The 257413-nt window shown below is 30.1% G+C and overlaps 6 protein-coding genes across 9 annotated transcripts in view; 1 reads left to right on the forward strand and 5 right to left on the reverse strand.

The window, feature by feature from the left end:
- LOC119603716 (carcinine transporter-like) overlaps positions 1–10339 on the reverse strand; it is a 26310-nt gene extending 15971 nt beyond the window's left edge. Inside the window, exons 1-3 of one of the 3 annotated variants that reach the window (XM_037955863.1) lie at positions 9680–10339; positions 2543–2971; positions 602–714 (exon numbers count right to left, since the gene is read on the reverse strand). In XM_037955863.1, the coding sequence (XP_037811791.1) occupies positions 602–714; positions 2543–2823 (394 nt within the window). In that variant the 5' untranslated portion in view covers positions 2824–2971; positions 9680–10339. Of the gene's footprint in view, positions 1–601; positions 715–2542; positions 2972–5668; positions 5993–9679 lie in introns of those variants that run through there. The other 2 variants (XM_037955864.1, XM_037955862.1) reach the window with 2 other exon arrangements.
- Positions 10340–20292: 9953 nt separating this feature from the next.
- Positions 20293–21663, reverse strand: LOC119603725. The gene has a single exon (XM_037955880.1). It carries the CDS (start codon positions 21625–21627, stop codon positions 21232–21234), a length of 396 nt encoding a protein of 131 aa, XP_037811808.1. The 5' UTR covers positions 21628–21663; the 3' UTR covers positions 20293–21231.
- On the reverse strand, positions 21635–160290 carry LOC119603721. The gene is made up of 17 exons (XM_037955874.1): positions 159931–160290; positions 79553–79834; positions 69955–70256; positions 69760–69809; positions 68182–68297; positions 60695–60772; positions 51800–51856; positions 43145–43199; positions 42680–42837; positions 38182–38345; positions 31271–31352; positions 27753–27959; positions 26432–26627; positions 25208–25353; positions 23244–23530; positions 22901–23025; positions 21635–22136 (listed from the first exon to the last, which is right to left on the reverse strand). Exons 1-17 carry the CDS (start codon positions 160288–160290, stop codon positions 21673–21675), a joined length of 3129 nt encoding a protein of 1042 aa, XP_037811802.1. The 3' UTR covers positions 21635–21672.
- A 32526-nt stretch (positions 160291–192816) lies between these two features.
- LOC119603724 (5-demethoxyubiquinone hydroxylase, mitochondrial) lies at positions 192817–195986 on the forward strand. The gene is made up of 4 exons (XM_037955879.1): positions 192817–192987; positions 194774–195137; positions 195203–195321; positions 195668–195986. The coding sequence occupies exons 2-4, from the start codon at positions 194777–194779 to the stop codon at positions 195824–195826; spliced, it is 639 nt and encodes a 212-aa protein (XP_037811807.1). The 5' UTR covers positions 192817–192987; positions 194774–194776; the 3' UTR covers positions 195827–195986.
- Positions 193998–208583, reverse strand: LOC119603723 (protein shifted). 2 transcript variants are annotated; one of them, XM_037955877.1, is made up of 8 exons: positions 208381–208583; positions 197744–198342; positions 197419–197679; positions 197200–197343; positions 196016–196216; positions 194607–194702; positions 194328–194531; positions 193998–194265 (listed from the first exon to the last, which is right to left on the reverse strand). In XM_037955877.1, exons 2-8 carry the CDS (start codon positions 198336–198338, stop codon positions 194249–194251), a joined length of 1518 nt encoding a protein of 505 aa, XP_037811805.1. In that variant the 5' UTR covers positions 198339–198342; positions 208381–208583; the 3' UTR covers positions 193998–194248. The 2 variants fall into 2 exon arrangements, with proteins under 2 accessions (XP_037811805.1, XP_037811804.1); XM_037955876.1 differs by having other exon boundaries at positions 197146–197343.
- A 21075-nt stretch (positions 208584–229658) lies between these two features.
- On the reverse strand, positions 229659–247126 carry LOC119603722 (homeotic protein empty spiracles). The gene is made up of 4 exons (XM_037955875.1): positions 246497–247126; positions 245151–246387; positions 233060–233217; positions 229659–230371 (listed from the first exon to the last, which is right to left on the reverse strand). Exons 2-4 carry the CDS (start codon positions 246247–246249, stop codon positions 229874–229876), a joined length of 1755 nt encoding a protein of 584 aa, XP_037811803.1. The 5' UTR covers positions 246250–246387; positions 246497–247126; the 3' UTR covers positions 229659–229873.
- Between the last annotated feature and the right edge of the window lie 10287 nt (positions 247127–257413).

Consider the following 257413-nt stretch of genomic DNA (forward strand, 5'->3'; position numbering starts at 1 on the left):
TTACAATCAATAAGCAACAGCTAGTGCATCGCAATAATTAACTGTCTATACTTGCTGGCAATCAATCAAAAGCAAAAAAAAAACATTTTTTGTTAACTCGCTCTCTCTTCTAACAGGTTTAAAAATTTCCATTAGTTGCGAGAAAAACAGGTCACATGGATCACTGTATATTGACTACATTTGTACATGAGTTTTAATAAATCAATTTTATCAAACAAAAAGCACTAAATAAACCAAAAAATAACGAGAAAGCAAAAAGAAGAAAAAAATATAGGAAAGGAAGTAAAAATAATAACACAGTCAAATATTACACTCCCATAAGCATATACACATACGAACAAATGTATAAGGATATATTGGATACACTACAAAGCCAAATTCCATATTCATAAATGAAAAAGTTAAAAAAAGCCAAAAATAAAAAAGAAAACTACACATATGTACATATGCAGACAGAATTATATTATATAGGGATTTTGAATATACATACATATATATTTTATACATTTGTATAAATAAAAAAAGTTATGTAGGAATAAATATTTCAATACGTAAATATGTATGTTTGTATTTTTGTATGAATATGAAAATAAAAACTAACCTGTTACATTTGCTGATGTTGAATTCCAATTCTCCCAATCATCAATTTCTGTAAAATTCGCATCATACATTTGACAGCTGCTATATTTTTCTGTACCTCGATTGTCCTTGGTTCTATATGGAAGGATAACAAATAGAAAAAATATAGAAAAAAGAGATATATTATATTTATCAATATGTATGATATAGAGAGTAAAGCAATAAGTACAATATTCATATCCTTTTCACATACCGACACACACACGCACACAGCCTCTCTCAACATACACACAAATGCAGACAGTTGTGTGATGATGACATTTATATGAAATGCAAATTTGAAAAATGAAATTTTAAACACCATTCTTGACAATTTATTACACAACTATGTATGTATGTATGTATGTAGGAATGTCTGTCTGTGTATGTGCAAATGTATTTGTATGTGTTTTTGTACAGTTGTATGTGTTTTTGTGTATATTGAGTATACTATTTATAGCTTTACTGTTAGGCGTAAAAATTATAGCGGTGGCAGATATTGCAAAAATTATCATCTTCACTTTTTATGCTAATGCATATTCCGATATCTAAAATTTACTGAATTTAGCTCTGCACAGAGGGAAAAAGAAATATACACGCCTGGTACCAAATTGACACTAAACTGTTTATCATTTTTCAATACCATCCGTTGTGATAGTATATACATATGAGCGTACGACAACACTATGTAATGTTGATAACATTGCAACAATTCGTTGTCGAAATCTAAATTTTGTACACATCCGTTGTCTAAATGCTAATAAACGTGGTAAGCTCACTATTGACCAACAATCCGTTGCCAATAGTGAGCTTACCACGTTTATTAACATTTAGACAACGGATGTGTATATAAAATTTAGATTTCGACAACGAATTATTGCAATGTTGACAACGTTGCATTGTCAACATTATATAGTGTTTGACAATATATGTTATTGAAAAATTATAAACTCTTTGGTGTCAATTTGGTACCAGCCGTGTATATTTCCTTTTCCATCTGTGAGTAGTTCTATTTTAAAACGAAACACACTGTCCGTTCCTCTAAATGCGAACGAATTATAAATTGAAACATTTTTATATCTCTCTACACTTTCTGTAATTAGCGAACCACCCAGCTGGCACTTTTTGAAATTTTTGATCACATAACTTGCTATTTTAAATACACAACTGTAAACACCGCACTTATACATTAGAGTGTCCCTGTGGTATCCTTTTTTGTAGGAATATCTCTTAAACGATGCGTATGTACTGAATACGAGAATAGGGTCTTCAGCAGGCTAAGGAGTGATTATAACTCTTTCAATTACAATTACATTTGAAGTAATTAATATTGAAGCTTTACCAATTGCATTTACTTGTAATTGACGTTTTTTAATTGCAATTATTAATTGAATATTCTTTAGGCTCGAGTTCGAGTTGTTTTTTAATTACAATTATATATAATTGTAATTGAAGAATTTCCCATTACAATTACTTGTAATTGTGATGTTTTTCCTTACAATTACATGCAATCTGTAATTAGTAGAACCTAAATTTCAATTAAAAGTAACTGCTATTGGTAAACTTTAAATACTATTACCAGTAATTGTAACTTCAATGTAATACTTTCGATATAGATCCCAAAATATTCATGAGATTCTTAAAAAAAAACTACTTCTCGGGACACTCTATTGTACATAGTAGCGTAAAATGTCAAAAATTGTCAAAAAATTACAGGAAAAACGTATCAAATATTTATCATTCATATTGCGTTAACATCCATACAAAAATATTATTATGTATTCACATTCATACTCCTCACATGTGTAAATGCCAGCGTTAATATGTATGTATGTACGTAGTATGTGCTTTTCACAAAATTCCGAGGTAAATTCCATCAAGTTACATACTCATGTACATATTACACATGTTAAATACTACTTACGTGGGCAATGTCAATTTTCGCCATTCATTCAGTGTAAAATTTGTATTCTCTCTCCCCGGCACTGTACACCAATGATCCGGTATATTTAAGGCTAAAATTATATTCATATAACACATGGCACCCGCCATTGCCAGACCCATAACGAAAATTATATTATAGATCAATTGAAAGCGGCCATGATTACCGGCCTTTTCAATGATATGCTGGAAGGGATCATCATTTGTACTCGAGTCAACCATTTCAACGGAACCATTTTTACTGCTTAATTTACTGTCTTTCATTTTTGTTCAACTACGTTAGCTGGTGGTGGGATGTTTTCTAATAAATTTTTTTTATATATATATTTTTTTGTTGCAGGTAACTTGTATGCTTCTGAGACCAATCAATTTCAAATGCTGATGAAATTTTTTGAGATTTCTATGTTGTAGCCTGAAATAAATGAAATTTCAAAAATCATTATTTATATATTTATTTATTGTTAACACTTTATTAAGGAATAGTTAGTTTGTTTTTGATTAGCGTCTGATGTATATTTTTTATCAACATAATTTTTGATTATTACTTAGTCTAGGAATACCTTGATTTATGATTCCCAAAAAAAAATCATTGAGGGGTTGGTTGATAAATACGATAAGATTTGTTTATTAATTGCAAATTAATTTGTTGCTTTTGAATTGTTATAGATCAATCTATACTTAAAATTAAAAAAACAAGTACTAGTGGAAAAATAATAAATTTTCAAGAGTGAATGAGATAATCCATTGGATTCTGTGAGAAATAGCTGCTATTATGAGCTCATGATCCCCATGAAATATTTTGGAGGAACTTAATTGGAATTTAATGTTAATGTAATTTTTGCTGGTGTCAAATAGAGTGTAAAATAAATAATTTCGGCAAAAAAAAGATAATTTATCACAACCAAACTGTTACCTTGATGAAAGACCTTTATCTTGGTGTTATTGCAATCCCGGGAAAAAGAGGTGCTACCAGTCCCTCTAGTCTGTCGGGACTATAAACTGGCGATGATCAAATATATGCTCGCCTTTCCTTAGAACGATTTGACATGGGGTCTAACCAGAGAACCACAAAATCTAGTATCACGAGAACCGGTAGCCCGCAGGGCAAAGTTTCGGACTTTGTCTTATCTCAGTTATTGGAGAGGCCTGATGCACGTTAAAGTCTGTAATTCGAGCTGTTGCCGAGACAAGAGATAGTTCGCCGAGGATTGACTATGGGACTAAGCTTTTGAAATGAGCTGGTGTTAAGTGTATATGATACAAGATGGATGTAGAGTATATGGAACTTATCATCCCTTATACCTAGAGTGAGTGTGTCGTATGTTGTTCTCTATGAGTGTGTCGAATGAAAGAAAAGTGTGCTGGGTTGAATGGAAATGAATGAAAGGTATCTTATTCAAGTATACCATTGCATTTTCCTTCCTAGTTCGGGTATGTTCAGGGTTTGCTCTGTTCATACCAGCTTTACCACAGTGTGTTCTCTATGACTCAACAGAGGCCATCGTAAGTTAAGCAATGGTTAGAGATTATATAGATCGAGTACTTGACAAAGTGCTTGTACATGGACCGACAGAAAAATGCACACAAATTGCCACCAGCGTATAAAAAGCACAGTGGGCGGTGGCGAGTCGTCTAATCAGCACACTCTGTGGTTGCAAAAGTACCCCCGTAAAATAAGGCCAAAACGGCTGGTGTTCACCTAAAGCACTACGACTCCTATCTGTCTTTTGGAAAAACAATGCTCTAAACGGAACGAATGAGGGCTGAAATTCCCACATTATTTAAAATTATTTGTTGTTGAAAATATGCAAAATCGGTTCAAACTTGACTTCATAACTAATATGAAGTCCCCTTCTTAATAAGATTATCACGTTCATAACTAACTTAAAAATACAAATAGAGTTACGAAATTTGTCAAGAACAAGGTTTTTGTGGTCTAAAATCCATTAACAATATTTCCTCTTAGAAAAAATCACTTTATTGTAAAATAAATCTTTTAAAAATCAAGCTATTAAAAGAAATTCAACAAAAAATTATTTGATATTATCAGTTAGTAGCTCCTGAAACTCTAAAGATTTCGGTCCTTTATTCACCCAAGATTTCACACAAAGCCTTTTTTCCAAAACCACCCTGACGCTCATATTAATATCGATATATGACAAGGTTTTGATGGTGTATGTATAAAATTCGGCATAATATAAATGTAACACGTTTTCTTAAAAAACTTGTAACAATTATTTCGACAAAAGTTTATGGAGTGCATGATCCATTAAAGTAATCCCAAAATTATTTCCCTGTAAGCAGGATTGGAGTACATGATCCGTTAAGTAGTCTAATGTAATGCAGGCATAGATCATGTTTACTTTTTGATAACAAGATGGTACATACCCTGCATTACATAGGACCATGTTGCGGATCATATACTCCTATAAATTTATCAAGGGATTAGTTTTAGGATTAGACTGGTATAATGCATAGGCGGATTACACCTGAGTAATCCATTGTGATGTAGTCACATAGAACATCACTATGTTAAATGCTGTTTTCATATATTTGGATTACTTTTTGACCAGTCCTAGTCTTTTGAGGAGTACTTTTTTTACGCGTGTGAGGAGTAGTCTCAATTTTTGCAGGGTACATATAAATATACATATTTTAAAATAAATTAAAATTAAAAAAAATTAGTTTTAAGAAAAAATGGGCATTTTTTTAAAGTTAAACTAAAACATAAATATTATGAATTTTTTCAAATACTTGTAATTTGAATAAATATTACAAAATTTTAAATGCAGGATAAACCCATATTATTTATTATAAATATTTATATTTAACACAGTGTTTTTACAAATTAGATATGACATTTTGTCAAAATATTATCTTTATATTTTTTTCGCGAGTCATCACTTACATAGATTAACTTAATTTATTTATATTCTCACTCGTCCACAATTTCCATAAAAACTATACAATTTGGCATAAAATAATTTTTACCAATATTAATAAAAAAGTTGACTAATTGTTAAATTTTTTTTACCAATAATTATTTTGTTTCTATAATTCATGTATTATTTTAGTTTTTTTTTGTTTTTAATAGATAAAAGCAACTCACTCATTCACGTGTTTGGAATTGTTTACACTTTAGACATAATTTGTTGTATTTTGATAAATAAATATTATTTAATAAATACACTCAATTATTTATTATTTAATACAAATACTTTAACTAATATATGATAACGTTGTAAGCGTTAAAATAATTAATTTCTTAAAACAAAATTTTCATTCATTTCCGATTTTCCTCTTTAAATTTGTTCGTAAATTTTTGAATTAATTTTGAATTTTTATGAAATATTTTTTCTCTGATTTGTTCACTTCAACGTTTAAATCTAATCTGTCAGTGGACTCGACTTTTTTCACATTTTTTTGTTTTGCTGTCAACATTTAACGCCGGTAGTTACTGTTGTTGTTGTTGGTGGTGGTGGGGCCAATATTAAGTAGATCGAGTGAGTGATTGTAGGGAAAAGTAGCAACAATTTTAAATAAAAAAAAAGTAGAAAAAAGTGTCTATTTTATTATGAGTACGTATAGTTATTAATAAAGATAAGAACTTGTGTATATTTTCTAATTGTTTAATGATCTGATTATATTTAAACGTAATATGTATAAACGGTTAAATAAAAATAAAACAAAAAAAAAACGAAAGAAAAAAAATAGTAAAAAAAAAGTTTTAAAAAAATTTTATACATCATGGTGAATGCAAATCATAAAACCACTTCACTAACACACATACATATGCGCTCATTTAAAATAAATTATATATTTCGTATGATTTTTATATCAGAGCAAAACGTTTTATATTTGTTTACAATGGGCCATCATAATAGTTTTTATAGGGAAAAAGGTAAATATACCGTTTAAAAGTGTTAAAGATACACTTAAAAAAAGTAATGATGATGCAAGAATTTTATGATATTCAATCATTATTTCATTATGAGTAGTATTTTGGGAATGCTATACATTTTTTATCAAAAGAATACAATTTTAAATTTATTATGCCAGATTTCATATTGTATAAAAATTACTATTTTTGAAAATTCACTTTTTAGTAAAAAAATTTATTACACTAATACATAATATTTTGTATTTTTTGGAAAATCGTTTTGGTCTGTCAAGGTCAGATTTTAAGTAAAAATGCCGACATATTGGTGAAAAATTGGATTTTTAATGAAAAATTGTATTTAAAATGGTAAATCAGTTGTGAAGTGAAAACTCGAAATTTTGGTAAAAAATTGAATTTAGTGAAAAATCGAATTTCTAGTAAGAAATAAAATTTTAAGTGAAAAATCGAAAATCAAACTTTTAATAAAATATCGAATTTTTTAGAGAAAAATCTATTTTTTTCTACAATTTCGACTTATTCCCTCCACCTTCGTGATAAGGGTATAATTCGAAAAGCTTTAAGTTAAAACCTTCCTTAAGGCCTCCGCACCGCCCCCTTTATTTGACTTGCGCTCACATGCTCAGGTGTCAATTTTTGAACATAGTTCCGCCGGTTTATGTACAAGCACTTTGCTCAAGTACTCGAGCTATCTAATATCATTGCTGTCCCTTTGCTAACTTCCAAGATGCAAAAAACATCACTTCCGAATAAAGGTATTGAGCTCAAAATTATGTTATATGCAAGTCTTGATTATTATGCCGAATTCCGTAATGATCGATCGGGCTTTCTTTTGATCCTAGCCCCATATAAATCTCCTCCAGAAAACGACTTCAATATTTACAATTCACTTATAAACACGGGAAATTCAGCATAAATAAATGTTATGTAAACTTGAAACAATCCTACAAATTCTATGCGGATCGGTGCCTATATGACCCTAGCCCCCATATAAAGCCTGTTTTAGAAAATAAGTTTATCATCAACAAATTGCTTAAATATATCGGAAGATCTTATTATATCCTACACCACTTAACTGGGGAGTGTATATTGGGTTTGTGCTGATGTTTGTAACGCACAGAATCATTGGTCATATACCCACCTTAAAGTATACTAATCGGCTTGTAATCATTTTCTGAGTTGATTAAGCCATGTCCGTCCGTCTGTGTGTCCATGTAAACCTTGTTATCAAAGTACAGGTCGCAATTTTTAAGATAATTTGATTAAATTTGACATATTCTATTCTTTTGATCCAAGGTTGAAATCTGTCCATTATTTCACCTAGCCTCCATACGACCGTACCCCCGGTACAATATCGCTGTTCACATCATCGAAATATTAGTTCCAACTGAAGACGTCAATCATCATTAAATATTAGTACCATATAAGAAATATTTAACTAATAATCTTTTTCTTAAGTGTAATCGGTATAAACGGTGTTTTAATGGAATCTTTTTACTAGTTTTTTTACAAGTAGTTCAAGTATTTTTATAATTTTTGAATCTGGAAGCAACAACAAAAGAAAAACAAGTAAGAAATTAAAGTCGGACGGGCCGACCAAATAATAGCCTACACCATTTATAAAAATGAAATAAATTGATTTGTATCTTGCCTCAAATATTCTTAAGCCATTTATTGTTGAATAAAATTGTGGACATTTGAGTCATATTTTGAATGGGTCTTTGTATTGGGGCTAGGGTCAAATGAGGCCCTATCATTATAAAATTCATCAAGGTCATCAACGCTAATATAGAAATTGGTTTTGCAGCTTTTTGTCGAGATACAAGTATATTAAACATAATTATGAACTTAAGAGCCCTATTCGGGGGTTCAGTTGTATGGGGGCTAGGTGAAATAATGGACCGATGTTAACCATTTTCTAAAGGCTTTGTCTCTGGTACAAGAGGAGATCATATACCTTATTTCATTGAATTATATTTAAAATTGCCACCTGTAGTTTAATTACAAGATCAGACGGAGGGACATACGGCTAAACCGACAAAGAAAATGATTCTAAGCCGATTGGTATACTTTAAGGTGGTTATAGGACCAATATTATTGTGCGTTACAAACATCAGCGCAAACTCAATATACCCTACCCACTAAAGTGATGCAGGGTATAACAATAACAATAAAAGTCTGGAGTAAAAACCTATTTTTCTTCAGAAATATTAAAATACATGCAAAATTATATTGTTAAAAGGTTTATTGGAGTCTCCTAGATACGAAAATTTTAATGTAAAGTTTTATCTTAAATATTATATAATATTATATATACTATAATTTATTTGAATAAATTAATACGTACACAAATTTAAAATAGCACAATGTAAATTTTTAATAGAAATGTTTGAAAACGATGACATTTTTTAATCAAAACTAATTAAAGTTTATCTGCTTACGAATATCTGTTTTAAAAAGATATGAAAGCCAACCGATTCGATGACGCTTATACACAAAATCGGCTGAGATAAACGCATCGCTGTCATTTGTAAAGCTTATAATTCGTAAAGATGGAAAAGTTGAAAACCCCTAATTTTACAGATATGAACATGTGTATAAAAAGTTCAAAAAGTCATCTGTTTAAAATTTGAAAAAAAAAATTCAAAAATTCGACATTTCGTCTGAATTATAGATGAAGAAATAGCTATCTGAACTCTTTTGGACAATTTTTGCTAGGACCAATGGGTGCCCTAAAAGTCCAACTTTGCCCCCTCTAAGTCCTGGAGTTCTTAGCCGATAAAGCTGAAAATTTATGTCTGGCCTATTATCCAATAGTACTAACTCTGGTCCATCGAGTTTTTGAGTTGAGTCACTTGATATGAAATTGCCCATATGTTAAAATTTTCATGATTTGCTCAATTTTCATTTTCAAAGTTTTTACTAAAAAAATATGATTTAAAACAATCTGCGTAATAAATTATAAGTATTACACATTTCATTTTTAAGAACATTTGTATGAAATTTAAATTCCAGTCTGTATTTTATCTTATAGACATATAATTACATTCAACTTGAGATTTTCGTTTCTATCTTCTTTTTTCTTTATTAATTTATACAGGTAGATTTGTTATTTAAACATTTACTCGTTTCTATTGTTCTATGTATCTGTTCGAGAGAGAGAGTATATATTCCTACTTGGTATCTATAGTATAACACAAGTATAAACGTACTTGTACTTACTTGTACTAAAAATTCATTGTTCTTAATACATATTATCATGCCTTTCAATTGTAATTTAATTGTGTGTGTTCGAGGTGGCTGGGTTGTAATTTAATTAACTGATTTGTGTTTTTTATTTTATTTAATTTATTTTTTACTTTTATTTCAAGAGTTGGAGATAAATACAGATACTTAGATGATTTTAATTAAGGAGAGCAAGTGAGATGGATAATAGACCAAATAAACACTTAAACTGAAAACATCTAAACAATCCTTCAACTGATTACAATTTTTTTATTTTTAACATTATCACTAGCACTATACAATTGTTGTGGGTTCCGTATCATTTTTTGTTTGTTGTTGTTGTGGTGGTTTTATATTCAAATATATGATGAATTTGTTTAGATAAAACACAATAAAGTGATAAATTCACACTTAACGCTATACAAATGATCGAAATAAACTTAACTGCTATAAAATGATTTGTATTTAGAAATATTTTGACATTTCATTTTATTAAGGAATAATGGAATATTTTTTTATATTTCTTTGACTTTTTATGTTTATAACTTTTAGTGGATCATTTGATTTATGTTGGGGATTTAGAGGATTTTTTTTTATTATTATTTTTGCTTGTTTTCTCTGATCGCCGACTAACGCTTCAAATACCGAGATTAAACTAAATAAAAACCAAAAAAATTTATTTCATATGTTTGAAGAGAGCGCTTAGCAAAAAGTGAAAATTTTAAGAACAAAAAAAAGAGCTAAAATATTTTATCATAATGATAGTGTAATAAAATTTATATATTATATTCATATATGAGATATTTTATAAGCAATTTAACCTCTAGTTACTTATTAAAGAAATAAAGTTCAAGGTTGTTCAATGGAAATATCAAAATATATCCCAATTAAGGTTTTAAAAAATTAACGTTACTGAACTATTTTAAAGTAAGAGGGGAATAAATATCTTGAATTGTTTATTACAGACAACGATAGGCATAATTCACTAAATTGTTATCATGGTAAAAAAAAAATAGTAATTTACATAACTAGGTTCCTAAGCTATAAATAGTTTTATTCCAATTAATTTTTATTTAACTTAAATACATATTTTGTTAAAATACTATTTATAAATAGTTTTTCCAAAAACAAAATACCCCTTATAGAAATAAGCATCACACATGTTCAATTATATACATACATATGTATGTACATATAGAGATATCCATGTAATATTTTAAGAAAGACTAAAGACCGGCTAAGTACAGTGATAATTCTAAAAAATTTAAAATAATAAACTAAAGCAATTTATCAATTTAAGATCATACAACTTTCGAATAACATTTTATAATAAAACACACTGACTGACTGACTCACACACAAACAAACAAACAACCAAACATACATTGTATATCTCAACTGAATATAGTAAATATATCTATATATATCACTGTCTAGTTATAGATATGAAAAGATGTGAATTTCAAACTGTACGTATATATGTATGAAGGTAGTTTGTATGTAAATATATCTCATAATATTAAGTTGTAAATATACTAAGTAAATATTAGATATTTTACTACATACATATGAACATATAATCATCATCATTATTATTACTATGATGATAATAATAATAATATTAAGAATACGTATTTTCTTTAGAGATGATATGAAATGAAATGATATGATTATGTTCTTATAATTTAATGTACTCATATTGTAGGTGTAGATACTCGGAAATGTATGCGTGAATGCGTTAGTGATTTTACACTCGAGGAAAAATATTTAGTAAAGAATAGTAGGAATTCTATAAAATAAAAATATTTCAAGTTAAAATTAACTAAATTATCATGATATCGATGTTTACACAATGACACCTAGTAACAAACAGTTATGATATTATGATATCTAGCATAGTCAGTATTATGAATATATGCAAAAAAATCTTATAATTACAAACTGCAGCTCATATCGGCTATAGGTAAATAGTATGTTTTGTGCAGCATCAGGGGCTGATTTTCGAAAGATCGCCTTATATGGGTCTTGTGTCAATTATGGACCGAATTGTACAAATTGAGAGATTGAATAGGTTATTAATTTTTAATGTTTTATTTGCAACTCGGGAGGGTGTACATTATATCGCATTCGTATCTATTAAAGACGCAGAATATAAACAATTTTACGGATCTCCGTCTAAAATTTCTTCTAATGAGAAATCGTATACATCTGCCACCATTTTTCTTTTGATGACCCTTTTCAACATTCTCTTACAGTCAAAGAAGTATGCATAAGTAAGACGTACTTGTTATATGTCTACATATATATACACACGTTAAGGTGTCCCGTGGACCTCTGTTTTCTAGGGATACTTCTCAAACGATGCGTAATTTAAATATGAAATTAAAAGCGATTGAAAATCTTGATCTCTAGATCTTTTCAAGATGGGTCTCAAATATACCGTTATTTTGGGCTCACAATCGACAATCGATCACTTCTTCTTATACGAGAAACTCATAATAAAACCAACAAAGAAAGTCATACACAAACTTAAAAGACAAATGAGAATTTTAGATCCGTTTCTAAGGAAAAACATCAAAATAATATTACAAATTCAGCTGATACTTATAATCTTAATAAAATGATCGCAAATTTCAAATAAAAAGATCACAAACAAGTACCCACCGGCTAATGACTAGGGTGGGTAAAGTTATTAGAAATCAGCCAAATTTTCACAACCACAACACATCAAGCAAATTCTAGGATGATTAGAAGGACTAATTCCATTCTCTCTTCATTTCATCTGAGACTGATAACAGAGTGCGATCTCTAGAGAACCCGTAAAACAAAAACCGCAAGTTAACTCCGTTTACTGAGCTGGATAGTTTCTCGAATTAGAAGAAGAATTGTATAAAAACATATTCTAAATTTGTCAAGATACGATTTTTACATTGCTAATAACCAATGGCCCAAGGGACTGAGTAAAGACTATGTTTAATGAAAGGCAATCTATGATTGACAGTGATTGATACTGACAAAATTCCTAAAGAGCAATCGAAACACGTTCTCGAATTTAAGAGAAGTTCGATGGTATTCTCACTAAGGACACCCTAGTGATAATTTTTACTACGACTCATAATATTTCTACATTTTTAGGTTAAATAGGAAGCAGTTGTAAGTTGCCTAAATAAATAAAATAATAACTTAACAACTAATTTTTACCTTGAGCTTAAATAAAAGTTAATCAATTCAATTATTAAAATCGTTTAAACAATAGATTTCTGTTAAAATTGTAAAATAAATCTAAAATGTGTGCCTTACAAAATCAAGATTTAAGTACAGTTAATGAATATGTGCATAAGTATGAGTAGAGTAAATATATATGTATTTGTATGTAAGTATATGTAAATACTTTTACACTCAAATAAGCAATCTACAATAATTTCCTAGTAAATTTTCTTGTAAAAAGTTTAATTCTTTGTAAATATAAAAGAGACTCTATCGGTGTGGGAAAATATATACATATGTATGTATGTGTATAAGAGTAAAGTTTATTGTTTTAAGTTTTCATTCATTAAAATGTTTAGTAGTCACATTCTCAAGCAAACATGCAATACGCAAAGTAGTCACCAGCCAGGGGGATGCTGGGTGTTTGGGCTTGACTGTTTGACTGACGAAATGAATGGTTGCTTCGTTGGGTTGTTCGGATGGATAGATGGCAAAAGATTCTAAAGAGATAATTTAATGGGAAAATTTATAGCGCTACATAAAATGTGTTAAATTTTATATAGTTAGTTTTAACCCTAATCAAGTTGTTGTTTCTTCTTTTAAGTATACGACTATAATGTATGTATTATGTGTAGGATTTTCTTAAGGGATTTCTTTCATTCTTCCTACTTTTTTTTTTATTGGCATAGTTAAAAAAGAAAGTTTTTAATTAAAAAAATATATAAATAAATTTAATAATAACGATGAGTTTTAGAATGTCTCAGGGGTTTGTGTGTGAGTGTGTGTGTGTGAGCCCATGCTTGGATACATGCCACCATAGTACGTGCTTAAATGTACATTAGAGTTGGGCTTTCGAATGTTTTAATTCTTTCATTTTTTGCTAATTTAATGAATAATTTTCTCAGTTATAAAGATTATTTAATAAAGTCAGAGGATGTGAGTAAAAGTTGTAAGTTTAAGTAGTTTTTTAATCATATAGCGGTGGACATAAAAAGTATTAGTTGAGAGTCATTGAATACTGCGAAAGTTGTGGGTTAGTAAAGGTTATTTTATTACTCATCCTTTGAATGAAGTGTGGGCTTTTTTAAAATACCATTTACGACATATGCCAGTAATAAAATATTCAAAGTAGATCCGATAGCTAATATTTTTAATTCAAACTGGTCTAGACTCTGTCTAGAGTAGAGGCTATAGTTTGTCGGGGCCAGAGTCTGTCTAGAGTGGGTACTAGAATCTGTAAAGAATAGATACTAGAATTTGTCGAATGTTGAAACTCAAGTCTGTCAGGAATAGAGACTAAAGTCTGTCTGAATCTCTCGCAAATAGATACAAAATTTGTAGGAATTATAATGTAGCATTAGATGAAAGTAGATGCTATTATATGTTTAGAGTACAGATCAGAGACTGTCGAGTATAGATATTATAATCTGTCGAAAGTACAGTATGTCGAGGGTAGACTCCATAGTCTGTAAAGAGTAAAGACTAGAATCTGTCGAGAACAGAGTTAAGAGCTTTTACTAGACTCCCGAAAGTATAGACAAATGATTGTTAGGAGTTCTGACTATAGTCTACCGAGAAAAGAGGCTATAGTATGTCGGGAGTAGAGAAACCTACGAAAGTAGAGACACCAATCCTTCTGTCAAATGTTGACCCTAAAGACTGTCGGAAATAAAGGCAATAATCTGCCAAGAGTATATACTAGAATTTGTCGAGAACAGAGACTATAGTCTTGTTCATAGTACGGATCACAGTCTGTTTAAAGTAAGGACTAGATTCTGTAGCTTTATACTCTACTGTTAATAGTAAAGACAATAGCCTATCGAAAGCTCTGTCCACATGAGTTACTGTTGTATATAGTGAGAAAGCAGTGATCGAATCTGCCAAATATCTTTTCGAATCAGGGCCCAAATTACGGCATACGATATCGATCGAAATCTTAATAGAATCTAAATGGAGATTTGAATCGATATCGTATGCCATAATTTGGGCCCAGACTACCGAAAGTCAATTGATATGAAAAATTTTAATCCCCCCTATTCTGCATTTCGATTACGTTTCCGCATTCAGTTACGCTACGATCAAAAGTTGGTATTCCAACAATAAACGGAATCGTAAGAAAAAGAAGAAGCAATTGGAGTTTATTTCAATGCTTTACGATTGTGTGTATTGTTACGATTGTGTTACGATTGTAACTACGTTTATGTAAGTTGTTATATTAGTGACGGAGCTTCGAGTCGAAATGCAGAATACCAAAGTTGCCAAAAGGAGAAAATTTCGATTCGAATTGAAATGCAGAATAGGGGTGAATAATTCAAATAGATTTCTGTAAAATTCAGTTATATCACACGAAATCCTTTAGCTCAAAAGCCATTAAAAAACTGATTTTTTCGATTCTTACCAGAAGACACTTTTTCCAGTGGAAATGTGCATGCTACTTCTTTGATGAGTTTCCCTAGAAAGTGTTAAAGTTTTTCTTTTTATTTCATTTTAGTTTAACTTTACGAGTGAAATTATAATAATAAAGATTTTCACTAAATTTTCCATTTTATTTCACTACCGTTTTAGTATTTTGAATTAAAACTAGTTTTTTACTTTTATTTTTATTCTCATTCTCATTTTATTTTTGCATATTTTTTATTTTTGTTTATTTTTATTATTATTATTTAAATTTAAATTTTTATTTGACAACTAATATAATTTATTTTCAATTATTTTATTTACTTTTTTTTAATAATAGATAATAATTATAATAATAATAATGCAACATGCATATAGAGCTAAAAAGTAATTGTTTGTTTTATTAATTAATTTAATTATTTATTTAATTATTATGTATAAATGGTGTTTTTCTTGTTGCTGTTGTTATTATTTCTTTTTATAATTTCACTTATTCTATTTTTTCTTCTTTTCATGGTTTGCAGGCAAATATCTCTTGAATAAATTTGAATATTATTTTAATTTTTTTTCCTTCTTGCGCGAATTTTTCATTCACTTTTTTCGCTCTTTCTTTTTTTTTTTAGATGAATTTTTATGTATTTTTTTCTTTAGAATTTCTATTTTATATTTATTTTTCTTGTTTGTTTAGATTTAATTTATGAAACTCTGCTAAATGTTTGTTTGTTATTTTTTTAAACAATTTTTTGTTTGAATTTCTAATATTTTTTACGTTTTTACAGTTGTTTTTTCGTTTTAGTTTTGTAAAAAAATCAAAATATTAAAAAAAATATATTTTGAGAGTTTGTAAGAGTCATGTGTTTTTAGCTTTATATAAAAAAACAAGTGTTAAATTTTAAAAATATTATACAGTGTTTTTTAAATTATAGTTTTTTTACATTAAATATTTAAATATTTGCCTCTTCAAAAGAAGGTAATTAAAATAATGTGAAAACTTTTGTAGGTACTGTTATATTAACTAAATAAGAAAGAAATTTAAAAGTTATATAATATAGATTTTCATTTAATATTGAGCTTTTAAGGAAAATTTTCTGGTAAGTCTGTATTTCCAATTTATTTTAATCACCCTCTTTTTGGATTTTTGTTCTCTTTCTAATTGCTTTTCTTGTTATTTTTATTAATTTTAATAATTCTACTTTTATTTCTATAAAAAGAAGCGTTTTGTTGTTTTTGTTTTTTATCATTAAAAAGTGCTTAATTTAAAATTTGCTTTCGTTTAGGTTTTTTTGTTGTTTTGTTTTATATTCCCTAATTGTTTTTATTTTTTGTTTTTAATATATTTAAAAATAATATAATAATAATTATGTAAGTAACAATTAATATTTGCTATATTTATATGCATGTTTTGTTAAAAAATAAAAATTAAATAAATTATAGTTTGTTTATTACTTTTTAAAATTGTTTATACATTTATAAATGAAATTGTTTTTTTATAGTAATATTTATAAAGAATTATTAAATGTTAATTTTAAAAAAATTCTTAAAAACTATTTTAAGTTTAAGATGTTTTCGAAAAACTCTCACTGGCTCTAACTAATTCGTTCCTTCATTCCTTCCGTTATCATTTTTACAAATTATATTTTCACTAATTACTATTCTGCTTAGATTTCGGTTTTTATTTTTCAGTGGCAAATTATAGTATTACGTTTTAGATTTATTTATGTAATTATAGTTTTTTTTTTTTAAATAATAATAATAAATTGTTTTAATCTAAAATATTTTGATTATATTTTTATTGCTAACTTTGTTTCCTTAAGTAAGTAATATTTACTCATTGATTGTATTTATGGCTTAATATTTTATTATTATTTTCTTTTTTCGTTTAATAATAATTTGACAATTTTTTTATTTACATTATTTATTATTTTAGCTTAAGTTTGCCATTTAATATTATTATTATTATTTTATCTACAATATTTATTTTCTTTAAATAAGTAATTTTCTTTATTTACTTTTTGATTTGATTTTTAAACCCATAAAATATTGCTTTTCGTACTTGGCTTTTTTGTTCAAACTTTTGTTGTATTTCTTTTCACTTTTTTTTAATAATTATTGACGGATTTGCTTTTAATAAAAAATTTATACAAGTTCAAATAAAATAAACTGACGAAACTAGTTGTTTTTTATAAATATTGGCAGCTTGTTAAATGGCTTCCTTAAAAAAAAAAAAACTAAATTTCTGAATTATTAGAAAACAAAAACTAAAAATTGAAATATTTATAAATAGGAAAATCAAAAACAATGGCAACAGTTTGTTTTAATTGGTCTATTGTTTTTGTTTTAAATGGTTGGTTTTTTGTGTAGATAATTGCATTTTGAAATATTCATATCAATATTTAGGAATCATATGTTTTCGCTAGAATTGCTAGAAAAACTAAGTTTTTCCATGCAATCATATTGGTCTATTGGTTTGTGTGTGTATGTTTCTGATGATGATGTTGTTGATTTTTTTAAACTTTTTAATTGCCTCGCTACAGTGCAAGCAAAAAGTAATGAGAAATTTATTATATTAAATATACTAAAAAGGTGAGAATACCCAACGCTAAGCAAACTTTATAATTATGTCCATTTAAAGAAATAAATGTATTCTTTTCCATTTCTCAATTATCTTTATTAAGAACAGTTTACTGTTTCTATAGATTTCTATAGATTATTAATACTTGAACATTTTTAAACACCTATCAATCAAAACAAATATTTTGTATATTTACTTTTTGCATGCACTATAGCTGCATTATTCATATAAAATAAACAAAATTCATTTCAACAAGAAAAAAATCAAATAAAATTGTACATAAACGGCTAAATAAAATGTATTATTTTTATAGCCTTTTCTGGGAAACTATTTAAGGAAAAGTATATTAAAAAAAAAAAAAAAAACATTCATTTCATTCCTTCAACTTGCATCTGCAACATATCACATTTCATTATTTTATTGCTTTTCATAGAATTGAATAAAAAAAATCAAGCAAATTACAAACTCATGTTCTCGTGTTGCTCCAGATGGCTTAATTACAAAATAAAAATCATGGACAAATTGTTTATATAAAAATTAATTGGACGTATGTAATCTTCTACTTATTCTCTCCTTCTCTCTCTACCATTCTCTTTTTTTACATTTTACTTGTTAAAACAATTTTTTAATAAAAATTAAAAAAATTCTTAAATATTACTAATAACAATTAAAATAAAATGCTTAAAGAAATAATTAAAACTTAAAACCAGCTTGAAAATAAAATTTTCATTTCAAATATTTACAGAAAAGTTGAGTTAAATATTAAAATAAAACACTATTCCGAAATTCGTTTTAGAAAACATGGAAAAAATAAGCATAATTTTCATATTGAACTAGAACTGAACTAGAAGTGAACCAGAACTGAACTAGAAGTGAACTAGAACTGAACTAGAACCGAACTAGAACTGAACTAGAACTGAACTAGAACTGAACTAGAACTAGAACTGAACTAGAACTGATCTAGAACTAAACTAGAACTAAACTAGAACTAAACTAGAACTGAACTAGAACTGAACCAGAACTGAACTAGAACTGAACTAGAACTGAACTAGAACTGAACTAGAACTGAACTAGAACTGAACTAGAACTGAACTAGAACTGAACTAGAACTGAACCAGAACTGAACTAGATCTGAACTAGAACTGAACTAGAACTGAACTAGAAATGAACTAGAACTGAACTAGAACTGAACTAGAACTGAACTAGAACTGAACTAGAACTGAACTAGAACTGAACTAGAACTGAACTAGAACTGAACTAGAACTGAACTAGAACTGAACTAGAACTGAACTAGAACTGAACTAGAACTGAACTAGAACTGAACTAGAACTGAACTAGAACTGAACTAGAACTGAACTAGAACTGAACTAGAACTGAACTAGAACTGAACTAGAACTGAACTAGAACTGAACTAGAACTGAATTAGAATTGAACTAGAATTGAACTAGAACTGAACTAGAACTGAACTAGAACTGAACTAGAACTGAACTAGAACTGAACTAGAACTGAACTAGAACTGAACTAGAACTGAACTAGAACTGAACTAGAACTGAACTAGAACTGAACTAGAACTGAACTAGAACTGAACTAGAACTGAACTAGAACTGAACTAGAACTGAACTAGAACTGAACTAGAACTGAACTAGAACTGAACTAGAACTGAACTAGAACTGAACTAGAACTGAACTAGAACTGAACTAGAACTGAACTAGAACTGAACTAGAACTGAACTAGAACTGAACTAGAACTGAACTAGAACTGAACTAGAACTGAACTAGAACTGAACTAGAACTGAACTAGAACTGAACTAGAACTGAACTAGAACTGAACTAGAACTGAACTAGAACTGAACTAGAACTGAACTAGAACTGAACTAGAACTGAACTAGAACTGAACTAGAACTGAACTAGAACTGAACTAGAACTGAACTAGAACTGAACTAGAACTGAACTAGAACTGAACTAGAACTGAACTAGAACTGAACTAGAACTGAACTAGAACTGAACTAGAACTGAACTAGAACTAGAACTGAACTAGAACTGAACTAGAACTGAACTAGAACTGAACTAGAACTGAACTAGAACTGAACTAGAACTGAACTAGAACTGAACTAGAACTGAACTAGAACTGAACTAGAACTGAACTAGAACTGAACTAGAACTGAACTAGAACTGAACTAGAACTGAACTAGAACTGAACTGGAACTGAACTAGAACTGAACTAGAACTGAACTAGAACTGAACTAGAACTGAACTAGAACTGAACTAGAACTGAACTAGAACTGAACTAGTACTGAACTAGAACTGAACTAGAACTGAACTAGAATTGAACCAAATCTGAACTAGAAGTTAAGAAAACAAATTTCGAAATAGTACTTCTTTTAAATTTGTTGTTAGTAAATACTATAGTACAAAAAAAGTAAAAATAGGGCGGGTGGGGGTAGTTAGTTTGTTTATTTGTGTGTTATATGAGTATGTATGTGTATTTTCAATTATTTGCAAGTTTTTTTATTTATTTTTTGTTCTAACTTTTTGTTTAAACTTTCATACAATACATAAATGCCATCACCTGAGAAAAGTATAATTTAATATAAAATACTTTAAAAAATGTATCTATTGTATTTTATTGATTTTTTTGTTTTGTATTTTTATATTCGTTTTATATTTTTGCATTGCTTAGTTAGTTATTTTTTCGTTTTTTTTTTTATTGTTTGTTTTTATAATTTAAATTTATTTTATATTTATACACTGTACATTTGAACTGAACGACGAAACATTATACAAAATTGTTTATTTTTTTCTGTTTTTAATATTATTTTTTTGTTTCTATTTAAAGAATCACAGCATTTTTTGTTTTACTTATATTCAAAATTAAGTCTTAAGAGAATAGAAACAAAAATTTTACAAAAAAATAACTTAAATATAAAGGTAAATATTAAAAATAAACAAATCAATAAAAAAAATATGATTTTCTAAAGAAAAATTAAATAGAAATGATACATATTCAACCTTCAACATAAGATTTTGTTAAGTGTAGTATTTACACCCTTTTTAAAATTATAGAAATTTATTTTTTTGTGGCATTTTGTTTAAGCTTAAGGATTAAATATTGAAAAAATCAAGATAAACTAAATTTAAATTAAACATAAACAAAATAAATTTATCATATATAAAGAATCAGACTTAAATTAGTTAGTTTATTATCTAAATATAATTTCAATATATTGTATAAATATATTTTATGTGGGTTTTCTTTATAGAGATTTTATTTATACTTTATTATTTATAAGTTAATTTAATACATACGTACTTATGACGCTGACACTGATGTTGATGATGTTCAAGTATTGTAGTATTTTTTCGATAGAACTGGGCTATTGTTCCTTTGTAATCTCTCGACTGCTGCCTGTGGTAATGTTTGTGCTGCTACCGCTGCCAATTGTTGTAGATTGTGTTACAACTCCTGCTGCAGCTGCTGCTGCACCTGCTGTTATGTTATTAGTATTTTTGCGCAAATGATTGCGTAACATTACCAGATTACGATTCAGTTGTAAGTTGTTGCTCAAACCCGTGCCCGTAGTGGAGGCATTTAATTGGCCACTGGCCGCACTGGCACTTGTAACATGTGGCAGTGTATTGCAGGTATTCTCATCGGTGGCTAGAGATCTTAAATAGTTTGCGGTACTACTGCTGCAGCCAGGTATAACAGCTGAAGCCACCGATGTTGTGGGCGATATGGCGCCACACAAAGTTTCTCCACTACTAGACATAGGCACGCCCAATAGCAGTTCATGGGCGAGTATGGTGGGCAAATGTTAAGTGCTATTTTTCATGGGACCCGAAGACAACGAACTACTACTAACACCCGAATCACTAGACTTCTCACTTAGCCCGCCGCCACGTGTTAAAGTATCGTCGGGTAATAGACCGGTGCCCAAAAGTCCTTTTTTACCCACTCTTCCGGTTAAAGCGGTGTTGGTTTTAAATGGATTATCTTTCATTCTTCGAGCACTCTCGACTCTTTTCATTATTTCACTCGAACATTTTGTTACCACATCATCAAGACTGTTGTTGTCATCGGTGGAGGTTAAGGTTTGTGTGGGTGTTTGAGAGGTGGGCACGGGAGATCCTTCATAACAGCCAGAATCTCGGGGAAAATGTCTTCGTCCGAAGGGTGAAGCTCCATGCTTCTTGTTGATATTGTTTAATCGAGCCTCATCGTTTTCCGAACTCGAACCGGCAATATCAACATCGGAACCGGTTTGTGGGAAGTTAGAAGCTGAAAGGAGAACATTTAGGAAAAGTGTAAGTTTGTATAAAAATATGTGGAAGAGAAAATCTAATTCGCAACGAATAACATTGAAGTAATTCAAGACAAATCTGTGTCTGATAGAATAGAGAGGACAAAAAAGGCTGTTATTGTTCAAGCTCTCTAAAGCTTTTCGTAAACTAATTATCTTTTACTAGGAAGCTTTTTTTAAAAATAGCTCTAATGATTTTTTTACATAAAAAGCTTTAACAAGCTTTTCACATCAAAAACTCTAAAAAGCTTTTCCCATAAAAATATCTAAAAAGCTTTTCACATACAAAACTCTAATAAGCTTTTCACATAAAAATATTAAAAAGCTTTTCACATACAAAACTCTAATAAGCTTTTCACATAAAAATATTTAGAAAGCTTTTCACATAAAAAGCTCTAAACTCTTATGAGCTTTTTCTAGGAAAGAGATTAAAATGCATTCTTACTAAACTAAGAACAAGCTCGCTAACAGAATGCTAATTTTTCCCCTAAATGGCAATACTTTCGGTATTTTAAGATTCACTTTATACTTTTTATTCCTAAAATTACATTTAATTTAAAAACATCTCATTACAACTTAAAGTTCAACAACTTCTCACTACTTCTACTCCTATTATTAAACAATCAACGGCCTGTCTTTAATGATTATTTATTAAAACGTCTCTAATGAACAATGAAATTAATGGAAACTTAAAAAGGAAGAAAAAAAATAAAAGAAATGAAAATCATTTTCGAAAACTTACTGCAATCCATATCATGTAAAAGCTGCACAGCTGTTAACAATTTGGCACGATGGTCTGGATTAACTATACCCAAATAATCTAAATCAGCAGGTTCAAGCTCTTTAAAAAGTTCCAGGTCTTCGTAGCTAAAAATTCAGAGAGAGAAAAAAAAAACACACAAACAAAATGTAACAAAAATAAGATTAATGAATACAAACATTAGCACACTAAAACAACAAAAAAAGGGATGATTTGGATTTTTCTTCCTTCAGCTCTGTTTCCCCAACTCGAATCAATATGAACGAGCATGAGTGGACAGGACATAAGAATTTTACTCTAGAGTGCAAAAAACTCATTAACTTACCCATTTAAAACAAATACGGATGTGTATTCCTTTAAACCAATACGCATTAATAAATCCTCCACAGAATGAGGACCATTATTATGATTGAGATGACGTCCACCCGTTGTATGAGCACCACTCATGCCTTTACCCGTCAAGCCGGCTAAATTTTTACTATGCGAATGTTTTAAACGTTGATCTGGCAGCACTTCAACATTGATAAACTTAAAGTGACCTAAACGGCCATGACAACGACCCTTCCAAATGCCAGAAGCGTTCATTGACAACACGTCGATTATGTCACCTTTCTATAAAGCAACAGCAGCAACAATATAAGAGGATAAAAAAATATAAAGCAAAAAAACGAAAAGTTAGTAAAATAAATAAAGCAAATGATGGTGTATATACGAAATAAAAGGACACAATTTATATGTATATAAAGTACATAGATATATACGATTTTAGCCTCGTAGTTGGAAAATATTTTCGCAACACTTTACTTCCACTCGCACAAACACATTCCTTCAAAAATTTATAATATTTTGTCGATATATTTGCAGGTTTGTATATAAGTTTGTGTAATATTTTCTATAGCATCATTATCAATGAGATGAAAAGAAGTTGAGGAGTATAAAACACTCATACATATAAAAAAACATTTTACGTCTTTAGTACACGGAAAGAACATCCATCATAAAGTCAATGAAGTATGATGATGGTGTCTCAAAGAAGGCAAAAAAAAAATAGAAAAATAAAATAAAAAAATATCCGTTTAAGTAGGATTTTCATAAGATGTATTATGTTCTAGTATGTATAAATTTGTATGCATGTAGGTTTATTGCAAAGTACAGTAAAAGCTCATAAATATAATAGTATTTGAGGCTTAAAGGTATTTTATTCTTAAATTGAAGCTTTACTGCAGACCATTTTGTTGGTCAGTGTGTGAAAATATTAGGGGGAAGTAAATTTAAGATTTAAGAAATATAATGAAGCCACTAACAGGGATTGTAAGTGTGTGTCAAATTACAGCTTTCTAGGTCCAGTCTTTTGTACACTACTGTGTCCGTCTATCTGATTTTCACAGGATAGACGATAGAACTTTAGATAGTGGGAAATTATTACTTGCTGACGTCAGAAATATGTACGTAATGAAAAGCTTTTATCAGCCTACTAGATTTGGGACTGAAAAGTAAGATGGTCAATGATTCACATCAGATAAATACCACGTTTCTAGTTCAGTCGTTTAGACCCTAGTATGTCCGTCTTTCAGCACTATAACAATTAAGTTGTTAACCGGAAACACAGACGGACAGACAGGTAAAATCTTTATTTCAAATAAAGATATATATTTGTATTTACAAATACATATAAATATATATAACTTTCGTCACTACAGGGGGGGGGGGTGCGAGAGGAAGAGCTTTTACACCGGTTTAGATTCAGCCAAAAAAGAATGCTGGAAGCTTTCAGAAGTTAATTTGAAAACAAAACTCAACTTTTTAGTTATCTTAAATTAAGCTTTCACAAAGCTTAAAATGAGTAGCCAAGTGATTACTTTCGCAGCTCTAAAACTGAATATTATTGTTTGAATTTAACAAAAAAGCTTTCTCAAAAGCTCTCTCATACAAACATACATTTTAATAAATGCTTTAATACTTGAATCGCGATAACAATTTGAGACAAACAAAATTTTAAAGCTTTAAACACTGTTTCGATTAAATCAAACAAATCAAAATTTCATCTAAAAGCTTTTACTGTATAAAAAACTCTTTATGTCTGCTTTACTGAAATAATATTAAAGTTGTTGCCATTTTTTAACTCTCAACTAGTACATATTTTTAGTCTAGTCTTACAAGAAAAACTATTTTTTATATACTTCCACTACTTTGTCCTTTTATTTAAATATATTTATATCTATCTACAGTTTAAGGAGCAATTGTGTTTGTGTGTATGCAAGATTTTGTCGTTTGATTTTTGATACTCACCTTAAATTTAAGTGCATCCTTATCATAAGGATTTGCCATACTGTCGACAAGTGCTTTTGCTTTACATATTGATGGTGCTAACGAGGTACGATCATCTGTGGATATGGAACTTTGTGGACTGCCTGGACGTACTAAAGCTTGAGTGCCTGTGTTTGACAAACAAAACAAAACAGAAAAGAATGTTTAATATAAAAAGTTTTGTTAAAGAAAAACAATTTTAAATATTTTTAATTAATTTTTTATAAATTTTTTTTTTTTTTACTGTAAAAGTTAAGTTTGGTGGAAAATAAATGTTCATCAATTTTTCAAAGTTAAATCAACATACTCATAGTTGAGGGTATATAAAAAGGGAAAGAAAATTTTTTTTTTTTGCTTTGTCGCAAAATTTCAAGTGTGTTGTATATTTCGGTCTTCTTTTTTTGAAGTTGCTTTAGTTGTTTTAGTGGATTATTCAAAGAAAATACTTGAAGAAATAAAGTTTTTTGTTCATTAATAGAGTTTCTAGTTTTCGCTTAAAACATACAAAGGAATGAAAGCACATTAAATTCCTAACTTTCCATCCCTCTCTTGGGAATACACACGTAGCAATTCTACCAACACTCACTAAACGTAAAATTACCCCAAAAAAATGTAGAGAAAATGAATACTGTTGAAAGTCTAGATAGTTGTGCATTAGTAAACTCACACTCATAGAAATATTTTAAGTACGTTTATGTATATGCATAGAACATGTTTCTATTGCTTTTTAATGTCTTTATGTTTGTTTGTATATTTAAGAGTGGGAGTTTGCTAGTGAATGGGTGAGTTTTTTGTATGCATGCACGAAGGCTTAAAACATTCCGGAAGCATATTAAAAATTCATTAAGTTTTCAAAAATTTCCACAGTTTTAACCAAAAAACCACTTAAACCCAACTACCAAAAAAATACACACACACAACTAAAATAAGCAACAAGAGAACATTGTATATAAACAACAAAATAATGGCAACATCAACTGAATTGAAACAACAACAACAAAATAACAAGGCAAATTTAGCCCAACCCAAGCACTCACTACTCCTCATATATGCTTTTATGATGCAGCTTTCCAAACATCTATTACAATTGTTAATAGACCCAATATGTTTGTTGAAAGAAGGAGCAAGAGTATGTTGTTTGTCTAAAGTTAAAACTATATGTTTATGTATAAAGTACTTGCTACAACAAAAACTACTTATACTTACTTGAACCGGAAGCACTGGGTAAACTTTCGACCGAACTTGCTGAACAAGCAAAGGCTTGATCACTCATACTTCCTCGATCTGTATTATCTTGAGAATTGCTAAAATCCCTTGAAGTATCCTTTGTGGCAACAAAGTTTCGCACGCCATTCTCATTAAATGTGCCAATTTCCTTTGGTGAGTTTCGCATTTCGTTAGTCTGAGGTTACAGCAAATACCAACAACAGCATCATCAACGACAGCCCATATTGAAGCAACAGCAACAGGAACATGAAGTTTAAGCAAATAGTCGTAGTTGTAGTAAAAGTATCATGGCATAAGCAAGGATTGCACAAGTCAAAGTTTTTCAAAATTGTGATGTGGATTTTAAAGTTGTTTTATTAAAAGTTTTTCATTTCCCCCAAACACACGCATACAAATACACACATTTTTACAGCAACATTGATTCAGTCATCCAGCCCCATAAATATATATATTCCAACCATTCCATCCAAACCAACAGTCAACCATCCATCCATCCGTTCATGTTTAAGGCGACCCAGACAAAGTTGACGTACACAGTCAATTATTGTACAAATGAAAGTTTATGTGAGTGAGACCAAGGGCGCATAAAGATTATTCGCAAAAAATAGCAAGAAAGAAAAGTAAAAGAGAATATAGAAAAAAAAAATAATTTTTTTATATTAGTTTTGGTTGATTGTTTTTATACTTTTGTTTTTGTTCGTTATTTTATGTTTTTTTATATTTAAATCATCATTAGAAAGTTCAAAAACCAATATACGCATCGTTGGTTAATCTAAACAAACAAACAATAATTAATAATAAATGGTTTTAAACTTTATATTTTGCTTTTTTCATGGATCCTAAGGGTTAAAAGGGAGCTTTAAATGTTTTGCAAATATTGAAGGTTTCATGGGGAAAATTTTTATTCGACAGGAAATACCGAGATTATTTTTAAGAAAAATAAAAATTGAAAAGTTTAAAATGTTTAGCAGTAAAGTAAATAATTAATAAATTTTTAAACAAATATGTACTTGAAATATGATTTGATTAAGATTTGTTTTTATTTACAAAAGTTTTAAGAGAAATTAGATGTTAAAGAAAATGTATTGAACAGAGTTCCGGGTTAGTTAAAAATTATTCGTCTTATTTAGAAACAATTTGTAAGACAATTGTAGAGAAGAAAATTTAAATCTTAGAGAATTTGCTTCACTGCGAAAAGAACAAACATTTTGTTAATGTTGATTGTTTCAAAACCATTTTCATATTGCGTATTGATTTCTAAAATTTTTGTATAATTTTATTTAAAAATCTTCCCACTTACATGATGTACCGTAGCCTTTTGGCTCATAGTATTTGATTTTGTCGCCACAGCTCCATTCTTTTTAGCCTTGGCCGCCAGACTGGGTGGTAATGCACGTGTAGCTCCAATATCTTCATAATCCGAAGAAGGACTGGGTGACAAAGAGGGTGATTCTCCAATGCCTCCACTTAGAGTACGATAACGTGCCGTGCAATTATTGGTAGCAATCTGAGGAGAGAGAAGAGAGAAAATAACATTAAATTTCCATTAAAATATTAAAATTCGTGCATGAAAATGTGGGCTTGGTGGGAGAGTTAAACGTGATATTTGAACATAATCAGCAAATTTGTTAAACTAATGTTTTCTCACATAGTATTTGGTTCAACCACATTAATGTTAGTTTTAAAATATATTCTTGTACTCGGTTCTTGAACAATGTATATTTTTAAGAACAACAAAAAAAAAACTTAATAAAATTATACCAAATACAACCAACGACAAACTAAAAGCCGTCTACGGGAGTAAATCTATTCTAACCTTACAAAAATTGCACACGAGTGTAAAGAGTACACGCAAAATAACTAGTCCAAAACTAATCTAGTACATGGTTCTGTGTAATGCAGGCTGTGACCATGTTATTTTAGCAAAATAATGAAAATGATCCATGACGGGCTAGTCTATTGACAAGTCTGTGTCTAATCTATTGATCAGTCTTTTGTGGAATATTTTATTGTCTACTGACTAGTCAATGGTCTTTTGAGTGAACCTACTTCGGTATTTTCTGTCATCCAAAAGTACCATAATAATAAATTATCCACCCCTGTTATATTGTTCTGTTATTAAAAACGTCAAGGCTTTAAGAAAACCCTGACTGTTTTATTCTACGCTTAAAACTAAACGAAAATTTATTTAATCCTTAACTATTTTCTAGTCACCAACTCTATACCTGTACCACAGTATTATTTCATTTGAGGGTTAGAGAATTTAAACAATTTGCTTTCAACAAATGGCTACAATCACAACATTCAACTCTCAAGCAAATCGAAACAAAACAATTGAACAAAAGAAAGCAAAATGGCGAACTTGTGTCTGTATAGAGTAAATGTTGAACGTGTATGTAGCGGGTTTAGATCCCAGCAACTTTAAATGTCAATGTACCCTTTTAGTTTGTATTTATCGCAAATGTATTTGTTAATTTGAGTGGCCTAATAATCTAGGGAGGAGTCACTGAAAACTTTAAAAAAAGGAACTTTATTCAAAACTTTACAAAAAACAATCCGTAGCAGTAACAAGTTTTTCTGAGTAATTAAAGTAAAATCTGTAAATAATGTTTGAAGGATTAACCAGAATACAGCACCCCCGAACTGCAGGGCTAGAACACACAATATTTTCTTTAAGTCCTGTTATTCATGCCACTAGACCGTCGTTGCTGAGTAGAAAAGAAAATATTGCTGCAATAACAAAACTTTGTTTGCTCAACTGCACTTTATCAATTTGGTGCAAATGTATATTTGTATATGTGAGTATGCTTATATGTATATGAAAGCATGTGTTTGTGTGTATATTTAACAGTTCTCATCTCAACCGTGTGATGAAAATGATGGTCGGTCGTTCATTCATTCATTTCTTTCAGTTTTTTTGGGTAAATTGTTAAGCTTTACAGTAAAGTGTTTTGTTTGGGCATTAAGAGGCAAACCCGTGCACAATAACAACAAATGCGGACTTTTCAGATTATTTGCACTTGGCGGCATTACTATATAAAGCCTGACAAATATTGGTAGCAGCAACATTAACACTTCAATTTAAAACTAATTCACAAATAAATTGTCATCATTATTTTTGGTTTTAGAAAAGAAAGTTTTTGCGAACAACAACAAAGAGAAAAAGTGTAGACGAAAAAACATAATTTTTTTTTTTTATCACAGGTGTTTAATAATGATTGGGGAGCACTGTTGCCAATTTTTAATCATATTTTGCGGGGAAAAATATGATTTAGATATTAGCGGGAAATCTAGCGATTTTTCTTTAGATTTTAAGGCATTTTTTATTCATTTATATTTTGATAATATCGCTTAAAAGTTGCTACGAATGACGATATTTACATATATGTATGTGTATAATAATAATCTTGGGTGCCCCGGTAGGCTAGTTGGTAGTGTGCTAGCCTGTCAGTCTGGGGGTTGTGGGTTCGATTCCCAGCAGAGATCCTGGTCTGCTACACTACAACGGTCGTATGGTTATCGTCACCCTGCTCGGTAAATTAGGTTAGAATATAATTTGTAATTGTATTGTAATGGAAAAATAAATAATACTCTTATGCCGAAAATAAAGAATCGATCCATAAAGGCCAGCATTTCGAAATTAAATTTATCTTTACAACATTTCTAAAGCAATCTGTATAGGGTCGCATATCGAAATTAACGTCAACTTGACATTTTTCTTAACCCAAAGTGAAAATATTTAACATAAAAAAAGATTCTCTTATGTGTTTGTTATAAGATGTGTTTGTATCACTATCTCATTCCTACGTATGTATATAGATTTTAGCGATAAATCGCTGACTTTTTAGAATAATATAAAAAATCTGAAAAATTTAGCTAGCTTTTTTAGCTATTTCTTTTCAGAATCATATAATAAATATTATTTTGACGATTTATCGCTAAATTTTTCAAAATTTCTTGAATTTAGCTATTTTCTAGCTATTTTTCAGTCGACTTTAGCTATATTTTTGAGAAAAAAGTTGGCAACAGTGTTGGGGAGCAACAGAAAAAGTTTGTTGGTGAACAGCGCTGCCAATATTTTTTTCATTATTTTCAGTTAAATCATGTCACAAAAAAAGATTTTTCCGCTAGAAAACGTCTCATACTAACTATAAAGTAGACAATAGACTTGACTTTATACTGTAGACTAGACTATAGACTAGACTATAGACTAGACTATAGACTAGACTATAGACTAGACTATAGACTAGACTATAGACTAGACTATAGACTAGACTATAGACTAGACTATAGACTAGACTATAGACTAGACTATAGACTAGACTATAGACTAGACTATAGACTAGACTATAGACTAGACTATAGACTAGACTATAGACTAGACTATAGACTAGACTATAGACTAGACTATAGACTAGACTATAGACTAGACTATAGACTAGACTATAGACTAGATTATAGACTAGACTATAGACTAGACTATAGACTAGACTATAGACTAGATTATAGACTAGACTATAGACTAGACTATAGACTAGACTATAGACTAGACTATAGACTAGACTATAGACTAGACTATAGACTAGACTATAGACTAGACTATAGACTAGACTATAGACTAGACTATAGACTAGACTATAGACTAGACTATAGACTAGACTATAGACTAGACTATAGACTAGACTATAGACTAGACTATAGACTAGACTATAGACTAGACTATAGACTAGACTTTTCCTTTTGCTCCATTCCACTATTTAATCAACGTTTCCTTTAAAATGTTTTTTAAAATTAATTAAACAAATATCAATTACTTACCGATACTGTACTAAGGCGGGATGTAACACTTTGTAAATCTGATATAGAGCCAGCATAATCACCACTTTCTCTGTCATGGGATCTAAAAATAACAAAAAGAAAAAAAGGAAACATTATACCAAAGGATAAGTAAAATTAAATAATTTCTTAATATAATAATAAATTGTTTTTCATTTAATATTGTATAAAATTTGCTGAACACAAATATGCCAACAAAAAATCCCTAAAATAATTTCAGCAGCAACAACAACAAAATTTACCACTTAAGTATCTTAACAATGACAATCATTTGACTTTCTTTAAATTGCTGTCAGTTTAGCAAATAAAATAAATGTCACTGGCAGAAACACGTACACATAATACACACACACACTCACACAAAAAGGACCCTTTCTTTATATTTATTTTCTTTTTAACTCGAAATGCTTAAAAACTAAATAAAACAACCATATTTTACTTTTACCAACTGCCAGCAATTGGGCTAAGAAATACATCTTGTCTAATTCATCATATAATCATTTGTATTCTTGTAACACTCTTATAATTTTGACCAAGTGACATGGCAACAACAATAAACTAACAGACCAAAAATAGATTTCTTTATGGAGAAAAAAGAAAAATAACAGTAGATAACTTAGAAACAGGCTCTAGGAGTAATAAAGAGAGGTTAAGGAAAAAGGTTAAGGTATCAAAGGATTAAGCAGGTTTCAATAATCCGTATAAATTACCTTAGAAGTAGAAATCTACAAAATACCAGTCAGCCAAATAAGTCAAATACATAAAAATACAAAAATACCCATGCTAACAGATAAAGCTAAACAGCAGACAGACGAACAGTCAGGCAAACAAATAAATAACCCAGTCCGTCATCAGCCACAGTAAATTGTAGTATAATAATAAAAATCCTTACAATATTTAGATGTTTGTAGGTGTATGTGTTTTTGTATCTAGTAGTTATTGTTTGTTATCTTTAACAAACAGAAAAATTTCTTATTTGAAGAAGTTTGTACAATTTGAAGTGTTGGGTTTTTTTGCAGTTTCAAGTGTTTTCTGGCTTTTCTTTTAAATCCTTATTTTATTTTCCATTTTCTTTACTGTTGGTCAATAATAACATCAACAGCCAACAGACTACATTTACAAGACACAATCTATGGAATGAAAAACCAAAGTAACCCGCAAAAAACTAACAACAATAATAATCAAAACCATTCAAAGTCATCAATTTCGAATTGAGAACATTCGGACATGCAGCACAACACAATTACATACTGTTACTTACACAAGTGAGGTTGGTCGGTCAGTTGGTCTTTCATTTATACTCAGGCCCTTCTATTAATACCTACATTTGTTGAAATCTATCTAAAACACACATTCATATCTAAATACATTTGTATAATTTTTTTTTTGCAACATCAACCGATTTGTATCTTCTGGCAAACATTGTGTTTTTAAAAAGAAAATATAAGTTTAGAAACTTCCAAATTGTTTTTGTAGAGAGAAAGAGTGTAGAGTAAATTTGTGCTAATGAGTATTGGTTTGTAAGGTATGTACTCCTGTAAATATGCTGTAAGTATTGTGTGAAATCTGCTGAGCCTTTAATATGATTTAGTTAAAGTGACCAAATTGGTTGTTTATCTAAGTAAAACATTTGCATAATAAAATTTTTCTTCAGTTGTATTTACGATACCATCAGTGGCCAAAGTGCTATTGTGGGGACTCTACAGAACGTGTACTTGATGTAATACATGTATCTTCTGATATAGCCACATAGCTTTTCCCTCTCTCTAATTAGTTAGGTTTTTCTCAATCATGGCTTTACTAAGGGGGCTTTTGATATCTATATGGGGCCACTGTAGAAGGCTGGTATCTAATTACTTTATTACCTAATCTAACCAAGTCTGCAGAAAAATAACTTAATACATATTTGCTGCAGATTATCTTCAAAGAGTACTTCAAGAAAGTTTCCAAAATTGCTTATATTTCCAATATCCATTCCAAATGCTTCCATTGTTTTGCTTTAACAGTCAAGGTCCAAAAACAGCCTATCATTTCATTTATATGAAATCAAAATCAAAGTTGATACAAAAACCTTCAACATTTATCAAGTATGTGTTAAACTATTACTAAAACATACATGACTGACCTTTTGCCTCCCTTATTTACTTGATCCCTTGATCTTTTAAATGAAGCTCTTAAATATTTCTGCTCTTAAACAAAGAAAAACTGTTGCTTTAATACAGCAAAACAATTCAACATTTTGTGGTTGTCGTTTTTAATAAAACTTTATTTACTTTATATATAAAACAAATATAATAAAAATACGTATTTTTTCTCTCTGTGGTCACCCTTTTGTCAGTTACAGCCCCGTCTTTACAGCAAAAATCTAACACCAGCAACAACAATTGTTCAAAAAGTAACCATAGACTATATAACAAAAAAAGAAAGAAAAATAAATATGTATTTGTGTACTATAAACGTATATATTTAAACATTTATATTTATATTAGTGTTTATAAAAAACCGACTTTTGGAAAAACCGGTTTTTCGGTTAACCGAAAATTGACCATTTCTAGAAAACCGGTTTGTCGGTTAACCGAGTATAAAAAAACCGGTTAAACCGGTTAACCGAAATGTTTGGAAATCTTTAAAATATTATAATATTTAGTTGAAAAAGTCATTATTATGAATTACTTAATAAGATATTTGCACTTTTTAGTATAGATATGCACATTAATATATCATAAGAAAACAAACTTATATAGATCTGAAGATATTATTGATTCGTTAGGTATATGGAAGTTGCCATAGGAGGGATAAATTGACCTTTGAATATATAATCCATCTATATCAATAGCAAAAATTATGTCCAGAACTATCAAGGCTCGCGACGATTTATCGGGAACGGAAGTAGACGACGACTGTCTCGACATAGACAGTGACCTCCCTTCGCTCGCTACGCCTGTGGTTGTTCAAATTACTGTGAATGACTCTTAGGAATATTGACAGGTGTCATTCTGACTTCCTGTCAATCAACCTAAGCGCCATTACAGTTTGTGAAAAACCCCAGCAGCATAAGTTCTCGGACGGCAACAACAATCCTTATGTTTCGATAAATAAAGTCCGTTTTGAGAACGTTTGTGAAACTTCTCGATTTTTATTATACTCACGCAGTAAACAAGTAAGTGCATCCTGAATTTTACCATCAATGTTATTTATCCGTCTTAATAAATAACAAATTTCTTCATATAATGGTTGGAATTTGTTTAAATAGTTAATTTTTTATTGGTTTAAATGCCAACTTTTTACTAATTTCCTGATTATCTGAAATTGTAAATCTCCATTTTATATACATAACATTTGTTTAACAATCTTAGGTCTGTTTTCATATGCACAAACGGAAATAATGTTTAGAATTATCTATCCAAAATGTTTAAAAACCACAATAAAAAATCAGAGAAAACATACAATTTTGTACCAAAAATTTGTTTTTTTTTGGAACCGGTTAACCGAGACTTAAAACCCGGATAACCCGGTTAACCGAAAACCAATGTTTTAAAAAAACCGGTTTGCGAAAAACCGAAATATGCAATAAAAACCGGTTTTTCGGTTATCCGGTTAACCGGTTTATAAACCCTAATTTATATACATATACTCACAAACATTTTTACATTCACATAGATACAGTTACAGTTATAACAATAAAAATTGTATCAATATTTAACGTAATCAACCACATGTGTGTTGTATGTAGAAACGTTTTTTCTTTTTAAAAATGTATGGGTGTTTTCAAAGTGGTTAAAGTAGAGAAATATATTATACATATGCATGTATGTATGTATGTATGTATGTATTAGTAAGGATCAAAAATAATACGACTTTTTAATATTTTAAATTATTGTTGTCTCCGTTTTTACTAAACATTTAATCAAAGGATTAAATGTCCACTAAGGTCCTTACTACTTGTTATTGTGAAATCAGAAAAATTTTAAAAGTATCCTAGAACTATAACGAACTTCAAATGTTATCAACTTTTAATGCCAGAATAACTACTTCTACTACTTAAATACGAATTTTTTTGTGATTCCTCCTAATATATAGAAACATGTATTGGTTTAAGTTTTGTGTATGTGTTTAAATATGTTTAAGTCTATATTTGATTGTTTCACTTTGGGGTTTTGTTCAGTTTTTTCCGTAATTCAGCACGTATTTACGCATACAGTCTTACACATTTACTAATATATTCTAACGATGATAATCTAAAAATTCATTTGAAATTTAAACTTAAAAGGTAGCTGTAGATTTTGTTTCAATTGCTTGAGATAAATTGCCGTCATAATTCTTGCTTGATGGGACACAACAATGGGAAAAGTTTTTAAAAGTATTTCTTGATGGGGCCTTAAAAGTTGGCCATACTTTCCATTATAATGTTTGGGCATATATATGCAAACATTTTTGTTTTAGTTCTGTAGATCCTTCCTTGGAGAACATATAATGGTTTCCTTAGGACGTACAAGCATATTTAGATCGTTCTACCGACATGTTTTAATCATCTTGGCATCTAGTAAGGAACCACAGTAGACCTACATTATAGTATTATGGGTCCACAACCAATATTTCAGTGGATTACAAATGGAATGACTAAATCAATATAATCTCATCTTTCCTGACGATGGATATGAAAATAATCGATTCCTTATAGAAATAAAAATGCGAATTAATTCTTAGAGAGTTGCTCATCTGTAGATGAGTTTATCACTAACAACAACAGACTATAATTGATCAAAACTATTTTTTTCTCATTTAGTTTTAAAGTGATTTATCAAACTGACTTCCTATATTTACAAAATTAAAGTAATACGTATCTAAAAAATTTCCGTCAGATACACGTACACATTTGAATGAATGAACACAAAATATAGAAATGGACACACACAACAAAACACCTTTTTTGCTGTTGTTGTTGCTGCTTCATCTACTAAAGACGTAACAGCAACAAAAACAATAATAAAAAAGGATATGAGTTTTAAATACACATACACAAACGTGCAAAAAAAATATAACTAAGCTTTTATTTATATAAATACAATAAGACAGGGTCAGGGGTTTGTCGAAGGGAAGGGAGAAAAAAAGCTAACCAAGCATTTGCTATATACATATAAAAAATGAAAAACTAACACAACTTTAATATAAAAAATCAGACAAAACAAAAAAGAATCAAACAACGAACCTGCAAAAACTTTTATTTAAAATTTCACACACACAACAAACCATTCAAAAGATTAATTAATTTGGGCAACAAAAAACCTAAAAACGTACAATAAATACCAAATAAAATTAAAATGAAAAAATATAACAAAACTAAAAAAGAACTATTTATTGTATTGTATTGCTTTTTGCCGGCAAGTGTTGAACATGTAAGAGTGAGTCAGAGTCTGTGTTTGTTTTAAGGATTAGTTTTTTGAATTTAATTTTCTTATGGTAATTTGATGTTTTGAATTGTTGTATCTTTAATTTACACAAAATTAAACACAACCAAGTACTAATCACACTAATTCTTACTTAATGCCAAATACAAATAGAAAAACTATCAAATTAAAGTTTATATTTATTAAATGAAAAACCTAACAACAATTGAAACAAACCAAAAAGGAAAAAAAGATATCTCTTTAAATAAAAGGTAATAAATCTTAAGCTGTTAAAGTTGAACTTTTTTCCTATTTTTTTCTCTGTAGTGATTTAAATGAAATTGGGTAAGATTATACAGATTGCTGGTATTACCAAGGTCAGCTACAGGTTGCCAAAGATTACGAACTATACATACATTTAAACAAACAAACGCCCACATTTACTTAACAACACATACACACACTCAACTTTTTAACATGTATGTAAGTTTAAATAAATGTCTATTATTTGCTATAAGGATGATTTTGCTCTTAAAACACAAGAGTGTTAAAATTTATGGTCTAAAGTTAAGGGTTGAAAACCCTTAAACAAAAAAACGCTATGAAACTACTTGTATGTTTAGAGGTTTTCTTTTAACAAAAAGGGCTTTCAACCACATTAAGTGCCCAAATTTAATATTACGAGTGGTATGTTTGTTATAAATCTTCTTTGATCATTATGCTACATTTTTTCGGGGTATTTCTTGCTGGTTTAAATTACAGTTTAAGTTTTGTTGCCTTTTTTTGCAATATTCTTGTGTTCGTATGGTTTGTGTGTGTGTAATGGGTAAAGTGGAAATAAAAAGACACACACGGAAACGGAAATTATAGGACACACTTGTTAGTTTTAAATTGAATGTGTGTCCATCATAAAGCAAAAATTGGGATTAAAATATTTATTTTTTTTTTATTTAAATTAAATCAAATCAAATCAAATCGTTTTAAAAATTTACACAGCTGTTATAAAATAAAACCTTAAAGCAGGCAACAAAATATAAACGATTAACTAAAAAATATAGCCTTTTTAAAGTACTTTCAACATTTTCGTATTTGCTATTGTATATTGAATAGTCTATGATTTTTACTATTGACTTTACTATGGACTAGTCTACTGAGTAGTCTTTGAACTAAATTCTGAACCATGGACTATATTCGTGACTATTGCCTGAACTACCACCTGTATTATAATATAAATTATCAACTAGATTTTAATCTCTGGACTATAGTATGGACTATCGTCGGTATAATTCTCTGCACAATAGTCTGACATATAGTTTGGCCTACAGTCTGAATTATAGACTTATAGGCCAATAGTCTGAACTATGTCTGGACTACAGACCATAGGCTAGATTATAGTCGGAACTATCATATGAACTGTTATAATTATCAGTATAATAGACTGACCTATAATATAGACTTATATAGTATCATACGAATTATAATCTGGATTATAGTCTAGGAACTCACCTTGCATGGGTTAAAGGAATTATTGTCGGTGGATTTGGTGGTTGTTGAGGTACGATAAGACCTCTTCTCGGTGGTCCTCGATGTGGTAGCGATATATCTCCGGCAGATCTTAATGAAATGACACCAGTACTATCACGATTTGAGGTGAAACGTACACGGCCGCCCTGTAAAAGAAAATGAAATAATTTTAATAAAAATAAATAATTTAAATAAACAATTTTATATTTTTAACAAATAAATTTGTATAAAAAATAAATTTATAGTATCAATAGCATTTTAGTTAACCTAACAAAAGTGTTCTTAAAAAAAACTAAAGCATTCAATTGGAAAATATAAAACAAATTTCTTTTTATTTTTCTTTTTCTCTGTTTAAAAATTTTAAATATTTTTTTTTAGTTTCTTTTTGTATTAAAATTAAATGGTGCAACAACACAGAACATATTTTTATGAAATGTGTCAAATTAGATGGATGAATTCACAAAGAATTCTCAACAACATATTTGAAATATCTTTTTAAAGAAAAATATTTTTTTTTTAATAAAAGTCAACCAAGCTGCCAAACTAATACGCAAACATTTTTGGTCTCAATAAATTTAATCTGTAGTTTAAGGCACCATTAGAGGACTAGATACTTAAATAGCAAAAAAGAGTTCACCGTGATATTCCTTAGCATGTTTCTGAAAAACTGTAACAGATTTCTTTGGGAAATGTTTTTTTAAATGAAGGAAAAAAAGAAATTTTGAAAGGAAATTTTATAAGTTTATAAAATTTTCGAATTTCTCTAACATCTGGCAACTCCAATTAAAATATTAACCAAACTATACATATTTTTTATACAAATACACACACATTTATATTTCTTTATTTTTTATTTTGTTAGATTTAAAGACCTTTCAATGTATGAATAGTATATCATGACAATCCAACCTGACATATGAAATATGATAGAAAAGAAAAACTTTCTTTTCAACACATATTACTCTCTCCCTCTCACTTTTTCAAACTATTTATTTTTTTGTATTCTGTTGCTTGTTTTTTAACGTTTATAAATTTTGAAAGAATAAAATTGTGCAAAACATTTATATTGAAAAAAATGTTGCCAGAAAAGAAACAAAAACTACAACGAAATATTTTATTAAAGAAAAGTAAAAAAAATAAATTCTTTTACTAGTACTATTTTTTTTACCAAACAAGAGACTTTGTAGCCAAAAAAGAAAAATATACTAAATATTACTATGTATGAATTTGTGTTGCATACATTCAAACTATTACATATACAAGTATTATTTTATTACATATGTAATGCTTAGATGATCTGACAACATTTGTTAAGAAAACTTTTCGTTATATGTATTTTTTTTTTTTCGTTTCTCTTAAAATGTTGTAGAATTTTATTTAGCAAAAGAAGATTTGTAGGGGACGGATTTTTGTTTTTTATGTAGCTTGTCAAAAAATATGTATTCATTTATGTAGAGTTGTTTAAAAATGTTGCTGTTGTAGGTTTATTAGAAGGGTTACAAGCCAAAAGTTGCAAACATTTCAGTACTACAGCTATGAGGTTCAATACTGAATCAAAGGAATTTGATTTTCAAATACAAATTTCTGCCAAAAAGAGGCACACGTTTTCGAGAATGTAGTGAAAATCGTTATTATCTCAGTGAAATTTTACTTTATCATCGAAAATACCCCCGGGGCATTGAACTTCCCCCATCTTGATAGTGCCATCAGTACCTCTAGTCTGCCGGGACAATAAACTGGTGGTGTCAAATGTATCATCGGCCATCCCTTGAGATAATTTGAACTGTGGGTGGAACTAGATGGATATATAATCTGGCCCACCGGGCAATATTATCCCTGTTATTGGAGAGACTAGACTATAGACTAGACTATAGACTAGACTATAGACTAGACTATAGACTATAGACTAGACTATAGACTAGACTACAGACTAGACTATAGACTAGACTATAGACTAGACTATAGACTAGACTATAGACTAGACTATAGACTAGACTATAGACTAGACTATAGACTAGACTATAGACTAGACTATAGACTGGACTATAGACTGGACTATAGACTAGACTATAGACTAGACTATAGACTAGACTATAGACTAGACTATAGACTAGACTATAGACTAGACTATAGACTAGACTATAGACTAGACTATAGACTAGACTATAGACTAGACTATAGACTAGACTATAGACTAGACTATAGACTAGACTATAGACTAGACTATAGACTAGACTATAGACTAGACTATAGACTAGACTATAGACTAGACTATAGACTAGACTATAGACTAGACTATAGACTAGACTATAGACTAGACTATAGACTAGACTATAGACTAGACTATAGACTAGACTATAGACTAGACTATAGACTAGACTATAGACTAGACTATAGACTAGACTATAGACTAGACTATAGACTAGACTATAGACTAGACTATAGACTAGACTATAGACTAGACTATAGACTAGACTATAGACTAGACTATAGACTAGACTATAGACTAGACTATAGACTAGACTATAGACTAGACTATAGACTAGACTATAGACTAGACTATAGACTAGACTATAGACTAGACTATAGACTAGACTATAGACTAGACTATAGACTAGACTATAGACTAGACTATAGACTAGACTATAGACTAGACTATAGACTAGACTATAGACTAGACTATAGACTAGACTATAGACTAGACTATAGACTAGACTATAGACTAGACTAGACTAGACTAGACTATAGACTAGACTATAGACTAGACTATAGACTAGACTATAGACTAGACTATAGACTAGACTATAGACTAGACTATAGACTAGACTATAGACTAGACTATAGACTAGACTATAGACTAGACTATAGACTAGACTATAGACTAGACTATAGACTAGACTATAGACTAGACTATAGACTAGACTATAGACTAGACTATAGACTAGACTATAGACTAGACTATAGACTAGACTATAGACTAGACTATAGACTAGACTATAGACTAGACTATAGACTAGACTATAGACTAGACTATAGACTAGACTATAGACTAGACTAGACTATAGACTAGACTATAGACTAGACTATAGACTAGACTATAGACTAGACTATAGACTAGACTATAGACTAGACTATAGACTAGACTATAGACTAGACTATAGACTAGACTATAGACTAGACTATAGACTAGACTATAGACTACTAGACTATAGACAAGACTATAGATGAGACTATAGAAAAGACTATAGATGAGACTATAGAAAAGACTACAGACAAGACTATAGAAAAGACTATAGATTGGACTATAGATTAGACTATAGGCTGGACTATAAACTAGACTATAGACGAGATTACAGGAGACTATAGACGAGCGTTAAAAATAAGTTGGTGTCAAATGTATATGATACGGGTTCGATGTAGGACTATGCGAGCCTCATCCATCCGTATACAATAAATATGTCGGAGTGTGATGGGTGAAGGTGTCTTCAGAGTTTACTATGTTCATAACTGACTTCTAGTAGTGTATTCTCTCTGAGTAATAACTTTGGCTTATTTGATGGATACGTATTTCGATCTACCGATTATGTCTCCAGGTGCTATATCCGAATCAACAGAGAACAAGCCCTCTGCGTGGTTGTAAATGGAAGTATGTATTGTTTTTGCATTTCGGAAGTTAAGCAAAGGAGCAGCAATGGTCAGAGATTCGATAGCTTAAGTATTGGGGCAAAGTCCTTGTACGAAATCAAAATTTCATAAAAAAATCGATATTTCAGTAACAATTTAAAATTCCATCAAAAAATCGTTATTTCATAGAAAAATCGATATTTCATCACAAAATTTGTATTTCATTGTAAAAATCTACATTTCCCAGAAAAATAATTATTTAATAAAAAAATCGATATTTCACCGGAAATTCGAAAATTCATCGAATAATCGTTATTTAATTATACACTAAAAATTGATTTTTTATTACAAATTTTATAAAAAATTCACATTTCACCGAAAGAAAAATAAAAATTGTAGTTTCACTAAAACTACTTAAAATGTCTCCTCCTAATGTTCATATATGAGCTTCAGTCTATATTGTGGGAACTTTATTTGTCAAGTAAGGAGAAAAAAATATAGAAATATTTAGAACGCAAAATAAAAACTGTATATAGTTCAATTGCTTTTATTTGGTAAATTACATTGTATATGTATGTGAAAGCGAGTGTAAATTTGTCAGAATTCGAAACGAGAGTTAAGTTATTTTGGCATTTTAGAAAAATAGTTGAAGAAAAAAATTTGGCACAAACTTATAATGTTTGTTTTTAAAAGAAAAATGTTGTAGTTTTAAGCATTTAAGATGTTGAAGTTGAAATATTCCATAGAGTTTTATATGGTTTAATACTTTAAAAATATTGTTTACATGCAATAAATATTCAATTTGTCATATTAAATAAAAACACTATAAAAATATCATTTTTATTTTTCTCCTTACCTGTATTGTTGCTGCTGGACCACAATTAATACCCGCCATGAGAAAATCATCGGGATCACTTTCATATGGTGGCTCATCGTACCAGTGTCCTTGCGGGTGAATGCCACTAACAGCATAATGGGGACCACGTAATGCATCATCATACATATAAGTGTCATCTAGAACATACAACATATAAAACAAATAATAAAAATTAATAAAACCAAAAACAAAAATGAGAAAACAGTATTAAATCAAATAATAAAATATCGAGTGAGAAAGAGAAAATATGCATTTAATGTTTTGCAGCATAAAAATGCAATATAAAACATATGACAAATGCAATAAATTTCATAAAATAATAGCAATAATAATAATACTATTTAATAGAAAAAACATGAAAAAACTATAAAAATAATAAAATAAATGTTATTCATTGCATGTACAATGGGAAATGAAAATGTAGATGGTTATATAAAAACTTACCAATTTTACCCTCTCTGCTCATTTGCAATAAGCCCTGTCGTATGTCACGCAGGATCTGTAATAAAAAAACAAGAAATGGAAATTAAATTAAAATTTAACTAAAAAAAACTGTGCTGTGCTGTGAAATTGCCATGAAATGGGGTAAATAAATATGCATAGAGAAAAAACAAAAACAGTTTTCAATGGGAAAACCACAAAAATACCAAAGAATGTTTGGAAATGCAGTTTTTTGTTGCAAAACGAGAATAAAAATGTTGGTTTTAATATTTTCAAATGCAGTGACACACACTAAACTCCTTTAATAAAAAGGCAAATATGAAATTAGAATTTTGTTTTTATAATTAAATAGAAATTTACAAAAAAAAAAAACAACCAATAATAATAAAAATTTAATATTTTGTGTACGCTGTTACATTTTAAAGTTGTAAATTTACTAGAGTTAGTAAGATTGTAGTTAACTGCTATTTGTTTAAGTCTGTTAGTTGTTTGCTAATTTTACAAGTAGTATGAGAGAGTAATAGAAATCAATGGTATACAAGCATAATAAAATAATAAAATTGATGTTGAATTTATTGCTTCTTTAACTTTGTGTTGTTGTATGTGTATGTTGCATAGAAAAATTTTCTTTTTTTTTACGATTTGTTTCCTCCTTCCACTATGTATTACGCTTTCTTTGACTATGAAATTTACTGCATCTACACTATTACAACAACAGAGAGAAATGAATTGCACAATGGGGAAATTAAAGTAAGCAATAATACGTGGTAGTGGACTAGAATTAAACTAGAACTGATCTAGAACTGAACTATAACTGAACTAGAACTGAACTAGAACTGAACTAGAACTGAACTAGAACTGAACTAGAACTGAACTAGAACTGAACTAGAACTGAACTAGAACTGAACTAGAACTGAACTAGAACTGAACTAGAACTGAACTAGAACTGAACTAGAACTGAACTAGAACTGAACTAGAACTGAACTAGAACTGAACTAGAACTGAACTAGAACTGAACTATAACTGAACTATAACTGAACTAGAACTGAACTAGAACTGAACTAGAACTGAACTAGAACTGAACTAGAACTGAACTAGAACTGAACTAGAACTGAACTAGAACTGAACTAGAACTGAACTAGAACTGAACTAGAACTGAACTAGAACTGAACTAGAACTGAACTAGAACTGAACTAGAACTGAACTAGAACTGAACTAGAACTGAACTAGAACTGAACTAGAACTGAACTAGAACTGAACTAGAACTGAACTAGAACTGAACTAGAACTGAACTAGAACTGAACTAAAACTGACCTAACACTATATGTATTAGAACTGAACAATTTTTTAAACACATCTTTTTCTAAAATACTTAAATCGAAATCTCGCCTTTTAATCTATCAGATTTCACCATCTGACAGCATTAACCTTGAAGAGTGTAGCATTTAAAAACAAACTCTGTGGCATAACCCATAGTGCACTCTATTAGTAATGTTTTCGCTTGTTCTGTAAGCAACTAATATGACTACTTTGAGAAATCAGCACGCTTTTGCATTGAAAGATTTTTATTTGCTATTTCTACATTTTCTTCCACTTCTCTTATTAGCCAACTCCAACAACAAATAGCAACAACAACGTCATCATATCAGCAAAGACTTCAACGTAACGAACCAGTAAGTAAAGCGAAAAAAAAGAAAAAACCAACAATTGCAACAACAACAACAAATTTTACAACTACTGCACTCCACTACAACTACAGTGGCAATCTTTTTAGATAAAAATTAGCTAAAAGCTTTCTCACGTGCTACATGCAGCAGCAGGGTATTAAACGTCTATAAAATAAAATGGAGAAAAAAATAGAGGCAAATGTAAAAAACACTCTTACACACAAAAATTGCTGCCAAAGGAGTGCAATTTAAATGCAAGTCATTACATTCAAATGTTCGACGACTACTACCACTACAACTACCATGAATACAAACGGGAACGTTCAGCATTTACCAACAACTTTACTAATGTTACTACAACTACGACTTCGTTTACATTGTGTTTTTTTAACTACTGCAGCAATTGCAGCTACTAAAAGATTCTTGGTAAAAATACTAAAAAAGAAACCGTAAGAGTAAAGAAGGGAACGGTGGGTGTTGCACACAACCTGCAATCATTATTATTTGTTGCAAGTGTTTAATAGTATGAGTAAGAGTTGAATAAGTGTTTGTGTGCCTGAGTGTTTGGTAGTGAATTAAATTTTTAATGTTTTAAATTGACTTTTTGCAGTAAATATAAAATTCATTATAATAGTAGTTGCTGCAAATGTTGTTGTACTCATTGTGGTTGTAGTATTTGAAGTTGTTGCTTTAATATTATTTTTTTCTTTTTTCATTGTACAACCATTGTTGTTTTTGTAGTATTTGTTCCATATGCATTTTGGTTGCATAAAACATTGAGGGATTTTTTATATATTTTATTTTTCATTTCCATTTCCTTTTTTATTTTCGTTGTTCTTAATTTAAAGATTTTTTGACGGTTTTTTTATTATTTGCTTTTTTGTGTGCTTTATGTATAAAATTGTATAAAAACAACAAATAAACCAACAGAAAAACAAAAATAACTTTGAGCCCTTGCACTTTTTTCACTGTGCACAAGTAGTAGTAGTGAGGAGCTTTACTTTTTTCTATTTGACTTGGTTCGAGGACAATCACCTTTAGTAATAGTGATGACAACTCTTGGCAAGGGAATCAAAGATTTTTTTGATGTTGATTTTTTGTGAAAAAGGAGGTAGTTTTAATAAATTAAAAGTTAAAATTATAAGAAACAGCTTTGAAATGTTTTGTCATTTGAGAGAAATTATAAAAGTAATTTAATTTAAAATTTAGTTTTTGTTATTGAGTTAACAAGGCTAATCTCCTGAACTGAACTAGAACTCAACTAGAAATGAACTAGAACTGAACTAGAACTGAACTAGAACTGAACTAGAACTGAACTAGAACTGAACTAGAACTGAACTAGACTGAACTAGAACTGAACTAGAACTGAACTAGAACTGAACTAGAACTGAACTAGAACTGAACTAGAACTGAACTAGAACTGACTAGAACTGAACTAGAACTGAACTAGAACTGAACTAGAACTGAACTAGAACTGAACTAGAACTGAACTAGAACTGAACTAGAACTGAACTAGAAGAACTAGAACTGAACTAGAACTGAACTAGAACTGAACTAGAACTGAACTAGAACTGACTAGAACTGAACTAGAACTGAACTAGAACTGAACTAGAACTGAACTAGAACTGAACTAGAACTGAACTAGAACTGAAACTAGAACTGAACTAGAACTGAACTAGAACTGAACTAGAACTGAACTAGAACTGAACTAGAACTGAACTAGAACTGAACTAGAACTGAACTAGAACTGAACTAGAACTAGAACTGAACTAGAACTGAACTAGAACTGAACTAGAACTGAACTAGAACTGAACTAGAACTGAACTAGAACTGAACTAGAACTGAACTAGAACTGAACTAGAACTGAACTAGAACTGAACTAGAACTGAACTAGAACTGAACTAGAACTGAACTAGAACTGAACTAGAACTGAACTAGAACTGAACTAGAACTGAACTAGAACTGAACTAGAACTGAACTAGAACTGAACTAGAACTGAACTAGAACTGAACTAGAACTGAACTAGAACTGAACTAGAACTGAACTAGAACTGAACTAGAACTGAACTAGAACTGAACTAGAACTGAACTAGAACTGAACTAGAACTGAACTAGAACTGAACTAGAACTGAACTAGAACTGAACTAGAACTGAACTAGAACTGAACTAGAACTGAACTAGAACTGAACTAGAACTGAACTAGAACTGAACTAGAACTGAACTAGAACTGAACTAGAACTGAACTAGAACTAACTAGAACTGAACTAGAACTGAACTAGAACTGAACTGAACTAGAACTAGAACTGAACTAGTACTAAATTAGAACTAGAACTGAACTGAGCTTTACTTCAAAGACAAGGCCATTCACCGATTATTCATAACAGATTCTCAAATAATCATTATTTACACAACACTATCAGCCCCTGAAATCCACCGCTTTTTGCATAATTACCACAACAATTTTTGTGTAAATAAAGAGAGGAAACGGAGTAAAAATATACACACATACACTAAATAAGAAAAGAAGGCATAAGACTACAGAAGAAGAAACTTTAACTGCATACACTCACATTGTCAGTAACGGTACAATGGAACCAGCTTATAAACATAACATATACACAAACATGTTGGTAAGCTTGTCTATGTTTGAACACACATGCAGAGAGTTAAGTTCACAATAAAAGTCAGTCAGAATTGAAGTTGGGACTGAAGTTACTTGCAGTCACTGAGTGGAGTATGTGTATTTTGTTTTTTCCCATTCATTCGTTATTTTCTTTATTTTTTGTAATTGTAATTTTTATTCTTGTTAGTAGATAAATAATGTATAAGCACAGTGTAACAACTGCAAATTTTTAATTGCATTGAAAGTAATTTGTTTAAGTAATTCACACCAGGAATCTAGTTGTTATTTGAAGTAAACAATTAAGGAAACAAAAAGCTGAAAGAGAAATATATATAGGGTGTCTTTTAAAATTATTATAGTTACCGATTTTTAAATTGTTAAAGACTTTTTATTTTATGCAGCTAATATTTATCAGATGACATGGCATTTACTAAAAGGTATAAAACAACTTTAAAACAAAACTTTATATATGATAATTTTTGCATAAGAGTTATTAGTTTCATTCTATACAACTTATAAAAACTGATAAATAAAAAAGAGGGGAGTCATAGTACTTATATTTATAATTTGTTGCCACAACAATTAACCCCTAAAATATCTTGAAAACAATCGGGGCACTGTACTTTAAAATCGTAAACTGACAGTGTATATTTCTGAGTATATATGTTTGTTTCCTTTTATTCTAGTTAACTTGTGTTCTTTTGCCAAACAATAAGAAGTGTCTTCTATTTATTCATCTTCTTTTATATATGTAAAGATATTCTATATTTGTTTGTTTAATTTCTTTTTATAATTTTTGCTCTATTTTTTGTCACAATGTCTCCTATCTCTAACAATAGAGTTGAAGTTTTTTCAAAAATAGTACAAAAAAAAAAACAGTTAAAAAAATAAAACCAACGACGAAAAACAAACAAAACACATATCAAATAAAAACCTCCCATACAACTAGGAAAAAGAAGAAAACTGTAACATTGCAAACAATAAAATAATAATGCATATACATAAGTAATTACACACACATACATACTCTTAGACATACACCTATTCCACTATAACACGTTTTTTAATATCTCGTTGTAATCGAGAAATTCGATTAATACGATTTATATTATTATACGAAGACACTGATTTAGGAAAAAAAAAATTGGATAATGAATATTTTGGGAATTTTAATCCACAAAGAAATTAATTTGTAGATCCCTCTTTGAATCTTTTTCGTTGTACACGATTTTCCGTATACCAATTTTGGAATTCAATTTTCACCATATTTTTCTGGAACGTATTTACCGTGTAAAACGAGGGATATATTGTTGTATAGGTGTATTTGCTTATTCATTTATGGAAACAGAACAATTGTAAAATGTTGATGTTGTTGATGGGTATGAGTCAGAAAAATTGTTAAGTTGCCAAAGACATTTTTTTTAAATGTGCACATTAAAAAAATGGAATATGTAAAATTTAAACTAAAGGGTGTTTGCTTTAAAAAGACATAAATAGAAATTACCCACAATTCATTCTTCATGTTAAAATCAGAAAATGAACTAGAACTGAACTAGAACTGAAATAGAACTGAACTAGAACTGAACTAGAACTGAACTAGAACTGAACTAGAACTGAACTAGAACTGAACTAGAACTGAACTAGAACTGAACTAGAACTGAACTAGAACTGAACTAGAACTGAACTAGAACTGAACTAGAACTGAACTAGAACTGAACTAGAACTGAACTAGAACTGAACTAGAACTGAACTAGAACTGAACTAGAACTGAACTAGAACTGAACTGGTTCTAGTTCAGGAACTGATCTTAAACTTCGATTATGTATAACTAAATTCATATGCCAAAACAATTTATTTAGTCAAATTCATATAACATGTTTCTAAATGACTTAAAAAACACCCATTTATACATACATCTATATAATATACAACTATAATACAGTAAAAAAACAACAATACTATGTATAAACAAGAAGACAACAAAATATAAATAAAACAACAAATAAATTATAAAGCACATGGTTATTGTAATTGCATACACAAACAAAAAAATAAATGTAAACAATCAGAGAATTAGACAAAAGTGTAGAAAAAAATAAAAAATTTGCCTGCATGTAGAATACATACTTATGTGAGTAAATGAGCAGAGTGTTTAAGTGTGCAGTTAATGTGGGAGTATATTGTCATTGTTTTATTTATATGTAAGTGTGAGAGAAAATGAATGAATCCTTGGTTATTTGTTTGTATGTTTGTTGGTCTAAAGTATGAATGACAAAAATTGTATGCAATAAATTATAAAATACATATAACATGATGTATGATAGAGATAAACTTTCTCGCAAATATTGTCAAATTAACACACTTACATAAACTATATAAATATAAAAGGAATATGAATTTAAACTAGTAGAATGTTATAAGCTTTAAAACCAACAAATAAGCTTAAAACAGTTATAAACTGTTTTGTTGCAAGCAATAAGAGCAACTTCCCACACACAAACTCCACCACTTAGTTGCTTCTATAATTTAAATAAATGTATTAAATAATGGGTCTTTGTTAACGCATATGAGTGTATGTGTTTATATTGTGAAATATGTATTAAATAAAATTTTCTTTATAAACAAGAAAAGAAAAAAGATTTTTCAATCTCAACACTTCATAATGGACTGTGGCCAACCAAACAATCAACCCAACCAAACAACCCGGCCAATATCAATAACAATGTTGTTTGTCTGCCTGTCATACAGTTGTTTTCATAAATTATAAACTTCTTTATTTTTTTTTTGTTCTTTTGTAGCTACAAGATAAATTAGTTTTAATTCACTCATTTCTCTTTTCATTTCATTTATTGTGCTTACAATTTATGACAATTTTTTTTTTGTTCAACAAAAAGAAATTAAAGCAACAGACATTAATAAATTATAAAGAAAATACCAAGTCATACACTAGTGCGTATACTTTATTTATGTTTTGTTCGACAACAATTAAAATAATATTCATCATACGCTCTGTGTGAGTCTTGTAATTTATTATTTGTTGATTAATTTTAAATTTTCCCTATGAGTTTGTGTAATAAATATTAAATATTTGTTAAAGATTTAATATTAATGGCATATTATATTTTGAAATTAATTAACTAAAAATAAGTAATATGTGCATATGAACATATGTATGTATATTTGTTGAAATTTTATGTAAATAAGGGATGATTATTGATTTACATTGTTGACCTTATTTTGTGATATATTTAGAGAGTAAATACAATTTAAATTAGAAAACGGATTAAGAATAAAGATATGAATTGATTTTATTTTAGTCAACTAGCTTAATCATATTTAACAGTATTAAATAATTGAGGGAAGTAATAAAATCATGAGCGAACGCATTAACTATTATAATCAAATAACTAAAGCTTTTTCGAAGCCATCGCACAAATATTTTAACTTCTCTGAAAACGCTTCAAAACGCATAATTGTTTCTATTAAGAAGTAATTATACAAAAATATTAAAGCATTTAACTAAATGGCAAAATGACATTTAAGTAATATACACATTTGCAAAACACAGCACCAGATGGTGTTCACTAGTGTTATTATCAATTTGCATACATTTAATTGAATATATAGTTTTTATATAATTATTCAACTATTATGCAAACTATTTACGTTCTTAGTTTTAAAATAAATACTTTTTACTTTATTTTCCTCTTTAACTTGCAGATAGATGTACATATGTATATGCAACTACATATGACTTAAACACTACAGTCACATAACACACTTACGGTACGTATACTTAATTTGAATTAAATATTATTTATTCCTCATGCGTACGTAGCAAGCACATACATACACGCATTCACGGTAATAAGTTGAAGTTGAAATTGTTAAACAAAAAATTAAAGAAAAGAGATATGTTCAATATATGTTATACTAAGTATGTTCCCATGCTGCAAATAAAGTTTCATTTTAATGCATAAAATTCCACAGGAACAAAAACAACATCGAAAGCAGCAGCAGCAACATCGACAGCAATACAATACATACTTATAAAACTAAATTATGCATTAATATCTTCATTATAAAACACACGCACACACACATACTTTCTTAAACATAAAAACACATGGCACAAAACACTCACTCACTCCAATGTATTTAATGGAAAAATCCAACATACATATGGGTGTCTACGTACTACACATACCCATGCACTTCTATGCATATGTGTGTATTTGATTTTTCATATGTCTATTTTCTTTACTATGTATTAGTGTGTGTTTCCGTTTCTATACTTATACGTACATAAATATGAATTTAAAATAAAAGTCGACTTAATGTGTCTTTTTTGTTTTTCCAAGTCTCTTACCTCTTCATGTTCCCTTTGAAATTTTTCCTTTTTACGCATTGCTTCTTGTACTTTTAACTGTAAATATAATTTTGAGAATAGAGAAAAAAACAAACAAAAAAAAAGAGTGAGTATGTTTAAGAGCATGGGAAATATAAGTATAATAATAAGTAATGATAACATTTTTTAAGGAAGAAATAACAAAAATTCAATTATAAATACTTATGACACTCGCATATACTTCTGAGCATAAGAGGCAGACTTTTAAAGGAATGTGTATAATTTCTATCAGAACTAGAACTGAACTAGAACTGAACTAGCTGACTAGAACTGAACTAGAACTGAACTAGAACTGACTAGAACTGAACTAGAACTGAACTAGAACTGAACTAGAACTGAACTAGAACTGAACTAGAACTGAACTAGAACTGAACTAGAACTGAACTAGAACTGAACTAGAACTGAACTAGAACTGAACTAGAACTGAACTAGAACTGAACTAGAACTGAACTAGAACTGAACTAACTGAACTAGAACTGAACTAGAACTGAACTAGAACTGAACTAGAACTGAACTAGAACTGAACTAGAACTGAACTAGAACTGAACTAGAACTGAACTAGAACTGAACTAGAACTGAACTAGAACTGAACTAGAACTGAACTAGAACTGAACTAGAACTGAACTAGAACTGAACTAGAACTGAAACTAGAACTGAACTAGAACTGAACTAGAACTGAACAAACTGAACTAGAGAACTGAACTAGAACTGAACTAGAACTGAACTAGAAAACTGAACTAGAACTGAACTAGAACTGAACTAGAACTGAACTAGAACTGAACTAGACTGAACTAGAACTGAACTAGAACTGACTAGCACTGAACTAGAACTGAACAGAACTAGAACTGAAACAAGAACTAGAACGACTAGAGAACTAAACTGACTAGAACTGAACTAGACTGACTAAAACTGAACTAGAACTGAACAAGAACTGAACTAAACTGACTAGAACTGAACTAGAACTGAAGTAAACTGAACTAGAACTGAACAGAACTGAACTAGAACTGACTAAACTGAACAGAACTGAACTAGAAACTGAACTAGAAACTGAACTAATAACTGAACTAAGACTCAACTAGAACTGAAACAAAAAGTTTTTGTTTACTGTTCTCAGTCTTTCAAAGCTCTGCGGAAATTTACATAGTCTGCTAATGTTTAGTTATAAATTTCTATTAAAATTAATGTTGCAAAATAAAAAGGAAATATAAAAAGGAAAGTATACAAAAATTTTAAAATCACTTGAGTACCATTATGACACCCGCACACAAAACTGAAATTTATACTTAATTAAAATAAACTTTTTCCTAACGAAACAAAAAAAAATAAAACCGAAGAAAATTCAAAATTTAAATAGCAACACAAAATATGCAAGACACATTCTTCCAAGTGTTATTTTTACGCTAAAATGCATGGCCAAACCTAAAGTAGTTTTTTTTTAGCAATTTTTAATGTTTGTAAGTCTTACAATATTTGTGGTGGGGAAAAAAAGATGACGATAGTTGAGCAAAACGCTTAAGACTTTTTCATTTTTATTTGTTTGTGTATGGTAAGGTTTGTTTTTAGGTTAATTTGTAATACAGATGCTGTTATTGTAGCTGTTGCTAGTTGCTGTTGCAACAACAAGATGAAGACAACGATGACGATGATGATATGCAAGAAAAGTAGTCAGAAAGTAGTGTAAGTATACTTATAGTTTGGTTATTGCATTTAAATGATAAGGCATTTTCAAACAAACAACAAAAACTATACTCAAGTTATAACGTAGCAGCAACAGCTACAACGACACAAGTGTAAAACAATTTACCAAGTGCGGTGTATACAAATACAAAACAACTCAGACACTTGTACTCGAACATGCAACAAGAAGACACAAACAAAACAGAAAACTAAACTAAAACACATGAAAAGAAAAGCAGGACGAGTAAAGAGATTGAAACACTACAAATTACACCCACACAGCGTGACACACACCTATAACATATACATCCTTAAAAATACAGAAAGACAGACGATGAGACAGGAAACTATTCTAAATATAAACATGGGTATATGCTAACAAACACTTGCAAGCATATAGTGGAAAAACAGGGCAATTTAAGTACAGGGATATATACAACGACATGAACCACACACACACATATTATTAGAGATATATACTCAAAATCATAATAACTTCAAACAAACCCATAAAAAATACTAACACTAAAACTAAACAAAGTAGGGAGTAGAAAAAATAGAACCTAAAAGAAACTAAAACACGACAAAAAAAATTTCTCGTAAAAAACACTTTTAAAATTGGGAACAACAAGAAAAGTGTCAAAAACTTTTAGCAAACATTTACATACAAGACGTGCAACATCACGAGCCAGTACAAAAAAAAGCTAAACAAGAAATAATAAAAAATATATGAGGAGTAAAAAAAAAACAAAAAAAGGCATGAAGCAGCTATAGCAGCATCATCAAGTAATAGCGGCAGATGTGACAAAAACATACCAAATTGCAACATACAATCAACTTTATAAAATATACCGGGACATGCAGTATTTAAAAGGCAAAAGAAATTATCTTTTTTTATTTTCAGTTTTAAACAAACATGGAAAATAACCTACTATGAAGTGACTTGTGTGTATGTCAAGCTGGATACAAAAAAAAAGTTCAGCAGGACAGTTAGACAGACTATTGGACTTATGGATTAAAGGCAACTAAAACGTCTAAGAAGAGAAAATAACCATATTTTTTGGAAGCGACTACCTTAGTACAATGGCAAGAACTTTTATTTTGTAATTGTAATACCTCAAATGCAACTCGAGTATACTACACTTTATAATGTCAAGTCAATAGCTCACACAAATTACCTTTAAGTCCAGGTAATTAGATCATAATTACCATTTTATGGACTACAGTTACTATTAAGTAGTCTATGGAAGGCTCTATTTACATGTCTATGGTCTACTGATTATCTTATGGACTAGCAGATAGACCAGTTTTTTGAATAGTTTGTTGACCAGTCTATTGAATAATCTATGAACGAGTCCATTAACATGTCTATGGATAGATCTATTTTCAAGCCTATGAACTAGTCTATGATCAAGTTTATGAACTAGTCTATGACCAAGTCTATTGGCTAGCCAATGAACAAGTCTATGGACTAGTCTTTGAAAGATGTATGGACGAACTTATTGACTAGTCAGTGGACTAAAATATTTTTCTGTTTTTGCACTTTGGACTATTTCGTTGATAATTTATGAAAAATCTATGTAATATGTATGTACCGTGGGGGCATTTTTGTCCCATTGTGCACATGTACATACAATCGAGAACAATTGCCTCTCAACATACAAAACTTCAACAACAAAAAACTATCAACATGGAAAATGTGTCTTCACGACATATAAAAACAAATATACCAACGACTTTAAAGGAATGTACAGGCATGATTTGACACAAACATGTCAACAACAATGATACAGATTGCAACATAACAGCAACATATAACATCACACAAATTTGAAGCAGATATAAAGACAAAAAGCAAACTAAAAATGTCATAGTTGATTGCAATTGTTAAAACACCTAAAAATATGTTACAGTTTAAACAGAACAGAAGTCTTAAAGGAACACTTAAATAATTTTTCCAAAATTTTCTTTAAAAATATTAAACAATTATGATTGTTGTCAAAAATAATTTATTAAAATTTAAGAAAACAACTTTTTTACTTGCTGTCCATTTTTATTTTTATTAAAGTCAAAAGTTCAAAAAAATATTAAACGATTTTAAAATTAAAAAAAAAAAAAATGTTTTATAATAAATAAAACAGAAACTTTTTTCTCAACGACAACAACAATAGAAAATAATTTAATTCCATCACCTGTGTTTAAAAGTTTTATATTTTCCTTTAAAAAAACCTACTTCTAGCCATAAACAACAAACAAACCCCATCAAACAACCACATGAAACAAAAATATATTTAAAAGAAAAGTACTTTTTTCAACTTTGGAATTAAAAATATATATATTAAAACAACTTCAATATAAAAAGACAAAAAAGTGTAGAAAGAAATTAAAAAAAATAAAAAGCATTTAACCAAGACACATATAATATAAAAAAAAAATCTTCAAGTCCGCCACATTTCAACTTCCCACTCTGCTTTAAAAACATTGCTAAAAAAAGAGGCAAAAATTTGTATCATGTCTTTGCTGTAGGTCGACGACTACAACAAGAAATATACAATTTTTGAAGTTTAAGAAAAAAAAAAACGAAAACTTTTTTTCTTCTCTTGTTAAACACACAGAGTAAAGCAAGTGACATTGCAACAATCTAAAACACACATAGACAGACAAAAAACACACACTGCTATAAACATATAAACATTTTGTCTCAAAAAGCATACATGTACATACATGTTGTAGACACAAACAGGCAAAACAAACAAGAAAAACAAAATACTTACACAAGTAATGTAAAGGAGCTATAGCCCCCTTCTTCTACACTAACAAGAAAATATTTACATTAAATTTGCCAAACAACAGCAACAACAACAGCAGTAACAAAAAAGAAGATGCTACTTTTTATTTATACATGATGATGTTGCACAAGGCCTCTCCCTGACTGTTTAGTCTTAAAAGGAATGACGATTTTTTTGCTGTTGTTTTTGTCATTTTCCTAATAATGTGTTGTCTTGAGGGCGAGGGTAGAGTTTTTCATAGAGAGGACTTTGCTGGCATTGCATCTTGTACAAGTGGCGACAAAGTGCCCATAGCTTAACAATTTAAGCAGATTTTTTAAGGTTTCTTATTTCTTATTCGTTTCTAGGTTTTTCTACTTTTCACTCAAGCTTAAGTTAAATATGATTCTTGTATAGTAATAAAGAAGACCAACTGGAATCGGAATCTCTAGCTTAAAATTATTACCTATATTGTCATTTTATTTAAGTATTTTCATTTACTTTTTAATCATCTAACTGTGCTTGGAGTATTTCAATCATATTTCTTACCCGAATTTCCTTAATACAACGTGTTAAAAACTTTTATATTTCTTTGCTACTTTTCGATTAAAAGTTTTCGTTTTTCTTTTACTATTTCACTCGAGAATTCTTTAAAGAACTTGCAAAACAATATCATCTCAAATTAGTTGGTCTTATTTTCAATAATACTTTTTGCTTAACTAAAATTCCCCCAACATGTGTAGAGAAAAGTTAACGTACATATGCATGAAGAAGAATATTATTATATCTTTGAGAGTCTACTTTTAGGAGCCCCAACGAAATTTGTGCACTACAAAATAAAGTATATGACAACACACACTTATACAAAAATTTACTAAATTGCTGTTGTGTAAGTTTAAATGCACACATACGCTATGGAGTTGTTGTTTTTGTTGTTTTCTAACATAACGGTGTAAGTTTAATGATTTCCCTGTTTAAAAAAAAACAAGAGAGATAATGATAGAAAAGGGAATACTAAGAGAACACAAACTACTAAAACTACTCAGAGATGGAAAATTCAGCGTTAGAAACTAGCCAAGGGATCAATTTATTGACTTGGTTAGTCACTAGACTAACCAATTGTCTAGTACATAAAATAATATGTTGGTCAATAGATTAGTCCATAAAATAGTCCTTAGTCTATTCTATAAAATAGGTCATAGACTAGTCCATAGATTGGTCAATGGACCAGTCAGTAAACTTGTCTGTAGAACATTCAGTAGACCATTCAATATATTAGTCTAAAGACGAACGTAGCTTAGTCCAGTAGACTAGTCAATATATTAGTCCAGTAAACTAGACTAGACTAGGCCGTAGCCTAATCTACAGACTAGACCATAGCCTAGTTTCAGACTAGTCCGTAGCCTAGTCTACAGACTAGACTGTAGTCTAGTCTATACAATAAACTACAGACTAACACATAGACTAGTGAATATATTAGTCAATAGACCAGTCAGAAAATATGTCTTATCCATACCCTAGTCCAAAGACCAAGCAATAATCCAGTCAATACACTAGTCTATCGGCTGAACCATAGAATTGTCCTTAGATCAGTCAATAGAATAGCTTGTAGACTTGTCAATGGGCTAGACAAAAGATCATTCCTGAGTTCTATAAACTCCTTGTTCTTTTTTCAAAACTTCAATACCCCATCCCTGAAAACTACTGCTGCTGCTACTAACAATTTGCCTTAAACATTCTGTTGTTGTTGCCAGTGGTGTTGTTGTTGGGGTTTTTGTTGCTTAATACAAGGTGTAGGTTGTTGTCTTTGCTGTTGTTCATATTATAAACAAAAACAGCAAAAACATCAAAAACTTAGCTTGCAGTAAATATTATGATGCTGCAAAAGTTGTTGCTACTGTCTCTTAGAGAGAAAGACACTCACACACAGTTCCAATAATATTCAAGGTGTCACCATATTACTGGGTGCTGTAGGATCTTCTCAATTTATTTTATTTATTTTTTTTTCTTTTCGTCATTTTTAAAAGTAGTTAATGTTGTAGTTGTTGTTTCTAAGTGTGTATTGATGTTTGTTGTATGTATGTTTATCTATGTATGTATATTTTTTGTTGTCTTTTTTCACCGTATTTTTTAATTCAACTTAGTGAGGCGTTATGTTGTCATTAATAATGAATGTTATACTGACGGCAATGAACTTTTAAATGTTTTTCTTGTTGGTTGTTTTTCTTCTCTTTCATTCATTTTGTTGTTTTTCCTTTAATATTCTTTTGTTTCTTATGTATGTGTGTGAATTATATAACGTTGCTACAATTGTTGGGGGAATATAAAAACATTCACATATACATATGTATTTGGTAAATTGCATGTGAAGAAAATTGTAGTTTTACACTAAAGTTCATATGTGTATATTAAATATGAATATGACAACAATGTTACAAATAACATTTTTATTAAAATCATTGGATTCCAAATGAACAGACAACACTTTGCAAAAATAATGGGGGAAAAAAACAAAGGTATAGAATATAATCAAATTGTAATGCATATGAAATTATCTTGTATAATGAATATATAAATTTCAAGAAATATTATTGAAAATTAATTTTTAATTCCCTTCACAATTTTGAGAGATATAGGGAAAACCATAAGTAATTGCATTTTTATGTGTGTATATTGTATACGATTTGATTAATGTTGACAGGTTTTTAAAACTTATGAGGTTTTGTAAGAAAAAATATTTTTGCATTAACTCAGTCTAATACATACATACATTAAATTTTTAAAAATATACAGTAATAAAATTTGATTTTTAAAGTATTTTTTTTTTTTAACAAAAAAACAAATAAATTGATATTAACATTTTTACAAGAAATTAGATTGAATTTTAATAATATTCCCAAAAATGTTGACAGCAACATGTTGCTATAAATTAATCAATTTTAAAAGCTTATTAAGAAAGCACTAGTTGTCAACGCATATTTGTAATTAGAATATTGCAAGCAACATGATTCAGTAACATATAACTGCAACCTGTTTCAGCAACATATTTCGGTAACTGTTACAGCTACATGTTTAAGCAACACTGCAACATGTTGTCTATAAGTTTTCTTTTGTTATTTTTGCAATTTATAATTTTTTTAAGATTGATATTTCTTAATTTTCCAAAATATATTCAGGTACTTATAGTAAAATAATATTTTTTCCATTATAAACATTATGCTGTTTCCTGCAACATGTTGCAAAGCCCTTAATAACCAAAACGAGCTCATGCAAAACCAATTTCTCATAGCAATTAAACCAGTCTATAAAATTAAATGTCTTACTGCTTGTTTCCTCTCCGTTAGCATTTTAAGTTTAAAAACTTAAACAATTTCATTTATTTAGCTTCAGGTTATCAAATTTATTTCTTTATGAAAACTTTTTTTCTCCCATTTTTTTTTCTAACATTCAACTAATGACATTTCATTTCTTTTTATTCTAATTATATAAGAAGAACATGGATTTTTTTATGTCAATATCAAGAAATGAGCGAAAGTCCTTTAGATTTCCGGTGCGAATGAGTGTGTGTATGTCTGTATGCAAATGCATGTAAATGCGTTACGCATTATAATTTCTATTTGTGTTAGACATTCAAATTTTTTTCTTACTGCTCTCAGTGCTTGAAAATGGCTCATAAAAGGAAAAGAAGATTAAAGAAATATGAAAATATGTCGGGTTCACAAAAGGTCTACTACGTCTAGTTAGTAGTTTGTTTGGCTGGATGGCTTTGTCTTCTCTTTAACTTGACTTGACTGCAGTGGTCTTTCTTGTTATACAACCTAAAAAGTACTTAGCCAGGGGCAACGACAAAGTATGCGACTGTGCGTTGTTTTAATTAAACTTTAGTAGTCGTCGTCGACATCTTTAAATGGTGCGGTTTTTTGAAGAAGCTGCTCTCTACACACACAGAAGAAAGCAAAAAAAAAATAAACTTACACAAAGTAAAAATAAATTAAATGACAAGTTTATAATAGCACAAAGCTTAGAAAAGAAACTTTTGTAAAAGTCATAATTTAACACAAAACTAAATAAAATTTTTAAATTGTAGACTTAAAAAAGAAGGAAAAACCCTTAAACTTGAATTGTTTAATCTTTAAAACACAGACAAATATATCAATAATGAACCTTTAATCACCTTTAAAACGAAATGCATTCCTTAAATTGATTGTCTTTTATAAATAGATTTTGCTGTTTTAGTTTTTTTTTTTTTTTTTTGCTGAAAAAAACATTTTCAGCAGAAATTTTATTTTATTTCAGTTAACTTGCAAAGAAAAAAAAAACACTTCCCTCAAGTTTGTGTGCGGCTTTGTGCAAGTGTTGGTGTTAATGATACTTCAAGGACATTTACTATTTTCTCAAGTGTGGTACTTACCCGGTGAATAGTCTCTTCGAAACTGTGCTGATGACCACCATTTAATGTTTGAAAATGTCGTAAACGTTCATTTGCCGCCTAAAAAGAGAAATGAAGAAGAAAAAAAATAAAACAAAATTAAATTTATTAAACCCACATTTTAATTTAAAAAGTAACTGACATAAAAAAAGTGTTGAGATTTATTTGCTACTTTTTTCTTATTTTCAAAAAGTTCCTGAATGTAGACTAGATTATAAACAAACTCTTTTTTAAAACAAGAAAACCAGCAAAAACCCGCTTATATTTTGATTATTATCAAACATGGTAATTTAAATGTATAAAAATAAGTAAAGGTATGTATATATGTGTGTGTGTTTTAATATTTACCTTAAACCCCCTTTTTTTATTAAGTACACTGAGACTCAAAAGAAATTAATCAAATAAGTTAAATAAAAAGGGAAATTGTATACTTTCCTTCTGTCAACCTCTTTTAAAAACAATTTCCATTTATTTATAATTTTTTTGTTGTTTCTCCTCAGTTTCTTTTGCCTTTAAAGACAATCTTTTCGTGCTTTATCACCTGTTTAAAAACACCACGTATTTGGGTACTTGTGCTTCTTTTGTTTTTTTTTTTTTTTTTAACTTTTCTTGATTTTCCTGCTGATTTTTTACCCATGTTTTTATTTATTTTCGTATCTGTTTCTTACGCTGTTCTCGGTTGAAAATGTTGTGCATCAAGATAAAACATTAACCTTTAATTAATAATGTCAAGTTTGAAGAGTTGTGCAAGATGTTTTATACGGAAAACGCTAGTAAAAGTTGTAAAGATAGAAGGGTTGTTAACGAATTCGTTTTGCACTTTTTTATTGCTTAAGAAAAGGGTTTGATTTTGAGGTTGACAATCTTTAAGATTAATTGAATGGCCTAATAAAGATTTTTAAGCACAATAGGAGACTTAGCAACATGTTGACAACGACAGAATGAAATAGGTTTAACGTTGTTAGAACTTAAATATATAAATGGATTTATTAAGAATATTAGGCACAATAGGAGACTTAGCAATGTGTTGACAAATAGAGAATGAAATATGTTTAATGTTGTTAGAACCTAAACACATAGATGGATTTATCAGGAATATTAGACACAACATGTTGGCAAATGGAGGATAAAATGGTTTAATGTTTTTAAAACCTATTTTAATCCAAAAATTTATTTGGATTTATTGTAATATTTGAAAAAGTCTTATCAACATGTTGCTGGACAAGAAAATGTGTTTATTTTATTGTTGTTGGAGACTAATAAAATTTAAAACATTTGCATTTAAAAAAAGTTATAAAAAAAGAATGTTTCCAATCTCTTAGCAACATGTTTCGAAAACTATTTTTTATTAAAGAATTTATTTCTTTGCTGTTTACAATAGTTATTGTTCAACAGTAAGTTCTGCAGCATGCTGCTAAGGAATATAGATTAATTAAAAATATATTGGGAAAAGGTGTATATGTTGCTGAAACTAAATTAACAATTAAATAAAATTGTTCTTTCTAAAAGGCAAGAAACAAACATGTTGCCAATTATATAATGCTACTCGGAAAACAATCTTTCCGCGATGTGGTGGCTTTGTGTTGTCGATGGTTCCTTGTCTTTTATTTAGATTAGCAAAAAATTATTTAGATTTAGCAGATACAACTGATATCCGCGGAAGAACTCCTGATGAGACTTCGTGATCGTACCTGCCTACCAAAATTGACCACTGAAGCACATAAGATGTTGGAGTGCTTGAAGCTCCAGAGCTGTAACATCTCAACATTACTGGTTTTCCGGAAAGAATAAGGAGTCAGTCATAAGAGCCTTACTCTCGCTTTTAATATCTGTCGAACTTGAGAGAGTGGAGTTCTTCGGGGTTACGGACGTAAAGGCGTTTTGGTCAACAAATTTAATGAGCGGTGGAGCAGCCAACTCTGTGGTCAGTGACATGAAGCTCTCAGAACTTCCTCCAAATTCATACAACGACCCAGAAAAAGGTTCAAATTATTTTAAATAATTTTTTAAAGATTTTTATTATGTTTTTAATATCTTATGTTTTAAGCATCATTGTTCTAGCAACATGTTGCGGAATAGAACAAATTACAAAAATGTATAGTTTATAGACAATTACATTTCTATTGAAAGAGCAATGTATTCAGATATAAACGCTTGTATTTATAAAAAAATCTTATTTTGCTTTTAATGCACTCAATAGTTAAAGCACACTTTAGCCTTAAAAACCATTAATAAAATTGTGACATTCATAAACAAATAATAAACGTATATTAACTATTGTGCTGATTTATGTTTAAGTTGGCAGCACTGTACAATATGGCTGTCATTTTATGTGTTAGTGTTGCGTACAATTAGGATAAAATATTCGTTGATTCGGTTTTCATAATTTCATATTTTTGTTTATAATAGATTTTTGACAATAAAAACAAACTTTTAAGAAAAATAAATATATATATATGGCTTTAATAAATGTCTATTTAGTTCAGATGTATAAATATAACATATAATTTCTAATTATTATTAAAAGTATCCGAATAACGGATATTTTGCGACAAAATATACATCACTATGACACATTTTCTTATTTTTACTTATTTTCCTTGTAATTTTTGATAAATTTTTGCAAATATTGATAAATTTCTTTGATATTTGACTAATTTTAATGCCGGCGAATATATTTTGCATTAGTATAACACTAATCAATATAATTTACATGGTTAATTACTTAATGGCATTATATTTAACCAACAAACTTTGAAAAAGCCAAATCAAATGATTTTGTCCATCATTTGGTTGACAGACGGGCATTTCCAAATTGCCTAAAAATAGTGCTGGACAATTGGAATATTGTCAAACATTCATGCATTAATCCAATAATACCTAGATTTGAGTTTTTTCCTCAAAATATAATCGTTTAAAAATTTTCTGGTATTTTATTTACAAATTTGTAAACGTTAAAATTAGAATTTTTAGATTTTATTTTAAAAGAAACCATAATTAGTTTTCGCAATCAATCTAAAATTAGCGGAAAAATCTTTATCTGAGAAAAAAATTGTTAAAAATCAACTTATTGTTGGATTAAAGAAGGGTCGAGCCTACAATAAAATTCTTCTAATTGTCAATGGTTTATTGAAGGTGTTTTAAGCTATTTCACGTTTATAAATACGATTTTCCTGAATTTTGCCTAAAATTGTTTAATAAACCTAAAATAAGTTTTTATAAATACAGCCGAAAATGTTTAATTTTATGCATAAACATTTTAAGCAACATGTTTATTTGTAGCCTAAAAATATGTTGCTGACATCATGTTTAGCTATATAGGTTTCACCTATTCTGTTCGCTGCTTTATTTTCCTAATTACAAGTGTCATATTACCTTAATATAGCACTTCTCAAGAAAAACCAGAAGTAAAAGTTTTAATGCAAAAAAAAAAAACTTAAAAGTACAAGCAACAAAAAAATATAATGTTTTCAAAAGAAAAACAATCATAAGATTTATCAAGAAAAAAGTATGTACAATTTTTACAGTCAGTTTAAGTCAGTTGTTTTTTATTTTTTTTGTTCACTACCACATAATAAACGGAAAAAATTTAATTGCTTAAGGATATGAGAGAGAGAGAAACCAAGAGGAGTAAAAGAAAATAGAAGCGGGGGGAATACAAGAAAAATTATTTATTGTAGTGATTTAATTTTTTTATATTCATTTACATTTTTTGTGCTCCAAAAAATATGGCTTTTTAAAGAGGGGTTATAAACCAAAGTTTTTCCTTTTGATTAAATTAACATTTTTTATATTATTCTAGTTTTTTTTAGCACACACATACGCATTTTTAAACACCAACACATGAATCTTTCATTTCATTTATAAGAGCACATACCCCTATAAATAAGTTAAGTTTCTACACTGTGTGTTTTTAAAGCGAGGGGAAAGCAAGTACACCAAAAAAAAGGTCATTGAGGTTATGGTCAGGGTAAGTGTATGACTAAAAGTTTGTGAAGCAGTTCTAGTAAGTGGTATTAACATTTAAAATATAGTGGAAATACGAGTATAATTTTTTTCCCCTTATAAAAAAATCATACATACTTTTCATATGTAAGAGAATTTGCAAATAGCATTATGTTGTTGTTTTTTTTATTTTATTATTTTTATTATTATTTAACATATAAGCAGCCATAACTTTAATGTTCTTTAGTTATTCTTTGAATCTTATATAAACCAGCATTAAGAAAAACGAAAGAAACAAACCACCAAGATTTTTGCTTATAATAAATAAAATAAAAAGATGCAGCAACCCCTCATCTTTTGTTATGGTTAAAAAAAAGAAACATATCCCTGGCGCCTCCTTCCCCATATTCTGCAACATTTAAATAAACATACAAGCATTACTTTATTTTCTTTTTAACTGCTGAGTGTATGTGTGTACTTTTTACCAGTTTGAGTATGTGTTACAGGATATTAAAAGCATTTTGGTTTCTTTTTATTTCTTTGGATTTTATTATTTTGCAAACCAACCCAACTCGTATGTTACAAATAAATATGAATTTTAACAAATTCTTTTTTTTTACAGAAAATTGGGTTTTTGCTTGTTTGCAAACTTAAAAAGTAAAAAATTTGCTTCCTTTTTTTGGTTAATGTTGCTTTCTTTTTGGAAGAGTTACAAGCTTCAAAGACAAATATTCCTAGAATATACATAAATATAGTAAATATTTTTGTATGGTTTTAAAGAAATTTATAAATGCCCTACATTACGAACAGTTTGTTTGGTTGTCAAACTCGTTAGATTATATTAAAAAAAAATAAAATGACTTCCACAGAAATTATTAATCTTTTAACAAATGCTGAAAGTGTAGTAGCAAAATTTTGTTAGCAACATGTTGCGACTCAAAAGTTATAAGTTGTATATAATAGAAATAAAGTTCAAACCTTTTAAATACTACTAAAATCCATTTATTGTGATTATTCACAATTAAATTGTGGCAAAGTTGAGCATTATACATATAGTTAGATGTTTCTAGCAAAATGTTGCCAACAATATTAAGCAAATAATTTTCACAAATACATATGTTTGTAGCAAATGTTATAGAATTAGATCTAATGTTGCCAGCCGTTGTCCATTTAATGAAAAAAAAATCACACTTAAATTTAACATTATACATATGTATATTTAGGTGTTTCTAGCAACATGTTGCAAACAACAAAAATCTAATAATTTTCAGAAATTCATATATTTCCAAATGTTATAGAATTAGAATCTAAGCTAGTCAGTCGTTGTCACAGAAATGTACAGGTTCTCAACTAAGAGTTTGAACGTTGCATGTGCTGATGTTTATCTAGGTCTTGACTTTCTTTAAAGAAATACAAGATGTAGATTTGAAATCGAATCGGATACTTTTTGGAACAATTCATCTCGGTGTATCTAAACGAAGGCTCTATGTAAACCAGAAGACAAGAGCCCATTAGAAAACCTTTTTAGATTGGATTTGTGTATAGGTATAACCACAGGGCACAATGAGCTTCAATATTTGCAGATGGTGCAACAAGAATACAGAGGACATTTTTTACTTCATTTAAAAATCTAATCTATGAGCGAAACAAAAGTATGATCTATAGTTAGACTCCTAAAGAGTACAATTTGATCCACAGACGAAAATACAATCTGATCTATAAGCGAGACTATAGTCTGGTTTCTAGACAAGACTACATTCTGGTCTATAGACGAGACTACGGTTTTGTCAATAGACAATACTACAGTCCGCTTTATTGACAAAACTACAGTCTGGATTATAGACAAAACTTTATTCTGGTTTATAGACGAGACTACAGTCTGTAGTCTATAGACCATATACATACATATATACGAGACTAAATGAATCGTTAGCACATAGTAAAAGTTAGCTGTAACATTATACAAAATATTAATATTTGATAACAAGCTAATAAATCTTAACACAATTTGAGTTAAATTTAAAAATTTTGATTTAATATACTATCTACTATTAAAAAATCCCTATGTTTCTCTGCCTTTAAAATGTTGACAGCAACATGTTGGGAAACTGAAATATTGCTAAGAAATCAATTACAAGCAACATATTGCAAATGTTATATTGTTTTGTTTCATTTTGTGTTTTTCTCTTATAAATCTCTTTACTATCTTGCTTTTCCTAAATAAATATACATGTTTCAAGCAACATGTTTTCAAGACTGCTTATATGTATGTATCGTTCAATATTTTATGCAACTTATTGCTAAACATTCATTAATTTAAAACTTATATATTATTGACATTAACATAGACAAATCAATCATTCAAGCAACATGTTGCCAGAAAATATTTGTTTCAGGAGCTTAAATTCTAAAATATTAGAAAATGTTTATTAAATTTAAACTTTTGTTTAAGTTATGAAGAATCTCCATTTCATATTTTGCAATAAAAAAAAAAACAACTCTAAAATACCTCTTTAGTCCTTATTTTAAGCAAAATTAGATTCATTAAAGAATTAGATTCTCAAATATTTTCAACTCTTTAAACGTCTAGCTACCAACAGTTTCAATAATCAAAGAGTTAAACTTTATGATGTCATTATAAAAGCACATGATGTCACAACTTTAAAAAAAATAATAATCAAATGTTTGATAAAATAACATAAAAATAATAAACAAAAAAGAATGTTACAAAACTTTTAACAATTTGCAAATACTGTCTTATCTTTTAAGTAATATTAAAAGAAAAAAAGAAGCACACTAAACCCGACTAAGAAACAAAAATTAAAGTCAAAGGAAATTTTAATATACAGCGGATAATGCAAAAAAAAAAACAAAATCTACGAGTATGGGTAATACAAATTTACACCCCCTTTAGCTGCTAACAGCATCCTGTATATGTCGCCAAAAAGAAAACGGAAACCTCCCTACATAAATCAAAAAAATTTAAAAAAAGAGCAGCAAAAATGGTAAGATGTATATTGTTTTTGATGTTGTTGATGCTCTTGGATGTTGCTAGACACAAGTACTTGCAAGAAGGATTTCTTTTTATTACTTTTACATTTAAAATTTAAAATGTTATAAAATAACAACACTCACACTTAGGCATATGTACATATATGTAAAAAAATGGTGCTTATATAAGTGTGTTTAGAAATATGTAAATATTTAAAATATATTTTATGATAATCGTTTTGAAGATATAGTGTTACTGTCTTTTCTGTTTTAAACATTTTTTTTTTTTTTTTTTTCATTTTGTACTTTTGCCTTTTTTTAAATAAATTGTATTGATATTTAAGTATAACTTTTTATATAATAAGAACAAAAGCACTTCCTTTTGTTGTCTCGTTACAATAATATTAATGGTAAAAGGATATATACATACGCATTTTTCTATATAGAACTAAGTATGCAAATGTTTTTTTGTTCATATGTAGAGGGGGGATAAGTATTTGTATATATTGTTATTAATATGTTAAAGTACTTACTCTCACTTGTGCTTGGGCTGTTGTTTGTTGTTGCTGGGTGCGATCTCTTCGATTTACTGTCTTCAAACCTTTTAATAAACGAGCTAAAGTTGTGCGTTTTTTAGTTTCCCGACCCTCTGTAAGAAAAAAAAAACAAATAAAACACAACAAAATAAAATGCATGAAAAAGAAAAGAAATTTTCAAATTAGCTTTATTTAGAAAACAAACACATACAAATAATATAAATGTATTAAGTTTTTATGGGTATTAGTGACATTTTTAATATAATTTAAAAGATTTTCAAAAAAAAACAACTTCAAAAAGGTTTTATTTTGTTTCGTTGTTAAGGCAGGGACCAATTCTTTCAATTTGTTATATAAAAAAAGTTCATAAGTTTGTGTTAAACATTTTGACATGTTGTTCTTTTACGTTTAAACTTCTCTCTGAGGACCTATTAATAAGTGTTGTTACACATTCTCTTTTAAAAAGGCCTCATAATTCAATTTGGGTTTTAAATAAATAGCTTTTACTCTTTTTTAATATGCGTGTTTTATAAGTTCATAAAATGAGTCTTGGTGGATTAATTATTTTGAAATATAGTTTTTAAAACAACTTTTAAAAGCTCATTATTACAAAACTTGTTTCTATGGTTTAAATTCTCATAATTTTGTTGTAAAATATTTATAATTTTAAAACTTAATTAACATAGAAAATAAAAGCATTTAGAGTACATTTTGTGCAAAAATCTTTTGACGACATGACGTATACATACTTTATATTTATTTTTAAAAATATTGATCATACGCCACCTCTACTTAATATAAAACTGAAAAAAAGGGTTCTCTTGGACTTTTCTTTTAAACAAAAAGTCATTTCTTATTAATAAAATACTATAACAAAAACAGCTTTTCATAAAAGAAGAGCTTTACAGAAAGCTTAAAAAAGTTTTTCACAGAAATAATAACTTGTTTTTCACAAGAAAGAAAGACCAAATCTTGACTAAAAAGGTTTTTCACAAGAAAGCTTTTTTACAAAAAAGCCTTTAAAAAGCTTTTCAATAAGCTTTAAAAAAGCTTTTCAATAAGCTTTAAAAAAGCTTTTCAATAAAAAGCTACAAAAAAAGCTTTAAAAAAGGTTTTTACAAACGAAGATTTAGAAAATATTTCGCAAAAAAGTTTTCTTTCATAAAGGGTTTTCTCGAGAAAGCTTCTTTACAAAAAAGGCTTAGAAAAGCTTTTCCATCAAAAAGCTTTCTTCGCAAACATAAAACGTTTTTTTACAAAAAAAGGTTTAAAAAGTTTTTTTTACAAACGAAGATTTAGAAAATATTTCGCAAAAAAGTTTTCTTTAACAAAATTTCTAATCATCAACCTCTGTATTCTGTAAATTATAACAATGACATAATTATAACAAAACTAAAGTTCTAAACATTTTTATAAACCAAAATGTTATTAAAGTAAAAAATAAAATATTAATTTGCCATTGTCCTAAAGTCCATTACACAGAGGTTATTCAAAAATGTCACTCTCTACCTTAAAAACTCAAAACTACGAAAAAATAAAAATAATCAAACAATAAAACTTTTTTGCTAAACTTACCCGTTGTGGGAGGAAATTCATAAAAATAGGCGGAACGTGGACTTAAACAACTACAAATTAAGCAGAAAAAAAGAAGTAAATTAAGTTTTTTTTTAAGAAACAAAACAAGTCTGGTTGTAAATTCTACAGCACAGTAGTTGTAGTAAATATGTAGTTGCAAGTAATGAAATATTAAGGAAAACTTCTAAAACTTACTTTTGTTGCACAAAATTTAAATGATGGGCAGCATTGGGCGGGATAGATTGTAAACCTTGTGGGTGTGTTGGCAGCGGTTGTTGTTGCTGTTGCAGCTGGTGATGTGAGACAGCACCTTGCATCATAGATAATTGTTGTTGTTGCTGCTGTTGTTGTTGGGCGAGCTGCGCCTGATGCAGCGTTTGTTGCTGGATAAAATGTTGCTGTTGCGTTAGAGCACCACGAGCAACGCGTGGTGCAAAAACACCATAACCGAAACCATAAATTTCATCTTCTTCCTTGTCCGACAGGCAACTTGAGGGCTTTTAGTTTGTTAAAGAAATGTTAAAAGAAGAAAATAAAGTCAAAAATTAGTTTTCTTTTATGAACCATAATTCATGGTCAAGTTTATAAAAAGTTTAAATGTTAACAAAGAAGATGTTTATATTTATAAAAAAAAAGCATGCAAAAGGAAAGATCTAAATCTTGTTTTTTTTCTAACCAAAGTGAGAAATTTATAGTCCTTGTTGTAGTAGCTGTTGTTGTTTTTCTTTATATACAAACACTTAACAAACAAAACGATTACACAGAGCATTGAGAAATAAAATAAGCCAAACATTCACTCACTAATACTCATGTATATTTATTCTTTATGTAGTAGACTTAACGGAAAATATGAAAAGTTCTTTCTTTTTCTGAATGAACATTTAATTTTCTGTTGATTTCCTTATGTTTTCTTTCCGTTTATTTTGTGGGTTTTTTTGTTGCTTTTTATAGTTTAAGGTTTTAAAATTCGTACTTCACTACTTCAAGTGGCTGCGGCCTTCTTTGGCTCAACACCTTGGGGAATAATAAGGGCACAATATAACATCAAAATTTCTACACACAGACACAAATACATTTAAAATTTACATAAAAACACACATATTCATGTAGTCTTACTTAGCCAAACAAAACAAATAAATGGCCAAGTTAACAATGTTGTCAAAGTTTTTTTAAGTAGCATAATTTCAAGAGACTACTTGAGGGCCACTGTTCATTCTTCAATTCAAAAGCACTAAGAATAAAATAAAATTAAAAAACATATAATGAAATACGAGGGCTACCTGAAGAGTCACGTCTTTTAAAAAAAGGGCAAAATTTATTTACTTAAGTGTACGATTAAGATTTTGAAGTAGAACTAGAACTGAACTAGAACTGAACTAGAACTGAACTAGAACTGAACTACAACTGAACTAGAACTGAACTAGAACTGAACTAGAACTGAACTAGAACTGAACTAGAACTGAACTAGAACTGAACTAGAACTGAACTAGAACTGAACTAGAACTGAACTAGAACTGAACTAGAACTGAACTAGAACTGAACTAGAACTGAACTAGAACTGAACTAGAACTGAACTAGAACTGAACTAGAACTGAACTAGAACTGAACTAGAACTGAACTAGAACTGAACTAGAACTGAACTAGAACTGAACTAGAACTGAACTAGAACTGAACTAGAACTGAACTAGAACTGAACTAGAACTGAACTAGAACTGAACTAGAACTGAACTAGAACTGAACTAGAACTGAACTAGAACTGACTAACTAGAACTGAACTAGAACTAGAACTGAACTAGAACTGACTAGAACTGAACAAGAATGAACTAGAACTGAACTAGAACTAGAACTGAACTAGACTAGAACTGACTAGAACTGAACTAGAACTTGAACTAGAACTGAACTAGAACTGAACTAGACTGAACTAGAACTGAACTAGAACTGAACTAGAACTGAACTAGAACTGAACTAGAACGGAACTAGAACTGAACTAGAACTGAACTAGAACTGAACTAGAACTGAACTAGAACTGAACTAGAACTGAACTAGAACTGAACTAGAACTGAACTAGAACACCTAGAACTGAACTAGAACTGAACTAGAACTGAACTAGAACTGAACTAGAACTGAACTAGAACTGAACTAGAACGAACTAGAACTGAACTAGCACTGAACTAGAACTGAACTAGAACTAGAACTGAACTAGAACTGAACTAGAACTGAACTAGAACTGAACTAGAACTGAACTAGAACTGAACTAGAACTGAACTAGAAACTAGAACTGAACTAGAACTGAACTAGAACTGAACTAGAACTAGAACTGAACTAGAACTGAACTAGAACTGAACTAGAACTGAACTAGAACTGAACTAGAACTGAACTAGAACTGAACTAGAACTGAACTAGAACTGAACTAGAACTGAACTAGAACTGAACTAGAACTAGAACTGAACTTAAAAAGGGGTGACTCATCAGTATAAAAGAGACTTTCCCGCTTGTAAATTCATAACTTTCACTTAACTTGATAGCTATAAAAAATGTACAACATTCCACAAAATATTATATACAATATTTTGTATTCATATTTCTCCGCTTTAAAAAGGAACTGTTCTAAAAAGAACAAGAAAGTAGCCTCAAAAAATAGTGGTTTCCTTAAGAGGCCAAAAACAAATGAAACCAAAATAACAAAACAAAACAGTTGGCCAACAGCACAAGCAGCAGCACACTGGCCTAAAATGAATTCCGTTTCAGTGGAGGTTCTTTTCTTTTTTTCCTCCATTTTACTTCAACAAATGAAATTGAAAGCGCTGCAGAAATAAAGATGTTGTTAAAAACAAAAATAAAAATACTAATAAAAAACTTTATAATAAAATCAGTCTAAAGGCCGGCAACAACTTTAAATAAAGTAAATATTAAAAAAGTATAAAAAAACAAAGAAATAAAATTAAAAAGCAACAACAGCAAATATAATAAGAAAATAAACGTATAAAAACACAACAACAAAAATGAACCATAAAAATAAAAACAACCATAGAAATTGTATTATTTAAGTTTATACTTGTACGAAATTCTCAACTCAAATGTTAATCATACGTCTAGCAGGTCATCATCTCGATTTCTTTAAGTGAGAGAGTTTGTATAGGTTTGTATAAAAATGTAAACAGACAATAAAAACAACAACAATTTGCTGTAAAACTTTTTCTCTTTTGGAGAAGAAAATTTAATTTCTTCTTAACTGGGTTTAAATTATTTTTTTATGGAAACCCAAATCCAACACTACACTCCGGCATAAGAAAACTAAAAGACCTGCCAAAAAAAGGTAACAACAATGTGAAACAACATAATTTAAACGTACAGAGAGTGTAGAAAAAAAGGGAGTTATTTGATTTGTTTTTTTGTTCGCAAAAGTTTTCCTAAGAGAAATTACTGCAGTATTTTTTGTGTATTTCTTCAAGTTGTTTTACTTTTATAATGAACAGTGGTCTTTTATAGCCTTTTGACAAATTTTAAAATCTTTTTTTTTCTTTGTATTTTCGTTGAATTTATGAAATCAAAAATTAAATTGCCAATTAAGGTATAAACACGGCATAAATAATTTAATGTTAACAAGCCAAAATAATGGAAAAAGTTAAACAGTCTTGTTGTTTCTGTTTTTTTTTATTCCTCTTAGCTGGAAAATTCCTTCAGGATTTGCAGCAAAAATAAATTAAAATTTGTCAATTTATTTAGAATTTGTGACAGAAAAATTATAAAAATGTAATTATAAATGCCGCTTAAAACTAGAACTGAACTAGAACTGAACTAGAACTGAACTAGAACTGAACTAGAACTAGAACTGAACTAGAACTGAACTAGAACTGAACTAGAACTGAACTAGAACTGAACTAGAACTTAACTAGAACTGAACTAGAACTTAACTAGAACTTAACTAGAACTTAACTAGAACTTAACTAGAACTGAACTAGAACTGAACTAGAACTGAACTAGAACTGAACTAGAACTGAACTAGAACTGAACTAGAACTAAACTAGAACTAAACTAGAACTGAACTAGAACTGAACTAGAACTGAACTAGAACTGAACTAGAACTGAACTAGAACTGAACTAGAACTGAACTAGAACTGAACTAGAACTTAACTAGAACTTAACTAGAACTGAACTAGAACTGAACTAGAACTGAACTAGAACTGAACTAGAACTGAAGTAGAACTGAACTAGAACTGAACTAGAACTTAACTAGAACTGAACTAGAACTGAACTAGAACTGAACTAGAACCGAAGTAGAACTGAATTAGAACTGAACTAGAAATGAACTAGAACTGAACTAGAACTGAACTAGAACTGAACTAGAACTGAACTAGAACTGAACTAGAACTGAACTAGAACTAGAACTAGAACTGAACTAGAACTGAACTAGACTGAACTAGAACTGAACTAGACTGAACTAGAACTGAACTAGAACTGAACTAGAACTGAACTAGAACTGAACTAAGAACTAGAACTGACTAGAACTGAACTAGAACTGAACTAGAACTGAACTAGAACTGAACTAGAACTGAACTAGAACTGAACTAGAACTGAACTAGAACTGAACTAGAACTGAACTAGAACTGAACTAGAACTGAACTAGAACTGAACTAGAACTGAACTAGAACTGAACTAGAACTGAACTAGAACTGAACTAGAACTGAACTAGAACTGAACTAGAACTGAACTGAACTAGAACTGAACTAGACTGAACTAGAACTGAACTAGAACTGAACTAGAACTGAACTAGAACTGAACTGAACTGAACTAGAACTGAACTAGAACTGAACTAGAACTGAACTAGAACTGAACTAGAACTGAACTAGAACTGAACTAGAACTGAACTAGAACTGAACTAGAACTGAACTAGAACTGAACTAGAACTGAACTAGAACTGAACTAGAACTGAACTAGAACTGAACTAGAACTGAACTAGAACTGAACTAGAACTGAACTAGAACTGAACTAGAACTGAACTAGAACTGAACTAGAACTGAACTAGAACTGAACTAGAACTGAACTAGAACTGAACTAGAACTGAACTAGAACTGAATAGAACTGAACTAGAACTGAATTAGAACTGAACTAGAACTGAACCGGAACTGAACTAGAACTGAAATATGCTATATTTACGTTTTAAATTTTCCCTTAACTTTCACCTTTTAAGGAATAAATTATTGTCTACTTTAAGTAAAAAATAAACCATGAAATTTTTTGCTACATTTTATTACCTCAAAAAAGCACTGTAATATTTTTATGTCTTATATATGGAGCTATAAACTATTTTCTTTATGCTCAAACATGAGTAGCATTTGTAAAAATGCTGATAAGTCAGTCAGAGAAAAGATAAAAGAAGACAATGTTTGTTTGATGCAAGGTTCGTTTGATTCAATTTCTTACTTTTTTCCTTTACAACAATTGTTTGTTTTTGCCAAAAAAAAGTGAATGAAATGATTATTGCCAAGTCTAGTTGTCGTTTATTCGCTCTACTTTTTTCCTCAACTGACATTATGTTTAGTTTAGTGTTGCAGTTTAAAGATTGTCATGCTGGGTTATATTCTATAGTCTTTTTTCTATCATATTTGGCAATATTATGTGCCACAAAATGTATAAAAATACTTATGATCATGTCGAATAACAACAATATTCTAAACGAGATATAAAAATGCAACAACAGCAGCAGCAACAGAAAGTATTAAATGAAAAAATGATGGAAAAAAAACTAAAAACAGAATTCAATTCGTTTTAGTAGTAAAAGTAGCAGAATGAATGCCAATTCTTTATGGTAGAAACAAGAGCTTTTTCATCTTTTTTCTGCTATTGTCTTATTGCAAGTATAAATGTATTTGTTAACAAATTTGTGGTTGATACAATTTTTACTTGATTTTTTTTTTCTATTTGTTGCAAGTTTTTCTTCAATTTAGTGTTTTTTTATTTTTTTTTTTATTGTTGAGTCAAGTTGTGTGCAAGTACGAAAAACAATTTGCTTGTTTTATATTAAAACATATAAAAACCAAACTAAAGATGTACAAAAATATAAAATGATGCCGAAAAAAAACACAACGTTGTAAATAAGACAGACATATAGAGAAACCAAGCATATAGGGATACAAATGTTAAGGTTGCAACAACAAGCACATATACATAAAATAAATCCAACTAATACAACATCCAAAAGACTCATACGTTTATAGTTTGCGAGGTTAAATTGAAAAGTTGAAGCAAAAAATCTGAGATGATCGTGAGATTAGTCCGTACTATGGTCTGTAAAAAGTTCATTTCAAATGTTTCTAGTGATCTTAGGCACAAAGTTTTGAAGACTCAATTCTATAAAGTACTAGAAGCATTATGCTGAAATGTTTAAGGAATACTCGTTTCTTTGTTGTTCTTAAAAACTTGTTAACCTGCCTGTCTATTCTTAAATTCCACCTAAACTTTTGAAGGCAACTTACTCCAATAAACTCAAAATTTATATACATTCATATTTACTTTATATTTGTATGCATGTGTATATGGATATTTATAGACGGTAGAAAATATTCCTTCTTATTATGCACACAAACAAACACACATGAACGGACGGACAGACAAATATACCACTAACAACATGCATACATAAGAATAAATCCCCAAAGGGCATGTCAACACTACACATTTGTTCATCGGCTGAATAAAACAGAAAAAAAAATAATAAAAAAAACAGTAAGAATAACTTATTTCTGTTGTTAGAGTTTTCTTGTTTTTTGTTCATATACTTTCTGACTGTAGTTATTTTCAGTTTTTTTCTGTTCAGTTTCAAGGGAATTGCGAAAAACAACAACAAAATTATTGTAAATAAAATAGGGAAAAAAAATCTAGAAGAAAAAGTTCAGTTGCCATAACCAAAGAATGAAAAAATAAACGCAAATACCAGCGAATAAACCATATTTTCTATTTTGCCAAAAACAAATTTTTATTTCATAAAGCACCACAATATAGGAAATACAGTGATGGAGATTTAAATAAAAGCAGATTTAAATTTTTTTTATTAAAAAGTTTTTGAAAGAATTTTAGGAAATTGAAAAAGTAATGACTTTAAAAGACTTTTATGTTATTAAAAGGTTTTTTATTAAATAAAACGGACATTTAGTTTAGGCTTTCGCTGTAATTTTAGGGTATTTTTTAAATGAAATTAGTGTCCTCCGGTAGGTAAGTGGTTAGAGTTCTAGTCTGTTAGAGCGGAGGTGTTGGGATCGATTCCTACCTGAGGCACTGGATAAGGCCCCATAAAGGCATAGGTATATTTCTTCGGATCCTAACTAACTAACTAACTAACTAACTAACTAACTAACTAACTAACTAACTAACTAACTAACTACTACTAACTAACTAACTAACTAACTAACTAACTAACTAACTAACTAACTAACTAACTAACTAACTAACTAACTAACTAACTAACTAACTAACTAACTAACTAACTAACTAACTAACTAACTAACTAACTACTAACTAACTAACTAACTAACTACTAACTAACTAACTAACTAACTAACTAACTAACTAACTAACTAACTAACTAACTAACTAACTAACTAACTAACTAACTAACTAACTAACTAACTAACTAACTAACTAACTAACTAACTACTAACTAACTAACTAACTAACTAACTAACTAACTAACTAACTAACTAACTAACTAACTAACTAACTAACTACTAACTAACTAACTAACTAACTAACTAACTAACTAACTAACTAACTAACTAACTAACTAACTAACTAACTAACTAACTAACTAACTAACTAACTAACTAACTAACTAACTACTAACTAACTACTAACTAACTAACTAACTAACTAACTAACTAACTAACTAACTAACTAACTACTAACTAACTAACTAACTAACTAACTAACTAACTAACTAACTAACTAACTAACTACTAACTAACTAACTAACTAACTAACTAACTAACTAACTAACTACTAACTAACTAACTAACTAACTAACTAACTAACTAACTAACTAACTAACTAACTAACTAACTAACTAACTAAGAAAAATTGAAATTGAAAAAAAAAATTTATATAAAAATTTTATAGAAAAATTTTAAAAATTCTTCTTTTAAGATTAATTTTTTTTTAATTTTTTTTAGAAGAAAATTTAAAAAAATATATATATAATTTTTAGAAAATTTTCGAAAAAACACTTCGGATTTAGAAAACTTATTTTGTTTTTTTAGAAAATTTTCCTTTCCATAAAAATCTTAAAAGTTCACTACATATGTATTTTATAAAATTTTTAAAAAATATTTTTTATAGAAAATTATTAAAAATTCTCAATTTTAGAAAAAATTTAAAAATTCTCTTTTTTATAGAAAATAAAAAAAAAAATTCAGGAAAAACTTAAAAAATTCTGTTTTTTTGTAAGAAAAAATTTAAAAAAGATTGTTTTTTTTTGGGAAACTTTCAAAAAAAATCATTTTATTCAGAAATTTTTATTTTTATTTAAAATTCTCTTTTTAATAGAAAATTTTTGAAGAAATTTACTTTTCTTTAGAAAATATAAAAAATCTCTTTTTTTTAAAGAAACTTAAGAAAAAATTCTTTATTTAGAAAATTTTTGACAATAATACAATATTCCATAAAAATAATATTTTTATAAAAGTAGATAATAAGAACTTTTTATTCAAAGAAATTGAAATAAAATTTACTTGGTTATTGAAAACCCTGAACCTAGAAAAATGTATAAATTAGAGCTCATTATAAAACTATAAATAAATTCAATTAAAAAAAAACATGTATTAGTAGTTAATTAAAGAAAAAACATGCATAAAAAAAGCTTATAAAATAAAATGCCTTTATTTAAAAAACTTCAAGTGTTGTTAAACACAAAAGAAAATATGGTTAAAAGAATGTTCAAATGTATAAGTAAAGGAATGTTTGTAGTTTATATGTATGTGTATATGAACGCGTGTTACAAATATTAGTACAGAGGGGGAGTTTTGTTTGATTATACAATATTTGCCAAAGTGAAACCACATTTACACATATCTGTCTTAAAACACATACAAACATATACACAGACTAACAGGCAAACAGACAGACAAACAGTTTGAATTTGTGTTTTATTTTCTAGCTATTTTTATTTATTTTTTTTTTTTTTCGTTTTGTTTTGTAGTTCAGAGTTTTTGTTTTGGTGGTTTTGTTGTATGATGTATGTTTATTCTAACACTTAATCAAAACCGTCACCACCTTTAGCATCATAAACCCACAATGGCAACAGTAACGGCAACAAAAACAACAAGAACAACTTCAAAATGAAAATGACGGCAGCAACAAAGCCATAACAATAACGTCTTGTTTATGGCTAAATGGTTGTTGCTGTAAGTTTTTCCTTTCTACATACTATATGTACATATGTATGTATGTAGTTTTGTTGCTATTTTGTAGGTGTGTGTTTGTGTGAATTAAAGTGTTTATTGAATTTTCGCTTCATCTTTTTTTCCACAAATAGTTGTTGTTCTCTTTTTTTTAAGGCCCCCAAAAGCAACAAAAATGTTACTGAAAAAATTTAAACAGAAAAATAGAATACTAGTAAAATAAAAAGCAAGCAACATCAAACCAAAAACAAACAAAAAAACATTGAAAAACCAAGCAAGCAGCTGTTGTTAAACCAGACCATTCCATTTCACTTAACTCTACTCTTAACCTTAGAATCTTTGGGTGTGTGTGAGAGTGTAATAGTGTGTTGGTGTATTTTTTACTATTTCCAAATACATACCGAATATTTTCCTGGCACATATATGGGTTGACTATGACTATTGGGCAAATGGCCGCCATGTGTGGAACTGCCACGATGACCGTGTAGTCGTTGTGTAGCAATGCCACTGACACCACTGCCACTACCGCTGCTGCCACTGCCACCGGCGGGATTCATAGGGCTACGTTCAGCCCAGGCTGCTTGTCTAGCATTTTCTAAAGCACTTAAAATATCTCCAAAGGGAGCCATTAACAATTCACAATAAACGGATGCTAGACCTTCTAAATGACCACGTTGTCCATCCTAAAAAAAGCCATAAAAAATCAAATCAACAACAAACAAACAAAAAAAACAGAAACACGAAAAAAATTAAAAATTTAGGGAGAGTTAAGAGAGTCATAAGAAAAATGAGTAAAATAAATAGTTCTTCCAAAAGAAAACAAAAAAATTAAATAAAACGTTTCTTAAACAAAAATACTCCTTTTGTCATTTTCATTTACTGAGCTAGTTGATGGCAACAAGGAGTATAAGTGAGTGATGAGTAGTAGATGGTGGATGGATGGTTGGTTATTTGGAATGGTTGGCGGATGATGATTACAGGGTTACATGTAAGAGCCCTGATAAACATGTTTTTTCGTTTAGCTACAAACTATAATACTTTTACTATTTTCTAAAAAAATAAGTAAACAAATACATAAACAACATTAGCTGTCTGTGTGAGAGAGAAAGAGTATGAGTGAGTGATGTGGTCATATATACACTCATCATAAGGATGCAGGTTTTGGAATAGTTGTTTGGTATGGTTGGTTGGATGTTCGGTTGTTGGTATGAATGAAATGAAATGGTTGTAATGTGATATTATTTATGCGATGAATTGTGATGTGATGCGATTTGATGTGATGTGATGTTTTTTGTTGTGTGCTTTTTACTTTAAGCTTTTTTTGGGTGAAGTTATGCAGAAATTTTACAGTGTTGGTGAAAGATGATGTGAATTTTTATATAAATAATTTTTTAAAATAATAAATTTTATACTATAATACAATTTTTACTAAATGTTCTAAAAATCAAAAAGTTTTTAAGTAATACAAACCCAATTCTAGATTTATAGTAAATTTGATCTCGTTAAAAAAAAAAATATTAAAAAAAAATCTTTCTTTTGGATATATTTTTATATTTCCAACAAATTCACGTTTTTATAAAATTAAAAAAAAATTCAGAATATTTTTAAAAAATTTTCTGTTTTCGTGTAGAAAAATATTATACTTTTTTTAAAAATTTACAATTTTTTATAAAAACATTTCTCACTATAAAAGGAAAGAAATTCTCCAAGATTTATTGTGAAAGAAGCTTTTGTAAGTATTTTTGCGAAAAAGCTTTACAAAGTCTTTTGGTATAAATTCTTTTCAAAGATTTTTGATATGGTTTTTAAAGAAAAACCTTTCAAAGGTTCTTAAGGAAAAGCTTTTCAAAATAATTTGATAAATATATTTTTGCTATAGAAACATTTCACTATATAAAAGGACAGAAATACTGCAAAATTTTTTGTGAAAAAGCTTTTCAAAGCTTTTTGATAGAAAAGCTTTTCAAAGCTTTTTGATAAGAAAATTTTTCAAAGCTTTTTGATAGAAAAGCGTTTCAATGCTTTTTTGTAGAAAAACTTTTCAAATCTTTATATAGAAAAGCTTCATTTTAAGAAAATTTGATATTTTTTAACAGAAATTTTTATTTAATTTTATGCCCAAGCTATCGACTCCCACTGTACCTCAAACGATAAATGAAAATAAAGAAAAATACTTAATATATCTTCTGGTTATTTGATGAGGAAAAATGACTTTTTACACACAACAACAGCAACGACAACAACAACATTAGACAACAGCAAAAAAGAAGAAAAATTAAGAGTTACCTTCTCTAGCAAAACACACAAAACGGAACAGCATAACAACCAAACATCAAATGAAATGACCTGTGTTTAGACAAACACAGCAGCAGCAGCAGGACTAAAAGGACCATAACATAAAATAGGATGAATCTATATGATTAGCTAACTAGCTAACTAACGAAGCGGATACAACTAGAATCTATGTACACAACCTATAAAACACAATTCAGAAAAAAACTAAAACTAAACAAAGATTAAAGGATACAAAATATACATTAACCAGAGTGACTAAAAGGGAGTGACAACAACAGTTATAAAAGCTAGAGGAAAAAAAATACGAAGAAAAGTGGCTCACGTTGTGATGTTGATGTTGAGGTAAAGATATATGATGTGGTCAATGTTAATGTATAAGAGAGTAAGTGTAAACAATATTTATACTCCAAAAAATACATGAGGCAGGCTGGCTGGCAGGTAAATGTAAATTAGTTCATTCACATACTGTTACAACAACATAATTTACTTCAACATCCTAAATTCTAGTCGAATAGTTTAGTTTATTTTGCCATTATTTTTATGTTTTCTTTTTTTTTTTTTTTTTTGTTTCCACTTTTCAGACATCAGTTTAGGTTACAGTTTTCAAATTGGATTTGAATCCATCTTAATTCAGAGATCTACATAAATGTGTGTTTAAGTTAAGGTATTGAATGTATAAATGTAATGTAAATGAATGTACAATTTTGGGGTATTTGCTAAATGATATGATAGTATTTTTATGAGGTTGATTATATGCCTTGTGGTTAGTCAGCACACTTTTAACATTACACACACACACACAGACACACCAGCATTTAAGTGTGATAGGCTTAGAAATTGTACCTTGTGTAATTGAACTTTTGTACCTTTTATGCCTTAAACACAAAAATATTTTGATGATTTTGTTTATTTTGAGAACAATCTGATTTTTTTATGATTAAGATGAGAAGAATCAGAGGATTTTTAAGTACTTTTTCTACAAATAAATGTATTTTACAGCTTTTGTTGATATAAAAAAAGTTTTTCTGAAGTCTTTACGGAAAAAGCTCTTTTTGGTTTTTATTAAGAAAAAAGCTTTTTAAGAGGAAAATAGTTTAAGCTTTAAGCTTTATTTGGGAAAAAAACTTCAGTTGCAAGATTTTTAGATTTAGTTTTTTAATAAATGTAAAAAAAACTTAGACAGCTTTTTTAATTTTTTTCAAATCCTGCCAAATAAACTGAAAAACTTGACTTTTTAGTACTTTTTTGCAATAGAAGAAAATTACATATTCAGCAAGAAATTGTTTTTTTTTTTACATCAGTACTAAATACCAAATATAAGAAGAAGTAGGTACTTTTACATCTAATCAAAAGTAAATACATGATTAATTGATGACAACTTAATTTTTGCAGTTTTCAGGTCGGTTGATTTGTGTTACTTAATGTGTTTACATTCATTTGGTTCATGAGACGTTCTATAAAAGGCATCATAAAATTCAACACTTACATAGATACCGAGTAGGTACTTTAGTTGTAAATCATTTCATATGAATGTATGCTGCACTCATATACCAGCAATTTTTAAAGGAGTCAATGTAAAGCTTTTCCAAGATTTTTGTGATAAAAGCTTTTTCAAGCTTTTTTTGTAATTAAAGTCTTTCCAAGCTATTTGTGATAAAAGTTTTTCCAAGCTTTTTGTGGTAAAAGCTTTTCCAACCTTTTTGTGATAAAAGCTTTTCCAAGCTTTTTGTGGTAAAAGCTTTTCCAACATTTTTGTGATAAAAGCTTTTCCAAGGTTTTTGTGATAAAAGCTTTTCCAAGCTTTTTTTGTAATTAAAGCATTTCCAAGCTTTTTGTGATAAAAGCTTTTCCAAGCTTTTTTTGTAATTAAAGCCTTTCTAAGCTTTTTGTGATAAAGCCTTTCCAAGCTTTTGCGATACAAGATTTTCCAAGCTTTTTGTGATTAAAATTTTCCTAAGCTTTTTGTGATAAAAGCTTTCCTAAACTTTTTGTAAATGAAAGCTTTTCAAAGCTTTTTTGTAAAAAATGTTTTTTAAGTTATTTTGTAAAAAAGCTTTTTAAGTTCTATTGAGAAATTGTACTAATGTTTATTTATAGTGATATAAGTTTTTCCAAGCTTTTCAAAGCTTTTTGTAAAAAAGCTTTTTTAAGCTTTATTGTGAAATTGTACTAATGTTTACTTATAGTCTGTATAGGGTCAATTAATTTCTTTCTAGTAGTCATATTAAAAACTACCGGGTTATGTTTGTGCTTATATTTGTTGTTTATTCTAGTAACTGTGTATGTTTGTATACAATATTTAGTTTATGTATACTTGGCCTAAAAAAAGAAGAGGAGCAAAAGCAAAAAACGAAAAAAAACTATGGTATAAAAAAATAATTTGGAACAGTTTGCATAAAATGTACAAAAACAAAATAAACTGTAATGCGTTCTAGTTGTACAAACATTTAGAAATTCTTTTAATGATATCTGTACACTAGCATATGTACATTTAAACACACATACAAATTCCTTTTTTTAATATTAAATATGTTTTCAAGGAGAAAACTAAACTAAAATGTTTTTTTTTTTCTTCTTCCTACTTGAATTGGTTTATTTTTTTTAATAAACTTAATCAAGAGAGTGTTTGTAGAAATTTGCACAACACTTGTTTTATTATTTTATTTTTAAATTATTATATTTTGTAAATAACATAAAATGCAAATATATATGAATGTACTTTGCAATGTGTATAAATATTTTGGCTTGTAACACTTTTGGAAATTTTTTTAAAATTCCATAACTTCTATTCAAATAAAAATGTAAAGCTTTTGATAACATAACCTATTTAAGCATAACATTATATATGAACTCATTCCCATAATGCTTTACGTCATTATTATTTAAAGTTTTGTTAAATTTAATAATTTTTTGCTTCAAAAACTAAACCACTCTATTCCCTCGAGTAAATGAGTCATTAATTTCAATTCCCTTTTAGACTCGGCTAATTAATAAATCTCCTAATCTAAACCAAACAGTACTAATAATAACAATTATTAAATTGTTTAATTAAATTACTAATTGCCATTGATTTTTTTTGATTATGTCCACAAAAAGTAGGCGTTATACAAAAACGCCTTTACTAACCCGCATTTAGCTTTCATTTCTCAATTAATATTACCAGTGTTAGAATAAACAAATTTATGGAAATGTACATTTAATTCAATTATTATAAAAACAAAATCAAAACAAAACAAATTTACTTAAATAAAGTACAATTACATCAGTATTGGTTAATATACAATAATAACAAATACTCTTGCCCTCTAATTTTTTCAATACACACGACTAAACATGAGCTAAAACCAAGTGGCCATGTTAATGATTGTCGTTGTAAACAAATTGAGCCGACCGTATTTAAACTCATACCATCAGCTTGTTACTAGATCTTGATAAAGACCATTAGTAATAACAGCCAGTAATAAGGAGAACAACAACAATGACATTTTAGTATAGCAGGGATGCTAAAAGAAAATTTGTAAATTGTGTACGTTTTGATGAAACTTACAAAAAAGGCTTTTTGAGCTTTTTTACAAAAATAAAATCATTGTTGAGGCTTTTTATAAAAAAATGTTTTTGAATATTTTATAAAAAGCTTTTTTTATACAATTTTTATACAAACAAATTTTTGGATCTTTAAATAAAAGTTATTTGGAGCTTTTTTATAAAAAAGTTTTTTGAAGCATTTTTACAAACAAGGTTTTTGGAGCTTTGTATTTTCCTGGATTTATTTAAAAAAAGTATTTTAAGATTTTTGTAAAAAAAAGCCTTCGTAAGGTATTTAAAAAAGCTGTTCTAAGCTTTTTGTAAAAAAGGTTTTTTTTTTAATTATTTTTGCAAAAACGTTTTTATAAGCTTTTCAAAAAAAAATTAATGCATCTAAGCTTTCTTACAAAAAAACTTGGTCACAAACAAGGTTTTTGGAGCTTTCTATTTTCCTGGATTTAGACTTTTGTAAAAAAGCTTTAAAAAAAAACTTTTCTAAGCTTTTTATAAAAAAAGCTTTTTGTAAAAAAATCTTTTAATCCTTTTTGGCAAAAATATTACTATAAGCTTTTCAAAAAAAATTAATGCATCTAAGTTTTTTTACAGAAACACTCAAAAAATGCTTCCAAATCTTTTTGTTCTTATCTTTTTTATGACAATACAAACATGGTTTTTGGAACTTTTTATTTTCCTGAATTTAAAAAAAAATTAAGCTTTTGTAAAAAAGCATATTTTTAAAAAAGCTTTTCTAAACAGTTTGTAAAAAAGCTTTTCTAATCTTTTTGTAAAAAAGTTTTTATAAGCTTTTCATAAAAAAAGCTCTAAAGCTTCCAAGTTTTTGTTTAAATACTTTATTACAAAAAAACTTTCAAAGCTTTTTTGGTGAAAAATCTTTCTCCTCTTTTCGAAAAAAATATTTTTACTGTAAAATTTTTTATGCTAAAACGTTTCTAAAAGTTTAGCACTTAGCTTTTTCTAAAGAGCTTTTTGTACAAAACATTTAACTTAAAAACAATTACAGAATTTTTTAAACAAAAAAAACTTTTAATAAGCTTTAAAAACAATTATTGAAATGTGAAACAAATTTCCAAGCTTTTTGTTAAAAATAAGCTTTTCCTGAAACCTTACCTTACCTTTTACGGTCAAACTCCAAAACAATAAACTGCAGTTTCTTCTAAAGTCGAATAAGAATTTCGAATTGATATGAATCTGATTACCCAGTACTTTCCCAGTTTTAATAGTACCAAATATTTAATAAAATATACCAACTATTTCATCTCTGTTGCGAACAATCAAATGAGTAAAGGAAATATTTAATATCAACAGAGGCTACAGCAAAAAGGAAGAAATTATGAAAATATTGTCGTTATAGTAGATTAATATTAACAGATTAGCCGGCCTACCCCCTAATTTATGCCCTCTTGCCAACAACAACAAAAAGTACTTTATTACGCAGTATGGACAAGGCCAAAGTCTAATAGACATACCTATAGTAAGAGAATAAGATAATCTGTAAAAAAGGGGGGCGTTTGGTGTTTAGATTGTTCCACAATAGACTGTCGTCTCCTTCTCTAATAATGACGACAACAACAATATTGTAATATAATGGTTATAAAAATTAACAACTGCTTTTTAATAGAAATCGTTTGTTAAGGGTTTTTTTATTATGATTTTATATGAAATTTTTCTAACCATCTATTGCTTTTGTGTATTAGTGTTCTCTACTAGTATGAGTAAATATGCGTGTATGAAACTGTGGGTATTTCGTAGCTTTCTCTCTCTCTTTCTATGACTATGTTGTTTTTGTACCCACAAGCGCCACATTATGTTAAACTCATTAACTTAACGAGCTCTATTGTAAAACATAAAAGGATTATTAACAAATCAGTGATTTTTTGTGCGCTCATGTTTGAATATATTTTGTCAACGACAAAAGGGCAAATTTTATATTTTTCCTATATAGAAAAACAAAAAAAAAAGTAGAAAAAGAATTCTTTCTGTTTTTGCATAAACACACACAAACACGTTTATATAGAAATTCCTTTTGTTGTTGTTATTATTGCCATAACGTACTACAATCACTTTATAAACATACAGGGGAAAAAAGTATGAATTTTATAAAATTATATATAAAAAAAACACAGAAATAAAAGCAAAAGAACTACACATTGACTTGATTATGTAGAACTTGACTTGGCGCAAAAACCACAAATGACTGACTATATGACTCTGATTGTTTGTCTGTTACTGAAAAAAAAGGAGTTTTTGTTGGAAGAGAAGTAGAAAAAGACAATGCTTTTGATCTATAATTTAGTAAATTAGCTTTGAAGACAAACTCATAAAAATTTTATTTATCATAATTGTAGTTATATAAGATATTCTTTTTTTTTTTTTTTTTTTTTTTGTTATTAGTATTATATAGCTTGTATATTTTTATATTATTATATTTTTGACGACTGACTGAGTTAGAAAATAAAATACTTAAAAAGATAAAACCCACATTAATTTAATTGTGATAAGCAGTAAATATAAGAAATGTAATGAAGCTTAGTAGAATTAAAGAAAAAGTGAATTTTATTTAATAATTATATAGTCATGACTGAACACAGTAATTAAATTAAGCGATTTTATTTGTTATATAAATGTTAAAAGCAAGTTCCGGTCAGTTGCAGTGTTTTGTTTGTTTGAAGAAGTTTTAGGAAAAAAGTTTGTTAAGGAAATGAGAATAGTGGTTTAAAGGTCATATACAAAACTGTCATTTGTAGCCCACGGGTTATTACATTTTTTATGACACACTGCAAAAATATACATTTGTTTATTTAAATAAAATGAAAACAATACAAATTTAGATTTATTTTTTTTCGTGAATATTCTAAGAACACTGCTTTTAGCAGTACAGTTTTAAAAGCATACTTTTAGGCATTAAGCAACTTATTTTAAATATTCTGCTAATAACTTCAAGTTCTGGTGTAAGAATTACAGTCTTCTCTTTTCCACACTTATTCAAGCTTTGAGAGTATAATTGGAACAATTAAAATTCGTGAAATTAATTTTTCCTTCAAAAATCCTCGAGATGAAGCCATGAAAAAGCTTTTAGTTAAAAATAGTTTTACCAGTATTTTTTTGTAAAAATGCCTTTATACGTTTTATAAGCTTTTTATACGTTTTTTTCAAAACTTTTTTATGAAATAGCTTTTCTTAGCTTTTTTGTAAATCAACTTATTGAAACCTTTTTCCAGAAAAAATTTCATTTAAGTAGTTTTTTAACTGTTCTGTTTAAATTTTGTAAAGAATTTCAGTTAAATAATCTTCTAAGCTTTTTATAAAAATTATAATATTTTTCAAAAAGCTTTCTTAAGCTTTTAGTCAACAACGTTTCTAAACTTTTAATAAATAAGTTTTTCTTGACTTTAAGTTAAAAGCTTTTCTTAGCTTTTAGTAAAACAGATTTTCCTAGCTTTTAGTAAGCTTTTATTAAAAATTTATTATTATCTTTTGTAAAGAGTTGTAGTAAAATAATGTTCTAAGCTTTTTATAAAAATTTTAATGTTTTTTAAAAAGCTTCATTAAGCTTTTAGTCAACAGCGTTTCTAATATTTTAGTAAATAAGCTTTTCTTAACTTCTAGTAAAAAAGCTTTTCTCGGCCTTTAGAAAAAGCTTTTCTTAGCTCTTAATAAAAAATGTTTTTGTGAGCTTTTATGTAAAAAAGATTTTCTCTGCTTTTAGTAAAAAAAAGCTTTTAGTTAAAAATAGTTTTATCAGGGTTTTTTTTAGTAAAAATGCTACTTTATAGAAGTAAAATTTATAAGCTTTTTTCAAAACTTTTTTTATGTAAATATCAACTTATCGAAAGCTTTTTTCGAGAAAAAAATTAGTTTAAGTAGTTTTTTAACTGTTTTGTTTAAATTAATATTTTTTTGTTAAGTATTTTAGTTAAATAATTTTCTAAGCTTTTTATAAAAATTATAATATTTTTCAAAAAACTTTCTAAACTAGTAAATAAGCTTTTCTTAACTTTTAGTAAAAAGCTTTTCTTAACTTTTGGTAAAAAGGATTTTCTTAGCTTTTAGTAAAAAAATATTTTCTTAGCTTTTATTAAAAATGGATTATTATCTTTTTGTAAAGAGTTTTCGTAAAATAATGTTGTAAGCTTTTTATAGAAATTATAATATTTTTAAAAAAGCTTTATTAAGCTTTTAGTCTAAACTTTAATTTAGCTTTTAGTATAAACTTTTAGGTAAATAAGCTTTTCTTAACTTTTAGTAAAAAGCTTTTCTCAGACTTTAGGAAAAATATCATTCAAATAATAAATTCCTGAATGGCTTTTAGAACTAAATCGGATTGAAATTATTTTTTTTCTTTCAGTTGTGTGTAGAGTAATTGTCCTATTGTTGTTGGGATATTTATTAACGTTTTGCAATGATGAATAGTTAATAAGCATAAACAACTGAGACAGCATCTAAATTTCAAATCTAGCTTTGTATGGAAATAGTAGATGTGAGTAATAGATTTATTTTGTTGCTAGGAAAAGAAAAACCTTTTGTTAAATAGAAGGCCTGACCATTGCCTGTCTACCAGGTTCATTAGAAGAAACAGCCCCCTTTTTTTCTCTCTTTGTTAATCATTCGTTTGAATACGGATTAATGTACGTGTGTGCAGGCATATTTATTTAATCTTGTTAGTAATGGTCAATCAGTTGTATTTGTTTGTTTGTATGAGTATGTTTAGTAGTTCATGTGTGCGTGTGTGAGTAACTGCAAAAATTTTACAACAAGCAACCACCTTTAGGACCTTTACCGTAACCACCCGACTCTATATATTTTCCATTAAACAAATACAACAAAAAAAAAACAAATATAAATACAAATACATATGTTAGAAGTCATCAGCAACATTTATACATACATATGTAGACACGCACAAACACATACATACGTATTACAAAATAAGTATGTTGATTAAGTATTGTTTAGGGGAAAAAGGAATTTCTTTGTATTATACATAAGGCAATTATCTAACGTATAGAATTATTATTATCCTAAAAGTATGCTAATATTTATTATATAATGCTGCAGTAATGTATGCTATATAAAAAGAAATTCGGAGAATATTCACGAATAATGGTAAATTTTAAATGTTTTGCATTTTATAAAGGTGGAATAACTAGTCGGACTGGAAAGTGGAATGCAGTACAAGACAAAAAATGCAGTATAAGACAAAATTAATACAAATTTCTTTATTAAAAAAAATTTCATCTGGTGATTGCTCTTCTTCTAGTTTGTTTCAAAGAGCATGATCTGTATTATTCGACAGAAAATCCTTATCCTTATTTCAAAAACTTCATCCAAAAAAAGCCGAAAAAAATCTTCTAAATCAACCCAATAATTCATTTACATCCGAAATTCTGTATGAATTAATATGTGTGTGCAATTGTGTCTGTGTATTAAATACGTAAAATAAATAATATCCTGCAACCGTGCGTCATAATTTTTCTTCTCGCACTCGCACTCCCTCTCTAATATTTTCTAACACACACACAAATATAAAAAGCACGCACCAAAGAAAAAAACTCACAGACAAATAAATTCGCACACAAATAAATATGACTTGGAAAATACAGTAATAACAACAACATTAACAACATCGAGAGGAAGGACATTTAACATACACTAGTACATTTGTCGCTCCTTTCGCCGGCATTAACGTGGTAGTTGTCGTCGTTGTTGCCGTCATGTGTTTATTCATCAGATTTATTATTTTGAAGGCAAAAGGTTGTTGTTTTTGCTGTTGTTTGTTTGTTTCTTGTTGTGTTAGTTTTAATGTTTTATGTATGAATGCATGGGTTTTTTTCATTTCCCCACTACACACACATACACACACATAAATGAAAACATTTTTGTATAGTTTGATAAATGTGTCCATGCTTTTAAGTCTATTAGCATACACGCATACACTCGATTTATTACATGTAATAGAAATTTGTAGGGATATTTTTTTTTTTGTGTGGAAAAATACATTTTTTGTTACTTAATTTTCTATTTGATTGTATTTCTCTATTTTAGATTAGATACTTTTTAAGATTCACTGATTTTCATTTTTTCGTTCGTACATGATTTTTACATGTCACATGACTTTTGTTATAGCGTTGTATTTGAAGGGTTGTGAAGCGTTTCCAATTCATTACACTTTACTCTTGTCATTGTTCTGAAAAGTTGTTATAAATTTTTGGTTTTATCTTTGGTAATATGAGTAGAGATTTTTTTATTTTTTTTCTCAACATTTATGACATATTCAAAAGAAACGTGTGCAGTTTTTTATAGGAAATGAAATAATGTTTTTGAGTTGTGTTTAAGAAAAGAAATTGCTTCCTGAAATTAAGTTTGAAATGTTAATATTATTCATAAATGTAGCCTAAAGCAAGTTTGTATTTAAAACGAAAAAACATTTTGCGAAATTTGCTTCAGTAATCGAAACACTTAAATATGTAAGAGGAATTAATAGCACGTATGTACAATGTCTGATTGATAAATACGTTATAATCGTTCATCTACTAATTTCTTAAACAGCCTGAAAGTATGCCACATTTCTATCGTAAATAATAAAAAAAACAAATTCTTTGAATATTCTCGAATAAAATTTGAATTTAATATATAAAGCTCATTTTTGTTTTTATTTACATATAAACTTCTAATGGATCGATTTTAATGATTCCCAAACGCAGAATCAGAAGGGACTCCATATTTAGATTCGCAGGAAGACTGAGTACCGAATGGATTTAAAGCTGTGAACGAATCCAATATTCAATACACTAGTCACTACTCCATACTCTAGTCAGAAGTCAATAAACTAGGCAGTAGAATAGTAAATAGACTTGTCAATAGACTCTTCCATAGATTTATCAGCAAACTAGTCCCTAGACTAGTCAGTAGGATAGTCGAAAGAATAGTCAGTAGGATAGTCAAACGACTAGTCAGGACAATAATCTTTAGATGATTCGGTAGACTAGTCAGTGAACTAGTCTATAGTCTGGACTATTCGATTAGTTCATATTCAGTCAATAGACTTGTCCATAGACTATTCCTAAGATTAGTCCACAGACTAGTTCATATACTAGCCAATAGACTATCCCATAGACTATTTTATAGTACTATTTCTGTAAGCTGGTCGATAGACTAGTCTTTAGTCAAGTCCATAGACTAGTAAGTAGACAAGACCACAGGCTAGTCAATAGACTTTTCCATTGATTTATCAGACAACTAGTCCCTAAACTAATCAATAGGTTAGTCGAAAAAACTAGTCAGGACACTAATCTTTAGATTATTCGGTAAACTAGTCTTTAATCTAGACTATTCGATTAGTTCATATTCAGTCAATAGACTTGTCCATAGACTATTACTTAGATTAGTGCACTGACTAGTTTATATACTGGTCCATATACTAGCCAGTAGACTATTTCACAGATTAGCCTCCAGACTAGTCCATATTACTATCAGTGGACTAGTCCATAGACTAATCTGTAAGCTGGTCGATAGACTAATCAGTAGACAAGTCCATAGGCTAGTAAATAGACAAGTCCATAGACTATTTCATAGATTAGGCCATAGACTAGTCCATAGACCATAATTGGACTAGTCCAATGACAAGTCAGCAGACTAGTTACGGACTAGTCAGTAGACTAGAATATAGACTATTCAATAACCTAGTCCACAGTTAATGGGATAATTAATAGACTGTTCAAATGTCTATTTCATAGACGGCTGATTGGAATAGTCACTAAACTAGAAAATAGCTTAATCCAAAGACTAGAACGTAGCGCTTTTAGTCATAAAAATCCAAGTAATTGTCCCCGGCTTAACATTATATCGGGAAATGACTTTATTCTGCGGATCAACTGGAGATCCTTAATCACACTTTAATTAAATTTTATAACTAATTAAAAAATAGTAAAAAAAAGAAAATTCAATTAAAAAGAATGATAGCTGATAAGTTTTAAAAGAAAAATTTTCCAGCAACTATAACGAATTCGGCATTTCCGCAAAAAATTACATCGAAAATTCTCTTTGCATTCCTGAAAATTATCCACCGTAAAGGGACATGTTGTGAAAGCTACTGACAGCCTCCAGTAAACATTAAACCAGGGGGGATTCATATTTCAACCCTTTCAAGCTTTTTTTAAGACATAATCAAATTAAGAAGACAACTAATTTCCCTAGATATTTACTCATCGAACTGAAGAAGAGTTGTCAAAAATACATACAAATCACCCTTTTCAGTCAGCAGACGTGTAGAAAATGAGTTAATCAAATGAAATGATGAATTATAAGAAAGCCCTTAGCAAATTTGGTATTAGCCACCATAAAGACAAGGGGAATCAAGTGACGTTTGATTCGGAAACACTCCTGTCTCAATTTATGTAGAAAATTTGGAAGTTGTTAAGTTGCAACAATAAGGAAAATTAGACAGTTTTGGTGTGTTTGTACTTAACACCATACTAGGTGTTATTTGGTATTAAACTTCAATATAGAACTTGAAATTAAAGTTTTCAAGAAGTTTTTTATAAACATGAAAATTTTAAAAACCTCTAAAATATTTTTCTAATTTATTTGAAAAATCAATTTTGGAACCCAACTAAGTCACTCACTATTGCGTGAAAAGTATTTGCAAAATAATATGTTTTATTTAATAGTGTAATTTCCTTTAACTACCTTAATTTGTTAAAAACTAATTTAATTTAAAATAAAATGTCCAGAAAACCCTCGACAAAAATTAATTCTAATGAAATTTCCTTTTTTTTAAAGTACTTAATTTTCTACATAAATTTAAAAAATCTATTTCGAACCCTTTAACCACTTTAATTTGATGATGTTTAATAAATCTTGTTTCTAAGCCCTTTAACACGAAAAGCAGAAAAATCTTCCTGTTACCTCTAAAATATATAAAAATACAACATAAATAAAGCCAATGAATAGTAGAAGAGAAGAACTAGAGGTAAGAAGTGGTGGTATGGTGGTGGCAAATAAATATAAAACGGAAAATGTTTATTAAATTAATCAAATCAAATCAGGTATTCATAGTGTGTTTACACAGTTGTTGGATGAAATCAACAGCAACAGCAGTAGAAGTAATATTTCTAAGGCGCACTCTGATGGTGGAAAAATTTATGTTTATTTTCAACATTTGATTAAACCTCTTTCATTTATCACAACTAACAGGAGAATAAAATAAAAGACCGACAAAAAATAATGAATATGATGTTTGCAAAAAAAAGGAAAAAATAAAATAAATAGAAAAATTAGAAAAAGTCATGTATTATGTTTTGCGTGTTTAGCTTAAACTACTTACTAAAATCTACAAACAAATGAACAAAACTTAAATACATAAACAAATATACAAACATAATTATTGTTTGTTTACGCTTAAACACACAAATTGTCCTTACGATCCTTAAAAGAAAAACACACACACATACACAATGAGAAAGGGAGAGAGAGAGCTATAAAACAAGTCTTAAAATCATACTAATATTTCACATTAAGAATAATAAAATATTGTTTTCCTCTGCCGTTTTTTTTATCGCTGTTGAATCAGCAGCAAAAAGTCAGTCACTCAGTCATTCAGTCATTTTCAGTTAGTTAGAGCCTTAGATCATAGAGATAAAAATACACATACATTGAATTTGGCAAAGTATGAGCTGCTAGAGTAGTAGACTTTTGATATTTTCAAGATGCTGTTTAATACACACAAATGCCTCTTTTCCTTTCTTGATACAATAAAAGAAAATATTACAGTTAAAATGAAATGAAACGAAATAAAGTGTAGAAGTATATAAAGAATCAAATAAAGGCAAATGTGAATAGTCATCAGACGTTTCCTTCCGGTATTAAAGATTGTTTATGATGTTCTTTACAAACGTATGTAAGTCAGTACGAATGAAAAGTACTCACTTGTTTAGTTGGCATATACAACAATAAATGGTACGTACGTACTTATTCTGTCGCTTACGTTTTCGGAGAGGAGTATTTGCTTAAACAAAAAAACAACTCTTCTCAGCAAAAATATAGAAGTACTTCTTTTATGACATATGTTCAACAGAGAGACTTGTTGTGAAGGCTACAAAATATTTAAGATTTACTAAGCTCTGTAATATAAACCATTGCTACTCACAAATTTGGTACCAGTTACAAACAGATGAGACCCACTTTGATAGATCTCAACGATTTCTATAATTTTGACTTGACTTTGCAGAGTCTATAGTTAAGGCTGCAAAAATTGAGACTAGTCCACACATGCGTGTAAAGAATACTCCTCAAAGGACTAGGACTGCTCCAAAACTAATCCAAATATATGGAAAAAACATACTCCATTTAACATCGTGATGTCCTAATTGATGACCACTACGAAACGGATCATGTACTCCAATAATGTTTACAGGGCAGTAGTTTTTAGATTACCTAAGAGGATCATGTACTCCAATAACTTTTGCAGGGTAAATATGTCTGCAATACTTACTATAGTTTAGACCCACCTTGATAGAACAAGACAAGACTGTATGAAAGACTATATCCCAAACAGTATTTGGAACTATAGCATAGACTGTTGCCAAGGCTATGACCTAGACTATAGTTGATTTGACTGGAATATTGCCCAGACTATTGTCTAGACTGTTGTCCAGACTATTTTCTAGAGTATAGTCTAGCTAGACTATAGTTCTGGTAGTAGTTAAGATTGTCAAGGCTTTGGTCTAAACTATAGTCTCAGACTATAACCTAAACTATAGTCAAAACAATAGTTGGAACTATAGCATGTTATCAAGGCTATGGCCTAGACTATAGTCCAGACTATAGCCCAGAATATTGTACAGACTATTGCCTAGACTATAACTTAGGCTATAGTTGTGGCAGTAGTTGAGACTATAATCCACACAATAGTTGGAACAATAACATAAACTGTTGTCAGGGCTATGCTTAGGCTATTGTCCAGACTATTGTCTATACTATTGTTCAGACTATAACCTATATACTCCAGACAATAGTTGAGACTATTGCATAGACTACATTACAGACTATAGATGAGATTATAGTCCTGACAATTTCCCAGATTATAGCCGAGACTAATGTTCGTATTATAAACTTTACTATAGGTCAGTCAAAAATATAGTGGAGAATAAAGCTTAACGTATTGTTAAGTCCGAACTATACTTTGAACATTTATTTTAAAAGAAAAACAAATACTTCAGATTCAAATTTTATTCGCGAATATTCCCTGAAATACATATTTATAAAATTAAGTTGCATACTTTTAGGCAGCTGTAAAAGCGCAGATTAAAAATATTATAAAACAAGTAAGAAAGTATAGTCGGGCGTGGCCGACCATATGATACCCTACACCAGTTATGAATATTAAATGTGATTTATTTTTCATAATAAAGCATTTATCTTCAATATTCCCTTGTTCCGATACATTTAAGCAATTTATGGATGAAAAACTAATTTTCTGAAAGAGGCTTTATATGGGGGCTAGCGGCAAATATGGACCAAGCCCGATAAAATTTTGTGAATATATTTATATTTACATAATATTTTATTGTGCTGAATTTCATAGCGATATTTGTGTTTACAAGTTAATTTCGGACATTCAAGTAATTTTCGGAAGGGGACTTTGTATGGGAGCTAGGGTCAAATGTGGCCCGATCTTTATGAAATTTGGCAGGGTCATCAAGACTTCTATAGTTGTGCCGTATTTTATCGATATATCTGTATATTTAACATAATTATGAGCTCAGAAGCCCTTTTCGGGGGGTTCTGTTGTATGGGGGCTAGGTGAAATAATGGACCGATTTTAACCATTTTCAATAGGCTTCGTCCTTGGGTCAAGTAAAACGTGCGTGCCAAATTTCATCCAATTATCTTGAAAATTGCGACCTGTACCTTGCGCACAAGGTTTACATGGACAGCCAGACGGACGGACGGACATAGCTTAAGCGACTCAGAAAACGATTCTAAGCCGATTGGTATACTTTAAGGTGGGTCTAGGACGAATATTTTTGTATGTTACAAACATCAGCACAAATCCAATATGCCCTCCCCACTAAAGTGGTGTAGGGTATAAAAATTCTTAGATTTTGTATCGCTACATACAAATCCTACTGTAACTTTACAATTATATATAGTATTTGTTTTATATATTTAAAAAAAATATATATATAAAAACATTTATATATGATAAAGTTTATAGAGTTATAGAAAAGTATGAGGCGCCTAACAGATTGCCAATAAACATACCACTACTCTGTTTTGTCAAATTTTTCGGCATACGAAGCAGTAGAATTTTTGTTTTTTGTTCAGCTCGTTGTCATTTTACTCTGTGTCTTTATGGTTTTTATCTCTTTTTAATACTAAAAACATGTCCGCCCCGGAAGGTTAAATAGAAGAAGCGCAAAATGAAACGAAAAAATATATTTCTACATATGAACACTTATGAATCTCTAATGGTTTTATACAGCAAAAATTTTTAAAAAATTTTTAGTTCCACTTTAGAATATGTGGCAGAGAGAGAGAATTACAACATTTGCACAAAAAAAAAGCAAATATTGTACAATATTTTCTTGCTATTTGCAGAGCAAACAGTTTTCATTTATTTTAGTTCTTTTTTTTTTTGCTACTGAGGTAATTGACTTTGTAATTTATTCTAATTGCTGGAGTGAAATTTTTGCAAATAAATAAAGGGAAATAAAGAGAAAGGAATGAAATGAAATGTGGAATAAAAACTAAGTATGTCTAGAAAGGATATTGTTTAATAATGTTTACATTACATTATTATTTTTATTTAGTACTCTACACAGAGAAAGAGTGTCTGTCTACACAGTTTGATTTATTGATATTATATTAAAGTTACAAAAAACTTGCTATAGAAAATATTGCTAGTGATGCTGCTCTGTCCTTTATTTGCTGCTATATTTTGGCAAATTTTCTATTTTATAAATAAATTTATTTCTATACTTGCAAACAATAGCTACAACAACTTTGCCAACAATTCTAAAATAGATTTTCAATTATTTATTATGTGCAATTTCTGAAAACATATGTATGTATGTATGTATGTATAAACTTCAATAATAGACGACGAACTAAATATAAAATACATTGCTTTACTCTATTTCCTACTCTGACTCTATTTTATCTACTAAAATACAAAATATCCTAAACACATAAATTGAATTATTTATTTTCCACTAATTGATGTGTTTGTTGCTGTTACTGCTGCTGCCGGCAGACTTGGTTGGTTGGTTGACTGGTGTTGTTGTGTTAAAGCATGAATTTAACTGAAAGCAATATTGTTGAAATTTTAATTGAAATTTTAGTTTTTGTTGTTGTTGCTGTTGTATCTGTTGTTTGTAGCGAAATGCACTTATAAAGGAAACAATTCATTTTGAATTTAAAATTTGTCGTTTTGTGTATATTTTGAAATTAAACTCTCTCAATTAATTGGCTAACTACAATTATTTAAATACTTTTTTGTGTTGCTGGAAATAATTAAATAATTATTGACTAAAACTTTTGAAATAGTTAAGTGAAAGAATTTTATTTCAAAGGTAGAAAGTGAAATAGAATTTTAGATAATAATAAAAGTTTAGAGGTATGAACACTATGTTGCAGACTATTCATACTATTGTTCACTCCAGTTTAAACTATAGTCCAAGCTCCAGTTTAGAATATATTCTTATACTATAGACAAGACTAAAACTTAGACTATAAACCTATAGACGACATTATAGTCAAGACCAGACTATAGGCAAGCCTATAGTTCAGTCTATAGACGAGACTGTAGTCCGGTCTATACACAGAGGAAAAAAGAAATATACATGCCTGGTACCAAATTGACACCAAACTGTTTATTATTTTTCAATAACATCCGTTGTCAAAGTATATACATACGTACGACAATACTATGCAACAATTCGTTGTCATAGTTGTCATAGTTAGACACATCCGTTGTCTAAATGTTAACAAACGTGGTAAGCTCTCTATTGGCAACGGATTGTTTGTCAATACTGAGCTTACCACGTTTGTTAACGTTTAGACAACGGATGTGTATAAAATTTAGATTTCGACAACGAATTGTTGCAATGTTGTCAACATTACATAGTGTTGTCGTACGTATGTATATACTTTGACAACGGATGTTATTGACAAATTATAAACAGTTTGGTGTCAATTTAGTACTAGGCGTGTATATTTTCTTTGCCCTCTGTGTAGACGAGACTGTAGTCCAGACCATAGACGAGACTATAGATGATACTATAGTCCAAACTATGACGATAGACGAGATTATAGTCGATAGTATAGACCAGACTATAGACGAGAATATAGTCTGGACTATAGACGAGAATGCAGTCCATACTATAGTCCATACCATAGACGAGACTATAGATGAGACTATAGTCCAGGCTATGACTTTACACGAGACTATAGTCGACTCTTTAGTAAAGACTATAGACGAGAATATAGTCTGGACTATAGACGAGACTATATTCCAGACTATAGACGAGGCTATAGTCCAGTCTATAGTAGAGAATACAGTCCAGGCTATAGTCCAGACCATAGATGAGACTATAGATGAGACTAAGGTCGATACTACAGTCCAGACTACAGACGAGACTATAGTCGAGTTTATAGACTATACTATCGTCCAGACTAAAGACGAGAATATAGTCCATATTATAGAAAAAACTATAGTCTAGACCACATTCAATACTATAATACATACTATGGTTCAGACTATGGTCAAGATTATGATTCATATATAGGCGTGACTATTTTGACTATATACCAGAATATAGTCCAGACTATAGACGAGACCAGACCAAATCAGACTATAATTAAGACAATTATCCAGACTTTTATTAACTATAAAACTATAGACGAGACTATAGTCTTGACTAAATCTTCTTAAGATTATAGTCAAGGCTCTAAACTCTGGCTATAGTTCAAACAATAGTCCAATATATACGAGACTAGACCATAGTCCAGACTATAATGCAGACTATAGTCAGTATAAACTCCAGAGATATAATCTTGACTATATACGAGATTTTAGACGAAACTATAAATGAGACTATAGAGAAGAAAATAGTTCTGACTATAGATTGGACTATAATCCAGACTTAAAACTAGGCTATAGTCCAGACTATTCAGACTATGATCCACACTATACAAGAAGATATAATCCGCATTATTCTCGAGATTTTAGTCCAGACTAAAGAAGAGAATAAAAAGAGACTAAAGTATATACTATTGCAAGTCTATATTCCAAACTACAATACAGATAATAGACCAAACTACACTCTCTCACTATAGTCCAGACTATATGCTTAGAATGAAACAGAAGTTTCTAAAACAACTTAGTAATAAGTGACACCATCTTAAATTAAAATAGTGAAAAAGTTCATATTCCAGAGTAGAGGCGTCTTTAAAGTGTACAGCTAACAATATCCCCAAACATCATGGTTAGCGAGAATACCAGATATTGAATGCCATATGATACGTCTATAAAAACAACTAAAATAAACAACTTGTTGATTTGCCCCGTAAATTGATCTTAACATTAAAATAAGGTGGAAAAACCATTAAAACTTTATGCTGATAAATATAAATTTCAATTAATTTTATATCACAACTTTATACTAAAACTTGTAATAAAAACTATAAACTTTAATATAACAAAAACGATTTACATAAATTCCAATAAATAAATATAAAATTAAATCTCTTGTTAAAATCTTTTAAAAACAACTTAATGGCTTTATTTAGGGAAAAACTCATTAACAAAAAAAAAAAAAAACTCATGCTTAAACTTGAAACCCAATAAAAACTTGAGCTTAAATAACACTTGAAACGAAAAGAAAACAAATAACATTAAAACAAAAAAAAAAATTTATATCTGTGGAAATGACTTAAAAACAAATAAATTTCTCTTTGTTAGTGAAAAAAAATAATTTTCGAAATATTTTTCAATTTTTTTAAAATAAATGAAAGATGAACATAAAATGTGTGGGTGTTGGTAACATGTTACAAGAGAAATGAAAATTTTATAAAATTTAATTTGAAATCATAAGATCAGATCATCATAAACTAATGATGATTAAACATGGAATGGTTGGCATTAATGAATGACTACATGAAAATTAACTACAAACATGACTTTACATTGTTTAAATAATTAAATAAATTATGAATTGATTGCTAGTTGATAATGAGAAGATGAAGAGTTTTGGGAATTAGATTTAACAAAAGGGAGAGTGGTTGTAGGTATTTTCAAGACAAAGATAATTTTAAATTTATTTACACAATAAGCAGCGAATTTTGTCAAATAGTGAGGAAATATTTATATCTTTCTTTAAGCTAATATTTCTTCAAATTTCCTCCCACTGTTAAATTTATAATTGATTTCTCTAGCATCATTTGTCATTGATTTTCTTTAACACTTCACATATTTACTGTCTGTCATAGAAACGATGCAAAAAACAGACACTTTAAATAAATCGTTTGATTAAGTCTCATCATGACATGAAAATACCTCAACTTACATACAAATTACATGCATTTTACTTTATTTTTTCTTTTTTTTTACTTTACATTACATTACAACTTTCTTCTGTTTTTCTAGCAAATTTACTTAAGAAAATCAACTACATGAAGAAGAAAGAAAAGAAAAAAAATTTATAAAAATATTAGTAAAAGAAATATATAAAATGGTAGAAAAAGAAAATAATGTAAGACTAAAATAACATGAAGGGAAGAAATCAAATTACAAAAGTTTACATACAACGAATGAATGAATGAAGAAGGAACAACGTACGGAATACATACTCAAATTACAATTTATAACTTACAAAATTAAATCCAACACACTCAATATGTGAAAATGACAAATACACTTACAAAAGTCGTTAATAATGAATGTTACACATAATCAACATAATAATCATTAACAACATTATCGTCTTCATCAGAATTTACATCAATGTCATTATGATGTTGTAAGAAAACGAAGACAACAATGTTGTTCATCATTATACAGCAACACATCAAACTTGATTCATTCGACTTACCTAAAAAGAGAGAAGAGAAAAGAGAGAAAAACAGTTAGTAAGGAAAGACATTAGTTGACAGGAAATGCTAGACTTTGCTAAAATAAATTTATTTATATTCATATGTGTATTTATATAAGAGTGTGTGTTTGTGCCTGTCGGTCTATATGTTTTTGAAAGTGTATTAGTTTAACAAATTACTTGCTAGCAAAAGTTTTTTTTTGCCAATTATACTTTTAAGTAAGAAATAAACTTAATCTTAGTATTTAATACTATTTAAGCATGTTCTTTTTTCTTCTATTACAACTTTTTCTACTTCAATTTACTGTTGTTGGTTTTTTTCCTATTCTATTTTACTTGTCTTGTAATACAATGTGTGAAAAACTATTAACACGGACAAATGCTAAAAGTTGTAATAAATTTTCTTACACTTAAGAAAATAATAGGGTGAAAGTTATAAACATTGTTTTAAGAAAAGGATACATCATAATCTCTTATAAATCCAACATATTAGACTTTAGTCTGGTCCAAAGTTATGATTACAGACTAGTCTATAGTCAAGTACATATATAGACTAATCTATAGCCAAGACTATAGACTTATCTATACACAAACTAATCTATAGTCAATACTAAAGACTAATCTATAGCCAAGACTATAGACTAAGCCACGACTAAGACTAATATATAGTCAAGGCTATAAACTAATATATGTCAAGATTATAGACTAACTGGAGTCAAGACTATAGACTATCTATAATCAAGACTATAGACTATATATAATCAAGATTATAGACTATCTATAGTCAAGACTATAGACTATCTATAGTCAAGACTATAGACTATCTATAGCCAAGACTATAGACTATCTATAGTCAAGACTATAGACTATCTATAGTCAAGACTATAGACTATCTAACGTCAAGACTATAGACTATCTATAGTCAAGACTATAGACTATCTATAGTCAAGACTATAGACTACCTATATTCAAGACTATAAACTATCTATAGTCAAGACTATAGACTATCAGTAGTCAAGACTATAGACTGTCAGTAGTCAAGACTATAGGCTATCTATAGTCAATACAATAGGCTATCTATAGTCAAGACTATAGACTATCTGTAGTAAAGGCTATAGACTATCAGTAGTCAAGGCTATAGGTTATCTATAGTCAAAACTATAGATTATTTATGGTCAAGACTACATACTATCTATAGTCAAGACTTTAGGCTATATATAGTCAAGACTGTAGACTATCTGTAGTCAAGGCTATAACTATCATTAGTCGAGACTATAGGCTATCTATAGTCAAGACTATAGATTATTTATATTCAAGACTATAGACTATCTAACGTCAAGACTATAGACTATCTATAGTCAAGACTATCTATAGTCAAGACTATAGACTATCTGTAGTCAAGACTATAGACTACCAGTAGTCAGGACTATAGGCTATCTATAGTCAACACAATAGGATATCTATAGTCAAGACTATAGATTATCTATAGCAAAGACTATAGACTATCTGTAGTAAAGCCTATAGACTATCAGTAGTCAAGGCTATAGGCTATCTATAGTCAAAACTATAGATTATTTATGGTCAAGACTACATACTAGCTATAGTCAAGACTTTAGACTATATATAGTCAATACTGTAGACTATCTGTAGTCAAGGCTATAACTATCATTAGTCGAGACTATAGGCTATCTATAGTCAAGACTATAGATTTTTTATAGTCAAGACTGTAGACTATCTATAATCATGACTTAGACTATCTATAGTCAACTATCTATAGTCAAGACTATAGATTATCTATAGTCAAGACTGTAGTCTAATCTATTGTTAAGTCTTTAGTGTAACCTATAGTCATATCGACGATTCTATCGTCATGATAAAGTCTTATAGACTAATCTAAAGTCAGGACTATTGAATAATATACAGTCAAGACTATAGACTAATCTATTGAGACTTTAATCAAAACTGTGGACTGATCTATAGCCAAGACCTAAACAAAAATCAGTTTAAATGTTTCCTGTGCTTCGCTTAACTTTTCTTTTTGTTAATGCAAAATTTAAGATTTCTTTAATAACAAAACTAAATTCAAACTTTTATTAAACTTTTTATAAGACAAGAACGATTTTTCTTTTCTTACTGCTAAAGCATACAAATTTAAATATTTTCCAAAAGATTCCACAAATTCCATTGTTGTTACATTTTTTTTCTATATTTTGCAATATTAAGTACATTTTACCTTTATTACCCAACAAATCCCCAAAAGCCCATTCAAACTATGCAACGTGCGCTGTTTGCTATTTGTTGCTATTACATTAAATGCTACAGCAAAACGATAATAAAATAAATAAATAAAAATTTGTCTAAATTGTAAAATAAATGTACAGAATTACAAATTACAATTTCTCTGCTCCATGTCATGATGATGGCGCACAAACTATATAATTTAAAATATTTTATTGCCCAAGTCTTATTTATTTAAATAAAAAATAAAATAAAAATGAAATTTAGGGAGAGCATTCAGAAAAACAAAATTTACATTAAATCGCTTGTTTCCTCCTATAACTTTCATGTTTTATGTTCAGGGTCTTTCTACTTTTTTTTTCCATTTCATTCATTTATTTATTTTTTTAAATCCCATCACTGTTCGCCGCTTTCAAACTAAATAAGCGAACAAGTTGAAATTGGCGGAAAATGTTTATGGCCGTATTAAGGGTGAATTGTATTTTGCAAAAAAAAAATTCGCAGTAAATATAGTAAAAAATCAAAAACAAAACAAAATACAACAAGCAACAGCATGATTTAGCGAAGCATATGTCAAGTTTACTGGGAGCTGGTGTTTATGCCAGACTTTTCTCAATGTTCACCAGGATTTGGTAAAAAAAAATGTACTTTTACTCGCACACAAAATGCCGCAAACTGTTATACTTCACTTCACAGCTACATGAGAGAATGAATAACACAACAAATTTTGAAACAACATGTTGTATTTTTATTGTACATTTTGAGGGTTGCCAGCCAGTTAAACGACCAGACATCAGGACAGAGTCATTCAGTCAAAACATTCACTTCTCATTCGAATAGACAGACAGTTAGTTGCAGTGGTGTTGAAATGAAAGCCAGCAACAACAAACAACAAAATCTTATAATTTTTCAAATCTCTATAGAGTATAGAACTTTTTATAACAGTAAATTTCTCCAATATTCAAGTTAAAATACCGTATGAATTTTCGCAAAAGAGAGACGACGACTACGACACAACCCCAAAAATCAATAAAAACATGTGTTACTCAGTTGTAACAAAGTTTTAACGTGTTATTGTTGGAGTTGTTTTTGTTACTTTTATTTTTGAAATTCTATATGTCTCTATTTTACTAGACAAATATGTATAAAAAGGCAGACAGATGAATGAGAATTGACAAGCAGAAATAGTACCAAGGATATTAGGACTGTTTTGGTACTTTTAAGGTCTTAAAGGGGTGATTTTTTAAATTAAGTCTCAAAACTGGTTTAGAAACTAGTTTTGAGAATTTTTAGTTAATATATATAACTAATGCATTTGATCTTACAATTCATGGAACTATGATTTGACAAAACTATAGTCTATAGGCTATAGACTATCTACAATAAAGACTATAGACTATCTACAGTCAAGACTATAGACTATCAATAGTCAAGACTATAGACTATCTACAGTCAAGACTATAGACTTTCTATTGTCAAGACTATAGACTATCTATTGTCAAGACTATAGACTATCTATAGTCAAGTCTATATACTATCAACAGTCAAGATTATAGACTATCTATAATCAAGACTATACTATCAATAGTCAAGACTATAGACTATTTACAGTCAAGACTATAGACTATCTATTGTCAAGACTATAGACTATCCATTGTCAAGACTATAGACTATTTATAGTCAAGATTATTAAGGGTTCGATTCCTATTCACGGACAGACAAAACTTTTTAAGACATTAGCGTTAAGTAACTTTTAAGCAACTTTTCTTACAACAAAGTTTTACTTTTTCCTTACGAATAGTACCAAAAAAAAGTACCTATTAATACTCATTTTCTTCTTATCCCTTTAAAACATAACCCGGCAAATTTTTTTCATTTCTAGAGCTGTTGTCTGTCATTCAATCAAATAAAACAGTCACATTCTTCAGTCAACCCAACCACTTTTACTTTTTTTAAAGGATTTTATTTTGTTTCATTACTGTGAAGAGAAAAACAAACAAGTATCTGCTTGCTATCAATTCTATGCATGTTTAATGTTTTTTAATTTCTTTTTTTGTTGCTGTTGTTGTTGTTTTATATCCTGTTTCCTTTATACATTTGGCAAATTTCTTGTTTGTTGTTGTTGTGTGTGTGTGTTTTTTCTCTGCTTTTACTGTTTTGTCTAATTGCCCTTTCGTTTTTTAATGAAATATAAATTGCTGCTAGTATAAAAGCAACAACAACAGCAAATACTACCATACAACATGTACGTGTATTAAAAGAAAATTTTTACAATTATCAGCAAATTTTCAACACAAAAAAACAAAACAAAACAATTGCAACATTTGACAAAAAACCCCCCACCCCATAACAAAAGCAAACAAACAAAAACCAGCTAAAGGAAGCTTTAATAGTACTTTTTTTTGCTGTAGAGGATTATGTCTGTCGTCTCGTTAATACACTCAACTTACACTTTGTTATATGTATTTTCTATGTATTTGCAAATAAAAGAAACGAGGAAATTCCTTTGTAGTACGATTTTAGTGTCGTTTTTTTCCCTTTCAGTTGTCGCTTTTATGTCATTATTATGGGTGTCATTTGTTAAACGTATTTTGAAATTTGATTAGACAGGATAATAATAATTATATTGTATTGGATAACGTTTCTTTTTAAGTTACTATTTCTTTTCTATTTTTTTCGTTTAAGGAAAAATTACAAACGATTAATTGTGATCAAATAGGGGCGTTGTGTTTTCAGAAAGTGTTAAGACTAATTTAAAAGAAAAGGAGCATTGGATTAAGAGGTTGTTATTTTGTTACTTTAACAAGATTAAATTGTGTTATTGATGCTGAGTGATAAATTAACTTTTTCTCACAGGATCTATTATTTTTCTAAAATATCCCGGATAACACTGATATTTTATCATCTGTATTGAATAGATGTGAAATATAAATCCGCCAAAAGTTATTTTTAATAACAAAACCATTTTTAAGAAAGCTTTTAAAATAAAAAGCTTTATTAACAAATAATTAAAAAAAAAACTTTATCAACAAAGCTTTATCAACAATGTTTTTCAACTAAAAGCATTTTTCATTAAAGCTTTTATCAGGTCTGTCACACATTCCGATCGGAATGGTTTCAATTCCGTATTATTATTCCGATCATTTTAGTTTTAGCTTCTCCAAATTCCGAATTATTTCGTAAATTGACAAAAAATGAATAAAATTATATAGATTTCATTTAAAATTGTTCCTGTTTAGCTAATCAAAAGAAGAACCATGTTTTTAGAAAAGGTTCTTATTATTAAAACTAAGAAAAGCGTTAATTACATACAAATATCAATTCCACTTCAAAAACTGAAAGTGGTTTCATTCCGAAAAATTTTTCGTTTTCTTTTTTAGAAGAAGCAAAAATACGGAAATAATTCCACTTTCGATCGGAATGAAATTCTGTGACAGGCCTGTATATTAAAATATGTAATTAATGCTTTCATATTAAAAGCTTTTAATAAAGCTTTTAATTAAAAATAACTTTTAATAAAATGTTTACAAAAAAGTTTTTCGTATAAAGCTTTTATATAAAAAAATCTAGAATAAATATTATGTATGAAAACTTTTCCAATAAAACTACAAAATTTAAACGCTATACAAAATAAAAGCTTTGTCAATAAAGCATTTTTCAAAAGATTTTTTATACAAAAATATACAGCTTTTAAAACTTAAAAAAAAAACTTTTTAAAAATACAAAGCCTTAATATTAAAAGCATATAATAAAGCTTTTGTACAAAAATCTTTTACTTTAATAGCTTTTGTGGCCTCCGGTAGGTTAGTGGTTAGTGTTCTAGTCTGGTAGACCGGAGGTGGTGGGTTCGATTCCCACCTGAGGCACTGGTTAAGGAGCGCACAACAGGCCCGATAGAGGCCTAGGTGTATTTCTTCGGATTTGATGTATATACATCCTCCTTTCAAACTAACTAACTAACTAACTAACTAACTAACTAATAGCTTTTATACAAAAAGCTTTTAAATAAATAGCTTTTATATAAATAGCTTTTATACAAAATGCTTTGACATAAATAGTTTTTATACAAAAAGCTTTTACATATAATATAGCTATTATACCAAAAACTTCAACATAAATAGTCTTTAATTAATTAATTAATTATTTTAAAGATTCTACATAAAGAGCTTTTAACAAAGATTTAATTTAAGAGCTTTTATTTGAGCTTTTCAATAAATCTAATTTAAATCTATTTCATTCTAACATTTTAAAACTAAAACTTTATATTAAAAGATTTTAATAAAGCTTTTTTCTATATAAAAATTATAAATTTTGTAGTCCAAAAAAAAGCTTTAAATATATATAAAAAAGAAAAACCATTTTTATCCTAAAAGCTCCTCTAATAAACACTAAATTTTCACCAAAAACATCAGCCATTTTAAATTCTTTACAATTTAAATACATAAATCCTCCTTAAACAAATATTTACGGCATAAATTACGCAACTTAAAGCAAATAAAAAATTCATAAAAAATTTAAAATTTTATCTTTATTTTATAGCAAGAAATTTCAAATGTTCTATTCATTCATGCCATAAATTCCACAAAAGTAAGTATTACTACTACAACTCTGAACTAAACTAAGAAGAAAATATTTGTCCTTGAGAGAATACCCTCCCATAAAACATACACAGACATCCATCCCATCCCTACACTCTAATACACACAAACATAAATAATTTCATTAACTAAATAAATAAAGTAGATTCATGTGAAACTCATGCCATATTTATTAGTTTCCAAGCTACAATTATTTATAGAATTTTAAAAATTTGCAACAATTATTCAACTGTTATTAATTGAAGACGGAAGGAAAAGGAAGCAAAAAGAAGCGCGAGCGAACGAACGACGACAACAATGAAAAAGCACTGTGTTTAATACATATAAAATAAAATCGTATAGAAAAAAGGACTTTATAAAGAAAGATGCCTTTTTCTCTAGCTGCAAAAACGACTATTTTACAAAACAACATCTACAACAATCTACAACCATAAGCAACACCAGCAACAAGCTCATAAACAATAAATTGTTGTTGAGTAAAAATGAAAAAAAAAAGAAGCAGCAGCAAGGAAAACACACACTTACACAACTACAAAAACAAATTATAAATAAAAAATATAATTCAGAACATGTATGAACGAAATGGTGAACAAATGTTAAATTTACTTTTAACCATCTAAATGAGTGTGTACGTATGTACGACGAAGTAAGTATTTGTTGTATCAGTATCAGTTTTCAAGGATATTTAAGGCTTTAACCCCTATACAACTACACGTACATGAACATAATTTAATTGCTATTAAAACTGCTTGTATATGAAGTGAATATTATGGACTGAGTTTTTGCGAAAGTGTTGTCTGTATAAGTAAAACGCATTACACAATAATACCTACAACAAAATAACAACAGCAACAACAGCAAATGTAATGAAAATTTAATTTTTTAACACAAATTAACAACAGCAGCGTTTGGCAGTAACAAACAGCGGGTTACAAAACAGTCAACGGAATATAATAAATGCTAAAACAGTTGTCGTAATAAAAACAAACACATTCACACGCATATGCCAACACTTACATAGATTTTCATTTATATTTATTATATGTATTATGGGCAACAAATAAAAAAACTCTACAAGGAATAAGCTTCGAGCAGGCAGAACTTTAAAGGAATTGTTGCTGGCATCCCAGCAACTTTTCCATAATCTCATTAATTGATTTCCAGAAAAATGTCCCAAACAACTTTCTTTAGAAAAATAATTTGTTTAAGAATTGGTTGAATATACAAAAGTTGCTCAATATTTAAGCAACATTTTAGCAAAATTGATTGCTTTTCAAGCAAGTTTTACATAGCTAAATTTCTGGATTTCCAGGCAACTTTTTTATAGAAAACTGGCAAAATTTTCAGGCAACTTTATTACAGAATAGTTGCTTGATTCCCAAGTAAATTTCTATAGAAGAATTGCCTCGTTTCTTAGCAACTTTTCTTGGAAAGTTTGCTGGATTTCCAAGCAACTTTTCATAACAGTAGTTGCTGGAAAATCAAATAACTTTTCCTTAAAATAGTTGCTAGATTTCTGAGCAACTTTTCATAAGAGTATTGCTTGGAATTGTTAGGCTTCCAAGCAATAGTTCTACTACAGTGAAATACATCAATAGGATATAATGATATAATTTCCTAACAATTTTTCCAAACAGAAATTGCTTGATTTTTAAGCAACTTTGATTTTCAAACATCTTTTCTAAAGGAAAATATGGATTTCTTTGCAACATTTTCATGGAAAAATAGGAGAATATATTTTAAATTTCCTTTCAACTTAGGATGACATTCTTTCAAACGCTGTTAACAAATTCATACAAATTCATTTATTCTGACACATCAACACAAACACCTACACAAACGTAAAAAAAACATAATAAAATACTTGAATTCGAAATATTGCCAGTGCTCATTATCAACACCAAACAAACGACAGACAACAAAAACGTATGGAGAACAGGAACACCAAACAAACCAACCATCTAGTCAACCAGCCAAGCCAGACCAAAAACAACAATAAACTGATGAGGTGTTAAAGTAGGTGTTTTTAAGGAGGAGTATAAACAGAAAGCTGTAACATATACATTGTTCCTTCGTTGCCACTGCTACTAATACTACTGCTGCTGCTGCTCTTCGGTGATGAGAAGATGAATGGTTCCTTTTTTCCTCACTACTTTCTATTTGTTTGTTTTCTATACTTTCCTCGCTTTTTTTCTACTTATTCTTCAAAATCTAATTGTATTAAATACCATAAAGACTGCAAGAAACAGAAGAAGAGAAAGAAAAAAAAAACATACGCAAAGCAAACAAATGATTTAAGAAACATTTTCTTAAGATTGCAGAAGATTTCTTTCTTAGCACAACTAAACTATGGCAACGTCTTTTGACTACTTTTACTGCAGAGCTGTCATTTAATATAAAAAGCGTTTTAAGCAACAACAGCAGCAGTAGCAGAGCTTCAACCAAGCAAAGAACTAAGTATGAGAATTTATAACGAGGGTTTAGGATTAAAGGCATTTCAACACAAAATAGACGAAACGGATACAAATGGTTTAAAGAAACACACAAAAACAAATGCATGCGGAATAAAACAAAAGCCAGGGAGAACAAACTAAAGAAAAGGAAGAAGAAATTAAGAATAAGAAAAACGTTTAATGCTGTCAGTAGATATTTTACAGTTACTTTTTTCTTCATTCATTCATTGCTTTACTTGTACTAATACTAAAGAAAACTTATACATACATACATAGCTAGAAACAAAACAATTTCTTGTAACGCCAAGTCAAGTTGTTAAAACCCAGAATGAGTTAAACTCTCTCTTTTTCTTCGCAAATGTAAAAGGACAGACAGACAAAACAGTTTTGTTACCAAAATGATATAAAACATTTTAAGACAAAATCTAAAGGAAAAAACAACAACAACAGCACAAAACAAACACACTATCTGATACTAAAACCAGGGGTGGTGAAAATTATCTATAAATACTGCTTACTCTGAGTTTGATGCTGATGTTGCTGCTGCCGCGGCTGCTGTTATTCCTGCTTTGACTATTAACTATTTACAACAATAAAAACAATAAATATTTATTCGTTGCTTTTTTTTTAACAACAAGGTAAAGTGTAAGAGTCGAGACAAGCGTGCAATAAATTTTTCAATGTCAGTCGTATGTTCCCACTCTTAAAGACAAAAACACAGGCAGGCAGGCTGACATTCAAACATTTATACATTTACTTAGTAGTAATAAAACACGTAACAAAATCTCTCAAATTATCAACCCCACACCTTACACTTTTTGTTTATCGTTTGTTTGATAATAACAGTCCAAAGTCAAAGCAATGGCAGATACTGCCAGATAAAAGTTACAACTCCCAAAAGTATATTTTTGGTAAATTCTTTTAAAATGAATAGATAACAACATTAACTAGAAACTGGACTTTTATTATTGAAGTGGACTTAGAAAAATATTTAAATAAGAGATTTTTAAAAAAGCTTTTCAGTTTTTGCTCATTAACTGAATAAATAACCAAACTTTCGATGCGTATTAGTTTAAGCTTGCCAAAGCTTATTTGTAATGCCATAACTTCTCCAAGAATCAAAGAAATTTTTAACAATGCGATTTGTAAAGAAGCTTTTTAAAGCTTTCGATGCGTGATAGTTTGGTCTTGACAAAGCTTTATTTGTTTAATGGATCCTGTCGGTCCGTCTTTTTTTATTTTTTGAAACAATTCTAACTCCATGCAACTATTTAATTAGAAAAATTGCTTGAATTCCAAGCAACTATGACTTAAGTTTCTCTAAGTTATATTTTTGTAGTAAAACTGCTGGATTTTTAGGAAAATGTTTCCTTAAAATTGCTGATCTCCAAGCAACTTTTTCTTTAAAATTTGTCAGCAACTAAGAAAATTATCTTTAGAAAATTAACTTGATAATTAGAGTGATTACCAAGCAACTTTTTATAGAAAACCGGCTTGATTTCCAAGCAACTTTTACTGTCGGATCAAAACAATTGCTGGAGTTTTAAGCCATTTTTCTTGGTTTGCAAACTTTTCTATAGAATAATTTTCTAGTGTTCAACTGCATGCAACTCCTCAGTATGAAAATTGCTCAAATTCCAAAATTGCTGGATTTTGAAGCAACTTTTTATAGAAAAGTTTCTTGATTTTTCAAGCAACTTTTTAATAGAAAAATATCCGCATTTATAGGCAAATTTTCTGAAATTTTTTATATAACAAATTAAAGTTTTCAAATAGTGAAAGTTTTAAAAACTGATTTACCAGCAACTTTTTTAGAACAAAATTGTTTAAATTCTAAGCAACTCTTTACAGAAACTGGCTTCATTTACAAGCAACTTTTATATAGATTGTTGGACTTCAAAACCACTTTTTTTTTTAAATATTTGGCTGATTTCCAAATAACTATTCATAGAAAAATTGCTAGAGTTCTATACAACATTTCTTGGCTTGACTCACATCAACTTTTCTATATAATTATTCCAAGCAACTTTGCTAAACACTAGAGAATGTAAGTTTTCTAGAGAACTCATTTAGTGGAACTTTGAGCATTTATTCCGTAGAAAATTTGCAGTTTTTCAAACAACTTTTATACAGAAGAATTGTACGTTTTGTAAGGAGTTTTTTTATAGTTCTAAGCAACTTTTCTTGATTTGATTCCCAGCAACTTTTCTATAGAATAATACTCTAGTGTCCAAGCAATTTTGCTAAAGAATATTAAAGTATAGCTTTAATATCGACACAAAACTAAAACAAAAAAATTACGACATACAACGATACGACACCGATTGTGAATTGGGCAAATGTATTTTTTTAATATTTCACCCAATTTTGATAAATTTTTGTTTTATGAAAACTAGTCGATTTATTTAAGTAAAATATATTATTTTAAATACTTCAAAAACTAAATTTTCACACCAAGAAACTTTAAATTTATTTTAAAAATTTTCAAGCACGTGTACGTATCATGATCTTTTAACGACGACGATGATGGTAGGAGAGCAAGTTCTAGTCAATAAATAAAACTTGTTTTAATTAAAAACACAAACTAATAAAAATACAATTTAAGGTTTCCTGCCACAAAACTTACAACAGACATTTACTTTTCTAGAAGAAAAAAATGTTAAAGCTATAAAACATAATTGCAACGTCAAGCGTCATTTTAAAACCAATCAAAGCAATTAAATATTATTTCTTAATATTAAATTTCTTCTATAATAAATTTTTTAACTATAATTAAGTATAACTTTAAGATTACAAGAACCAACATTAACCAGGTAATTTAATATGATAAAGCCTTAAGGCTGAAATCTAGATAATTTCAAAAGAAAAGAAAACGACATGAAGACAAAAACAACTTTAAAGAAATTTAAACATTTATCATAGAATGTAGAAATATTTCAAGCTTTTCCTTTTGTATAGCAGCAGTAATTATTATTACTGGAATGAATATTTATTTTTAGAAAATTTTTATTATATAATCGCCTTAATTGTGTCTAAATCATCAACACCATCATCATCATTATAAGTGTTTTTTTTTTTTTTTTTTGTTAATTTTTGTTGGGTTTCTGCAGCATGTGTTGGCTGGTTTTACTTCATTGCTACAATTCCTTTTTCCACTAAACAACTGGCTTTACATTTTAAGATAAATGTGCGAGTTTTGTAACTTTGTAATGTGTGCTGCAGCAGCCAACAGCCCCAACGACCTCAACACCAGCACCATCAAGAGCAACATTTTAAATTGTACGCCAGCAAAAGATTTCTTACGATTCGAAAAATGTCTAGAAAAGTTGATAAGTTAGTATTCTCGGTCGTTGTCGTAATAACAAAATCGCATACGTATAGAGTGCGCTATAATAAAGCATCTTGGGTATGAAACATTGAGCGTAAATAGCGCATAGATAAAGAAAAAATTAAAACAAAAACAACAACAACTTCACAAAAAAGGAAAAAATAAAGTGAGAAAATCAAATAAGTAAAATAAAATGTAATGAAAGATATAGCAGAAATTTATATTCACACTGATGATGACTTACGTTTAAATATACTATATAGACATGCGGATTGCGAGTGGGATATTTAATTCCTTTATTTTATTTTTTAAATGATATATGTAAATGTATCTATGGCATTAGCACAGTGGTTTAAAAGGGTTATATTTATGATAATTATTGATTAAAGAACTAATTCTACTACACAGAGGGAAAAACCGGTAAAAAAATACCGAAATTGATACAATCCGTTGTCAAAAGTTCGTTGACATTTAGACAACCACCATTGTAATTTTGTCAACGGATCATTGACATTGTAACAACGCATTGTTGTCATTTCGATTATGATTTGTGTCATTTCTGGAATGTATCGTTGTGATTTCGACAACGTATTGTTGTCATTTCAACAACGTACCGTTGTCATTCTGACAACTCAACATTCTGTTTGACAACATAGCGTATTGTTGTCATTCTGACAACTCAACATTCTGTTTGGCGACGTAGCGTTGTCACTTTAATAACACAAAAAAATATTTGTTCCTTCTGTGTAGATTTTTGAAGAAACGTTACTACACTTGGAACGTATACTAGTTTCGAAAAAACTTCCCAGCTATTTGAAAATGAAATCTAAGGCAAAAGAAGTAGTTCTAGAACAGTAGAGTTTTAGAGAAACAAGATCTTAGGCACTCGTTAGTTATGGTTACTAAGTAGTTAAATAGATCGAAATAACTTTTAGGAACAATGGCGGTTAAATGATTTAAATATATCACGAATTTTTAGAAAAATATGATAAATGACAGATTCATAAACTATTTCCCAAAATTTATCTTAATCCCAACAATTTGCAACAAAAATGTTTGTAAAAAGAATTCATTCCAGAAAAGGAACACATTCCTACAAGTGAAAGATTTGAAGGAAAATCATTGATAAAATAACTAATTCCCGAACAGTTCCTTAAAACCAACTTCAATTCCTAGAAATAGTTTTGAAACTAATAATTTATTTTAATCTCTAAAGTTTCCCAAGAACTTGTTCTCAGGGTGACAAATTCGAATGATAATTTTTGAGGTAGTTCACTAGACTGTTGAAAGAACCACACAGAGGGAAAAGGAAATATACACGCCTGGTACCAAATTGACACCAAATAGTTTATAATTTTTCAATAACATCCGTTGTTAAAATATATACAAACGTACGACAACACTACGCAACGTTGTCAACATTGCAACAATTCGTTGTCGAAATCTAAAATTTATACAAATCCGTTGTCTAAATGTTAACAAACGTTGTAAGCTCACTATTGGCAACGGATTGTTTGTCAATAGTGAGTTGCAGTGTTGTCGTATGTATGTATATACTTTGACAAGGGATGGTATTGAAAAATTGTAAACAGTTTTGTGTCAATTTGGTACCAGGCGTGTATATTTCTTTTTCTCTTTGTGCAGTTCTTTGTCTCTCGTTATATATTATACACTAACTAGTTCGGTGGAATGCTTATAAAGTTTCGAAACTTCTTCTTGGAACAGTGGTTTCTGAATGATTTCTAAGTATCACGAACTTTTCGTAACATAAGTATGGAAAGTCAAATCGATCAAATGTTTCCCAAAATTGATACTAATTTGAACAATTTGAAAAGAAAATCTCAGAATATAGAACTAGTTCCAGAATAGTTCTAAAGTAGTTCTCTTAAGCATCCCTAGAACTAGTTTTGAGTGACAAATTTGAACGAAAATCATTGATTAAAGAACTAGTTCCAGTACCATGCCGTAGTAACAGTGTTGATCAGTTTCGATTGCGACAATTTCGAACAAAAACCATTGGTCTTAAAGCCCAAACAAGAACAAGTTCAACGATATTTTCATGTAGTAGTGGAACCAATTCAATTTTCCTTAGATGTAATTTAAATCAAATTCAATATAATTTTGTAAACTCAAAGTTTGTTTAAAAAAAAGTGAAAAGTAAGATAAAAATGCAAACGTTTAAATTTTCTTTCCATGATTTAACCTATATTCCCAGTCATCATTCTATTTTAAATGTAACAAATTGTATTTTAGACAATTTCAAAATCGTGTTTACTTTTAAATCTTTTATTCTCCTCCATACCATTCCCAGCAATCTAAAATATTTCCTATAGAAATATTGTTTTCTTTTTTTAATTTTCCAGACAAATTAATTTGCAATTATGCAAATTTTTATAACGATCAGTTTAAAAACCTCAAATCATTACCACACTGTACATTCCATCGTCATCATCAGCAACATGATGATGTATCTTCTCTATGGAAGGAAGCTTTAAGTAAATGTTTCCATTTTTTCCGTCGTTTTATCCTCAACGTGTTTCATTTTGTATTTAGCAATGACTCAACACTGGCAGAACAGAAAACGAAAAACAAGACTTATTGCTGTGTGTTGTTAATAAATGCTGCTGAATGTTGCTTTTAGACAAGATGAAGAATGTCTTGCTGCTACAGTCACTGTTAGCAGTAGCAGCAGCTGTTTGCTGCTGCTGCTGTCTCAACTTTAGCTATTGTGAGGTATTTTAATCGCGCTATCGAGACTTCATTAGTGAAACAAAATCCAACATTTCCTTTTTGGCATCTTCATGAGAAGTTGATGCGACTGATGCTGCTCTGGTGATGTTGTTGTCGGTGTAATTGTTGTTGTATATGGATGATTGTTTTGCATGGATGACTGCTGTTTGTGCTTACTTGCTTGCCTGCATGTTGATGTTGGTAAGTGAATTTGAATTGAAGGCGTTTTTTCCCATTGGTTAATGTGTATGACTGTCTATCTGTCTGTCTGTCTTTCTTGCCTTGTGTGCTCGAGAGTGTGTCTGGATAACAACAAAAACAACCACAACACAACAGCAATATGAGGAACTAACTGCATGTCTGTGTGCTTATACGTCTATATGTGATATTTTTTTGTTGTTTTTTTATTCGTTTTTCTGTAGCTTTTGAAAGAGTTTTGTAAGTATTTGCGTAATGACAAGAAATCGCAGACATACAGTTGTGTTAAAAGTTATAGCAGTGGTAGCTAAACATTAAAAACTTGATTTAAAAAATGTTAAATTTCAAGCAATATTTTGAACTAGAGCTAGTTCTCGGGGTTTAAAATCATTGATTAAAGAACAAGTTCCACAATAGAATGTCGCCACCATAATGGTTTTATAGAACCAGTTCTCAGGGTGACAATTTCGAACAAAAATCATTAGGCTCAACGCCATTCTAGAATGAATTCATAATTTAATCGAGAGTTCTAAAACTAGTTAAATGGAACTTATACCGATATTTTAAAAAATATATTTAAATTTTTTTTTCAAATTTATTTGTAATCTTGAAAAATGTCACAATTAGAAGTAATCCTAAAAATTGTGCTAAAAGCAAAAATCTCCCAAAATTTTGCTGTTTTCAATAGACGACAACATAAACTTTTAAAAAATAGGAAAAGTAACAAAACATTTTATTAACTATTTTGAAAAATTTAAAACAAACTTTTCAAATATTAAAAATTGTACCAAAATGACATTTTTACAAAAATTCTTAAAAAAAAGGTTTTAAAATTTACAAAATCGAAATATTTTTCTAAAAAACAATGGTTAACACTGTTAATTAAACAAAAATGAATATAGTAACCACACATTTTGTTAACAATTATTTTAAAACTATCAACACTGTATGGTTAAGTTTATGCTCTTTTTATAAGCCCAACTATAACAAATTTTTAATGTGACTTTAATGTGGAAAACAAACAACAACAAAATTAAAAAAAAAAAACATAAATAAATACAAAAAAGTATTAAGTGTATGAGAAAGAGTTTTTTAAATGAATTCGATACTTGTGTCAATGAATATTGTTTACAACTGAAAACAAAAAAAAAAAACAATTTTGTCTTCTAAACAGTTTTTTTCTCGTACGTTTTGTTATAATTTTTTACAGTTGATAAATTTTAACATTAAATAAATTATTAAAACAAAAACAATAATAAAAAAATTATGTAAACAATTTAAAAAAAATAAACAAACAAATGGTAAAAAGTACTAAAACACAAAATATAAATATTTTTCTCCGGAAAATTGTAATAAAAAAGTTTTTAATTTATTTATTAAATTAAAATAATAAATAAAAACTATATTTTTTAACTTTTTTTCAGTTTAGTAATAAACACATGTTAAAAACATTTAACAATATTTATGCATTAGTTTAGTTTAGAAAAATACAGAAAATACATACACCCTTAGGTAAACAGTTAGGGGGTTAGTGGGTGTTGGTTTGTATGATAATGGCTTTTAGAAATTTATGAAAAATGTTAAAAATTTGAAACCATTATTAAAGGGAATACATGGCAAATATTTATTTTTATTTTTCTTTTTTTTTGTAAAATTTTGTTGGTATATTGTTTGGTATGATAAGCGTTTTATGCATTTTTCTTGTTGTTGTAGTAGTATTTTACGTTAATGTTTTATAAAACGTTTCGTTTACACCTTCTCTTGTGTATTTTACACAGCACACACACACAGACTATTGCAACATGCATTACATCCCAGCAGTTTTTTAAGCAGGTCGTCACTTTAGTATCCAACAGTAATGCAGCGAGGAAGCAATTGCCACCAAAGTGTTCCTTAGTAATCTAGAAAGGAGTCACTATAATCCTTTTATCTTTAAAGTAGCTGAGAAAGTAGTTAGTCTTACCTAACGAAAGCAATCTATTGTCCATTGTAATCGAAGTGAGGTGTGTTTTACATTCGGGTTAGTTACCTCGAACTGCAGGGTTTGGCGATTTACACAAGTGTATATGAGTTTTTAAGTGTTTGTATGTAAAATACAATATTGTCAAGTGCATGACCACCATTTGGCTTTAAAAAACATGAAATGAACTCCATTATTATTACACTTAACATTCATACACCTCGAAATAAGGAAAGAGATTAGAGAATTTGGGGTAAAAGTACATAGTTTTTAAGTAACAATCCATAACTAGTTTCAAAGAACTGGTTCCTTGAAAACTCCTTTAGAATTCCTACAATGTTCCAGAGAATAAATTCTAGAAATAATGGCGAATTCACTAGTTCCATGGCTGATATGAAAGATCATAAACTGATTCTGTTGGCACTCGTTCTAAAAATTTTAATATATATTTTTTTTAACTTTCATCAAGAGCCTATTTTTTTGCCAAAGTGTCCCCAGTTTGATTGAGCTCAATTTGTACATTAAACTCTCACCTTACTCCCAGTACAAAAATATTTAGTATTTTTAAATTGTATGCATTAGCACTTGTGCTTCTCGCAATAGTCCGCCCGTCCGTCTATCACTATGTCTATTTGTCTGTATCATATTAAAGCTTATTATTGCTGCATGTATCAACAACATTGGAGGAGTGTACCAAAGTACTTTTATGCAATTTCTATCAGCTATTTATGGTTCGTTTTCTTGTCTATCTATCTGTCTGTCCGTCCTGGCCCTTAGCTGATATGTTTTGTGCAGCGCATGTTAGCGAAAGACAGACGCCTAGCGTTTCGTGTCGCTTACAATGTTTTGAAACAAAATTTCCATAAATTCATTTTAGCCATTATTGCTTGTTTGCTTTTAACTTTTGCTGCTGCTGTTGTTGTTGCTGCTGCTTTTTTATTATTATTTTGTTCCGCTTTGTTTCGATGTATGTTTTATTTTCACTCTTTTCCCCGCCTCTTTGTCACTTAAGTTAAACAAAAGTAAAAACAAACTGAAATTTTTCTTCAGGACATTATTAGAATTTATTTTAAATGTGAAATAGTAAAAGACCACACAACTACACTAACAAGCAGCTAACGAGAGCGAGAAAACACATACGCCCCACTATTTCCGTTAACTTCCTGTTGCATGCCATGTCAGAAATTTTTGTTAAAACGATAAATTAGTTATTGTTAGAGAAATGCGGTTGATGATGAGGAAAAAGAAATAAATGATAAAATGCTTTAAAAAAATAGAAATTACAACAACTAAAATAATAGAAAAAAATATTTCAAATGTTTATGATTGCGGTAAATGTGGTTGCTGTTGTTTGTTTGGTTGGTATCAATGTTGGTGATGATGACGTTGAGAGATAATTCAGTTTTTTTGTTTAAATTTGAAAAAATAAGTCAATTACGTTTGTTTTTCACTTGAAATTCTCTATTATATTGTAGGTTGTTTGCCTCAAGTATTTTATTGTTTAATGCCAAAGCTGACAGCTAAGTATTTTATTCGTTATGGAGTGGGAATTATTTTGGTGGAATTTAACAAAGAAGAAGAATAGAAAAAAAAGAAAGTTGCTGGGTTTTTGCCATTAATCTTGGGGAATTTGTTATTTAGAATTTGTAATTTATAATTATAATAATAAATCATACATGCGTTTGTATATTTATTTGATTGTCTTTGTATTTTTTCTATAATTTTATTAAGTTAATTGCATTAATGACATGAAAGAATTTCTGCTTTTTTATCAGATTAAATTATATTCAATCAAATTACAAGCGAAATAAAGCAGATGGAAGAATTTTTCGTAATAAATACATAACTTAAAAGCAATAAAATAAACATAATTAAATATTTTATAGAATATATAAAGAAATTTGAAATTCACAGTAATGTAACTCTTTAATTAAATCAGTGGTTGGAGCACGTAACCACCAGGCACAAAACAAATTCAATCATCTTTCCTAGTTCAGTTCTAGTTCAGTTCTAGTTCAGTTCTAGTTCAGTTCTAGTTCAGTTCTAGTTCAGTTCTAGTTCAGTTCTAGTTCAGTTCTAGTTCAGTTCTAGTTCAGTTCTAGTTCAGTTCTAGTTCAGTTCTAGTTCAGTTCTAGTTCAGTTCTAGTTCAGTTCTAGTTCAGTTCTAGTTCAGTTCTAGTTCAGTTCTAGTTCAGTTCTAGTTCAGTTCTAGTTCAGTTCTAGTTCAGTTCTAGTTCAGTTCTAGTTCAGTTCTAGTTCAGTTCTAGTTCAGTTCTAGTTCAGTTCTAGTTCAGTTCTAGTTCAGTTCTAGTTCAGTTCTAGTTCAGTTCTAGTTCAGTTCTAGTTCAGTTCTAGTTCAGTTCTAGTTCAGTTCTAGTTCAGTTCTAGTTCAGTTCTAGTTCAGTTCTAGTTCAGTTCTAGTTCAGTTCTAGTTCAGTTCTAGTTCAGTTCTAGTTCAGTTCTAGTTCAGTTCTAGTTCAGTTCTAGTTCAGTTCTAGTTCAGTTCTAGTTCAGTTCTAGTTCAGTTCTAGTTCAGTTCTAGTTCAGTTCTAGTTCAGTTCTAGTTCAGTTCTAGTTCAGTTCTAGTTCAGTTCTAGTTCAGTTCTAGTTCAGTTCTAGTTCAGTTCTAGTTCAGTTCTAGTTCAGTTCTAGTTCAGTTCTAGTTCAGTTCTAGTTCAGTTCTAGTTCAGTTCTAGTTCAGTTCTAGTTCAGTTCTAGTTCAGTTCTAGTTCAGTTCTAGTTCAGTTCTAGTTCAGTTCTAGTTCAGTTCTAGTTCAGTTCTAGTTCAGTTCTAGTTCAGTTCTAGTTCAGTTCTAGTTCAGTTCTAGTTCAGTTCTAGTTCAGTTCTAGTTCAGTTCTAGTTCAGTTCTAGTTCAGTTCTAGTTCAGTTCTAGTTCAGTTCTAGTTCAGTTCTAGTTCAGTTCTAGTTCAGTTCTAGTTCAGTTCTAGTTCAGTTCTAGTTCAGTTCTAGTTCAGTTCTAGTTCAGTTCTAGTTCAGTTCTAGTTCAGTTCTAGTTCAGTTCTAGTTCAGTTCTAGTTCAGTTCTAGTTCAGTTCTAGTTCAGTTCTAGTTCAGTTCTAGTTCAGTTCTAGTTCAGTTCTAGTTCAGTTCTAGTTCAGTTCTAGTTCAGTTCTAGTTCAGTTCTAGTTCAGTTCTAGTTCAGTTCTAGTTCAGTTCTAGTTCAGTTCTAGTTCAGTTCTAGTTCAGTTCTAGTTCAGTTCTAGTTCAGTTCTAGTTCAGTTCTAGTTCAGTTCTAGTTCAGTTCTAGTTCAGTTCTAGTTCAGTTCTAGTTCAGTTCTAGTTCAGTTCTAGTTCAGTTCTAGTTCAGTTCTAGTTCAGTTCTAGTTCAGTTCTAGTTCAGTTCTAGTTCAGTTCTAGTTCAGTTCTAGTTCAGTTCTAGTTCAGTTCTAGTTCAGTTCTAGTTCAGTTCTAGTTCAGTTCTAGTTCAGTTCTAGTTCAGTTCTAGTTCAGTTCTAGTTCAGTTCTAGTTCAGTTCTAGTTCAGTTCTAGTTCAGTTCTAGTTCAGTTCTAGTTCAGTTCTAGTTCAGTTCTAGTTCAGTTCTAGTTCAGTTCTAGTTCAGTTCTAGTTCAGTTCTAGTTCAGTTCTAGTTCAGTTCTAGTTCAGTTCTAGTTCAGTTCTAGTTCAGTTCTAGTTCAGTTCTAGTTCAGTTCTAGTTCAGTTCTAGTTCAGTTCTAGTTCAGTTCTAGTTCAGTTCTAGTTCAGTTCTAGTTCAGTTCTAGTTCAGTTCTAGTTCAGTTCTAGTTCAGTTCTAGTTCAGTTCTAGTTCAGTTCTAGTTCAGTTCTAGTTCAGTTCTAGTTCAGTTCTAGTTCAGTTCTAGTTCAGTTCTAGTTCAGTTCTAGTTCAGTTCTAGTTCAGTTCTAGTTCAGTTCTAGTTCAGTTCTAGTTCAGTTCTAGTTCAGTTCTAGTTCAGTTCTAGTTCAGTTCTAGTTCAGTTCTAGTTCAGTTCTAGTTCAGTTCTAGTTCAGTTCTAGTTCAGTTCTATTTAAGTTCTAGTTCAGTTCTAGTTCAGTTTTAGTTCAGTTCTAGTTCAGTTCTAGTTCAGGTCTAGTTCAGTTCTAGTTCAGTTTTAGTTCAGTTCTAGTTCAGTTTTAGTTCAGTTCTAGTTCTAGTTAAATTTTACATTCAGTTGTAGTTTAGATTTTAAAGGATTTTTAAAATTCATTTCATTGTAAAACGGCCTTTCGATTACTGTGTTTTAAAAACTTAATTGAACCTAATAAACACCGTCATCCTGTTCTTAAAACAACTATTAAAAGATCTATTAACAAATTTTCCATCAACTATGAAACATAAAAACCTGCACTATAGTTATTCTTTTTAGACAAATGCTCGTGTGTAAAACGATCATAAATCTAAAATAGTTGCCAAATTTAGTTTTAAGTGTATTTGCCAACTATTTTATATCCTTGTTATTTCAACAGCGAAAAACTAAAAAAGAAAACAAAATTTGTTTGTTGCACAAACACACAAATATCCTGCTCCTTCCTATCAACAGCTACGAAAAAAAACAGTTAAAAGCATTTTTTAATTTCATGACAAAACTTTTAAATTACAATTTTTTATGGATTTTTTGTTATTGTAGATATTTTTTTAACGGAATTTTTTTAACATTGCCACTTATTTAAAAATATAAATGTTTGCAACATAAAAATATATGGCATAATAAAATAAAAAAACTTTGTTTTTTTTTCTGCAGAACAAAAATAGAAATACTAAAAATCACAGGCTGTCGTAAAAAAATGTGGAAAAAAGAACGAAATTACCAACTAAAAGTTGACAATTTTAGCGTGTGTCACGCCTAAATGCATTAGTCAAGCCAGGACACAACATCATACTCATCACAAAAACATTCTTTGTTTTTTTTTTTTCATTTACTCTGAAATGCTAAATATACAATTCTTAATTTATGACTATTTTTCTTCATTTTACTAAAGTCTGACTCTAGTATTTAACCATAATGCGCGGGAGTGAATTTTAGCATTTTTTAACTATTTATTGATAAAAATAAATTTCGCTGGAAATCATTTCATGTTGAATGTAAAAAATTAAAAAAAAAAACGATAATAAAATACGTGTTTAAGTTAAAACAATTGATATTATTTACATGGATAAATAAAATGAAAAAGATTTTTATCATATTTAAAGGTGTCACATTTCATGAAGTTTTTTTTCTGATTTTGCTTCAATTATGAGCAAAACAAAAGGTTTTGCATGTCGTAGATTAATGTTAGGGTAAAAGTGCAAATTCCTAGAAATACTGCAAGTGGTAAAAATTCGAATTTAAAGCGAAGTTTCATTAAAATTTTTAATAAAATTTTAGCTTTTGTTAATATTCTAATTTTTATAGAGAAAGTAAATATACGATTCTTAATGACAATTTTAAAAGTTTGTGATATTGGAATTTTATGTGGGCGAGGTGCCACGCCCACATACAAAACAAATATTAAATGTCATATATCTCAGAAAGTGCAACAGCTGGAGTCTTTAAATTTAGCATGGGCATCTTTGACATCCACATATATACATATATAGAGATAGTATGAGTGGCCTTGCTGTAGTGTGCGTGGCACCACCCAAATAAATAAATTCTTAAATTAGTATATCTGAGAAAATAGCAGTTGAAGTTCTAAAATTTTTATGGGAATCACTTAAGTGTCAATATGAGTATTTAGGAGAAGATGGTCGGACTAGCAAAAGGGGGCGTGGTACCTCCCATATGATTTAAATACAAAAATTCGTTTATTTTGGAAACTATTAGAGCTGGAATCTTCAAATTTTGCACGAATAGCTCTAACGTTCCTGTGAACATTAGGAAGAAAAATGGTCGGACTTTAGTTAGGGGAAGCTCACCCCTCCACATGAATTAAATACAAAAAAAGCGAAAATCCTCAAATTTTGCACGAACAACTTTGACATTAATGTGAAGATTTGTGTGGTAATTTAGCGGACTAGGAAAATGGAGGAGTGGAACGTTCCATATGAATTAAATACAAAATTTCGTTTAACGGGAAACGACAAGAGCTAGAATCTTCTTCTTCGAAGAATTTTAATTCAGATAGATGAATATTTTGGGAAAAGTGGGCGGACTATCACTCTCATGGAATTCAATACAAAAATTCTTATATGTGGGATACTATAAGATTATTCAGATTTTCCAGAAGTTACTTAAAATCCAAATTCTCTGTTCTCTTCTACACAAAATTTTGACAAATCATATTACTTGTGTGCTCGTGTGATGGGGGCTTTAGCTAGTTCTCTTATAAAAGGGAAATTATCAAAAATTCTGTTGAAAGAAGACAAAATTATGAAAAAAGGTCCTTTCAAAAGAAAAATTTAATTTAGAAAAATATTTTTTTTAGCAAATATAAAAAATTCGATTTCCAAACAAATAAATAAAAATTTGTTTGTTTGGAAATCGAATTTTATCAAAATTAGAATTTTCTTAAGATATAGTTACCCCTTATAAAATAAACTTTCAAAAGCAAACTTATTCCTTAGAGTAATTTCTTATGCAACAAAAAAATAAAGCTTAATTTTTAAATTATAAACCCATTTCAGTAACAGATTTACATATAAAATAACAAAAAAAAACTTTTTACAAATTTAATCTCATTTCTGCAGCATTTGTTAACAGAAAAAAACAAAATTGCATAAATTAAGGCAAGAAAATTCAAACACACACAACAAATCGGTTTAAAGAAATTTGAATATTTCGCTTAGTATTAATATAAGATTAATCAGCGAACGCCCCAACAAACGGGAAAACAACATCAGCAGCAGCAACAAACAAAACCCACCATAAATGTAACTGTAAGAAAGACAGAATGACATTGCTAGAATTATTTTAAACTTGATCTTGAATTTGAATTTCATGACATGTGTTACTCTAACGACTGGCAGCCTGACAACAACTTCAAAGGGTTATTATTATATTAATACACAAAATTCACTTCGTTATGTTTTCCTTTTCTCTAACATTATGCGCTAAAAAAATTTAAAATTCCAATGACTCTCTATACTATTTACATAATTTTAATTTGCACAATAAGAAACAGGAAACAAGTTATACAGGAACCCAGGACAAACAAAACAAACAACTGAAACAAGTAAGTAACACGAAGGAAGCAAACCTGATGTGTAAAATGTTAATGTTAATTAAAAAAAAACAAACAAACAAACAATTTTACAAATAGAATATAGAAAATAAGACACAAATGTTTTGAGCATCAAGTAAAGACAACATACGTTTTGTTAAGCAGGAGTATGAGTGTGTGTGTGTGTGTGTGTATACGTCAGTCTGCTTTTAAGTTCCCAAAGGACACCTTTCACTTGTTATTACATTTACATACTTATGCCGAAATAAAAAAAAAATGTTTTTGAAAAAATAAGTTTAGGAATATTATATTAGCAAAAAATTTAAAGTAGCCAGTCAGCCAACTAATGTTATAAGCACAGTGGTTCTAGTTGAATAAAATTTTAAGTGTAAGCTTTTAAAACTTTAATCTAAAGGACTAAATCATAAGGACTTCAAATGTTTCAAAAGTTCCAAAAAAAAGCTTTTTTATTCTTATTTCGAAAGTAAAAGAAACTAAAAGTCATACATTCATTTAAAATAAACAGCATGATTTGCAGCAACACATGCCATAGTGCACTGTGGTTTTCTTCCTCTTTACTGTAGCAACACAAGGTGGCTATTTTTTGCTTTTAGCCCAAAAACAACACCCTCTAACTTTAAAATTAAAAAAACAAAAATTGAACAGCAAAAATAACATTCACAGACAGAAGGACACTAAACTTAATAATAAAATATGAATATTATATTTATACAAAACAACAAGTTTATCTTATTTTTAAAATTCGCCATTTGCTATACCAACTGGTGTATAAATTTGGAAACCTTATCGAGTTTAAATACACCCTCTCTACCTTTAATAACCCACAGTATTTTGTCCAAATTTTTTGGCTCGAGTTTGTTTGATGTCATCATAGGCAGGCAGACAGACTTTTGTTGCCAAAAAAAAGAAACACCAAATTCTAATTACATTTATTTAAATTGTCTACAACACAGCTACAGGTTTTATATTTCTGTTATTTCAGTTCGTTTTTTTTTATATATATAAACTCAAGGGAATTAAAAACAAGGTTGAGTGGGGGAGGGTAAGGAAGTTGAGCTGTTGGTTGTGGTACGCAAATCATCGTCATCATACGATTATGACAATTTAGCATATTAAAAACCAATTTTTCATGCCAAACAACAACAAAAACATAAATTATAATAAAAAAGAAGGAAACAAACTGTAATAACAATAATAACAATTTACTACCATAAATAGTCATAAGAATGGAAAGACAGACAGCCAGTTTATATGGATAAATATTATGGAGTAGACACAAAAATTCTAGTTAAATTAAAATGAAATTAATTATAAAAAGGAAACAAAAGCAATATTTTTTTTTTGTATTATGAAATGTTCCTTATCCAAAAGCTTTAAATATCAATATGAATTATAATTATGCATAATTATAAGTAGGCAAAAACAAATAGTAAAATGTTGGAAAAAAACGAGGGTAGTTGAAGTTTCATTCTTTACAAATACATTTTATTTATTTCTTTCGCAAAAAAATTTTAGTTAAAGGGTCTATTTCACTTTACTTTTTTTTTATTGAGAAAACTTTAAAAAGCTTCCCTTAAATTTTAACTTACTTTTTAAAACATTTAACTTGAGAAAGCTTAACTTTTTGAAACATTTAGCTTGAGAAAGCTTTTTTAATCAAGTCAATTTTTGTAAATCATATAAGAGCTTTTTTCATTAAATAAGTTTACTCATACAAAAAGCTTTTTTAGTTCCAAAGTTTTTATAAAAATTTGCAAGGCTTTTTAAATAAAACCTTTTTTTAAGCATTTTCCATTTAAAGCTTTTCCATTAACAGCTTTTTCACAAACTATGTATGTACGTTGATTCATAAACAATCTTTCATAAAAAAACTTTTTCATAAAAAGCTGCAAAGTATCATTCAATACGTTTAATCATATAAAACTCATTTTTAATAGAACAATTTTAATAAAAAGCTTTTTAATAAAGGTATTTTTATTAAGAGATTTTTCAGCTTTCCATAAAATGAAAAATAATCAAAAACCTTTCAAAAAAACTTTTTCATTAAAAGCTATTTTTTAAATATAAAAAACTTTTTTTAATATAGCTTTTTTATCCATTAAAAGCTTTATCATAAAAAGATTTTCTATTAATAACTCTTTCATAAAAAGCTTATTTAACACAAAGCTTTTTTCATAAATCGCATTTCATAAAAGGTTATTTATACAAAATTTTTTAAAAAGCTTTTTCTAAAATAGCTTTTCTTTACTCATTAAAAGCTTTTCATAAAAAACTTATTTAATACAAAGCATTTTTCAAAAGCTTTTTTAAAAGAATTCACAAAAATCTTTTTTCAGTAAAAGCACTTTCCAAAATAGCTTTTCTTTATTCATAAAAAAGCATTTTCATAAAAAGATTTTCCATTAATAACTCTTTCATAAAAAGCTTATTTAATATAAAGCTTTTTTCATAAATCGCATTTCATTAAAGGTTATATAAAAAACATTTTTTAAAAAGCTTTTTCATAATAGAAAAGAATTTACAAAATCTTTTTCAGTAATAGCATTTCCCAAAATAGCTTTTCTTTATTCATAAAAAGCTTATTTAATATAAAGCTTTATATTAGGTAATAAAAACATTTTTTAAAAAGCTTTTTCAAAAAATTCTTTCCATCAACAAATTTTTGACAAGAAGCTTATTTTATACAAAACTTTTATCATAAATTTTACAAAATGTTATTTAAAAAAACTTGTTTATATAAAGCTTTTTCAATTAAAGCCTTTTTCTAAAAAAGCTTTTTAAAGCCTTTTTATATTTTACAAAATGTTATTTATAAAAACTTATTTATAAAATGCTTTCGCAATTAAAGCATTTTTCTAAAAAGCTTTTAAAAACCTTTTTTTAAAAAAGCTTTAAAAAGTCTTTTTCTGAAAAAGCTTTAAAAAGCCTTTTTCTTAAAAAACTTTTAAAAGAATTTTCCATCAAACGCCTTCCCATTAAAAGCTCTTTCTAAAAAAGTTTTTTCACTAAAATTTTTTTGTTCATGAAAAGTTTTCCTAAAACTTTATTCATAAACAGCTTTTTCAAAAACTTTTCACAGAAAATAAAAAGCATTTTCATAAATAGCTTTCATCACCGACAGTTTTTTTCATAAAGCAGTATTTCCACTTTTTAAAACAAAAAAGCTTTTTATTAAAGGACTCATCAAAAAAAGCATACAAAACTCTTTAATAAAAAAGTTTTGTATCATAGATGATTATTCCAAAAATGTAAGCTTTTCCACAGAATATTATAGTTTTATAACAGAAGAGCTTTTTTTCATGGTAACATCTAATAAAATAATTTATTTAACTTGTCAAACAGCCTTCTTACATTAATTTGAAATTTCAATTTGAATCATAAATAAAGTTATCATTATTCTCTAAAACCCACAAAGAGTAAAACTTTATTTAGATGTCATTTTAGCAACTGAAACTCTATATTCAAATTAATAGTTCAAACATAAAATTCGACTACAAACTAAAGAAAGGAATAACTTTGAAAACATACACACAGAGACACATTCATGTAGTTTAAAAGTAAAACTAAATAACTAAAGATATTCCATGTAGATTTACTAAGGGAGATGAAATACAAACCTCCTAAAAACAAAAGAAACAAATTTGGAATGTATTAAGAAAATCACGTTATATCTTTTTATACAGGAAGAAAAAAAAACAACAACAAACTAAAAATACTACAGCAGTAAAAAACTTGTGCTTTTAATCAATTTCTTCCTCACTTAGTCTCTGCTATAACTTTATCATTCCTACACCTGCTCCAGCAGCAGCAGCAGTTAGCTATCATACTCCCCAAGCTGGCTGGTATTTTATTCAGTTTGAAAAATGAAAATGATAGTTTTGTGAAATGTTTTTTGTTTTTTTTTTTTTTTTGTATAAAATGCATGTTAAAAAACAGTTACTAACTCAACTACAAGAGTCAAAATATACTGAAAAACAAAAACATCAAACAGAACAAAACTGAATTGTAGAACAAAAAAAAAAACTTGAAATACAAACAAAAATCACACAAATTCATTCAGAGAAACAAACCAAAAAGTTAGAATTGAAATCATGAATTCATTATGAATGAATAAACGAACGAATGAAGAATTCGTTGAGGTACCACCAGGAGGCGTATAGTCATAAAACGCCAATACTTTTGACATGCAATCTGACGGTTGAAGAGTCAGGGGCACCGACTACGGGTTTAGTTTGGTTTGGTTTGGTTTATTTTACTTTTGCAGAATGCATAATAAAAATTCCAAGTTGATGAATGAATGAATAAAATACTCATCTACACTCATAGAAATTTCAGGAGGGGAAAGAAAGGAAAGAAAAGTTTAAATAATAATTATTATTACCAAAGGAACTCACGAAATATTGAATCGTTGAATTTGAACGTGATAAAAGTTTAATGAATTAATTATGGAAATATGTATTACACACAGTTGTAATGAGTGAGTGATGACCCAAATATAAAATTTATAAATAGAGAGATTTTTCAAGTGCCTCATACTATGAACATTATATAAAGATTATACATTCTGCGTATAATTCTCTAATATCAAGTCAAGTGGTTTTAAAAGAGGTCTAACAGCAAAATATATTCGTTATTAACGAAATAAAGTATCTAAAGTAGGTTTGATATGCTTACAAATAAATAAGGATGAATCACTAAATTCCATAGTTTGTGTTGATTTAACTTTATTCTAATCGGAACAGCAGTTTAAAAGCACTCTGAAGGTGTCAATATTAATTACTTCCTCGCACTGAACGAGTGCCATTGACAGCTGGTAAGCGATGCACGTTCAATGCAAGCAAATTATAAACACTAAAAATGTCAAAGTTCTTTTCATTGCAAGTAAAGAGATTGCAAGTCAATTGTTTAAAAAATTTCAACAATATTTTATTAATTTGCTAAATATAGTATTGATAAAGGAAAATTGAAATAGATATTTTCACATACAATTACCCCCAAACCCCCCAATTTCTCTAAGTGTATGTAAATATATGTATTACTAAGTTAACTAAATCCCTTATATTACATACATAATATATAAATTCGTTATGTGAAATAATAATTTGAATATGTTTTTGACAAGTTACTACCACTTCTAACTTGCAAGTACACACTCCTACTAAATACATACATACGTTTAGAATAGAATACATAGAATAACAACTATTATTTCCACACTTTGAATCCATATTATGAATTTGTTAAATCAGCGGTTTAGTAATGTTAACATATTAATTATGAATTACGAATGAACGTTCTTCTCTGTAGCATTATGATTGATGTTATTTAACATTTTAAGGGTGTTGAGTAGTCATAGCACGCTAGAGAATCCAAAGGAGAACAGCAGCACCAGCACTACTAACTTAATATAAAGATGTCATGCAAAATATGAAACATTAATTTTAGAAATTGGGGGAGAACAGCAACCACAAAAAAATAAATATATGAATATATGAAAAGCCATAATTTATCTTAAGAAGACAATTTTATTCGTTCGTTCATTTGGAGTAGTATAATTAAGTTGAGATGTTTTATGGCGTACAGCAACTAGTGTTGGGAGTGTATGAATAAATAAGAAAAGAAATTATTGTAATATTTTAATAAATTCAAGTGGAAAACGTTTAAAAGTCGATTTTCTCACCCAAAATGGGGAAACAAAGTTGGGAGTAAAGGCGAATAAATGTCATTATTAAAATTTAATAAAATTATACATTAAAAAATTTTAAAAACTAAAACAACAAAAGCGTTTCGGGAAGCTATACACATTACTTTTTGCATTACTGAGTAATGAGAACTTAATGTTTATTAAATGATAAAAAGAGTCAAATAATAAGTTGGTTGCTCTCTGCTCACGTTAGAAGCGACTCAGTTCAGTTCTAGTTCAGTTCTAGTTCAGTTCTAGTTCAGTTCTAGTTCAGTTCTAGTTCAGTTCTAGTTCAGTTCTAGTTCAGTTCTAGTTCAGTTCTAGTTCAGTTAGTTAGTTCTAGTTCAGTTCTAGTTCAGTTCTAGTTCAGTTCTAGTTCAGTTCTAGTTCAGTTCTAGTTCAGTTCTAGTTAGTCTAGTCAGTTCTAGTTCAGTTCTAGTCAGTTCTAGTCAGTTCTAGTTCAGTTCTAGTTCAGTTTCTAGTTCAGTTCTAGTTCAGTTCTAGTTCAGTTCTAGTTCAGTTCTAGTTCAGTTCTAGTTCAGTTCTAGTTCAGTTCTAGTTCAGTTCTAGTTCAGTTTAGTTCGTTCTAGTTCAGTTCTAGTTCAGTTCTAGTTCAGTTCTAGTTCAGTTCTAGTTCAGTTCTAGTTCAGTTCTAGTTCAGTTCTAGTTCAGTTCTAGTTCAGTTCTTAGTTCAGTTCTAGTTCAGTTCTAGTTCAGTTCTAGTTCAGTTCTAGTTCAGTTCTAGTTAGTTCAGTTCTAGTTAAGTTCTAGTTCAGTTCTAGTTCAGTTCTAGTTCAGTTCTAGTTCAGTCTAGTTAGTTCTAGTTTTCAGTTCTAGTTCAGTTCTAGTTCCGTCTAGTTCAGTTCTAGTTTCAGTTCTAGTTCAGTTCTAGTTCAGTTCTAGTTCAGTTCTAGTTCAGTTCTAGTTCAGTTCTAGTTCAGTTCTAGTTCAGTTCTAGTTCAGTTCTAGTTCAGTTCTAGTTCAGTTCTAGTTCAGTTCTAGTTCAGTTCTAGTTCAGTTCTAGTTCAGTTCTAGTCAGTTCTAGTTCAGTTCTAGTTCAGTTCTAGTTCAGTTCTAGTTCAGTTCTAGTTCAGTTCTAGTTCAGTTCTAGTTCAGTTCTAGTTCAGTTCTAGTTCAGTTCTAGTTCAGTTCTAGTTCAGTTCTAGTTCAGTTCTAGTTCAGTTCTAGTTCAGTTCTAGTTCAGTTCTAGTTCAGTTCTAGTTCAGTTCTAGTTCAGTTCTAGTTCAGTTCTAGTTCAGTTCTAGTTCAGTTCTAGTTCAGTTCTAGTACAGTTCTAGTTCAGTTCTAGTTCAGTTCTAGTTCAGTTCTAGTTCAGTTCTAGTTCAGTTCTAGTTCAGTTCTAGTTCAGTTCTAGTTCAGTTCTAGTTCAGTTCTACTTCAGTTCTACTTCAGTTCTACTTCAGTTCTAGTTCAGTTCTAGTTCAGTTCTAGTTCTACTTCAGTTCTAGTTCAGTTATCTGTAACCTTAGCTGAAATAACCCTCGACTCCAACTGTCGTTCTACAAGCAAATATTCACCATTAACACACATTTCTTATCTATTTTCTATGGAACTAACATAAAAACAACTAATAAAACGCTGGGTCCTCCTGACCCCATGTGTAATTTGCTAAATTTAACAGCATTTTTTCTCTTACTCCTATTCCTACAACAATTAGTTTTCTTCCTACCATTTGATGATCCTAACAGGACTATAAAAATTCCCCGAAAACGCAAAATTAAGGAAGAACTAAGAAAAAAAATCCAAAAAAGAGGAAATGTGGATATAAAAATAAAATAAAAACATTAAAAAAAAAGAATCACAAAACAATCAAAACCGGAGGAGTTGTAATTAAGTCTATTATAATTTCTACGTTGTAAAACAAACAAAAAATAAAAACGAAGCAAGATGATGTTGAAGCAGCAACAAAAAAGGGCAAAAATTCCATTTATTACATTTTTACTCCACAATACGACATAATTATCCATTTAACATGGTTTGGAGTGCATTAAAAATCTACCACAAGAATACAACACAGCGTGGAAAGAAGTGAAAAAACAACAAAAAATTAACACCGAAAATAAAGTGATGGTGGCAGGCGGAGGCAGCAGGCCACACACATTCATAAAGTTCACAAAATAATTGTCATGTTAAGATTACAATTTTCATTTTCATTTCCACTGCCTGTTGGTTTTTCTTTTTTGTCTTTTTTAAAACACATTTGTTGGCTGTTTGGCTGCTGCTGCCACAAGTACCCAAAAACCAAGTACGTACGTTCATATTTTCAAATGAGATTTTATTTTTTGTACTAAGAGTTTTCTGCACATCTTTTCGGTTGTTTCTATTTTAAATTACATTAAACGGTGCGTCACGTAGACACCTAAAAGTACAAGTGTGCTGGCTGCTGCTCTATGTGTTGTGGCATGAAAGTCAGTCGTCATACTCCTTTATGGGGTCTCAGTTGTAATCGTTTTAAAGCACTTGTATTTGTTCGTTTTATTTTTTGTTGTCAATAGTGAATGAGTGGGTCCATTTCTATGCAATTGTTGGTTGTCTGTGTTCGTATGCCACCAAGCCTTAGACACCTGTATCCCTTTCATGTTGTTGTTGGTTTCATTTAATGACTTGTGTAGTTGCAGGCGAACTAGTTGGAGTAGACACAATATATTAATGTAAATGTTGTTAGAGTTGTAAGATTTTCTTATTTCTTTCCATGAGCAAATATTCAGTGTGCTTTAGAATTATCTCGTTTTTCTTTTTTTGTTTTTTTATTTTCCTTTAGTTATTTGTATTTATTATTTGGCCGTTGGTTGCTTTGCATTTATATTCAAAATCTTGCCTCTGCTTGTTTCGGTTTTCTATTTGTACATTTGGGCACTACAGGGAATCATAAAAAAAGGAAAAAAAATGTTTAGATGTTGGCGAATTGTCAGGTTACACAATTTCCTACAAAATATGATATTAAACTAGAACTGAATAAGATTTGAAATAGAACTGAACTAGAACTGTACTAGAACTGAACTAGAACTGAATAAGATTTGAACTAGAACTGAACTAGAACTGAACTAGAACTGAACTAGAACTGAACTAGAACTGAACTAGAACTGAACTAGAACTGAACTAGAACTGAACTAGAACTGAACTAGAACTGAACTAGAACTGAACTAGAACTGAACTAGAACTGAACTAGAACTGAACTAGAACTGAACTAGAACTGAACTAGAACTGAACTAGAACTGAACTAGAACTGAACTAGAACTAGAACTAGAACTGAACTAGAACTGAACTAGAACTGAACTAGAACTGAACTAGAACTGAACTAGAACTGAACTAGAACTGAACTAGAACTGAACTAGAACTGAACTAGAACTGAACTAGAACTGAACTAGAACTGAACTAGAACTGAACTAGAACTGAACTAGAACTGAACTAGAACTGAACTAGAACTGAACTAGAACTGAACTAGAACTGAACTAGAACTGAACTAGAACTGAACTAGAACTGAACTAGAACTGAACTAGAACTGAACTAGAACTGAACTAGAACTGAACTAGAACTGAACTAGAACTGAACTAGAAAGAACTGAACTAGAACTGAACTAGAACTGAACTAGAACTGAACTAGAACTGAACTAGAACTGAACTAGAACTGAACTAGAACTGAACTAGAACTGAACTAGAACTGAACTAGAACTGAACTAGAACTGAACTAGAACTGAACTAGAACTGAACTAGAACTGAACTAGAACTGAACTAGAAACTGAACTAGAACTGAACTAGAACTGAACTAGAACTGAACTAGACTGACTAAACTGAACTAGAACTGAACTAGAACTGAACTAGAACTGAACTAGAACTGAACTAGAACTGAACTAGAAACTGAACTAGAACTGAACTAGAACTGAACTAGAACTGAACTAGAACTGAACTAGAACTGAACTAGAACTGAACTAGAACTGAACTAGAACTGAACTAGAACTGACTAGAACTGAACTAGAACTGAACTAGAACTGAACTAGAACTGAACTAGAACTGAACTAGAACTGAACTAGAACTGACTAGAACTGAACTAGAACTGAACTAGAACTGAACTAGAACTGAACTAGACTGAACTAGAACTGAACTAGAACTGAACTAGAAACTGAACTAGAACTGAACTAGAACTGAACTAGAACTGACTAGAACTGAACTAGAACTGAACTAGAACTGAACTAGAACTGAACTAGAACTGAACTAGAACTGAACTAGAACTGAACTAGAACTGAACTAGAACTGAACTAGAACTGAACTAGAACTGAACTAGAACTGAACTAGAACTGAACTAGAACTGAAACTAGAACTGACTAGAACTGACTAGAACTGACTAGAACTGAACTAGAACTGAACTAGAACTGAACTAGAACTGAACTAGAACTGAACTAGAACTGAACTAGAACTGAACTAGAACTGAACTAGAACTGAACTAGAACTGAACTAGAACTGAACTAGAACTGAACTAGAACTGAAACTAGAACTGAACTAGAACTGAACTAGAACTGAACTAGAACTGAACTAGAACTGAACTAGAACTGAACTAGAACTGAACTAGAACTGAACTAGAACTGAACTAGAACTGAACTAGAACTGAACTAGAACTGAATAGAATGAACTAGGAATGAATACTTAAGAATGAACTAGAACTTGAACTAGACTGACTAGAACGAACTAGAAACTGAACTAGAACTTGAAGCTAGAACACTGAACAGAAACTGAACCTAGAAACTGAATAGAACTGAACTAGAACTGAACTAGAACTGGACTAGAAACCTGAACTAGAAATGAACTAGAAGGAACTATCACAGACTGGACGAATTCGTTCTATGTGGTTTCCATTGATCCCTTAAAACGGTGTATTTGTTATATGACACAACACACACTCTTTACAAACATAAATATTTCAAACACAAAAAAAGCATTTTGCTGGCTACCACGTTTTTGTTGTATTTGGTTGATTTAAGTAAAAACCGTACAACATTTTCATTTTAATTTCTTTCATCTAAGTACGTTTTTTGTAAACTGCACAAATATACATTTTAGCTTTATACAGAAACAGAAAAAACACATTCCGAAAATTTGTGTAGAATTTTTGTTTGTTGAATTGAAGCTGTTACCAAAAGGCATAAAGATACACATAAAATTATACAACTAAACACATGCACGTGTGTTGGCAAACAACAACCTAAAAGATGCAACCAACATAAAACTGTTTGTTTCATTTTTGCTGTTGATGAGGACGACAGTGATGATGTTGTGTTGTTGTTGATTCTAATACCGCCATATAGACGTTGTTACGATGAGTTTTGTTTTATTTCATATTTAGAGCAATTTTGTGTAGATTGTGTAGGTGGTGTAGTTGCCACTCATAAAATATGTCCTTTTATGAGTCAGGATAAAAACAACAAGAAAAACAACATCATCATCAACTCCCAAACCTCTGTTGTATACCTTTACCTCCCCCAACTTCCGTCTAAACTCTCTTTACGAGTGTATATCATTTGTTTACTCTCTGTATTTTATTTACCAACATAAACAACGTTCCCATTTTGTTGGGCAAAATGAAAAAAAAAAAACACAAAAAAAGTCAAAATGGTTGTTAAAAAGGAAAAAATTCCCTTAACACACATACACCGATACTCACATACATATTTACAAATTTACCTATAAAATTTGTTAAATGTATGTTTAGTTGTTCCGTTATGTTGGGGCTATTGTAGGTGTAGGTGTGTGTGTGTGAGTAGGTGTGGATGAGCATAAAACCGGGTTTGTTAAGGTCTCATTTGCCCGGTTGCTTGTTTTTTTTTTTTTGAGATTTTTGCATGGTAAATATTATTATTGTTGTTGCTGTTGATATTCCTGTTGTTGTTATAAACATACTTCAATCTAAAACTCCATTACATACTGCCCTGCAATTTTATCAGAGTTTCAGAGACCCTATCTTTCCCACATGACTAGTTTGTTAACTAGAAGTTATATGTATGTATATGATGAGATCAGAATGACAGGAAGTATTATTCGTTATTTAGTGTCTCTTAACCGATAAGTATAAGTAAATTATTACAAAGAAGTACTGCCTTTTACATATTAAAGCTAAAATAACTAGTTCGGGTAAGCCACTCGGAACTACTGGGTACATTTAAACATACATATCTATTATCATATGTGTACCTGTTTATGGTAGTTTATTTGTGTATGTTTTGTATATTTTATTTCCTGTTGTTACAACAGTCAGAAGTTACGATGAAATGATACCTCCTTTAACTATCTCTGTATGAATCTCTTCTTTCGCTACGTTGATATTTTGTAAATGCAGAAGAGGAGTCTGACTGCACGTGTGTTGAGGTTTAAATGATACACTTAGCAAAATACTGGCCAAAAATTATAATCAACATTTGCTTAAAGAACTGAACTAGAAGTGAACAAGAAGTGAACTAGAAGTGAATTACAACTGAACTAGAAGTGAATTACAACTGAACTAGAACTGAACTAGAACTGAACTAGAACTGAACTAGAACTGAACTAGAACTGAACTAGAACTGAACTAGAACTGAACTAGAACTGAACTAGAACTGAACTAGAACTGAACTAGAACTGAACTAGAACTGAACTAGAACTGAACTACAACAATTTGAACTAGAGAAATTTTCGGATTCGAAAACTTTGTTTTGTAAAATGTTTATTTTCACAACAATTTCTCTTAGTGTTACCGTAGTTGTTTTGTTATTTTTCTTGTTATTATTTTATACTTTCGTTGTTGTTAATGTGTTGATATGGTTTTATGACCTTTGTGGCATGTTATATTGCCCTATGCTTGCCGCTGCAAACAAACGTAAAATTTTGAAAAAAAAAGTAAAATAAAATAAACCTTATAACACTCTCAAACACAAATACATACACACACACATCCTTACTAACAGCATCCATCCCCTAAACTTTGGTATTCCATCTTGTAATGTATTACAAGTTTCGGTTGCCTTTTTCTACAGCGCTCACCGTATACAAAATACATACTTCTTTTTTTTTTTGTTTTGTTTTTTCTTACTACGTTTTTTTTTAGTCCTTTAGGAGTCATAATCCTAAGATTATATTCATGTTCAACATCGCGTAAAGTAAAAACGGGGGAAAACACAAATACTGCTTACACCATAAGAGGGAGTTAAAGGTAGTTGATAGCCTCTCGCACCTCTCGAATGTGTATGAGTATGAAAAGCAGGTGTTTTAGAAACGTAAAAGCAGTGTTGATAATTAATTTATTTAAATTTTTTCTCCTTTCAATTTAAATGAATATGAAATTGTATTGAATTTCTAATAAACTTCACATTTCACAGGATATTTGTTTGGAAAGATTTCTTTTTCAACATTTGTTGTTTGTTAGTTTTGCAACGCATTTATTTATTTAAAAAAAGGCAAATATTCAAGAGAATTGTAAAGTAGTATGTTTTTTATTCAAATTCCTTTATCCATTAAAATCTACCGTTAGATGTTTAATAATTTATACAAAATCTCTGTTGTGCAGTTTTAATTTTAAATTAAAGAAAGGTAGTATTTTTTAAAAAAAATACTTAAATATATGAAATGTTCAGCATAATTTCTAAATAAATTTGTAAAATTAAGGTCTTTAATCAGATCGAACTTAAAGTTCACAAACCTCTGCTTATTTGGAACCCGATTAGTAAGGTAATGTCATATTTGTTATGTGTCAATGGTTGACCAAAGGTTTATCAATATTTCTTTAAAATTTTTGATCATAGATTGATCTATATTTCTTTAAAAATGTTTATCACAGATTGATTGATGATTTCCATGGAAAAAATTGATCACGAATTGATAAATATTTCCATAGAAAAGTTGATCCTACTTTGATCAAATTTTTAGCATATTTCTATAAAAAGTTGATTTCAGGATGATCAATATTTGTCTAGAAAAGTTAATCACAGATTCAATAGATATTTTCTATAATAATTTTGATCACGGATTGATCACATATCAATTATCTTTTTTATAAAAAGGTTGATTACAGGATGATCAATATTTATATAGAAATGTTGACACAGATTGACCGACATTTCTATAGAAATGATGATCAGAGTTTGATGACCATTTCTATAGAAAATTGATCAGAGATTGATCAATATTTCTATAGAAAAGTAAGTGACAAAGTGTCCAACATTGTTATAGAAAAATTGATCGCGTATTTATCGACATTTTTATGTAGAAATTGATCACTTGACAATCAACATTTCTAGTGTTGATCAGTTGACTACAGATTTCTATATCCTCCATGTAAGAGTTTTTCTATCGGTTTCGAAAATTTTCACAATAACTTCACATTAAATTTTGTAATTAATACAATTAAACCTTTAATTGTGCTAACAACTCTAAAACGTTAATTAAATTAACTAATTTCTAACCTAACTAAGCTAAATATCATCAATACTTTTAAAAACTTTCCAGCTGTTACAATTCACTTAATAACCAGTAAATATAACTGTCCACCGTACAACTGTCGCTGTTAATGAGTCGCATTCTGTGGCACACTTATCTGGTTAGAATTTCACCCCACTAGGGGTGGATTATCAGAAGAAGAAAAAAGCAACGCCTTATAATTTAGTTTTGTTAAAATTTTAAAATTGAGCTATTTAGTGTAAAGTTCAGTGGGTATTTAAACAAGCGTTAATAATTGTGACATACAGCGCAATATCCGGCCAGAAAATAAAACGTACATCCGGACTTTTAACAGTTATATAACAAAAATATTTAATAAAAATCCAATGACACATGTCAATAAAAACTAAAATTTGGGAATTATAATTTTGTAAAACCAAAACTAAAACTTTAAGTTTCAAGTAAAATTTTGCAAAAAGTTTAGTTTTAAAGCTTTAACAAATATTTAATATGTAAAATATTTTCCTTTCTTCTTTTTAAATATGTATACTCCAGACATTTTGTTTGAAGTGTTTTTCAAGTTTAAATTAAATCAATCAATACAAAGATATTCATTCATTCGTTCAACAACAACTACTTACTATTCTAAGAGATAAGATTTCATTAAGAGCAGTGATGGGCGTTAATAAAATTTGCAAAAAAATGAAATCATTGCAAAAGAAAAACAAATTACTTACAAATCATCATCATAACTTCTTGCAATAAGTTTTCAGAATTTTTTGTTTCCTTTTTTACTTTTTTTCTTTTTTGTTGCTGAACATTGACTGTATTCATGGCAAATGGAAATTAAAGTAACACGGCTATTTTCTCAAGAATGCAGCACTGCAATGCAGAGGACAAAGTTTTTTTCTTCTATATTCCAAAGTAGTTTTTTTTCTACGTTCTTTTCGCACTGGCAAAAGTGTCGACAAAGTAATGCGACTTTGTGGTACTTGAGAAATTTATTTTATATTTTTTCGAACATTATTTAACACTGCAATGATAATTTTACCAATTTTTTCCTCCTCTCAACCAAAAGTGTTTTCTTAACAAATTTGTAGGCTTTAATGCCTGGCAACACTTTCGCCAAGAAAAAAATTTAAAATATAATACAGAAGATATAAACCAGGGTTATAGCAATGAATGAATGAATGGTTGAATGTAAGTAAGAATACAAATAGTGCAAGCAACGAAAGTTGTTGAAGATGCTAGATTTAACTTTTCGAATATTTTTGTAACAATAATAATAATTTTGCATTAAAATGTTAATGCCTTTTTGCGTCAACGACCGGCAGAGTGGAAATGTTTGAGCGACAAAAAAAAACAACAACTTACAAGGTGGTGAGCGTAAGTTGTAAATACCGAAGAAGAATTTACTTTTTGAAAATGTTGCATGAAGATGAAGAAAATTAAGTTTATTCACAGATTTAGTGGCGGATGCAGGGGTAAATGTTGATGATAAAGCCTGTAAGTAAGTAAGCTGTGATAGAAACTAATGACTTTATTTCTTTTGTAGATTTTTTTTCTTTCATGCCATATCCTGTGAAAATGAGGGCATATAAAATTCTTAAGGTTTTTTTTTTTTAATAGGGTAACATACATTATATAATTATACAAATGTAAAACAAATTTTTAAATTTTTCATTTAATTTTATAGAAATCTTTGGAATGTTAGCAATTATACAGTAAAAAGGTGATAATTTTCGAAAAGTTTATCTAAAGAAATATGATCATCAATGTTTATATTCAGTGATCACTTTTCTTGAAAAATGTTAACGCTATGTGATCAATTTTCTATAGAAAATCTAACCTATGTGTAATCAACTTTTCTGTTTATTGTTCGATCTATGATCAACTTATCGTCTTCTTTACATAAATTTGATTTGATAGATATTTCTAAAGAAAAGTTGATTATACAGCCTTCAACTCGTATATAGAAATGCTTATTGATCAGTGATCAACTTATCGAAGAAAATATTGTTGCTCTGTGATCAAGTCTTAACAGAAATTTTGATCGATATGAGATCACAGATTAATCCATATTTCCTTAAAACATGTAATCATACTACATTCAGCTTGCTTATAGAAAAGCTGATCGATTTGTGATCAAATTTTCTATAGACATACTGATCGATCTGTGATAAACTTTTCTATTGAAATATTGATCGAAACTTAATGATCGGTCTGTGATCAGCTTTTCTATAGAATATATAATAAAGTTTTCTTTAGAAATATTGATGAAACTGTGATCAAGTTTTCCACAGAAATGTTGATTTATCACCGATCCTATTTTTAAATGTTTTTTTTAGAGAAATTTGATCAATCTGTGATAAATATGTTTTATAAATGATGATTTATTATACATCAGTCATGTTCTATATAAATGCTGATTAGTATGTGATAAACTCTTCTATGATTGATGGATATGTGACAAACATGTCTATATATTGATAGATCTGTAATCAACTGTGATCAACTTTTTTACAAAAATTTTAATCGATAATTTTTATAAAAACTTTGATCATACTAATTTATAGAAATGCTGATCTATGTGTGATCAACTTTTTGATCGATCTATGATTATAGAAATTTTGATCGAAATATTGATCCAGTTTTCTGTAGAAATGTTGATCGTTTTGTGATCAAATTTTGTTTAGAAATGTTTAACAATCTGTGATCAACTTTACAATATATGTAGATCAATCTGCTAACATCGTTGCTACAGTATAATTGGTAATAATCTAAAAAGTTAATCATACGATATATAATAAATTTTTATAGAAATATTGATCGATCGGTGATAAAATTTTCTATAAAAATAACGATCAAGTTTTCATTAGATAGTTCTGTGATAAAATTTTCTATAGAAATGTCTGTAATCAACTTTTCAATATTGATCAATCTCATAACATCGTTGCTATAGTATAATTGGTAATAATCTGAAAAGTTAATCATACGATCTATAATAAATTTTTATAGAAATATTGATCGGTCGGTGATACACTTTTCTATAAAAATGGTGATCAAGTTTTCTTTAGAAATGTTGATCGTTCTGTGATCAAATTTTCTATAGAAATGTCTGTGATCAACTTTTCAATATTGATCAATCGTTGCTACAGTACAATTGGTAAAAATCTGAAAAGTTAATCAAACGATCTACAATAAATTAGTATAGAAATATTAATCGATCAGTGATAAGCTTGTCTATATATTGATCAAGTTTTCTTTAGTAATGTTGATCGTTCTGTTATAAAATTTTCTATAAAAATTTTAAAAGTCTGTGATCAACTTTTCAGTATTGACCAATCTGCTATTAACTAAAAAGTTAATCATACTGAAGATCATACCTAATAAGAACTTCATCAAAGTCTGACGGTGATATAATGAACGGAATGACAAACTTATATAACCATATAAAAATTGAAGGGTGTAAAACAAATTGATTTTTCAATTTCTATAAAAAATAGCAAAGATTTGTATACATTACATTCAAAACATTACGTATGTATGTAAAAAAAAACATGTAAGTTAAATGAAGTCAAATCAATGGGGGGAGGAGTTTGCCCGGGCCAATGCTAAACTAATAACCCAAATTAATCATTTAATGATTTTTAATATTTTTTTAGTTTCTTCCCTTCAGCTAAATCAATCTTAATTTATATGCATAAGTTAAACTTACAACAGTCTTTTGTAAGTAAAAATTATATAATGATTTTTTGTTTTAATAGATGCCATAAAAATCTAAAGATCAATTATTTATTGAAAAAAAAGAAGCTAAATTTTTCTCATGATGGCCCCAGTTGAAGCAGTAAAGTTAATTTAGTTTGTTTTTTCAAGATTTGTTTTTTTTATTATATACAAAGTGGCAACATGCGGGCCATCTATTACCTTATTAACAGTTTTTTGTTATTGTTGTATTAGTTGCAGATGTTGTTGTTGCTATTATATTATATTAACACTGTTTGCGCTTTGCTTTTTTGTTTAGGTATTTAAACAAAATTTCAAGTCCGTCTATGGTATCAACATAAATGATCAATGATAAAAAATAAATAGAGACTTTTTAAATTGATGAACAAATAAACCTTAAGATTTATGACTTCATCTTAAACAATAAATTATTTTGTTGTATTCATACGTTCGCTAACTTGTCGTTCTACTTACAACATTGTATTTTATATATTTGATGGAATAGCGTGGAGAGTCAGGCAAGGGGCTATGTGTGTATTCATAGTTTGAAGACAACAAAGACTGTAAATCAATAAAAAGAAAATTAAACCGAACTGATGATGCTTGTGGACTTTTTTATATTTAAATACTTTTAATTGGAAGTTGAGAAAAAAAAAACAAACAAACAAACATATTTGTATGTAGGGATATTTTTATACTCTCGAATACGCCGCCAATTTAGTCATAAAAATTATAACTCTTTTATTATTCTGTTATTGTTGTTGCCTATAATTGTTGTTTTCTTTTATTGTTGCTTGATTTAAACACCAGTTGTATTGAAATTTGTTATTCCGTGTAATTCTAAATCATTGCAAAATTAATGTTAAACATTTGCTCATTTTAAAAGAAATTTTAAGTTATCGATATGGAGGCAAAAGTAAACACGGTTTCCTATCTTTTAAGATATAATTGATGATATCACAAATCATTGCAGGCAAATGATAAGTTCAAAAATAAGTTTGTCCAATTTTTAGTTATTTAATTAAACAGTTTTGTACATTACCTAGTCCAAAAGCATGTCATTAAATCAAACAGTAGTAAGACACTTACCTAAAATAAAGATAAAGAATGAAAATTATTAATCAATTGAAAGTAATAACAAAAATAATTAATTTTTTAAACCTGAAATTTTTCTAAAATTGTATAGTAAAATTATTAATTAGTGATCAACTTTTTCATCGAAATGTAGATCACTACATGATCATTTCTTCTAGGTTGAACAATTCATAATCAACTTTTTTATAGAAAGGTTGATCAATTCATAAAATGTTGATCAATCTGTGATCGATTTTTCTTTAGAAATATTACTCAATCTCTAGTTAAGTTTCCTGTAGAAATGTTGATCAATATGTTTCTATTCTACGGAAATCCAAGATTAATTTTCTTTAGAAATTCATCGATGGTCATCTTTTCTATAGAAATATTGATCTATCCATGATCAAATGTTGATCAATCTATAAACTGCATATAACTTCATTAATTTGTAATAAAATTTTCTTTCGAAATGATCATGAATCCATGATCACCACTCCTTTCGGAAAAGGCAATGATTTACCCTTAGATCTATCCGTGTTCAAATATTGATCAATCCATGATCTATTCTGATGAATCCATGATAGACACTGATAACAAAGAAACTTTTTCTACAAATATTGATTGATCAGAAGTTGATCAATCCAAAGAAAAGTTGTTGAGTCCAACTTTCCTATGGAAATATTGATCAATATGTTTATTTTCTACAGAAGAAATCTTTATCACTAGATGGTGAAGCCTTCATGATTCTAAAGAAATGTTGATTTATCCATGATCAAATATTGATCAATCCATGATCTATTCTGATGAATCCATGTTAGACACTGATAACAAAGAAACTTTTTCTAAAAATATTGATTGATCAGTTATTAACTTTTCTAACTAAGAAAGTTTGATTAATTATCATGATCAGCTTTTTTATAAAAAAAGTTGATCAATCCAAAGAAAAGGTGTTGAGTCCAACTTTCCTATAGAAATATTGATCAATACGTTTCTATTCTACAGAAGAAATCTTTATCATTAGATGGTAAAGCCTCGATCAATTCATGATTCTATAGAAATTTTGATCAATCCGTGATCAAATGTTGATCAATCCATGATTTATTCTGATGAATCCATGATAGACACTGATAGCAATGAAACTTTTTCTAAAAATATTGATTGATCAGGTATTTACTTTTCTAATTTAGAAAGTTAGATTAATTCATGAAAAGTTGATCAATCTGTGTCCAACTTTCCTATGGGAATTTTGAACAATATGTTTCTATTCTACAGAAGAAATCTATATCACTAGATCGTTTAAGCCTCGATCAATTCATGATTTTATAAAAATGTTGATCAATCCGTGTTCAAATGTTGATCAGTCCAAGAAGTGCGTTTCTTAACAAATGTTGATGAATTTATGATCAAATTTTCTTTCGAAATATTTATCAATCTATGATCGACTTTTCATTTGAAATGTTGATCAGTCTGTGATCGACTTTTCTACAGAATTGTTGTTTAATTTTTCAATAGAAATGTAGATCAATATGTGATCAACATTTTCTGTTGAAACATCAATCCTTTTTATATACCAATGAAGATCCAATCTGCGATTAACTTTTCTACATAGGAACAGCGTTAGTTTCTATATAAAAATTTTGAGCAATTTGTGATCAGTCATTTGAATAGAAATGTTGATCAATCAGTATAGATTTGTAATCATCGTTTCCATAGAAATATTAAACCATTTGATTCTTTTTTATGGAAAATTTATCTTAAAAGGATTCTGTAATCAAAATTATTTTGTAATAAAAATTATTTTCAATAAATTTGTGTTTAGTACTAAAACCTAAAAAAATTTGCTATTAAAGTTAAAATTTTGATTAAAACATTTTTAGTTTAATTCAACATAAAGCTTTGTCTTCAAAAATATAAAAAACACGCAGAAAAAAAGCTGTCAACAACTTCTGTAGTTGTGTTAAACAATTTAATGGGTCAGCAGTTTTAATGATTTTTTCTCTCTTTATTAAAGATAAACTTTTATTCTGCGAATTTTAGTTGTTTTTGTTTTTTTAAATACAAAAATATTTATTTTAGCATTTTATTGACAAATAAAAATGTTTGTGTGAGCGGTTTTTAGATTTTTTTTAGGGATTTTAATGATTTAACTTTATTTTAACATTAAAAAAAAGTTGATGACCATTTAGTGAGTTGAGTTGGTATTTACAAGAGTAAAGCGTTGACAAGATATTGTTAGTTAAGGTTTTTTTTTTCAAACTTTTTCACACTCCCTCTATTAAGCAAAAATGTTTTACAAAAAAAAATATTATATAGAATATTATTGTGTATAGAGAAAAAAAGTTTCTAACATGTTAGAAAATTGTTAGTAACTTGTTTTTGACAGCTGTCGTTGGGTAAATCTTTATGTAATTTTTTTTTTTCTGAACAACTTGTAATGTTGGGAAACAGAACAAAAAAAGTTGTTGATTATAAAAATAAAATGATTTACTAAGAATTGTATAAAAGTTTAGTGGAAAGAAAAAAAGAGACTTAGTAAAGGGAAGAAAAATTATTTATAAAGTCTGCGTAAAGCGACAATCTGAGCTGTTAAAAAGTATTGATAGGTGTAAAAATTGTAAATGCTATGATTTATGATTAACTTATAATTAATTATTTTTTCAGATTTTTTTTATTATGCTAGAAATGCTTGATGTTAGTTTTTTTTATGGGAGTTAGAGAGTAATATTTTCATTTGCAATAAAATTCCAATTATTTAAGGTTCACTAACTTGTCGTGGTTTATTTGCCCACGTAGTAAAGCAAGAAAAAAAGTTTCTTTATCTACAACATCATTTTATGCACAACACACCCATACAAATATATCCCAAAACAAATACACACGTGTGTATTCTGGGGCAGGATAATGGTGGTGTGTGTGTGTTGGCTGTAGCTAATGCACATTTACACTTTTCAAATTTCCCAATACAAATATCTTTGATTTTTCACGGAAGGATCAAGGCGTTGGTTGTTGGTGTTGGGTATTGGCAGCAAGTGAAGCTAGCATTGATTTCGAACCTCCACTAAAGCATTTTTTTTGCACCTTTTGGTGTTGGTGTATTACTTCTTAATGTTATTTTTGTGTGCATGCATGTGTAGTGTATAAAATTATAAAAAGAAAAACAGAGAACGGAACAAGTAATTTTTTATGTTTTTTATTTTTATTTTATATTTTATATCACATTTGGAGGGTGTATTACAATTTCCATTTTTATTGCGTTATTTCAATTTTGCCTTCTCTTGAATGCTGTTATAGTATTAGTAAGTTCTGCATACCACACTAACACCAACATTTGCTTCGTTTCAACGTTTTAGCATAAACAGTAAGACATACTGCCAATGAAGTTCGCTCGTGCTTTTATATTTTTATAGTCTCATTGCTAGACATTTGTATTGCTTTGGATTTTTAAATTTTTTTTTGTTTTGCTCTCCTTCTTTAAGGATTATTTTATTATTTCTTATTTCGTGCACTTGTTCAATTCCTTCTTAAAGTCAACTTGTGTGGGTTTTACTTCCTATTTGATATTTATTTTTTTAAGTTAATACAAATACACATCAAACCGAGTTAGATTATACACAGACAGACATACAGCCAGATGGATAAACCGTCAGACATACAGACTTTTGCTCTTCAATATAAATGTGTGGAAACTCTTGAGAAATTCAATTTTCCAATCATCTGTCGTACTGTTTAGGTTTTAATCTACTATCCGGCCCTTTAGTTTAACAAGTGGGTAAAAGTGGATTTTTCAATTTAAAGCGTACTGGTTACTTTTGTGTAGATTGGTATACTGTAAAGTGGTTTATTGAGACTCTCCATATCAAGATGTGTTCACAGTAATGTTCGTTCCCACGACAATCGGTTCTTCGCACCGGAACGATTTGGAATTTAACGAACAACGACCAAGGATTGTCAACCCAGCCACACCGACTTTACACTTGTCGCTGCTACAACAACAAATAATGTTTAATATCCTTAATGGTGAGAGATTGAGGCTCCATTATAGTATGTACTATATTTTTGACTATTGTACTGGTTGTAGTTTCGACTATAGTCGGGACTATAATCTAACTCCACTATAGCATGTAAACTATTCGCTTGACAATATCTGAACTATTGCTTGACTTTTTTCTGAACTATAGTCGTTCTTATACTGATCTGTTGTCTTGACAATAGTGTGAACTTTATTCTAGACTATATTTTGAACAATAGTCCGAACTATTGCCTTAACTTCAATCTGAAAAATGATCTGAACTATTATATTGACTACAATCTGATGTGTAGTGTGAAAAATAGTCTGAACTAATATCTGGACTATAATATGAAATATGGTCTAAACTATAGACTTATCTGTAGTAATACAGTCGACTATAGTCTGGACTATAATCTGCACTGAAGTCTAAACTATAGCCTTGTCTGTAGTAATGTAGTCGACATAGTCTGGACTATAATCTGATCTTAAGCCTGGACAATAATCTGGACTATAGACTGTACTATTGTCTGGACTGTAGTCTAGATCATATAATTGCTATAGTCTATAGGGAACAAGTTCTGGCTATAGCCTCGAATATAGTCTCGATTATAGCTTCATAATAGAACAAATAATTCTATAGACTGAATAGTAGTCCTCATTATAGTCTGGACCGAAGTCTTAGCTATAGACAGGACTATTTTCTCGAATATAGCCTTAACTATAGTCTGTTTTTGTCTCGACTATAGTTTGTATTCATAGGTCATTAAATCTTTAAACTTTTTAAGTCCAATTGATGTCATAATTAGTGACAACAGATAAATCTAAAGTTATACATTCTCCTCATCTTGGCTCCACTGTTCCAGATAAATTTGTATATTACTACTCCCCCTAATAAATACTACAAGTAAGTATGTCGTCTCGTTGCAAGCAAATAAGTGGCAGTATTATAAGAAGGTATTTTTTCCATACTATACAGTTTGCTCACTAAGTTAGTTGACTCTTGATAACTTCTAACCACCTCTTTCCAACTAATATAACCCAACCACGTTTCAGTTTCATCGTCTTTTAAACCAAAGTTTTTTTTCTTTTTTGTTCAACAATTTAACAATCGACATTTGGAAATTGTAAATTGCAAAGAAATTGTATAGTAGATTGAGGCAGTACTCACTACCACTTACTCCCTGCCGGCTGCTAGTATTTCCTTTCATTTCCTTGCGTTTCATTTCGTTCATTCATTTTATTCTTTCTTGATTTTGCATACTACGACTACATATTGAATTGAACTGAATTGAAATAAATAAAAATGTAGTTTAATCGATTTCGATTTTCCACTTAACAGTTGACAAAATTTATTTGAAATATTCTTGAATTTTATTGCAACTGTTAAAGTGGAATAAGTTGCCAACATAAAACGTGTTTTTGGTTTTTTATGTGGCTGTTTGGCTTGGTTGGTGGTGGTTGGTGGGATACATGGAGTCAGTGCTCCTAGTAGAACGATTATGGTATTTATTAAAAACAATTTATGCTGTGCCAAGCCAAAAGACTCCCAACCGCACGCCAATAAAACGAATGTTGGAATGGAATGTTGTGGGTGGTGGTGGTGGGATTTCCTTACAAGACACACACACACATACAAACAAATATTTGTAATATATTGTAGACAAATCCAAATCCATGGGTAAATATAATTTGTGAGATGTTTTATTTTGGTTTCTATTTGTTGTGTGTCTTTACTAAATTTATTTTTTGTTGATTTTTCTTACAATAATTCTGGGAAAAATAATTGTTTGTCATTTGATTTTCATAAGAAATTTTTTGCTGATTTATTAATAAAGCAGCAAAAAATAAAGAAAACACAAATATACTTAATCTAAGGCCTTAGCTGGGGCATTAGGTAAACATTAATGAATATTTTGTTTGTATTTCTATGTAAGTGTTTGTGTCAATAATCTATTTGGATTTTTAGTAGATCCCTGTAAATCTTTAAGATATTTATTAATAATCTTTGTTTTTGTTGAGGTGTGTTTTGTTGTTATTGCTCAAAACCTCAAACACATTAACAACTACATATTGTTTTTATAAATTATTTTGTATACATATTTAATAAATTCTTATTAAACTTGTATTTTATGTGGTAAATAGTTTTGCTAACTATTACTTGTTTTAAGACAATATGTTGCATAAAGTTTTCTAAGTATTTTACTGTCTGGGTTGTAGTTTGATGCTTTCCACCTTTGTAGTCGGGTTGGTCACATCTGCTGTTTAGCAGTTACAATTAATATTGTAATTAATTAAGATTATTGATTTTTTTATATCTTTAGTTTTCTAATAAGAGGAGGTGGTTGGCCGTAGAAAGCAGTAGTTTGTAATTAGAAGTAGAATATGAAAAAAATAGATGACTTGAATAAGGTTGAAATTAATACAGAAACATAGATATTAAATGGCAGCAGTTTTCGAACTTTAAGTTTGTCATAAAGAAAGATTCTTCAAGAAACAAAATGATCATCTCGAGAAGCATCACTGTTTCAGTTCTAGTTCAGTTCTAGTTCAGTTCTAGTTCAGTTCTAGTTCAGTTCTAGTTAAGTTCTAGTTCAGTTCTAGTTCAGTTCTAGTTCAGTTCTAGTTCAGTTCTAGTTCAGTTCTAGTTCAGTTCTAGTTCAGTTCTAGTTCAGTTCTAGTTCAGTTCTAGTTCAGTTCTAGTTCAGTTCTAGTTCAGTTCTAGTTCAGTTCTAGTTCAGTTCTAGTTCAGTTCTAGTTCAGTTCTAGTTCAGTTCTAGTTCAGTTCTAGTTCAGTTCTAGTTCAGTTCTAGTTCAGTTCTAGTTCAGTTCTAGTTCAGTTCTAGTTCAGTTCTAGTTCAGTTCTAGTTCAGTTTAGTTCAGTTCTAGTTCAGTTCTAGTTCAGTTCTAGTTCAGTTCTAGTTCAGTTCTAGTTCAGTTTAGTTCAGTTCTAGTTCAGTTCTAGTTCAGTTCTAGTTCAGTTCTAGTTCAGTTCTAGTTCAGTTCTAGTTCAGTTCTAGTTCAGTTCTAGTTCAGTTCTAGTTCAGTTCTAGTTCAGTTCTAGTTCAGTTCTAGTTCAGTTCTAGTTCAGTTCTAGTTCAGTTCTAGTTCAGTTCTAGTTCAGTTCTAGTTCAGTTCTAGTTCAGTTCTAGTTCAGTTCTGTTCAGTTCTAGTTCAGTTCTAGTTCAGTTCTAGTTCAGTTCTAGTTCAGTTCTAGTTCAGTTCTAGTTCAGTTCTAGTTCAGTTCTAATTCAGTTCTAGTTCAGTTCTAGTTCAGTTCTAGTTCAGTTCTAGTTCAGTTCTAGTTCAGTTCTAGTTCAGTTCTAGTTCAGTTCTAGTTCAGTTCTAGTTCAGTTCTAGTTCAGTTCTAGTTCAGTTCTAGTTCAGTTCTAGATCAGTTCTAGATCAGTTCTAGTTCAGTTCTAGTTCAGTTCTAGTTCAGGTTCTAGTTCAGTTCTAGTTCAGTTCTAGTTCAGTTCTAGTTCAGTTCTAGTTCAGTTCTAGTTCAGTTCTAGTTCAGTTCTAGTTCAGTTCTAGTTCAGTTCTAGTTCAGTTCTAGTTCAGTTCTAGTTCAGTTCTAGTTCAGTTCTAGTTCAGTTCTAGTTCAGTTCTAGTTCAGTTCTAGTTCAGTTCTAGTTCAGTTCTAGTTCAGTTCTAGTTCAGTTCTAGTTCAGTTCTAGTTCAGTTCTAGTTCAGTTCTAGTTCAGTTCTAGTTCAGTTCTAGTTCAGTTCTAGTTCAGTTCTAGTTCAGTTCTAGTTCAGTTCTAGTTCAGTTCTAGTTCAGTTCTAGTTCAGTTCTAGTTCAGTTCTAGTTCTAGTTCAGTTCTAGTTCAGTTCTAGTTCAGTTCTAGTTCAGTTCTAGTTCAGTTCTAGTTCAGTTCTAGTTCAGTTCTAGTTCAGTTCTAGTTCAGTTCTAGTTCAGTTCTAGTTCAGTTCTAGTTCAGTTCTAGTTCAGTTCTAGTTCAGTTCTAGTTCAGTTCTAGTTCAGTTCTAGTTCAGTTCTAGTTCAGTTCTAGTTCAGTTCTAGTTCAGTTCTAGTTCAGTTCTAGTTCAGTTCTAGTTCAGTTCTAGTTCAGTTCTAGTTCAGTTCTAGTTCAGTTCTAGTTCAGTTCTAGTTCAGTTCTAGTTCAGTTCTAGTTCAGTTCTAGTTCAGTTTAGTTCAGTTCTAGTTTTCTAGTTCAGTTCTAGTTCAGTTCTAGTTCAGTTTAGTTCAGTTCTAGTTCAGTTCTAGTTCAGTTCTAGTTCAGTTCTAGTTCAGTTCTAGTTCAGTTCTAGTTCAGTTCTAGTTCAGTTCTAGTTCAGTTCTAGTTCTAGTTCAGTTCTAGTTCAGTTCTAGTTCAGTTCTAGTTCAGTTCTAGTTCAGTTCTAGTTCAGTTCTAGTTCAGTTCTAGTTCAGTTCTAGTTCAGTTCTAGTTCAGTTCTAGTTCAGTTCTTTTTTAGTTCAGTTCTAGTTCAGTTCTAGTTCAGTTCTAGTTCAGTTCTAGTTCAGTTCTAGTTCAGTTCTAGTTCAGTTCTAGTTCAGTTCTAGTTCAGTTTTAGTTCAGTTCTAGTTCAGTTCTAGTTCAGTTTCTAGTTCAGTTTAGTTCAGTTCTAGTTCAGTTCTAGTTCAGTTCTAGTTCAGTTCTAGTTCAGTTCTAGTTCAGTTCTAGTTCAGTTCTAGTTCAGTTCTAGTTCAGTTCTAGTTCAGTTCTAGTTCAGTTCTAGTTCAGTTCTAGTTCAGTTCTAGTTCAGTTCTAGTTCAGTTCTAGTTCAGTTCTAGTTCAGTTCTAGTTCAGTTCTAGTTCAGTTCTAGTTCAGTTCTAGTTCAGTTCTAGTTCAGTTCTAGTTCAGTTCTAGTTCTAGTTCAGTTCTAGTTCTAGTTCAGTTCTAGTTCAGTTCTAGTTCAGTTCTAGTTCAGTTCTAGTTCTAGTTCAGTTCTAGTTCAGTTCTAGTTCAGTTCTAGTTCAGTTCTAGTTCAGTTCTAGTTCAGTTCTAGTTCTAGTTCATTATTAGTTCAGTTTCTAGTTCAGTTTCTAGTTCAGTTCTCGTTCTCGTTCTAGTTCAGTTTTCTTAGTTCAGTATCTAGTTCAGTTCTAGTTCAGCTTTTAGTTTCAGTTTTCGTTCCGTTCTAGTCAGTTCTAAGTTCAGTTCTGTTCTAGTTCATTTCTAGTGTCAGTTCTAGTTCAGTTTTAGTTCAGTTTCAAACCTTGCCATAAAGTTAAGCCACCCTGATTGTCTGCAAAATATCAATGTATTTATGCATGTGTTAAATGCAAAATTTTGATTCTAAAACGTTGTAATTGCACAAAAAGTGCCTTTTTTAAAAACACAAGATTGATATAAATATCTTTACCTTGTTTCTCTTTCCAATCAGATTTAAGCTTAAAGACATTTGGCACAAAATCCGTATAAGCTTGACTCAATATTTCCTTACTTTTGCTTGATGCAACAACATCAACATAATTAAGCGTATTATATTTCCAACAACAAACATTTCCTTGTTGCATTTGAATTGAATTGAAAAATTAACAAAAAATAAACTAGAAACCCGCCAACTATAATTTGAATACATATTACAACATTACTATATACTAATTTAAAGAGAGAGGCAACTTGTTTCATTGAATTACAAAAGAGAAAACAAAAAAACTACATTTTAACTACTTATTATCTTTGCAACTGTTGGTTGCATGCACAACTAAAAATAAAAAATGTATTTCCACTATTCTTCATTTATAAAATACACACAACATTGATGTGCCATAAAAGTGACAATATTAGCAGACATAATTATCATATAATAATCACAAAAAGGGAATTAACAAAAACAGCAAAAAAGATTAAATTAAAATAAAGCAGAAAATTAAAAAAAAGAAATGAAATTAAAACATAAATAATAAAGCTACTACTGCTGTTGCAAATAAAATTTGTGTGGTAAAATGACAAAGTAGAATGAAAGAAAGAAAAAGAAGAAACCCTCCTCCTCGTTTCCTTTATTGCCTGTCAGCCTGACTGCCTGTTTGACTTCCTTGTTGTGGTGTTACCTCCTTATCAGTCTAGTGATACGTTTGAGGCTGCTTAAACTGCCACTGCTGCTTTCTATACAACGATTTGTCATATTTTGTGTTAATTTTGTAATACAAAGAATGAGAGGCGTGTAATTAAATTTTATGTATCTTTTTTATTCGTGTACCATCAACATATCATCTTCTCTGCTCCCTGTACATCCAGACAAAGACCAAAATTATAAAAAAATGTAATAAAAAAAATTGTTCCCATTTGTGCATAAATAAATTGAATGCACAACGCACATCTTTATTGCAAACATGCAACTTGTATGCAACATGACAGAAACAAAAAAATGAGCAGTATCAGCAGTAAATATACAAATGGACAGACGGACGGACAGACTGTTTGCCTCTTCGACTATTTCACTGACTGAATGCGTTTATTTGCAGCAGCTTATATAGAAATGCAGATAAAAAGATTCATATAAAGATTTACAAACAGACAGACAGACAGACAGACACATTCAGTTAAACAGTAATTCAGTCATATTTAGATGTATACAATTTATTTGTTGTTGTTTTTATTACAGAGCAAAAGTAGTGTATGTTTTTTTTGTTATTTTTACTGCTGCTGTTGGTTGCTATTGCATGTGTGATGTATTCAAATTACATTTTATTAGTGTTCATTTTCATATAACACATTTTCCCCTCGGTACTGACCTTAATTTTAATATGATTTTTTTCTTTCTTCATCTCTTTTTCATTTATTTAGTTTTGCATGTGCTGTAAAATGTTCCTGTTTTATTGTAAAATTTAATCCTTACCCAAATGAATATACAAACACTTTGATATTCACACATTTGTAATAATCCTCATACATTCGTTTATACAGACATTTGTTTCAATGTATGTTTTACTTCATCATCGCCATCATCATGATGATGCCAATCATCTCAATTTACACCAACAACTACCACCACCCACCCTTTCTGCTTTCACAGAAGAATTCGTATATCACTTGCATATTTTGCCTATTTGACACTACCGCCCTCAGAACACCCAACTCCCAAAGAGACCAAACCAAACTGTAACCCACCACCTTCTATGTACCACCTTTTCATTTAGGGTTTTGAAAATTTATATATTTCCTTTTTTTTTGTAAACTGCATTCTGTTGCAGCAGCAGGCAACACAGCTGTTACAATTTTAATTCAAATTCAGACAAATATGATAGAAAAGAAAAAAAGATTTTCCACTCAATTTTATTAGTTCTTCAAAAATTTGACATTGTTTTTCTGTGTCTTTTTTTTTTGTCATTTTCGTTTTTGCTAATTGTAATAAAAGTTTATTACTAGTTATTGTCATAGTACAATCTAAGTATCACTATCACTTGTTTTTAAGGCAGAGATTCTTAAATGTTAGTAAATTCTTTCAATTTTGAGAAATTCTCTTTATAGAGAACTGAACTAGAACTGAACTAGAACTGAACTAGAACTGAACTAGAACTGAACTAGAACTGAACTAGAACTGAACTAGAACTGAACTAGAACTGAACTAGAACTGAACTAGAACTGAACTAGAACTGAACTAGAACTGAACTAGAACTGAACTAGAACTGAACTAGAACTGAACTAGAACTGAACTAGAACTGAACTAGAACTGAACTAGAACTGAACTAGAACTGAACTAGAACTGAACTAGAACTGAACTAGAACTGAACTAGAACTAAACTAGAACTGAACTAGAACTGAACTAGAACTGAACTAGAACTGAACTAGAACTGAACTAGAACTGAACTAGAACTGAACTAGAACTGAACTAGGACTAATTATTATCTATGAATAAAGGAAAGGAACTCCTGGTTCATTTGGAACTCCTGCTTTCAAATAAAATAGGTGTGTTAGCCTCCCCCAAACGGATTAGTTTTATTAATGAAAATTGTGTTACATCTCCTCTGGCTCAAAAAGTATTTCACATCAATGTAAAGAGAAAGTTCATTTATTTGTAAAAAATTTATAAAATTGCCATAACTATTACAGACACACAAACTAACTATACAACATATGTATGTATGAATGTAAAAACGTACCATAAAATGTAACAAACAGTAAATATATTGCAACATGTAAAAGGAGTTAAGTTGAGGTTTTCTATATTGTGGGTGAGTGGGTGTGTTGGAAATCAAATAATTTTTAATTGCTCTTAAATACAATCTCTTCTCGTATAACAGGCGAAAGTGTATTTTGTATGACTGAATATAAACATGAGTACGTTAGTATCTGACCATGTCGGTATATAATAATAAAAAAAAGTCCTTCATTTACCATTAAGGATTGATAAATTGATAAATGTTGCGCCACTAAATGTGGCACATTTTGAAATTAATGACAGCTACTTAATAAAACGAAATAAAGTAAGAGTAGAGCAAAAGTATTTGTATTTGTATTTAATAAATGTGAACAAAACAACGGTGTTATCAGTTGCTACCGTGCCTTTTGCCCGTCAGTCTGTATGTCTTTCAGTACGACCTTTTGGACATTCATTCATTCACTTTTGTACATCTATCCATCCATTTGGTGGGTTAACAACCACTACAGTAGTTTTCCGATTTAACGACCATTCAATTCTACGAACATCGCATTTAACGAACAAGCTAATTTTTCCTATTGACTACCTTAAATAACGAACAAAACTTGTTTTTTGTACTCTGTTTAACGAACTAATAAAAATATTATTTAAATGAAGATAAAATGACATTTATCAAAAATAACAAATAACCTAAGTTGTAGCGGTGCTTTTATAGCCAAAACTGTAACACATTCTGGGTTCTTATTAAATTTTAGTTCGATGTAGCTATGTCCGTCCGTCCTTCAGATAATGACTTTAACGCTCATTACTCGCTTAACAATACGAGTACGCCGATGAAATTCGATTCAAACATGTTCTATACTAACAGAAATCTCTAACAAATTTTATGGGAATCGGTCCATAATTGACCTTCAACGCTCATTACTCGCTTAAAAATACGAGTATAGCGATGAACTTCGAGAAATAACTTTAACGCTCATGACTGAATTAAAAATACAGCGATGAAATTCGACACAAATATGGTTTGAAGGTGGATATATAAGATTCGGAATTTTGTGTTTTGTGCTATTTTTATAAAAAAAAGAATTAATTTTTATAAAATACATTTAAAAAATATTTTATGCACCTATTTTTAATTATTTTCCTACCAAAAACCCACGTTTTAGTTAGTACTGCATATAACGAACTTTTCAATTTTACGAACAGGCCTGACAACATATGGGTTCGTTAAATCGGAAAACTACTGTATTAAATTTAAAATTAAAACAAATTTGTCAATGTTCATTTTTATTTTTAGTTTAACAATCTGTTCGTTTATTTGATTTTATGTTTTTTTTCCTCATTTGTTTCATTCACTTTGTGTTACTGTTTTAAAACGCAAAGCAAAATGGGAGTGTAGTGTTTGAAATCGTTTTGTTTGAAAGTCAACTGTCAACATTTATTGTTGTGCTTTCACTTGTTTCTGTTGTTGTCGTTTCTGCTTTTTCGAACATTTGTTTAATCCTTAAAAACAAGTGCAGTTTTATCGAGCATGTTTTGTTTGGGAAAAAATCCTTATTGAAGATACTTAATTAAATTCCTGAATATTGGCAACATTAAATTGATAAATTGAGGGTGATTTAAAAAAGAACTAAGGCAGTTTTAAGCTAATTTTTATTAACAAAAAGTCAGAAGACAAGCTTGTGAGCATCACTTCAGAGATGTTTATAAAGTTTTAAATAAAGAACAGTTTTAATTTGAATATTTTTTCTAGATTCGAACTCGATTAAAAATTTAATCATTTAAGAATTTATTAAAAAATGATAAATTGAGTTTGATTAAAATTAGAAATACTTGAATCCTGCCTACAATACTCTTGAGAATCTCTAGGTGATACTTTTAGTATAAGGAAATAATTTGAAAAGTTTCAACCCCTTTAAATTCTAAATTCAACAAAATATTAAACAGAATAGTAATAAATGCTGCAGATATGACACTAACAGATGTAGTTTCATATTGAACAAAACTATTAATATTTATGAGATGCTGTCGAATTCAAATTAATTACACAAGAATCAATTTATTTCTGAACAAGCGCTTCCCAAGAGTACTATTTAATTTTCATACACGAAAGTATGTAATAAATCTCCAAAAATAGTTTTTTTTAGAAAATTAATTCACACATTGACTGACAATAAAATTTGACTATAAAAATATAAAAATTCAAAATGAATACCACTTACCGGTGTGGAATAAGGATGTGCAGTTAAACGTACACCATCCGTTTCTAGCTGCTCCCTAATGACCATATCCAATTCACTGGGTGGTGGTGTTTCACATAAGATCTCCGTACTGCCTGCCAACGAATTGGGATCATTTAACATGAAATAGACGGAGGCAGCACCCTTTTCACGCAGCTGTCGTATACTTTTGAGCAGCTTGTGACGATGTGAGGGATTTTCAACACCGATGGCATCTAAATCTGGATCACCGACTTGTTTGCAAATTTCCAAATCATCATAACCATTATCCAGGAAACTTTCGGCATACTGAGCTAAACCAAGAGCACGCAACCATTCGCAAACGATATTACTGACGGCCATGTTGTGTGATGATTATGATGTTGATGGTGAAGGTGGAAAATGTTGCAGGATTTTCACGTTGTTTTAAGTTGTGTTGTTAATTTGTTTTTGTTGTTTATTTCGCCAACTTTCGGCCAACAAGGTGTGTTGGGCAAATAAGTTTATTTGTGCAGCACACACACAACAACTACCAATAACAATACGACGACGTATGCAGGAGTTTAAACGACGTTTGTTTTTAGTTGTAGTTGTAGAGCATTAAATTAACAAGGTGCCGTTTGTTGTTATTGTTCCATGTAGTGTTGTTATACATTTACCGTTACAAAATGGTGACTATTAATGTTTTAGTCTTACTTTCTTGTTGTTGTTTTTGTTGTTTTTTCTACTCTACACTTGCCAATTGCCCTTTAACATGGGTAATTTTTGTCTAGAAAAAACATCACGTGCACGCTTTGATGTTGTTTTAACCGTTTTTCTATTACAATTTTTTAAACTTTTTTTGCTCTTTACTTTGTTTTTTTTTTATTTTTCTATTAAACTTAACGTTTTTTTAAATTCTATTTTATTTTAAATTATATATTTTTCTTTTTTGCTTCTTATTACACTTTTTGCACTTTTTTTCAAACGAAAAAAAAACGAAAGAAGAACTGAAATAATGTTGTAGTTGATGTTAATGATGATGACGTTGAGGTTTTTGTGGAGTTTGAGTTAAAGGAGCAGAGCAGGAGGAGTTTAATGTTGGTGGTAATGTTGGTATTATTATTATTATTATTGTTGTTATTTTATTTATTTTCTTTTATAAGTACTGTTTAGTTTATATTAAGTTTATTTTACTACATACTGCCGTTTGATTTTCTTTGCTCTTGTTGTTTTTTTTTTTTTAGTTTTTCTTCTTAAAAATATTTTCTATTACATTAATTTAAGCAGTTTGTTAGTAGCAGCAACAAATTATACATATTTAAAAGAATATATTTAACACAACAACAAAAAAATCCTAATGTAAATATACTCGTTGAGAAGAAATACCTGTAAAAAGAAGAAAAAAATTTATACAATTTTAGTTGAAGTTCAAATAAATACAAAAAAGTATTAAGGATCTTAATGAAAATTTCCAAAACACATGCAATTTCCGCTTAAAAACGCATACAAACAACAACAAATAATGTATACATTAGTGGTAGCAGCAGCAACAACAACAACAAGTATATGAGTTCAAGTACTTTGGGAAGGACCATCAAAAGGTATTACAAGCTCGTTAATATTTGGTTGTTTAAATAGATTTCATGTTGAGTGCTGTTGCTTTTTTTTCGGGCCACTTAATAAAATGGCAAAATGGTTTGATGGCAATATAAGGCAGGGGAAAAGATTGAATTCTAGGATGGTTCTGATTTACGTCTTACACAAAATTAAGTTTTAACTGAATTTTTCGCAAAAATTTTTAATTTTTACACAAAAATTTAAAAGTTACATTACAATTTTACCTTAAATTAAAATCAAGATTTTACACAAAATTCACAATTTTACACAAAATTGTGATTGTAAGTAAAAATAAAGTTTTTACACAAATATTGCAATTTTACACAATAATTAAAAATTTTACTTAAATTTCAAAATTTCGCACAAAAAAGTTCTAATGTTTCATTCGCATGAATTAGAACTGCACTGAACTAGAACTGAAATAGAAGTGAACTAGAAGTGAAGTAGAACTGAACTAGAACTGAACTAGAACTGAACTAGAACTGAACTAGAACTGAACTAGAACTGAACTAGAACTGAACTAGAACTGAACTAGAACTGAACTAGAACTGAACTAGAACTGAACTAGAACTGAACTAGAACTGAACTAGAACTGAACTAGAACTGAACTAGAACTGAACTAGAACTGAACTAGAACTGAACTAGAACTGAACTAGAACTGAACTAGAACTGAACTAGAACTGAACTAGAACTGAACTAGAACTGAACTAGAACTGAATTAGAACTGAACTAGAACTGAACTAAAACTGAACTAGAACTGAACTAGAACTGAACTAGAATTGAACTAGAACTGTACTAGAACTGAACTAGAACTGAACTAGAACTGAACTAGAACTGAACTGGAACTGAACTAGAACTGAACTAGAACTAGAACTGAACTAGAACTGAACTAGAACTGAACTAGAACTGAACTAGAACTGAACTAGAACTAAACTAGAACTGAACTAGAACTGAACTAGAACTGAACTAGAACTGAACTAGAACTGAACTAGAACTGAACTAGAACTGAACTAGAACTGAACTAGAACTGAACTAGAACTGAACTAGAACTGAACTAGAACTGAACTAGAACTGAACTAGAACTGAACTAGAATTGAACTAGAACTGAACTAGAACTGAACTAGAACTGAACTAGAACTGAACTGGAACTGAACTAGAACTGAACTAGAACTAGAACTAGAACTGAACTAGAACTGAACTAGAACTGAACTAGAACAGAACTAGAACTGAACTAGAACTAGAAAAGTTCTAATGTTTCATTCGCATGAATTTAATTCTTAAAGACTAAATGACCCAAATCTCCAATAATAATGGACCAATTTTAACCATTTTCAGTAGGCTGGGTCAAGAGAAGAGTATGCGCCAAATTTCATCAAATTATCTTGACAGACAGACGGACGGACATAGCTAAATCAACTCAGAAAATGATTCTGAGCTGTTAAAGATATTAAACTTGAACAACTCCAACGAAACAGACTTTTTCCCTCCACCAATAGAATTAATAAGTACAAACACACATAAACTCAAAATTACAACACATTATTGTTTATTCTCTAATTGTTTTTTTGCCAAAAAAAAACTGAAAAATTCAACTTCATTTGAAGGTTTTAACAAAATGTTTGCATAAGTATGAGTATTAAAGGTAGATGTGAATGTTAGAAAATTTAAGTTTATTTTGTAAAACATACATTTACAAAACGACATGTGTAGCAAGGTGTATAAATACATACGTAAGTAAGTATGTAGAACTAAATACACACGTTTGCTAGTTGCTTTTTGCTATTAACGTTAATTGAATTTATAGCCATGGAAGGCTATGCTAACATTTTACAAAAAAACAACAGCAACAACAAAAAAATTGTTAATAACAATAATGATGGCATAAAATACTCTTACTGCTAGTAGTTAGAGAACTTTTTCTAGCAGCAGGAAGGGAGTAGAAGTTCTATTGGAAGTTAGTTGGGTTTTTATACATAATTCTATGTAATGAAACGAGTGAGTAGCTGTAATAGTAGTTGTTAGTATAACACTATAATTTTGTTTGAATGGTCGTAAATGTTTTCTAAGCAGTTACACATACAACATAACTTACACTACATAGATATAACAACCTCCTCCCCTCCCACTACTCATACACATGAGTTTGAACCCGGTTATTATTATTACTCTTCATATTTTACGGTCTTAATCTAGAAGCGCGTTATTTTTCAAACGGTGTATCTAACATATAGTCATAATGGCAGCAGTAGCAGCAGCAACTACTGCTATAGCTTTCCACTCTATTATACTGCTAATACTACTACTAGTACACCTTAATAATAGCGATTTTTTACGCGAAACGAGCTTAATATATAGTCTTAACACGTACAACAAAATGAGAGTGTATTAGATTTTATTTATTTTATATTTTTTATGTGTTCTTTTCTCATCAGCAGCAACAGCAACAATAACAACAACGACAAAAATAAATATTAAAATAACACTTGCAGTTTAAATAGCAATAATAGCTCTAGCACTGGCAACAACAATTGTAGCGGCAATGTTGCCAATACTCTTTTGAATTTTGAAAATGTTTAAGTAGAATAATAAACATTTGTTTATGTTGCCAACATTTTGTTTTGTTTTTTTATGTTACAGTATTAGCATGTAGTGTAATTACTTTAAATAAACTTTTGCTTTTTGAGATTTTTTGTTTTTGTAACAAAGGTGACCTTTGTTATTAAGATGCAAATAATGTTTGGAAGAGAATTTTGCATTTTAAAAAGTTGTTAAACCAGAGATTTGTTGGGAGATTTAAGCAACTGATTAAATTTATAAACAGAGACAAAGAGATAATAAGTTTGAAAGTTTATATAATCTTTGTAACGTATTTGTAGAAAAAAGTTTATATTAAAGTAGGATTACTTAATGAAAAGTCGCAGTATTTGATAGCTTTGTTCTCTCTCTCTCTCTCTCTGCTTCAGATTTTCATCTAATTATACTTTAAAGATTATCAACTAACAATGTAATTTTTCATAAATTTTATTATTATTTCAAAACACACTTTCGTTTTTTATTCTCAGTAAAAAATGAATCCAAAGTTGTCATAAAACTGAAGTTATTTCGCTAAACAGATAATAATCTATTACAGAATAACTTACTTTTCGATGACCGCTGCATACTATCTGTATTACATTACGTTTTTGCTATAACAGCTTGTAAAAAGATATTGCTGATAAAGGAATAATTTATTTAACTGTTTATAATTGAATGTTGTTGTAATTGCATGATCATATTGCCGAGAGAAAGAAAGAGAGAGAGAGAGAGAGTACATTTGTAAATTGTTAAATTATTTATTAAAGTTTAACTTCTATTGTGTTGCGTGCATTTTCACTAATTTTGATCAAGCTCACTTTTTGCTCGATTCAATGATTTTGTGTTCCTTTTTCTGCCTTAAATAACCCACCTACATTGGAAGAGCAAATGAGTCGCTCTAACAAAAGTACCTATGTATGTATATTTGGTACTGAAAGACTCATTGTGATCGATTGCATGATCACGTTGTATGTTTCGTAGAAAATGAAAACATCAATTTCGTAACAACTCAACTCTGCTTTCACGCACAGCAATAAAATGTACTTTATAACGAGTTAAACCGTCCCAGACGTCGAGAAGGTTGGCAAATTTTAGCAGAAGTGAATGAAAATATTCATGACGATCTTAAGATCCCAAGCAGAAAGAGATATGATCCTCCAAATATCCTTAATTAGAAGTCATTTCGTTTAAAATTCTAATAGAAGTTCATAAGATGGTCGAGAAGGCACTGAAGTGAATGATCTTAAGATCCCAAGCAGAAAGAGAGAGTCAGGTCAGACAGAACATCACCAGAAGCGTATAAGCCTCCAAATATCCTCAATTAGGAATCATTTCGTTTAAACTTCCAATAGGCTAAAGTTTATTTAATATTTGATGAAAATGTGAAGATCAAAAAAATGATCGATAAATCTTAAATTTGCAAGTTGTTCGATCAAAACATACCAGAAGTGAGATCTAAATTTGACATGAATTCATAGATTTTAAAACTGAACATTGCAGCTCTCTATGGAAAAAGAGTTTTAACTTTTCATTGAGCCATTTATGCCCGAAATGTTTAAAACATTCCAATCTCCTTAATCGGCTGAAAGGACTCTCTCCACCCAGATTCCCAATAAACTTATAAAAATGTCACTCTTTAATTGTGGGTTTTATGCTCTATAAGAAAGAGAATAATAAGAAAAGACAGAAACCTATTTCCGTTAAGGAGATTAAAGATCCCAAGAAAAAATAGCAGCTCTAATGGACTGAGACTCCCGAGATTTTGTCTTGGGTGTTATTCCACCTTAATTCTTGATAAAATTGAGAACCTCAAAAAGCGATTAAGAGCCTAAACATGTTGAGTGGTATTATAAAGGGTGAGTGAGGATCTGAGGTAGAATATTTATGTTATGTACCGTTAAAGCCCATTTACAGGCTGTTTAGAGAGGTTCCTAGCAGAGATACAAGCCGAGATGGCTCAAATCTGCGGCGGCTGGCTGCCGGTAATATTTTGCAAGCCGCAGCCGACTTTTTTCGGCTCTAAAGCTAAGATTGGAATCGCACATGTATTTCAGAAAATAATTTCACCAATTTGAACGGAGTTGCCACTATTTTAAATTCTTATGCAAATTGAAAAGAGTTGCCACACAATATTGTGCTAATATTAAAATAGTGAAAACTACTATAATAATGTCCATTTTCTGCAGAAAAAACTTATATAGAGACAGGTTTCTATATAACAGACTATTATATAGAAATTTTTCGATATCATAAACGCGTATTATATCTCTGGTTCCTAGACCTGAGATCTGAAAATGGCATAATTTGAAGCTAGAGAGTACTATTCATTATTAAATAAATAAATATTGCAACATTCTGAAACGTTTTACATCTATCATTGGAAACAAATTCCCAAACTTCTGAACCGATTATAACATATTTTAGGTTTGCACTATATTAAACCGTATTACTCGAAATTGAATAAAAACACTTCAAAACGTCTGAATTTAACACTAAATACCGATTTTTTACAATCTTTTTCATAAAATCTGCACTTTTTTCCTCTTTATAACACAATGCGGTAGAAATATTTCGAGTTTACACTATTTACTTAAAAAATTACAACCTTGTATATTATTTATACATTTTCGCACATTTTTGTAAAGTAAATCATCACTATTTGGCGCTTACACACACAGTCATAAAATACCAACCGACAAACTGGTGAGAAAATATATTTTTTTTCTTCTTTTTTTTTTAAATTTAATGCGATGTTAACGATGTTACGGACAATGAAGACGACTGGCAACGACTATGATTATTATTATTATTGTAATGATTAGAATGATGATGATGATGACGATTTACCGTAATGATGAGAATAATTTACAGCATAAAAATTCATTTATTTGTGGCAGAATTCTCCAATGATTTTAAATACCAACTCATTTCCTTTATTAACTTAGACAAATGCGCGTAAATAAGAACATTTGCAATTGGGGAGGAGTTGTGGCAACAGCAGCAGCAGGAGGAGGTTGAAGAAAAACAGGAAATATTTAATGTGTGCAAAAAACACACAACAATTATTATGAATGTTTAAATACTAATATAAAAGGCCTCTGCTAGTAGTGATGCCGGTACTCTTGGCAACCAAAGGTGAGGCATGAGTAGAGTAATAGTTAAGAGTAATGGGAAGTAGAAGTATATTATTTGCTGTAATGATGACGATGATAATGATGAGAATGACTTGGTGGTCTGGCTGATGTTTAACGTTTAAAGTGTGAAATAAATTTTGAAGACATATCAAGTGCGTGGTTGATTCCTATGCTCTCGTTGCTGTGGATTACTGCTAAGGCGTATGATGCTGTAAATAAAATAGAAAAATAATATAATAAGTGAAATTTCTCTTGTTATAAAAAAAATTACATAAACTAAAACTAAGAGATACAAAATACTTAAATGAGTTTAAATATTTGAAAAGAAGAAAAAAAAATATGTTAAATTATTACCCAGATGCAGTCATTAAAAATGATGATTTATATTTAAAATTGACACTTTAAAATGCCATCAAACCACAGAGGGTGGTGGTGTTGTGGCTGGCAACAAAAACAACTAAAAATTAAGAATTTATATACTTAATTAAAAATCAGAAAAGAAGCATAAATGCTGGTTTCTTGCAGCATTAAAGAAAGAAAGAAAAAATGAAAAATTTCTTTTTTTTATTAATAAATCTGCATTAAATGCAAATCAATAAAATTCAACAGTTTTAAATTTCAATTTATGGAAAATAAAGTGTAAATTTGTTTGGAAAGAAAGAAACCCTCATGTTACAAGTTTATTGTTACAATTTTAGGGATTTTTTTATGGGAAAAAAAAAGATGATTTCTTAAAGATAAAACTTGTTAGATCCGGGTACTTTTGAAAGTTAACTGTAAATGATACCCCCTGAACAATCATCAGTAATAGAAAACCCCCTGTGGTTTTTGGGTTTTTTTTTTTTTTTTTTTTTTCTTTTGAAATAAAAATTTCACTCCAACTTTATAAGTAAAACTCTCACTCTTTTCGACTTGTTGAGTTTCTAACCTTTGAAAGATGGTTTTTTCCTCCTCCTCCTCCTTCTCGATTAATAATCTTTAATAAATGAAATGTTTATAACTTTTCCATTTAATTTCATTTAAGCATTTTCTAGGCAGTAGAGTTTTGTTTTAATAATTTTTTATAGATTTGTTATATGAAATTAATAAGCATGATACAGCTTTTTTTATAACTCTACAAAATTGATTTTAGATTTTATCATTAACCGCAGTCACAAGCAAACACATAAAGCTACACACCCTCAACTCAATTCAACTAAATCTGACACCAAACCCTGAATGAACGACTGACTTGCTGGCGTTTATATGAACAAAACGTATGTGTGTCTGTATGGGACGTTTGTGTGCGTTCAATCTTTAGTCTCAAACTCAGTCTTTGTATTTTTATGGCTGTTAAAGTACCTTTTTTTATTGTAATAATTTTGTATTTTGTTTATATTTTTTATTGCTGTTGTTGTACTTATTTTTTCTGTCTTTTGTTTAAAAAAAATTATTCCCTTCATAACTGATTAAAATCGCTTTTTAAAATTATACTTACAAACGTTTGTCTTGATGTTCGTCCGTCCATCCATTTCAGTGTCTTTTACTTGCCACTTTTAAAAGTCAGTTTATTATTATAATACTTCTTCTATGTATTTTATTTATTTTATAGTATTTTATTCATCAATCATCATGTAGAGAGCAACCCTTGGCACGCTTTTCTTAGAATTGTATTGCTGCTCATTTTTATGGAGTTCAATTTCATAAATATTTATGGTTTTTTAAATGAAAATCTATAGTTTTTGTTTATAAATTTATAGTTTTATAGTTTTTTTCTTGTTTTTGTTTTAATAAACAAATATTTTTTTATTAAATAACACCACATCCTAGTTGTTGCTTTAAGAGTATAATGGAGAAAAACAAATAAACAAATTCTTTTGTTCAAATTCAATTATGTAAAAATCTATAAAATTTACTTAGAATTCAAAAAAAAAAACAAGTAGATTTTCTTTAAAAAAAAAATATCTTTTAATTAAACATAGAAAATACAATTTTTCACTTTCACTAAACATATAAAAGGCAATTTTACAGCAGAAAAATTGTATCGAGAGCAATTTGAAAGAGAAGATATTACTTCATTTAGGAGGCAACTGTTTAAAAGAAATCTTTATTTTGCATTAAAGACAATTTTTCTAAAGAATAGAAAAAAATTCTAAAGAAAAGATTTGTTTCGATTTTTATAAAATACTGCCTAAAATTGGGAGCAGTTTTTCTAAATATTGTATTGCTTAGACGATTCAAAGATTGTCTCAACTAAAGACAACATTTTCATACAAAACTTATTCATGTTTCAAAGAAGGCTCTCTTCTGAATTCGAAGGGAACTTTTATATAAAAATTTTAGTTTTGCTTTAAAAGCAACTCTTCAAAAGTTGCCTTTGTTTTAAACGCAAGTTTTCTATAGAAAATATTTTCTTGTTTCGAAGTTAACTTTTCCATATAAAACTTATTCATGTTTCAAAGGCAACATTCTATAATAAATATTTTCCTGATTCGAAGGCAACTTTTTATAAAAGTTTGTATTGTGTCAAAGGCAACTTTTATATGCAACAGATTGTCTAGATTCGAAGGAAACTTTTTATTGCCTTTGTTTCAAAAGCAATTCTTCTAAAGTTGCCTTTGTCTTAAACACAACTTTTGTATAGAAAATATTGTCTTGTTTCGAAGGCAACTTTTCTATACAAATCTTATTTATGTTTCACAAGCAAAATTTTTCTATAGAAAACTTAGTCTTGTTTCAAAAGCAACATTTCTATAAAAAATATTCTCTCCACCCGAAGGCAACTCTTTATAAAAGTTTGTCTTGTTTCAAAGGCAACTTTTATATGAAACTGATTGTCTAGATTCGAAGAAAACTTTTATTTAATTGTAGTTTTAACTCTTCTACAATTGTCTTTGTTTTAAATGCAACTTTTCTACAAAAAATATTGTGTCGATTCGAAAGCAACTTTTTGTAAAAGTTTGTCCTGTTTCAAAAGCAACTTTTATTTAAAACATTTTGTCTAGATTAGAAGGTAATTTTTATATAAAAATTTTTGTTTGATTTCAACAGCAACATTTTGTCTTAAACGCAACTTTTCTATAGAAAATATTGCCTTGTTTCGAAAGCAACTTTTCAATACAAAACTTATTCCTCTTTCAAAGGCAACATTTTTATCAAAATATTGTCTCAATTCCAAGGCAACTTTTGTATATAAAAGTTTATCTTATTTGAAAGGCAACTTTTATATAAAACAATTTATTTTGTTTCAAAAACATCTTTTCTAATGTTGTCTTTGTTTTCAAAGCAATTTTTCTTTAAAAAATAATGTCTTGTTTCGAAGGCAACTTTTTCATAGAAAAGTCAATTTTCATTCAAAAGTTTATCTCCTTTCAAAGACAACGTTTTATAGAAAAGTTTGTCTTGATTCAAAGGCAATTATTTCATAGAAAATATTGTCTGGCATAAAAGTCAACTTTTCTATAGAAAAGTTTGTCTAGTTACCGCAACTTTTCTTAATAAAAGATTGCCTTAATTCTAGTCCAACTTTCCTATAAAATCGGAATCAATAACTTTTTTTTATTAAAATATTGTTACGAACCAAAAGCAACTATTATTGAACGGTTATCTCGTTTCAAAGTCAACTTTTCTGTAAAAAATATTGTTTTGAATCGAAGTTAACTTTTATATTGATTCAAAGGCAATTATTTCATAGAAAATATTGTCTGGCATTAAAGTCAACTTTTCTGTAGAAAAGTTTGTCTAGTTGCCGCAACTTTTCTTAATAAAAGATTGCCTTAATTCGAGTCCAACTTTTCTATAAAATTGGAATCAATAGCTTTTTTTATTAAAAGATTGTTACAAACCAAAAGCAACTTATATTGAATGGATGACTTGTTTCACAGGCAATTTTTTAAAGTTGTCTTTGTTTTAAACGCAACTTTTCTATACAACATATTGTCTTGCTTCGAAGGCAACTTTTTCATACAAAAGTAACGTATGTTTTAAAGGCAACTTTTTCATACAAAAGTTTACCGTCATTTAAAAGCAACTTTTTTATAAAAAAGGCAGCTATTCTATAGAATATATTTTCTTACTTCAAAATCAACTCTACCGAAAAGTGTGTTTCTTTTCTAATGAAACTTTTTTATACAAAAATATTAATGAATACTTTTTATAGAAAAGTTTGTCTGGTTTGCCCACTTTTCTATAAAATAGAAATCAACCATTACTTTTTTTATATTTAATATCTTTAACTATTTAACAACCTCCACCCTTAAAAGTGACACAAAATCCCAAACAGCAAATCATTCACTAAACACATTAGTTCTTGTCTTTCTTAGAATTCTTCTCTTCATTTTCAAGGATAAATTAACAAATAATTTAGTATTCTAGTTGACTACTTATTTTCAAATAGTTTCACTTGTTTTTCTAAATACATATATTTTCTCGGTATTAAGAGACAAGTGTTAATTGAAATTTGAAACCTAGACAAATTTGTTAAACATTTTGTCAGTATTTACAAGAGCACTTAAAAAATTAAATAGTAGAAGGAAAAAAAAACTTAAATAAGTAAAATATTAGAAATTGTTGAAAGAAAATACAAACATAAAAATTTATGTCATACTGAGACTTTAAGTGCTGGGTAAATATAACTAATGCAACCGTACATACATACTCATCAATCACATAATGATGAGTTTTGGACTTGTGTGACCAAATATTGTTTTTTATTAAAAAAAAAATTTCAAAATTTTGAAATATGTGACATTTACGTTGACATTTATTGAGGGAGAGAGAGAGATAGTGGTGTCAATAACCTACTACTGATTAAGTATTTAAATAAAAATAAGTAGTTTGTTTAGTAAACCTTTGACAATGGGTTGAGTTAGGGAAATTTACCTTTTTAAGAATTTAATTTAAAAATCATTTAAAGTTTTTTATATTTGCCATAAATTGAAAAAAGAGCATTTAAAGCTGTAAATCATTCCTAAGGTGAGTCACACGATATCTTACAAAATGTCTTTAATGTTACCGATTTTGTATTAAATAGACCTTCGTAATATTACAAACCCCTAACACGATTTTGATTTTTCTATTTTAATAAATTTAAATATTCTCTTCTCATTTACAGTGATGTTTATCTTAAACAAATCCTCACGATATACATACATATTTCTTACAGTCTTGTTGTAAAAAAACACCTTTTGAACAACTATTAAACAGCAAAAGACCCCACATTTAAAATAAAACGTGTGTCAAATAAAAATATTTATAAAAACCAGCAAAATATAAACAATATAATATAAATAAAAATATTTTTTTGTTTTTTATAAATTATTGTCGAATGATATGATCAGTAGGAAAACTCCATAGAAGTACTAGAACATACATACCTACATTCACTTAATCATCATCATACAATCAATAATCCATACATTGAGTTTTATTAGTTTTTAAATTAATATTTATTTTCTCACTTTGTTCGACTATTCAGATGGGAAACTGCAGCACTGAGTGTGAAGACTTTATATGTGAGTTTTTGTATTTGTGCATAGTTTTTATAATGTTGTTGTTCATACTCAATCAATATTTATTTAGGCAATAGTGCATATACAAACTTATACAGATACACACTCTCTCTCTCATACAGAAAATATATATGTAGAAGTAAACACACACACTGAACTATGGAATATGGATTTGTGTACATGAAAATGTTTGCATTTACTAACTCTAATGCATATATAAAAAGGAGGGCAGTTTGAAAAGTTGTTTAGAAAAAGAAGAATCTTTTTGGATCGACGTTCAATTGAGGACAACTTTTCAAAGGAAAATATTGTCTCGTATTGAAGTCAACTTTTAAAAGAAAGTTTTTTTTTTTTTTCAATTGATTAAAACATTTCTAAAGAAAAAAATTTGTTTTATTTCAAAGGCAACTTTTCTATCAAAATATTGCCCAGATTCGAAGGCAACTTTTCTGTATAAAATTATGTCTGGTTTTAAAGGGAACTTTTCTATAAAAAAGTTTGTTTAGTTTCAAAAGCAACTTTTCTTTAGAAATAATTGTCTTGGTTCGAAGGCAACTAAAAGACTAAAAAGTTTTTCTGAAGAAGAATTTGTTTTGTTTCAAAGGCAACTTTTCTATCAAAATATTGCCCAGATTCGAAGGCAACTTTTCTGTATAAAAGTAGCTCTAGAATCAAAGGCAACTTTTCTGTATAAAAGTTAGTTTAGTTTCAAAAGCAACTATTCCTTAGAAATGACTGACTAGGTTCGAAGTCAACTAAAAGACTAAAACTGACTGAAGGCAACTTTTCTATAGAATATATTAGGATTCTAAAGGCTACTTATTATAGAAAATATTTTTAGGTTTCAAAGGCAACTTTTCTTTAGAATATACTGCCTTTGGTTTGAAGGCAACATTTTATAAAAAATATTGACCTGTGAAGGCAACGTAGCAATAGAAATAAATATCATTTAAAAGGCAATTTTAAATGGAACATATTATCTTTTGAATCTTTCCTATAGAAAGAAACCTCTGTCTTATTTTGTAGGCAACTTTTATAAAGAAGCCAACGTTTTAGAGAAATTATTGTCCTGTTTTGAAGGCAACTCAATGAAAAAGTTGTCATCTTTTGATAGCAACTTTCATATGAAACAACTTTTTCTATATAAAGTATTGTTTTCTTTGAGGACAACTCTTGTATGTTTAGTTTTGATGGCAACTTCATTGTAGGAAATAAAGCCTTGCTTTTAAGCGATAAAAGGCTGTTTTGTTCTGAAAGCAACTCTTTTATAGAGATAACTTTCTTCTTGAGACAATTTTGTTTTATAGAAAAAGAATATTCCGTCTTCTACCAACATTTTTATAGTGCTATATATGGAAGCAACTTTTCTATAGCAAATATTGATCATAAGACATTATAGATAATATTGTCTTGATTTGAAAGCAACTTTTTTATAGAAAAGTTTGGCTTGTTATGTTACATAGTGCGGAGAGTTAATTCAAGACAACTTTTCTTTGGAAGAAAATGACAAGTTTTTATTAAGGATATGGCTTAATTTTCCTTAAAATCTTTCTGGAGAAAACATTGCCGGCAATACAAATTTCCAACCAACCTCGTTACATTTCTTTCAAAATAAGTGTGATTTTTTTTATAAGGATTATTTTATTGTTGCTAAAAACATACTTTAGTTTTTCTAACACATTTGACAATCATTTCTTCTTTCAATATTGATATTTGTCCCTATAACATTTATTTTCGAAAAGAAATTTACTGATATTTCTTTCCTTTTTATTCATATTCCTTCATCTTATTTCCTTTTAATCTTAACTACTTTCACACTTCCCCTGTAGACATGTTATAAGAAAAACTATATTTTTGAAACGTTATTAGGATAAGAAAGAACAACTTGTGAAATTTTGTTGCTTTATCTCCGGAAATATATATAAACAAAATTGCTGCAATTTTGTTTAACAAAGTATAAGAATCATTTTTGTTAGAAAAACATGTTGCTTGTCGGTCGTTTGGTATTGCTTAGCATATCAATTACTTGTTTCTCAAAGTAGGTAGGTATTTAGCTATTTTTGTTTATTAATATTTTGTTTGTTTATTAATAATAATGCTGTTGTTGTTTTTGTTTTCTTGTTGTTTATTTATTTTATTTGTTTACTTAGTAAACACAAATTTAATTGACTTTTTGTCCCTACTTTCTTCTAATATTTAACCTGGTGCTGTTGTTGATTTATAATCATAATTTAGATAAAATTTTAAAGGTTTTAATTAATAATTTGTTGACTATTTTGTTCGTTAAGTTCAAAATATTTTCACACCTCATTTGTTGCGTTTAAAAGGTGGTTTTAGATTTGTAGTTGTATGGCCAACTGATAGTAATTGATTTATGGAGTTGTAAAAATATCTTAAAAGAACTCTACTGCAGAAGGTATATAGAATGAATAGATAGCCAAGAAGTTAAGATAAAGTGTTAGGTAAGTTTATAAGGGCCTATTTGTCTCATAATTAAAAATTAATTTTTTCATATGATTTATGATGTCATTCATTATCAAATTTTACCATAAAATTTCTTACTGGGCAAAGAATTGCTGGAAGAGGTTAACACTTCCTACTTTCGTGTAAAATTGGGCAACCATTCGTATAGAATTATTAATTCAAAAGGAGCATAAATGTTTACTTAACTAGGACATTTTTCTCTGATACAAGAGAAACTTCGGCAAAAGCTTTAAAAAATTGTCTTTAGAAAAAAATCACCGTTAACAGCAACTTTAAATGCAACTTTCAACACTTAAAATTTCTGTACTGAAAAGATAGCTGTAGAAGTTTGAATTCTTAATTCAAAACGCATCTTAAAGTTGGACACATTTAGTGCAGAAAATCATAAATAAAAACTTATTTTAAAAATACATCATTTAAAAGCAATTCTCAACTTTTAAAAGCAATAAACAGCTATAAAAACCCATTAATATACTTTAAATTTCTTAGAAATCTCCTTTAGATTGCCATTTAAAATCAATTATTTTTGGTAGTAATTACAAACAAACTACAGTAACATTTGTGACAATAACAACAACAACATTAATTTCTATAAACTTCCTAGAAACAAAGTTATTTTAAATTAAGAGCTTAACAACAAAAAGCATGAGAAAGACAAAGAATTGTTTGGTTTTGTGCTTTTATAATCTGCAGGCCCATAGCTAATAAACTTAAAGAATCTTAAAAATTGATTTGAAAAACAACAGCCAACAAAAGAAGTAGTAAGTAAAACAATTTATTTCGTTTGACTTAACAAACATTCGTGCGGTGGTATGAACACAATAAATCTAATGAACATTTACAACAATGCAGGAATGCAGTTTAATAAGTAACAACAGCAGAAAAGCAGCAACAAACAAACAAACAACTTGCGACAATGTTGTAGACTTGAAAACTGGTTTCATTATTTTCCTCGTTTTATTTCAGTTTTTCGATTTTGGTTTTTGTTTAATACAACATGCAACACAGAGTGTTACACACACACACAACAACTTGTAGATATTTTGTAACATGCTGGCTCTATCCGGTTACCGGTCTTCTGTGTCTTTGTCTTCTCTTGTGCTGCCACATATAAATACGGATCGACAAAAGATCCCACAGCAGCAACCCTTTTTTTAAATTTTTGTTTTTTTTTTAGCAATCAAACTTGTACTGCAAAATGCAAGCAAAAACTGTAGGAAGAACAGTGTAAAACAAAACCCAGATGAAAAAGAAGGCAATATGAATGCATCGTAAATTCGGAAAAAAGATGCCCTAGAGTCAGGCATGGAAAATTCACTACTATTGCACTTGACAACGAAATTGCATGGTACCTATACGACATTTTAAGAACTTTTTTCAACTCGTCTATGGACCATTCAATATACTAGTCAATAAACCAGTTAATAGACAAGTCTATGGACTAATCAATGGACCAGTCCATAGACTAGTTAAAGGACTAGTTAATAGTTTAATCCATAAATTAGCTCACAGATTTGTCAATAACCTAGACGATATACTAGTTAATAGTGTAGTCCAATAACTACTCAATAAATTAGTCCATTGCCACGGACTAATCAATGGACCAGTCTATAGACTAGTAAGAGGACTAGTTAATAGTTTAGTCCATAAACTAGTCCACAGATTTGTCAATAATCCAGATCATAGACTAGGTAATAGACTAGACCAATAACTAATCAACAAATTAGTCCATAGACTAGTCCACAGACTTGTAAATAGACCAGTCCATACACTAGCCCATAAACTAGCAGTCAATAGACAAGTCCAGTTACTAATCAATGGACTAGTCCACAAACTTGTCAATAGACCAGTCCACACACTAGCCCATAAACTAGCAGTCAATAGACAAGTCCAGGGACTAATCAATGGACCAGTCCATAGACTAGTCAACAGACCAGTCCATACACTAGCCCATAAACTAGCCCACAGATTTCCCAGTAATTTAGGCGATAGACTAGTCCAATAACTACTCAATAAATTAGTCCATAGCCAGGGACTAATCAATGGACCAGGACTAGTTAATAGTTTAGTCCATAAACTAGTCCACAGATTTGTCAATAATCTAGACCATAGACAAGTTAATAGACTAGTGCAATAACTACTCAATAAATTAGTCCATAGACTAACCACAGATTTTTCAATAGACTAGTCCACAGACTTGTGAATAGACCAATAAATACACTAGCCCCTAAACTAGTTCATAGAATAGGAAATAGACTAGTCATTAGACTAAAAAAAGCCTAAAAGTAATGTAGTACATTTTATACTAAAAAAGTACTTTCTTGTGGAAAAAGTTAGTACTATTTTATAATTAAATTTTTCCAAGTCTGCTCTATATATAACATACGCTGTGTTTGTGTAAAGAGACTGCATAAAACGGCTTGCAAGACTGCCAGACTAACACTGCGTCGAACTGCCAATTTTTTATATACAATGTTATATGTTAGTGACTGACTGACTGAATGACGGCAAGGCTGCCTTTATACATTTGACTTTGTTGTACTATGCACTGGTCTGGTATCTTTGTCTGCCATCTTCTTTGGTGGGAATTCTTCTTTTTTTTGTAGGTGCTGTTCCTTTGCTACTTCTGCCGTTGTTGCTGTTGTTTCATTTTGAGTAATGTTGCAAGTATTTGGCCCAATTGCACATCACATCAGCAGTAGCTCGTACGCTGGCTCGTTCGGCTATGCATCTTTGAAATACACCAGGCTTTAAGGTACAAATGCAACGCAGTAATAACAACCGGTTTGACTAGTAGAGCACAATTAAAGTTGCTCTCGTCTTCATGCCATTTTTTTGCGCTCGTTGTGGCAATAACGTTGTGTTGTCTTTCGTTCGTTTTTTTATTATTCATACGATTGTTGGTTGGTTCATTTCATACTTTACTAGCCAAGTTAAGTAGTTGTAATCGCAGAAGGCCATTACCGTCAACAAAAAAAAATATATATATTTTTAAAGAAAACAAAAAATATGGAAGCATATAAAAACTAAAGAACCAGAACAGCAAACAACACACCAACCAACATGCAGCAAGCAACTTATTGCATGTAGTACTCACTCATCATCTATCTGCTCATTGAAAAGACTACAAGTACAAGTACGACGAGGAGTACCAACCAGCACTCTTTGCAGCAGCAATTTCCTTTTGAAGGCTTTCTTTTGATTTGCTATTTAGTGCTGTTGCTGCTGCGGCTGCTGTAACTTCTTCTACTTCTTGTATTGTGTATATTGCTTGCATTTATTGTTGGTTACATTTTATTGCACAAAATAATGTGTAATTAGAAGAGAATGTGCTTTTTTTCTCATTTCATTCTTTGTTGCTTTTCATTTCCCTTGTTGTGTGTGTGAGTGTATGTGATCTACTCGTACTGTTATAAAATGTTGCAATGAGTTGAGAATGAAAAAATTTAAAAGTCTTATTGAAAATTTATTGTGTATTTACGAGTATGAACATATAAAAAACTATAAATGATGCTGTAATGAAAAAATATAGATATGATTACTCTGAAAGCTTTAACGCCAACATGTAATTTGGGAGGGGGTTTGTGTGTCTTCATTAAGCCCCAGTTAGATGACAGGATGTAAGGACTATTTGCCATAACATATTATAGTATTTTTTATTTTCTTTTTAATAATAATGTTTATTGATATTTTGAAGGGCTTAAAGATGCCTTCATTAAAGGAGAATATTTTATTTAAACTTTTAAAGAGTTCTTAGTACTTTAATAAGGAAAAACATGAACTTTCACCATCCAAGCTTCATTTCACTTATCATGACCATATTACTATAAATTGATTGGCTTAAAAGACTCCGATTATCTAAGATCTGTTGTTGTCTTTCAATTCCAGACTATTTCTGTAATCCATGATCTCTCCTAAACAATCTCATATACATATTACAAACTATTTAACCTTATTCCCAAAAAACATAACCTAAAAACTTGCCAACATCTTACACCCATTAATAAAATTTATTAAATGAAAATTCCCCCTAGGATAAACACAAATTATGACAACTCTCCAGCCACTTAGCTCCTCTTACAACAATGTCACACACTCCACCAACAACAACAGCAACGAAAACTAACAACTTTGTTAACAAATTTCGAAATAGAAAAATTCATTCACATAAGAAAAAATCGCTTTCAATTAACATTTCAATGAATAAAATATATAAATGGGGCGAACATATTGAGCAAAAAGTATAAATGTTTATATTTGAGTGTCAAAGTGTGTAAATATTATTAAGAAAAACCCCCTGACATACAAGACAAGAGGACATATGAGTGTGTTTGTTTGTTTGTATGTGTTATAAAATGATTGAAAAAGTCTTCTTTCACATACATATATGACTCATTATGAATCACTAACAAATAGCTAAGAAAAGTTTTCCTGTTTTCTGTCTTTCTTCTCTTGTACATCTATGTTGTGGATATTTTTATTATTAAAGAAACATGTCAAATTTCATTATGAAACATGGACATTAATAACGAAAACAACTGGCAAAGTATAAACTATTTTACTGCTAACAAAAATATTACAATGTTTCACAGTTGGTTTAACAAATACTAACACATATTCCAAAATAAAGATAGAGATACTCATACATACGCTTACAGTAAACATATTTACACTTTCAGCAAAAAAAAAGTTTTTTGAAACAAATTATGGATTTGTGGCACTGTTGATTCCGAAACATGACAGTCCCTAATTAATAAAATATGTTGCTTTTGTTGTTTGTTTCTATTAGAAAATTTGAACATTTCAAATGTAAGTTTATAACGAGTATGTGAATAGGTATTTATTAGATGAAGTTTGTATAGGTTGGAGCAACAAATAGTTTCGAATTCATTAAGGAAATTCAGGACAAGATATCGTAAACCAAACGATGATCATTGGCTCGATATTCACAGATGTCTCTGATCTTTAATATTGTTTCATGTATTCGTAAACATTCTTATCGTTTTTCCATTGAGTATAATATGAAGATGTTGCAACTATTTGAATATGTATTCATTAGATGAAGATTGTATAGGTTGGAGCAACAAATAGATACGAATTCTTTCTTTAAGGAAATTCAAAACAAGTTATCGGAAACAAAACGACGATCATTGGCTCGATATAAGGTCTCGATGTTCTGGTTAGATCTTCAAATGCCAGGTCAGATGGCTCAATTTGCAAATGAATAAATTTTAGCGATATAGGATCTAATAGATCTGGTAAGATCACCGGACACACATATTCCAAGATGTCATTTGATCTTTAATATTGTTCCATGTCTTTGTAAACATGTATATCATTCTTATCGTTTTTCCATTGAGTTTAAGATAAGGTTGTTGCAATTATTGAATCATCCAGAAATGGAATGGATAACCTGCAAATACTCATCAAAGAAGAGCTCTTAATTGACCAGACGCATTCGATTCTGATACCAGGATTGTTGGTCAAATCAAATTCAGAAACGCGTCTTTAATAATTCGATTTTCTCACTTCTATTTTCCTTATAAAAATTCAGATTTCTCAAAACTTTAAGCGTTCTGATAGTTCTCATTGAAAACAAAGGAAGTTTTCTTAAGGATCTTAAAATTATCATAGTTCTGATGAATCCAAGGTGGTAACTGGTATGATATTTTGCTGAAACATTTAATTGAACACCCTTTCTTTAAAACTACCGAAATTTTCTGCAGATGGTTCTTCTATCTACTTTAAGTTCCATATTTTAGTACTTTATCTTAAACTTAAATTAACACTGGAGTTGTATGCCGATTGTGTTCTTAAAACCTTGGATTGGAACAAAGGCTATTTGGCTTTCGTAACCCAATGTAAAAACTTGGTTTAGAAGTGCACCCTAGCGCCATAAGTTTAACATTCTTCCAGAAGGTTTAACATTCTTCGACTGAATATAATCGATTCATTTATTCCGAAATTGTTTACCTATAAACTATGATTACAAGATTTTATCAGTTGGCATCCTAGTTTCCAACTGCGATTAAGAAATTACCTTCCCACTCATCCAATATCTATCAAAACTATTCAAAATGTTGAAGTATTTAAATGTAACTATCTAATATACATATGTACATATGTATGTGTTTATGTATAAAAACATAAATAGATAATTTATGTTTTGAAACTAACAAATAATGTGTTAAAGTAGCTTAACTATCTGAAATTCTTGAAAGCATATTTCTTAAAAACAAAAAAGAGATTTTCACAGACATTACAATTATAAGGATTATGGGGTATTAAATAGATCTGCCCAACAAATTAGACAAACATTAATGAAAATTCATCATTTCACGGGTTTTTTTGTGCAGAGAGTAGAAAAAAATATAAGTAAAAACAAAAATAACAAACAACATTGTATTTCCTGACATTTGCACGAAAATGTCACACAAAAGCAAACAGAAAGAAAGAAAGAAAAGCAGACAGACAGACGGACATACAGAGAAGGAAAAGCAAAAGACAAAGAATGTATAATAACATTCAAACATTCGAACTAAATACAATAATATGACAGGGGCAACTTAACATACAAACACTAAACTGAATGACAGACACGGACAGACATATTTGTAGAGAAAATGTTAAAGAAAAACAAGGAGGAAACTTAGCAAAACACAACATACACAATGTAATGTAACAAATGTCAGGATAATTTAAATTGGACACACAAACAAGCGATAGCTAAAGACACCGGTACACACATTTTCCCGTATGTTAAGTTAAACTATGTCAGAGACTGAGTGAGTGAATGAATGAATGAATGAATGGGTATTAAACGACCCCTACGTCATTAAAAGAGCAAACCCTAAATTTGGCTCATGTGAATGTTTTCGTTATGTTTTTTCTGTTCAAAGCGTACCGCAACTCAGGTATTATCATCAGGCAATCAATTAATTATAACCTTAAGTTGTTTCTCTTTACTTTTATTTTGCTGAAGCTAGAGGCAAATGGGATGAAATTGTATATAGATAATAGAAGTTAAACTAGGTAGGGCTTCTTCTACTTAATGCCAACACTTCGAGAGAAAGAAAAACTGCATCTGCTGTTGTAATGGTAAATTAAATTAAGCCTATTAGTGTAAACACTATTAATTTCCTACTTTTGTCTTTGCAATGACAATTTTCAGACGCCACACAAAACATTATTACAGTTTCCCAGCCAAAATGCTATTTAAGTATAATTAATTATGACGATTTTTTTTTTGAGTAGGGGTTACTTACACTTGCTAATTGCTAAAAAAAAATATTTAAAAGAAATTTTAATTTTAGAAAAATAATGACAGAAAACTAGGTCAATATTTGCCAGAGAAGATTTTAATTAATAGGTATTACTTGTTTAAAGCAGTTTCGCCGGAATGTGTTTTAAAAGAAATTTTAAAAAATCTTATAAATTTCTAGTATCGGATCGGTCAGTAGGATCATTGAGGAATGGAATGATCTCTGCAATTCATGAACTCAAATATCATAAAACAAGTAAGAAATTATAGTCGGGCGTGGCCGACCATATGATACCCTACACCAGTTATGAATATTAAATGTGATTTATTTTTCATAATAAAGCATTTATCTTCAATATTCCCTTGTTCCGATACATTTAAGCAATTTATGGATGAAAAACTAATTTTCTGAAAGAGGCTTTATATGGGGGCTAGGGGCAAATATGGACCAAGCCCGATGAAATTTTTTGAATATATTTATATTGACATATTTTATTGTGCTGAATTTCATCGCGATATTTGTGTTTATAAGCTAATTTGGGACATTCAAGTAATTTTCTGAAGGGGACTTTGTATGGGTGCTAGGGTCAAATGAGGCCCGATCTTTATGAAATTTGGCAGGGTCATCAAGACTTCTATAAAACTTAGTTGTGCCGTATTTTATCGATATATATGTATATTTAACATAATTATGAGCTCAGAAGCCCTTTTCGGGGGGTTCTGTTCTATGGGGGCTAGGTGAAATAATGGACCGATCTTAACCATTTTCAATAGGCTTCGTCCTTAGGTCAAATAAAACGTGCGTGCCAAATTTCATCCAATTATCTTGAAAATTGCGACCTGTACCTTGCGCACAAGGTTTACATGGACAGCCAGCCAGCCAGCCAGCCAGCCAGCCGGCCAGACGGACGGACGGACGGACATAGCTTAATCGACTCAGAAAACGATTCTAAGCCGATTGGTATACTTTAAGGTGGGTCTAGGACGAATATTTTTGTATGTTACAAACATCAGCACAAATCCAATATACCCTCCCCACTAAAGTGGTGTAGGGTATAAATATTACAGATCTAGATTAGTACAAACGGTATTTTGCTGTCGATATCCATTGAGTTTTAAGATGGATTAAATTTTTTATAGATCACTTTTAAAATCTGATATTCTGATAACTTTGAATCTCATGCTTTATCCAGTTTAGAAGTGTAGGTCCTCGCTTGTCATGGGCTAGTGATTATTCAAATGCCTTCGATTCTGGTATAAGAATAGCTGGATGGATCAGACTTCAAATTTTCAACACTGATATTTGAATCTCGCACTTCTATTTTTCTTATAACTGGACGATCTTAGAGGTTTTCATGATTTCAATTTAGAACAAAAGAACAGTTAGCCAGCCAGTCGAATCCAAATCAAATAGTCACGACTGCCGCATCAGTTTAGAACGGAAAACATTTGACTATTGTAAACCATTGAGCTTAAGATGACCTCATAAATGGCAAGTGTTCATATTCATTCCAATATCAGGACTAAAAGTTGAACCAGATATAAAAGCGATTTATTTTCAACACAGATATTTTCTTAAAACATTTAGTTCAAATCTTGGTCTTTAATTTTTCTTATAACAACTTTAGAATCTTCATATTTTGATCATTGTGATCGTTTTAATTAAGAAAAGAAGACATTTGAATACAAATCTTTTACATGCGATTACATTAGTGGGACTTCCGGGAGGATTTTTAGGAATATTTTCAACCCAGATGTCTTGCTGAAGCATTTACTGGGAACATCCAAGAATATTTATTTAAAAGGGCTCAAATTCTCAGAAACTGAAGATTCTACCATCACAAATATATAAAAGTTACCGATCACGTCTATAAATTATAGATTATATATAACAGTTTCACATATAATACAACAGTTTCACATATTTGGATTCACTTTAATACTGACAGTTTCCCTTTATATTAATCGATAGAACTAGAATTTTATCAATGAACCAGTCGTCCTATTCCTGTATCTATTCCTCTCTTATCGTAAACAATATTTGATGTTATGTATGCATATAATCAAGCAGATGCAATAATTACTTTCTACACAACTTTTGATAATCAAATACATAATTTTTTTCATTTATTATGGTCTATTAATGTGTAGCTTCAAAAACTCTGTTTTTCTATAATTAAAGCAACAAAAAAAGTATCAATCTCACAATATTTCCTTTTCTATTGCCGGCAAAAATAAAAAACATTTCACCATCACACAAAGGGAGAAACAATTGAATCAGGATATTAAAGTTGCATTCTCCGCATCCTTGCCCTTGAGCGCCAAAAAAAAAGTAAAACCATGCAAGAGGATGTGTTTTTATATTTATTTGCTTCAAGCTATTTGCTTTTAATTTGCAATAAAACAAGGGTTGAAATAATTAAGACTAAAAATATTTACAATAATTTGGGGATAATTTTGGACAGTGGAATGATATAATCGACAGATTTGTGTTGTAGTTGAATAAAAGCAGCGGGAGAGTGAGAGGAAATTTGAATTAGTAACATATTTAAGAAGTTTGGGGAAGAAAGCAATTAGTAAAATTAATTATTAGGGTCAAAAAGAAGAAAAGTTAAGCAATTTGAATGCCAAAGTTAATGTAACAATTTTAATGACTTGAAAAGGGGGGAGGGGAAATGTAAAAAATATGATTTTTGCATTACAGATAATGAGAGGTGTAGCATAATCAAATTGACTTTTTGTTAATATTAAAAATTTGTGTTAATAAAAAGTCTTTTATATTATCAAAAAATATTTTAAAATCATTTTGTTTTATATTGTGATTTGTTTTATATTGTGATAAAAACTATAACTAGAGAAATCTTCAATGCTTGTCAATTGTATCAAATGATAAACAAATCAATGTTTTATTGTATAAACAAAAATCTCTGCCATTGATGTCGCCTCGAAAAGAGGAAGGGTTGATGGCAGTCGCACTATGGAGAGGAATATGTCATAAGCTTTTAATCTGACATTGACAAAGAGGATTGTGTCAAGGTACAATATCTTGATGTAACTATAATTGAAGACGTGCGTTGTACACTTTTTTATGCATTTAATCTCGTTCGATGCTTATTATTTAAACAATTTTCGTTTTCAAAGGAAATCAAATAATGTACAAATTCAAAATGTTTTATGGAAGAAGTTAAAATTAGCTAAAAGCTACAATTCCACTGTTATTAAAAATTATTACTTAGAAATGTTGTATGCTTGAAACATGAAAATTTAACTTTCAAGAAGTTGTTTGGTAAGTGTATACATATACAAAGATGTAAAACTTTTGTTTCTCCTCTATTTTATAGTTTAGTAGCAACAGAACCACTCGAAAATTAAATTAATAAATATTTCTAGAAATTCACCGGTAAATAATGCATATATATATCTACCGATACAGTCAGATAATTAAAAAAACTATTAAAAGAAGTCAATTATTCCTTTAAACTTCACTGAAATTTAGAGTTCAAATCTGTTAATATTGTGCAGAGCCCATCGAAACCTATACATCAATTAAATCTAAAAAGTTGAACCTTTTGGGAATTCTCTAGTTAGAGATACCAGAACATATCTGATCGTGGTAAAAAAGATCTTTTAATAATTCTCTTTGAAATCGATAGTAAAAATCAAATCTGAAATCTTCAAAATCAATAGAAACAGATAGATTGGAAAAAGACAGTTTTGAAGAACTGGTGACAAAGTTTGGTATTTGATAATAGTCGATATTGAAATTTCGATCGATATCGACTGTTACAAGTATCTGAACATGTCTTTCTGATTTAAGTATGTTTTTGGTTTGAAAAGTACGAATTTGAGAAACCATAAACAGATATTTTTCATACTTTGGATATAAAAGATAGATTAAATTCTATTGAGATTTCGATCGATATCGAATGTTACAAGTTGGTCTTAAACCTTAAATGTCTGAAAAAGTACAAATTTGAGAAATCAGAGCAAATAATGAAGGACCGTCTTTAGACAAAATTAGGTAGCTATGGTGTAAAAAATCGGTTTGCATATAAGGTATTAAAATTAGAATGCCTAGTTCGGTAAGTGTTCTATTCCCTTCAAGTCATATTAACGATAATAAGAAGAGTAACTTCACTACTGATTCCATTAAGACAAGTAGGTTGTTCTTTTTTTGTTTTTGATACTTTTGATATAAAACCATGATCGTTCGAATATTAACTCTCATAAAACGAACGTTTTCTAAGAAAATCTCAAAAAGTACCTGTAACATTATTTAACCTTCTCTAAATGAGAAAAAAAGTGACAAACAAACAAATTTTTGGTTTAATTTTATTACAAACCAAAAGATCAACTAATTCTTTAATTTAAAGTACCACAATTTCTCGACAATCAATCCTCTACTTCCAAGAAATCAATAAATTGCCGTTAAAGAAAATTTAAAACAAAGAAAATCAAACAAACAGAAAAAAAACGACAAAGTATTAAAAGAAAATAAGTGAAAAGGAATAAATGTAATTGATTAGAAAATAACAAGACAAACGAACAGATGAACCAAACAAAATTTCAACATTTTTTCAGGTTTTTTTTCTAGTAAAATGTTACAGTTACTCTGTATAGAAAGAATGCTATTTAAGCGACAACAAAGTATTTGAGAGCAGGATGAAGGAACGAAAAAAAAAAAATAAATAAATAAAAAATAAACAAATAATAAATTGAACAAATGTTACAAAAAAAAATAAAATAAAAATCAATGAAAAAATTCATAAAAAAAGAGGGGGCAAAATGTGAAAAAGAAAGGTGTGTTTGTGTACAAGAAATAACGAGGGGCACAAGAAAATTAAACTAAAAAAGCATAAGAGTTTAAACTATTTTTGAATAACATTAATTAATTTAAATCACTTTTCCTACTGCTGTCGTATGTTAAAAGCCTGTATCTGTATACTGTAGGTCTGGTGTAAGTATGAGTATGAAATTTGTTGGAATGTAATGTAATATGCTTCATATGGGTTAAGTTGGTTTTGTGTCTCTGTACATATTCTTACGTTTATAACAAAAATAATGAAAATAAAAAAATGTAACAAAAACAGAAACAAATACATGTCTACAACTTGTGTGTAAGTACTTTTAAAATTTCTTACCTTTAACTTTAAGGAGTTGAAAACTGTCTTGAGCTGGAAATTGTTGAAACAACAAACGAATAAACGAACCAGCCAGCCAACCAACCATCCATCTATCCAAACAGCCAAAGCCAACAACCAGTAATGTTCAAAGACGAAGAAAAGACACAAAATTTTGTTACTTTGCTGCTGAAGCTGAAACTGCTGCTGCTGCTGTTGCTTGTTAGTTTAGTTTTCTTAGCTGAAGTTCAATTTAAAGACATTTTTTCGAAGTTGCTGTTACCGTCATCATCATCATCGTTTGAAAAAAGTAAAAAAATTTACGTAAAAAGATACGAAACCAAAAAAAATATCATCATCCACTTTGTAAACCTGCTTTTCTTAAATATTGTTGTTGTTGTTGTTTCTTTTACTGATTATAAAGACGACTAACTACGATGATGCTGTTGGTGAAGTTGGTGCTGTGCATGTGTCCCTGTGTTTGAAGTAAAAACACTGCGTCTGTTTTACTTTTTTCGATTCTTTCTATAAATTCTTGTTGTTTTTGTTGGTTATTCTTATTGTATTTCAAAATTGTTATTGTTGTTGCCGCAAGGTTTATTCTACGTTAAAATGCTGTGTGTTACCATTTTTCTTTATTTTTTTCTCGTTGGTTTTGGTGAATTAAGGCAAAGTGTATCAATGTACTTTGTTGCTATTCACAGAGAGAGAGAGACACTGTCACTGGAGTACTCAACCCTGCACTCAATACTATTCGTGCACCACCACTTTTATGAAATGCAAAAATTCCAAAAGCAACTAAAACAACAACCTTTTCATTCGTATAAAATGTATCAAAATAAGAAAATTCCAAAAAAAAAATGCAACAACTACAACATCCAAAATAGTGCACCGCAGCTTAAACAAAGAGGAGTAATGTCAACATTTACTTTTAAATAAAAAACGCTTTGACAAATAGAATAGAAATTTGTGAGTATGGTAGGGTAATCATGGTCTTTAAAGGTATTTTCGATTATTAAGCTAATTTTTTAATTAGTTAAATATAATAAGAATGTAATGCAAAATGATTAAAATTTTTTTAAATGTTTTGCTGCAATTTTGGAAAGATTTTAAAATCTGGCATCTTTATAAAATAATTTTTTTTTTGTTTTAAAATGTGTAATTGGTTTCTGTTATAGATTTTAAACAAACATTTTTAAAAGATTTGACCTTATTCTCTAGAAAAACGATTTCTCCTTACATGACCCTACATAAAAAGCCCTCTTCGAAAATCCCCCTGATCAATAAAGGTATGATCTTAGTTAAAAGTTCTGCAAGTAATTCTTGTGGAAATCGATTTACATGTTCTCTCGTATCAATCTGAAATCAGTTTTTAAAGTCAATAGAAAATGATCTTTTTTATATGTACTTTAGATATAAAAGAAATCGAATCGAAATTTAGATATAAAACAAGTCGAATTCATCAGTTAAATTCTATCCGTAAATGTCTAAACGTTATTTTGGTATAAGAATATTTATGGATTAAAAAGCACGAAAAAATTAAAGACAGTTTTTAGGCTTATTAATTTTGGAAAACAAAACCGATAGTATAACATCCCAGGTATTTCTTTTTTAGTTTATTTTGTATCACAGTGGTATGCTAAGAAGCATTTGCTTTTGAATCAAGTTACAAATACCTTTCTGGCCCCATAATAACCTGCTTGCAGAGTATCCTTTAAAAACTAAATTTGTTAATAATCCAAATATCCATTTAAATTAAACTAGAAAGTGACCAAAATCTTACTGTAAATTTTGTAGAAATTTCAATTATGAATGGAATGATTTTTTCAGTCATAATTGATTTATTAATACTAAAATCCCGGCGAAATTCGAAAAAAATTTAATGCGATAATTCATCACAAAGTAAGGGATTAAAGTCTTAAACATTTTAAATTATTGTTTTAAAACCTCGATTAAGTCTAAATTTATTTTCTTGTTACATATACATATTTGGCTCCTTTAAACTCTTTTCAATTTGTCAATAATTATAAACAGCCTTAAAATTTCTTAAGAATTTTCTAACAAAAAACTAACCGGATTTCCTAGGCAATAAGATCAAAAATATACCCTTTCATATCAATAAATAAAATTAGAATAAATTATTCTACAATTACAAATTTGATTTGGCTAACGAATTTGTAACTCTTTGATTTAAATCATCAATAAAACAAAAACAAATTGTATACCTAGTACGAAATAAAAAACAAAGACCCCATTTTGCTGTTGTTTTCTTAAAGAAAAAAAGGTCAAAATACATTAAATTACCTTCCGTTGCCTTAAGTTAAGTATTTTTTGTTAACAAATACCTATTTTGTATTAAAAAAGCACTAAGTTGACATTACAGTATGAAAAAGTTGTTGTTTATATAGCACATAGCATCAAAAAACTCACATATTCCAAACTCATACATTCATTCGTATAAATCTTAAATCCATGTATGGAGCTGGAGGGAGCTTTGTTGCTCTTCTAAACGAACCAAAGCAAGTTAAAGATGTAGAAGAAAAAAACCTGTTTAGTGGCGCTTATTTCCTTCCTTTCCAACCTTTTATTTTTGTGGCTGTTTTGCTTTTGTTGTTGCGTTTTATTGTAGATTTTTTCTTGGTCGGTTGATTCAGTTTGAAATGGCACAAACGATTTTTATATAATTTTTTATTTTTGTGTAAAAAAATTTTGATTAAAAATGAAATAATAAAGCAACAACAAATAATAAAGTTTATTTATTATGTTTCGTTTTTGTGGGATTTTAAAAGAAGTTGTATTCTTTGGTTTGTTATCGTTGTTTGGGTGGTTTAGTTATAGTGTTTGAGTGTGTGTGTGAATGAGTGTGAGAAATATTTTCGCATGAATAAAACAACAATTAATCATAATAATAAATTAGAAGAAGAAAAAATCACTTTTGATGGTGCCCACTAGACAATATGAAATGGTCAATCACACACAATTTTTGGTAAACATATTTATCTAAAGGCAAATTTATTTACATATTTTTGCTCAATCAAAAGCAAAAACAACAATAGTAAGGAAATAGTATAAAAATAAAACAACAAAATTGAGGAAAATATTATTGAGCACAGACACTTGGCTCAATATGCAGAGACAGTTCATTGAAAGGAGTTTAAGATTTGACCTTTAATCCGTTGACCTTTATTATTATTGCAGCTATTATAAATTGTTGTTGTTATAGCTAATATTAAAGTGGTTGTTGTTTTTTTAAGACTAAAAAATTGCGTATAACATCTGTCAATTGTCTTTGTATATTTCTAGTTGCTGTTGTTGTTTTTGTTACCGTTGTTTTTTATTATTATTGCCAACATCATCCCTTTGTATTGTTTTTGTATTTGTGTTTTTATTCTACTTTATTTTATTGTAACAACAACCATTTCATTTTTATGTTTTTATTAAAATTGATATTTTTATTTATTCCATTTTTTTTTTTCAAACATTTGCACCGTAATTTTATAAATTATTTTTCAATTCAATTGCCAGACAAACAATAAAAAAATAAATTAATAATAAAAACAGAAAACATAAAAAAATTTAGCGCTTTTCTGTCATAAAAAATCTAAATAATTCTCATAAAAAATACACGCACTTTTTAAGCTAATTTTATTTTATTATAACTTTCAATAACTCCTTTGTCATTTTTATTTTTATCATTAATATTAAATTTAAAACATAAAACAATGACCAGCCAGCCAATCCTTTAAAGACTGTTATAGATCAAAACGGGGGAAAGGGAGACCAACCAACACAATACACTTTTTATTTTGTCGTTGTTGCTTTTTTGATCGTTTTCAAATAAAATTTCACACACTCTTGGACAATTGTTTTGCCCTTTTCAAATTACTTCTTTTTTCAGTTGTTGTTGTATTCCTTATATTTAAATTTCGTTGTTGTTTTAATATATGCCCCAGAAATTGCAAGTGCACTTTTGTAATAAATTAAAATAAAAACTTCTCTCACTTTATATCTGTTTTTTTTTCCTTTTACAGGCGGTCGACAAATTTTCTTACTTCTTATTTTTATAATACACTAAAATATTGTTTGGGTTTTTTAACTTATTTTTTTTTTTTCAAATTTGATTTACTTTATTTTTTTCTTCTTGTTTATACACTTTTTATTGTTAATTCGAGTTTACACCGCGCGACGATACATCCATTCTCGCGTGTGTTCAAATTCAAACTGAATTCGGTTTCCAAGAAATTCGCTTCGCAAAATGTTATACCTTTCGAACAGAATATGAAGATGAAAGCAAGTGTCGCAATAATTTTCGTTTTTTGTATAGAATGAGAGGAGAAGGCGAATGTCAGAAAACTGTTGCACAATGTAAACGTCAGATGGCGCCATTTGACGAAAATAATCTGTTAAGTGTTATATTTTTAGGTTGCCGTATTTATAAGAAAATTTTATTACGATTCTATATAGGAGATGGCGCCAGCCTGGTTACCGGGCTGTGAAGGTTTAAAAACAAAGAAGAAAATTGGATAGACATTTTGTAAATTAATAAAAAAAATATGTTAGAGTAACAACATTCGTTCGAATCTTAAATAACCTTCATAAGTGATGGGATCTATAACCTATTATAGACAGATCTAGAAAAATTTCTCTGAGTAATTTGTATATACAGAACACATCCCTATTCTCCCGATACAGTTATTTGTTAATGATAATTTTGGAGGTAGACCTTATATAGAAATTATGGTCAATTATGGACCGATCCGAAACAAAATTCGCAAAATGATTTGAATATATGTATGTATATATACCCAGCAAAAACTGGATAATGACTTGTAATTACATAACCACTTACTTTTCAATGAGTACTACTTACCGTCTGCATTATTTTTAAGTACTTTATTTTGAGTTTTGACGTTTTATTTACACATTTTATTGACTCGTGCGCTATCAACTGTTTATTTTTAAACAAAACAAAAAAAAAAGTTTTTAAAACTTTTGAACTCCTTATTTAGAAGTACTCTTTAAATTGGTTATTTGTACGCGAGCGAGATAAGTACTTGCATCCAATGTCATCACCGTGTTAAATGTCCGTAGCAAACGTTTATTTATATAAAAATAACAAAATCAATTCATATTATTAACAAATTTTTCCTATTTTCAAATGTTAATATTATAAGTATTCTGTGTTTCAGTAGTATTAATTCTTGTCGAATTTTAAAAATTTTTATTCGTTATAATTCAATTTTGACCTGCATAAATATAATGACTAATCTGGCATCCCTAACATGTGTCTAATTTCTGTTATCAATCTCAAGTGAATGACAAACAAATAATTAAACAGCTGTCTAAAAAACTATTTCTGCTTCAAAAATTGTGAAATAAAATAATAAAAATAATTGTTTGTAAGTTAAATTAAAGTTTTATTTATATAAAATTCCAATTAGTTAAGTAATTGCTTCTTAGTTTGACGTTTTTAAATTCAAAACAAATGTTTATTTGCAATGTACTGAATGAGTGTTTTAAAGGAAAGGCCCGCCATGATGCATTTTAGCCAATCCCAAAATTGTTTTAAATTTTCTGCTTATTTTTTTATAATTAAAATGATTAGCTCTACATAGCATCATCCATCATTGAACATCCAGTTCAAATAATTTGAACAAAGTTTCATTTTTTGAATAAATTTGTTTTTCCTGACCATTTTGGAATGTTTCCACAAGGCTGATTATCTAATGCCGTAATTGTATTTAATGTTTGAAATTGTAAAATTTACTTTCTAATAAGAATGTTGTAAGTAGGTATCTCGAAACTGGGAGAGTTGATATTTAATTCTTTCCTTAACCTTATGGAACTTAAATAAAACTAAACCCATGGCAGGTTCTTAGATGCGTATAAAAAGACACAAGTGCATTTACATAGCTTTCTGTGCTTCTTGTCGTCGTGCGAAATGTAACACCTAGTGTCTGTATATCTATTTTCCGCTAGCGCCAGTCTAAGTCAGAGAGTTAACCTACTGTCTAAAAGCGTCCTAGTTTGCCCTTAAGGCAACTTATCCTTCGGTGTTGATACGAATTTTAGTCTTATTGACTCAACAATATTGAGTGACAGTTTATAAAAGGTTTCATTAAAAGATAATGCACGAATCATTCAACGTTTTGGAGAATATGTATGTATATCTTATGTTAGCTTTCATATGATTCCGTATCATGATACGTATCATTAGAAATCAAATCTACGATAAACTCTCAACATCTTAAGTTATTGTGTTTTATGACTCCAAAACTAAAAATTTTTTCTTCTATTGTCTTATATTCGCCAGGCCTCTAAATTTAATTTCATGATCAAACATATTTTACTTTCCCAGTTAAATTTAAAACCTCCTTACCCATTTCCCACAAATAATTAAACTTTACACTGAGAAAAAAATGTTTTTATATATTTAAATAAAATAATTTATCACAACTTTTTTTTAAAAAAGAACATTTTTATCGAAAATAATCCAAGTTATTAAACAATTGTCAAATAAGAGAACATTATGTTCCCATTGTTCATTTGAGCAATTGCTTATCAAAAGAAAACTTACAAATAACATACAAAACTTATAATTAATAAATTATCCTGGAAGAGAAGAAAAACATCTGTGATGTAGATTTCTGAAAATAAACATCAGTGTTTTTTAACACCTAGAAAAAAAGTAATATATAATTATTTAGAAATCTATATTTCAAACCATTCAAATACTTACGTCTGTTACAAAAACGGCCATAGAAACCATCCTTACATTTGCAAGTCTTATTAGGCATACAGTCGCCATGTTTACATTTTCGTTTACATGTATAACGCTGGCGATGACCAATTTCACAATGATCACCACTAAGACCCTCGGCACAGCGACAAAGGTTTGTGCCAATACAGCGGCCACCATGCATGCAAGATATTTCACATTTTGCTGTGGTGGGAGTAAATGGAAATAAAATGAAAATTATAATAATATAATTACTATTAAGATTAAAAATAAGCTTACAAAATTCACATCGTAGTCCATAGTAGCCTCTGGGACATTCACATTTATCCTTTTGCACACATTTGCCACCATTGAGGCATTTTTCAGCACAAATACCTTTAGGAATATAGAATAATATAATTATTTAAACGCTAATTGATAAATTAACTTAAATTATTTATTTTCAGAATATGTTGCGTCAAACGAAATCACTTTCTGGTCTCAAGGGTCAACAACTACAAAATTTCTATAAAACAGCTCTTTACTCGACTAGTACTACAACTCCACCACAATCGAAACAAAACATACGCCCTTCAGCACTTACAGATGAAATTATACGAGTTGATCATGCTGGAGAATTGGGAGCCGATCGTATTTATGCCGGTCAAATGGCAATTCTAGGTAACACTCCTATGGGTAAAACAATTGGTCATATGTGGGAGCAAGAAAAGGAGCATCGTCGTCAATTTGAGGGCTTAATACGCAAACATCGTGTTAGACCTACTGTTATGACACCACTTTGGAATGTAGCTGGTTTTGTATTGGGTGCAGGTGAGAAAAAATTTGAGGATTCTCAATATTTTATAGATTTTTATTGATTTATTTTTAAAATTTAGGCACAGCTTTAATGGGAGAAAAGGCAGCCATGGCCTGCACTGTTGCTGTGGAAACTGTTATCGTAGAACATTATAACGAACAACTAAGACAAATTATGGACTCACCAAATCCAGATAAGGTAAGTTCAAAATAAAATAAGCTTATTAAAAGATACAATAGAAAAAGAAGGGGATTCATTTCATGTCTGTTCTAAATAACAGATCAAAACTAAAAACTTACATAGAATATTGATGAGTATTAAGTATAAAATAAAGTAATGACAAGGGCAATAGGGCAGTTTGCGAATTATCTAGTTATTAATAAACGGTTTATATAACAAACCGCGATATTTACTTGTTAAATGAGTTTTTTGCATTATTTGTATAATTAGATTTAGGAAGTTGGGTTAAATATTTCCAAATAGAACTGTTATACATTACAAAAAAAGATTTCTTTTATATTAATTGATTATGAAACTCTTGCAGGAACTTCTTAAGACCATCACCAAATTCCGAGACGAAGAACAGGAACATCATGATACTGGCATTGATTGTGGTGCAGAGCAGGCTCCATTTTACAAAGCCATGACCGAAGTTATTAAACTGGGCTGTAAAACAGCCATTGCGATATCGAAAAAGATTTAAATTCATATACATCTTTAACTAATTTCAACATTAAGCTTTTATATAAAAACCATTCTTGCTGTATATAATTAATTCGTTTTTCTGTTTTTTCTTTCTTTCATTTCTAGTTTAAGTTTATATTTACTAAATATAAGATTGCAAAACTATAATTAAAAAGAAAGAATTCAATTAAAAAAACAATTTACTTACCACCCTCACATTGTGTGCCCTGATAACCATCCGGACATGAGCACACCGATGGAGCTGTACAATTGCCACCATTCATGCATTGGGGAAAACAAAATGCCTTCTCACAGTACTGACCAATATAACCCGAACGACACTGGCAAATGTTGCGATGATTGCAGAAACCATGTTCTCCACATTTCACATGACACTCGGGATCGGGACCTTAAAATGTTTTTTTGGGGTTTTGTGATATTTTTGATGGAATAATAATTTAAATTAATTTGACATGAATACAAGCGCTTATTAAATGAGACAGACACTATTTAAGAAATGTACATATATGGAGAAGAGAATTAAAGCAAATTAGGAGAAAATATTGAAAACAAGGAAATGAAGTAAGTGATATATTTTATAAGTTGTATGTAGTTTGGATTTGCTTAAAGTGTGGGTGGGTTTAATTATGTTACAGTTGGCTTTTAAACAGTAGGAAAAGGGCATATAAGCAAACATTGAGATGTAAAAAAAAGTAATATTTAAGCAATAATATAATTAATATTTTGGGATGTTCTTTTTTTAATTGTTTATAATTATGTAATATGCATGTGTAGGGAGTGACGAAAAGCCTTTAAGTGGGCATTTATTGCAAGTGAAAAAAATGTTAATTTAAGTTCTGTACTTATCTTTCAAAGTTGTGCTTTAAATTAGTATTTCGAAAAGGTTTTTTAAAAAAAGTTGAAGTTTTATTAATATGATTTCATTGTTTTTCCTGAGTTGCAATTTTACGATTTTACTGAAATTTTTAAGAAATATAAAAAGGAATTTGTATTGTGTAGTTTTTTTTTGTTAATGACTATTCCGATTTAATTGAATGAACTGAAATTTAAAATTTTCTCTTAAAATTTATTTTCTATTTAAATAAATTTTTATTAAATTTGGGATCACACAATTCAAATTCCTTTAAACTTTTGCCAACGAAGTTTCCTTAAATCTTGCAAAACTAACTTTTTTAGAAAACATTTAGTTTCTGCTTAAAATCATATTAAAAATTTGAAAAAATTCTTCAAATTTAGTTAATTTTGGTTTTTCAGTTCTGTTTTTGTTTGTTTCTAATTGTTGAATTTACACACAGAGAGTACATAAATATACACTACCTTGCATAGATGTAATTAGTGTAGGATTGGAAGCGTCTAGGCTATCATACACACCTCTATGTGCACACTCCTTTTTGAAATTCAAACGCAACGGAGTGCCTGGCAACGGATTACCGCTGCGATTGTGTATGGTGAGACCTACATTAAACATGGCAGTGCCCGAATTATTACCGCTGCAGGGTAGAAAGACGCTAAAATCTGTAAAACCCAACAAAAACAATAACAACGAAAACATTAACATTCAATTATTTGTACTTTACTAACTACTCTTACTTTTCTCTTCGTTGGGTATACGTCCTTTGGGTTTTATTGACACAGTGGGTGCTTTTAGTATACTCTCATCCATTGTCTCGAGTAAATCGAAATGATAGAAATATTTCCGATGTCCTGACTTCCAGGTGAAATTGACATAATTTACTTCGGCGGGTATTATTAAATATTCATAATATCTACTGTCTAGTATGTGATTTAGTACATGACCATTTTGTATGGCATAGACGGGGCCATGCAGAGAATTCTGGGGAAAGAATAAATCTTTAAGAAAACAAAGAAAGTTGTGTTAGATTGTAGTTGTAAAATGCAACATTTAAAACATTACCAGTCAAAACTTTTAATTGTTGTTCAGTGATCCACAAGGAAATGTTGTCATCGGGATCATTGGATCTATTGTGTTTTCTATGATGGGCTCTACGTTGTTTATTACTTTCACCTTTGCGCCCTTTAGCGCCATGAGGTTTGGAACCACCTGTTAAGCTACTGCTATTATAATTAAGAGAATGACCATTGGAAGATTTGTGTTTCTTTTCATTGTAATTATGATTATTGTTGTTATTGTTATTATTGTGGTGTTGATTATTTTTCTTGTTACGCTTTCCTAGTACTTCATAAGAAGAACCACTACTACTGCCGCCGCTATTCCCCCTAGTATGGTGCTGCTGTTGATGATGATGAGCGCCCACTTCATTTATTTGCTGTTGCTGTTGTTGTGCATCATGCTTCTGTTGTTGCTGTCTAGCCTCTATCCCATCAATCCAATTTGCTAAATACAACAACATCAGCAATAGATAAATAAACTTGCAACGAAACATTGAGACATTCCTCCGTCTCCGTGGTCGCTCCTGCAGCGTGTATAAATCATGGTCATGGGATCTGTTAATTTTTTTATTGTTACAGTTGTTGTGACTCTTGAGCATTATTCTGCAAAAGGGAAAAATAAGAAAAAAAAATACAACTAAAAAGTTTGTCGTTGAAATAGTGAAGAGTAGGATTATTGTTAATTTCTGTTTAAAGTGCAACCAACTAAATCAGCATTTAATTGTTGAGTCCATCATATTTGCTGTTGTTATTCTTGTTTTTCTATTTTATAATTTATAGCTGAAGTATTTAACATTATAAGCAGAGTGTGATCGTGTTTAAGTGTGTTTACATTAACAATTCCATAGAAATTATAATCAGCTCAAATAGATTTTCTAAGAATTTCATAAAGTTTTCGGAATTTATTAAATTTTTTAAAGTATTTTAATTTTAGTATTTTAATTTTAGCGTTTAAAGCAAAAAATTTCCTTTTTGCAGTTTAATCTAGTGTTAAAATAAAGAACTTATCTAGTATTAATAATATTGTGAGTAGAATGAAGAAGAGCCATATTTGACCAGAATTTAATGGATTTGTAATCAAATTAAATTATAAAACCATTGACGAAAAAGTCTGCAAGTAAGACCCAGATGTGATTTGTTCTATACATTATACGTTTTTCGCCAAACAAGCCGATGTTGGAAAAATAGATTCTTAACCCTAAAGGTCTAAATTGCATAAACTGCTTATGATATTAAACACGTATAAAATTATCCCACAAATAGTTCTATTCTTTTAATAGAAGTCAAAGTTTCACATTCCTTCGAACTACATACATACTTCGTCAATTAAATAAATCAATTTCCCACAAATACAGTAAAACTTAAAACAAACATACTTCAGACAGTGAATACCGTTAATATAATTTTATGTACATACATATTTTAATAATTGTAATGATGATCCATCCAACCAGAAATGGAATTCTAAATCTTGATTAAACACAAAAGATAGGAGAGGAACAACAATATCAGCTACAACACAGCAAACAAGGTATTTAGTAACACTTTAAATGCCAACTCTTATAACTGTATTTATTTGTTACTGCTCATGACATTTTTGTCTCGATATCTTTAATCTCTGACCATAACAGGACAATCGTAAAATACACCTGAAATGTTGTGCCTATTTGTTGTTGTTGTCCCCGTAGTTGCTGTGGTTTGTTGTGTAAAGAATGTAACAAGTTTTCCGGTTGAACCCAATATGCCCATAATCAAATGGTAGTGACATCTGGCCTCAACATAAACATCATGAACATAATTATCATTATGATCATAATGCTGATCATCATCATCATTATTGTTGGGACCATCATTATTATAGCTGGTTGGGCTGATGTTTTATAAACAAAGAAATTGAATGCAACTACAAGAAGACAAGACATCGGGCAGACAGGGTTCAGCTAGAGACACAATATAAAGAGCCAAGTTGTTGTTTAAGAAGCAACTAGTGGCAGTAGTAAAAGTAGCATTCAACCGTAGTAACACAGTCAGTCAGACAGACAACACGATGGATGATTTATAAAAACAAATACAACAAGATGAAGAAGAAAAAAAAATTAACAAAATGTAAGAGAGAAGGGAACAACCACCAATCGACCAAAATAAGCAAAACACGGCCTAAAACGACGACGACGACGACAACAACGACAATAATAACAAAAACAACAAGAAAATAACAACCTTTACCAACAAGAGGCCACGGCAACAACATGATCAACAGCAGGAAACGTTAATTTTTTTATTTGTAAGATTTGTTGTTGTTGTTGTTGTTGCTGGTTTTGTATTATGTTGTGTTCATCTGTCTTTCTGGGTTTTGTTGAATGTTCGTCTGGCTGGTCACAGCAACAACAAATACAAGAACGGGTGTTTTTTCTGTTGTCTTGTGTTCTTTATGCTTTATTTAAACATTTAAAACGTGTTCAAGTGGTCACTAAATGTACACAGGTAAGAAGACCAGTGGTCATCGTCATCATCATCTCCATCGTAATTATCATCATCATCAACACCATCGTCATGATCAGCCGATACCTTTTTTTTATTGCATTAAAAAATATGGGATACTTGTTAATGCCGCTGCTGTTCACTCACTTGTTTCTTCTTTTTTATGGATCAGAGTCTACAAAGAGTGTTATATTGGGAAAGCCATAAAACGGCCCTACGAAAAAAAAATTGTTTTCCTGCAGAAGACAATTGGGATTGGATTGGGAATGGATTGGGATTGGATTGGATTGGATTGGGATTGGATTGGGATTGGATTGGGATTGGATTGGGATTGGATGGGATTGGGATTGGATTGGATTGGGATTGGATTGGGATTGGGATTGGATTGGGATTGGATTGGGATTGGATTGGGATTGGATTGGGATTGGATTGGGATTGGATTGGGATTGGATTGGGATTGGATTGGAATTGGATTGGGATTGGATTGGGATTGGATTGGGATTGGATTGGGATTGGATTGGGATGGGATTGGATTGGGATTGGGATTGGATTGGGATTGGATTGGGATTGGATTGGGATTGGATTGGGATTGGATTGGGATTGGGATTGGGATTGGGATGGGATTGGATTGGATTGGGATTGGATTGGGATTGGGATTGGATTGGATTGGATTGGGATTGGATTGGGATTGGATTGGGATTGGATTGGGATTGGATTGGGATTGGATTGGATTGGGATTGGATTGGGATTGGATTGGGATTGGATTGGATTGGGATTGGATTGGGATTGGATTGGGATTGGATTGGGATTGGATTGGGATTGGATTGGGATGGATTGGGATTGGATGGATTGGGATTGGATTGGGATTGGATTGGATTGGGATTGGATTGGATTGGGATTGGATTGGATTGGGATTGGATTGGGATTGGATTGGGATTGGATTGGGATTGGATTGGGATTGGATTGGATTGGATTGGGATTGGATTGGGATTGGATTGGATTGGATTGGGATTGGATTGGGATTGGATTGGGATTGGATTGGGATTGGATTGGGATTGGATTGGGATTGGATTGGGATTGGATTGGGATTGGATTGGGATTGGATTGGGATTGGATTGGGATTGGATTGGGATTGGATTGGGATTGGATTGGGATTGGATTGGGATTGGATTGGGATTGGATTGGGATTGGATTGGGATTGGATTGGGATTGGATTGGGATTGGATTGGGATTGGGATTGGGATTGGATTGGGATTGGATTGGATTGGGATTGGATTGGGATTGGGATTGGATTGGGATTGGATTGGGATTGGATTGGGATTGGATATGGATTGGGATTAGTTTGGGATTGGATGAGAATATGATTGGACATTAATTGGAATTGGAGTACATTTTTGCAAATTCGCCAGAAAGGGATTGAAATTTTTAAACTTCCTTAACATCCATAAATCAGAAAATCCTTTCAGATCACCACAAGTAAAACACGAATTTCTCCACAGCATATATTTCCAATGGAAGAATTCATTATTTCAAAGCACGACTTTTTAACTTAGATTATTAAGTGATGTTTTTTTTTTTTTTTTGTTTTATATATTTTTTATTATTTTTTCATCGCTATTGGTGTGATGTACTACAATGTATTTTTGTGTTATTGTTGTTGTTGTTATAACTAATGTTGTTGCTGTCGTCATCTTAAGTGTATGTTTTGTTGTAGTTTTTTGTAAAGTAGTTTGTATGTGTTGAAATTAACACATCTCCCTTTTTATTATTATGGTATTATTATCCACAAACGCACACAAACACTCTTACATACACACCCTACACTCCACTGTCCACCGGTTAAAGGAGTAGCTGTTTTATGAGCAGATTAACATAAACACACTTGGCCAAATTGTAACAAACAGTGCCACAGACATACAGACGAGCTGGTCTGGTTGGCTAGCAGGCTGATGTTTTTAAAAACAGAAATGATTTTTGACACTTTTGTTTTTAAATGAGCCATAAATTTGTCATGATCATAAAGACAGTGGAGAGGGATTAAGAACAGCAGCAACAACAACACGAGAAACAAAAAGAAAGAAAAGGATTTTAACGCCTAAATTAACACTAAATTAAATGAGGCAATTAAGTATTCAAGTAGAAAAAAAGGTCGTGTCTTGTGTTTGCTTCTTATGGAAAATGTTTGTTAATGACGATGTTTGTGAAATTGTTTGTTTAATTGGATTTAATTTAGACGATTTACAAGCAAATGACCATGTTCGAATTTCAAATTTTTTTGGAGTGTTGTTTTTTAATTTTTTACTTATGGCATTAACTTATAGTTCCAGAAATTCAATGAAAGTGGACATTCTGATACAAGATTCTTTCATTAGTGGAATTTGTTTTCTTTCTACAATTAAATCAAAATTCCTGTATCACTAATCTTTTGTTTTCCGACACCGTCTACGAAATAAAGCCCGAGTTCGTCACAAGGAAACTATGATTCTTCCTTTCACTCAATACAAGTTATTTTGGTATTAAAAAACTTTTTCTGAATGCTTCAGCCTGAAATTCTTGGGTTTTAACCAAACTCCACAACCTCATGGACTGGATATGGATTGGATATGGATTGGATATGGATTGGATTGGATTGATTGGATATGGATTGGATATGGATTGGATATGGATTGGATATGGATTGGATATGGATTGGATATGGATGGATATGGATTGGATATGGATTGATCTGGATGGATATGATTGGATATGGATTGGATATGGATTGGATATGGATTGGATATGGATTGGATATGGATTGGATATGGATTGGATATGGATTGGATATGGATTGGATATGGTATTGGATATGATGGATAGATGGATATGGATTGGGATATGGATTGGATATGGATTGGATATGGATTGGATATGATTGATTAGGATGGATATGGATTGGATATGGATTGTATATGGATTGGATATGGATTGGATATGGATTGGATAGGATTGGATATGGATTGGATATGGATTGATATGGATGGATATGGATTGGATATGGATTGGATATGGATGATATGGATGGATATGGATTGATATGATTGGATATGGATTGGATATGGATTGGATATGGATTGGATATTGGATTGGATGGATGGATTGGATATGGATTGGATATGGATTGGATATGGATGGATCTGGATTGGATATGGATTGGATATGGATTGGATATGGATTGGATATGGATTGGATATGGATTGTATTGACTAAGTTATAGTCAAGACAATATCCGATAAGTTTTAACGAATATATCGCTTTACCGAAAATCATAATGTAGAAATAAGGACAAAGTTTCCTGTTCATAACGTTCAGAAATTATTAATATTAAATAAATATTAATAATTTCCCGAGCCTTTAGTAACAATAAAAATACTCTCAGGTGGATATCGCTTTCATATATAGTGGTCTTCTAAGTCTCCTATTATCCGCTCAAACACTTTAACTTATAATTTGTAATTCTTTATTTATTTGTTGTTATCACACTAATGCGTTCATTATGACTCTTTTTGTTGTTGTTCTTAGACTTAGCCAAGTAGTTTTTATCGTTGTTATTTGTACTATTGGTGTCTCATAACACACCACCAGTAGCCATCCACAGTTAAATGCACTTTGTTGTTGCTGCCGTTGTTCTTCTTGTTGCACAACAGACAGGTGAAGAATCAACAGAAAACAAAAAAGGAAACAAAATAATAATAAAAAAATGAAATAATAAAATGTACTCTTACACCAACACCACCCATTCCATAGTAGAGGAGAAGTACACAATCAACCAAGCAAGCAACCATCCATCCATCCGTTCATCGTTTATTCACACTCTGCGATCACATGCTGATTTGTGTGCGAGAGTGCAACTAACTAAATGCTCGTCTGTCTGTCTGTCCATCCATCTGTCTGTCTAACTCTGACTTGTTTGCTGTTGTCTTGTCTGCATATTTATGTATATTTGTGCAAGCAAGTGTATGTACGAATGGTATGTAATTGCATATTTGTATGTACATATTTTAGCTTCTACTGCTTCTTCTTTTTTTTCTTACCAATATTTATTTTTTGCCGGCCGGTTACGTCCGACGACGATCACTATTTCTTTACTTTGTTTTTGTAAATATTGTTGTACAATTTATCAAGGTTTATTACTGGTGTTGTGTACAATCAAAAACACTCACACTTACTCTGCACTTACATAGTACATACACAAACTTACATTCATGTACATATTTAGTAAAAATTGCAAACTAAAATTGATTATTTTAGAATAAACGATTGATGATCGTTTAACTGATTGTCAATTGCCTGTCTATTCATATCCATATGTCTTGCTGGCACGCCATATGTCTGTCTGTCTCTCTCTCCTTCCGCTTGTCTATACGTCTGCATTGAGTTTGTTAACGGTCACAGTGACGTCTTAAAGTCTCGTTGGTATTGCTTAATTTTCCTTAATAAAAACTGATCGTATTTAAAGTTTGCCAAACAACTTTTTTCTTTTGGTTTTTATACGAATTCTTCATTGTTAAAGTTAATTGTGAAGATCATCATCATTATGATGTTTGTATATGATATAACAAAAAGAAAAAAGAAACAAGTTGTATACCCCGACCCTGAATAAAAATGATATATAATTCAGCTAAACTAATTCTTTGTACATACACAGCGTGTTTATACAGTGTATGACAGTTAAAAAGGTTTGAGGAATTAATAAAATTATCGTAAAGAAGAAGTTTTTAGATCTTTGCAAAAAACTATTGTATGGTTATCTATTTATAATGAAGCATTAGGCAGGGGTTTTTTCTGAAATTATAAAATTTTAAGGTTTTTCAAAAGATTTTCCTTATGATTTACCAAGTTTATCTTACATTTTCTTAAAAATTCGATATATTATGAGCTCCACTTGTTTTCCTTTTGGTACAATACTTATTGGGTATGTCTCCGAGAATTTAAATATTAAACGGAAAGAGTGTATATTCGCTATATGGAATCTGAATGAAAGCATGTGTCGTAAATTTAAAATGAATTTCAAAAGGGAGCTCTATATTTGGATTTAGATCTTTATGGATTGACCCATTTGACATTTATTTGCTAACTCATTTATTACATTCATGCAGAATTTTATTATTATATAGTTATGAATATAAAAATTAGAGTTACTTTAGGAATAGAGCCTGAAGTGGACTGAGCTCTACAGGAATTTGAATGAGTAAAATTTTGTATTTTCTGTAAGAAGTTATTGTAGGTTCTATTATGAACTAATTCTTATGGACTTTGAGAGATTTTAGTTATTCAAAAACAGTTATAAAATAAATAAATCGAATTCCAAGGCCTGTTCTATACATTTTCAATAAAATATTTATGGAAAATTCCAGCTATCTAGCTCTTCTTGTTTAGATCCTATAGTGCTTTCATCAGACAGACGGACAAGGCTAGATCTTCTTATAATATAATTAGGAACCAGAATATATATAACCTCTGTGGGGCCGGGACCAATATTTCGATTTATTACAAAATAAAGAAATCAATATCGTTTTTCGTTTCGGTCCCAAACTGTTCTAAAATATTACTTTTAAGGGCAAAGATAAAAATACGTCTGCTAAACAAGAGCTGAATTACCGCATTCGTAATGGAGTAAAACTGATCGTAATGTTCGTTTTTCTGATTATGACATTCGATATTGAACAATCACATACGTGATTGAAAAATCTTTGGTTTCGAAAACACATTTCGATATTGAAATTAAGCGGAAATGTACTAGATTTCTCAATATTGAATCACTCGGTCACTTATGCAGTAAACGATTAAGCATTCGTATCGACATGCGGTAATCCTGTCCTGTTAAATAATTCTATATAAAAATCCCCTATTTCTCACCAAAAACGTAGATCCATTTGTCGTGTGTATGTCTATTATAAAAAACGTATCCATAATCTGATCTTAACCTAAACCTATCTTTAAGCTATATACGCTCTTAATAAACTGCTGAGTTCTTAATAGTTATTTAAAGGCTCCGGATTGTCTAAACGAATGAACTCACTTATGAATTGGCTTATAACTTTTGTGGGTCCAGTATTATTTGGAAGTACGAAACTAATGTCGTTTTTGATGATATATATAAGAATTGGTTTCAAACTGTTCAAAAATATTACATTTAAAGGCAAAGATATGAAAACGTGTGGTAAACAGGGGCTGAATTACCGCAATCGTAATGGAGCAAAATTGATCGTGGTTTTCCTTTTTCGATATTGATAAAGAAATCCTGGGACCGAATTATCACATACATGATTGATTCGATATCGAAATTAAGCTAAAATCTACTAGATTTCTAGTTCGATATTGAATTGCATCATCTAACAAACAAAAATTACGATTAAATTTCTGCACCAGTACATTTTACCTTAATTTCGATTTCGGGCCGTTTCTGTTAAAGAATTCTATATAAAAACCCCAATATCTCGCCAAAAACGTAGATCCAGTTGTCGTTGGGATGTCTATTATATAAAGCGTATACATATGCCCGTTCTATAATCTGATCTAAATATATACCCACCTTTAGGCTATTTATGTTATTAACAGTTATGTAAAGACACCTGAGTGTCTTAAAACATTCTTGGAAGACTACGTAAATACAGATATCATTCAAATCGGTCCATAAAAGAGCAAATCTTTAGTCGGACCTTTGACTTTGGTGATGCATGAATTTAAACAGTTCAAATATTACGCGACTATGATTCCAACTCCAACCTTTGTTTTTATCACTAACTGTATACTCCTGTTCGTATGTGCATTTAAAAACTATATAGACTCATAAACGAATGAACCCACAGAAAAGCTTATGGCTGCAGAGATGGACGGTCGGACGGACAGACGGGCATGTGCATCAATAAATTAAAATGATTTTTGCTACTTGTTTTATAAATTAAATGCGTGTTGCTTTACTGATGGGGATGGAAGCTGCTGTTGTTGCTGTTCGTTGGTTGGTGTTAAATTGATTTGATATTTAATTTTTTTTTTTTTTTCATTTACAACTTAAAAATTCATCGATTTCCGTTGTTCTTCTGGGATTTTTTTACTCCATATTTTCACCCAATCAATTTGGACTTGTATAAAACGGCACAACAACAAAATGCACTTTAAACAACAACAACAACAAAAAAAGAAACAATTTAAATTGCGTATCGTATGGTTATGATATTAACATTGTTGTTGTAATTGAGGTTTTAATTTCAATTTCGAATTTAAATTTACTATAATGTTTTTGAACGTCTCGTCTGGTCTCTTAATTTACCACTTAACACTTGTAAGTTTCCTTTTGCTGTTTTTTTTTTGTATAAAAATATTCTGTAAATGGAAAATTGAACTTGTTGTTGTTTTTGATGCTGTTCCCCTTTAGTTTTTTTAAATTGTTTGTTGTTCAAGTTGGTAGTTTAAATTAAATTGGTTACTCATTTAAATTACACACAAACACTTACATTCAATTTATTATAAACTTTAGTTTTTATGACAATATGTTTTTTTAAGATTAGTTTATTTTTGTTATTAACAAGTTGGTCTGTTTTAATTCAAATTTTAATTTATTTTTTTACAAACCACAAAAGTCCAACAATCATCATACACATGTGTGCAAAAAATTAAAATTTAAAACAAAAAAAAAAAAAAACAACAGAAAACACCTCATTAACAACTATTTAGTTTGATTTTTATTAGCCAATTAACAACAAACCAAAACCCCCCAACAAAATTTGTATTTCGATTAAATGATGATCAACAACATTAACTTCATCATTATCATCATAATGATCAGGAAGGTAGTACTAAACACCTTTTATATCTGTGTGTATGTTTGTTTTTTAGATTGTGTTGTAAAAAACTCGAATCTTCTTAGATTTTAACACATCGCACCACAATCGAATATACACTCTTACTCACTTTAAATAGATATTTTAATTTTAATAACAACAATGATAAAATAAAATTAAAATCAACTACAACAAATTTCACACAAAATCACTAACAACAAACAAATTTAATTTAAGAATTATACAAATTAACAACAATAATAATGTGTTGACTTATTTAAAATGTTTTTGTTTAACTTTTTGTTTTTATTTCTTTTTTTGTAAATTTATTTAAACCAACTTTTTGAACCAGGCAATCAAGTCAGTAGTATGCCGCTATTTTAACGTTCAACAACTTGTTCAGATCGAACTTCACTTAAAACTAAACAGACGTTCTGCTGGCGAAACAATCTTTGGGTCAGTTTCTCAAATTAAAAAACAGATACACCACAACAACAAGTGTTCTTTCTTTCTGTTCAGCTTTAGCTTGTTGTCTATACTTTGCTGTTGGCTAGATGACTGAATGAATGACTAAATAAATAGCTGTTGAACTGAATGGTTTGTTGTCTTGTTGGTTGGTGGGTGCTCAAACTCATACATAATGTTTTTTTTGTCTTAAAGATAGTTTCGTATTTTGGTCTTGTGCAAATCAGATAAAGTCAGGGTGTGGAAATATTTTTTATTTAAATATAAATTTTTGCATTTACGAGTCTGCTTAATTATGTAAGGATTTAACTGTGCTGAGCTTTATGTTTAAGTTATAAATAAAAGTGTCTTCGCGCTGTAATAACTTCCAGAATCTACCATCAATAAAAATAATATTTTGTCATTCCGTTTGTAACACATCGAAATATTGGTCTGAGACCCATAAAGATATGTAGTATACTCTGGGTCCTTTAAGACGATATAGTCATGACCATGCTGTCACTCTGTTCAAAACACGATAAAACTGAAATTTTGCTCAAACTAAAATGGACAATATCGGTCTACGATTTCACCCAACCTTCAAATAGATGTTCTTCATAAAATGTATTTTACTCTTCATAAAATTACTTTGAGATGTTTAGCAATGAATATAGCAGCCAAAATGTTTATGTCAAATTTTATGACGATCGGTCTATAATTGACACCCCCTCAGAAAATTACTTTAACGTCCATAACTGGCTTAAAAATGCCAGTATAGTAACGAAAATCGACATAAACAATTTAATGAAGATCGTTTCATATTTAACCCTATCTCTCCAGAAAAATACTTTAGCAACGAAATACGCCATAAACAAGTTTTGTAGAACCCAAAATCTTTGTCAAATTTAATGAGGATCGGTACACATTTATCCCTACTTCTATTACAGGTCCCCTTTAGAAAGTGACTTTAACTTTCCTCCTCAAAAAATGAAATTCGACATGAACTAGTTTATATGAAATAAGATCTTTTTGTCATATTTTATGAAGATCGGGCCATATTGGATTTAAGTCTTATGTGTATACTCTTTATAAAATGATAACTGGCTTAAAAACATAACAAGTGTTATTGAAACCAAAATCTTTTTAAAATTTTATGAGGATTGGTACATATGTAATTGATAATACCTCCTATAAAACCCATTTAACACCATAACTACTCTATAAATCATAAAATGATAGTTCAAAAGTAACTCAACCGATGTCTTCCGATCGGGATGAACTGTTTACCAATGTTGGTCCTATTGGATACATAGTAATTTGGATGCAATTTTTCATCAAGATCGATCAGTTCAGTATAATCTAAGATTTTAAATTTGGGTAACAATTAAGATGAGTTAATCGATAACTATTTGCGATATATAAAAAAGAATAAGGTTTGAATTAGATCTAGATTTGGGTAAATTTATTCAACAATTGAGAAAAAATATTTTTTTTTTTCGTAATTTTTAGTGGTTTTAATATTTTGATGTTTGCAAAAATGTGAAAAAAGTTATCCTAATATAAAAAAAATTGTATATGATTCAGCATATCCCAATTAATAGCTAATTGTTGTTTTTTTCAGTTAATTGACAACACTAAAAACAACTAGAAATAAATTAGTGCCCGACTTTGAATTTCGTTGATAAATGCTCGATTTGATATGGAAGAAAAATCATTAAAATTTTGAAGGAATTTTAAAAAATCTTAAAGGTAAGTGGTGATTTTATTTTTACATTAAGGGTATTCATGTGCAAACTTGCAAAAATGGCTATCTGTATAGTATAAAGTGATCAGTTCAAATAGGCGATCAAATGTAGTAGTATTGTGAAAGTAAAATCCCATTCAATATGCGACAAATTCAATGTAAAATCAAAAATGAAGCTTTTGAACATTTATATGAATACCCTTATATTTTTTATTATATATCGTTTAAAAGTTAAGATAAGGCAAAATTCGTTAAAAAATATTTGTTCTAAGAAATTATTGTTCCATAATTGGGTCTCCCCCGCTTTATAAGCGCCCTCTTGCGAAAATCAATATGTTTTAAATTAATAAAAATCTTATTACCAACTGACGCTTTGTTTATGCTGCTAATTGGATTTCATGTTTTGTTAAATTTGTTTGTAACGGTTTCGTGTTCAAATACTTGACAGCACTTTTTATTTAAGTAATTCACAATAAGGGGTTTATGTCTTTACTAAACTATTTAATTTAACTAATTGTTTTACTGCGCTCTCTGGTGTTGATTATTTGCAATTGCCCTATACAAAAAAGGTTTTGAAACACACTTAGTTGCCAAATAGTCCATTCAGAAGGTGAGAGAATCAACTAAATTGTTGTTTACACTTTGTTTAGTTGTGTGTATGTTGACAAATCACAATGACAAATGACAAACATGTACAAAATGCAAAGTACATACATATACCTGCGTTCTTTTTTTTGTTGGAAAAAATGTAACTTTGTAAACGTTATTTTCAAATAATGTTGCCCTAAAAACCTGAAAATATGCAACATGTTTCATCCTCAATTTAATAAAATGAATAGAAGTACAGCATTTGTTATACGCTACACTACTTTAGTGGGGTGGTTATATTGGGTTTGTGCTGATGTTTGCTGACTTTCAAAACGACAGTGGCTTTGTGTAGGAACAAGGTATAGTGTTTTATAACGCGGCAGTGCAAAACATTAACAATGCATACTGCTTCAAAAGGTCATCGTCAGCCATACTGGTCCTCTAACCACCTTTAACCAATTGGCTTAGAAATATATATTTTCTAAGTCCGTCCGTCCATGTAAACCTTGTATTCAAACTACAGGTGGCAAATTTGAAGATAATTACATTAAATTATGTATATGATATGGTATATATGATCTATGATCTTCTTGATATATGATCTTCTATTGTACCAGGTACGAAGCCTATTGAAAATCTTTAACATCGGTCCATTATTTCATCTAGCCCCATATAACTGAAATCCCATGAGTACACAGAGGGAAAAGGAAATATAAACGCCTGGTACCAAATTGACACCAAAGACTTTATAATTTTCAATAACATCCGTTGTATATATAGTATCCGTTGTATATGTAGTAATACATACGTGCGACAATGCAGCGTCGTCAACATTGCAACAATTCATTATCAAAATCTTAATTTTATACACATCTAAATGTTAACAAACGTATGGTATTGAAAAATTATAAACAGTTTGGTGTCAATTTCTTACCAGGCGTGTATATTTCTTTTTCCCTCTGTGTAGAGCTTTTAAGCTCGTAATTATGTTTATATACTTGTATGTCGACAAAAAGCGACATAACTACGTTTTATACTAGCCTTGAAGGACCTGATGAATTTTGTAATGATCGGGCCTCAAAAAATGATTTTAATATCCACAATAGTTTTTTTAAACAATAAACTGCTTAAATCTGTATATCGGAGGCGAGGACAAATCAACTTAAATGCTTAATTATGTAAACTAAATCACATTTTAAACTCCTAACTGATGTAGGGTATTATATGGTCGGCCAGGCCCGAGTCTCATTTCTTACTTGCTGAACAGCTCATCCAATTTGGGTACTGCGAAGTGAAACTTATTTTTGAGTAGTTTGATATAGGGCCCGTTTGGAAATATAACACTGAGCAGCATCTAATGTACAGTACGTTTTCTTTTTCATTTACACATTTTTAAATCAGAATCTTTAGTCTTCGCATTTGCCATTAAAGTATACCGATCGACTCAGAATCACTTTCTGAGTCGATTGAGACATGTCCGTCCGGCTGACTGTCAACGTTAACCTTGTGCAAGCAAGGACGATGCCTATTTAAAATGGTTGAAATCGGTCCATTACTTCACCTAGCCCCCATTCAACCCGACCGATTTGGGGTTTTTAACTCGTCGTCGTTTGACCTTAGCCCCCATACAAATCCCCCTTAAAAAAATAACTTAAACTTCCAAAAATTAACCATTAGTATCGCTATGAAATTCAGCATAACTAATCTTTATATAAAAATATATCTCTCCTCCTAATTTGTCGAGGATCGGCCAATATTTGACCCTAACTCCCATATAAAGCCTCTTTTAGAAATTTTGTTATTCATTAATAAATTGACTAAATACATCGGAATTAAGTTAAAATTCAACATACAAGTTTCTTTATGAGAAATAAATAATTTTTAAAATATACTCATGGTGTAGGGTATCAGGTAGCCGACCATGCCCGACTATACTTTCCTAATTGTTTCATATAAAAATTAATGTTCGACTTAAAATTTTGGTGATCTCAGAGTTTTACTCTTTTCTTAGTTGAAGCTCTTCTCTCAATTGAAAAGTTACTAAGGATCAATTTTTGATGCAAAATTGAAGTGATTACAGTTTATCACTGTTTTTCAAATATGAGTGTTATTTAAGGATCTACAGCCGCTTTTAGTTTTTACAAATAAAAATGTTTTTTCATGGAAAAAATTGTTCATTATTCAAATAACTTTGGTCATAATATAAATTCACACACATATTCAAAACACCATTTCTATACACATTAATGTTTTCCCATTTACTCGGCCATCGTACAAACCACTCAATAATAAAATTTATTGAATCACAAGTTTTCATTAAACTAACAAACACAATTGTTAATTGTAGCCAATATTAACAAATCAGTTAAGACATGCAACCGTTAATTATCGCAACAACTATAACAAACAGATAAATTGAGAGAGAAACACAAAAATTAAAACGATCCAAAAGGCAAAAACATTGGTGATTATTGGTAATACTCAAAACACAGACATTCGAACAAAAGGAATTCAATTGTGGCAAAAGTGTTTGAGATGCATAATTTTGTTATACGTCTCGCACCTCCATTGCAGGTTTCGTTCTCTAAGAATCGTTAAATGGTAACTGCGCGAATATTCGATTAAAATGAATGTGTTTTGTATTCTGTTTTTTTTTTTTTTTTGGTTTTTCGTGTATATTTGTTAAATTGTAGCATTCCCTGGTGGTAGTGTTGTATATGTGGTATGAACAGGAGAGTACTTACTTGGTGTATTGTGAACCATAATTATGGTTATTAATCGACTTGGAAATTGGCTGCTAATTTGCAGTTTAGTTGGAAATCCTGGCCGTTGGCTGGCAATTTAGAAATAAATTATAGCTTGAAAATAAACAACAAGAGATGATGTACCAAATAAATGTACCACACCAGCAAAAGCAACACAAATGCTGTTTGTTCTTTTTTCTATATTACATACATACATGTGTGTGTTTGTCTGTCTTCACTGTTTTGTATACATTTTGTTTGAATTTGAGCTTAATAAAACAGTTTTAATTTTTTGTTTTGTTTTCAAGTTTATTGCAACTGCAACATATAGTATTTGAACACACATTTACACTTGCAAACCATATTTAAGACAAATGTTTAGTTGGTTTTCCTTCTTTGTTTTTGTTTTTTTTGCTGGCCCCAACTAACAAAGTCTTGGCACGATGGCAGGTAATGTGAGACGGGAGTAATTTGTTTTTGAACTGTAAAAAATGTATCTAATGTGTTTGAAATGTATCATGAAAATATATATCATATTGTATGTAATTCATACAATTATATATGTTTGTGCTCATATATTTTATATGTACATTAACTGCCAGGAGGCCAGAGAATTATAGTCAAATTTCAAGGGCCTTTTTTCAGGAAATATATAATGCAGGGTGGTCTAAATGTTGACGATTTTTATATCCTATACCACTTTAGGTTAGATGCGGGGGGTATATTGGATTTGTCCTATTCCCACCTTAAAGTTCAAAATAATTTTCTGAGTCGATTAAGTCTTGTCCGTCTGTCCATATAAGCCTTGTAATAACTACGTGTCGAAATTTTGAAGATAATTCATTGGACAGTACGACTAAAGAATTAATTCTCTCTGTAGTGCATTCTGCGATCCAGACGCGGTGTTACGTGTGGATATGTAGGTTTCGGGAACAAGTTTACTAATTTCTGAAGAATTCTTTTCATTGTAGTATCGATAGAATAGAGAAACGCACGGTGCTTTAATGTATCCATAGAGTTGGATAACCTAGTGTTTCCTACCGATAAGTAAATACCTTTGCCCTCTTCTGTATGCGGTCTTATAGCCATAAAATCGACTTTAAAGTACCGCTCCATACATGAGAGTTGTATTCCATTTTAGGTCGGATATATTTAAGTGGTGTAGATAGTAAGGAAAACAGGGGGAGTGTAGTATTTCTCGCAGCGTTTAAGAAAACCGAGACAGTTGAATACTTCTTTCGACACTTAAAATATGTATTTAGTCCACACTGTATTCTCATGCCCAGAACATCAAGATCTTCTGACTCTTTAATATATACACCAGATATAAATATAGATGAAGCAACATGATCTGTTGTGCCTCATGGGGTCTTACGTGCGTTAAAATCGACTTGATTAAGTGAGTCATTCTTGTTTTGCCTTATTGCCCCAATCTCCAAAGGACTAGTCCTATTATTAGCTGAATCAGAGTGATAGATGTTGCTGTCATCTGCAAAAGAGGGTTTGAAGTTTGACATAGAAAGTCATGTGGAACTATAAGGAATAGATTAGGAGAAAGAACGGAGCCTTACGATACCAGCGGCAGTTAATTATATCTTACTCCGTTTAAGAAAACAATGACACTTGAATACTTCTTTCGACACTTGAAATATGTGTTTAGTCCACACTGTATTCTCATGTCAAGAACATTCTGGGCATGACTCTTTAATATATACATATATGAAGCAACATGGGGTCTTACGTGCGTTGAAAGCGACTTGATTAAGTGAGTCATTCATGTTTTGTCTCATTGCCCCAATCTCCAAAGGACTAGTCATATAATTGGATGAATCAGAGTGACAGAGGTTGCTTTCATCTGCAAAATATATAGAAAGTCATTTGGAACTTAAAATCGTTTGATAAGATCCGATCTATAACAACTGGTATACAGCGATCCCTGAGAATGCAGTTTAGCCATAGTGATGAATGGATTTGCACCATTTTTCTAAGAGGAATGTTAATAAGTCTCCCGTAGAACGGGCCAAACTGACGGTCGTTAAGTAAGTAAGCAGGCAACGCAAAAAAAATCAAAATTAAAGTACAACGTTGCTTTGAAACTCTTTATGCGGGTTTTTTTAACTCCAATAAGGCCCTAAGAGTTCTTTTCCAAATGTTTGCTTCAAGGACAACAAAATACTGCCCTTGAAAAACAAAACTATCTATGTCGATTAAAATAAACGTGCTTACCAAGTCATGATGTTAAAGTTACAACACCTTTTTGTTAAGAAATTAGACAAAATATGATGAGGCCATCATAAAACATACAAAGAGATAGGGAGAGAGAGTGAGTGAGTGTGTGTGGAAAATTGTTTTTTGCAAAAACTCCTCCCACTGCCATTAACAACAAAGAAATTTAGATGCACTTTTCAGCTTCACATGAAAAATAATATTGATAATCAATTGTCAATTGTTAGAGAAGATATATAAACCGGTTGGTTGCAATAGATCGCAAATAATAATGTTGGTAATTCCAAGTGTAGCATGTCATAATTCAATACCTTCGCTCTCCAAATTAACATTGAAAGTCTTTATTTCGTGGCAGAAAGAATTCTTAACTTCTTCACATCTAGTACGATAGTTATGCAGCTAAACTAAGTAACTAATGTTAAGCAATTTATTCAATATTGGTATAAAATTGCAATTGAAATCATAATTTTTCGTGGCCATGAAGTTGTTGTTGTAAATACATATTGTCTGTTGCTCTTTTGGGTTTTGTAGTAAGTGATGTAGATGTTGAAAGTATCTTGTTTTTCTTAAGGTTTGTGGTATTTTTCATGTTTATCTATAAAATAGTTAAGAAATATATATAATGTGTCTACAGGAAACTTTTGTGCTCTATTAGTTGATACATTATACCATCATCTATTATAGTTTTTAAGAATTTCTCTAGTTTCTACAACTTGGAAATATGTAGATGAACGTGTAAACACGGTAATTTGTTATAATCAGTCAGTCAGCCAGTCTAGTCGACTTCAACTCTCTGGCATGATAACCACTGTCTGTATGTGTGTGAGTGAGTGAGTAATATTTGAGTTTAAAGTCTTTAAGGCAAACTTGTCGGTAGTCAATCGATCACGTATTTCACTTAATACTGGCCCATTGTTATTTACAATACTGCAATTCTCGGACTCCCTCTTTGCTGCATAAACGTTATTGTTGCTGTCGTGTCCACCAAGTGCTGGTCAATGAACCATTATTCACGAATTATCTAATTATGGTGGGCAAATCGCAACAAAAAAATATTATGTACCTTCATATAAGTGGTCTTTTGATTACAGAGGTTTTATAAATTCAATCTGAATTTGATATGAACATGACAACATACTGGGAGTATTTGTGGCTCAAACGGCATGTTAATTTTTGCCCCAGTATCGGTCATTGTTTAGACATGTCATTGTTACTTTATCGATAGGATTTTTGTTTCTTTGGCACTTAAATTCAATTGGGAATACAATGGACCCTTAAAGTGTGCTTACTAGCGCCGTATCTTAAATAAATTGTGTCTACCCAAACGCCTATTGTTAAAGAAAGAAAAAGAAAGAAAGAAACAAACAAAAGTCGTCTTTTTACTTCAAACGTAAGCTACCAACTCATCCAAACAAATAAACAGTCATCCAGCCAGCCAGCTATTCACCAAAACCAACACTCTTCAAAAAATAAACATTCAACTGAAGGCGCTTTTCGTATTTTGTTCCTTCAATTCTACTCCAAAAACTTTTCCTCACTGCTGAGTGAGTGTGGCATGTCTCGGACACACACTCACTTACTAATACATATTTTAGCATTGTAAACAAGCGATTTGTATGCAATTTAAAACAACAAACATTGAATTTAATTCTTTTTTATTGCACAATGAACGAAAACCCTTACGAGACATCAAGACGTCGTCGTTTGGCTTTTTTGCATTTCTGCGCTGAATCTGGACTTTTGTTGTGCTGCTTTTGAAGTTTTTATATTGTTCTTCCATTTAAAGTTTATGCTTTTGTTTGGATGTGGAGTTTTTTAGAGAAGATAGTATTGGTGTATTCATTATTATTTGGCATCCCTGTTTCAGACTGACAAAGAAGTCGTTAGTTCTAGTTTAATTGCAAGATTTGTTATTTGCATTTGCGAATTTGTTGTTGTTAGTATTTTGCTAAATTATGCAAAATTGTCTGAAAAAGCCAAGAAGTTGATGTTGGTCTATGTAGGAAGGTGTATTTAAAAGGCTTCGTATTATCTAGTTTTGACAGTTAAATTTTCCAAGACTTTGTTATGGTTTTTGGTTCACATGATTGGCTCGGACGATATTAGCTGTGGATCGTTTCTGGATTGTTCCTACATCATTGACCTTTAACAACGCCGTATAAGAAAAAGTCTAAAGGGGTGCAGAACAGATCGATTATTTTGCTGAACTGTTTGACATGGTGTGATTTCCAATGATATCACTTGTATAACATATCTTTCATACATCACCATTCAACTTAGCATGTATCATATACACTTAATACCAGCTTATTTCCAACGCTTAGTCCCACAGTCACTTCTCTGTGGGATGAATGCCGATTTACGTGAACACCTGCCGTGTTGGCCTAATTTCACGGTGTTTTTTTCTCCCACAGGGTGAGCTTTAGTGACGTCTCACCAACTCCCTACATTCGGGTGGCAATTTTTGTACATGGTACAAGCACTTTGCCCAGGTACTCGAGCTATCTAATCTCTGACCATTACTGCCCCGTTGCTTAACTTCCGAGATGTAAAAACATCAATTCCGTTTACAACCACGCAAATGGGATGACCTTAGTTGAGTCGCCAACAGCATCTAGAGACGCATTCGGTAGTCCGAAACACGAATCCATCAAATAAGCCAAGGACATGGATCTTACTCACAGAGGATACACTGTGGTAAATCTGGTATGAATAGAGTTTTCCCTGAATAAGGAATATTCAATGGTATCACTTGTATAAGATACCTTTCATCCATCATCATTCAACCTAGCAGTGCTGGGGCAGCACACTTCTCTTTCCTACGACACACTCATAGAGAATAACATAATACTCACCCTAGGTGTATGGGCGGGTAAGATCCGTAACACCAACTCATTTCCAACGCTTTGTCCCACAGTGACTCCTCTGTGCGGAAACAGCACCGAACTTATCCCGAATTAGAGATTTCACTGTACATAAGTCCTTTAATCGACATTCTCTTCCCACGAAGAGAATGTCCATTACACCACAGGCACTACGTGCACCCACTCATAGAGAACAACATCCTCACACTCACTCTAGGTATACGGGCTCATTTCCAACGTAACACCAACTCATTTTCAACGTTTTGTACCACAGTCACTCCTCCGTGCGGCAACAGCAATGAACTTATCCCGAATTAGAGATTGCACTGTGTATAAGTCCTTTAACCTTCCAGCGAAGAGAATGTCCATTAAAGCACAGCCACTACGTGCACCCAGAAGGGACCTCTTCGGTAACCGGGACATGACAAAGTTCGAAACTCTGCCCTGCAGTTTACCGGTTTCCGTGGTACCAGATTATGTAGTTCTCTGGTTCGACCACATTTTAAATCATTCCAAGGAAAGGCCGAGGAGGCAGTTTAGAGGTACTGGTAGCACATTTTGTACCGAGATTGTAATAACACCAAGATGAGGATCTTTCATCAAGGTAACATGAACCGGGGAAGTACTCGTAAGCCAGAAAAGATAGACTTTAAAGATTCGCCGATATAGACATGTCAAAGCGTTTCATTGAAGGGCTAATGTATTCTCTTCTGTGTGGAACCTATCTCTGTAATATAAAATTTGGCAATTCATACATTTATAAGTTTATGCAGAATGTCTAGAATATATGTTGCATGTCCCTATTTTCAATTATAAAAACAACTCAATTGGCCTACGTTTAGTTTATTCTGCCAAAAAGAACAGAACATGATTAGAAAACATTATATGTATACAGCTTACACATACATATAACTATATGTTCCATTTGGAAAACTGAAGGTTTACAATAGCAACGGCGTTCTAAACAAAATATTATCCCATAAAAATAAACTCAAATCACTGTTTATCTCTCCTCTCTTTTTCATGGATAACAGTTTTCATTTCTGCTGAATCTCATCACTGAATCTCGTTTGAAATCATTTGGTATCTTGTAAGTTTTAATCTCAGTAAAAAAAAAAAAAAACAAAAATGTCACATCATAACTTTTAATAGCGGTCATTTTTTTTTGCTTTAATTTTTTCGACAACATGAATGAGACATTTATGAATTCTAAATAAAAACTACTTACTTACTTGCTCTGCAACGTTTTAACGACAATTATGAAGTTAGTTAAGCATCATTTGATATTTTATTTTCTCAACTAAATAAATTTTCATTGCAACATTTATGGCTTCCAAATAAACACAATTAAAAATGAATGTACTTGTTAAACATTATTGAGTAATTAAATGTAAGTAAGAAGTCATTATTTAGCTACTAGAAGAAAAAAAAAGAGAAAATAAATTCACATTACACACTCATTCTTTATTTTATTATTATCCTTTAGAGACAGAAGCTCAAAGATGACATTAAATTTACACCACATAAAAATGATAAAACTGTAAAAAATTAAATGTAACTAAGAACTAAAGAAAGAGTAAAATATTCCTAGTAATTCATATTTTAATGACTTTTTCAAATGAGTGGGTATATGAATGTGTGTATATATTTTACATTTATGACCGTTCGTACTGCAGAGTAGAGACAAGAGCAACATGAACAAAGTGTCACCGTGCTATAGCAGATTACAGTGTTAAGATTATAATCGAGTCACTGTTACTCTGATTTGAAATTGTCTTTTGGGTTGCATCTGATAAGATGAGTTTTCGTTTATTTGGTGTTTTTCTGGATAACTTTTAGATGTTGGGTTTGGATTCTTTAGATTTATGTTTTATAGCTTTAAGATCGTTTTAATGGTTGTCTCAAAATTAAGAAAACAAGATTACCTTTTTATGGTATTTTCAAAAGATTATAGAATTTTTTTTATATTTGCAATAGATTTCTTGAGATAATTATGATATAATTTAGTTTGGTCTGATTTAGAGTTTTGATTTGTATTTTAAAATTAAACAACTCCCATATGTTATTCTAGAAATTGAAAAAAATTAAGGTTAAGTTTTTGTAGAAAACATAAAGTCGGTTCAAACTCTTTTGGAACACATTTAAATGGAAAAATATTTTCCAATTTCCCTCCAAAAACCGATGTTTTAAGTGAAAACATGAAATTGACTGTAACTTCTTCCCTCGAGGGCATGTTACCTTGATGGAATTACGGGAAAAGTGGTGCTATCAGAGAATTACATAATCTGGTACCAGGGGAACATGTAGCCCGCAGTGGAAAGTTTCGGACATTGTCTTGTCCCGGTTTTTGGAGAGTCCCTTCGGGTTGCTGTTATTTAAACCCAAATTCGCGGGAAAAGAATGTCGGTTAAAAGCCTGATGCACGGTAAAGTCTATAATTCTGGATAATTCTTAAGTGACTGTGGGACTAGGCTTTGGAAATGTGTTGGTGTTAAGTGATTGAGGATGAATGCAGAAGTATGCGGAACTTACCGTATACCTAAAGTGAATGTGTCGGATTTTGTTCTCTATGGGTGTGTCGAATGAATGAGAAGTGGGCTGTATGGTGATAGATATTATCTTACACAAGTGATACCATTGAATTATCCATATTTGTCCTGGTATGTTCAGGATTTACTGTTCATACCAGATTTACAACAGCGGGTCCCTGTGAGTAAGAACAAGTCTTATTTGATGGACACGTGTTTCGATCTATTGAATAGGTCTCTAGGTGCTGTTGCCGATTCAACAGAGGTCATCCCATCTGCGTGGTTGTAAGCGGTAGTGATGTTTTTGCATCTCGAAAGTTAACGAACGGGGCAGCAATGGTCAGAGATTAGATAGCTCGAGTACTTGTGCAAAGTGCTTGTACATGGAATGGCAAAATCATGTAAAAAATGGGGCGGTGATTCGTCGTCTAATCAGTTCACCTTGTGGTTCGAAAGTGTCACCGTAAAATAAGGCCAACATGACATGAGTTCACGTGTTTATTTCGACATCTTAACTGTAACTTCGTTAAAACAACTTTAAATTGAAAAATAAGATTTATGGAATTGTATTACATTATTTTATTCAATCCAATGGGACTAATATCTCCCGCCCACAAGCAAAACAAATCAAGGTAAAACTTGAAGAGTAAAATTCTCTAGATAAAAATATAAACTTCAATTTCAAAGTGACCGATATTTTCTGTGAATAAATTAAAACAACTTCTTTTTACAAAGAATTTCACACTTCGTACAAACAAATGATTCACATGAAATTTTAACAACAAACAAATGAGACACTTTTGGAGTGGACAACAAAATCAACAGATTGGGAACAGACATAAGATCACAACCAACAACCAATTAAGCTTCTTAGCTCAACTTTTTTCCACTTCTACGGATTAATGCTGTGACAACAACTGTAAAATATGACCAGAGAAAAAACAAAACAAAACAGCAACTAAACACCAGAAACCAAATAATACAACATATTCTGACTTAATTAATTGGCCAGAAAATGCGTTCCCTCGCTCACTTTTACCATCCTGCTGTCGTAGTCAAAAAGACCAAAGAAACAACAATGAATGGTTAAATGGAATAAAGATCATCTTCTACAGAAATAAAGAAAAACGCTTAATGGTGCTGCTCTCTGCTGCTTTTAAGTTTAGCTTTTTTTGGTATTTTGTTGGTTTGCTTTTCATCTTGATAATGTTTGAAACTAAATTGCGATTTAAATTTTGTCGCTTTAACGTTAATGGTAATATTTTATTAAGTCAAATATCCAACAGTTAAAAAGCTGCGTGTTTTTTATTATATTTTTTTTTGCCGGCTGCCGACATAGATGTTTAGTCTTAGATTAAGTAGTACAGTTTAAGCGTGGTGGACATTGGAGGCTGCTCTTTCGTTATTTCTGCTTGTTTTTTGTTTTTTGTTTTTTTTTGTTTCGTTTGGAATCTGTGCAAAGTGGCTGTGGTAGTTGACGATTGTTTGCTAAATGGCGACTAAATGTCTGGCAGGACTGTAAAACTGGCATTTGCTTTTCCTTATGCATTTAATGAATTCAGGTACTACAACATAGTCAACAGCAATAACAACAACCCACCATTGATGATGGCATCTGAACATTTTTTTATAGTTTTTATTTTTTAACTAAATAAATGAGCAAATTTTAAGTTGGCCGAAACTTAAATAAAATTGTTGCAAAGATTGTGAATAAAAAAAGGTGTGGAAGATGGTTGCTTAATTTATTTAAACCATCCAAAAAACAAACAATGAAAGTAACGAACTAACTCTAGTGTTTTGCAGGTGTCAAATTACACATTTGCGCTAATTTTAAACAGAAGACTTACGGACGGACAAATAAAGAGCGAGCTGAAAAAACGAAATTCTTTGTAAAAAGTAGGTGGTTAAGAAATTTATTGTTGCCTGTTGAAAAACGTGATAATCATGCTCTTGCCTTTAAATTCCCACCAAAATAAAAAGTTATCTTTCTACTACTATTTTTTACGGCAGCATGTTGGCATTATGCATGAGAATTATTATTTAAAATTAAGAGATTTAAAGACATTCTTGCAGACACGTTTATAAAAATGGACAAATAAAAATGAAGTGCAAATTATCTAAATTTCGGAAACAAAACATTTTAATTTGCTTTCCGAGAAAGGGCCCATATGTAGCAGAAAATAGTTCTTTAAAATTTTATAAAGCAGAAACTGTTTGATGAAGCAAACTGTTAAGTAGATAGGTTGATAGATAGGTAAGTAGATAGATATATAGATAGATAGGTAGATAGATAGATAGATAGATAGATAGATAGATAGATAGATAGATAGATAGATAGATAGATAGATAGATAGATAGATAGATAGATACAAATTTTAAAAAATTTATAACTTTCACATTCATAAAAATCCCTATAATTCAAATTGTATCTATGCTTTTCAAAAATCTTTACTTGTTTTAAATGTCTACAAGCAAATAAGTATTCTGTAGACATAAACAACCAATGCTGAATGGCTGGAAAAAGAAATCATTTGAAAATTACCAAAATTGTGCCTCAAATTAAAGGGTTGTGTGCAAATTGTAAAAACGTATGTATGTATAGTACATGCAACAAATAAACAAAAACTAAAATTGAAGTTTAAATATCGCGTGCAATATTTACATTCAGTTTATAAGTATATACCTTGTTTTTTTCTAAAATTTTAAATATATTGCGATAATTTATAGTAAATTAGAAATGGCGGTAATTAAATTAAAATCCGATTACTATAATTTAGCAAAAACAACAACAATAGCAGCAGAAAGTATAGAGATACAAATAAGCAAATAACTAAAAAAGCCCCACAAATGGCGCAAAAAAGAAAAATTAACTTTTAAAAAGTTACTTTTAACATTCAATAAACATTTAAATTACATTTTACTATTATAATACTTACAATATTAAGTGGTATTTGCACTCATATATTATAAAATAAATGTTTTATAAATATATTTTATAGTTTATTGTACATGTTACATGCTGTTTGGGGGTAATTTTAATGGCTTTTTAATTGAATTATACAGGTTTGTTGTTTTTATTGTATTGACTGCAATACAAATTGTAAAAAGATCTAAAATACACTAATAATTACTTAAACTTGAACAAATAAAACATTATTTCATTTGTGCATGTTCGACTGTTCACAATGTTCGACCGATGTAGAGAATTTTATAAATTGGCCTCCTAATAACCAGGTGCATTTCTGCCAACAATTAAATGAGATGATGATCATCATCATTAAATGAATTATTACTTTAATGGAGAATAAATTTAACAAACAGATATGAGATATGAAAAGTTATTATTAAGGAAAATCCATACGAGATATTGTGTGTGTGAGTTTTTGCAAAAATTATTTAAATAACAAAACTTTTAAATGTCTTTATAAATAATGGAGTGCTTAATGCAAATGTAAATATCTTAAATCAATTGTAATTGGTTGAATTAATTGGCTTAATGATGGTTTCATTATGTAGTTTCGAGGGTAGTTTTTTAAGGGAGATGATTAACGTATATGAACGGTATTACCACTCTGCTAAACCAACGCTCGGGAAATGGCCCAACTATTAAAATCAAGGGTTAAAACAAAATTAAATTAAAATAATAATTGTATAAATTAAATATTTAATTAAAATAAAATAGAACTTCATAATTAGTAGAGTCTAGGAGTAGACATATGTGAGTGAAAAAATCAGAAACGTAAGATTTATAATAGAATCGGAAGACTGTTTTTGAATCTTAACGAAATTTTGAAGGTTTAAACATTTTTATTAAACAATTATAAAACAATAATTACTTAATAATAAAAACTGCTCAATGATCTAATTTATCTCAATGATTTCATTCCTTTGCCCACTGTTGCAATTATATCATTAAGACTTGGGTTTGGTTTAATAGTGGTGGCTCCCATCATTAATTTCCCCCCTAACACTCCGCTCTAATGCCACTTGTAATTTCCAGATGAATGTATGTGTTGCATGTTTGTTTTATTCTCGTATTTATTCACCTTTTCTTAAGAGTTGTAGTTGTTCTTGTTGTTGGCTGGTAGTTTTATTTATATAAGCCAAGTTAAAATGGTGTGGTTACACTAATTTTAAATGCAATTAAATTTCATTTAAAATTAAATTGTTAAGTGTTTTTAATGGTTGTTATTTTAATGTTGTTATAGTTGTTGGTGTTATAGTAGATGATGTTGCTGTTGTTGTTTGTTGCTGTAGTAGTGCTTTCGTTTATTCTTCAGATAATGTTACCAGAAACAATGAAACATGTTTGCCACATGCAAACAAGTTCTACGAATAAGTTAACAATAATAGCAACAGAATAAATAAAAGGAAAAATAAATGTATAAAAATGGTTAAAATGAGTTGTAACTCGTTGAGGAAAAAAATACTATAATAAAGAAAAATAAGTTTATAAAGTAATTAGCCTCAATGAGTAGTATATTCGGTTGCTTTTTTATTGTTGTTGTTGCTGCCATTTCGTTTGACTTTTCCATTGTTAACTAAAAAGCCAAATTAAATATTTAATTAACAAGAAAACTAGCAAAAAAAACGAAGTACAAACAAAAATAAATTGTCTAAAACTTTGAGAATTGTAGCATTAATAAATAGAAGGAAAAAACTAAAAAAAACTGAAAAGTCATTCATTTTTCGACAGATAGTTAATATAATAAATACACTTAGAGAATTATTTGTAGCATAAGGCAATCCCGTCGTAAACTATAAGCGCAGCTGCTTGTACACTGTACAATGTACAGCAACTAGAACGAGATTCGTGTCACAAAACGATCGATCCAACGACAATTAATCTTTGCTCCAGAACAATTCGAAACATATTATTAGACGAATTAGAGTCAAGATCAAACTATAGTTAAGACTATAGAGTGGATTATAGAGTAGATAATAGTCGAATATAAGAAGACTATAAGACTATACACCAATCTATAGTCCAAAATATGGACTAGACAATAGACTTGTCTAGTCTAGACTATAGTCCAAATTATAGGCTAGATAATAGTCCAGACTGCAGGCAATACTATAGTGTAATCTAAAGCACAGAATACAGATTTCTCTATAGGCTAGACTATAGACTAAACTATAATATAGAACATAGTCAAAACTAGACAATAGTCCAGAATATTGAATGGTCTATAGTCAGGACTATTAAATAGATTATAGTCCAGACAATAGATTAGACTGTAAACTATTCTACAGTCATTACTAAACAGACATTATTATAGACTTGACAATAGTCCAGACTATAGACTAGACTATAGTCCAGACTATAGACTAGACTATAGTCCAGACTATAGACTAGACTATAGTCCAGACTATAGACTAGACTATATTCCAGACTATAGACTAGACTATAGACTAGACTATATTCCAGACTATAGCGCATCTATAGTCTGAGCTATGGAGTGGTCAATAATCTAAACTATTAAATAGAATATAGTTCAGACTATAGACCTATAGTCCAGACTATAGTCACCTATAGTCCAGACTATAGTCACCTATAGTCCAGACTATAGCCCACCTATAGTCCTGACTATAGCCCCCTATAGATGAAACTATAATCCAAACTATAGATTAGACTATAGTCCAGATTATAGACTTGTCTATAGTCCAGGCTACGGACTGAACTTCTTATAGTCAAGACAATTAAGTCTGAGACACTATAGTCTACAGAGTATAATACAGTTTATTATAGTCAATACTAGATTATATAATAGTCAAAACTATAGTCCCGACTTCTAAAATTAAAGGGCTTTGAAATGAAAGCCCAGATTTATTGGTGGTCATTTGAAAGTAAGTCGTATTTTCCCGCACTTTTTATAATAAATTAAGTGGTTAAGAATATAAGCCTTTTCTCTTAGTGTATTCTAAATATTTTTAACTTGTTAGATTAGAGTTAACTAGTCATATATGTTTTTCGATTTCAGTAACTAGCAGTTGTTAGTTGTTTTACTTTTTTTCATCTGTTTTTAAAGTCATTTCAGTAATTTAATACGTGCCATATAAGTATGTAATCGTACTTTTAGACTTGTACCGGCAGTCTTAGTCGTAATCGCATTTACACGTACTGCTGTTTGCTACATGTACTCTTGTTGTCATACACACTTCCATCTAAAATAAAAAACGAAAAAAAACCTAAACTTATAAATGAAATAAAATAATGTTATACATCATTATGGTAATTATAACATTTAACTACATTAAAATCTTGTTATTAAATTTCATCAAATAACACTGTTGTTAGATGTCACTAACGATCCGGTTTAAGCTAATTAAAATAATTATAATTTAAATTAACACTCAATGATATTTAAACTTCTTCTACACTTTACGCTCCCCTTAGCCACTTTGAGCAGGTATGTACTTTTTACTTTTTGTTTGCTTTTCTTATTAATAATATACAAAAGTTTAATTTTAAATTAAAAAATATAAAATTTATGTGTAATGTTTAAAGTTAATTTTGCTGTTAGTTAATTTATACGGTACGAAACCATATTTATTTTTGTTGATCTACTACCTTAGATAACGCAATACCACAACCATTTACTAGTAATTGCAAATACAAATCTACTTTTATAATGTGTTTTAGTGAAAAAAAAAACAGCGGAATTAACAAACCTCATAAATATAAAGACTCTTAATTACTTTTCAAAATGACAATTATAAATGTCAGGTTTTAAATAAGATTTTAATCGAATTTTGTAATAGTTACAACTCTCTCTCTTATTAAATTGCAATCGTTTGGTTAATTAGACTAATTAACGGTTTTGATAAAATTAGGTAATTAAAAATATTTGAACATTTGAATACATACATGCATATGTATGTGTATGTACTTCTAAAAATGTTATTAATTTCATTTGATCTCGAATAATAACGACTTTTCCAAAGTAGTTATATAGTTTATGATCTATTTTATTGACTTGACTATAGTTTAGTCTGAGTTTTATAGTCTGGTCTATTACTTGGACTATAGTTTTGTCTAAAGTCTGTTCTATAGACTTGATTTTTTGATCTATAATCAGATCTATAGTATATAATCCTGATTATAGTCTTGACCATAGTTAATTATACACATTTGACTTGTTTATAGCCTTTTAGTCTGTATATAATGTAGTTTATAGTTTGATCAATAGTCTTGACTGATCTATAGCCTGATCTATATACTGATTTACAATCTGAAATATAGTTTAGGATGTTACTCCGAAAGAAAAAGTTTTTGGAACAGAATGTATTTAAGGAGTTATCGAGTTGCAGTATAACCCGATAGGTCAACAGTCTGCCCTTGAGTCCTGATTATTGCCTTGTATATTATAATATTGACTACAATATATAGTTTTAATTAATATCTGCTTCACAGTTTTGTCTATAGTATGGTATAACGTGTTGCCTATAGCCTGGTCAAAAGTTTTTACTATAAAACAGAATATAGTCTGGTCAATTTCTTCGGATATTTGTATTTTCTGGTCTATAGTTTTAACTGCTAATCTATTTTGACTATAGTCTGATCTAAAGTATTGCCTATAGTCTTCTCTAAAGTATTGACTGAAGTCTGGTAAACAGTGTATAGATTTGTCTATAGTCTGGCCTAGATTCTTGACTATTGATATGATATTGACTAAAGTCTTCAGATTTAACTATAATTTGTTTTATAGTTTTGACTATAGTCTATTTTAAAGTCTTGAATATAGCTACGACTTAAGTCTTTACTATAGTCTATGATTTAGTCTTCATGATAGCATAGTCTATAATATTGTCTATTATCTGGTCTACAATAACGACTACAATCTAGTCAATCGTTTTGACTTTAATCTGGTATATAGGTTTTTATACAATCTGTTCTATAGTCTTGACTACCATCTGATCTGTTTTTAGTCTAGACCATAGTTTAAACTATAGACTGATCAAAAGTTCTCTAATCCATAATATTGGCAATCTAAGAGTCATGTCATTGAATGATACACCAAATCACTACCCAAATATTTAGTATAACCCTGTACAAGTTTACTGAGGATACGACAAATAGGTGGACTTCAGTAGCTTCCAATTTCAATATCTCTCTGATTAAAATATCTAATCAGATATCGTTTCCTCTGCAATTAAAACTTTTACTTCAATTTTCAATAAATGAATTTTGTACAAAATTTATTTGTTTAAATACATAGATGTTTTCTCGTTAGGAAACAGATGTTTTTTTTTTTAAATTTATAATTTATTTTTAAAAACTTTTTATAAATTATTTTCAGAACAATAGTTTTTTATTGAAATAAATAATATACAGTTAATATTTCTTAAAAGGAACTAAAAACATATTTTGTAATAATGTTTTTTTCTGTATTTAACATTTTTCTTTTACTTAAATATTTTATTAAATACAATATTTACAAAAAAATTTAAATACAACTCTAAGGACAATCTTCAAAATTTCTACAAAAAAAAAGCTAAAACTATAAGACATACAAACATATTTGTTATTATTAAATTGTACAAGTACAAATTTAAATTATTAAAATACAATGATAAAAATTGTGAAGATGATCCTAAGAAAAATTCACGCCAAGTGAATACCCTTATTGTTTTAATTAGAAAAATTTGCCTAGAATTTTAAAATTTAATTTCATTTAAGTATTTCATTAAGTGGCTAGTGTTTTTGTGCAGGCGTTTGTTGTTGTTGTTGTGATGGCTGCTGACGTTCTTGATTTTGTTGCAATTGTTGCTGTCGTAAATGTTCACTTTGAGCATATAATTGCTGTTGCTGCTGCTGGTGTTGCTGTTGTTGTTGCAAGAAATGTTGCTGTAAAAACTGCTGATGCTGTTGACTTTGTTGCTGAAACATTTGACTGTGAGCAAAATGACGATTTTGCATTTCTTGAAAATGTTCTGTCATACGCTTTCTTTCCTCAGCATCCATTTCATGATCATCATAGTCATCCATATCGATGACTTCGTCTTCTTCCTCATCATCTACCTCACCATCAGCCATGTCCAAGTCATCTTGGTCCTCAAAACTAGTCTGACTGCTATCGTTTTTACCCTCATTATCACCAGATTGACTGCCCTTTTGACTTTTCGAATCACTGTCTCCCTCTTGTTGCATGCGCTTGTGTTTGGTGCGACGATTTTGAAACCACACTTTAACCTAGAATAAAAAAAAAACAACATTGAAAAAATATACGTATGTAGTTAGTGTGAGAGATTTTATGATAAACAACGATATTTTTTAAATAGCTCTCATTAGTTGCTTGGCTATAATATTTTAAGGCCTTAAATTCAACATAATGCCCCACCTAATAAACTAAACTTTTAAACAATTTACGGCTAATGTTTCTCAACATGAAGAGTACTTTGCCGTTGAAGTTGTGCTGTGCGGAGTAGGTGAATTATTGCCATGTAAATTCTCACTTAATAATGGTAACGTAACGTGATATTTAACAGGCGTTTACCTATATTGGGCAACTGTAATTTTCTTCCAATTTAACATTTTTCCTTCCATGCACATACACAGAAACACTTACGTACCACCAACCCCTTTGAAACCGACATACCAGTCATTCTAAACAGCCGTACCGAGGCAAGCAAACTGACATACACTTTGGTGGCAGTTAAACTAAGCATAAGGCATTAAAGGGTGTCAGGAGTCATTTTTGCTGTTGGCAATTTTCTTCAACAAAACAACATCCCTTAGTTGAGGGATGCAAAGGGGTAGTAACTACTACTATGCTAAACCTAATAATTCAAGCCACTTAAGCCCAGTTAACGACCAGTTGACATGCAATCACTTAACGGTTGGCAAGAACATTTACTTTATTTCACTCTTTTTTCCTACTTTTGTTCCGATGACTACTAGAACTATGATGTTGATGTTTGTTTATTTCTGCATACAATACAATTGATGAGAAGAATGTAGTGTATGGGTTTTTAATTCTAAATTTGCCATTATTTTATGGGTATTTATTGATGGAGCTGATAGCAGTTAGTTAAACAGGTATGTGAATGGTTTTAAATATGGGTTTTATGCCGCCTTCTATTGTTGGTATATTGGATAATTAAGGGAGACCAGTTATGGGCAAATTTAAGGTCAAACTTTAAAATTTCAGTTGTTGCGTTTTCAAACTGTTTAACAAGTCGGATTAAGATCCTGAAAGGAAAGAGAACTTGGCTGGAATAATCCTTAATATAATTCATTTCTCTTATACGTGCTTGTTCAAACAGCCCAATCCGCTGCTCTATGTACATAATTATTGTTATTTTTGCTTTTTTCTTCAGAATTCTGACCTAAAGCTGGACCAACCCTGATTATAAAACACATAAAGCGGTGCAATAGATCACTATTGGAGAGGATCCCAAAAAAAACGAAAGTTTTATATGTACTCTTATATATCTCTATGGTAACGATTGAGTCGACATTAGATCACATCCTGAAAAGTTATGGTGATTGGAAAGATTCTAAACCAATTATGATCCATTTTTACTCTGATCTATTTCATTTATGAATGCTCTTCCAATTAGAGTAATCCACTGCTCTAATTCCATAATATTTTTTATTGTTGCTCTGAAGCTGACCGTAATTAGGACTGAGTTCTCCAAGTCCTCGGAAGCAATTAAAAAAAAAAACTATTTCCGCCGTCTAACTCAAAATGCTCGAGTTCTTCTTCTTCAAAAGCAGAAATCTGTTCATAGTAATTTCAGCCTCAGATTTACTCGGTCTATCTACTTGAACTATGTTTACTTTTCCATTTTTCTTGACTTCCGCAACAGTAGCATTCGATACTATTTCATACATCTGAAACTGGCCTGAGGTTCACTCCATTTTATGGTTTGAAGTTTGAAGACTATAGACTCGACTATAGACTCGACTATAGACTCGACTATAGACTCGACTATAGACTAGACTATAGACTAGACTATAGACTAGACTGTAGACTAGACTATAGACTAGACTATAGACTAGACTATAGACTAGACTATAGACTAGACTAGACTATAGACTAGACTATAGACTAGACTATAGACTAGACTATAGACTAGACTATAGACTAGACTATAGACTAGACTATAGACTAGACTATAGACTAGACTATAGACTAGACTATAGACTAGACTATAGACTAGACTATAGACTAGACTATAGACTAGACTATAGACTAGACTATAGACTAGACTATAGACTAGACTATAGACTAGACTATAGACTAGACTATAGACTAGACTATAGACTAGACTATAGACTAGACTATAGACTAGACTATAGACTAGACTAGACTAGACTAGACTAGACTATAGACTAGACTATAGACTAGACTATAGACTAGACTATAGACTAGACTATAGACTAGACTAGACTAGACTAGACTAGATTATAGACTAGACTATATTGTTCTATGTGGACTACTTATCAATATTTTATAAGTTAGATAAAGTACCGAAAATGTTGTGGGGGTAACATGGTATTTTTCAATATCAAAAAGTACTGAAAAAAAGTACTACAGTACTGAATTTTCGACGCCTAAATCGGTTAGACTCTTGCGTAAAAATAGTTAGAGAATTCATTTGTTACTCTCTTCCCAGGTCCGATTTAATATCGGTATTTTGTAATTGCCGACGGCTAACACTTTCCAAAGTTTCCATCATTAAACTTTAATTTACATTTCTAGGGCCTTATGCAGGCCAACATGGATTTTTATTTTGTCTTAAAAAAAGTAATAAAGTAAACCAATTAATTGGTTTATTGAATTTTATGGAGTTTATTCAATTTAATGAACACATTTAAACTTCATATAACAAACTACTACTTTATTTTGTTTATTTCTTAAAAATTCAAATTTACCTGCGTTTCGGTTAGACTTAGATTTTGTGCTAACTGCTTGCGTTCAGCTCCAACCACATAGTGATTCTCTTCGAATGCATGTTCCAATTTTAACAGTTGCGTGGGTGAGAATGCAGTACGTACACGTTTCGGTTTGCGAAATGGTTGCAAGAGGAAACCTAAAACGAAAGCAACAGCAAAAAATGAAGTACTATTTTGAATTAATTAATTTTTAAATGGTTTTTTAAAATGATGCTAAGCAGCAGCAAGTAGGGAAAATCTTATGGAAAAAAATCAAGATTTATTTATGCCAGTTTACAAAACACCTACGAAGGAGATTACAGACATCAGTTTATGTCATAATCATGTCGGTATATAATTCACTATAAATGACATAATAAAATAAAAAGCGAGCGGTATTATATATTAGATACATGTACATATGAGGTATTTTTTTGTTTAATAAAGCAATTTTAATAGTTGATAGAAAGATTTAGATTTACTTTTAATACTATTAGTTAAATTAAGATTTTAAAAGGTAAAATTTGCTAAATGTTGCCTTTTATAAAGCAACATATTTTGTAAAATTAAATTTCGATAAACTTTTTAAATATTTTTTACTAAAATCAATTAATATTTTAACCACAAAAATCCCATTAAACCTTGTAAGTATGCATCATTATTTAGCCATTTGTTAAACAATTATTTGATCATGCTGCGCGAATAATGTTTTAAAAGAAGAAATGCTTTTTAAACGAAATGTTTACAAATTATTATTATATTTTTTTTCTTCTTGGTTTGTGTGTGTGTGTGTGTCTTGTTTGCTTATTTGCATCCGTTGATTGTTTGTACAATATTTATTATTCTCATGAGCATTCCATAGAGCTCCTTGTTAAGGCAGCAATGAATGGTTTCCTAGAATTTTCAATCAACCAATCGACAAACATCATCAATGCCAATGGTCTCAAATAAGAAAGAACAAAAAAAAAAAGGAAAATTATGCGGCAAATATGCACAAACGAACAGTAGCCGGGTTGACTTTTTAATGTGTCTTATCAGTATACAAATATCCGCTCAATTGAAATTTTATTTTCTTCTTAAACGAAGAAAAAAATCGAAAAAAATAAAATCCTATGAGCTACTTTTTTGTAACATAAATACACATAGAGAAAAGATTGTTATTTACATAACATACATATACTGAATAACACATTCAGGACGAGAATTAATCCGTTAACGGCTGTATAGTACTTGACAAATGTACAACTATTTAAGTGTTATATATTCTTATATATTCTTAACCAAATTTACGAAATTGTTTTTATTTGAAGATTTAAGTATCTACCATCCTTCAGTTCAAAGTCGGAAGAAGCCGGCAGTCAGATAGAGAGAGAGAGAAAACATTAAGATCCTTCCAAACTATACCCCAACTTGTTTTCGAGTTTCCCCCAATCCTTAAACTGCTTCTATTTCACCCTTTTCTTTCAGTGTATTTTGCACAAAATTTTTTTTTGTTCATAAACCCTACGAAACATTATAAATCGTGATATACTCTTCTGGTAGGCACAAAATATGAAGAATATTGAATGCAAAACTAACAAATACAAATACAACAACACCAAAATCCATTGTTTAAATATACCAAACAACAACAACAGAAAATATGAAAGAAAAATATAACGAAAAATAAAAACATATTTATGAACACACTTCTTAACCAGCCAGATCCAGAGAGATCATTCCATTGTTACATTTGTCTGTTTATAAAATACCAGTAGACTGTTGGTGGTGGTATATTGGGTGTTACAGATTGTGGCACGTAAGTGCTGATTGTTGCCTTTTTTTCTTCTTCTTTCGTTCATTGGTTTTTCAGCAGTGAAATCAAATTCATTTACTGCTGATTTGCAAAAATACTTATCAAAAGCTTTAATTTGCAAATTGAATTGTATATTTGTGGAGTTTGGGTTTCAAATATTGTTAAAGTTTTGTTAACTGCAGGCAGGGAGTTTCCCTTAGCTTTTGCAAGGACAAGGAATAAATAGTTAACCAATGTTGCCAGAAAGATGGGAAGAGGTTACCACCTTTCTGGTAACTTTACACTCCTCGCCAAAAGAATATATTTTGTCGCATATTCAGAGTGTTTCTCGCAAAATACTTGCTTTAAATTAAACAACTGTATTCGGTACTTGTCCCCTAGTGTCTAATACAGAACTTTTTCTTGGCTCTTTAAATATCGGTTTGCTGGTTGGTTAGAATTCTATAGACTGCTAAACGGTATTCAAAGTATCTTCCTCTATGTCTGAAAGGACCTATACGCTACTCTTTATTTGGAATATTCAAGTGGGCAATGTGGCGCGCCCACACATAAAATATATTAAACTGTATTAAAACTAGTTTCAGAAACTGCAATTGCAAATTTTGTACGGTCGGACTGGATATAGTGGGTGTGGCACCTTCAATATGAATTATTACAAAAATTAATTTATCTAGGAAACTATTAGAGCTAGGCGGACTCCCTAGCAAACAGGAGCGTCTCATTTATCGTCCCGAACTATACTTTGGTATCCCACAGTGGTATGTCAGAGAAAGATGCGAATCGTGGGTCGAATCGGAATTTGCTCGTCACTGAAAGCTACCACAGGGCTTAGACAGACAAAGCGCTTAATTACGCTATCTAAGGGAAAATTTCAGAAGATTTTATCGCTTAACAAAAACGATATTAGAATACTAACGGTATTACTCACGGGACACTGTGGTCTCATATATCAAAATTAAGCAGATTTTGTGGCTGTCAGGAAGAAACCTCTGAACACATATTGTGTAACAATCACGTCTAGCTAGACTCTTGGGTGCTGCTTCACTAGCCCCGAAGGATATATTCAACCTCTCATCAGTCAAACCTGTTATTTTCATGCGTTAATTACACCTGTTATGGTGAACTTAAGGGTGCACAAAAGATTTTAAACAGGGTCGTGGTGCAACGACAACAACCATGTGGGAGAGGCGTGGCACCTCCTATATGAATTGAATACAAAAATTCGTATATCTGGGAAACTATTAGAAGTAGAATCTTCAAATTTTGCATGTGTAACATTATAGGTTTGAAAAAAAAATAGGTGAATTTGCTACAGGGGGCGTGACACCTCCCATATAAATTATATCTGAGACATTATTAGAGCTAGAATCCATAAATTTTGCACGAATAACATTTGGAAGGACTTTAAACAGAGGACTTGACACCTTCTATATATGTAAATTAAATTGAAAATTCATATATCTGGGAATCTATTAGACCTATAATCTTCATATGTTGCATGGGTAACATTAAATAAAATCCATACTAACATTTGGAAAAAATAGGTGAAAATGCAATCGCTGGCGTGGCACCTTCCATATGATACAAATACATAGAATCGCACTTATATCAGGAGATTTTAGAGAAAAAATTCTAAAAAAGTCGTAAAGTGGAATTTTTATTTATATTGTTTTTGGGGTAGCAAAGCACACTGGTTATAGCTAGTTCTTTTATAAAACGATGTTTTAAATTAATAAACAAATACATATTAATGTTTTCTAAAATTTATACCCATCAATGCATATTCTTGTATCCATCACTTTTCAGATACTTTACATGTCAGTTAATTATTTAAACCTAAATTGAAAAATAATTATAATTAGTTGAATTAATCTTCTAAATAATCATACATTTTTGATCGAACAAAACAAAAAAAGAGGCATCACCTACTTGATTATTATTATTATTATTTTATATGCCTGTTTTCTTGACTTATTTGATTGACTACCGTCATCACCGCTAAACATCATTTATTTATTTTTTAGTTCTTCTTTTTGTACTTCTTCTACTGCTGCTCTTTTTTTTTAATTTAATAAAATTTCTTAGAATTATTAGTTGTTTGTAGTTTGAGGTGAGTAGTCAGTCGGCAGCAGCAGTAACCCCCGAAACCAATGCTTTTAGATCTTAATGCGCCTGCGTTGAGACCCTGCCGTGCATTTGCGCCAGAAGAAAGAAGATCGATTGTTGAATTAAAAGGCGTTTCATTGTTTTGCGCCGTTGGAAGAAGAGTTGTTTTTTTTTTTGTTGTTTGTGGCAGAGTATCGTCAGTTAATATTGAACCTTTTTTGTATTCTTAGGGTTTTATTTCTTCATATTTAAAGAGTTTGAAAACAAATAAAAATAAAGTGTAATGAAATAAAATCATATTAATATGAGTAGTATGTACGTTTATAACGACTCGTTGATGTTCCATATATATACACCTTGTTTTCTAATAATTTATTGTTGTTGTTTTTTATTTATTATTATTTTACCCCATATTTATGTTAATCCGATTTAACCGACACCTTTGGGAATATTATTTTACTCTTACTAAAACCAACAATACTCTTGAAATGTTTTTTTTGTAAATTTATTTTATAATTGTTTGAATTTTTGTGTTATTGTTGTTTTTTTTTTTATAACTCATTTGTAATTAAGTAGAAATTCATCTAACTATTCTTGGAATTACACACATTCATATGAATTTATTTATTGTTAATTAACATTTACATCAGTTTAAATAGTTCATTATTATTATATTTTGTTCTTGGTATATTTTTAAATATTATATTTGAAAAGGGTTTGATGAGGAGAGAAGAAAGAGTTGCGTGTTGAAGTTTTTAATTAAAACATAATGGAATTTTTTTTGAAAGGATCTTCAATTACTTTTAGATATTGAAATTATTAAATTAATTTAGAAAAATGTATCAAAATTGTATTTGAAGCCTAAGGTTTTTAATGAAGGAACCTAGAAATGTGAAATTTTTCAACGATGTTTTCCAACTGTACACAAAAAATTATGAATCAAACTATATGATAAATCTTTGTTCTTATATAAAACCAATACGTTTTTCGCAAGATAGCGTCCAGTAGGGAGAATATCGAGTGCTTAACGTGAACACCTGCCTTGACGGCCTTATTTCACGGTGGTCTTTTTCATCCACTGGGAGGACTATAGACGGTCTACCACGCGCCCCTGAATCCTTCTATGAAGAACTCAGGTGGCAATTTTTGTAGATGGCTGAGCCAGTCCATGTACATGCACTTTGCTGAAGAACTCGAGCTATCTAATCTCTTGCCATTGTAGCCCCGTTGCGGAATGATAGACAGCATGGGATCAATCATAATGCAAACCCAGACAAGGAAAAAGCAATCACTGGTCTGAAGTCAATAGAAGGGACTACCCCAACATCAGGTGAAATCAATCTTCCGGTATACCGGAAGGTGACCACCCTTATGATGCCATGAAAGATTGCATTATTTAAAATGCAATCCCCATCAACAAATGACCCATTCCAGTGCATTTCTTAACCTCTTAAAGCTCGCGCAACCACACTACTGAGATTGCTCTGTTGATTCGGCAACAGCACCTAGTGACGTAGTTGGTATTCTGAAATATCCAGCGAATAAATCAGGATCCCTCTGTATGTCAGATAATGTGACAAAGGATATAGAAATTTCAAAGTCAATTCGAACCAAATAATTGCCCCGACAAGTTGAGTGGTGGGCCCAACCATAATTCGCGTAGCATGAAACAATCAATATAAATTCTGTTGAGATGGCAACAGCACCGAGAACTTCCCTGAAGTAAAATGTCTAATAAATTAGTACTAGTCTGCTGTCGGGCAGAGGAGTCTTTCCCGATCGTTCAACAAATTACATCAGTTCCAATCTCAGACCATAAAGAAGATCTTCGGAATAACAGGCAACTTCCAACCTAAAAATTCCATAACATATACTGGCGCTCTACTACGCGAAGAGTAAGAGATACATTCTCTCCCCGTGAATTTGGGTATAAACCACAGTCACTACGTGGATCCCGAAGGAACCTCAACCAACTGACCAGTCAGGACAAGTCCAGCGGGCAACTGGCCACCCGAAGTGCCAGATTATATGGTACTCTGGTTGTCAAATCATTCCAAGGAAAGCCCGAGGATACATTTGATCATCACCAGTTTATAGTCCCGGCAGATTAGAGGTATTAGCACCTCTTTTCCCCGGGATATTGCAATAACACCAAGGTGGAGATTTCACCAAGGTAACATGCCCCCGGGGAGCTCAGTAGGGAGAGCTAGGGAGGTACATTTTGCCCTAATTAGTTGCTGACGCTTATTTCGTACTAAACCTTTAATTAAAATATCGAAACATCTGCCGTTTAAGATGAAGATTAAACAAAGGTATCGAAAATTCGGAGGTTTTACAGGAATTGTTTTTTTTGGACTAAGTGTATAATAAAGACATTTCCAATATCATCTGAGATGTATTTTTGTGTGTTAAAAATAGTTTAGACCTAGATTTTGTTCATAGACATACATATGACGTCGGGTCTGTGCTTTTATTGCGGGACATTGGGGATCATAGAGCCAAAGTAGTTGGAGATTATATACAAAGAAGTCTCTCTCGTTTGGAAATATGGCTCATATGTTATCCTACAAAAGAAATCCTAACAATTCGGCTTATATTTTGACAAATTCATATATGGGCCAAATTTATTGGGTCTTAAGTTAAGTTAAGAAATGTTGTTTTGCTTAAAACTGGAGATATCAATACAAAACCATAGTAACTCACATTTACAAATGTCGATCAGATCGGTTGCAACAAATGTCGATCATTTCCACGACAATTGAGTCTTCGCTCCGGAACGACCCGAGTCATACTCGGCCAAAGTTTGTCAACCCAGCGACAGCTGTATTAACTGAAAGTTTTTCCCTCAGGAACAACAAGATAATAATACCCAAAGTTCTGATTCGATTTTTACAAAATTTGCAAAATAAAGAGTTGAGTATAGAGATAAAAAATCCCTCATTTTTAAAATTTTGAGTGACAATGTGCACTTATTCTGAGTTTATCTGAGATAACGACTGGAAGGTATTGAAAATTATATATTATAGCTTTAAAGTAAAAATATTATATAATAATTTTAAATCTTTAGCTTTAAAATGTTTCAACATTCCATGATGATTTATAGATTGAAAATCGAACATCACCTAAAGGATTTTTAGAACAACTAAATTTCGATTTATCATTAAAGAAAACACCTTAAAATCGGCAACGCCTTCGAAACTTAGTTTCACCATGAAAGAGTTCATCAACATATTGCTAATTACGATTAATGATTATTTTCATAAAATATATCAATTTTAAATCAGCTGCAACGTTAAAAACGCCCTTAATTACAAAACTGATAACTCTTTTAAGAAAATTACTAAAGAAACAATAAAATCAATAAATAGTTAATGTAGTAGATCTCTCAATCATACTATATAACGAGTTTAAATAGAAAATTTACAACATATGTATATTCCTTAATAATAATTACAACTTATTTAAAAACTTTGCAGACGTCGTCATTGTACTTTCCCAATGTTCTTCTCTCTTTCTCAGTTAATTAATGGAAAATACACATTAATCAACATTTAACTCTTCAATAAAGAACAACTACTAATTTGATGTGACTGATGTTATAATAATAATTTAAACATAATAAACATTATCATTTAGTTAAAAACACATATGCACACACAAACAACAAAAACAAATAATAATAAATGATAAAGTTTAAACCAAAATATTTATATACACGTAACCAACAATCCCTACCAAACAACAACAACAACAACTAAGCCTTAAAAGATCTAAAAAAATTAACAAACGCGAACGTATAAAAACGCAATAAATACACCTTGTGTTGTATTTTTTTTTTTTTATTATTACTATTGTTGTTGTTGGATGTATCTTTGGCGTGGCGTACTGGCAGCCACAAAATACAATATAAAACCTCAATTAAAAATGCATTAGTGTTTGCTCGAATTGCCTTGTGTTATGAAGAGCATGAACAGAACAAGAACGAAAAAAAAAAACTAAAAAAGATGAGCAGCAGCTAGAAAATTAAATATTTTTTACGAAAAAGTTAGATATGCGTAAAAATATACTCCAAATCATATACATAACTACATACATATAAACGTTAAATTATTTATTCGTGGTTTAATTTATAATTATGTTAAAGATCAAATTATGTCTAATACATTTATATATTAAAGTGTTGTTTGTTTAAAACTCCAAAAGAGTATAGAAATTCTTTAGGAGATCCCTTTAATGTCCCGTTTTCTAAAAATTCCCAAACAAGTATTTTAAATAACCAATAATTTTATTAATCATTTACGAATATAGGGATATTGCACATATGGGCAATTCCATGAAAAGGTAAACTACGACTGAAAAAATAAAACCCCCATAACTTTTGCATTTTTGAAGATAATTCAACAAAATTTGGTGTATGATCGTTTGTAGCATCAAAGACGAAGACAGTTAAAAATTTTGGAAATCGGTCTATTTTTACACCTCGCCCCATACAAACGGACTCGCAAATATCACTTTTTAGCTCATAATTCTGTAAATTATAATACTATCCCTTCCAAAATCGGCAGATCTAAAATGTATATAAGTCTTAACCATTATGCCGATTTTCATAAAGATTAGAACTCATTTGACCCTAGTTCCATTCAAAGTTTAACTTCAGAAATACACTTAAACGTCCGTAACTCATTTATAAGCACTAATATTATAATAAAATTTGTCACAAATAAGTTTTATATGAATAAAAATATTTGACCTAATTCGCCATATAACTTTTTTATTTTTATCTATAAATTGCTTAAACATATATGTAGGTCGGCCATGTCCGACTGCACTTTCCTACTCCTTTTTATTTGTTGAGGTGTGTGTGTGCATATATTTCCAAAATATATATTTTATAACCTAAAAAAAATTCAGGAGAAAAATCTGTTACATACGATGTGTCACGTACGATATTAAAAAACGTTCATTATAAAATTATATTAATTTTTTTTTTATTTAAAAATTATGGATTGCAAATGAAAAATATGTACCATAGGATAAGAAATTAAAACAAAAAAGATACCCCTACAGAATTCGCAGATATTCGTAAATATTTACATGTACTTTAAAAACACTTCCGCTTTTCGTCACGTATGATATCGTCATATTTTAATCCATATTTTGGAAAACAAGTTTCCGAATGGGATGATTGCTTTTGCAAATATAGTATTCTCTGAATGGAGCAGAATGACAAAATTGTTTTTCAAGTACTCCTATTTTTACCAAATCTATACGTACGAACGTCACATACAATCGTATGGAATTGCCCATATGTATGTTTGTTGCTGTAACTGAAAAAATCGTTTAGCCCATATTCGTTTTCCAGAAAAAAACTACGGAAAACAACGGAATTTTAAAAAATAAAGCTGACACCAAATTTGTAACAAGTATTTTCTGAAGTCAACTGAATTTTTCGTTCACCATTACGGATTTGACTTTAGTATTCCGTAATAATTCAAGGCTTTCAATCTTATTATCGATATCGTGAATAAAATTTCACTATTTTTTCCCTCATTCCTTAAACAAATGTATCCTCCCGCTAATCTTCCATCCATCATGAATTTTTGCTGTGTGATTTTGTAGATAGTTCACAACTATTGTGAATGGGTTGTTTACGCACAATTCATAATAGTTCAGTTTTGATCAGGCGAAACAAAAGTGGGAATATGTAGAAATTTCCCTTTTATGTTAGAAAACAATATTAGAAACAATAAAGACTATATAGGGCCAAAATTAATCGAAACCAAGGAAACCATTCGAAACCAAGTATTGCCTGGCCATTGTTAGCTACGACCTTTATCCACCTTTCTGGCCAGATAAGAAGGATTCCGCGACAAACGAACTCACATTTTGAGGTCAAGAATGAATCAAGCTAATTTTAGATATACTATACTGAAGTAATGCAGAATAAAGTATTACAACATGTGGCCGAGCCTTGTGATGTTATATTGGGAGTTTTCAGCCTATGATTGCTTCATACACAACAGTAACGTTACAGATTACAGAACCCTTTTGGTCCCTTCAAATTACCCTAGAGCTATGTATATCTGTCTTTGGTGTCGATTATGCTGCTTACCCCCGTTAACACCAACTCCGGTAATCGTTTAACCGGTAGATATTCTGCCGGTTAAAATAATTTTTGTATGAAAACTGTCAATTTAACCTTACGATAAAATATAACCAGACATTGAGATAATGGGGGTTAGCCGACAAATTTTTAACCCTGAGACCAAAGTATACTTTTCTGCTGTAATTGCTGAGTTATCATCTGTTGAAGTTGATGGGCAGACAAACATCTTTAAATCGAGTCAGAAAGAGATTTTGAGTCGCTTGGAACATTCAATATTTTTGTTCATTATAAACAATATTTACAAAGCATAATACCCTCCGCACTATAGTAGAGTAGGGTAAAAATACCATGAATATACCGAAAACCATGACTTTTCAAGCTTATGGTAAAGATCTCTCGAAGAAGAAAGAAGACATGTCAGATGTTAAACCTTTATTTTAAAGACGGCATACGTCATTTTATTGTCTTGGCGCTGTTATAGCGTCCCAAAAAGGTTAAAAATTATGTTTCGGACATGTAAAATCATCTTTTTTTTTGGGTTCAGGCGCGGATCTACGGGGGGCTAAAGGGAAACTACACGCAAAGCTTTTGAAATTGCTACTTGAGTAGCTCTCAATTATTTAGCAAGCTATTGAGTTGAGTTTGACAACAATCATCGTGAAGTAATGATTCCAACTCTTGGTCTTCAAACTCTTCTGAATGGCCTGAGCGAACTTTGTCTTCCGTATCGAAATCATCACTTCTGAATCGCACGAAGCATCTCAAGTACTTTGAAAACATATAAAAACATATTCTATATAATATTAGGTGATCAATCGATAATATTAAATGATCAATGAGTTTTTCGATTAAACGGCTAGTTGAAAGAAATTAATCGGTTTATTCGTTACATTTATGTATTTTAAATTTTAATTAATTGACTTAAAACCCTAATACATGCTGAGGCATGTTTTAAAACGAACAAATAAATTTGGGGCATCGCTAACAAAAATAGTACTTTTTCTCAAGAACGAAACTATTAAATTAAACAGTTATAATAGTGATTTTCTTGAAATTTAGAACATAGATAGATCTATTTCTAGAAGCGTCAATAAGCTATGTTATTTTTCGACAGTTTGATTAAAAGGGACCAAGGGCGGAGAAAGGCCGAAAAACATTTTGTACTTTTGTGCTTTTGATTTTTGAAGATTTATTTTTGTCTATTCCAAAGCGAAAATATTCTCGATTTAGGCTTTTAATTTCTTAAAAAAAGTTGGTTCAGAAGGGGACAAAAATTGGGAAAAGGACGAATTTAGCACTTTTGTATTGTATGAAGAAAACATAAGTTCCCAACGAAAATTAACGTATAGTTTATTTTACGATAACGTTTATTTTTGTCTTAGGGTCAATTATATAACAATCTGTCTAATTTGAATTAAAGACCTTATTGAATCTGCTTACCAATCTGTTTACAAATATCGAAAAGTCAGTCCAAATCGTTCCATGGAAATATCATTACTTCTGAATCGCTTAATTGGTGGTCCTATGTAATTGGTGCTTTATTTTTTTTTTAATTCTTGCGTGATCGCTAAATATTGCCGAATTTTTTTGGTAATTCCAAAAATATTTTTGTTTAGAAATTATTGACAATTGTTGCAACAATTTGGAAATTCAAATTACTTATCAAGATAATTACGTTTATCACATTGCTAATTAGCATAACAACACAATAATGATTTTCATACATAGAAACGCACATACATATGTACATATGGAGAGACAATGTTTTATTTTTACCGAAAACTGAATCCAATTAACAAAATGTTTTTGTATATTTTCTAGGCTAAACTGATGAACAACATCACTTCGTGTTTTTTTGTTAGGTGTAGTATTTAGTACACAGAGAATACATTTTTATAATGACGCTCAAAACTATTTAATTAAAATGTAATTAATTTCCGACCTCTATGAAAAAAAACTGGGTTGGGTTTTATTTATACATCGATAAACATACTACATGAATATATACATATTTATGCATACCATATCGTTAAAGTAGATAATAATTTAGAATTTTTGATGTTCTTGATGTTTTGAATTATTACCTGGAAAACGATGTGAGAATATGCGACCATGACGACTCAGTAGCCAGGGATACAAGGGGTAAGTATCCCGTATTAGATGAGGATTACCAAACGGCGGATGATGAGGCCCATGAGGAGGAAATATACCCAAATGATGGGTATGCATGAGATGAGGTGGTAAATGGGGAGGTGGTGCTGGTCCACCTGCATGAGGAGGCGGCGGTGGTATATTTGAACCAGCTGGATTGTGTTGTTGTTGCTGCTGCTGTTGTTGTTGATGATGAGCCAAAACAGCAGCCATTTGAAATTGGGCCGCTAATAAATGAGGATTTGAAGTAGTGCCGGGTAGAGCAGGGTTATTGGGAGGTGGTGGTAGTAAACTGCTGGAAGGGGTATGATTTATGATTGCGGAATCTTGGGGACTATGTAGGGGTCTTATTAGTGGCATATTGCCTGGAGCAGGTAAAGGAAAGGGTCTTACTAAGCCGGGAGGCAGTTGTGTTTTAAATATTCTCTGCTCATCTTGACCCGTTTCACGAGGAGAATGTAGCGGAGTAGTCGAACGACTGCTGGCAGCTGGTGCAAGATCATTTGGTGTGGGTGATTGGGTGTGTTCACGCAAAGGCGAATTGTTAAACTCGCGAGTGGGTGTTTGAGTTCCCGATTCTTGGCTGGAGGTTATCACAGGTGATTGTCGTTGCTGAGAAGATGTGGGTGATATGCTTGGTTTAATATCTCTACAAGAATTTCTTAATTCTAAAGGTTCTACACCAGCTAAGTCATTATTACTTGAGTATCTTACTGGACTGGTAGATGTTCTTTTAGGAGGCTCTATCGTAGGATGTAATGACGAATTTTGTGGTGGACAATATTCTACCGAGCGAAAGCTATCTTTAACAACTCCTCCTCCACCGCCGCCACCCACTAGAGCATCTATACTAAACGCTAGTTTGGGTTTAGTGTTTGAACTCGTATTGGTGGTGTTGGTGGTGGAGGTACTCGAATTGGTTTTGGCTGCTGCTGCATTGGCCGACGGATTTGTTATTTTATGTGCTACAACGAAAGGATTAATCGGCACCAAAGGCAGCATAGTTAAGCGTTGTTGGGTACACGTGACCATTGGCAAATCTATGAGAACAATTCTATACCAATTGGCTATATATTTTTAAAAATTCACTTTTTCACATTCACACGCGTTTTTCAATTTATTTTTTGGCACATTTTAAGGGAGTATTATTGATTTAATTTCCAATTATTTCTGTTATTTGAAAACAATGAAGTTGTCAACCGTCGGTTGGAGGCGATTTGAATAGAATTTGTCGTTTAACCACAGTTTTGTTTAGATATTTTATTTAAAACTAGTTTACACTAATGGAGCGTAACCGTTTCGCTTCAATTGACAAGCTGTTAACGCCATTATCTTTCTTTGAGTGTATATGTGTGTATGTGCTGCAGATGATGGTTAAATTCCAAACAACTGACAGTGATGATAATGGTGGTGGTCGTATTGCAGTGGTCACAATGATCGTTAATTATTTGCGTATAATGTCGAGAAATTTTTGAACAAACTTTAAAATTACATACGCACGCACTCACGCGCTCTTTACACACAGATACACCAAAAGACACGCACGTTTTGTTGTTAACTTAAACTCTCCACTTTGTTTCACTATCAAAGTGTGGATTTTTTAAATGTAAGAGATTGTATGAGTGTGAGTGTGTGGGGAGAGTTGTTAACTGAAGTAAAGTAATATTTTGACAGTTGACGCTTTCTATACAAGTTTTGTCACAATTAGCGGGTTTTCAATTAATGGCGTACGCGTTCACGTTCTACATACAACACCAATTTAATAAACAACATATTAACGCGTAAATATAGCAACCGTTTTTTGCTGTTCTGATTTTTTCTAATTTCTTTCTAAGATTTAGTATTTTTTTTTAAACAAACGAACGATTTTGATTTTGTTGTTAACGCGTATTGCCGGTAACGCGTTGAAGGTTTTACTCATAATAATTGTCGATTGAACTAAAAAACAGCGTCATTCATCGGTCGTCGTTGGTGACGATGACGACGACTACAACGACGCCGACAACGATGGCTATAACAACGATAAATGGGGATTTCAATATTCATAGCTAATCACAGCAACAACAACAACAGCGATAAGAAGAAAACAACATAAACAATAATCCAGCAGTTGTGTCGTTCTAACACTTGCCCAGAAAATCAATTCGAGAAAGAGAACGCCAAAGTTTTCTACACATACTCGTACACTTAAACGTACACACAGATACTCACTTATATAGCTTTTGGGGAGGTGATGCCCACAATAATCTTTGTTTTTCTTTTTGTTTTATTATTTAAAATACTCTTTTTAAAAGAGCACCGTGTATTTTATAAACTTGTTTTTTTGTTTTTGCCAACAATTCATCTCATAACTCATCTTGTTATTTACTCTCTTTTCCTGAGAAAGCATAAAAAACAATTGCATTTCATTTTGTGCTCATTTGTTGGAATTTCTGCAAAATTTCACACCAACTAATGACAGTTTGCACGAGCAGAAAAAAAAAACGGCAACAAAAACAATTTAAGAGTCCAGAGTAAACATAAGCATTATAACGACTACAAAAACAAAACAGGAGCTCCTTTTGTAGCCATACAATTACACATAATTACGAGGCCAGTTTAAAAATTTACTGTTTGTTCGATTTTGAAGCGATTTGTAGAGTTGCATATCGAATTTGAAGAGTTACTTACATATCGACATCTAAAAATGTTAAATGTCTTAGTTATCGACTGAGAATGTTTTAGTTTGGAGCCATCAATTGCAGACTTAGTTTCAAAGAAACTGCTTCCCCAAACAGTGCCTTTGGTATACGAAAGTTTGCGCAAATAAGCTTTTGAGCCAATGTTGCGGAGTGAAATGGAAGACATAAAACTTGGATCTTTGGTTTCATAAACATGCCAAACAGATCATCGAACTATTGATCTTTCGGTAAGAATTCTTCCGTAGGTTGGGGTTCTAGTTTGTCAGTACGTAGGTCGTGGGTTTGATTCCCTCCAGAGACTTTGGTGAAGGTACAAACTACAGGAGCGATAGTGGCCTAGATGTAATCCTTCGGATCTTATGTAAGATATGTATAGTCTCCTTTCAAACTAAGTGTGTTAATCATGTTATTAGACGTCTCAGCGATATTAATTCTTTACGACAGAGTTGCATTCTTCAAGTGAAGGTTTTCCTAATTTGTTTTGTGATTGAGATCTAAAGCGATTAGAAATAGTCGCATGTTATAAATACTTAGCTCTCAATAATGCAGTCAGCCAAAAACTGTATTCTGATACTAGATCTTCTTCTCACATGATCCACAACTTCATGGTTTCAAGACAAGTTTTCTGATAAGATATTATTGAAGCTTTGCATAAATATCGTTTACATGGTTTACCGGTTTATTATAGACTTTATCTGTTTGATGGAATGTTAATCGTGCGATCGTTCAACTATAATTTGTTGGGGATATAATACCAATCTGATGAGATGAAGTTTTTCAACTCGACCACCAACAAATGGATTTATTATAATATTAAAAGGTCTAATTTCCTGAAGCGTATTCTTAGGAACACAAGAAGCTAAACGATTTTTCAGATATTTCCTGGTAGGTATTGGATCTTCTAACGATATAAGCTTACTAGCATTGATCAGCGATAAATGTAACGTCAATGAAAAAGTCTAACAAGGATAAATCTGTCATGTGTTGCGAAACCAATTGCACTCCTAATCTAGAAATGATAAAAACTAAACGCATCGAAATGCATCGAAATACATATTTATCAGATAAATTAGATTATAATCAATCCATCTGAAGAATGTTATATTGACCAAGAACAACATCATTAAGAGAGCGTTTGATGTTCGCACAAGACATATTTGTAGGTGACCATAATGATGGAGATATTTGTATTTCTTCTGATAATTTTTAACGCCGATATCTGCAACTTTATGGTACAATATCTTGTGTTATCATGCTATTCTTATATTCTATGATCAGATGCAGATTTTGACGCTCTATTGAGCAATGATATATCATCAAGATCGCTTCAATTCTTGGTTTTAGATTGACGAATGAATTGAGTTTTGTTCCTTAGCTCCTGCAAAACCCTTTTCGAATTACCTCCCTAAATAAACACTTCGATTTCTGCAGAGTTTGTAACTTGTGTGCGAGTGTAGTTTTTTATATTTTGGTGTAAATTTATTTGTAAATGTGGGCGTTACTTATTTCATTGTGGGGATTTTCTTGCTTTTTTACTTATTTCCAGCTTTTTAACAAGAAGCAAAAATTATCTTAAAAGTAAAAAAAAACAACAAAATAACTACAGCAAATAAACTTTAGCAGCCATTAAGAAAGAGGTTCATAATCACTTTTGGATGTTACGAGTAGATGCTTTACAGTAAAGAGGTGTTTGTTTTTTTTTTAATATTGTTGTTGCTGTGTTGTTGGAGTTAATGGTGTTTTTGTTGTTGTTATTGTGTCTGCCATAAGCAGCATAAACTGGTGGTAATAATAAACACCTCATCTTAAATGGAGTCACGTTAAAATAACAAAAAAAAAAAACAACTAAAAACTTTAACTTAAAAAAAAAATAAAAAAAAAATATATTGCAATAAGAAAACAGAGACAGCTAGTAGAGAAAAAAAAAAGTATCTTAACCATTCACGTTGTGCCTCATGTTGTAACATCCTGTAAGCATCAAGATTACATTTGAAAATGTATTCGAGTTTTTGTTTAGTTTCGTAAAGAATAAACAAAAATTTCAAATTTAATTGTTTGTTTCGTGCAAAATGTTTATTTTCTAAAATGGTTGATTTCTTTTCTTCTAAGAATTTGGACTGGACTTAAAAAGTTTGATAATTTTTTGGGAAATTTTAATTGAGTTATAAAAAGTTGGTAGTATTGGTATTCTTAGGAAATCAATCGCTTAAACTCAAGAATATAACTGTTATCCGATGGTTTAACTGCTTTGGGGGGTTTTACGAACTTCATCGTTTACTAACACCTTTAGTCAAATTCCTAATCTTATAGTAACAATACTTTTTCTATCGATACGATTTTTGACCATTAAGAAAGCGCCTTTAAGATATGTGCAAAACCAAGAAGGAGAGTAGATCATCTCTCTCTTGGCATACTTGTTTTTACTTATTTATGAAAGATCGCTGAATTTGTGTTTTTGCTTTACTGAAAGTGTTGCAATCGAAATATAGGTAAGATCAGATCACTGGCCGTTAGACACGGCTTCGGTTCTGTTCGTGGAGTAGGAATATCATAAAATTGAAATAGTTATGATCTTCCGATCTGTAGATACAAATTTGATTTAGAATTTCCCAAATTGATTAGTATTATTTGTTGTTAACTTCCTATTAAGTATCTTACTAACGAAGTGTTCTGACTATTAAACCGATAAAAGTGAAAGAAAAAATAACTAAAAATTCCAGATTTATGTCAACTTTTCCCAACACTTTAACAACATATAGATTCCATGCTATGGTCTTCTGTAAACGTTTAGCACGATGTTAGCAAACACCGAGCATTAACTTTGCGCTAGGACTATTCGACTTTGGCCACAATTTGGCTTTTGTCCGTGGTTTTTGTGGTTTGTACTACTTTTTGTGCCGTTAAAGGCAGGTTTCCGCATACACCGTAATCGACACCGAAAACGAAATTTCATACACTTGCGTCGTTTTCGGCACCGATTACGGTGTATGCGGAAATGAACCTTAAGGGAGCATTTGTATGATAGCTAAATTTATTGTATCTTTATGAACCTGTTAATATTCTTCTTGAATTTGAGCACAATCTTCCGGGAATTATTGAGTCAGATCTCAATTTCTGCCATGACGAAATCACCATCAATCAATGCTGCCATGAGTCACTGAATTTATGGACAAAAGTCTCTAATAAAATCCACTTATATATTAGATAACATTGCGGCAATTTTCTTCTTCACTGTAATTTAAAAAAATCAATGAATTTTAATCTTAAACTAAGTAAATGCTTTTAATGTTTGCTATTTAAAATTGTGTTTTTTATGAACACTAAAAAGGGGTCAAAAGTTCATTCCTACAAATTATAATACTTGTGTCACACAGACAAAAAAAAAAAAACACTTATCATATTTATATTTTTATTAGTTTTTAGAAATTTAGCGATAATAAATCAAACGAAAAAAAAAATAAGCGTGTAAACATATTGACATCATTTATTTAATAATTTAACGGGAATTTTAGACATACAGTCGTCTAATGCAGAGAATAAAGCAATTAAAGCCAAAATGATTCATCATCAGCTTGTGTGTTTGTGTGATTTCTTGCATTTCTCCAAATAGATATCCGAAATACTAATACAATTTTTTCTAAGAATCGTACTTTTCGAACGGTATCAAAATAAAATTTTCGTTTTCTTTCCATGATGAAATCATATAGACTTACTTTTCAAATGGTATAAGAATTACCAAAACCTATTCAAACCATATTTAAGAAATGTCAAAAAACAAAATGCATCGTTTCTTATAAAAAGCATATTACATATTAATAATAATTCCCCTGTTATGATCGTTTGTTTTCTTATGAATCCCGTAATATTAAAATTTTCCCGGATCGGTTGTCAGATCAGACTTTAATGAGTATTATATCTCACCACAATTTAATCGGAGATTACTTACATACGAAATGTTTAGAGAGGTTTCGAAGCATTGCGATCATTTTTTTATTTGTTCCGGTAGCTATCGTTAGACGTCTATTGTATTCGATCCGTTAGTAATCTCAAGATGTCATTAAGCTTAGTGCCGATTACCACACCATGGTTGGATATGAAGTAGCTGCCAAGAAAACTGTTTCTCTCAACAGCTTTCACAGAGCAAATGGAAGATAGTTTCTTTCCCGGTCTTTGCATCTGCTACAGGGGAGCCCAGGCCGACTTGCATGTGTTCTGTTATTACCGCTATCAACCTTGATATGTCCCGCCTATTTCGGGTTATAAAGTGTGTTGTGCGTCTCTCATTCATAGAAGGCCACAATAACTTGGCCCCTTTACGTGTGCCTAAGTTATTCCATCTGTTTTCAGCTTTTTTTAAGAAGGAATCTGAGGATAGTGCTTTTGGTAAAACCTAACGGAGTTGCTACTGAAATGGCGTTGTAGATATCAAGAGCAGATCCCATTCAACTGCCTGTTCATTTCCGTAATAGTCCCTATGCGCAAGGACCCAAACAAGGGTAATGTCACACAAGCGACCCAGCCTTGACAGATCCTTCTTGCAATGTCTGACTAAGAGGGAAGTGGTAGTATAGCAGCGTAGAAAAAAAAGTTCCACTTGATTGCCGACAAAAATTCCTATAGTGCCAAGAGAATTGAGATCGTAAAGTCTGAAAAACACTACAGTTGTTGGGAAGACGATGAGCTTCTCCCCATAAGACACCAGAACCAACACCGCAGTTCATTTTAGAACATATACCGGCAGATAAAGAGGCAGATGAAAAAAATCGGCACTCCACTAAGTAAAATATTTGTATTTTTGATGCTCTTGTTCGTCTGCGATCGCATTGTATACATGTAAATTGCCGAAAATCTTCGTATTCCAAACAATACTAGCGCCGGTATATGTTTTAGAACCATCTGTAAACATTCTGGTGGTATTCGCTCTATATTCAATCATATTTAGTCAATTAACCAATTTGTTTTATTCCAGAACTATATCTCTCGTTACCCCTATAACACTCGTTCCTAAATGGAACTCTGACTTCGAAAACTCCATCAAAGTCCGTGTGTACATATTGTGTAAAATTAAAACTTATTTCAAATCAGTGGTGGGAAGTGGGATTCTTATCACTGCAACGTCTCTGGTTATATCAAATTTTCAACAAGAAATATCATATAATAAATAAATAAAGATATTCATATAAAATACACTATAATCGTACATAAATCATTTTCCCTTCCAGTTAAGGAAAATCAAATTTAATAGACTTTATTTCAACAAATTTACCAATTAATGAAACTCAAAACAACATGCACCCAAGCAGAGGCACTCTACTTACTTCACACTCACACAAATTCCTAACTGAAATTCATACGTATACTGAATGTTGTAAATCCCACTTTTATGATTGATTTCCCTCTACAGTTTTTCCATTCTATACTGCTGCTACACAGCCATTAATTGACGTTCAAATAGAAAAAAATGTAACTCATACAATTATTTGCTCATTTTATTGAAAACAATAAAAACACAATAATGAAAAACAAAATGTATGTTAGACAGAGAGGGAGAGAGAAAGAAAGCCACTTTGAAGCAATAAGAGAAAAAGTAAAATAAAACTCACATTCCACGATCCACTCGTACAACTTCCAGTTTGCTTAAATAAACATAACATTTCATTGGTGGTTGTTGCTAAACAAATAAGTTAGAAGGAGATGTTTGTATAACAACTGAAAGAGATCAGAAATAGAACTAAAAGGCAACAGAGATAGACTACAGCTCTCTTGCTTTGACTTTAGTTAATATACATTCTCCCTCTTGTGTTTATTTTAAAAACGGCTTTTAACAAAACCAACAAACACATTTTAAATGAAATTTATTTAATATTTGTTTGTAGCTTGATGCAGTATTTAGTAAGTGAGCGAGTGAGTGAGTCGTTGTTTAAAGTAGCGTGAGCGTGTTTAATTTCTGCAGCCACAGTGGGTAGTTAGTTGGTTGTAGTTGTTGTAGTAGTGTCAGTCTATGCAGCCATTATACAACGATTCATTTAATAATTGCAAATTATATTGAGCTCATTATCACTGTTTTATGTCTGTCCCAATTTAGATGATGATGGTCTCTCTAACAAACTCTTTTCTCACTTCTCTATACATTCACGTTTGAGTTTGGGTGTTTGGGAATGAGTTTGCTTCTTATGTTGGTATGGTACCAATAAAACTTAACTAGTGGAATTTCTTGGGGATGTGTTTCTTCTATAGTTTGGTATTGTGTGTAAACAGAGCTTTAAGGAATGTTTACTTTAATTGGAAATTAAATGAGAAAACAGTCTAAGGATATTGATTATATATGTGGCATAAATGGTTTTAATAAAATGTTTTAATAATTATTTACCATAAAAATCATTACGAATTGAAGACCAGAGATTTTGAAAATGCCTGCAGAACCTTCAATTTTCGTTTTACGAAATTCAATCTAGAAAACAACGTTCATCCAAACCCAGTAAAAACATACATTGACATGTAATGAGTAAAAAACGCTTTTGATTAGCATTTTAACTCATTGCTTTAGCAAGGTGATGACGCACGCTTACAAATAACTACTAAAATAAGTACTTACACATAGTATGTTAAGAAGATGGTTTATTTTAAGCATCTGATTATATATAAGTCATTATAAGAGCACTTAAAAGTATTACTGACGGTATGTAGTAATCATTGAAAAGTATGTGGTAAGTATGTTGTTCTAAGTACAAGTCATTACCGAGTTTTGGCTGGCTGTCTTCTACATAAACTAGTCCGTAGATTAGTGGGTAGACCTCGTAAAGAAATTTTGATTAAAATTTTAAATGAAAAAAAAAAAACTCAAATTATATTTAAAAATTTAGAAATTTTTATATAAATTTTGAAAATAAAATTTCTATCCGAGATACTGAGTACGGGGGAGAAATTGTTTATAAAATAGTCAGTCGACTAGTCAATAGACTAGCCCATAGACTTTTAAATAGACTAGTTTATACGATACTCAGTCGACTAGTCAATAGTTATAGTTTATAGCCTGGTCAATTGACATTGACTGGTCAATTGACTTGTCCATAAATTAGTCAATAGATTAGTGCATACGCAGAGGGAAAAAACCAATAGAAATGTACCGAAATTGATACAATCCGTTGTTAAAAGTGAGCTTACCACGTTTGTTAACATTTAGACAATGGATGTGTATAACATTTAAATATCACCCAGTTATCATTTTGACAACCACCGTGGTCATTTGTACAATGCATCGTTATCATTGCAACAGCCCATTTTTGTCATTTCGATTACACTTTTTGCTCTATTTTACGCATCTGATAATATGCAAGTCATTTTAAGAGCATTTAAAAGTATTGCCGACGTTATGTAGTAGTCATTGAAAAGTATGTGGTTGTCTAAGTATAAGTCATTACCGAGTTTTTCTGATTGGTTTGTACATAAACTAGTCCGTTAGATTAGTGCGTAGACTATTCCATAGACTAATGCCCGTATTCACTATCTCGGACAGAAATTTTTGATTAAAATTTTAAATGAAAAAATTCAAATTATAAAATATATAATTTTTATACAAATTACGAAAATAAAATTTTTATCCGGGATACTGAGTTTGGGGGTAAATAGTTTATAAAATAGTCAGTCGACTAGTCAATAGACTAACCCATAGACTTTTCAGTAGACTAGTTCATACAATACTCAGTCGATTAAACATTTACTGGTCAATAGACTTGTTCATAGATAGTGCATACGCAGAGGGAAAACCCCTATAGAAAAGTACGGAAATTGATACAATCCGTTGTCAAAAGTGAACTTACCACGTTTGTTAACATTTTGACAACGGATGTAAATATTACCTAGTTATCATTTTGACAACGACCGTGGTCAATTTGACAATGCATCGTTATCATTGTAACAACGAATTGTTGTCATTTCGATTAAACTTTGCGTCATTTCGATTACACTTTGTGTAATTTCGACAACGCATTTAGACAAAGCTATGTTCTGTTTGAGAGCATAGCGTTGTCACTTTGATAACACATCGTTCTTACTCAGAAAAGATACCCTCCATATAACTAAATAATACTATAACAATTTTCGTAGTTAGCCGCCACCAGTCGTAGATCAAATCTGCGTTTATGTTATGACAACGTCATGTATTATTATTTTTTGTTGATTTACTGTTTTTTTGTTGTTAATTTGACAACTATCCTTACATACTTTGACAACGAATGTTATTGAAAAATTAGAAACATTTTGGTGTCAATTTGGTACCAAGCGTTTATAATTTTAAAACGTCTTTTACGAGCAAGAGACTGGCTCTTCATTCTTGTGCGCCATATCATTTGAGGGATTTAGAAACAAAGGCAGCTATATCCATTTCTGTATTTTTTGAAATGAATGCGAAAAAAACGTTATTTTCAAAGATATTTCCAATATAGTTTTCCTACTCACAAAGTAAAATGGAATTTGAAGAATATGTAAAACATGTTTGAAACAAATTCACTCAGTAGTATACTAGCAAATTTAATCCAAGGTAAAATTATCAATAAAATCGAAATTGCTGCCTTTGTTTCTAAACCCCGCAGTTATAATCCATCTTAATTGATAAAAATGAATGAACTCTTTTAAAAACATTAAAACACTATCAAAAAATATAAAAATAATAAAATGAAAAACAGCCTCAATAATAAACTAAAAACTTCTTATTGATTGACACTAGAGAATGGGTTGATGTCAATCAATTCATATAGTAGATGATATATTGCCCGGTTAGTTTACATTAAAGACAAGATAGAACAAGTAAGAGTGTTATATTCGGCTATGCCGAATCTTATATACCCACCATCAAACCTCGTTTGACTCGAATGAAACTTACTTATGTCGAAATTCATCTATATACTCGTATATTTAGGCCAGTTATAAGCGTTAAAGTAATTTTCTGAAGGGGACCATGTATAGGGGGGTAGGGTCAATTATGGGTCGATCCTCATAAAATTTGGTAGATAGAATTTGGTTCGTATTAAATTTATTTGTGTCGAATTTCATCGCTACACTCGTATTTTTAAACCATTAATGAGCGTTGCAGTCATTTTCTGAAGGGGACCTTATATGCGGGGTAGGGTCAATCATGGACCGATCCTCATAAAATTTTTTAGATAGATTTTGACTCGTATGAAACTTACTTATGTCGAATTTCATCTATATACTAGTATTTTTAAGCCAGTAATGAGCGTTAAAGTCATTTTCTGAAGGGGACCTTATATGGGGAGTAGGGTCAATTATGGACCGATCCTCATAAAATTTCGCATATTGATTTTGGATTATAAGAAACTTACTTATATCGAATTTCATCGCTATATTCGTATTTTTAAAAAAGTTATGGCTGTTAAAGCTGCTTTTCGAGGGGCCACTTGTATGGGGGCTATCCGAAAACATGGACCGATACTTCCCATTTTCAATACCAAACAAACCTTACCTATAAGAAATATTTATGTGAAATTTCAACCCTC

Source organism: Lucilia sericata, unplaced genomic scaffold (genome assembly GCF_015586225.1).
Source record: "Lucilia sericata isolate MDLA Ls3-8-SP2 unplaced genomic scaffold, ASM1558622v1 Contig000331F_arrow, whole genome shotgun sequence".
Classification (NCBI taxonomy): Eukaryota; Metazoa; Arthropoda; class Insecta; order Diptera; family Calliphoridae; genus Lucilia; species Lucilia sericata.

Coding starts and splice junctions, on each gene's coding strand:
- LOC119603721 (XM_037955874.1), bottom strand. CDS start 160,290: ATGGCCGTCAGTAATATCGTTTGCGAATGGTTGCGTGCTCTTGGTTTA. Junction 79,835..159,930: donor CACATCCTTATTCCACACCG/GTAAGTGGTATT, acceptor GGCTTTTTTTAG/GATGGACAACGTGGTCATTT. Junction 26,628..27,752: donor AAAAGGCTACGGTACATCAT/GTAAGTGGGAAG, acceptor CTGTAACCTCAG/ACTAACGAAATGCGAAACTC.
- LOC119603724 (XM_037955879.1), top strand. CDS start 194,777: ATGTTGCGTCAAACGAAATCACTTTCTGGTCTCAAGGGTCAACAACTA. Junction 195,138..195,202: donor TGGTTTTGTATTGGGTGCAG/GTGAGAAAAAAT, acceptor TTTAAAATTTAG/GCACAGCTTTAATGGGAGAA. Junction 195,322..195,667: donor ACTCACCAAATCCAGATAAG/GTAAGTTCAAAA, acceptor AAACTCTTGCAG/GAACTTCTTAAGACCATCAC.
- LOC119603723 (XM_037955876.1), bottom strand. CDS start 198,338: ATGCTCAAGAGTCACAACAACTGTAACAATAAAAAAATTAACAGATCC. Junction 197,344..197,418: donor TATACCCAACGAAGAGAAAA/GTAAGAGTAGTT, acceptor TGGGTTTTACAG/ATTTTAGCGTCTTTCTACCC. Junction 194,703..196,015: donor GGGCACACAATGTGAGGGTG/GTAAGTAAATTG, acceptor ATATTCCTAAAG/GTATTTGTGCTGAAAAATGC.
- LOC119603725 (XM_037955880.1), bottom strand. CDS start 21,627: ATGTCTAGTAGTGGAGAAACTTTGTGTGGCGCCATATCGCCCACAACA.
- LOC119603722 (XM_037955875.1), bottom strand. CDS start 246,249: ATGGTCACGTGTACCCAACAACGCTTAACTATGCTGCCTTTGGTGCCG. Junction 233,218..245,150: donor ATTCTCACATCGTTTTCCAG/GTAATAATTCAA, acceptor CTTTCGTTTTAG/GTTTCCTCTTGCAACCATTT. Junction 230,372..233,059: donor TAAGTCTAACCGAAACGCAG/GTAAATTTGAAT, acceptor TTTTTATTCTAG/GTTAAAGTGTGGTTTCAAAA.